The sequence below is a fragment of the Nipponia nippon genome, unplaced genomic scaffold, assembly GCF_047370975.1.
Source record: "Nipponia nippon isolate SJK-2023a ecotype South Korea unplaced genomic scaffold, ASM4737097v1 scaffold_9, whole genome shotgun sequence".
Lineage (NCBI taxonomy): Eukaryota > Metazoa > Chordata > Aves > Pelecaniformes > Threskiornithidae > Nipponia > Nipponia nippon.
In genome coordinates, this window is record NW_028262413.1 from 24,050,296 (window position 1) to 24,337,236 (window position 286,941).

General features: G+C 42.7%; 8 protein-coding genes, 1 long non-coding RNA gene and 1 pseudogene across 21 annotated transcripts; 6 read left to right on the forward strand and 4 right to left on the reverse strand.

The window, feature by feature from the left end:
* Nucleotides 1-24,235: 24,235 nt before the first annotated feature.
* On the reverse strand, nucleotides 24,236-65,018 carry WNT7A (Wnt family member 7A). Of its 3 annotated transcripts, none has more exons than XR_015701442.1 (5): nucleotides 63,823-64,033; nucleotides 62,736-62,962; nucleotides 50,304-50,575; nucleotides 27,665-28,619; nucleotides 24,236-24,728 (listed from the first exon to the last, which is right to left on the reverse strand). XR_015701442.1 is itself a non-coding variant. In XM_087744437.1 (5 exons), exons 2-5 carry the CDS (start codon nucleotides 63,891-63,893, stop codon nucleotides 28,140-28,142), a joined length of 1,050 nt encoding a protein of 349 aa, XP_087600563.1. In that variant the 5' UTR covers nucleotides 63,894-63,964; nucleotides 64,944-65,018; the 3' UTR covers nucleotides 24,236-28,139. The 3 variants fall into 3 exon arrangements, 2 of the variants coding, with proteins under 2 accessions (XP_087600563.1, XP_087600562.1); XM_087744437.1 differs by adding an exon at nucleotides 64,944-65,018 and having other exon boundaries at nucleotides 24,236-28,619; nucleotides 63,823-63,964; XM_087744436.1 differs by having other exon boundaries at nucleotides 24,236-28,619.
* LOC148050195 (uncharacterized) lies at nucleotides 63,923-67,676 on the forward strand (annotated as a pseudogene).
* Nucleotides 67,677-77,202: 9,526 nt separating this feature from the next.
* LOC148050196 (uncharacterized) lies at nucleotides 77,203-99,628 on the reverse strand. Of its 2 annotated transcripts, XR_015701322.1 has the most exons (4): nucleotides 99,495-99,628; nucleotides 98,962-99,062; nucleotides 78,551-78,658; nucleotides 77,203-77,898 (listed from the first exon to the last, which is right to left on the reverse strand). It is a non-coding gene; the product is annotated as an uncharacterized LOC148050196 (long non-coding RNA). The 2 variants fall into 2 exon arrangements; XR_015701321.1 differs by having other exon boundaries at nucleotides 77,203-78,658.
* Nucleotides 99,629-99,844: 216 nt separating this feature from the next.
* Nucleotides 99,845-124,134, forward strand: LOC148050197 (uncharacterized). Its single transcript, XM_087744300.1, has 11 exons — nucleotides 99,845-100,090; nucleotides 100,328-100,476; nucleotides 115,203-115,325; nucleotides 116,365-116,521; nucleotides 116,701-116,848; nucleotides 120,196-120,849; nucleotides 120,940-121,011; nucleotides 121,352-121,450; nucleotides 122,311-122,418; nucleotides 122,871-123,045; nucleotides 123,582-124,134. The coding sequence occupies exons 6-11, from the start codon at nucleotides 120,732-120,734 to the stop codon at nucleotides 124,132-124,134; spliced, it is 1,125 nt and encodes a 374-aa protein (XP_087600426.1). The 5' UTR covers nucleotides 99,845-100,090; nucleotides 100,328-100,476; nucleotides 115,203-115,325; nucleotides 116,365-116,521; nucleotides 116,701-116,848; nucleotides 120,196-120,731.
* LOC104022184 (E3 ubiquitin-protein ligase TRIM63-like) lies at nucleotides 105,481-110,639 on the reverse strand. Its single transcript, XM_087744299.1, has 5 exons — nucleotides 110,466-110,639; nucleotides 109,243-109,401; nucleotides 107,420-107,581; nucleotides 105,965-106,126; nucleotides 105,481-105,648 (listed from the first exon to the last, which is right to left on the reverse strand). The coding sequence occupies exons 1-5, from the start codon at nucleotides 110,637-110,639 to the stop codon at nucleotides 105,481-105,483; spliced, it is 825 nt and encodes a 274-aa protein (XP_087600425.1).
* A 4,595-nt stretch (nucleotides 124,135-128,729) lies between the features above and the next one.
* Nucleotides 128,730-132,630, forward strand: LOC148050198 (uncharacterized). The gene is made up of 6 exons (XM_087744496.1): nucleotides 128,730-129,407; nucleotides 129,498-129,569; nucleotides 129,910-130,008; nucleotides 130,869-130,976; nucleotides 131,429-131,603; nucleotides 132,140-132,630. Exons 1-6 carry the CDS (start codon nucleotides 129,290-129,292, stop codon nucleotides 132,552-132,554), a joined length of 987 nt encoding a protein of 328 aa, XP_087600622.1. The 5' UTR covers nucleotides 128,730-129,289; the 3' UTR covers nucleotides 132,555-132,630.
* A 4,660-nt stretch (nucleotides 132,631-137,290) lies between these two features.
* LOC148050199 (uncharacterized) lies at nucleotides 137,291-141,724 on the forward strand. Its single transcript, XM_087744301.1, has 7 exons — nucleotides 137,291-137,968; nucleotides 138,059-138,130; nucleotides 138,480-138,578; nucleotides 139,439-139,546; nucleotides 139,999-140,173; nucleotides 140,710-140,843; nucleotides 141,606-141,724. The coding sequence occupies exons 1-7, from the start codon at nucleotides 137,851-137,853 to the stop codon at nucleotides 141,722-141,724; spliced, it is 825 nt and encodes a 274-aa protein (XP_087600427.1). The 5' UTR covers nucleotides 137,291-137,850.
* A 4,072-nt stretch (nucleotides 141,725-145,796) lies between these two features.
* Nucleotides 145,797-150,024, forward strand: LOC148050200 (uncharacterized). Its single transcript, XM_087744825.1, has 6 exons — nucleotides 145,797-146,474; nucleotides 146,565-146,636; nucleotides 146,986-147,084; nucleotides 147,945-148,052; nucleotides 148,959-149,133; nucleotides 149,670-150,024. The coding sequence occupies exons 1-6, from the start codon at nucleotides 146,357-146,359 to the stop codon at nucleotides 150,022-150,024; spliced, it is 927 nt and encodes a 308-aa protein (XP_087600951.1). The 5' UTR covers nucleotides 145,797-146,356.
* Nucleotides 150,025-156,064: 6,040 nt separating this feature from the next.
* On the reverse strand, nucleotides 156,065-180,077 carry PTPDC1 (protein tyrosine phosphatase domain containing 1). 10 transcript variants are annotated; one of them, XM_087744710.1, is made up of 10 exons: nucleotides 180,015-180,077; nucleotides 167,359-167,451; nucleotides 164,451-164,622; nucleotides 163,564-163,644; nucleotides 163,223-163,341; nucleotides 162,312-162,449; nucleotides 160,418-161,625; nucleotides 159,524-159,709; nucleotides 157,467-157,577; nucleotides 156,065-156,642 (listed from the first exon to the last, which is right to left on the reverse strand). In XM_087744710.1, the coding sequence occupies exons 1-10, from the start codon at nucleotides 180,028-180,030 to the stop codon at nucleotides 156,526-156,528; spliced, it is 2,241 nt and encodes a 746-aa protein (XP_087600836.1). In that variant the 5' UTR covers nucleotides 180,031-180,077; the 3' UTR covers nucleotides 156,065-156,525. The 10 variants fall into 10 exon arrangements, with proteins under 10 accessions (XP_087600836.1, XP_087600834.1, XP_009474125.1 ...); XM_087744708.1 differs by lacking the exons at nucleotides 167,359-167,451; nucleotides 180,015-180,077 and adding exons at nucleotides 165,180-165,291; nucleotides 165,364-165,632; XM_087744709.1 differs by lacking the exon at nucleotides 180,015-180,077 and adding an exon at nucleotides 173,081-173,340 and having other exon boundaries at nucleotides 156,066-156,642.
* Nucleotides 180,078-199,903: 19,826 nt separating this feature from the next.
* BARX1 (BARX homeobox 1) lies at nucleotides 199,904-202,779 on the forward strand. Its single transcript, XM_087744718.1, has 4 exons — nucleotides 199,904-200,108; nucleotides 201,731-202,019; nucleotides 202,158-202,242; nucleotides 202,615-202,779. Exons 1-4 carry the CDS (start codon nucleotides 199,904-199,906, stop codon nucleotides 202,777-202,779), a joined length of 744 nt encoding a protein of 247 aa, XP_087600844.1.
* The last annotated feature ends 84,162 nt before the right edge of the window (nucleotides 202,780-286,941 follow it).

A 286,941-nucleotide genomic window follows, 5' to 3' on the forward strand; every position in this document is an offset into this window, starting at 1 on the left:
GCTTCATTTAAAGTTTTTTTTTAAAAAGTATAGCATGACTGTGACTTTTCTAAAGAAAAATGAAAAATTGATGTTTTTATGGATAGCATAAAATTAATTTAAAATTTCAAATAAATTCAGATGTTTCAATGTTTACATCATTTCATTAAATTATGTTTTCTCCATGTATTAAGAAATTGGAATGAAGCTGTTTTGCTCAAGTTATCCTGTTTTAGTAGGGGCCATATTGTACCGTGTATGCGTCATGTTGTCCAAGTGATTAGATTTGCATTTCAAATGAAAGATTATTTTTGAGTTATTTTTTCTATATAAAATATAGAAAATAAATGGAAAACTATTCTGATAAAGTCTAGTAAATGGGGCATGAAGAACTGGATAATCTTTGTCTCTTTTGGCTTTCTTGAGATGAATTGCTATAGCTACACCATCTATGCCAAGAGGGCAAGTGAAACTTGTTGTATTAACCTGTTCTTACTTTGGTTTGTTGTTTTTATTTTTAACTTTTGAAAGCTCAGAGTAAAGCAGTATCTGAGGGGAGGAGGTCTTGTTCAAGGGTTGTTGCAGGTTTTTTTTCCTAGAGATCTGTCTGTCTCTGTGCTGCACACTTGTGTAGTAGTTGCATAGCGTAACCGGAGATTAATATTCTGGAAACCACCATTTATGATAGCTGCGATCGCACAAGTATCAGCTGACGATACTGTGTCACGTTTTATTTCAAAGAAGTAGCGGTAACAATGGCTTATAGTAATAACAGTAATGCTCCTTCCCCTGGGGGAAAGGCAGAGAATGCTATCTTGCCACATGATCTCATTTCTTTTAAGCTTTGCACTAACCGCTGACATATCGCATAAATGCCTCCTTTATTACCTGCCAGTGATTGTCTTCTGTGTTGGGAATAGCCTCCGGAACCCACGTCCACATGCCAGCAAAGTGCTTCGCTTACTCCATGTGAATTTGTCTCTGTCTGGCGCTCCGTGAGGCCCCTCTATACACCTGAGCATCCTGACTAACTCAGGTAGCCTAAATTACACTGCCTATGAAAGGCCTTTGTTCAGGTGCCTCGGTGGAGCTTGGACTGGCAGTTGGCACAAGCTGGGGCTATGTTTCTGTATTTGCCAAGTAAGTAATTTGCCATTTTAGTTAGGGGTTGGGTTTTTTAAGTTGTGTCCAGCTAGTAATGTAGCCTGGCCACACATCTCTGCAAGGATTCTGGTTCTTATCTTTTCAGTTGCTTTTAAACAAAAGTAGCATTCAGTCACATCACTTCCCTTATCAGCTTGCTAGCAGATAAAATAGTTATTCTTCAAATTGCTTCTCTCTTTCGGTTTTAAATAGACCTATATAGATACTTTTCAGTCATTTTAGTCCATAGATACTTGTTTCACATAAACAAGAATACACATTCTATTTTATATGACTATTTATTCAAACTCCATTTCGACAAAGCACATTCTCTGTCTTTCATTATATTATGCTTTAATTTGTTCTGTCCAGCCCTGCTTAAATTAAATGTAGGGGATAAAGTAGCGTGCAAGTCAGAGTGACCATTTTTCCCCAGTGGTCAATTACAGTCTACTACACTCTCACAGACTAGTATGTCACTGGTGGGATTGGCAGATGGTACCTTTTCACTTCATTTTTTTTCCTTTATTTTTCTGCAATGCATTATTTTGAAAAGGCTGGTAATTATTGGGTACTCTGAGTACAGCAAAAGACTAAGCTCTTCAATAAATTTGCACTTTGCAGATAAATATTTTGATTGATGGTAATAAATATAGCAACGGTAATAGCAAACTGCTGTGTCTGTTAGCTGTTCCTGTTTGCTGTGCTCTGGGCCATGCAGCTCTACACCTTCCTCCCTAACACCACTTCTACAGGTCTCTAAAGATGTACAGGTTCTTCTCTCTGTTCATGCTCTTCCAGCCAAGCCTGCACTCAGATTTGCCAGAGTCCCTCGGTGCAGCTTTCCAGGCCCCTGGGAGACAAGTTGGTCATTCACCACAGGGTCTCAATTTCAATCCCCTTGGGGCTCCTATCAGCTTTGCCTCTGGCTTGCGCACCACCCACGTGGGACCACGTTGATCCCTGTTAGTGGTTCAATGTAATGCCTTCCAGGCCCTGAGTCCCAGAGCTGTCTTGCAGGTACCTGATTCACACACAGATTGCCGCTGCTTTGCCAACAGAGGAGTGCAAGCATTTCTAAATGTCATCTTATTTCTTCTTGCCACACACATATAACACGTTGTAACTAACAAATAGGCCCTTTGCAAGCTAATGCCAAAATATTAGCAAGGCTGGAGCTCCACAGTCTTTTCTCCAGGCTGTAATTTTGTGTATGCTATTTGGGCTCTGGATGACAAACCATGCAACCTGAACAGTGAGGTACCACTAGAAGAATACATTGTTCAAATGCTACTTTTGGGACAAAGCTTTCAAGGACTTATTTTTCCCCTCAACATTATATCTTTTTCAACTTTCTCCGTATAATCTCTTCCTGCTGCAATTAGGACCAAAGATGCACTTGTATGCTATAGTTTCAACTGCATAAATATCTACTTCACTTCTGTTGCCACTGCTCAAGCTGTCTAAACAATGGCTGTGAATGACGGTAACAACTAACATGGAATAGCCCTGGGAAAGTATAATAATGCAAACTTAGAATGGGGGCGAGGGAAATTGTCTTATTTTCTTTTCTTCAGAAACATGAACTTACTTCCCACATTTGTTTGCTTTAGTTTGCTGATTTGCCAGGTGCACGGATCCATAGGCCAGGGCGCACCCAAGATATTTGCCTGGATGGTTTTCTTTCCTTTTACATTGCTCTTCAGATCCTGTTGCATAAATTAACACGTCATTTTCCCACATTTGGTAATATAGGGTTAGTGGTTAAACATGGTTTCTTTCTCTTTTGCGCTTGTGTTGAATCAACAGTGTACAGTGTTGGGTAGGAAGCGGGTCTCAAGTATGATAAGATTCATCAGAGAATAACTGTGTTTTCATGTTCTGCTGTGTGTGAAACCATCTCTGTTTCTTACTGTTTGCTCAAAACTGTGATGGCAGAGAGTTCTTAAATCTGCAATTTGTACTCTAGTTCGGTAGTTTCATAAACTTTTAAATAAAACGTTTGTATGCTCTTAGCAAATATCAGTTTTGTGCTGATCAACTAGTCAGCTTTTTATTTGGTCCAGGTCCTGTGATGAGTAAATACGACAGATTATCCCCGCAATGCAGGAACTGTTCTGCCCTTCAGTCTGTGCAGAAATAGAGGTGAGCATAAATCATTAAGAATGGTACCTCCAAAACTAGCATCAGCAGGGCCAGCCATAGGAGGGAAGTTTTGGTTCAGTGATTAAAGAAAGGAGACGAAAGTCAAGACTTCTGACTGGTGCACTCAACTATTTTTGGAAAAGAGACTGAAGCTCTCTTTGGTTTATCTAAAATTCTGTTGATTTGTACTCTGAAGTGCACATAAAGGGTAGCTGATTTTTATGCAGCTGACTTCCATTTTTTCAGTCCTTATTGGTACTTTGCATTTATAAATACTGTTAACTGATATAAGTATTGCCAGCATCACCATTTAAAATGATTGCAAAAGCAGTCCTCCCTTAGCTGAGGAACACATTCCTTCCCTGAGCATTGCAAGTGCCTTTGGTTGTCTTGCAGTGGAGGATGAAGACCAGGAAGATTAGAGTGTCTGTCCCTTTTGCTTTCAAAATGAATTTTCATTCAGTAGTGGCAAAAGCTGGTGGACAGATGGCTTCAAAAAGCCCTTTAACTAATACATGTTGCCAGCCCTACATCCTCTCTTCTGTTAAACATTTCATTCATTATGCAGTTTCAAGAAACGGTGAGAGCCAACTCTTTCTGCCAGTGTCACCCCTGCACGTAACTCCCCCTTCATTCCAAGGAGCTGTCAAGAGGCATTTTTCTTCGAAAGGGGTAGCAATCTAAGTCTTGCTACAATCAGCTTCTGAAGAGGAAGGGCCTTGCATTCAGCCAGAGCACTAGCAGTTGCTGAGATGGAATTAAAAAAGAGAAGAAATAAGAGGAGAGAAAATCTCAAAGGGTGTCAGGGGGCTATTTACCTCAAACAGCTTCGTTAGCTGGAGTGTGTTGTACAGACTTTGTTTTACAGATCCAGCTCAGTGTGCACAAAAAGAGCGCCTCAGATGCTGTGTAGGTTAGCAACAAGGGAAAAGAGAAATGAAAATAACACTGCAGCTTTTCCATTCTACAAGAGCTTCTTAATGGCTTTGAGTAATTAGAAGCTGCAGAGCAAAAGTGGCTATTTTTCATTCCAAGTCCCATTTTAATTCAGCTCAAAGTCACCTGTTGGTAGAAGAGAAGAGGAGAAACAACCAACTGTTGGTTCTGCCTCTGTTAAGTGTCAGAATTGCTTCCTTTAAAAATGCAAGGAATGAGAGCTCCTGTGGGGAACTGCGATCTTGGCCTCAGCAAACAGCTCGGCTGTTGGACTGAGGGCACTGCCGTGCCTGGGAGAGAGTACGCTGTACTCCAGCACACTGCCTCACCAGGGCAAGTTCACCTGTGCAGTGGCACAAGGCTTTCCAGATGCTCTAAATAACTTGGATGTACCTACGTTATATTTCACTTGATTGTAAAGTATTCAGGAAAACAAATTTAAACTTAAGTGCCAAAAGATTTTTCTCATCTATTCAAGTCGGAATAACCATATGGTCAGGACAACAGAGGGGCTGTGCAAGGACCAGGTTTGTGGCTCTGTTCTCAGAGTCCAGCTTGCAGCCCCTCGAAGGTGGATGCCTCAGTTTCTTGGGGAGAATCACTGGGTTCACGAGGGCTGTGTGCTGTCACACATAGGAAGGGAAAAATTATTGATTTTCTCCTAAGAAGGAATGAGAACTGCATTTCCTTTCATATGTTCCCTCTCCTTTCCCATATGCATACACCTGCAAGGTTGGTGTGGTTTGGACTTTCTTCATAACAGGTGTGGTTTGGACTTTCTTCATAACATGATGGCCCCACTTCCTTTCTTTTAACTGGCATAGAAGCAGCTGGGGAGGGAAGAAAAAAACAGACTGAGTTCTAAAATTCTCTGTGTTTGATCTGTTTGCTGTTAATTTTTCTGCTAAATATAAAACATTTTTAGAGTAACTTCAGCCTTTCAGAGTAAATGGAAATTGAGACAGGAAGAGGAAATACATTTCTCACTTCAAAGCACATCTCAAACTCCTTTAAATTCAAAGAATTTAAAGCATCCTAGTTTTTGGGCTGCCTAGTATGAGGAGAAAGGATAGGAATTTTTCCCAATCATAATCAGATTTCCTTAAGTTGCAAGAATTTTTTAAAGTGTTTACAAATCCAAGTCAGTTAACAACTGCACGCATGAAGAGCTCTGAACAGTTTGATATCAGTAGTGCAGACATTGTGAATACATGTGAAAAGTAGTTCAGCAGATTAATTTTGACTCCAGACATGACTTGCAATTAACTTCACCAAAATTTTGACACATGAGACTCTTCAGACAGAGTGAATGTATTTTCTGTGGGACTTCTTTGCTTTACCTGGTGTGAGCACTTCTAGTAATCAACATTCGGTCCTTGAGGACCTTTTGTAGGTTTCATGAAATACAGAACTTAAATCTAAGGCTTCATACATCACTCATTTTAGAGAAGATGTATATATATATTCTTCACTGACAAAATAAATTTATCCATCTTACATGGACGTCTTAATGGAAGTGTAAAAAATATGACCAACCCCTTGTCCCAAACAACAGAATGAACCTTGATTAGTGTTTGTATGTGCAAGGAAATAAATAGCCAAACTATCCAAATAACCTGTTCATCATGAAGAAGTGCAAGCCTGTCCAGAAGTGTTCTGATCAAGCAAAATGGGGACATAATGACAACAGCAGGTTAGAATACAGCAGCATGATTTGAACGGATCAGTCACCAAAGAGGTATTCTTTGCCCATTCCTCTAAGTAGGAAAACACAGAATTTTGGGGGAGAATCTGAGGGGAAGAGATGCCAGGAGAGAAAGTTCAGAGGGAAGCGAGAAAGGAGGGAGAACTTGAAATACTCTGACGGGCCCCCAAGATCCTGCACCACGATATGGGGTGATTTTTCCAGCACCAAGAGAACAGGGAGAACTTGAGGTAACCCACAACCCTGCACCAGGACTGCTGGTATCACTACACAGACCTGCTAGAGTCTTTTCTTGAACAACATTGCCTCTCCCATGGGAAAGGGAAGTAGTATAATCTATGAAATTGTATATATCTGTGATTAGAGTGTTTTGGTATCCAAACAGATTTAGTCTCCACACTTTAATTTGGTCTTAAACAGTGACAAGACGGAAGTGACAAACCAACAGAGTAATTCCATGGAGACTGTAAGTAGCACCTTGGACATATCTCAGATGCTACTGTGAGTTGATGAAGTTATTGATTACTGGTTAAAGACTTCAGCAAAACCAGTAAGGATGTGCTGCAGGGAAAATTTGAAGACATTTAAGAAATTTAAAAACAAGGTAGCAACCCCTACAACCCATGAAATTCAAGAAAGACTGCTCTGTTTTGTCACAAACTGTAAGGTCTTTTGTCTCTGCTGGAACTCAAAATTGTCAGTGTGATCTGTGAAGTCAGAATGTATCCATTCCTCCTGTCTCTGAGAGTCTTCTAAACTGCAAACCAGCTTAAGTCTGAGTGTAAGACGCAATATGGAGAACAAGCAGGAGGTCCCTGTTATTGAAATGCATGTGGCCTGTAAGATCAAAAGGCATTTTTAATGGTTTCACAAGTGACAGGGTGAAAAGGGAGTGATGTGGCAAAGAAGCCATCTGAACGGGCAGTTCGAAAGGACCCAGTCACTCCCTGTTCCTGGATTAAATCACAACAAATGAAAGATAATGAAGTCCAAGAAAAGACTAAAATGTTTAAATGTTGGAAGATAATCTGTTCTGAGCTAAATCCTGCATTTCAAAACACCTTGACAGAATCTGAATGTTTAGTTCACAACAGCATTAGTCAAGGACTTTATCTGTGTTTCAAAGGACAGCCTCAGAATTCACGCTGAAATGACTCGGAAAGCTCAGTTTCAGGACAGCTGATAACTGTGACATGACTATCTGTGCCAATTTGGTCTGCAAAAATTGGGTTGGAAAATTCAAGGAGCTTCTTATCCTGTTTGAGTATTTTGGCTGCTATAGTCAAACTCACAAGCACAGAAGGAGAGTTAAATGAAAGTTCATTGTTCATTAATTAGAAAATAAGACTATGGCACATCTGTATGATAGGACATACCAGAATTAAGCAGTCTAGTATGAGTCTCTTGCAGCAATTACTAAGCCATGTTTAGGTGAGCACAAGGGTCTTGCAGAATGAAAGCCTTGCACTTGGTCTTGGTTCTTCAGTGCTCATCAGGCATGACCTTAGCCATTGTAGAGAATACTAACAATTTTCCCATGCAGTCTTACATTAGAGGTGCATTTCACTGCGGGGGTGGGGGTGGGGGGTGTTTGTTTGTTTTCAGGGAGTGTCTTTCTACTAAAGAATTCTGTAACCTGAATAAGTAGTCTAATAGGAATCAGCTGATCATGGTTATGCTGTACTTGTCTCCACTCTTATCATAGAATCAGAGAATGGTTTGGGTTGGAAGGAACCTTAAAGATCATCTAGTTCCAACCCCTCTGCCATGGGCAGAAACACCTTCCACTAGAGCAGGTTGCTCAAAGGCCCCATCCAACCTGGCCTTGAACACTTCCAGGGATGGGGCATCCACAACTTCTCTGGGCAACCTGTTCCAGTGCCTCACCACCCTCTGAGTAAAGAAGTTCTTCCTTATATCTAATCTAAATCTACACTCTTTCAGTTTAAAGCCATTACCCCTTGGCCTATCACTATATGCCCTTGTAAAAAGTCCCTCTCCAGCTTTCTTGCAGGCCCCCTTCAGGTACTGGAAGGCTCCTATAAGGTCTCGCCGGAGCCTTCTCTTCTCCAGGCTGAACAACCCCAACTCGCTCAGCCTGTCCTCATAGGAGAGGTGCTCCAGCCCACTGATTGTCTCCGTGGCCCTCCTCTGGACTCTCTCCAACAGGTCCACGTCCTTCTTAGGTTGGCGGCCCCAGAGCTGAACGCAGTACACCAGGTGGGGTCTCAGGAGAGCAGAGTAGAAGGGGTATGCTCTTCCCACATAGATGTACAGATCTTCATTTTACTTGCTTTATAGCAAAGTTTTCATTTAAAAACTGAAACACCCACCCTGAAAATCCTACTTGTAATGCTTTATAGCTTAGAGAATGAGAAAATGTGCTCTAAACCATGAAATAATAGGGCCCCCACAAAATGCAAACCTCAGTAGTATAATTATCATGTAATGACATTTGACTATATGAATTCAGCTGTCCTGAATAATACATGCCTTGGTGTCTCCCATTGTAATGTAGTTTTTAACACCATGTGTTTTGTAGGGATCTGGGGTTTGGGGTTTTATTTTTCCATTGTTGCATCATTAAATGTAGCAGAGCGCCACTTGATTGTGTTCCTTAGTTATTCAAACTTGTGTGTGATTTCAGTCCACTTGGTTGAGTTGAACTACCCGTGCTTTAATAACAAATTGTAAGAGTGGACTGCGGAGTTACTCCATATAACCCACAGAAGAAAGGAATAAATGTGTCTTCTCTCCTATGTTGATATGAATACTACTCTTGAAGGAAGAAAATTATCTCATTACATTAGAATCTAATAGGAGGAAGTGCTCAATGTAATACATTAATGTACATTATAATAGTTACTCTTCAAAGCTGAGGAATAATTTAAAGTACAATATACTTGTAAATATTCAGTGATTCAGTAAACCTACCACTTTGACTTTGTTAGTTAATGCTTTTTAATTGCCAAAGCAATAACTGAAAAAGGAGGGCATCAATCTAATGTAATTACCTCAAAATACTATGCTACTAATATCAATCCAAGAAGGTACCTTTCATATTGAGACCGCTATGGAAAGGAAATGGAACTAGTCTAGAAAGAGTTCAAGGTGTTTTGACATTCAAGAAGGTGGAGAAGGGAAGCAATGTGCACAGGAGAATGAGCTGTTGGGGTCTGCCAGGAATTATGAATGCCAAGGCGAGTGACCTGTAGCTCAAGGATTGCTTCAGCACAGAACACAGTTGCAATATTGCTTGCAGCTGAATAAAATACAAAGGTTAGTGACATTACCTACACCACATAACTAAGTGGGGTGCCATTGAATGAGTCTTGCACTATATGCAGTTCATGGAAGCCAGCAGATCTCTCTCTCTTTTTCTCTCTCTTTGCTGTGACACTTGGCACTGAGCATTTGGGAAAACCCTCTGATTTTCTATTAATTGTTTTTTAAGACCTCTCTATCTTACTGGTTGCTGTATCCTGCTTGTCACCTTTAGTTTCTGGGAGAAAAGGGAAAGTGGGTTGGATAACTCATCCCCAGTGGATGGTTCCTGCATTGGTAAGTTGCTGCAATTCTGCACTTCTGATGTGCTGTAGCATAGGACTAAAGAAAGACTTTACCTCTTCTGGGTCTTACTGCACCTGAGTACCCTGTTTACTGGCAGCATAATCTGACCTGGCAGGTTTAAAAGCAGAATGCTTTCCTTAACTATACTAAGTTGATGATAAATATTTCCAGGAAGTACAAAAAGGAGAAAAATCTTTTCCAGGAGAATCACTTGTTTAAGAGTGCATGTGCTGCAGTGTGGGTGCATTGCTGTGTGGGTTTAAATGTTGTTCTATATATGTCAGGTGCTGGCATCTTCATCATATACTAGAGCCTTATTTTAGTAATAAGGAGAAGATGTATCATTTGCAATGATCATAAATCTCACTGAAAGGATTAAAAGGTATTTGGATGCTCAGACTTAATATGACATAGTGAAGTTGTAGTATTTCTTTACTTGAGATGTATAGGAACAATTACACATGTTGCGGAAATTATCTTAATTAATTTTCTCATTTAAGCAAGTATGAAATGCTAATATACGAAATGACTCAATCCCCATTTGTCATTTCATACTGTATAAATCCAGTTTATAACCTTCAACAAGATGCACGTCAGACAACAGAACAGAATTTCAACAGTCTTGTCCCTGGCAAACCAAAGACAAATCTTGGTAACAAAAGCAAGCTGATTAATGATAAGCTTCTAATAATTAACATTCTTGAACAAACTGTTGAGGAATTAGATGAATGAGCAGATCTGTAGCCAATTCAATAATGACTTTTTGTTTATGTAATTACATCAGCTTTTAGAAGGTCTAAGACAATTTTGGCACATAATTGACTCAGATGCAATATATTGGAAACAAGGAGCAGATTTGCCTTACTGGACTGAATTTACCTGGTTCTGTATAATCAAGCAGTGAACGGGGAGATGGTACTAGTGAGAATAAAGAAATAAGAGCAAGGGTAGAGGAACTAGTGCATGAAAGACAGAGGTACCGGGATGGAAAATAGAAGGGAATGAATAAGAGTCACAGTTGTAAATGAAATCTGTCTGCATGGATTGGTACCCATTCATTTTGTTCTCTGTTTTTCAGAGGGAGAAGCTTACTTTCAGTAGCTTTTTTGCTTGTTAGACTCTTCTATGTGTTTTAAACAAGGTAAATGATCTAGAACTTGTTTATCTTGTGAAGGAGTGAGAAGCTGTCTGCACCTTCTTTCCCTTCAGTAGCAGCACACCAGAGCGAAGGGCAGCTCTAAATTATGTGCCATGTTGACTGAACAGTAAAAGAACAACCTTGTTAAACAAAAAAAAAAATGTTGAAGTTTGGAACCCACTACTTCTTCCATACTTTCCCATTTTTGGACTTCTATCATTGCCTGTATACTATGTGCTTACAGAAATGGATGGTATGCTGAAACACTGTTGTAACCTGACAGCTGTGCATGCATTAGATGTAAACTTTATCACTACATACTGCAGGTCCTGCTGCGCTGTATCTCAGAAAAACAATAACTTCCTGGGATCTAGAGCCATGTATTCGACTCTGATGTGGAATAGGGTTTCTGTGGTGAAGGTGATCCCATTCTTACCATACAAGCTAAAGGGTGTACAACATACAGGGCTAAATTTACTACGTCTGCACACTACCACTAGTAGTAAGACAAAAATTTCATTGTCCACTGAAATCCTGTGTAGATTTTTAGATAGTTATAGGTAAAAGTAGCTATAGATATGACATAGCCATATGAAGTAAAATTTAAGTTACTGAATATTTTGTTCTGGTATTGAATCTCCTTCTGAGAAGCAGAAAAATCTCTATGACTCTATTTTGACTTTTGCTTTTGATTGAAACCAACCCTCCTTCAAAGGTGACTAAAAGCCCACGCAAGTATAAAGCTCTGGTCAGAAGCACACTTTGTGAACGCTACCAGTTTTGCTCTTAAGAGTACCATTTTTGAGCAAATATCCATAGAAAAAGTTGACTGAATTGGCAATGACAGCAAGAACTCACATGGATTAACCACGTCATCCAGCTTCACATCTAGGGCTGAAGGAAAAGCAATATATACAGCCTGTGGTGCCTGCCTTGCTCCATTGGTGAAAGAAAGTCACTACTCAGTTGCTGGGAAGCAGAGGAGATGAAGAAATTATTATTTGTTTTTCGTCTGAAAACAATGTATTGTTGATCAAGGTAGATCTGCTTGGGATAATAGGAAATTGGCTTTTGGGAGGAGTACTGAAGAATGGTGTGTCCTAGGCTTTTACAGTGGAAAGTATTGCAAGTTTTTGTTTGGTCATCCATGTGTCTAGTATCCAGAAGAAAGTGTGGTATATTTGGTTCTGCAGCTTATTAAAATACACTAATGGGACATGGCTTGCTTTCTAGTAACCCAAACTCTGCACCCTTATTGCTTTCTTATTATTTGATTGGATTAATATAAAAAGATCAGGTTTTATTCAATAAGAAAGAAAATTATATTCCTCAATAGAGAGAAGTGTGTTGGCTTTAGGAGTGGAAGAGCTACCAAAGGACCCTGTCCAAGTCTTTCCAGAAAGGTTAGGAGTTTTATCTCCTTGTTGGCTCTGTTGCTGCTTCTAGACTCTCAGGCATTTTGGTCTGCAGCTTTCCCCAGGAGCTGAAATGCTGACTGTCACCATCTTGTGACAGGTCTCAGGGAGGCTTCATCGCCATTAGGTATTCATTCTCCCCTCGAACCAACACAGAAGTAATGCATATATAATGTGCTTCCTGACACATGGTCACTGGTTACTGCTCCATGATGTGCATTCCTAAGGGTGTTATTGCAGAGAGCTGCTGCATGCTCCACTAACGCAGCTAGGAGCAGCTAGCGTGTTCATGCTAATGATTGATAGCAATGAGTTTTCAAGGGCTTTGGCAAAGGTTTCTTGGTGTCCGGCACTGGATGTGCGTGTGTGTGTGTGTGTGTGTGTGTGTGTGTGTGTGTGAGAAAATTGGATTCTGACCAGAGACTCCTCTCCAAGAGGAGCTGGGTTTCACAGATTTTCTTAGTGAGGCAGCTGTGTCTCGTGTTCTTGAAGACAAAAATCATGCCTCCAGTCCCTTTCTCTTGTTAGTGGTCTTTATTTATCCAATAGTCCCACCAGCTGTGGTGAGCCAGACCAGATTTTATGTGGTGATTCTGTCCACAAATCCTTTCAGAGGATTTGAAAGTGATAGCAGCAATAATAATTACTACAGAGTGCATCTAATTTTGAAAGCATTTTGCCAGAATATCTGTCCTAATGCAGTGTTAATGTCTTCATTGCTGCTGGTGTTTCAGAGCATTTGTAATGCACATCCCAGCTAAAACAGTTCAATGCAGAAAACTGCTCACAAGAAAGAGCTTGTTGGTTCGATTTCGCTGTGAGAAACTCCAAGGTGCCTTTGTAATGTAACCCTTTATTAATGATAGAAATTCAGTCAATGGAAAGTATTGTAAGCCACTGAGGTTAACCAATATGCCACTTAAATATAACTGTAGTTTGTGTTATCTGTAACTGAAGAAGGTCATGGGATCTATCGTTTGCAGTGGGAGTTTGCAGTGCCAACAAATTAGCATCAAAAGCTCTGGCTTGGCATACAGAACAGGGTGATAACTACAGTGACTGAAAACTTCTCAAGAGAGCTGCGAACGGAGAGGAACAAGCTCCCTCAAGCTTGTGATCTTACTGTCATTTATTACAACAGCCCCACTCTTGTTGGCAGCCTTACTGTGCTTGAGAAACTGTCAGCTGAGCCTTAGAAAGCAAGCGGCAGAGATGGCAATGCCAAGGCAGCCAGTGGGAAACTGAACCCACATGAAGCGCACATCTCAGTGGAGCAGCGCTACTGCCTCTTGTGGGGTGGATGCAGCTCTGGGGGCAAGCAGACATCTCACCTCTTTTTGCTTTAAGGATGAGGAAGGCATCAATAGGATAAGCCCAGAAGCAAAAGGACTTCTGAGAGCGTAGAAGAGAAAACCAATTTACTTTGAGAGCAATGAATTTAAGTGCTTTTGCCCTTTCTTAACAAGACTGGCTAAGAAGGAGAAAAAAGGAGAAAGCCAAGTCTACTTCTTCCTCCCCTCCCCCTTGCAAAATCCTACATGTCCTTTTGGCACAGATCCATCATTCACTTAATGTGTCCTGCTGAAATCAATTCATGTGTCAGGATTTGGAGCGCTAGACCAAAATTTGTTTGCTGATCCCATCCACAGATCACTCAAGAGGATTCATAAAGGTTAGCAAAAAAAAAAAAAAAAAAAAAAGCCACGTTCAATTTACTGTGTAATGTAATGCATTAGAAAATGACAGATTCCAACAGAGAGGAGAAAGTCTGATTGCACAAACCAGTTGGCTCAAAGTCCACAAGCACCTTCAAGCACATGCAGTTACATGAAAGGGGATTTGCTTCCTTTGGCAATTGAAAAAACTGCCCTCTTTATAGTGAAAAACTGTGCACTGCTGAGCAAGAAGGTCAGGGCTTGGAGACAGTTCCCCTGTGGGCAGCTCAGCGGGGTGCTTGGGGGCACAGCCCATGGCCTGCAGAGGAGCTGCACGGTGCTGGGGCTGGACGGGGAGCATGAGATGGAGCCCACATTAGCACAACAGGAATGGTTCCCTTAGCCACTGGGCCAGGCTGGTGGTCTGAGCCAAAGCCAGCTCCATCTCCCTGTTGTCTGCGGGGTTTGGGAGTGCTTCTATCTCCAGATTTCTTCTGGGGCATGTGTGGAGGAAGTGTCCCGTTGCATACCCCTACCAGGGCAGGTGGGGAATCTTGTCCTCCAGCTGCCTGTCTTCAGAGACATTAGGCAACCTATGAAATGACTCCTGTTTTAGGATTCCCTGGTGTCTGTCTGCGTTGACATGTTCAACTAATGTAAAACATACCAGCATAAAACTAACCTTTTGTGTTGTAAAACTTGAAGGAGGATATGTGGTAAAGAGAGAAACAAAGATTCAGTCCAAGTGTCCATAACTATCTGCTAATGAGAAGTTCTCAGGATACAGGCATGAGCTGACTTGGCCAGAGCATGCTAATTTGTGTGCTGACGTGCTGAAAGGGTTCACTTTATGCTGTTGCAACAGATACAAGTAGGACCTTGCTTTTAAAAATTATTCTTAATTAAAATACAATTAAATGCATTAAATAGAAAGCGGCTTTCTCTAATCTCACATTTGAATAAAAGGGATTGCTGTAAATAGTAGTCAGCAGAGTGCTCAGGAATGTGTAAGCTCGACTAACACCACACTTCTTGCTTTCCTAGATTCACACAGTTGCAGCTTCATACAGAATATTAGATTGAGAGAGTAGTATTATACTTATTCTAGCTGAAGATCACACCAACTACATTAACCTACTCACAGACTGATGAGCTGTTTTATAGCCTCACTGTGTGTAGTTCCTCTGGTAAATAGCATGGGGCATAATGTCACACTTGCTTAAAGCAATTTGTTGAGCTGTAAATATCACTAATCAATTCCTGTGACTGAATCCTGTGACCTTGGGTGTAATCCATGACAGCGCTGGCTTTAATGTATTTTCTAGCCTTAGCAGAAGTACTTTTAGCTGCCCTTTCCCATTAACTTCTCATCTCACTAATAAAATACTAAGAGAATTAAATTCACCACTTCTGCAGATTTTAACTGGAAATGATTCTGACTAAGGAATATTAAATGTTGCACATCGACAAATCTGATCTCCTGCTAGCCCTTGCTAGGATTGGCAGCCACCTCCACAGCCTTTTCTTAAAGCCAGACATACTTTGCAGCCCAGGGTCATTTGACCACAGTTTCAAACTTAAATTTAAGGGGCTTTTTATGCCCAAAGCACAGGGTACATGATCTCTGTCTGTGTGAGAGGTTTTGTTGTGAGGCTTCTCCAACTTGACATCTTCCTTCTTTGAGTCCAGAGTCTCCTTCCTGCCTCTCCTCCCCTCCACCAAACTTGCATGCACACACCTTTGAAAATTATTAGTATTTGTTTCCACTTGATCGTCTCCTAAAGCACGAAAAATACTTTACAGAATGATTATTTTTTTATAGGTTTTTGAAGGATAGTTTTAGGGGTGACGATTGAGGACAGGACACAACTCTGACAGGAAGGATATTTGCACTCAGAAATTTTTTTCCTAACATCTGAGATGACTCCAGTGATACAGGCCCACATCCTATTAACTGAATTGTCTTCACACTATAGATCATGGGTCAAAAATCTGTGCAGAGCAGCTGACCTGGCCAGGTTTCTCTGACTCAGGGCTGCTGAGCTCTGACACTATTGCAATGCAATGTACATGCACGCTGTGTTTGAAGTAAGGGCGAGAGTTCAGGAGCAGAATGTGATCTGACAAAACCTCTCTTGCTGTGTTTCTGTAATGACATGAGAAATCTCTGCATATTTGGTTTTTCTTCTAGACTTGTGATAGGAGTATGGGCGTAGTCAGTACCAGGTACAGCCTTGTGGGACTCTAGATCTCTGTAGTCCCCATGGAGATTTTACACTTGTAATTCTCAGTTCTGGGCTTTAACTGTCTTGCTGGCTACAGCAAAAATCCTCATTGCTTCACAACATCTTGATGAGAATTTGATGTTGCAAACTTGTCTTTCATCTTTCCCTGTACTGCTGGAGTGCCTTCAGCATCTCCAGGCCTCCCAGCAGATTAATTTCAAGTGTCTTGACACTGCAGGTTTCAGCAGATGCATCAGGCTCGTTTTTGTGTTGTGAACATGATGGGCAAATCTGCAGCTCTGAGGCTCACTGTGCTGAGTGACGTGGGCATATGAGCGGCAAGGAACGGCAAGCAAAGGCTGACAAAGTTGTTGGAAAGTTTGTTCCCTAGAATCTGAACTTCAGATAAATAGTACATGCTGGCTGTAATTTAAATTCAATCAATATTCAGTTAAAAAATAAATAGAAAGCTTTTTAGATCGGTGATGTAAGGGAATGTTGGTTCAAGGAAGTAATTACATATTATGTAGAAAAAGTCAATTTAAGTTCTCAATAATTTACTTAAGTGATTTACTTGACTGATGTGTTGTCTTGACCCAATAGGGCAGAGTAACAGACACTAAGTTATGGCACAGTTCCAGCAAAAACAGCCGTTGTTACTGTCCGACATAAATCATTAGCTACTGTCTTGTTCCAGGTGTACACAGGTGCTATTTAAAAAAAAAAAAGTGATAAATTTTATGTTTGTAAACATAACTCTGTCAAAACTAATCCTGTTTCTGGCAGATGAAGATGTTATCCATACCTCTTGGTAAGGCAATATACATTTTCAGGAAATAAAGTTCCTAGTATATAATTAGCTTAAAACAGTAGTCCATAGGACAGTAGGGATATGTGCTGGATTTTAGCTGGATAGGTGTGAAAGAAACTGCCCTCTTTGCCAATACTGCACATAAACATGGGGGACAGCTGAAAGAATGGCCAGTGGTGGCCAAGTGAGCATGGCGCCCACCAGCGCTTCTTCGCTGAGCAGGTCAGCTCCGGGGCTGAGCTACTGCCTCCGCTTCTCACTCCAGGCTCTGGGCTGCAATCAGATGTTAGTGGCTTTTTAAGGATGCTTTTTGGACTTTTCCCAGATTACATACCGTACATGTGGAAGATAGAGATTTCAATTTGTAGTCATGACAACGATGCTGGCGAATACTGCCTTTCTCTTTGCTTGCCGTACCTGTGATACACAGAGTCCTTTTAAAAATTACCTTTTGTGCTGTGCTCTTTCTTTAAAGTTGAGAGTGAACTTTAGCCTCTGCAAAGATGAAACCCCAAGTGAATCGCCGGTGCTTTGGGTAGATGTGCTTAGCTGCTGAACTTAGTCTTGAACTGCATTAAGTCTAAAAGAACAGCACCAAGTCCCATATGCTTATTCCAGATATATGTGAGACCAACCAAAATCTGAATTTAAGCTACTGTTCAGGTACACTAGAATATCTGCTGGTATTCCTGAGTGAAGTAGGGAAGGTATGATCCAACATGTTAAAAAGCATCAAGGAACACAGTAGTGGCCTGTTACACACCTGTTTCCCTGTGTCATACTTACTCTCTTGAGTGCTTATAGCAGCACAGCTAGTGCTATGTCTCCTCTCATGCCTCAGAAGTGCCTTCCCTGGGCAATCAGGACAGGCAGCGCTCAGAGAAGCAGGCTCAGATATGTGCATCAGGTATGGCTTCCTGCAGCCATCAGTTCCTGAACGCAGTTTTCCACTGGCACTTCTGAAGCTCCGACTATACTATGAACTAAAAAAAAAAAAAAAAAAAAAAAAGCCGAACCCCCCCCCCAAAAAAAACAAACAAAAACCACTTCCCAGTTGTACTCCCTTGAAAATTAACATTGCATTGCAATAAAATTCAACTAATGCTAATTCAGCATTAGCACTAGTATTCATGATCTCCCTTTAATTCCCACAGACTGGAGATCAGCAGCTCTAGAAAGAATCTCTGGAAGAAGCAGAAAGCTCAGGACCGAGGAGGAAAAACAGACACATGGTGGTTGGACAGGATGGTGGTGAGCAGCAAAATATAGGTGCATTGTTCATTTAAAATATGGTTTTGCAATCATAATGTGAAAATGCCTATTAAAAATAATCAAACTGGGGGCACATATGACCCAGAAAGCCACTTTGGGGAGAAAATTATAACAAGTGTTTGGAATGTAGCAAAAATGGCTACTGATGATTTTCCACATACATTCTTCCAGTAATCAGTAGCTTAAAATTTCTTGACCTTGCTTATGTAACTGGATCATTAGATTAACATTTGGGACCTATTTGCTGTGACAGAAAAACAATACACCTGTGATCTGTCGTGGGCTGGTTTTGGATTTCGAACTCCAACGGTAAATGTGGTTGGTAAACTTGCAGTTAAATTAACATGATTGCCCTGAAATAGTAGTAGTATTTTCTGTTTTACAGGTAAGAATAGGTGTTGAAATTAGTTCTCAAGGAATTAACCAGAACTTCAGTCCTTTCAGGTCTTCAGTCTCTTCATAAAGCCTATAAATACCACAGACAGGGCTCATGTCATTAGTCTCTTAATGTTATAAACATTTAATGAAGTTAAATTTGAAGTACAACACATTGTAAAATCAATCTGTTCTTGCTGGGGAGACAAAGGGAAGAAAATTGTTTGAGTCATTTGGAAAACAAAATAAGAATTATATTCACTTAACCTTGAGGTGGATGAAAAATTATGATCGAGACAGATAGACCCATTCTATCTCAAACAAAAGCAGGGATCAAGAGCAGGGAAAACCTCTCTCTATTAGATGCCGTCCAACATATATTAACACCACTGTCAGTGGCAGGCAGCCCAAGAAGAATCATTTGGGAGATGACAAGCAGCGCTTTCCTAGAAATTGGGGGAATTTCACTCTAAACATTGCAGCTTGGATGCATCTTCCACAAAGTAGCTACTTTAGCAGCTGGAGGTTTCAGTGCTTTTGGCCATATGTCTTCACTATGACATCCACCATTAACTTATCAGGGGGACGTTCACCTGCTCCCAGCTTTGCTCCTGTTTCCTCAGGGACGGCATACCCTGTTTGGCTCTCAAACACAATGCTGCATTCTTTGGCTGGAGGACAAAGCTATTCTTCCTACAAATGCTTGCAAATGCTTTCCTATAATTGGCTTTCTAAGGAATATGTTGGAGTGCGAGGGTCTCTCACCTTCTACTGAAGTGGGAGCACGGCACTTTACTGGCAGCCAAATCGTTTTCCTAGCATGGTTTAACAGCACCTAGTGTCTCCTTAAAGTGCTAAGTGGGAAGAAAAGAAATAAATAAAAATAAATAAAACCCTATTAGCAAAGGATTACTGTGTAAAAATCTAAGACAATGAACAGGGAAAGTGAAGGGGCAACGGACATGTTAAAATGCTGCAGACAGCAAGCTGCTCAGAGGAAAGTGTATTTGTTCTTTCTTTTTAAAACTCATTATTTATTTTCTCTATCCTTCAGGCCTAATGTCTCACTAATGAATTCCAGGGGGATTTTTGAATCATGGTGATATCATGGGTTAAACCCCTTCTCTACTTTTTGAATGTAAATTCTTTTTGACATTCTTATTTATTGAGGAGCATTGACTTCTTTCCTACAACAAAACCAAACCCTATTTGGTTTTGCATAGTTAACATTTTGCTAATGGGTAGCCAAGATTCTCTCAGCAGCTCAACAACATTTTCTAAAGCACACTGGCGTTGTTGTAGCAACTGGTGGCTGATCTGTGAATAAAGCAGATGTCATTGTGGCAGGATAAAGGGAGAATAATCTATCATCCAGCCACTACCAATCCTGCCCAAACAAGTCATCAAAATGACAACTTTGGTGTGTAGTCATTAATTAAGGTCTGTGTGTCACCTTATCTCATCTTGTTGTTATATAAACCTATGTTATGTTATAAATGCTAAGAATTTCTCAGCCCCTGACCATGGCCTTTCTCATGGAGGAAGAACAGCTAGGATGTGTTGAGGGACTGACAGTTTGCCAGCTTCTTTTTAGGCTTTGATTGATTTTGCACTTTCATCCAAGCTGGTCTGGCCCAAATAAACACAATATATATTCGGGAAGTTTTTTTTCTTTACTGTTTAATCTGAATTCAGCTCATGTGGCTTGCAACTAAAGATGGGCAAGCATCAAAATATTCAGACTGGTACCCAAGCTGAGTACAAAAGGAGAGACAGAAGCAGATAAATTGTCTTTCTAACTTCTCAGAAAGGCTTTAATCCATTTTTTTTTTAGCTTCTTTTCTAACTCTCACAATTTGTACTTAGCTGGTACAGCTCATTGACCCGACTGAGTCACCTCACATCCCCCTCTTTTGGTGGCAGAAAATACGGTGTGGTTTAGCATTGTCCTATTAAATGCTTTCCATTAGAATATTTGTTAACTTTTTATATGCTTTCAGTGACGAAGCATCACAGCAACTTGTCCCTGCTTTATGGAGACACTCAGACTCTGCATTGAGTTTCAGCTTGCCAGACTATTTGTTCCCCCTGCAGAACTGCTGTCCGCCATCTTCTGACTTAAAAAGTTAACTCTCTGCTACCTTCTTTGCCTCATTTGTTAATCATTTGACTTAACGAGACAAAACATGAGACCAGGTTTCTACGATTTCCCTGGTGCATGACTCATACTTAATGTGGAGGCTATATTAATTACTGTGTGCTTAGCATTTAATGAGGTTGAGAAGAATATATACAGCTATACACAACATGCAGTGAACCTGCTACATGCAGTGAATACATTTCCAAAACACTAAAATCTGGATATGTATTTTACAAATGGAAGCAAATCAGTTATTTTTCCAGTTCCTTAAAACAGGAAGGCAAAAGCTGAGAAATCTGGGCCGTAGTCCTAACTCTTTCACAGACTTCCTTTGTGCCCACTGGCCAACCCTCTTGTGTTTTGTGTGTCCTGATTTCCTGTCTGTTTATGGGGATAATAGTGGCTGACTGAGGCCAGGCTTGGTGCAGAACATTTGTACAACTTGACACCACAGCATTATAGAAGACCAAAAGGAATTATCCTGAGTTTTTTTTAAATATATTAAAAAAACTTTTTTTGGGGGGTGATGAATTATGTATCTTCCAGTCCCCTGTGATGGCATTATGGTCTAACACTACTACCTGTACTGTATCTTCTCTGTCCTTCTTCGTTAACTTCATTAACTTCTTTCTCAAGGTGCCAGGTATTTAATATCATAATATTAAAAACAGTTCAGATCAAATTTAAATCATTTCAAAAATAAGCGATATGTGGACAGATGTGATGTCCATAGTGCATATTTCTGTGGGTCCATGTGCAAAATAAAAGTTGCTACGAAAGAAATTAAGTGCGAGAAACAACTCACAAAACAGGTTTCTTGCTGATTCAATGAAATAGATGCTTGGATTTGGCTTGAGCCAAATGAAATTACACTATGAGCTGTGTAACAACTAGGCAGCCTTAGCTTGGGCTAAAATCTACTCATTTAGCCAAAGCCTTTCTGTGTTCCCTGGTAGACTCAGTAGCGTGCCTTCCATGCATCGAATTTTTCAGGGATTTTTCTCCTTATGTTTTTTCCTTTGTTTTCTAAAGCATTTCTGGGCTGCACTCTATCTGTAATAGGCCATTAGATTCTTTATCTTTCAAGTTTCTTTATCTGTCTCCTAGTTAGACTAGTTCTTGTCTAATAAACTGCTTTTCTCTGATCACACTAAAAAGCAGTTTGATGGAGTTTGGTAGTAATTACTTTTCTTGAAGATACTGTTGCCATCACTTGGAGAATCTCTATGCTCCACTGCTGAGAATGAGTCAAAGTATATGATAGTAAAATGTAACCCTTGGGACAATACCAGAAACCTCTCTAATGGATTTTGATTTAATTTATTCTGTCAGTTCTACAGGGCCAAAAATAAGTTTGGGGGATTTTTGTCATTGAAGTGCTAAGACTGTTATGTGCCTCTTATTGTGGAAATAATAAAAGGATTTCAGGATAAAAGGAGAAATGGCATAAAGGATCCAGGAGGGAATCTGCCAAACTAATTTGTAAAATCTTAATAGTTAAAGCAGTGTTTGCTAACATCGTGTGAGTGAAGCAAGCTCAATAACAATGAGGGAATAAGAAAAATTTGTGACTGGAAAAGGATTGTGAACAATGAGTAAATGTGACTAACCAATAATATTAAGCACTATCTGTGATACAGTTCATGTGAAGTCCCATTTAAATTGATAAGTCTGCCTGAAAAAGAACAAAACTCAGTGCTGTCTCTTTACAGTTTTTGCTAGAATTTTTTATGCAAGGTTAGGCTATCAGAGAACACTTCTGGTCCACTCTCTAACTTTGTTCTAAATAACCATCAGTGCAGCTTTCTCAATAATATTGAAAAGGTGAGTTAGGAGGATATGGTGTATTAGATGTCTGGAGTAATTGCATATTTCTTGTATTGGTCTGAAAAATTAAAGGTACGCTGTGAGAGGATGAATGTTTTTTTTTCTGTTGAGTGTCCTCCTCCTCTATTGTATCGTAGCCCCACATACAGATTGAAAATCAAAACACACAAGTCATCAGTGACTGGGAATGGATCAGAGACCTTATAAACACTGTATAGAGAGCTAAAACTCCAAGTGCTGGAAGGGAATAAAATAACAAGTACATACATGCTGCAGGCAGGCGTGCTGGTGAAAATGGGAAAGTGAAGTACTGCAGTAACGGAAAGTTGTGCAGAATGTGTTGTTCCCAAGAAAAACTTCTGTGCATTCTTACAAATTAGAGGTGCACAGGTTTTTCTATGCTGATAGTATTGGGCTTGTGATGTACTGCTAGTGAATTGTTTGTATCAGCAACCACAAAATCAGCTGTGATATATACAACATATATTTTGGGGGTACAGGGAAAGGATGCAAACTAGCATAGGAAACACAAAAACTAGGGTTAAGTTTTCTGTGCTAAGAGAGTTTTGCTATGAGTTAATAATCACAGGTAAGTAGTGCAATTTTGATACCATCCTCTTTACGTCATTTTTGGGTTTTTTGTGCACACAGAATTCCGGAAACATTTCTCTAAGGTAAATATAATCTCATGTTCTCCAAGAGATATCAAACCTCTTTACAAAGCAGGCATCTTTCCTAACAAGAGTGTGATGCAGTGACTTTGCTAACAAAAATACAAGATCAAGGTAAGGAATTATATGAACATGAGAGCACCAGTAGTAAATATATTGTGCTACACTTCGAAGTGAGATTTCTCTGGGACTTGTTTCTGACCTCCCAATTGCAAATTACATGATACGTGCTATTAATGAATCTATGAATATGTAATAACAAGAAAATGGAAAAATAAGTAATTTCATAAAACTCCAAAGCATTAAAAGAAGCCTTTAGAGTCTTAGAGCATCACCTCTGGACAAGAGAATCACAAAGTTCTGGTATCCTTCTTCAAACACCTGGAGTCCTTTAAATCCAAGTCTATCTCTTCATCATTTTGACTTAATCATATGGAAGGAAGGATTCCCTTAATTTTTTGTTCAAGATTAAAATGCCCACCTTTGAGGAATTATGGTGTGCTTTTGACCAGAAGAACATGAATAGGGTTAGCAAATTAGGTCACTTGCCATGGTGACAACTATCTGAGATAACCATGAATTAAGGGAGAATGTTTTGGAATCTACATGAACTTCATCATCTGAAGTTCTGTTGTGTGATAAAATTCCTGTACTTGGTTCAATTTTGGACAGTTTTGGGACATTTAAGCCTGACTCAGGCTGTGACCCTGTCGGTTGACAACAGCAGTATCAGTCAGATTTGGCCAGCCTGTCTAGGCATGGCAGTCACTGAGTCTGCAGTTTAGTCCTTCCACCACCAGCAGAGTTGGAGAGCTTCTTGTTCAGTTGACTTCTTGGGGTTACAAGTGGGGGACAGGGGGCTGTATTAGTTAATACACTCATTTTGGATGTTCACAGTGCATATTTCCTGATATCTATTATAATGATAAATGTAAAAATGTTGTCAGAAATACTTATGCTGAATCTTAATTTGAATATGTGCACCCTGACTGCAGCCTGCGATGTTTCTGTATTCAACAAATTGATTTTTAAGTGTGGTCAGTTAAAAACAGTTTTGTAATCCACAAGATAGTTCATTAAGAGCCTTGTGTAATATGGTACATGTCCATTATTTTCCTTTTCTAAGTAACTGTGTACCCTTACAATAACTTTATCAAATGAGCCACTTAAGAGTACGTTTTAAGGATGTTTTCAGTTTAATTATCACTGTTGAATGACATATCTCCATTAGGTTTGTGCATACATGGCAAAAAAAAAACTTAATCATTGACTGATTCATGTTTTATGTAGGTACTTTGAGTATTCAAGCTAATTGTATTCAGTTAGTTGTCCTTTTGAAAAGGCCAAGAGGCAAAATCCTTAAAACTTGCTTAGGAATCCCGAGGCAGAACTGCTTCATTTCCATGAAATGGAAATCCCGCTATCAAATGAGTTCCGCTATCAAATGAGGAAGTGAGATTTCATAAATAATAGCTTCCCAACTTGCAATTATGCTTGTTCTTTTATGCTTCTTACTCCTCTTACTCTTCCTGCTTCTTGAACGTATGTTTTCTTTAAAAGCCTCAGCTAGGTTATTAATGTGGACAGCAATCCAGCACTTCCCTTAGTTAGTAGACATGAAAAGGTATATTTTCTTTTGAGAGCTGTATTGTTCCGCAGCTGCGTGCATTTCACACCCATTGTGTGGTTCTTCACCAAGTAAAAACAGACCTCTTCTATCCCTGAGGACAAAGAACAAACTGTTGTTGAGGGGAGGAATATCTACAAAATCATAAGTCTTTCTCCTTCTCCTGTTTATTCTTGATGCCATTCAAGCCCATTTAGAGAATGACCAATTAACTCCAGACTCATGGCAGATTCTGATGGGCCAGATTTCTCCTATCTAAGATGACACAGCCAAATTTCCAAATAGTTTCTAGCTGAATGCAGTGTTTGGTTTTCCTTGCTCTTTGATTCATAGTTCCCAAACTGATATTCCAGTTATCAAACAAGTCAACATTTTCTCTAATTAATGCACTGATCACCAGCAGTAAAATTGTAAAATATAGGGAAAATGTGTACCAAATTCATTTCATTGCGCATCCAGTTCTTTATTATTGTGAGTAAAACTGTTTAAAGATATTTGTCCTTCAGTAATTAATCTGCTAGCTGTACATTGCACATCACTGCATACTGAAATATACAGGAAGCAGGAGTTTTACAAATTACTTTTCTATGGTAAAAACATGCTGCAAAAGTAATAATTCATAAAATAACTCTGATCAGTGAAGAAAACATACTTTTGACTATGATATGGTATCCACTAAATAAAAAAACAACACAAACTGGAGGGGGGGGTATTCAAAAATTAAATGTTAGATCTGAATTATTTAACCATAATAGAGTGTTGTAATTAACACCCATACTGTATGTACTTCATTGTATTTAATGTTTTATCAATTCTTGATGTGTGGAATTTAGAAGAACTAAAAGCAGTGACTCAATTACCCCCAAAAACTGCTTTTGTATTGATAAGTCATAAGTTTGAAAGTAAATTATGTTAATCATTTTATTTTGATATCCCATGCTGGTGTCTGAATTGCATAAAAATTCTATTTTGTGTTAAGTGGCAGGTCTGCAAAGAAACTGTATATTTAATCCTAATTATACATTGCTAGGATCAGGTACTGCATGGGCTTGTGTTCTTACATAAATAACGTATATACAAGAAGTGAGTTTAAAAAAAACACCATGCTACATTCAGACAAGTTCTAAAAGGTTAGGTTGTTATAGCGAAACTTTGCAACATCTTTTGTGATACTTCTGTTTACTTTCTCAGAAAACTTTCTCTGTTTTCACAGTCTTAGGTAGGAGTTTTGCCTCAGAAAGATCAGTGGACACAAGATATATGTGTATCATCTACACTTTGTAACGCTTGCGTTATCAACAGGAGTCAGTGAAATACTCTGCATGCTGGATGGTAGTTTGTTTCCTTTACTGATGCCCCTCTTAGCCTCATTAAAGGCATGAGATCCTGTAGTCTGGAAGTAGGGAAGAATCTGGTCTGTCCCAGATAGAACATGCAGTATCATTGATAGCGCTCGGCCACGTTTCTTACCCAATGAAAAACAACATTAAACTTAGATTATTTTTTTATCAGTCACAAATGAGTCAAGCAGGAGGAACAGAATGATTCTAAAAACAGAGAAATATTTACCACTCAAATATCTGAAGAAATTAGCAGTGATAAAAAGGCAATATCATAAAGGGAACGCAAAATGGCTTGGCTGGGCTCTGAAAAACACGTGAGTAGTCTTTAAATTTGCCTAGATGTTTTTCTAGATTTTTGCGCTCTGGCCTTTCTGGGGCAAAGAATAATGTAAATGCCAAAAAGAGTTGGACAAAAAGTAAGCTTTGTATCCTATCCATGAGAATCAGACGATGTGTGTCATGCTAGTTTTTACAGTCATAGTCTACAGTCTTTCACTGATTAAAATCAAATTTGACAGTAACACAATATAGAGGTTTAACTGACAGCACACACAGCACATTTGCTAGTCATAATGCCACAGTTTAATGACTGACGCATGTGGGAAGCTAATTCGGATTTTTTTTTCTTGAATGGGATAAATGAGCATCCAGTTAATACCAATCATGAATTCAAGCCATGTGTCAAAATTGGTGCTACATACCCTGTTCTTGTTTTGCATATTCTGCAAATTGAGCTGCAGGAAAAGAGCCAGTTTGTACATACATCCGGAGAGAAATTTCATCCTGCTTTCTGACACATCCACCAGTTGCAGCTGAATGTATCCAGCTTGCTGCTGTTGTGTCCACAAACTAATTACCCTTTCTCTGTTAAATAGCCTAAGAATTACAAATTGTATGCCTGTTTTGAGAAAAAGTACAGGTTGAACAAGCAGACATAGTATAAATAAAATATTTATATAAAAATAGTCTCTTACAAAATATACTCTCTTATCCTATGGTTGATTTTTCCAAAAGATGGAAATTTGTCTGGATTTTCTTATTTTTAGGCATATTCCAAACAGGATTTTGTTAATGCTTCTTTCTTTAATTGAAGAAGAAAAAAAAACTGGTAAAGATTTGTAACCCCTACCATTTGACTTTTGTTCCAGACAACTAGCAGCAAACAGGAAAAACAAAAAAACAAACAAACAAAAAAAACCAAAATCAACAGTGTGTGTGTATGTACATATATATAAAGATGCCAGCTTTTGTACTTAAACATCTAGTACTGTAGAACATATCCTGCAAGTCCAACTAGTAGAAATATCCTAGTTAAGAATAATATATACAGCTCCAGTTTTTCCTTGCCAATTCTACAAAATTATTCCACAAAGAAATCCAACTATCTACTTTAATTGCAGAATAGTTCCAAAAATGTTGGTAGAGTTCTTTTTAATTAAATAAATTAATATTAGTTTTATCTGAATAAATTGTTAAATATTGCTATTATTATGCCCAAGTGTCCCAAATCCCTGTGCTAAAATCTGCAGCACACACACACACAAAACAGACAGATAAAGCAGTGTCTACAGAAAACTTCAACAGTTCTACTCGCTGTAGCAAATGGTACGAAGTGGAAAGATGGGCAAGACCAGCAGAAGCTTTTCACAAGTGTAGAAGCCTAAATCTGTGTCATCCACACACTCACATGGGCATTTCACGATGGGGCACTGTCCATCCCATTCTGTGCAAAGCCCTTTTTTGAGGATTTCTCCCCTACCCCTCCCTGCTCCTTATACACTGAAGTTTTTGACCATCTTTTTTCCAAACCAAGAGTTAGTTGCTATGCTCAGAGATTCTCCTCTGACTGGTATCTCTTCACAAAGCAGTCAATGCTTCTTGCTTTAGAGGAGCAGATTAACTGAGATGATCTTTTCCTCTCTCTTCTGTGTGTCAGGTGGCTCGGGGTGGGGTTTGTTTGTTTTTGTTTCTTGGCTGACTTTCATAAGAGTCTGAAATGTGTATCCACATAAGCAATTAAACATGAGAAGAAAAGAGAGGGCTCCATTCATCAGCATTTCTTCTGGGAGAGGAGGTCTTTCCTACAGTCTTGTGTAGGTATGTTGAGTGCATGTGCAAATGTATTCATGGCCAGGGACGTGTCAGCCTACCCAGCCACATACTCACTTACAGGTATATACTTCTGTTCTTTCACTGCATGTGTTGCATTTAACATAGCAGCACCAATGAAATTTGCAGTTGCACTGCCACACTCTTGAGTACTGGTGTGTATTGTAACCTCGACCACAGCACATCAGATCACAGCCATTGGACTGCTGGGCTGTCTTGTTGCACATTCTTCCCTGCGTTCCCACACTGCCAGTGACAGGGTCTTCTTCACAATAATTGGGAGATTTTTCTATGTACACTAAATCTGTATCCATGGGTTTGCGATAGGAAAGTGGCTTCTTTATTTTGAGGAAGGTTGGACGCTTGTTACGACTTGCCCTCACTGGTTCAACTTGAACAGCTTCATTGTATTTGTCCTTAAGGATGTAGCCCAGCTCCCGGAATTTAGGCAGAGTTGTCCAGCATGTTTTAGTGGTACAGGATCCTGAGACCCCATGGCACTTGCACTCTAACTTCATGTTTTCTTCCAGAATCTGTATTTGGAAGAAGAGAGAGTGATGCATTAATACAAGCTAGAGTCTCTTCAAAATAACAGAGTTATTTGATGCATATTGAATGACAGTCATGGATGGGTTTGCTCTCCAGCATGAGTTGCCACCAGACACAAGCCAGGTTACCACCAAAGCTGTGGGTTTTGCTTGCCTGGTGACTCTGTTGTCCCAGGTGACAAATGCTCACCAGTGCCAGCTGAGTCCTGCCTGCAAAGCTGATTCCCCACTTGCACTTCGAGTTAAGCAAGGAGAATAACTTTGCCTAATTTCACAGCCCATGGGCCAAAGGTAAAATGGGACCCTCCTTAACCACAGCTTCTCTTCACTGTCATTTGCAATATGATCGTACAGTGCTTCAGATTTGTCTGTTGTTGCAATTTTTGGCATGTGGCAGTGAAATTAGGAACTGGCAGAAAATCACACCTTTACATGAAATGCCACGTGCAGGATGCTTTCAAAGTTCAACAATAGGTACTAGAACTTGATTTTTGTAAACAGACATCCAAAAATAAACTGCATTTCAGTTCTTGCACCTGAAAATGACAAGCTGGTGCAAGATGTGAACAAGCCGATGAACTCTGTCAATGCTTATCCTCCTGTTGGTCTCACATTAATCAACAGTGTAGAGCAGATGATCATTTCTTCATACAGGCATCATCTGTTCTAAGTATTGCAAGTTAATGCTCCAATCTGGAAATCTAAGTATTATTTTGATATACCATAGTCTTAAGTTCTTTGCGCTTTCTGGAGGATTTGAAGTGGTTTTTCTCCTCTCATGTGGATATTGGAGCATACAAAATGCCCCAGCTACTTTGCAAGAAAACTAGGTCTCTCTTAGACCATAAAGGGTAAGAGTAAAGATGAGGAATGGTTTCATGTTTTGTCATTAATTCTTTTTAAAAATTTTCTACCCCCTTAATACTGTAAAAGTGCCTTGAACACCTAAACATCAAGGCTTGCTCCACCCTGTCTCATGTTCTCTTCTTTGTTGGGGTCTCTCATGCCTATGCCTGAATTGTCACTACTTTCCTTTTGAAGATAACAAACTTCATCTTCCCTTCAACCTTCACATCCCTTGAAACTTTATCCTTGTACCTTCACCCTCTTGCTGTTTTTTTTTACCAACCCGGTCTTTGCCAAATAAAACTGGAGACCAGCTTAGTCCCTGCTGTCTGTCCTGAGCGCTATAACTGACCTCACTTAGCAAACACATTGGGTTAATGATAGAAAACATACCTAATTCCAACAATTTCCCACTGGTCTTTGCTTGAAAGAGAACATAATAGTTTTGATGATTAAATTCTGCCTAACCTGGCAGATACCAGCAGTGGAAAGCCCAGCCAAAGGCATTACCTGGGTTCAGGGAGTGGCCACATAATTTTTCCCCTGAGAATCCCCAGCTGATCTGTGCAGCACCAAACCTAGGCAGCCTAGAAGGCTGGACAGAGGTCAGTGATATGGAAATTTGACTTAACCCTTTTCTATAACCTGCTGCTTCAGTTTTGGGTGTTTGGAAAACTTACCATGCAGACACTGTCTGCCTTTCCACTGACTGCTGCTGAAAATGGCAGCCTGTATTGAAGGAGCCAAGTCCAGCTTGAAGGCTAGACACATGTACTGGGACTTCAAGTCTAAAATCTCAGCATAAACTGGGGGTGGCAAGGAGAAAGAGTACATCTTAAGTTGTGCAGCCAGCAGATCATAAGTAGTTCACTAACACTGGTGAACATAGCTCAGTCCTGTTCTTGGCAGCCTTAAAACAAGTAGTTTAAAGACTGCATGTAGTAGCTTATTATTCTCATACCTTTTGGTCCTGAGGCTCTTCCCGTGTCACCTAGGCACAGTAATTGCTATTGCCTAACCTTAGGATAGTTTGATGCTGCTTCTTTACTCGTTGTTCTTCCTCTGCCCCTTTTCAATGAAGACTGGGATTTCAAAGGCATTAAAATAGCTTTATTTTTATTTTAGTCTATGAGTGAAGTGTCAGCATGTGTGGTCTGAAGACTGGATTAAAACCCCTAGAAAGTATAGGTCCAAGATTTTGACAGATGTCAACTTTGCATATATTAGGTCTCATTTTGTGCTACTGTTTTTAAATTAGTTATTAATGACTGCCCTAAGACTCAGATGTGAGAAACTTTTATATTCAGATCTACATCTTAACTTGCAGTTCTGCTCAAGCTTTGGCTTACGTTTTGCATTATCTTGTTATCTTGAGTTTCTCTCTCAGCCACTGCATACTTCTTTTATTGCTCACTCATTCATAAGGTAGTACACTTAGAAGATAGATGAGGAGACGGAAAAGGAGTTATAGCACAGAAACCGGAAAAATAACATAAATTCTTTCAGCCTCATTTGTACCTTTTTAAAAGTTCTCTTTTTTTAATTTGAAACTAGCCAGGGATACATTTCTCAGCCCTAATTCAACCACTGCTCTTGTTCAAGTGGCTGGCCTTGTATCTTGGTACAATGTTCAAACTTGTAACAAAATATTTCTAACTTGCCTTCCGTCAGGATCCGCCAAATTGACTTGAAATATTAATACAAAATACATGATGGCTTAGTGTCATCTATCCAGGTAGAGCTTTTTTCCTGAACTGTAGTTAAATAGCTTAAATTGCCTTTTGGTTTATTTAATTAACATCCCATTTACAGCCAGCAATCTCTGAGAGAATGAGTAGTTCCAATGCAAAGAGCTGAGCAAGCGGCTGGAGCAGTTCAGCAACTGGGCAGCCTTGTGTCACGTGTTCGTCTCCTGCTCCAGGTGACATGATGCCAACCAGAACGAGCTTCTGCTTTTCTGGTCTCGGCTAAGGCTGGGCACGAGTGTTTAGGATAAAAAGGTCTGGTTTTGTCTGAACATGAGAAGTTTGAGAAATACTAGTTGAGCCCAAGTACTAGGGGTCCTTCTTAGATGACTTGGAGGGGGCAGAGGGATGAGATTTATGTCTTTTAAAACTGTGCCACGTTTATTGTTCTCATCTTTTTTCTAGATAGCACTTCCTAAGATTTACTGGCTAACCCTCCCTTTTCTCCTCACACTCATTGGGGGTGCATTTCCGACACACTGTGCTAAAATCACTCGAACACATCTGCCTAATTTGGGTCCACTGAATTCTGCAATTGAACTTCCCTTTCCAGTTCTGCCTTTTTTAACCCAGCCACTCTACCTTTCACTCACAAACCCTTTTGTTGGTTCTGTTCTTGTATATATATCCCGCTCGCTGGTGCTGTCTTTCAATGCGGTGTTTTGCAAATTCAGCCAGAGATGAATTGACTCCATAGAAAATAGGCTACATGTAATTTGAACTCCCTATCCTCAGCTAAAGCAAAAGCCTGCAATGGTGATTTGATAGCTCTATTGTACTGTGATATCAGGTGCTTGGACTATTTGTTTTGCATTAAAATATGTGGATGGTGATATTTTAATACTGTTACATTATTCTAGTACCCTCTGATAAATCAGTGCCTTTATAAATTCAAGACAAGAGTTGACAAGAGAAGGAAGAAAATAAAATAGGGGATTCTTTGGGTAGGGGTCCTTGGTCTTTCCCTTGGTTTCTGTGAGCCAAAAGAAGCACTTAAAAACTTGGTCTGTGTTAAAAACAGAAAGTGTTGTTCACCTTTCAAGATCAGGATTTGCTTCTTTGAAGGTATTAGCCAGCAGTTGACACTTGTTAGATTAGATTAAAACTTTATATATGTTATAGACTGACTTTTCCTAAAGTGCAAGAGCCTGAAGGGCACAAAATTTAAATCCTAGATCCTCTGTTTCTTACCAAATGACCATATCAAGCTCCGTCAGCCATGGAAAGTAAATCTGTATGCACCAGTGAATGCTCTGAACTGGATTAAATGCGAACAAAGAGCTGGAGTTCTTTTAGCTTTGTCCACTTTTTCTTTGAGGTCCTACAGTAAACTGTCAGTACTTGTTTTTTTCTCTCTCTCTCCCCTTTGCCATTAGCCCCTGGGAAATAGTTTGTGTGAAGAGAACTTGCGCTGGCTCTCTCTATTGATGTTATCTTCAGATATAGTACCTTTGGGTACTGCCATTAGGAACTTAACATGTTTTTTCTTAGCCTTTAGTTTTGCAGAGAATGCGTAGGGTGTGTCATGTGAGGGTGGCAAGCTGTAGCTCTGGAGAACCCTGCAGCCTGGGAGCTGCATGGGCCGGTACCAGCACTGTGATCCTGCAGTTGGCAGCAATGAGCAGGGGTGTCTGGTAATGGTACCCTAGCTGGGTGCTGGCTGAGCCAACGGTTCTGGTTTCCAGTGAAACCAGTGGAAAGTGCTGACTACTGCGACTGGGCGCTGGAGTGGCATTTGCTTATAAGTGCTGTCACTGCCAACCTGCAGCCATGTTGGAGGTGTGCCCCCTGGGTGGTGGGATGTGTGGTGCGTCGGAGGTTGTGCCCTCTGGGTGGTGGGGTGGGTGCTCAGGTCTGGGCAAATTGAAAGGTTGTTATGTGGCTGGTGTGCTCAGAAACACTGATCACCCACGTGCAGTGGGTTTTCTCAGCTCAGTGTCTCTGTTACCCATGTTAGTCAGTGGTCTGTACCTCCCTGGGTTTCCAGCATCTAAAGTCAGCTGACTTTCCAAACACATCTGCTAGGGCAGCCTGGGACCCCACATGCCCACTCATGTGGGATCAGGTACTGCACAGCCCTGGGTTCGGTCACCAGAATGCTAAAGCATGAAATATATGTGCACCTCCAGTGCATTCTCCTTCACCAACAGGATTTCCCATAGAAACTAAATCCTGCCTCACAGTCAATACACTACCTATACCGTAGTGCCTGAGGCCAGGGACCCTTTACTGCTTTATCAGAAATAACACAGACTCCAGTCTACATGTGAGGCTGATGTAATTAGTGAGACAACAGACACTGATTCCTATCCCACCAAGGCCATAATCTTTCCTAATTTTGTCTGACATCAGATCGTCTGGGTCAGGAAACACCCATGTCCTACAAGTGCCTGCACACATACCTTTACTATAGGTCAAAGAAAACACAACTATTGGCAAAACAAGAGTAAATTTTTCACTGCAGAGAAGAACATGGCAGGGCATGGAGAGTGGTCACGACGTTTCTGTGGGCTGGAGAGGCCAACAGACAGATGCAAACCTGCCCCTTTCAGCTTGTGGCAAATGTAGCTATAAGACAAACCTCAAACTTCAGGAATGAGGCTAGAGATATGTTTTTTGCTTTTGAAGAAGGATTCACTGAGTAAAAATATTGTTTTAAGCTAATACCATAAGCTTGGTATTTCAGCCATGTCATACTTAGTCTTTCAACAAATTAACTTATTTGAGAACCAAATCATATCTAGAGTAACTGGCAACTGAGGTCTAGAGTGAGACTAGGCATTGAAAAGGGCAGTGGATGTATATGTAAGATAAATTTGACAAGCAGTAAGAAGACTATGTCTAATTAAAATGACTAGGAAAGGACTCTGCCACTTATTTTATTCAAGTGTGACAGTAATCTCAAAAGGATGCTACTACTTAAGTAACTTGTAGGACTGACTTAACATCAGAGCTCTGAAACTTGAGGAAAGTAGAAATAATACTTGGTGCTTTTTCACTGGAAAACAAAAATGAACATGAGAGAGCATAAAAGAAGAAACACTGCTGTTAAAGACAAACCCTATGAAATCTTTAAGAAATGTGAGAAACAGCATAATAAAGTACTCAAATGCAAGTTTAAAGTCAGCAAAGGCATATTTAAACAGAAAATATTATTTCCTATCAGTGTATGTTCACTAACTATATTAATAGAGCTGTAGTAATATGTGTTCTGTAGAACCATAACATATTTTGCCTTGATATCCTGTGGCAAAGTAACTGTGGATAAGTTTGGAACTGATTGTGTCCCGTATTAAGAGTGATTCATTCCAGACAGTCTTTCATATTTCAGTTGAACATATTATGAAGACCTTATTAAGCACAGCCAGAAGATTTTTTTTCTCATGTTTTTGATTAGTAAATCTGTGCAAAAGAATAATATCTGAAGTCAGTATCAGACAAATTTGATATACTGAACACTGTGAGCCATGACTATCCCAGAAATACTACTACCCCTGGCAGGTTGAACCATTTTTCTCATTACAAGAAATTTTTTTTCTCAAATAAAAAATGACTTGGAAGTCACCATAGCATGTGACCTACATCAATCAAATCACCATTGCACTTTCCTTGGAATAGATGTCTAAAGATCAGACAACATGATGGTCTGAGGACTAATTATGAAGACAGACAACAGAACGCTGATAAATGACATAATGCTAGAAACATCACAGATGGGTGGTATTTCCTAATTTCTACCTTCAATAATGGATATCCTATTTTAAAGAGCAGAAACACTTTTTCCAGATTCTAACTCATGATACCCTCAAAAATGAAGACTTCAGAAATTTTGCACTCTCATAAGTTTAACCTTTTGTGTACTATTTCTAACTTTTCTTTATGCTGCCACAAAGCAGGAGGTTCCTTACATTTCTTATATGCACTTTATAGAGTTTCATAGTTATTTTTATACTTTCTGCTCTGGAATATTAGTTGCCCTTTACTTCAGCTTTAAAAAAAATGTTGACCATATGCAGCAATTATTTTCTAAATGCAGCTTCTAATTCCACAATATATCAAATGAGTAAAGAAAAAAATATTAGTCTTTCAGTATGATCACAGTACTCATGAACTGTTGTCAGCCCACACAAACTGAATGAGATGTTCTTCCCTTTCCATGGGTAAGTTGTATTATTTAAATTAGAGGACAGAAGATCTAGTACCCTTCATTCAATGAGTAGCATTGTGCAGAACAGCAAATGAATATGGAAGTCTGAGAGCAAGGCCAGTAAAAGCTGAGAGGAATGTAGCAAAAAATATTTTATCCTACATATTTTTCTTGTACTTCTGATAACCTTCATGACTTGCCATTTACTAAATCAATTTATCACCACTTCTGGGACCAAAAAATAAAAGAGCAGTAGAAAATAAATGTCATAGAATGCTTTCATAATTGTTATTTTTGAAGAATAATTGGACTTAGAATAAAAAGGACATCACTGTTTTTAAAAAAAGATTTAATGAGACAGATTTTCACACAATCTAATAATGCTGTTCTCAAACTAAACCATAAGGCATGCCCTGTGCCTTTTTTCAAACTGTAGGAACTGCTATGTGAAATAAAACAAGGTATCATAATACTTCAGCTTTCTGTCACTGAGGGGTCCTTCTAGGAGAATACTTTATATCCCACCATAGCTGCTCCTAGGATAAACTTCTGCCAAAACCCTCTCAGTTTTGCAAAAGTAGCTATGAAAGTGGATACCATGTATGTGGCTCAGAGTCTGTATCTAGCTTGCTCATTCCTCACTATTTTTCTCTGACAGCTCTGCAAATCTAATCATAGCCTGTAAAAGTCAAATAAGGTTCTTAAGTTTTTATTTATCTTCATCAAGATACTGCTTGCAGAGATAGTGGGCATGATGTGGCAACACCTGAGGTTAATAGCTCAGCAAAATCTGATACGGATTTGAGAGGAATGATACACGCAGAAATCCACACTGCCACGTCAATCCCTCCTCAGACCAGGTCTCCTGCCAGGTATTCTCTTCTCCCTCACCCCCTCCTTTTTGCATCATATCTGATAACAGCCTAGTCTGTGGGATTCCTTGCCTTTTTACATCTCTCATGAACACATTGCAGTTTTCCCCAGAGAGTAAGGACCTGCACCCTCGTCCCTCTCTCTCTGGTCATCAAAATGTAAATCAAAACCGTTAATTCATGAGCTGGAATTGTGAGCTTCAGGTTGAGTATCACATACTCTTAACGTATGTGGTTGGTGACAAAGTTTTCGGTGTAATATCAAATACAAAACCTTACCCACCCTTCCTCCTGTTGGCAGGAAGTCCTGGTTTAAAAGTTTTTCTCAACTACAAATTACTAAACTAATGCTTAGGTAAGTTTTATGTCAGGAAATAGACTGAAAGTAGTATGTTCCTACTGCCTGTTGGCAAATAGGCTGTGAGATGGGGGGTTCTTGGTGTGGGACTTTGTTTTCTGAATTGCTAATGACAAAAGCTCAGTACTTGAAAGCTGGCTTGACAGTTTATTGAGGGGTTACTGTTGTAATAGCTGCTTGGTACATTTGTCTACAAGTCTGGTCTGACTTACATTTTCGTTTTGTGGATTTTTCTATTTAAAAGTAAGGCAAATATTTTAACAGAAAAAATGGAAATAATTTGAAAATATAACTGTCAATGTGTTTGATAAACTACTTGTTTTTAAAAAATAACTTGAGAGACCCATTATCACCTAGATTAGACTGGATCAATGCAGTGCCAAGTAAGTGTCATCATGTAGGAAGTTTAAAGATCAGTCATAAAAGAGAGCTTGGAAAAAATAGTTCTGAAAAAAAAATGGTTTCTTTTAATGTGCTTTCACCCACTGTTATTGGAATATAGCTGAATTGTCTTCAATGTTGCCATTCAACACGTTATTTTATATTCTATATTCGTTTAAGTGAAAGCGTCATTTCCTAGCTGCTTACTGAAATGGGATTGTGAGATTAAAGGAAAATTTATCTAGGATCTTTATTTGCAGCTGTCCAAGTAAAACTGACACTGTGGATATGATGGATTTTAGTTTGTGAAATGCTGAATAGTCTTGCTGTCTGGCCTACCTGGGCACTTTGTACAATGAAGCTAAAATAGACTGGAAAGGGGGATGGTGTTACGGAATTATAGATAGAGTTGTTGCTTATATTATCAAGTTTACCTTCCTATCACTACATAAGTTTTCTACAGTACATATCTTCCCCTCCAAAAAGATACTGGATAGTATGTTCATGCTAGAAGTGAGTAAAAGATGATGATCAAGGAGTTTTGAAAATGAAGAAACAACATGGTGTTCACTGACATGAAGACAATTTACAAAGAAAATGAGACAGCAATTTTTCTGGATTTGGACATGTTACCAACATAACATTTCTTCTTAGATCATATCTACCTTCCTTACATTCTGGTCACAAATTAAAATTCACTCCAAAATACTGATACTTCTAAAACAGGCCTCTCTAAAATAGTGATCTGTGCGATATTTCACCATGTATTAAAAAGATCACGAATGTCCATTGTTAAAAACATCGTTTTCCCTAATCCCTACTTCAGTCTAGGAGCTCAGTCCTGCAGTCAATGTATGGATCAGAGTAATGAAGTCAATGAAATCTTAACTGAGTGATGTCTGCCAACCTGGACATCTTCAAAGTCAATATAATTCTTCTAGCATCCTATGTCCAGTGTGTCTGTTTTTAGTTTTGATCTTGGGACAGTGATCTTCAACCATACCTGGGCTTCTAAATGTCAATGCATCAAGCTGTCATTAAAATGTGGGATGGAGTAGGATTTTTTTTAAAAGAGAGAAAGAAAGTAATTGTGCTTATAGTTTATATTTTAGCATGCTGTTTCTGAAGAAATTGGAAGTACTCCCAGGTAAGATGAACTAAAACTTATTTATACTCCTCAGTTTGGGAACACAATGAGTTAGAGTCTTGGGGGTTATTCAGGCAGGGATGTCATTGCTGCCTGTCACTTTGGGCTATGTCATGGAGCCTGAGTCATTCTTCACGTAAAAAAAAGTAGGGAAAACAGGAAATGACACAACTGGAATTCATCCTCGTCACAGCTAATGTACACAGAGAGAGGAATGGTACAGGGTTGACTCATTCCCAATAAACATCATCTTCCGTGTAACTCTCCCTACTGGTAGTGAAGCACTCAAATGAAGTGGTGCTGGCATTGTATAGTAAAGAACTGGGAGCAACCAGGTAGAGCATTTTGACGAATGCTCAAGCTGTCAAGCGAAAAGTTTCCAAAGAGTGATAGAAACCAAAAGAACAGTCTTACTTGTTCCAGACAACTTATCAGAAAACACCTCTTGTGCTAAACTAATAAAGCCAGGTACTGGCAGGAGTACTAGTTGCAAAACAATATCACTCCATATTGCTTCCAAACATTTTTAACCAATAGCCACACACAGTTAATTATAGGTTCATTTAGTTGCATACCAAACTATGAGAGTTAACCCTTAGGTAGTCAGCAGATAATACTACACAAGGCATAGTTCTCATGCTGAAAAACTTATATAAATTTTAGTTCTCCAAGCCAGCAGTTTTAGTAAACTGTTTTTTCCTTTCTATCAAGCTTTTCAGGTGATTTAAAAGTATTTCTACATTAATTTTTCAGTACCATCTTTATAAAAAGTGCCATATTTCTTAGTTTAACTTCTTCATTAGCCCCTTTGGTCTAGAAAGAAGCACCAGGTATCTTCATGTTTGATTCACAGAGACATCGTTAAGCTTCAATCCTAATACCTAACACACTTTTCACAACTTGGTAAATGACAGTGAAGGTGTACCCATTGCCCGCTCTGCCTACCTACCATTTATTCATCAGGAAAGAGCACCTGAGCTATATCAAACTCACTTCCATTCCCTTCAGTCACACTATTTTGCAGAGATAACATGACCTAGACTGTGGCAGAGGCTTCAAGTCCATTGCCAAGGATGGTTGTACCCTGGATGGAATACCACGATGCTGGCACTTCAAGCAACAGCTGCTCAGGAAAGTGATAGCTACTCTTACCATTTTAAGAAAAATTTCCCATTACTTCTCCAGCTAATCAGCGTGCAATTATTTTAGTTATCATAAGGCAAAAGCTTGATCACAATAACACATTGTGTTTTGTGAACATATTTCCACACACTTTGTGTTTACAATTCAAAACATTCACATTATCATAAAGTAACATGATTTTGGTGTTAATTGTAATATTCTTGTGAGAATAATTATTCCACAAAGACGACTTTCAAATTAAGTTTTATATGTAAGAGTTTTCCCCCTCCAGTTGCAGTTGGGACAATAGATCCACACTTCCATGTTTTCAAATAGCTTCCACTTATCAGAGGTAAGATCCTACCAGCAGAGACTATCTCTGTAGCCTAGCAGCTGCCAAGATCAGCATGCCCGTATCCAGGCCAAGAATTTTAACAAGGATCTTCTGGCCTGTTGTCAATGAAAATTTCCTCCTATGCAGAAGAAAGTGGAATTTCCTAATTTTATGCATAATGCCTAGTGCAGTCTAAGCAAACCCCTTTGGCTTTCTGTCTTGCTTACCCGGCTTATTATATTTTCTCCTTTTCGTTCTAACAGGTATTTTAAGCAATAGTTGAAGCTTTTGTCTTACAGGTGTGCAATCACGTATTGAGAGAAATCCGCCTTTAAGGTGCACCATATTGATGCATGTAATTCCCCTTAGTCAGCTCACCCTCCAGACCAGACATAGCTATTGCTCTTTGTTAACAGATCTACCTGTTTACTACTTACAGATGAGTTAAGTAGCACCATCCAATGATACCATTAATAGTTTCTCTTTATAAGCCATATATAAATGAGTCTTGATAGCAAGACTGATGTTTTTAACAAAGGGCTAACCAATCACTCTAGGTCTTTAGTTCAGAAGGTCGTAGGATGCCCGTAACAATAACTTCTAACACCAGTTTCACCAGTACATAAACCCATCAAGAAAAGAAATCATGCATGTCTACAGCACACGTTTAATGTATTAATCAGATACTAATTTTATAAATCTCTCTTTAAGAGGAACCTTAATATAAAGTATAATTCTGTTAAATAGAATTACAAAAAAATCTTAATGCTAAGGTATTCCTTAGCATAGTTATTCAAATCTATAATGTTCTGGAAAATATTTTATGACTGATTACACCTTTTAGCTTAAAATTGCTCCAAATATAGCAAGGCAGACTTAGGTTGATTTCTTGAGAGAACAAAGCCTAAGTGCTCACCTAGTGTCTGTCACTCTTCTGCCTTCCTATCTTCTCATGTCCCCTTGGTAACAGCTGCACCTTTTTAGTAATTTCAACCAAATATGACAAAGGGTAGACATTTTGAAGAAACTTCTGTGAAATAAAAGACCACAGGGAGGATACAGATCCCATAAATACTGCAGGTGGCAGCGTGAAAGCTAGTGTTGGATCCCAGGCAATTCACAAAGAGTTTGCCATTGCCTGTAAGACATGCTTTTGCAGGAGAGCATCTCCACTGTTTACGTTTCCTGGATCTTTTCTTGCTTAACCAAGGTCTTAATCCAAGCCTTTTGGACATATATTCTTGACTCCTTATTGAACTTCTTTATTTACATGCTAACTATTGTGCCATTTCAAGAGTTAATTGTTTTATGACTGTCGGATTTATGTACCCAAAGATAACAATGTGTGCTATGACTCATTTGAAATCTCATGTGGAATAGCCCTGTAAGAGAATACATGGTTGTACTCATAATTGTGTGTGGTCTTATATTTAGTATAAGATCTAGTATGCTTAAGGCAAGGCTAGTTTCCTTAGCGCAGGCCATCAGCTGACACTACCAAGAGAACTTATTGCTAGAGCACTAGCAATAGATGTTGACTTAGATCTGATTCAGAGTCTGTGAATACTGACACTTTCCTTCTGTTTGTCCCAGGGGACCAAATGTACTCCATTAGGTGCAGCTCACTTTTAAGTACCAGAAGGCTCAGGATCATTTCAATAACCAGTTCTAATGCAAATTAATACTAGTGCCTTTTGGCACTAATTGGGCATGCAGAGCCAAGAATCCTCTCTGCAATTACCTGAAACCCTTATCCTTTAATAGATACATTCTACATTCTTCCAGTACCAAAACAGGCCTTGTGTGTGTCCTTGGACTAAAAGGTTGTTCTTCATTTAATTGATTTTTTAATTGTTTACTTCAAAATACCTGGAAATTCTTTCCATTAAAGCAAAAGTCTGGTCCATTTGTACAGCGAATGCTAACAATTATTGCTTTTGGTGAGTGTTCAGGGCTTCATGACTTCAGAGTTTTCTTCTACCAAGTGTCTAATAAGACATTTGAACCAAACCTTGGTTTAACTTTCATCTTTACCAAAACCTCTGTTATGTATTGTTCCAAGCTTCTCTGCTTAGCCCACGTAACTGAGTTCATGTTACTGACTCATCACTGCAAGGCTCTTGGAAATGATCCTGGAGATACTTCCAGTTACAACTCTAGAGGGTTGGGTTGTAACTGCAGAAGATTCCCGTTTCTGTCCCTGTTGACACAGCATGGTAGCAAAGATTCAGCCGCACAAACCTAGAGTTACATAATGAATGGGTATACTTTGTTAGAGATGTAATGAATGAGTCTGCACAGTGCAAGATTTCCAACAAAATTCAGTGTAAACTTTATGTGTAGTATAAACACTGCCGATTTGTGTATTAAAAATGTTCTCAGTGAATAGCCTGGCCTAACCATTAGTTTCCTGCTAACTTAACCAATACCTGTCTTGTATTGTTTTTTGCTAAAAATGCTAAAATATGGAGATGCAAGTATCTAGTTTTATGCAAGTAAACCACTCTTAGGTTTGGAAACCTAAATTTGAAGTTTGACGAATGTCATCTGGGGAATAAAGAAGAAGCAGAACTGTGCTCATCAGCTATTTCTGAAAATTTTGCAACAACTTAGGCCTAAATTTAGGCATGAAGCTTAAAAATTTTGGATTCTGATTTAATTTCTCAATAAAATGTCAAAAAGCACATGTTAATAGAAATAATACAAGGCAAAACAGCCATGTTCATAGGTCAGAATTAAGGTTAATAGGTGCTATGTTTTCTCTTTCTTACCACATTTATTACATGATCGGCATAAGTTTTACAATACCCAAACATAGCACATATTTACTTTGAAGTGCTTATGCTTTGTGATAGCTGTATTTGTTTCAAAGCAGTGATGTTTGTTTAGAAATGAGGGTTTTTGTTCTGCAACATGAGAGACACTGAAGACTCTACCAAGGGTCCCATCCAAAGGTGCTGAAAACAGTGGGAGAACTGAATAATCTATACAGAAACTATTTTCGTCCAGATGATGTTCCCCTCTGAGTACTGAATGACAAGCATATGCCCTGTGGGAAATGTTGCTAACTGTCCAAAGAGAGACTGAATTAAATTAGAAAATGTCCAAAAACGTATGACCCTGCCAGTGGCTTTGCTGAGAAAATTAATCATTATAGCAAGCATCTGATCATTTCAGTTATAAAAGGTGCATGATATTAAATTTGGAATTTGAGATCTTTGTTATTTATTAACAGACCCTGGCCCTCAGTCTCAGCTATCTTTGTCAGCAGTATGACAGATTGTCAGCTCTAGTAATCATACACATGAAATGCATGTTTTGCTCATAATGCCAGAATCCTCTAAAATTGCGACTGCAGGTAAGCGATAGCATTTATCATTCCTTAATCTTCAGCGTCAATCAGGAATTCAGTTTTCAACCATGTAAGATATAGGAGGGAGTTGAAAGCCAAAATACAAGTAGGACCATGTATCACAATTTCTGATTAGCTGAAAGTGGAGGACAAGTGGAATGAAAATTCATTCTTGCGGATTACAGTTCTTGTGCAGTCCAATTCCCTCTCATAATTTAGACTAACATTAATGTTCCCTTTATCTTTACTCTGGGCTGTTGAGAAGATGCAGAGCTTTTCTGTCAAGTTTGGACTTGTTTTAAGACTACTATCTAAAAAAAGTAGGAAAGCCATAAAACAGAACTTTGATCCTTTCAAATACAAACAAAATGAAGTTTGATCCTTTCAAATACAAAAAAAAAATACCGTAAGAGTGCACAGGATGTATATTTTTTTACACACCTAGGAAATTGCCCAGCAGAGTCTTGTTGTGCAGTGCAAACACTCAGTAAGGATGGGGTTTTTGGAAGCACTCAGCTGTGTCCTGTGGTCCCCACCAACCTCCACGGGAGTTTTGGCTTGGCCTTTCTGGAAATCCTGCTGCCCCCCAACAAACCTGTGGTGACAAAGTTGCCAGGAAAGACCATGGTGCATCTAATGCTCCTTTTCTAATTGCATTGAACTACAGCTGTGGTGCCAGGCCTTGAGGCTGGAGTGCTCGGAGAGAAGGGAGGTACTCTGAGCAGGAGGGCTGTGAAGCGCAGGAACTGTAGGGTGGGACAGGACTGGGTTTACTTTGGGTAATGTTCTATAACTGGACCCAGGTCTGTGGGTGGACACTCCTTCTCTTTGCCTGTACCTTACAGCCATGTCAGTGAGATTTGTCAGAAGTGGTTTTTACATATTCCATCTGGTCACAGCGAGACACAAGCCACATGTATAAACCTTCTCCTAAACCTCCTCCATCTGCCCAGTTTAATCTAGGCAAAATATTGTACAGCTTAAATAAGCAAGCCAGCAGGACATTCTACATAGGCATATTTGGTGCACCTAACACCATATTTTCTAGATGTTCTATGATATTTTAGCAGTGGAGCTGCATTTTTTATTTGTTAAGACTACTATTGCTTTGTGAGTGGAAGTGCTGTGTGTTGCTTTGGCTGAAGATTGTTTGCATGGTGTTTTAGGCATGGTTGTCTCCATTATATTGTGCCACTGCTCTGCCCCATTCTCCATTGCCAGGCTCCATGTTAACATGTCTATCAGCCTCATCTGTTAGGGGTCTAAACAGCTACAGCTGAAGTTTGTCAGAATTGCTACTGCCACTATCAACAAGGGGCACCTACTTGCCAACAAACTCAGCTCCCCATCTTCCTATGGGAATGGACGCATTGGTCTCTTATCAGCAAGGCAAGAAACCTCAGAAAGGGCTCAGTCAGTTGTGTGTTGCAGGTGCAGCACAGGGCTAAGTGTTGTTCTTGTTGCTCTTATGTGCTCAGCACATCTGTTGATGATGGAGGTCTAAGTGAGGGAGTAGTAAGGGGAGCTGGATGTAAATGAACAAGCTCTTGAGCAAGCAGGCATCACAACTAGTCCTGGGTATGCTTCTCTCTTCAGGATCCCTCACAGGAACTTGTAACTAGAAGTGGAAAGTTACTCCTGAAAAATGCTTTCCAACTTCAAGCCACTGTAAATTAGCAATGTACCACAACTATGATCATTTCACAAGTAGTTAATATGTATCTACCAGTAAAGAGGAAAATCATTCATCAGCTTTGTATTTAAGGAGCATCCCTAGCATTAAGAACTAGAAGCTTCTGAATACAAAAATCAGGAACATTTCTGTGCCCATGCCAAAAAAAAAAAAAAAAAAAGTGAGAAACCGCTGGAATATGTTAAGTGCAATTGCAAGGGCACTGATAAGTTCTGAACTCCAAGAAACATGTGGCTGTGCTGCTGATACTATAATATCACTTGATTGCTGGTGCCAGGAGTATGAGGGCAGCCTCACCCAGTTCTGTTCTGCTCGAAGCTGGTCTCCTAGACTCTCTGGAGACTATGGTAATTTTCAGCAGCTCCAGACACAGGCGAGCTTTATTCTGGTGTGCGTGTGCCATTAGAGACATTTTTTCTGATGGAGCTGAGAGACAGCTGAATACAAAAGTACATGGTTTTGGTTACTATTAGCCAGTTGTGCTGTGTGCAGAGATTGCTTAGGGCCAGATTACAGCTCGTACATATATGTGGGAAGGAATCTTTTGGCTCCACTATAGGCCCTGTGTCCTCCTGGCACACCGACTGTACCCTGCTAGCACTGCGCTTGCCAGGCAGTGTGCATCCCTGATCGTCTTCTGGAAACATAACTCCTACCAGGAACCACTGTCCTGCTGGGATCCCCCTTGAAAGTTGTGGTCTTCCTCAGGCAGGGACACCCCAGCGGGGCTGCAAGTTCACAAGCTGCACTCCCTCTCCACTGCAGGCAGCTGAACTGAGCCAGGGGTGCAAGCAGGAACAGTGCTATGTTTTCACGTGCTTTAAGACCTAGTTCAGGCAGAACTATTAAATCTCCAGAATTTCATGCCCATATTCAGAAAAATTATGAATGTTAAATTGTTGGGCAAGTGTCTTTTATTAGTCTTGTCTCTTTTCTAACCACGTGCTAGATGCTTACAACCTTTCAAGTGGTTCATCTGCAAGAGCTTGTGTTCTGTGCTGCTTCTTGTAGCCAGGGTAATAGGCTAGTTAAAGTAAAAGGTATCTTGAATCAAGTAGAAATAGCTGTCTCCTCTGGAGGGCTGTTAAATTCTTGCAGTGGTGTGGTGAGTGCATACTATGCAAGAACTGGAAGAAGTTCAGGGAAGTTACATAGCAGCAATCTCCTTCTGAAGTCAGAGATGCTAGCAAGTAAAGGGGGCGAGTGTCATAATTGTAGGCCTTACAGAATAGCTCGGGCAACTCCTGAACTCCATGTTTTCCAAATGCTGGTGTTTCACCTCAACATTATTACAGTTTTCCCTAAAGAATAAAATACTAAACACTTTAGTCTATTATGATCATTGCATGATCCACTTCAGAAACACCTTCTGGTTTCTCATAGCTTTGCTTGATATTTGCAACAGCTTTGTTAGGCATGTACTGCACATCTCCTATGAAACTTAGAGCTGAAAAGGAAAACTGAAATGCTACTGATTCAGAGGATGAAGATACGTTGCAAAGTTAGTGCACCTAGGTATGCCTCCAAAGAGAAACGCTGAATAAAAATCCACCTTGATGTGCTCTTGAATTGCAAAAGCCTTCTAATGCAGCTTGTGCCCATGATTTATAACAATGACTCATAATATTGCATTATACTTAATATGATGTAACGCTGATGCAAGATGCCATTCGTGGAATTTCAATGTCACCGAGAAAAAGAGAGGAGTGTGCAATCTGGTCATGTACCTTGCCATGCTGTCAAAATGAAAAGTTTACAGCCAAAATATGTAGAGCCTTTCAGTACCTACTTTGCTATTTTTTACTAGGACAACTTGGAGAATAACATTTTTATTTCCTGGAGCATAAGTATCTCTCAGACATATGTTATTGTGTTACTTACAGTAATTTAATTAAGTTTGTACTCGAGAAGACAAATTTGCTAACAGACAATTCAGTCTTGCAATTATAACCCCTCACATGGAAGTTTGCAGGGCAAATCAGGATTATGCCTTTAAATTAATTCAAGCTTTATCTCTCTTTTGTGACCCAGCTGTTATGAATTCTCCTCCTGTTCTCCCTGTACTGCTTGCTTCTTCCTGCAGTGAATCAGCATTTCAGGAAATACTAATTCAAAGAGGAAAGACACCCTAAACTCTGTTTCTGGAGGTCAGAAATAGCTGATCTCCAATACATTTGACAAATGATGTGAGGCTCCTCGGGCTGCTTGGGGCCAGTTTTGTAGGGTGTATGCGACCTCTGTTTTGAACTCTGCCCCTTCCTCTCCAAGTAGCCTGGGAACTTTGAAGTTGTGCCTGTGTGCTACAGAACCGAGTCCTGGTGGTTTGCTGCCAAGAGAGAGAAACAGAGACTTAGAGCCCTATCTTTTAGCAGTAAGGAAAATTATTACTTGCTCACCCCCAGCAGTGGAGGCATCATGGGTGCTCATTCTGCAAGAGCCGTTGCCATCTCTGGCATTAGTTTGCAGTGTGGGAGCAGCTGGAAACGGAGATATTTCACACATGCTGATCTCAGGTGGGATGTGCTGCATCATGGGTGTGCACATGAATATTTTTCAAGGATTGCACTAGCAAGGCTGTTCAGGAAAGGGAATAGCAGCATGGATGTTCTCCACCCATGACCTCTAAAATCCTCCACATTTGACACAGTCAATTTTTATTTGCTTCTAGAAAGAGCTGGCAGATGCTCATACTATTGCTCTGACAGAGTTGTCATGTATTCAGTAGGTTCAGAGAGACTGTTGTTGGCACTGCAGGCAGCAGAGATGCATCTGTCTAGGTAAAACAAGACTATGAGAAGGCAGAAAGTCTTGAAATGAGATCTCCAGAAAGTCTGGATCAGGCTTTTCCTGGTGGTCCTCTGTTAGTTTCTACCATGCAGTCCTACTTATGCTCAGTTTCCCTGGTACGCCCAGCAGGCCTGCCAGTAAAGTCTGACAGCATGAAGTCTGTCATCTCTTGCTCGCCAAGATGGAACAGATTAGTTTACTAGTGATTCTTAAGAAGACAACTATAGAATAATATACATATGATTTACTAGAGTGCCTCCACATCACCTACAGCTGGTGTCATCCTGAAGACGGACATTTTCACAGGTCATTCGTGAGCAGCCAGGGGAGTGGGGCATAGCACACAGTGCAGTTTGGCATTGCAAGACCAGAGAAATAGAGGGGACTGACTTTTGAACAGCATAGCGATGCCTACAGGTGAAGATAACAAATCAATAAGAATTGAACATCTAGTTTATTTTTGGAAGCCCGGTAGGTGCCAGTCTGTCTCCTAGGTGCATAAATATCATCAAAAACCTAGCCATGGGCAAGTAAAACTAGACAAGAATTTGTAGCCCAGAGGAAAGCCACCAAGAAGAGATTGTGTGGAGGCTGATAAGATCCATATTGCTCCAAAAGAGAGAGTACCACCTCAAAACAAGACAGTTTTTGTTGTGAAAGGGTTAGGTTGTGAGAGACCTAGCGTGCCAAATACCCATAATGGCCTCGCTCTGCCAGCTGGATTTAATACTGTGATCTTTCGCATAAGAGCAAAGCCTGAAAGGAATCTCTCTAGCAAAAACATCATTTATTCATTCTCTACAGGATGGTGGAGTAATATGCCTCATCTCAGTTGGTTACTCTTTCTTTCCCCTGAAGATTTCAAACAGAGATTTGTTCGAACAAAGATCAGTAATTTTGCTCTGTAAGGGATGCAGGAAGAAGCGTAGAAATATCTTTAGATCAGAACAGTTCCCGAGCCTGCTGGAGAAATGGCAGATTGCCAGAGATAGGATGCACCACTATTCTCCCTGATAACAATGCGTAGAGCTGAATCTTCCGGGCATAATATTTTAGGACAGCAAATTGTGCACATACAGGTGAGAAACACAAGGAGCTCATGTCCTCAAGGGGAGGTGGCTGAATGCTTTGCCTTCCCACAGGCCAGCTCCAGGACTACTATCCCTCCTCCTCTACCCTAGGTCCATACCTGGGTGATAACAGATCCAAGAAATGCAACTTCTTTTTCTGTCTGTATCTTTGAGCTTTGTAATTGAAACAATTTTCTAAGACAGTAGCCAGTTCCATCTATGATTGGAGTCCTCTATAGGCTGGTGTGTCATTTCTTGGGAATCTTTTACTGCCAGCACCTATCAAATAAAAGCAGACCTTTCAGGGAAGTAGCTTTCCCACAAAGGTGAAACTTCTCTGCTATTTTTTATTTCAGTGGATTTGTGCTTGTATAGGAGAGCAGACTGTGGGCCTTGGTGTTTTACCAATCTTTCCAGTATGTGCCTTCATGCTACCAGAAGCCAAGTACTAAAAATACTGAATCTCAGATCATTTGATTAGCAAATATTAATGGTTAGTCCTCGAGTTATTCTCAGAATTCAGTGTTAATTTTGCTAGTGTTTTGAAATACCATGTTTGCGCTAGAGAACCAGACACAGGCATTTGGGATACTAGGCAGAGTAAAAACCATAATCTGACCTATAAAGCTACTACAGTAGCATTAAATAAAAGTTAGGCCTTTATTTGGGGTGGAAGTGGCTTTCCTTCAATGCCATCTGCTTGGCTCCAGCATAAGTGGAGATGTCTCAGAGCCTGCAGGTAATTGCCACAACAAAAATAGTATCCACAAATTAACCACTGTTCCTAACTTCCTTCTCCCATTTGCTTCCAAGTCACACTAACATAATGCTAAAATCAGTACTAATGCACAGGAGCGCAAACAGTGAAAAAGGTAAAATAGAGAGCTAAGGTAGCAAGAGGATTTACATTCATTCTGTAAGATGCGATCAGCAAAATGGTAACTCCCGTATGGAAAGCAGCACTGGACTGTACCTGCACACAGCTGTGTGAGGAGCACACAGACATCCCCTGGCTATTCCTAGCTGGTGTAAATCAGAGCCCCTCCACCACTGAGACTGCTCTGAGGCATGCTGGGGAATGCCTGACTTGCAAGGATCTGAGGAGCAGAGATCAGGTTGGGTCTTGCATCTGCCACAGCTGCCATTGACAATCAGAAAACTGGCCGCGTGCAGCAAACGGCAAAGGCAGCAAACCCGGGGCAGTCAGTGCCCAGGATCGTCAGGAAACATGCGTGTCAGAAGCCGCTGAATTCCTGTCTTCCTGAGCGCTGGTTCTGCAGTAGCTGCTTTCAGCTACCCGGTCCCAAAGAATGGGGAGGGGGTGGGAATGTTGCTGTGCAAAATGATAAACCAAATTCATATAATGGTGTAACAGTGAGTCAGTTTGTGTTCTTTTTGCTGGAGTATTTTTCTCATTATAGAGGTAGTCCTCTCACAAAGAGCAAGGTTTAAACAGTTGGGTTGAAAATGATCCCTTTTCAAATGAGTGAGAAGTTCATGTCTGAACCTGACGAGAATCCCATTCATCTACACAGTAGCAGGCAAACTTTTTATCATAAGTACCGTTTGACTTTCCAGATAAAATGTTTGTTTGCTTTTTTCTTTTTACCATTGTAAAGAGTAACATTTAGACAAATATTTGACAGACAGATGGTCCAACAAACTCTTATAACTTGCAAAGGTGCCTACTTGTCTACTGTAAAATGAGGTTAGCATTAAAGCACACTGCAGTTCTCATGCACTGTACATGATCTAAGCCCATCTCCAATCCTAGGCCAGAGACAGCCACGTCTGGGGGAGAGCAGAAGTACTTACCTTCCGCCCGGCCTCATTGTTGTGCAGGTTCATGAGCGTCCTTGCATTTTGCTTAATCTCCCGGGCATCCACAAACACTTTGGCGAATCCTATTCCGTATCTGATGTCAGCAGAGCAGCCTCCCCATTTCCATCCTTCCTCTTTATGGTACTGTCCTTGTTTTTCTTTGTCACAACCACAGTCACTCAGGTTGCCCTGTGTACAGGCAGCCGTGATTGCATGTGCTACTCCAGCAGCAATGATGGCATATGTGAATGCTGCTTCTCTGCTACCTGAAATTAAAACAGTGCCGTAAATACGTGATACAACATGGTGACATTAGTTAGAAAAAGATAGGCAAGTTCCTGCAGTGCAAACATCAGAAGGCTATTATTGGAAGTGCTGTAAATCTGCAGGCATAAGCAGGTCTCTACTTTTCTAAGTATTGATTTTTCTGGATGTTCACTTTCTAAAATGATAGCTCTCTATAAGGTAGTAGGAGATAAAGTATTATTTAGGCAACTTTGTATATATATATATATATTTCCAGATGGTATTAGAAGTAGTCAGACTAAACTATTCATAGAGAAAATGTGGGGTGGCAAATGCTCTAGCTCAAAAAGAAAGACAAAAAAAAAGGGAAGGGAAGGGAAGGGAAGGGAAGGGAAGGGAAGGGAAGGGAAGGGAAGGGAAGGGAAGGGAAGGGAAGGGAAGGGAAGGGAAGGGAAGGGAAGGGAAGGGATGGGAAGGGAAGGGAAGGGAAGGGAAGGGAAGGGAAGGGAAGGGAAGGGAAGGGAAGGGAAGGGAAGGGAAGGGAAGGGAAGGGAAGGGAAGGGAAGGGAAGGGAAGGGAAGGAAGGGAGGGGAAGGGAAGGGAAGGGAAGGGAAGGGAAGGGAAGGGAAGGGAAGGGAAGGGAAGGGAAGGGAAGGGAAGGGAAGGGAAGGGAAGGGAAGGGAAGGGAAGGGAAGGGAAGGGAAGGGAAGGGAAGGGAAGGGAAGGGAAGGGAAGGGAAGGGAAGGGAAGGGAAGGGAAGGGAAGGGAAGGGAAGGGAAGGGAATAGGTGGAATTGAGGGTGAAATTGCTAAAACATCCATATTCATCTTTTTAAAAATCAGCTCAGAAATGGGATTTTATTTAGAAATTCAATTCCGTACTAAAAGGTATTTTTACAGGAAAACAACCTCTGTTAGAAATCTTGTTCTGAAAATATTTTAACTGAACTGGAACATTTTCTTCACTTTGTAGGTGTCTCTAAGTTTTCAACACTGACATTTGTGCAGACTCAATGAAATAAGTTTTGGTTTTAATTTCAAAATTTCTCACAGGATGGAACAATGATAGGTACCATGACAAAAGCAAGGCAAAGTAACAGCCTCACCAGAGGGCTGTGAGGAAGTGGTTAAGCCAGTATTATTTTATGCAATATGGCTATAATGACAGGCTTCTGTTTTTTGGGGGGTGTTCTCACTTCAAATCTATGATTTAATTTATCTTCTTGAAGCTTTCTTGCATTCTGGTGTGTGGACTTCCCACGTGTGTATCATATGGGATCTGCGAGGCTTTTGGAACCAGTTCTGCTGAGAGAGGACCCCTTCAAAACATAAGGAGGTTTGTGGAGGTTGCTCATGTATATAAAAAAAAAAGGCCTTTAAAAATTCTTGGATCTCCCAACCTAAGAACTTACCCCCTACTCTTATTGCTACAATGACAAAATCTACCCTTGCATCAATAGGATCAGAATCGGCTCTTAATTAGGAGAGGACAGATGGGAAGATCAGCTTCCTTTCTCCAAAAACCCGCCAGTTAAGTTCTGGCAGACTTCAACTGCTGGCAGTATTTTATTATACATGAAACAAGCACATTTCTGCTGTTTATTGGATTTCACAATAAAATAATCACTTGGGAAAGAAATCTTACACGCACTTGGCTACATCCCTTTCACATACATGATCTAGATTTCTGTACTTGTCACTAAATTGTTCTTTTAATGAAAAATATTCACTTCCTTATGGCAAGGAAGTAAAATGGAAAACAAGATGACATAATCAAAACCTGTTAACAGGCAACTTTGTGCCCTTTTATTTTTATTATTAATATGCTTTTATTAGCATAGGCAATATTCCCATTGATACTGCTATGCACTGTGTTTATTGAGGAAATTATAGACCAGTATCAGACTTCCTCAAAGGATTTCTTGTTTTCCCGTATTTAAAAAAAGAAAAATCATAAAATGTTGAATTGTTAGGACTGTGGACTTTGCAGATGAGGCTTTCTAGAACTAGTGGCTTTTCATGAAAATCTGAACATGGGATAGAAATCCCAGGCTTTAGGTGTATTTGGAGTTGTGCTCTCAGTGTCTCTGTGTGGCTGTGTGGGGAGAGTAGAGGAGGCAGGTGGAAGTGGGGTTCCACCAGGACCAGCCAGGGCATCTTTATAGTTCTTCCTCCAGTTTATCCTCAACAACATCCTCACTATTTTAAGTACAACACTATGAAAAAATGCACTGATAAACGGGGGAAGGTACAATAAGCAGTACTGGTTTCTCCATTCAGAGGGTCCCTCCTTGAAGGGGCAACACATTACGCTAGATTTCTGTTTCATGAAGCAGCAAAAATGGGACAGCAGCAAAAAAATATTTTGAGTTGAAATTTGAATGTGGTTCTGGTTTTCCTTTGGTTGGATGATTTCTGACCTAGCACAAGTTGTTTTCAACTGGGAGATCATTTTAATCGGACACACTCAACGCTGTAAAGACTCAGCAGCTCTTTTGTTTCTTAGAGGGGAGAAGAATTCAACGCAGGGAGTATAAAACTAGCACAAGCAGAATCAGAATACAGTGTCAAGCTTGATCATAAAATATATTACACAAATTAAGTTATTTTATAAGTTTGTCTTGTTTGGGGGAAAGTTTAGCAGCTTTTTAAAACTAAAAGTTAGCAGATTACAAGGTAAACAAAGCAAGTGTCTGGAGGAATTGATCAAGGTAGGAAGTACCTTGGCACTTGTGCAGTATTGATAAAGTGGCACAGGCTTGTCATGTCTGCATCGAACTATCCCTGTTTTCCTTAAATGATTCACTTTTTTAAGCTTCATTACCCTTGTCTGGCTCATAGAAATGTCAGCATACAGGGCAGGGGTAGGCTTACTTCATTCTGAGCCTCTTCTGTGACAGTGCTTTAGATACGAAAACAGTGTAATAGGGTTTTTGTAACCAAATGGGATAACATGAGAACATGTGTTTTCCTGCCACTTTTAAATAACGAATACTACTGCTCTACTTCTGATTTTAGCAGGCAGTTGAAATGCCTGGAGAATCTCAGAGGGAAACACTGCTTTAACAAGGTATGCTCAGGCAGCTGCTCCTTGCAGGCAACAGTTTGTTTCCTATGAGCTTCTTCTGATGCTCTAGAGCAGGCTGACTGGGGAAGTACTGGTCCACAAGCAGTCTAATCTCGAAATATGGGTAGGATGAAAGGTGCAACCTCATCAATTCTGACAGCCAGCTTAGACCTGTGCCTTACTTTCACTGTGAAAATTTAGTAGTAAAAAATTCAAGATCTTAGTGTTAGAAAAAGGTCAGGCTTTGATATCAACACAATACTGAGACTCTCTCATATTTACTTTAAGCTGCAGGTGATGGTGACTGTAGCATCACAAAATACTTCATAGGTGGGAACAGCACTTCTGGGTCAGGATGACAAAGACAGTTAGCAAAGTAGGAGATACGGTACAAAATATAGGGTAAGGAAAGAACAGAACTGTCAGCAATGCATCACATCATGTGAGACAGAGAGCCCACTTTGGCTAATGACCAGAATAAGCAAAATGCTTCTTTCCTAGCAAAAATAGTTAGTCAGTAGGCTGATGGTAACATCAAGGGTTTCGCTCTTCTGTATAACTGAAAGGGTGTGGAAAACCTTAATCTGCAGTCATTACCTTCTCTAGATGATTAGAAAGATCAGACAGTGGCTGGAAAAGTGAACTGGTATGTTTTCAGCAGTGAGATCAGAAAAGACCTTTTGAAGAAAGTTTAAATAAAATGTACTCATTGGCATGAGCTACTCAAACGGTCTCTTGAACAATCTTCTGAACCATTCGCTAGAAGTGTTGGGTGGAGACCCAGGAATTAACTCTTCTTGCACTCAGTTCCCATTGAATCCATCCATAAACTGCAATTGGATTAAAATCTATATTTTTTTTTAAAGATTTGAAAAAGAAGTAAAAAATTAATTTTAAAATGCATGTAATGAATATGCATTGTTGATCTTTGTGGAGCATTGGTGCAAATCGTGATCTGGCATCAACAGATCAGCAGATCCTGATGCTGGGTCAACTTAAGAGATTTTTGTGGAGGCTTTTCCAGCCAGTGACATGTAAGGGTGCACATAAAACCACTTGTGATGAGTAAACTGGCAAAAGAAAGAATGACGGCTGCCTGAGACCTACAGGAGTTGTGGAGAAAAGCGGAGAGTTGGCTATATGTGTACAAGAATTGTAAGCTGTCCTTTTAGCTCCTGAATGATATGTTCTTCTCATTGTCTAGAATAAGCAGAGGCTAAACACACACCAGAGCTAAACTCCAAGCATTAGAAACTTCAGCAAAGAATCTAGCAGTCTTTCAGAGGTTACTCTGGTCAGTTACAAGGCTGGTGATAAAATAGCATGGCAGCATTTCCAGGTATAACCGCTGTATTGCCATAAGCGATGTTCAAGCTCAGTGCAGATGTGCTGGGGCTGGTGGGGAGGGGAGAGGCACCCCCTGCGCCTGTCCCCAGCAGTGCCACCCATCAACACTCAACCTGGAAGTGGGATGTGGGCATCAATGTATGCCTGGCTCTCCTCCCCCCATCCAGACCTGGGGCCATCCTCAGCCTAGACAAATGCTTCAAGTGCTATGTGAACACAGAGGCTTTTCTTCATATGTCAGATATAAATATCTCCCTGCTCTTTCTGTTTTTTTCTGGACTTAAATAAGGTGTGCCGTGTGTTGCAGCTCCATTTGCTTTGATGGCAGATAGCTTGGTGTCCGTGGCTCCCAATATTTCTGCAGCTCTGCTCTTTTGATGCAAATCATCCTCCAAAGCATTGGAGTCCTGTCTTTAGGCCCTTCAATGGATAGCATGTGACAATCCAAAGCTGTCATTAACTTTGTCTCTGAGCTCTGCACAGTCAACCACCACCACAGAGTGTCAGATGTCATCAGGGGAAGCACTAAGATTATCACAAGTAAGTGAAAATATAAATATTACCAGCACAGGTGGCTTTCCTAACACTGAACATACTTATATACAACTCATCCAACCTTGGAACATTAATCCTACAAACACTCACACACGTATCTTTGCTCTTGTGTAGAAATGTTTGTGGGACTGGGCTTTGGCTGATCAGCAAGTGGTCTGCCTGTGTATCAGCGGAAAAGTGATCTGCATTCTGGTTTCAATGTAGCTAACTTAATTTTTTTAAGTTTAATCTTAAAATTTGAACAGTTTGTAAAAAACTTCATCCACACTGATCATAAATGAGAACTTAGTCTTAAAAAGAAGCACAATAACTTAGTGTTGCATGGGAAAGAGGACCTAAGCCCGCAAGATACAGAGTGGATTTACTTGCAGGAAGTCAGTAGGTGCTCAGCAGTTCACCTCTCAGGATCTAAGTATGTTTCTAAATAGCTTGGCCCACCCTATCAGTCCCCCTCATAAATTGACTAAGCTGTGAAATAAAAAAGACAAATTTCTATTTATCTCACTGGAAAACATGGGTTGTATTTTCTGCTATTTAAAGCCAAAAGGTCAGAGAGGGAGTTATCTGCAGTGACATGAGCTGAAATATGATTGTGAAAATATAAAGATGGAAAATACAACGTACGTTGCCAATTATGTGCCATAGCTAACATTACTTCACATCTCTCTATAGAGGTCATAACTCATAGCTAGGAAAAACAAAGAACAGAACTCATCCTCTGCCTACTTTGGGGTGTACCTCCTCCTTTCTTGGTAGACTCTGTATCGTCTTGCAGGCTTTTTATTTTTATCTTTCTTTAACCTAGAATATGTGATTAATAAAAATGGTAGCTTAAAAAAATCATTTAAGTATCCCCTTCCTATTTTTCTTCCCCCTTCTGTAAGGGTTCAAAGTTTTGAGGGGTTTGGTGCCTTAAAATATTGTACTTACTTGAAACTGACAGTTCCCTATAAATCGGCAGCATGTTCTTTGCAAAGATTAGTACCAATAAATAAAATAAGTAGAGATGCTCTAAGAGGCATTTGAGACTTTAGTCGCTGCCCACTTTCACAAGCTAAAGTTTGTTTCATCAACACATGAAATTTTTGGAGAGGAAACACTCCAGGTATAGTGACTATTTTTGCAACTACCCCCTTTAAACATAAAGTTACTACTCAAGCCATGCACATTACAAAAATTACAGCCAGTATTTTGGAGTTCAAACAACAGTTTCCAATTTTCAGACAGCTCTGATCCCTCCACAACACTGCCTTACTGTAGAAAACCCCACGTACTGACCCTGCAATAGGAGATAGCTCTTCTACCTTCCTAATGAAATGTAATCTTTTTGTTTCTTTGAAACATGTACTCACAAGACACATCTGAAGGCAGGTATGAAAACCTTCTGATGGGAATTCCAACTGCAGTGACCTTGGGGCAATGTTTTATCTTACTGTGACAGTCCCTGCTGAAAAAGATTGACTTTTTGGCATAAAGCAGCATGCTAGGTTTTGGATGTTCAGGCCATATTTCAGCCTGGGCGCTGTTTTGCCTGCAAATAACTGTTCTCATGCAAGATACTGACATTAAAAGTGGTTGTAAGGGCTGGAAACAGCACAGAAATGCAAATCCTGACCCTGCTTGAGTAGATGGCAAGACTTCTGTTAATTACAACATTTCTTTTCTCTGTATCTCAGGCATTTCCTAACACCACTAGTTCAGAAAACAGAGTATTTATCAATCCTTCTTCTAAATATTGACCACACTGAACAGTGCAGCAGCACTTAGAACCCAGTTTCCCACAGACTTGTGCAGGTAATCTTCCATGCAATATGAAAACAGCAAGCATTTTCATGATGATCTACCAGTGGGTGTTTACTTGGTCTGTTATTTTGTAATTCAAAGAATCAGACTTTAGAACCTGACACAAGAGACTACACCAGTATTTAAAATCAAAAAGCTCTAGAAAATGATCGAAGATTAAATCCTTTCTTGAACACACTTGTACCGGCATGTTTTCAAAAGTGTTTGTCTTTAACACGGTGACAAAGTGAAGTTTTACTCTATTATTTTTCTTTTAACTCTACCAGACCAGATAGAAGAATAAGCTAGACCTTGTTCTCTTTTGCATGGTAGCAAAAGAGAGAGTTCCTGATAGCTATTGAACAATATAGTTAAGAGTTTGGCTTGTAGGATAGTTCTCATTTGTTTCAATAGGCAAGAGTGGGAATGTCCCCTCTTCCTTTACGTTGCTGAAGCTATAGAAGAAAAGTTTATTCTAATATATGGAAAATAAATCCCTGCTAAATTCAGTCCAGTGAGCAGTGTAGAGCTAACAGTGTACTGCATAAAGGAAAGCTAACAGCCTCTTCTGTTTTAATGTGTACATTTGGGTACATCTGTAATGATCCCTGAGTCAAAGGCATTATGCACAACACACATAGGTGCTGACTTGTCCTGCTATGCTCAAAAGTTTTAAGACTAGTTTGTCCACGTGGATTCTCGTTTTGATTTCAGCTTTCCTTATTCACATGAGTAATGTCAGATGGATGAAGGCATCAAGGTGATTATACTGAAAAGTTTTTCAGTGTAAAAGAAACCAAGGAATTGGTGGATTTTAGTAAGACCAGGATGAAAACTTGGTTGAAATCATTTTTGCTGTAATGCTCTTCGGGGACCACCACACATGTTCATAGCCCTTGGCTGATTCCCTTCATCCTCTCCTATGCAGGGTCCATGACAGCTGCTGCAAGGCTATAGTGCCTTTCTTTTCATAGATCTGCACTGAAACAAGTTTCCACTTTGCTGTGTCACTTTGTAGAGATGCAGTGAAACAGTTTGTATTATTTTTACTTAGGAAGTCTTATTTAATAGTGGCAGTGCTGCTCAGTTATGACAAAAGGACATAGTTTTGTATTTTTACCCTGTGATGCCGATATGGTGCTGTCCTCAAGATACCATGAAATGTATGCATATCCTAAGGCGATTATTTGAGATAGTTACTGCTTGGCTTGTGATTATCACAAACAGTGAAGTTACTGTTAACTACCTGTTCATAAGGCTGCACACTGCAAAATGGGCTACTCAGGCACCTGATGAAAGGCTTTCGCCATAGCACCTACTCTTGCTGTGATCCGTCAGAGCCCAAGTCCAATTTTCAGATTCTATTAAAGGCATCCCTGGTTGCTCAGATGTTTAGGCTTGAACCACATTTCACCTGAAGAGAGATGGGCAGGAGATTTTTGGCCTATCCTGCTTTAAAACCTTGTTTTTGATTGTGGCCATCTTCAGGAACAGAGCCGCTGACCACTGTAACAAATATGTTTGTTTTTAAAAATGTCCATAATTGCAGCATTGCATCATCTCCATGGTTATTTTAAAAATTCTCTTTGTGACTTTACATTATTAATAAGATGTCTACAGAATTGTCTAGAAAAAAACTCTTGTGTTGATCTTGACTGTGACTCTTATCATTTCCTGTCGTAACTGGACCAAGTCCTCAGCTGGAGTAAACTGATGTCACTTTTACTCTGTTATTTCTCTTCATGTTATTGGCACTATTGTCACCAGCTGTCACGATAAGATATCCACAGTATGTCAGTAGGGAAGAATCTCTCTTTTGAAGGACAAACTAGATAAAATGACACAAGAAACGGATAGTATATGCTGTGTGCTGGTTGGAAACATGCTATAATGAGCTGGAAACTCAAGTCTGTGATTACAAATATGCCATATGAAGCATGGGTGAATTTAAATGATTGCTAACTACAACTCAACAACTAAACTAGCACTGGAAGACAGATTATATGTGAATTTGTTAAAATGCAGATCCACACATGCTACAGATTAGAACAGGAAAATTTTGTTTGATGCTTTCCTTCTACATATTTCAAAGTGCGTCACCAAGGCTAGTATCCCTGTTGCCATTTTAAAAATAGGAAAAGAGAAACACAGAGGAAAAGAGTGCTAGGGTCCCTCAGCCACACAACAGCAGAGCCACAAGGAGAACTTAGGCCTCCTGAATCACCCTGCAGTGTCAACAAGAGAATTTAAATAATTTGGGTACATTTGCATAACATTCATAAAACAGATTACCCAGTAAAGGTGAAAGTAATGAAACCTGATTTTGAGGAGGTTTAGCTTGGTGTGCCATCAAAATCATGGCTTAGGAAATAGTTCTGTAGTATCCAAGGGAACTTATTTGTATGAACTAACACAGGCAAATCCTATTAGCATAAGAGTTACTTAAGCACATCCTCCCAAATTGATATTAGACTTTGCTCGCCACACACGTTCAGCAGTGCAGTAGCAAGGCAAGCCACATTACTGTCATTCTGAAGTCATATCCTAATCATAGAGCAAGTACATCAGTGCCACTCCAGAGGCAGAGCAAAGCCCTCTAATAGAGAAAGAGGAATGAGGTCATGTGTGGCCCACCGACTTTATTGCAAGTGGCAAGACAAAGGTACTTCCGAGGCAATAACTTCACGGATGCAATTGGCCGAGAAATATAATCAGTCTTTGAATGCTATAAAAGGTACTAATGTATTAGTTGCTGTTTGAATAGTATTTTATAATACACACCATGTCAAAGGACTGAGAATCTAGAGCTGTTGCTGCTAATTAAAAAGCTACAGGGGTACAATATCTTTCCCTAATGTTAACCTGGATTTTTCTTGTGCACAGTAACCTTAAAATACGCCCTACAGGGTAAATGGTCCTTCATGTCACACGTCTCTCTCTCTTTCCTTTTTAGGGTAGGGCACACAAGCCTGATCTCCTGTTCAAGGGCACCAAATTTGACTTACGGCTTTATGGCACATAGGTTTTACCCTTTTTAACCAGAGTGAAGTATTAGCCTTTATTTCTCTGAATGGTAACCTAGAGCACTCCCGGACACAGAGATCTTAGGGAAAGAGCGAGAAATGTAGGAAAGAGATGCTTTTTCTTTATAGCCATAGAAAGATGAGCTGTGTCAGGTATTCTAGGTTTCTATACATGCTGATAGGCAAGAAGTAGAAGTACAAGGAGACAACCTGAGCAGGAGCGGTTACGTTATAGTATTTCAAGGTGTTTGAGGGCCTGAGTATTTTTATCCTTGAGACACCAGGCATGTCTTATGTGCGAGTAAAATTCACTATTGCAGATTTCAAACCTGTGTGATCTTTATCAAAGTTTATTTTCAAATGTAAATGTATTACCTGTTTAAATTTGAAGTTTCTGGTTATTCTTTAAATGAGTTTTATAATTTGGATGCCATTCAACCCTTGACTGTGTTCCGAAACCAATGATGAACTTGCCCTATCCATCTTAGCCTCGTAATGGATAGATAGAATGTATTAAGAGTTATCACCTCAAAGGCAGATCAAAGTCTGCTTCCTTTAATATTGACTTTCTTTAAAAGGACCTAAATATAACCCACTAGCTAAATAATTCAATTTTGGGAGAGGGGGAGGAACTGCATGTTTATACAACAGACCACAATAACTCCACAGTTTTATGATTTGTTGGAGAAGAAGAAATCCTTCTCACATTTTATGTTTAAGGAAATGTTACTCTTAGACTAAATGAGCCCAAACCTGTCAGCCATCCAAATGGTCTCTTCACTGACATAAGTGGCAAACACTGACAGGAACAGCTCAGCTCAAGGAATAGAAACAATTATCTAATCTGAATAAATGGTCCATTTTCAGATGTTTCACAATGTCGTGCAGGGTGGTTTTTACATTCCCTACTTGACTCACTCTGCTTGATTATCAAAGGTGTTGAAATATTGGTAACTCACACAGGCTTTCAAATTTAGTTTTCTTGTTCTCTTTCTGTTCTTTCCTTAAATATCTCTAAGTTTTGGAAAATACACATATCAGCGTGCACACAGGTGATAAAATATATGTTCAGTTAATGCCAGGCGTTCTCAGGAGTTCCAGAGCAAAGCGGCAATGCTGTATCTCTGCATTTCATGAGAATGCAAGGAATGAGGGCCATATCCTGCCATTTGTCCATATATGACTAAACGGTACCTGGAGCCAGTCCAGTCCAGAGGGTTTCCCAACAAGCTAGAAGCCAGGCACAGCTGCTGTACAACTACTTGGGGCTCTTCTAGCTTCTGTCCTCAGTCACTTCGTCTGTTCTCATGAACCATCCATGGTTTATATCATGCTAAACATGGTTTGACTGATTTTCTGGGGTTTTGTGCCTACATTTTAGCTGGGGAGGAGGGAGAAAGACCTCAAGGCTGAAACCACAGATCCCAACTTCGACTTCTGGATGTGGAATACCATACTGTGGGTGATTAGCTTTCAATGATGGCTCTAAAAATGACTATACCTATATTTGGAAAAGACTTTTCCTTGCTCTCTGTATTTTAAGTGCTGTGGAATCAACAAACATTGAGTAAGCTCCACTACCATGTGTTTTGCAGTACAGGGGTATGAGATGTTTAACCTCAGCTCTGTTTCCTCCGGTATTTGTGTTTGTGTATTCCTGCTGTTTTAGTTAAGAATTTCGAAGTATTTTGTACTGTTGCAATAACTGAAAAAAATAGAAACTGGAAATGGAATCTTCTGCCTGTTGATTGGGACAGGTTTTATAAATGCCCTGACATCTCAAACCAGAACACACCCATTCTTTCTGGTGGGAGAGAGGGCACTAGATACAGTTGCTATAGAATAACTATTTTATGTGGTGGGAATCTCTTATAATGAGATTGATTGCTGGACTTCAGTCCCAACAGGTATAAGCATCAGGCCAGTGTCACTGGTGAGGTGCCTGCACCCCAGAAATGTAGTTCTAACCCCGCTGAGCATTTGGTCTCTGACCACTACCTTTAACAAGAATCAAACACCTTTTTCTCGTCCTTAAGTTCATGGATAAGGCTGCCGTCCTGTGCACACAGACGGAAAATCTTTCAGAAAAGATTTTTGAGAGCAGGACACTGAAGTACTGTGGTGGAGGCTAACGCATGTGAAAGTGTTTTCCTGAGCCACGGCAAGGGCCGCGGCAGGTACCCTGCTAGGAGGAAGGACAGACGTCAGTCATGTTGGTAACAACAGCCACAGCATCCAGGTGAACGCACTTGAGGTGACGGTCCTACCTTGGCTGGCCCAAGCTAGGTCTGTGAGCTGGCTGGTCTTTCCCAACACCAACAGCTGTGCCACTGACCCTTCCCATGCACCCCCTTTTTGCTGTCATGCGGGTGGGAGCTGGTCAGCATCAAGCAGAGAGTCAACGTACCCACTTTCAGCTCCTTCCCGAAGACGGTCCTCTCTCCCAGGGCAGAGCAGTTCCAGCGCCCGTTGCGAAACTGGAACTGGCACTCGTTGATGCCCATCTGGGACCCTTCCCCGATGACGATAATAGCGTCGGGCCTGCTCTGGCAGATCGCCCGCTGCCGGGGGGCAAGACCTGGGATCTTGTTACAGATGATGCTGGCTCCCAGGGCCACCACAGAGGAAAAACCCCTGCAACGACAAGACACCAGGGGTGGCTGCGGGGAGGCTCATCCCGGAGGTGGACACAGCACCTGGCCACCTTCCCATGCTCCAGGGCCCAGCTTTGGCAGGTGCCCCCGGAAAGCACCCGCCTTTTCCCCCTGTCGCTTCCCTCTCACTCTCTCCGCAGCCAAAGCAGGAGATAAGGAACACGTGGGCTCCTGCCAAAACGGGATCCAACTTCCTCATTCGTAAATTAAAGCGCATGCAGCAGCTTTGCGTGCCCAGGCCACGCACAGGCAAAGGGCTGGGAGGGTTTTCCCTCTCCTATTGAACAGTCAGAGGGAGGGAAGGGGGACAATCAGCGCTCTCTGCCCCAGAGCTGCGCCGCCTCCCCCCCGCAGCCGGGCACACCTGGAGGGGCCGGGGCCAGGGATGCTGTGAGACCGGAGACCCGCCGCCCACCCTCCCCGTTCCCCTCCCGGTGCGGGCGGCGGTGCCGTGCGGGGAAGCCGAGGCCCGCCCCGAGCTGTGGGCGGCGGCAGGTGGCGTGCGGGGAGCCGGGCGAGGGCGGCCGTGGCACCCCGCGCCGGGGAGCGCAGCCTGGGGCGGAGAAAGGCCGGCTGCCCCAGGGGGTTTCCCCGGGTCCCCCCCGGCCCCGCACGACGCCGGGGCCGCCACTTCGCCCGGCCGGAGGCTGCGCCCCCAAGGGTCGCTCAGAGGTGCGGGGGCTCTACCTGTCTTCTAAGAAATACTCGTGATCACCACCATCATAATTTTTTTTTTTTTTGAGACTTCCCGAGTTAAATAGTAACAGGTCTGGGCAGGTTAGTCTGAGAGCGAGAGAGAGCGCAATTGTTATAAAAGAAAGAAAAAAAAAAGTTACTTACCCGATCTTGATGTACACGATCCCCAGGCTCAGGAAGATGTGGAAGATCCAGCGCCTTGTTTTCCTGTTCATATTCCTTGCTTGCCGTGTCTCAGCCCAACATGCAAAACGATGCCTGCCGCTCTCCGGGCCCGGGGCCGTGGCTGGCGGAGCCGCCGCGGGTCAGGGCAGCCCGGCCCGCAGGGGCAGGGGCAGCCCCCGCCGCGCCCCCCGCCGCCCGCCGCTGCGCGCTGGCCAGCCCCGCCGGGCACTCACCATGGCCCCCCGCCGGGGCTCTCCGCTCCGGCCGGCCGCCTGCCCCTCTCGCTCTCTTTTCCCCTCGCTCCCGGATTTGTATGCCTGTCACACGTAGCGCTTTATTGCTGGCAATGTATGGGCTGCGGGATCCTCCTGAGCGCCAGCGGCTCCGGGCGCTCCCCCCAGGTTCAATGTTAACTATCTCCCTCTCTCTTTTCCCCCCCCCCCCCCCGTTTTTTTTTTTCTTTCCTCCCTTTCTCTCTTCTTCAGCTACTTGGGCGTGTTCTCCAAAGGAGGGAGTTGTCCAGCCGGGGGGGAAGAAAGGCGGGGGAGGTGGGAAGAAGGGTAACAAGGAATGGCAGACAGATCACCTGCCTGCAAGGAGGCTCACAGAGATCCTCCTCGGGCGGAAAGCGCGGCTCCTCCGGCGGGCACGGCCCGGGGAAAAGCGGCAGGCGCTCCGGGGGGTGTCACCGGGGGTTGCCCCCGGGGCTGGCCCCTGCCCGCCGGGCGGCATGGAGCCGCCCGCACCCCGCGCTGCTCCGCGCCGGCCGGCACCGGGGAGGGAGGCTGAAGTTTTTACTCCGCAATAGCCGCCCGTTCGCCGGGGCTGCCGAGCACCTGGGGCCGGTTTTATGCCTTTGCCCCGACCCCGACGCTCCTCCCCTCGCTCTGCCTCCCCCCGTCTAACGTGCTGATACTGTCCCTCCCGGTTTTCCGAGCCGCGATGAACCGGCGCGGCGGGGTGAGCCCCGGGCAGCCCGCAGCATCCTCGGAAGCGCCGGTTTGTCCCGCACCGGGGCGGGTCAGGGGTGGCACCGACAGCCCCCCGGCCACCCTCGGGCAAGGAAAAAGCCCTGTGTTGCCCAAAACCTGTGTATGTACCTGCGGTGCTCACTCCGCTTATTTTTTGATCGATCCTTCTAATGACAGAAACAGGGACGCTTGGCCGCTCGCAGCCGGGTGTCCCGCCGGGCCCTTGCGTGGCAGTGGGCTCCCATCAGGTGTCTGCGGGACTTGGCCGCGCCGGGGCCGACCCCACGGGGGATCAGGCGGCTGCGGCTGCCGGGGCGCTCCGCGGAGCCGCCTTCCTGCCGCGGGGGGGCGGCTCGGCCGAGAGGAGTATCCCGGCTCCTCGTTGCGGGAATTTACACGGATATGGTGACTATTTTATTATCCACTTAAAATATTTCAAACAGGGAGGTTACCTAAATGATAACAGGGGTGTGGTGCGGGAATTGTTCTGCTGATAGTGTTTTTCTGAAAACAAACAAAAAAAAACAGTGGAAGGCCCTGAGGATCCCTCCTAGGAAGCCGGGTTGAAGCCCCTCTGGCGGGGCAGCCAGCGGAGCGGAGCGGCGGCCCGACCCCGCCGGTGCTCCCGCCCGGCCCCGCCGCTCCCCCGGACCGCCCCAGCAGCGGGGTCGGAGCGGCGGGGGTGGGCGGCGGGGCGGACGGCAGTCCTGGCGGGCCTGTCACTGCCGAGTGCCGGGGCAGAGAGGGGGGTCCCCCTCTCTCCATCGCTCAGCGTTTCCCGCTGCAGCAGATGCTTCCCCATCACCTTTACGCACGGCAGCCTCTCACCGCGGGCGGGGCCGGGCCGTCCTTCCCACGGGCAGCCGGAGCCAGCGGCCGGCCGGGCCCAGGCCCTGAGCGGAGAATGAAATTAAATCTAGGGGTCGGTGGCGCGCAGCAGCCCCCAGCCCCGCGGGCGGGGCCCGGCCCGCGCTGCCCACAAACTCTTTGTCAGGGCGCCACCTGGTGGGCGCGGCGGGGGCAGCAGCCGCAGCCCTGCGCGGGCAGAGCGGGCAGAGCGGGCAGAGCGGGCAGCCCCCGGCACCTGCAGGGCGTTTAGGGGCGGCGGGAGCAGCTGCCCCGAGCCTTTTGCAACCTCAAGTGGAAAAAAGCGCCCAGCGCCAGACACAAGCCAGAGCGCACAACCTTCACGCGTGAATATAAGGCAGCATATATTCATGAGAAGTAAATTCAAGGCTTAGGGCTGTCCTCTTTGGGTGTGAGGGAAAACCCTCAGAAAAGGAAAGTGCCATTAAGAGATAGGCAAAAAGACATTATTCCAATTTGCATTTGTCTATCATCTCCTTAGATCAGCAAGGAACATGTTGTGTTGGTGCTAACAGTGACCCCAGCCCCAGACATTATGCCCTGTACTCCTGGCTCTGTGTGTGGGGAAGCAATGGGGACAGGTGTGTAACAACCAGAGGGTTTTGGAGAACCGGTGTACCCTGCACAAAACACGCTCCTGCAGCAAATACATATTGAGATATTCACCTTGTGAGGTATATAGGCCAGCGGTTTAGGCAAGGTGGCATGATCCTGCATGAAGCAGCAGTATAACATAAGTTTTATCAGTTCTGCAAGGAAAAGTGGATGTGCTCAGTGCACTGTCCCTTTTGCACATCATTCTCATCACTGCAGCCAGTCACCAAAGCACGTATTTTGCCTGTGCAAATTTGTGAATGAAGGTTTTTAATTTTTGCTCCCTATATAGCTTCGTACAATGATGTCCTGATTCACCACTTGGGCTCCTAAGGGCTAGGGTGATCCAAAACAACCACCAAAATACTGCAGGTGAGCATTGGAACTGCTGCTGAAGAGGACTCAGGGACACACAGTGGAGGTGGGGGTTGCTGCTTTTTTTGTTGCTGTTAGTACAATTGGTCATGTTGGTTCAATAGTCCTTGAGCAGAAATGGGCACAAACGGTCTCAGGAGTCTCATCCTGAAACTAAACCTGCTTTCCAAAGAACAAATCTACCCCCAAAGCAAACCTCTGAACACTAAAACAACTGGGAGGTCATTTTAAATTTGCTTCAGAATTTCAGTCCCTATTCCCCACTACGGTGATCTGGCACATAAAACATGGTCCAGGAGCTCTTTAGGCTTTATTTTTACTTTTTTTTTTTTTTTGTATTTCTGATGCTGAAGCTAGAGATGTTTTATCTAATTCAACCTCAGCAAGTCAGCTGTTTAAGACAGCACAGGGGTATGGGATAAGTCAAGGCCGGGCAAATTGTTGTCTTAGGGTTCAGTAAGAGCGGAAAATGGCAAAGGCTCCTCAGAAAATGAAGATAAATAATCTACTGGACTAATCAATGACTTTCTCTTACTCTGTTCCTAAAAAAATTGTGACCTAGATATATGAGAGCATGTGTGCGTGTGTATGTGAAGCATACATAAAATAACATTCCTGTGCAGATTACAGAAGGGTAGTTTGTCTTGTTTGGCTAAGTTTCTCAAACATTTTAATCACCGTTTAAAATGCTGCAGACCTTAAATGGTCCTTCCAACCATGTGGTTTTCCCAGTGGCCTATAGTAACTGACCTTTACCTACCACCTGTTTTACAGTGCATATATATCCAGCTTTGTTTTTTACGCTATATCTTTATATTTATTACTTTCTAATATCTGCATAATAAAATTGATATGAGGCATTATGATAAATTATTCTATTTCTCTTAACAGAGTACAGCAATAAGTTATAGGCAAATTGGTAAATTAACACAAAACTTGGAACAACAATTAGAAATTTATGACAGAAAAGTAGGAATCAGGAAGTTGCCTGTGGCAATAGAAATGGACTTGAGACTGTGCTCTTAAAAGGGTTAAAAAGAAATCCCAGAGCTCCTGGTTCATAAGATGTCTGCAGGTGAAAATCCAGCTCTCTGGATTCTTCACTTGGAAGAACTCTGCAGTCTTTTTGCAGGAACTTACAAGGCAGTTTTTGCTACTCCATGAAGCACAGTTGCCCGCATCATCGGAAAGCGGCAGGCCTTTTCCAAACACCTTCGTTTGACTCTACAGGAGAGAGAGTGTGAGGCAGATGGGAGAGTCAAGCTGACCCTGCTTCTGGGGAATGCACCCCAGTGTGTGATCAGCAGCCCTTCGAGCAGACTTTGGGCAGCCTGACTGGACCGGGATGCAGTTCTTGCTGGGCATGGGCTGGCAGACAGACCAGGATGCCCAGCCAGGCATTCGTGGCAGAACTCCAAGGAGTGAGGGAGGTCAGAGTGAGGCAGAGGGTCTCTGCAGGCCTGAAATTACAGGTCCTGTGTACAAATGTTGAATGTACATCCTGGGAGAGAGCAGTCACCCCTCACCACCCAGCCTACAGGCAAGCAGACACCATATTTCGCCCACAGTGGAAGAGGAGAAACCTTGAGAGACTGTTTCATTCTAACCTATGGCAGAAAGAGAGTTGGTGTGTGGCAGTTTCTGACTTGTAGCCTGCCCTGAGCCATGGGGCTCACCTGTCTCTCCTGAGATGCTCGCTGCTACAAGGAAACATACCCTCAAGCAGAGCAAATAGTTTTATTCCAGATATGATCTGTTCACTCTCACCTTTTACTACCCATTTCTTTATTTAGCAGCAACAACCTTCTTCTGAACAAAGACTAGGCCCAAGCTACACCCTTGAGCCATCCATCACTTGTTGCCACAATGGTGTTTCTATTGTTAATTGTTTGTCAGGGTTGCTTTTTGGGGTTAGGCAGTGCAATGATATAGTACACTAGCTAATCAGCACTGAAAATGTAGTCTCAAAATAAATTAGATCAAAAAAAGAAGCTTGAAAAGTCTGTTGGTCCCAATACAATCCTTCTGGACTCCCTCACAAAACCACAATGGGATCCAATAGTTCCCTCTAGTTAAAAAGATTCACTGCTGCTCCTGGTCTCTGCACTGTCATGTGTTAGTGAAGCTAAGTAAGGAAGTTTGCACAATGCCTGTCTGCTCAGTGTGTGGTTCTGGTCAAGGTTATTAATGTCTCATTTTTCATAAACATAAAGAAATACAAGAAACATGCCCATGTAAAACGACAAAGAAACATTGTCCGTCTTTTTTTTTTTTTTTTTTTTTTTTTTAAGATGGCCTCTGATAACATTAATTCACAAGGGAGAATGTGGTTAAAAGCCCATTTTGTAACTAGATCCTAGATGCACATACCATCAATACTCCAACTCTGGCTCCCTTTTATCAGGCTAATCATAGCTGTACTGCTTTGTTGTCAAAACATCTCAGACTAGAGAGTCCTTTCAGTAGCAAAAATGTGAGGTTAATATACCAATGGTCCCTGTATTAAGAATCTTCTACATCCTAAAAGGGTGTTTAAAAAATACAATAAATAAATAAACAACATTCACAAAGCCAGTTAATTTCCTGGGCTCTTCTTGGCCCACTCCCACAATATATCATATCATCAGCAACCACAGTAACTTCTCAGTTTACAGATGTATTCATGGGACTGCAAAACGAGCAATAAATAGCCTGCCGCAGAATTTCTCTCTGCAAGGAGTAAATTACATAAGGAGTTGCAGCAGGTCCAAGCTCAGGAAGGGCGAGAGCCACCTTTCCTGCCTGGCAGGGCTGACCATGCCACCAGTCTGGGGCAGGTTTCCAGAGTAAGTCTTGTCTGGTTTTGAACACTTGTGGCAATATAAAGGTGACAGGTGCCTTGTTGTGATCAATCACCTTGTGATCAATCAACTCAGTGATGTAAACAGGTGCCTGGCAAGCTCAGGACAGGGGTCTGGGAAACCCTTTCAGAGGGAAGCTCAGATCTCCAGGTCCCACTGGGGTGTGCTCCAGGCGGGGCCCATCCAAGCCAGGCAGATAGTGACCTCAACAGTTAATGCAAGCCAGTGGGCAAAAGTAGTTCAGGCAATCATGTGTACCTGGGAGCTAATTACCTGCAGCTTCACCTAGTTAGTAACTGATGGGCTCAGAGTGTTATAGGAGCTAGATGAGGAGATGGATAGATGGATGACTAGAAGTCAGTAGAAGATTAGGGGTGAGGAAGGAGTTGCTGTGTTTGAGTGATTTAGGAGTCTACTAGTCATTCAGTGACTTAGAAGATGCAGCTATTTTATGCTAATCTAGTGCAGAGCTGTGTCTGTGTGTGAGTACCCAGGCAGGCATTCCTCCACTGTAGTCTCTAATGTGTCTCTTGGCTTTTGGAGCTGGACACAGCCTGAGGAGCTCCTGAAAACAAGGTCTGTGAGTCCAGGGTTTCCTCTGCATTTGGGTTTGCTCAGACTTTTTAATCTAAGTACAGCTGAAGGAATACTTTACACTAAAGCTGAAGTAATGGGTTGATGAAGCTTCTCTAAGCCTGAACTGGTGAACTCCATCCAGCCCTGTTTCTGGGGCAAACTTGTAGGTTTTTGGTCTCAGAGTTGAGGAAGTCTCCCTATGTGAAGACATGATCATCAATTCTATTGAGTGTTAAAAAAACACAGGCAGAAGAACTTGGAGGTTGTTCATATGCTGTTTTGAAAATGCCTTGATCTTGTTTTCTTCTGTGTTATCTCAAGGACCAGGTAACTCGCTGTTGCTGCACTTTGAGTGGTTTCCCGTGCTCCTGTAGGCACATGCATACATGCACCAGGCCTGGTGTTGGGCCTGTGTTCCAGAACGTGATCGGGCTTAACCCTGCCTGTGGCTGCAGCTTGTGCCCCACTGGGTACCATCTCGACTGCTTGGAGTTTGGACCCTCCGCTTCTGCACGTACCAGAGAAGGAGCTAATGATTAATATACATGAAGTAAATTGCTCTCTCGAAGAGTAATCCTTAACATCGATAGCAGAATTGGAGAAACAGACCTCTTCTTATCAGTCATTTTGAGCTAAGTACATGAATCCCACTGGTCTGTATCTCCTATTCCCTCAAGTAATGTGCAAGTGTCACCAGGTGTCCATTGCACATCACATAGAGACCTTCAGTTCTACAATGGCTCTTTTTTTTTTCTCTTTTTACCTTTTGTCCCCTGACAGGTATAAACACAGCTATTTGTTCACAGGGATGCTGTTCATCTAGGCTTTTTTTTTCCTGCACAGTTTCTTCGTGAGACTTTTCTGATTCCACCCCATAACAAGTTACTCATTACAAACACACTGGAGAATACGTTGCACTTGCAAAAAAATAATATTCCTCAGTTATCACATGTATTTAGGCAAATACTATTTTTGCCTTTAAAAAAAAAAAAAAGAAAAAGACCTGACATTTCCTTTATGCATTTATTAATGGACACAGAGGTGAAAAGATGAACTGTCAAAGCAGATTATTTGTTGCCAAAGAAAGGTCTTAAACACCATGGATCTGATCCAGCAAATATGACACAGTCTTCCAGGCAGTGTAAGAACCAGAGAGCTCCAGATGCTGTTAAAAGAAGGTATTACCAAAGCTATCAGATTCTCCCCAAGTCTACAGAGACATTGGAGTAGCCATAGCATGCATGGAGGGGAGAGAGCTGGGTTGCAAAACTGAATGTCAGACGTGCATCTTTGTTAGACTTGGCCAGCTGGTGTTGAATATAGGAGTCCTGCTGGTGCATCTTTTGGTGACAAAACCTGCTGGATACCAGTGATCTGCCACAGAACGTGCTGAACGCTGACAGTTGCTCACCACAACGGGGCAGTGAGTGAGGAAAAGGACAAAGCAGAGCTGTGCTTGACACCAGTCACTGCAAAAGTAACATGAGCTCTTTGTTGGACAAACTGACTGTTGAGCACAGTGATGTGCAAAGCAGATAGCACGTGGGGCTGGGTGGAGAACAGCAGCATGGACAACAAGGGTGTTGTCTATTCCCTGAATGTGTGCAGGGCGGAGTCACAAAATTGTGTATGGGAAGGGGTAACAAATAGCATGAGGAAATCATGTGGAGATCAGGGGAAGCAAGCTCATGTTCATGGCAGGAAGGAGAGAAAGGGTGGAGAAAGTGGAATGATGGGGAGGAAGGCACAGAAAGACAGGTCTACTTTTTGTTCTGACGAAGATTGACCTTGGACTGACACATATTTACAGATCTGACAATCAGCAGAAGACATTTTGACACTATTACTACTATTGATGAGATTATATTTTATTATAGCTATAGTTAAAACAATAGAACTCAAAATGTGTCTTTTTCCAAAATGAAGCTTCCCTTTTTTCCTCTATTCAAAGATTTGAGATGCACTTTTACAAGGCTGATGTCAAGGTGTCACTACAAATGCACGAGGCCATGGTGATATCATGGTATGAGAGAGAGAGATGAGCAAGGCACATAAACTTTATGAAATATTGTAGCACTCTTCCCTTCCGTTTTAGCCATTGCCTAAACTGTAACCATAAAACTGGTCTTAAAATAGCACTGCAGGTAAAAAAAAAAAAAAGTACTGAACTAGATTTTGTTTTTCAGCCAAGCTTGTTCAAATAGCCTTTGCTAATAGGAGAGCTTTGGGGGAATTCTGTGAACCCTAGGAAAGGGTATTGCAGATAACAGGGCTCTTATCAATAATTTCCTATCTCCTTGCAAAGTCAGGAACTTTTCCCTACCTACCTACGCAAAGACATATTTTATGTTAAGATGTAAGGCAAAATAGCCTTCCATTCAATGTTTAGTTTAAAATTATGTAAACAGTATTAACTGGTCTGTCAAAAATGCATTCATGGAAAACACTTGACTAACCTAATTCATGTTTTTGGAAAGGTCGATTGTACAGACACTTAAAGCACATGTTTACTACAGGCCTGGTAATGTCTTCAGAGTGATCCATGCAGCCCTCCAGTTATACATTTCCAAACAGTAATTGTGGAGTAAATAAATTAAAGATATCAAAACATATAATTGTAAACTGTTGGGGGTCTAATGATGTAGAAGACAACGTGACTGAGTGCTAGCATGTATTTTGTACGGTTGAGAAGATGTAACATGGTGGCAAATCAGTACCTGGCCACAAGGGCTAGGGGTTGTTTGGGTTGTCTGGGCCAGGGTTTTGGTGATTGTGGGTGGTTCTGGCCTCACTGACTTCAGCAGAGCTTGCTGGCTTAAGCCAAGTGAACAGACTTCAGCATCAGAAAACTCAAGTTTCTTTATGCTGCATTAGCAATGCTGCCCTGCCCTCCTGCTGCAGCTCCTGTGTGGTCACTCAGGTGTCACTGAGACCAGAGCTAGAGGTGAGGTCACCTTTCTGATGGCCAGGTGAGGACACTCAGCAGCTTAATTATTGGTTCTAGTGTCCATCTGCCAAAACTGCTAATTTTCCTAATAAGCTACATGTGTTGGTCCAAGACTGTCATATAGTCACAGAGGATAAGAAAAATATTTGGTGTCTGCTCTCTGAGCTAAGAGTGACTTCCAGACATAACCTTTAACTTGTGGTTCAGATTAAAATTGCTTTCCAGCTCTGTTCTTGCTGGTCTGGTTCAAGTCAGTGCTCTCATCAGTAGGGGTGTTTGCTGTGCTGTTTGTCAGAAGGGAAAGCCTGAAAAGACACCAATGAATTCAGCCTTTACTGGAGTATTCCTGGGAAGCATCTGAGAGCCATGGCTGGGGGTGTATAAGTGTGTACACAAACTCTTCAGACAACTTAGAAGTATATGCTCTTGTGAAATTATTGTCTCGTGGACTAGAGAGTACGGGCCATTTGAAAGGTGTCGGCCTTGTGATCGAACCGAGCAGAGGTCACAGACTCAAAGAATCCCTGGGAGGCTTTATATGTTTGATAAAGGATGTGTGACAGGAGAAGACTGATAATTCCATCTGCCACAGATCACTGCACTTTGCAAGCCAAGGCTCCTTGATAGTGATCTAGACCTATTTATTCAGCAGGTTGCCTTTCTTCAGTATCATCTACAAATGCAGAAGAAAAAGGGTCCCATCCTCAAAAAACATTATTATGTAAGTAGAAGATGAGGGTGGAAGACGAGAGTAAAAAGGAAGCCATGCTCGTCAATATGGTGAGCAGCTGCTGCGGCTGTAGGAGAAGAGTGAAGTGCTTTTGCAAGTATTCATAGGGAGTTCTAAGTGGGAATTCAGCACCCAGAAAGAAGACAGACACTTCCTTGGAAATATGATAGTGAGGGATAAAGACCATTGTAGTGGACCAGCTATAGAGCAGCTTCTTTTTGGTGAACGATAGTATGTCATGAAGGGCCTTGAAAGCAGTCAAGTGACTTATGCCTGATGCTAAAGAGGAGGTGTCAGAAGAGGGATGCAAAAGGAGGAGTGTGTGTCAAAATGCCAGTGAGGAAACTAACTCTGCTGCAGAGCATTGGATTGCTGTGAGCAAAGCAAGAGTAGACTGGCAGTCTAATCAAGATGTCAGATGGTGGGAGTTCAATTGAGGGGATCATTGGGAAAGGCTGTCAGTCCTTAGGACCCTATTCAGAAAACATTCAAGAGAATTAAACCTCATTTGGAGGAGAAGATTCATAAACTGGGCATTAGGAGAGAGATTGCAGGCCGTGATGTGTTGCGGGGTGACTGACACACATAGTCATACTGTCAGTAATGAAGGAAAGTGGAGTTATATGGAGGCATGGGCAGGAGCTTTGCTTTAGCCGGGAAGAGCCTGAGTTAAAAGTAGGTCTAAATAAGAGGTGACCTTACAGAAAGGTATTAATATTTTTTATTTGGATAGAAGGGACAAGTCTGGAGTTGAGCAGTAAAACAGGAGGTATCTGCAGAGGTGGTCATTGAGTTTGTACATGGAGATGAGTTTGGGGGTTTTGTTTTGTTTGGTGGGTGGTTTTTTTCCTAGAAATGAGATGGTAGGGGAAAAGAGACCAAGACCTGTTCAAGGCTGGTGAAGAAGACTCTTTAACAAACATGCTGAATGAGTGATGGGGGGCAGAGGATGAGGGGTGCAGAATCCAGAGAACAAGATATCAAGAAGACTGTGGTCACCATGCTAAAAGTAAATGAAGAAGGATAGTGTGAAAGAATGCCTGACTGAAATCTTGGTAAGAAGAAGATATGAGAGACCTTGACCAGAGAAGTTTCAGCAAGATGTGAGGGGCAGAAACTGTTGGAGGAATATCAGGATACTATAAACAGCAATGAGCTATTGGATGGAGCGGTGTCTGGAAGGGCAAGAAGGGAATCAAGGACTTTTTGGTACATTTTAAAGAAAGAAGATGCTAAAAGATGTTAGTGAAGGGGAAATCAAAGAATTCAAGGTTAAATGAGAATGGTTAAGGATAATTAGAATTAAAAGGGATGAAGGAAACTGAGATGGCATGGAGATGCCGTTGGAAGGGAGAATAGACCAGTGCCCTACCACAGAGATGAGGAAAACCAGCCAGCTCATATTTCTTGGGAGAACAGGAGAAGAAAGTGGTAGAGGAGTGAGAAGTTGCATCAGCCAGAGTTGCAGATGTACTTCTTCAGATTCAGCTGAATCTTACAGCTGCTTAGTTGGGAAGGTGACAGTATGGAGAGGTAGAAAGAATTAATTTGCTGCTGTGTTAATAGCTTCGGGGGGGGGGGGGGGGGGAAGTGAAACGGAGTCAGTAGGCCAGACTCTGGGATGATAGTCTAGACTGGACTGAAATGAAGCTTGAAAGCAAATGAACAATTTTCAAATTGAGAAAAGGACAGGGAGGAGAAGTCTGCAAACAGGGGAGGAGAGAAAAACTAATTGAATTATCTGATGAGCAGTGACCAGAGGGGGAATTTACACAATGGAGAGGTGAGGAAGAGCAGTGCTAGGTGAAAAACATATCAGATTAACCATTTCAGAGTGACTGAAGGAGTCAAACGAGCTGCAGATCAATTGAAGGCTCAAGGATACAGAGATGCCAATGTAAGAAACTGGTTGGGTTTGTCATGCCAGAACCCAACACCACCAAGAGTGGATGTGGGAATCTGGGAGGAGGAGAAAGAGCTTTGGATCAAGCATGGAGGAGGAGGATGGGGAGAGGCTGGGCGAGAGAAAGGGTTTGGAAGCAGCAGGAACGGTAGGGACCCCCAACCATTTGTACCATGTCTGCTCCTGATCCGGGAAGCTCAGAGCAAGGAAGATGCCTGGAAAAGAAAGAGAGCACAGGTGAGTCCTGAGAGCTGGAGGAGCTGTGGGTGCCTGGGATGAGTGTGTAGAGCTCAGAAACAGCCAGGAGGGGAAAGAAATGCAGTGGTGGCACTGAAAAGCAGGTGGAGGTGAGGGGTTGGTGTAGCTGGATGGAGAGAGTGGTACACCAGGAGGAGAGGGACTCAATCCAGAGCTGTCAGAGGAAGGGATGAGGAGCATGGTGGGAAGAGGATAGGCTTGGCATGGAAAATGGGCAGGCATAAGGAAGATAACAGGGCCAGACACCACTATGAACAAAGGGTGAGATCAGAGCAATGGCTGGGTGGCAGACGAATGCATGTACAAAAACAGAAAACAAGAGGCAGCTCCTGCCTGTGGTTTCTAGGTATGGTGTTTGGCTGCCTGCAATCAAAAGTGATTGATTACAGAATTAGACTTGTGCTATTTTGGCCCTGTGACTTCAGATGCTGTAATCTAAGCCCACTGTGTGCTTATCCTTGCAGTGAGTATAACTCTTTAGGCATAAGGATGATTTTGGGGGAGACATGTCAGAAAGCTTTTCCCCAAACTGCGTTTGTAATCCTGCCACTCCTCTCATCAATCATCAAGCTAATATAAAACTGGCAGTGTGCTTCCTGTTAGAGTGTTGTGAATTTTCAAAGGCAAAGTGCACTATTGTTTAATAGCCAATTATTCACTGGCATTGATAAACAGGCTCTGCTTGCGATTACTGCAGCAATTACTCACCCTCCTAATTTAGACATGAGGAAAAATTAATTCAAGCTTCCAGTTGATCATTTATATCTTTGGCTTTTGTAATACACATCACAGCACACTGAAAACAACTCCACCATAAAGGAAACTGATCTGTTCAAATTGATAACGTGTTTTATTCTTGTTCTGTCACTGAGTCCAAGCTGAAGGGCTGTGGCTGAAGGTGGGGTTTTTTACGTTTTGGGGACATAAAAATATGGAAATCATTTTGTTAAATCTTAAATTAAAAACAGAGGGGAGGGATGTTACTGTGGTCAGAAGGGAACTCCATGTACAGCTAAACAAGCAAATATAGTAGTAGGATGTTTAAGTAATTTGACCTCACCTTTCCCCCAGACCACCCTTCAAGTGCTGATGGACTCATCTCCAAACAACAGACATCCAAGACATTCAGGGAAGGCTTGTGGGGAGATATGAGAGGATGCTGGCTGTCTAGTTCAGAAAGAAGTTGTGGCAGAGGTATATAAAACTGTTAACAGTTGTAGTAATGGTAAGTTGCAGCCATTGTATTTACTCTTTCTCATAATTCAGGAGCAGTGAGATGGAAAGACATCCACATAACATTGGAACAGGGAAATGCTTTTATTTATTTTACTATTAAAATTACTCCACAAAGTGGCTTTCTGTTGCAAAGGGCAGAAGAATTTTGCGGTAACTGTAAGCTCAAGTCCTCAATACCTGGGTGAAAGAGCAGCACCTGAGAAGCACCTTCTCCGGGTTTTCTCTCCCTCTCGTTGCTGTGGTTTCACTTTCCGTGGCTATCTCAGCATTTGCTGCTGGCAGCCCTCCAGAAGAGCAGGAAGAGCCTTTCCTCAGCGTAAGTCAGTCGGTGAGAGCCTGACAGCACATTCCTCGTAAGAGCAGACTGCATGCAAGGTAGAACCTCTTCCGTGTCTGGTAAGGAACGTGGATGGGCAGATGAGGCCTCACGCTCTGCGTGCAGCTCCCTTTGCCTCTGAAGCAGAGTACAAATTGCCTGCGGTTTTGTCTTCCAAATTCTGGTTTATTTACCCCAAATGGGGTCACTGCAGTAAGCTTTTCTGTTCAGATGCAGTACAGAGCATGAGTGACCCCAGATGCATTTTTCGCTCCAGATCTCCCCCTGAGAAGCACCCGCCAGGCGTCTGCACCAGGCAGCGTTTGCAGAAGTAACGTCACTGCTTTCACCAGCCCAGGAGGTGGATGGGGGTGAAGCACAGACAAGGCTGTGACAGCTTTGATATTCAAAGCAGATTTGAGGGAGATAACTGGTTGAAAAACTGAAAGGCAGCAAAATATTGTCTCCTCTTGGAGATCAGCTTGACAACATGGTAGCTAGGAGCATTTAGCTAAGGTAGCCAAGGCTGAATGCAAGGTTGGCTCATTAACAAAAATTTGAATATTGTTTCAGTTGGGAGACAGAATTAGGCCTTTACTTTTCCCTCTTTCAGTGCAGTGAATGTTGGATTAGCAGCAGATCATTATTACTAATGGTTTGCCTGGGCAGGTGTATCCACCTGCCCCTCCTCCCAGCTCTGTGGCTCTGCAGCGGCTGGTGGTGCTGCCAACCCTTCCCATCTCTGGTGGGAGGACCTGTCCTGTCTCCCTCACTGCCACCATGGCTCTGCCTGTCTTTGGGATGCTTGAAGCTCCTCTGAGCAGTTTAAGTGCCATGCAAGCAGAGCTATCCTGACTTCTTCAGGAGGCACTAATGCTCCTATGCCTAAGCCAAGCAGCAGGGTGGGCGCACCAGCTGGCCTGGGCTGGGGAAGGAGGGTGACACTGCTCTGGGGATGTGCTGTGGCCAGGAGGGGCTGCCTCCAGGGACAGGGAATAGGCACAGCACCACAGCTACTGTTAATGGGAGTTGCTGGCTGCAAACCCTATGTCTGCACGTCAGTTGTATTTGATACGGGCGTGGGAAGTGCATACCAGAGACACAGGCAGAGACTGCAGCACCCTGAGATTCCTGGCTTTGGTGTTTGCTCCAGGTGTGAAGCAATCAAAAAGCACTGACCGTTATGTTATAGCTGGGCTGATCTGAGGAAAGAAAAGAAAACTATCATCTGGAGTTCATCTTATCTGAGACTATCATGCATGCTCAGGAACTGTGTAATTCAGTTGTCCTGCTTAGCCAAAAGCTAAATAGTTTCTAAAGTTTATTTCCTGTCTTTATAGCAACTGTCTGTCCCTTTATTTATTTTCACTGAAAGCTACTGGTGTGCTAAAAATAATTTTTGGAGCAATTCTTGTGGCAGATTGTATAACAATTACAGGCTGAAGTCACAGCAGTTGCAAAGTGAAGGATGCCTCCTTGGCCAATCTCTTCTTATGAACTTCCATAATTTTTATTTTTGTGTTGTGTGCTAAAGCATTTTCTTTTCCTCACAGTTGAGAAGAGCTGACTGCTCGCATTGTTGTTACCTTGAAAGGGCAGTTATCATGGTTAATCCACCCTCCAAGGTTTTTCCTCAGGATAATTATTGTTTCAGTGATTCATCTTGCAGACCCTGCCCTTCCTTACTCGCACAAAATATCCTACTCCCTGCAATACTTCTGGGTCAGGCTTGTGCCACACGTGATTTCCTCTTGGGCACGCAGACAAGACAAGATGGATTTAAAGGTCAGCCATCACTGGGCTGGCCAACCTCGGTGCGCTACGCAGGCAGCTTCATGTGTCACCTATGGGATGTTATCAGATGGGTGAAGGTTTGCAGGGCTGCACGGGAGCAGGGTGGTAAGGTAGAGTTCACTTGTGTTTCACGCGGGGTGGGGGAACAGTGCCTCTGTTGTTATGCTGGAAAATTTCACTGCTCCTGTCTTCAGTGGAAAACATTATCACCAGCACATCCTGGCATGTAATTTGCCTCATTTATTATTGTCTAGCATTGGCTTAATGCTTATGGTGCATTTCTAAGGTACTTAAAGAGGGTTGTGGTTTTTCAAGGAAACATAACTCAACAGAGGGAGAATCCTGAAAATTTTTGGCACAAATTGTGTCAAATTTTACTGAACACAAAACGTATAACCTGTGCAGGCTTTAACATGAGTTCTACATGGCCTGGAGGTTACGGGGAAGGGATTATGCCCAACCTGCTTGGCAGGGTCTGTTCGTACATCCCGTGCTTCCCAGTTTGGGTGCAAACCACCACATTTTGCAGCAGGCAGATACATTGTAGTTGTCTAATCTCAGGTTGCTTCTCAGGACACAGAAGCTGGATGAAAGCCAGTGATGCCACTAAAAAGGCAGGTCAGAAACTTGTTTTGGGTTTGTTTGGGAGTGTTTTTCCTCCTTTAACCTTGGTGTTTGTGCTAAAGAGATGGGCTCACAGATCATCAGCTTGCTTGGTGACCCTCCCCGATGGTGTGCTGCAGCAGAAGGGGGGTAGCACCATCAAAGGGAGTGAGCAAAACCCTTACCAGGTGGTTCCACCGTGCTGCCCTTTGCAAAGCCCCCAGCACCAGCAGTTTCCCAGGAGACCAGGGCCAGTGCTTGCCCATACTGCTGAGCTGGGAAGCACCGTGACACCCTCCAGTGCAGGACTGAGCTCAGGGTGTCCCCGGCTTTGCTGCGTCCCCTCACCGTGCTGAAACAGCCACCCCACAGCTCCACAATACTGCTGGCTGCAAGATCACTGTAAAATGCAGCTACCACGTCTCTCATCTCGGAGGTCTAGCACCCTAATTGGTGAGATCCATAAGGTAGCTTCAGGTCCGTAACTTCCAGGAAATGCATATTAGCAGGGAAATTTTATGCAATGTTGCTTTTAGCTAAGACCAGCAGAACCTGATGGCAGTTTGGTGGCAAGCTGCAACCACCAAGTCCACTCGATTTTACTTAAGGTGCTTTGAAGGAAATCAAAGTCTTGAGTAAAGCCCCTCTGGGGACAGAGGGGGAAAAGCGTGAGAAAAACATAAGCTTCCAACTTCATCTTCTTTGTACACTGAGAGTATAAGATGAAGGTGGCAACAGTTGCAACTGGTCCTGCTACCCTTTCAAGGGGTGTGTGTTTGCTGTATTGTGAACTAGCTACAGCAACTGTGTGCAGCAGTGAGAAACTGTGGTCTTACTAAAGCCACCCCTTCTGCTTTTGTGACCTGGCCAGCTGAGCTGGCCCTTTGCTCACACCAGAGAGCTCCTTATGGGCTCTGAGCAGCTGTGAAATCATCTTGGGACTGGGGCACTTGCTGCTGGGCATCTATGGTAGCACAAAGCTGTGCCTGCACTGGTTGCCTTCAGCATGTGCCTGGGCCTGTCTCCTTTAACTAAACTCCTCTAGTGAATTGGATTGTATTTTACCAAATTCATCTGGTGAATCACTGGAACAGGTTGCCCCGAGAGGTGGTAGATGCCCCATCCCTGGAAACATTCCACGTCAGGCTGGACTGAGGGCTGATCTACAGGGCTCTGAGCAACCTGATCTAGTTGCAGATGTCCCTGCTCGTTGCAGGGGGGTTGGACTAGATGACCTTTAAAGGTCCCTTCCAACCCAAACCATTCTATGATGATTGGCAGTGTATTTTAACATCACCATATTAGTATACTCATGCAGCAGAATACTTTTCCTGTGAACCTTTTGCATACAGGTGCAGCACTATACCTGTGTCCAAACACAGGTGTATGGCTTTTGCTGTCAAGAAATGGCAACCAGCACACCCAGTGTTGACACACACAAAGTGAAAACCTGCGCAAGTACCATCGAAAACAAATTGGTAACACATTCCTCAGGGAGTCTGATTAGCTGTCCTGAAGCCACTAACAACCAGTAAATCGTGGGAGGTATGGAAAACCCCGAACTGCTGTGTGAGGTGCTGTACCTAGTGACTAGCTGTCAGTTTATGTGTTCTTTATGGGACAGAAGTGGTTCCTTGTGACTGTTACTATTTTCAATACCAAATTAATTTTGTACATGATGGTAGTCTTACTACCCTTCATTGCATGGTATATAGTTATAACCTCTTTCATTTAAAAAAAAAAAAAGTGGAATATTATAGTGATTTTTATTCTCATGTTTGTTTGAAAAAGTTAACAGAAACAATGTCCACAATGACTTGTTTTGAAAATTCCCCCACAAGCCTACGCTTACATTTACAGTTTCTTTGAATGTGTAACCCCAACAGTACAAAGAACTGGGGCTTTAGTGGCAGTACAGAGATTCAATCTGTTACTACTTCCTTGACAGCAAAAGATGTTAAATACTTTGAATTGGCTTCAGCATGTCTAAAACCCCTTTTTTGGCACAACAGTTCTGAAGTAATGTTTCGGAGAGCAGTTCCCTGGGCAAGTAAGGCTTTTTTCAATGCCTGAAGTGTCAAAATCATTTTTTTGGTTGTATAGTGTTAAAATGAAACCACTCACATTGTACAGGTACATTTTGTATAGATTTCCTTAGGTTTTTACTATTGTACAATGAAAATACCCAAGTAGTGTCCCTGATAGTAGGCTGGTGACTGGACAGACACATGAACTACCAAGCATTAACAGATCCAGTAAATGTTGTGTCCAGTAAAGAATCTAAAAATCTGAAGGAAGGGAACTGGAGGGGTATATGCACCCCAGTTTAGGCTTAGGCAGTAGATAAAATAGTTTTGTTTGGTTACTTGTCTCATGGTAGGTAACTGGTTTCAGAATGCTTAGTTAGAATTGAGTTTTGATGAAGCCCACAAAGATGCGTATTAAAAGAAGCTACCTATTAATTTTATGTTAGGTATCGGATACAACATTTTGAAAGATTTTGTATGCAACTGTTGCATGAATTTAGGATGCAAATCTGTATTGGGGTTTCTTTTAAACGCTTTGGTGACCATAAGCAGAAATGTGGAAACTCAATGAATCACCTCTGGAAAAATGGCATTTGTCTGTTATACTCTCAGAAGACTAAAAATAGAGCTCTGTCTGTTTGTTTTTCTTTATGAAGTGGCTAACTGTAACACTCCCTTACCAACCCTAAAAAAGAATTTACATAGAAGATGGTGACGCAAAACCTTATCTTATTAGCATATCTCATTAGGTCATCTATGGTGGTGAAGAAACAGCATAAATTTTAAAGTCTTTTTCCCGTCTTCCCTGACCACAAACCAGATTTGAGAAAATATTAAGGTGCATATCTGCACACCAACCACGTTACCTACCTATAAATATTGCAAATCTGTTTCTTGAACCTACAGTAAAATCTCGATTGTTAATCATCCATAACATAACACTCTAAGAGGGAAACTATTTTACACATGCAGTCATTTAATAATGTTTAGTAATATGCTGTCTAAAGGGCATGGTATTTTTCCGGGTGTACTGAGCTCCACATATTTAAACACTTTGTTGAATAGACCTTGAAGAAAATCAAATCTTTCAGCTCTATTTAATGATGTTTTGTTTTCTAACTTTTATTTTACTGTAGGAAAAACAGTTGTCATGGCTTATCTGTCTGACAATGAACGTGTTTGGTGCTGGAAAGTTAAGGTCTCTTGCTTGTACTGCATCTACTGATGGCACAGTTACAGCCTGGAATGGGCAAGAGGTGAGAAAATACATGAGTTCACTATTTTTCTCTTCCCTTAAAAATGAAGTGTAAGGCCCAAATCTATCCTCAATACTTCTGCCATCAATATTTGTGCCCTCTACCTTTTGTTTTTTACAGAATCCTGCTCTGCTTACTGAACAACTATTGTCATCTGAGAACGTTAGCTTTCAGCAGATAGTATTTCACACACTAAACTCTTTTCAGTTCAGACATAGTGAACTCTGCTAGAAACACAGATGGCATGCAATGGTTGTATAAAAGCATGTAAAGGTACCAGTCACTCAGTTTTTCTAATGTCTTTACATAATGAAATATTCTCTCTTACACAGAAATCTCTAGATATTTGTGTTGCTCATCACCATTTTTTTTCAGGGCCTCATTTAAAACACTGTAGAAAAAAACACTGCATCAAGAATGTAAGAGTATGTCATTGCTTCTTGATCTGTCTGAAATAAAACCAGAAAGGAACAAAGAAATGTGACAGTTTGTATGACAATTCACATTTTTCTTCTGCTGTTGAAGGCTCTTTGCGCAGGAGAGGTCTAGTAGTCATCCAGTCACAGAATTGGTACTGAACCTAAGAGCAGCATTTGATTATTTTCTGTTGCCAATTTTGATGGAGGAAACTCTGTTTGGATTAGAGAGGGACTACACAGTGATCAACCCAATTCTGCTATCCACCGAGTGAAACACTGTGTTCAGTATCAAATTTGCTGATCAGCACTTTGGACTTTTTAACTTTTATTTTTGGAAATTCATTCCTGAACACTGGCATTCACACTAGTCACCCTAAAACTAATAAACACTATTCAAGAGCAGCTTAGATTTGGTTACTGTCACAGCTGCGTATAAATGCAGTCTTAAAATACCTGGGATATCTGTCTGTGAGTCAACAATGAAATGAATTGGCAGAGAAGGCAGAAAGCTTTGTGTACAGCTGTGCTATATGTGGATCCAGAAACGGACTTTGAATTTCACAGGACCACGATCCTGCTCCAAAAACCAAAGAAAACGGAGTGAGGGGAGACGGGGGGGGGGGGGGGGGGGGGGGAGAATTTTAGTTTATACATTTTAAGAAAAGTTTACTGGAAACTCCTGTGTTGCCCCTATTTGAAATACAACAATCTGTGGTCACTGAGATTTGAAGGGCAAGCAATACAGCATATATTTTTTCTTTAACAAGGTAATCTTTGGAAGGAACTTCTTGGCCTCGTTTCAGAATTTCTGAAAGACAATGGAGTGCGCTGACTCATGGTAATCCAGTGGGGACACAGGTCCAACCAAGGTTGAAATACAAAACAGAAAACCGGTATTTTATCAAGAGTAAAAACTTCATCGCACACCTGAGAAATATTTTTTAAATGTTTTTGAGGATTTCATATGGTCCAATTCATTTTAATATGAATAAACTAACAATATTGTAATAATTAACTCTGTATTAGATGGTTACTAACTGGCATCTTACTATTCTTGGCTAGGGTAAGCAGATGTGGTCAAGCTCCTCACAGGACAAGCCATCGCAGTCCCACAGCACAGGCTAGCAATGATTGCCTGCCAAGTGATCCCAGCCTGGCAGGGTGACTCTGGAGAACAGCTTGCTGCATTTTCCACATCACCACCTTCATGCAGCTTGGCTACCCACTCAGTAAACAACAAGCTTTTCCTAGCTGTGAGTAGATTTAAAAAAAAAATTGCCAAAGCTTATTAATCTCTTATCTAACAATTATCTAAATATGTTGATTTAAATACAGTTAGCTGTTCACCTTATTTCAATCACTCGTATAAAAAAATGTACTTGGGCTCAAAGCAAAATCCTGCCCTGAGATTAAGGGAAGGATTTCCATTGACTTCAGCTGAAACAGGGTTTAAACATGTCTGTTCCTGTCAAAGGACAGCTTTCCAGTGCTGCTTGTTGGCAATTCATCCATTTAAAGTATCTCCGCAATAGAGTTTTACAGACTTCATTGCAAACTTTTGTGACAGTTAGCTGAAACTTTTTAACAGCATCCTAACAAGAATCATATTTCCTGCATTTGCATCCTTCAGATACTCATATACTCTAGTTATTTCACACTAATTATTTATTCATTAGTTATTCTCATGTTCCAACTGTTTTAATTACCTTTCATTTTTTCCCATTGGTCTGATTAGGTTTGACCTACCTCTTTCCCTTGTTAAAGCACCAGAAATACCATATATGAATTGGTGCTAGACCGTTGTATCAGAAAGGCATCTCCAGTGTTACTGCACAGTAAGCACAGAAGTGGGATGGTGTGGAGCAGGGAACAGTAGAAATACTGTTCCATTCACCACTGCCACCATGGGAACACAGAGAGATTAGTCAGATGTGTTGACTTTGCTTATTTGCACTGCAGTGGCGGTGCTCACTGCTGGCTTGCCTGTATTCTCCACAGTAGCTGCATTTAACTTGAAACAGTAACAGAAAAAGGAAATATACTGCTTTTGTTCAAAACATGAATAACTAAGGAAAAGTTGCTTTATACTATCTTTGTCCATCTTGTACCAACTTTGTCCGTCTGTCCATTGGTTTCTGCAGCTATGCATCACCTCTTTTATTACAGCATGTACTATAAGGCAATTGGGGCACTGTATGCCAGCTGATGAAGAAACGATCAGGATGGTATTACACCTGTCTCTAAAAACAGCTTCAATGTTACTTTTTTGTAAAATAAGTATTAAGGAAAGTCTTTGACTGTCCTTGTTTTGGCATAACAGTTTGGCTTTAATTTTATGTACTAGGTCCTAATAGCATCAGTCACGGCTTAATCGGACAGAATGTTAGTCATGAGTATTAGCTCTTTGACATTGTACAAATTTATTTTTGTAGGAGTTGGGAAGTTCAAACTACTTCTCTTTCTTCCTTATCCCTCTTCATTTTAGGGAGCTACTGCTGGAGGAGCCACTTACACACTAAGGATTCCAGATGTGAATCAGGTTTCATGTGCGACAGCATTTTGGGATACTGGGATTCATTTACTACTCCTTACTACTTTCATCTAGCAATTTATGGGTAGTTGTTGGGAGTACTGAGGCCACGGATATCTCCAAAGGTAATGTATTAAAGGGTGTATAGAATATAAGCTAATGTATACAGGGACTATTAAACTCTCACAGAACTGGGACTTGCAATTGCATGATTTGATCATGCTCTCTGGTTTTATGCTGTGCTGGGTTTAACTAATCAGCTCAACATTGTTTATATAGGAGTTTTAATGTCAAAGGAAGCATTTTTTCAGCAACATTCTCCTATTTCAGAAAGGACCTTTTCAGTCACCAAAAATACAGTCCTTAGTAGTATTGTATGACTTGTAATAGCTTTATTTTGAAGATCGCTTTAATACAAGAGGCCGAAATAGAACAGTGTCTTATCTTCCAATGCATGTAAGCCCTCTTCACTGTAGTGGTTTTAAGTGTCTGAAACAAATAGTATAAAAATCAAATTCCAGGAAGACCATCTATGCAATAAGAACAAATCTGATTTCTTGTGTTACAACAAAACATACACTGACATCTCATGCTTCCTCTACCTCCTGTCATGAGTCATCTTTACAAAACTATGTCATTAAATATACAACTAAGCTTGTTAAGTGAAATCCGCTTTCTTGACCAAATCCAACTATCTCATCTGCTGGACTCCTTAAAGCTTAGCAGAGGTCTGAAGACCACACCATGCACTGATGCCCCTAGAATTGAGGGACTGCAGTTGTCTTTTGGGAGTCTCAGTTGAAACCACTAATACCCAGCTGAACTTGTCACACTTGTCTGTTCTGACCAGTGTATCTGAGACTTTCCTTCCTCTTTCTCTCTCCCTCTCCCCCTCCACCCCCGCACCCTGCACATATCAGGCATTTTATAGTTTGCTTGGTAAATTCAGAAGAAGATGAACCACTGTATGCACCTATTACTGAGTCCAGCCTGCTGGTTACCAAAAGAGAGCAAGAAGAGCTTTTTGGCATAAGGATGACATGGCATTTCAAATGACCACAGTATTGGATCAGCCAATCAAGGAATCTAAATATAACTGAAAATTCTAGGTGTGTGTTGCTAGCATCTCACTATATACACTTGATAGCTAAAAGTTAATTTCCTTGCATCTGTTCTCACAGGTTGGAAGGAGGTTGGATACAGATGCACAAAAAAACCCTAATAGTTAAGAACGCAAATCCCCTTCCCAACCTGGGAAACCCCAGTAGAGAACACCCTTTTGAGGTAGGGTAAAACTCTGCTCTATGTACCTGTGGTGGCAGCTGTTCTCTAGGAGCTCTATTATCTTCTGCATAGCACAAAGTACAGAAGATAACAGCAGCAGTTCTTGTCTGCCACAACTGTAGCTCTCAACACAAGGCAGCATAGGGGAGAGAATTTTTAATGCATAAAGTTCATATACTGTGAACATGGCACAAGTGCCCAGCGTCCCCCTTGGAAGCACAACAATGTTTATTAGTAGTGTTTTCTCTTACGGAAGAACCTCAACAGGTCTCAGGTTTCACACCACCAGGAAGATTTCAGAGCACATCTTCCTGCACGGAAGGGCACCGAACAGAAATAATTCTCCTGGGACATGGATCTGCACTGAAGCTGTATTCTATTTTTGGTGCTCTACTGGAACATTTCCAAGACCACCATGACACAAGTACTTCAATATGGGTGGTAAACATGTCTCTACTGCTACTGCAAACTTTTCTGCACTGTTTGCTGTGCATTCTTTAACCACTGTTTCTTTTTTGGAAGGATTCCTGCTGTGTTGTCACCTCATCCTTGGACCCCTCTCTGAATATACAGGTGGAAAAAAGCAAACAAATCCTGCCCTTTGCTAGGCAGACACCATTTTTACTAGACGAAGCCCACAGATAAGTCAAGGTAAGAAATAATCTGATGAGACTGCTAAACCACGACGTAATTCCTTTCTAGTTTGAGCCTTATCACTTAATCAAGCTGCTTCCAATTACAAGGAAACAAATGCCTGTACCTGTTATATGTAAGACAGAATCAGCAATAGAAAGATGGGGGTCAAGGGTTAGCATCCTTAGATAAATGGAAGAACTAATTAACCATTTTTAAAAAATTAACTGAGCAGTACTGCCGCCTTGTATGAAGATCTGATCAAGTCCACTTCCAGTATTGCACGAGACGGGCTAGATTTGATGTGGCAGAACCAATACTGCAGTAGCTCTCTGCAGTATCTGCTTATCACAATACACTGAAAGCATATGGAGACATTAATTCCAAAATTCAGATGCTTTTGCCTAAGAAACACTTGGGACTCTGTGAAAAGGGGTTCTGTTTTTAACACTAAAAAAAAAAATCTGTCTCTGATAATAATATTGAGATGTATATAACTTCAGTCAGAGACTAATAAATTAAAACCTTCATCTGCTACTTGTTCTCTGAAGTATATTGCTAACGAAACCTAGCAGCACTGAGAGCTAATATTAAGTGTTGTAGTAACAGCAGGGCAGAAATAGGTACATCAAGCCTGAAACTTGCACATTACTCCAAACTTAACATTAAACAGCTACTCATTTTCATCGAGCACCAAAGTCCTATTTATTTCTCTCACAACAGGGGTTTTGCAAATGTGGCAGGTACAATGGGAGTATCACAGCTGGAGTGGCTAACAGAGATTATTTAAGTCTTTTATAAGCATACTCCTTACACTTATAAAATGTTAAGTACATTAAAGCTTTTAAGGCATTTTGTACAGCTAAAATCAAATTTATTGGTATCTGTTCCTCAGCCTGAATCGTATCTGTTGATACCTTACCAGCTGCATTTATGCAAAAACCAAAGTGCAATTCAGACTAGTAAAGCGCACCCTCTTAAAAGTCTAGACTTATGTGCATTGATTTAAACTTCTGCTCAGAAACCAGCTCTAGTGTAAGTGGAGTTCCTGCACATTCATCAGCAATGTTGTAAATAAGGATTTCCCCATTTCGCCCCCAGTGAAGTCTTGTACCAAAGCTCTTTAACAAAAGTCATAGTTAACACTACAATAATTTTTAGTTAACACTGTAATAATTGGCTAACACTAATTCTAGTTAACACTATAATTTTTGTAACACTGTCTTGACTTTATTTCAATAATGTGGGCACCGTTTTCCTGTAAAACTCACTTCCTTATTTTGGAGAAAGTAAAGTCCATTCACCGTAAGAGTTTCACAAAATGCTATATTTTAATAACTAAATCAAACATGTACAATTAAATACATATAGGATGTTCAATATAAGCATACTAAACCTGTTTATAATATCTACAATTCTGTCTTATTGTCAAAAGTTTAAATAGTGGCTGGTGTAGGCATAACATGTTAATGCTAGAAGATACTCAGCAGTTGAAATCTCTGTTGGGGTGTCCAGCTGAAGCCCTACCAGAACTATTGCTGTAGTGCAGTGTAATTACATAAAAAATTATGGACTACTTTTTAACTTACAATTCCATGAGACAAACCACACAATCATTCATTTTAACTGACTGAAAACTTCCCTCCTGCAAGACTGCAAATAATCCATGATTGAGAGCTTGTTTTATTAGGAGTGCCTATGCCTGTTGAGAAATCACCAGCTTGCAGGTGAGTTATAAGCTAATCCTTCTGGGGAAGGAAAACTTTAGTTTTTTCACTTGAAATGCACAAAGCCAAAGGAAGATGTATTATAGCTACCTGTTTAAGTACATAGTATTAGTACCTCAACTGAATGTTAAGAAGTGCATACCACCTCCATCCTAATTGCAGGGAACTCGATCTTACTGTTGAAGGAGTTGCCTTCCAAACATAGCCTCTTACTTGCAGGCTATCACAACCCAATCTCACCAAAATGGCAAGTGCACACTCAAATGCAGCATTTCACCATACTGAATTCCAGCTAGCAGTACTACACTTGAGTTTGGTAGCAAGTGTGCTGATAATACTGGTTTCATTAAGCCTCAATATGCTTAGAAATAGCTTGTTATTTCTCTTCATGTACCAAAGCTGCAGAGGTTAGCATGGAGCCAAAATGGTCCTGGTGTTATAATAAAGCCCTAAGAAAGGCAGCAGGTTGTATAGTTACCTCCTTGTGAGCAAAATCCCTGCCCTAAAACTATGCAACCTACTACCTCTTCCTAGGAGCCCAATGCTTCCTTTTTGCAGTTCTTCTTACTTAGCAGCTGCTCAGTTTAGCTTATAAGCTGCTTTTGGTCTTCTGGCTTTTAGGCCTGGGAACGTACTGCAAGTTTACACTGTTATCGCTGCTTGGTAAGTAGTTAAACAGTTTTAACACTCCAGGCTTAAATACTCCTGAATGGCTCCATTTTCACTCTGTCCTACTATGCTAAACTTTCAGTCCCAAAAAGCATTTTCATGCTTTTCTTTGTTACTATAGCAAGACGCTAGCTGGTTATGCTAGTGCAGAAGCAGTTAGACTGGGTACACCTAGGACATTAGGAGGAAAAAGAATGCAGTAAGCTTAAAATGTCTTTTTATCAGTAACCATCTCAGAGAAAAATTACAGTTCTGGATCTTGGATGCTCAAACTTCATAGCTTTACACTCCCCAAAACAGGTGAGGGGTCAATTTTGGCCATTCAACATTTTAATTTTATATTACATTGTTTAAGTCTCATCTGCTAGAAGAGCTGGAGAAAAATAAGCATACTTATTAATAAAGTATAATTGTAAGTTTTCCCTCCAACTTGTACTAAGCAGTTGGAGTCATGGAATTTTAAGGCATTATAGAAATTGGGGTCTCAGAACAGTTTAAGTCACAGTGTACAAGTTTGAGCTACCTGTACTTTTACATTCAAAACCAGATTGTTTTAGAATAACTTCCACTCTATGGAGTATTCCACTCTGTATCTAGGAACATCCGCATTTTTGATATCCAGCCAGCACTGTGCTACTCACCTTGGAAGAAAAGACATATTAGTCAAATATATCATTTGGGGCTTGCACCATTCACAGTGATTGTTAATTCTGCAAATTCTGTCACTGATTAATCTGATACTTTACAACCCTAAATTTATCTGATGGATCTATTTTTACTCAATGCGGACATGAATGAGTACAAAGGACCGCAGTTTGTTTTACTCCTCAGGGAAGGCAATAGATTGTATAGTTATCTCCTGAACAGGGTAAAATAACTACCCTACAACTATACAATCTACTACCTCACTCTGACAGAGAAGCATAAACTTCAGCAAAGAGCTTAAGTAGCTAACCATAGTTTCATTCTAAAGGATATCTGGTACTTCAGTTAGCAATGTTAAACAACACAACAACTGGAACATCAATAATTTGTATTTAATTACCCCACCATACACATAGGAATCAATCTATTCTTAATTTTTTACTTGTTACGAGGAGAAAAATTAATGTAGAATGATAACCTAGCTTTTCCAAGAATTAGAAAAATCTAAATACAATTACCGATAGATGTTACAGAAATATTTTCTCCTATAATAAGCATTACAAATACAGAAGATCAGTAGAATCTGACATTGAGCTTAAAACTGAAAAGTTTCCACTGATGATTTTCTGCTGCTTTAGGAAAGACAGTAGATTGTATAGTTATCTCCCAGTTGTGGGTATGACCCTAAAACTATACAACCTACTACCTCATCCCACAGTGCAGGCATCTTCAGAGTTGATGTAGAAAGAGCGTTGCTTTAGTAAAGACAAGTTCGGCTAGCTGCAGACAGCACTTACAGTGTAAAATACTGATGACAGAAAAAGCATTCCCCTTACTCCCCCCAGTCATGCAATAAAGTTATTTTAAAAGATAAGGTTCCTTAATTTCAAAATTTTACCCATTGCTTCGGTCTTAATATATTTCATCTTTAGACAGTTAGCAAGATGTAGTCAGAACAACTACAGTCATTAAACTCCTGTTAAAGTACTATTCGTGTTCCACAGATGTAACCCCTCATCTGAAATTAAAGAAAAGTCTATCAAACATCGTATGCAGATGTAGATTTCTTCCTCTTTAGAACTTAAAAATAATAAAATCTAGGACCATAGCTATGCAGCCAATTTACATGGATCAGTATGATGCCCTAATATTTATAATTCTGATGAAATAAATATTACATATAGTAACTTGTTTCGGCTATCCTAACAGTTAATAGCTCAAAAGTAGTATTTTGCGTTGCTTCTGTTACTCTTAAATTGCACAGAATCCCGTGTACAGGGATTCTTTTATTATAAACAAAACGCATTAAGATTATGGCCTATACCCTGACATTTAATTGTTAAACTGCCTTACCAAAAGGCCACTTAAAATACACATTGTTTTCAGGTCAGAAACAAGTGGGTTTCTCTAACTGCTCCTGATATAACCTTAAAGCCAATTTCTACATTAACACAGCTCAACATGATCTTGAAGTAAAAAAGTTTTAGAATACTGAAATCAAAATACTTGCCAGACAGATGTGTGCTTACAATCCCCTTCTTGGCAAGGACATCTTGAACAGAGCTGGAGAGGAAAACTGATTGTTTTGTCAATGTAATGTATAAGATACTTGAAAATGTTTACAGAAATGCAGTTTTTAAAACGTTAAATACATGTTTTACTAGTACTTCATCCCAATTCTAAACTGAGGTTTTCAGACCACTCTTCAGACAAAGCCTTGATAGAACAAGAGCGCCCTAATGCATGTTAATGTCCTTGCCAAAAAACACAACGCGTGATCCGATGCATTAATATACAAAGGGATGACGTTATTCCTTGAACAGAGAAAAATGAAAGTACTTTCCAACCCCCTCAACACTTTACTCCAGAATCCTTTATACAAATATTGATGGCAGACTTTGGTGAATCACTCTTAAAATCTTGCTTGTAATTGGTATAAATCCCATTATTTGCTTTTGCTAACTTACATGCCTACCAGAACATATACTTTAGCATGCACAGATGGACACAAGCAGTTGGTCCTAATGCCCAAAACAGAAATAAATTAGAACAGTAGCACTGAGACAATGTCAAACCATTATGAAGCACTGGCACACATCACATGCTTTTGAATTAGCTCAGGCAGAGGTCCTACTGTCAAGCAGATATACAGTAGGGAAGCCGACAGTCCTTTGAGTTCCCTGTTCCTGCATTCAAACCATCCAAACAGCTGAACAGAATTCACATAAAGCACCCATTTCTCAATAAGAGGCAGCCTGCTGAGGCCTGTCCGGTGAGTCTAGCTGCAGAGAGAGGCAACTTGGTATCTTCACTTTGTTACTTAGTGATTCATAAAGTTAATGAAGTCCCAGATGTTCAGTTTCAGGAAGAACTTTAAGATGAAGCTGATGATTCTCTCATGTACTGAAAAATGTCTTAAGCACTTTGAAAAACTACCTAGGTGTTACCACACAAAGAGCTTATGTCAAAAATGTATAAAATACATAAGACAACACTTCTGAGTCTTTTTTTAAAATGAAGCCTGAAGGACACAAGGATTGCAATAAAGCTAGAAACCATCTGTTGCATTTCACCACCTTCAGGCAAAAGTTAGCTATAAACCTAACCAACTTGAGAAGACATATCAAGCAGCTTTTATTTTTATTTCCATTGACAGTAGGACTTTCCAATCAAGTTCTGTTATTGGAAATTCTAAATTTTCTACTGCCACCACTAGATTTTCCTGTTAAATACTTATAGCTCCTCAACCCTTAAGAATCTGTCTCCTTTCAGCTTCCTGAAACAAGAACCTTTCAGCTAATACAGGTCTGGATGGGCTGTTACTTAAGGTAAAAAAAGCTCCTTGAGAAAATATTATTAATTTCTTCCAATTGTTATCCTGTGTAGTACAGTAGTCTGGCTTGAGATCATAAAGTACACAAAGGACATTAGGAAAACCACATTCTGTAACAAATATACCTTATTAAAGATCATCAGGTATCCTGTTTTCCAACTCTTGCAGAAAAGCAACTTTATTGATGTTATATCACACTGGTACAATTTTTTATTTGGTTTCATACTAGAAGGGTATAAAATTAAAATTCAAGTCAAAACCTTCTTTTGGAAGAAGTTCAGATTACCTTTTGCTTTTTTTGTTTTTACTGTGTATTCATGCAGAGTCTAGTGAATTAGCATTCAGCTCTATGTTAATCCTGCAGTTTTGGGAGTTTCTAACTTGTGGGTTATTTCTAATGGTTTTTAAAAACTGTATCACCTAGGTTGCAATATCCTTTTATGGAATGAGATCTGCCAGGTCTCCTTGAAGGCCTGCTGTATGCTGCTTCTCTGATATAACGCACCAAGGTTTTCTGGCACATACAGAGGCAGAGAAGCTTGATGTACAACATGCTTGAAAAATTATGCTCCTGGCACAGCCTCTACTAATTTGCTATGTTCTCATCTTCTAGTGAATCTGCTATTGCATACATCCCTGCTACTGAAGTCACCATACTGATGATGTCATGCCTTAGTACAGCACAAGAGTTTCAGGACTATCTACCTGCATAGTCTCTACTTCAGCAATAAACACTTAGACTATGATGAGACTTTAAGCTTTTAAGAAACACGTTTAATTTGCTTTCCTTATTAACAGCTGAGTTGAAAGTTCTATTTTTCCAGTAACCATGTGTTTGTATTTTAAAATCCCTGAAGCAGTGAAAGTGAAGAAAATGACACTGTAATTGTGCAACTGTATAACTTTCACATAGCACCAGCAAAGACTAATGAGTTCACTAACAGACATGACTTCACCAAAGCTGCCTACCACAGCCAAGGGCTGAGCCTCCAGCCTGCACGCAGCTTTCACCACACGGTGGAGCTCCAGGGTTTACAATACCAGCAGCAACACTAATTCCTCACAGTTTTACCCCCTAATTTCAGTAGCAGCTGCTGCATTGGAACCACACTTCCCAGCTCCCATGGACTCTTTCAGCAAGCAAATTCCTGCCACCTTCACCAGCCACACCTGGAGCACCTGCACATCCAGCATCCCCAATGACTACACACAGACTTATAAACTCAAGTTTGTTAGTCCTGTGGGGTTTTTATTTGACTGGTGGGGATTGGAGGGGCCAGAGAAAGGGAGCAGCAATATTGATGCCAACTTAACTGTCCTTTGTACTGCTTCCCCTCAGTTCACTCAACTGCCCCTGCACTATCTGTCATCACGTGCTACATGCATACCTCATCACCTCTTTCCAAAAGACAGTCAGTAAAATTACATAGTTACTGACATGAAAGTTTTAGTGTGAATTAAAAATTTTTCCTCTTCTATAGTCACAGTTTTGGATTGTACCTTCCTTTGTATTAATAAAGTGCTTATCTTGCTAGAGCCTTGCTCCTATCTTGTGTCCAAGAGAAGTGACAGTAGTAGAATCTAAATGGGTTGTGATGCTCTGAAGCATGGTTTTCTTGAGCTACCTGTAAAGTTTAAAACCTCTGAAATGATCCTAAACTGCACAGAAAAAAAATCTCAAGAATTTACATGTTCTTGTTTAGTAGCACATAGTGGAACATAAGCACTGTTAAGCTATTCTCCAACCTGTGAAAAATAGTTCAAATGATAGTTATGATTTTTATTCATTACTCTGCTGAAGGAACAAAATGTGCATTTGTAGAAATAACAGAAGTCCCGTTTCATCTCAGTATCATCCTTTCCTCTCAGTGTGATCCTAAAAGACAAACACTTTATTCTCCCCGTTATTTTGTCAATTTTGCAGCACGGAAGAAACCACCTAAAGCTGAAGGTGAGTTTGTAGAAGCAATAGTTCCTCCAAAGTGGGCTTTACTGACACCTACTATACACAGTGTGGAGGTAAACAGATACATTAACTTCACGTATATAATGCTGTAGTACATCCTTCTGTGAAAAGATCATTTGGCAATGGTAAACTTGTAAACAGCTTGTTATCTGAAAAGACTATTTTACTCTAGTGCTTAAATTCAGCTTTAGAAATTCAGCAGATAAAATTAAGCATAACAGAAAAGTCAAAGCTGTAAGTTAAAAACCTTGTGTGAAGATTAAGACTAAACAGATTAGAGTTGTTTTATTTTTTACTTTGTGCCAAGCAAATTCACCTGCCCTGAAAATAGGCACTAACCAAGAAAGCAAAAATTCTTTCATCAGAATGTAACGCTTGCCAGCTGAAGTCCAGGCACCTTTTTAAGAGTACCCTGCTGATGCCCCAAAACTTAAAATTTAAGACCTTTATTTAGACATGCTAGTCCATTTAGCAGCAATACACTGGAGCAAGCATAAATCACAACAGAAAACATGTTTGAAAGGGCAAATTTTACAAAGAGGAGAAAAGGAGTACAAGCAGTTTCAGTGCACAATGCTATACCAATTTATAGATGTGCTTTAACACTAAGCACAAGCAGTACCAAAGTCCACGCACCTAGACAGGTATATGCATTCACTACAGTACTTCTTGGAATTTTTCACATAACAGTGTAAGATTAATACCTTTGACTGTCATCAATAATGTACTTATTTAGTGTCTCAATTGGAAATGCCTTCTTTTTTTTTTACAAAATCTATATCTCATTTACATTTAATTGCTTTAACACAAAGCATTCTGGTTTTAAGTAATTATAACATGAAATATTACTGTTTTGCCACATTTTCAATTAGTATGTTTGATTTTGACTTATTTTCCTAAGCATATAGTTACAGATGGAATATAAATATCCAGAAACCATGGCTTGAAAGAAATTAGAAGTCACTACTGCCCACTCATGCAATGAATGAAGCACATCTCCTATAGAAAAGTAGAGTATGTGATCATAATTAATAATTTCTAATATGAACAAAGAACCAAAGTAAACCAAATCCTAGCATCTTCCTGTAGACATACTCGATTTTACAACATTAGTATTCAACTATCTGTGTGTAAGCGGTGCATGTGTTACAGTACTGTATGATGCTGGCAAAACCTCAGTGAAATTAGGTAACACGTGGTAGTATGGAAGATGGCTACACTAAAATGTTACCAGATTTTCACAAATCCTTTTTGAATACATGTCTGTCAGTACACTGGCAGAAGAAAAATATATGAGCACATTTCAGCTTAGCTACAGCTTCAAACAGTAGAAAGGTCTCAGCACACTTCTCAAAGGAAACCATCATTTCGGTTATTTGTTCCTGCTTCAATCAGGAATGTACACTTACTTATAAATATACAAATGTGTATTTATTCACTAGCTTTGTCTCTCTTAGCACATTCTACTAGTAAGTGGGCTAACTTTTTCTGCATAAAGTTTGCATGTTAATACAATAATTACACAAATTCAGCAAATAATGAAGTTAGTGCATGAGAACATTTTCAGTAATGCCATGTTACATTATTAATTAGCAACATAATTAAACATCTCTGGCCTTTTATGCGTCCTGGGAGCTTTTCACTATTTTGCAAATGAACTGATGTTTTCCACTACTGACAACAGAGGAAAACACAGAAAGCATTTATCAAAAGGAAAGTGAAATAAGGACATAGCTTGTTAATAGTAGTAGAAAAACAAAGCAAGTGATTTGATGTTTTATCTAAGCTTCCTTTTGCCCAGTCTCTGGTTGTCTTATGCAAAATAACTTCCTAGCATGACCTATATGAATTGAGGTTGCATGTGAGATATACAGAATACAACTTGGTGAAAAGCTCAGTGAATAAAATTACAATCAACAATTTTGTATTAAAAATATCACCATATATAGCTATTAAATAAGTCCCTCTTCATGAAGTTAGCTATTTTAGGGCAAACAAATACTATTAAATATACTATTGCATGTTGACTACACTGGAAAAACTGCAGCAAGTTTGAACAACCACTGTAAATAACACTTTGGTAAGTTCAGGCTATTTAACACCTGAGCATTGCTGTGAACAGACCATGTCAAATTTGTCAAGAGGAGTCACACCAGTAAAGAACTGTTTCAGTGAAGCCCCCTGGCAGCTGGGGATGCTTACCTGCTTGAAGAATTAGGAAGAGGATACCCTGTTTCTTAAATACTGTTTAATTAAGTTAAAGAAATATTATTGCTTTTGAAGGGACAGATTCATTTTCTCAAAAATTCTGTCATGGACTGAATTTGACCCATTGTTATGATTAAGCATCGTTCTGTAGGATTTCTATGTACATTTTTAACAGAAGCAATTTTTCCATGCCAGTTAAGACCTGCATTACAGTCAGAAAACTATCTATGCAAAGTAATGCAATTAAAGAGGAGCATAGACAACATAGAAAAGGCAAATCTATCAACGAGGATTATCATAACCTTGAACACCAGGTTGAGTTTCCACTCCTACAAGAAATAAATCATAAAAATAATTTGATTGAGTAATGTCTTTCTCTAAAACCGACTGTACTGTGCCAGAAGAAAGTTACAATAAACACATTATTGCGTATCAGGGACAGATTTTACACTGTGCTAACAACAATAATATAGTATAATGCAAGTATTTAGTTATTATCAGTCCAGCGTATAGTGACAAGCACTTGCTTTACTGCAATCTCACCCCTTACCCTGCTTTTATTGCAGCACGTTTAGCTACCAAAGGATGTCTATTTCATCAGGTATTTTCTTCCTTTCAACTTCTGCCTCCTCATTTTTCAATTTAACTCTTATTCCACCCGTTTTGCCTGCCCTGCCCATCCCCTCTCTAACGCCCTTCCCGCAGCTGCCTCCGGCCCTGCCTGCCGCCTCTACCTACCTGCCCCGCCACAAGCTCCTTCTGCCACTGCTCCCCGGTGCCCGGGGAGCCCCGGGCAGGGCCAGAGCAGGCGGCACCCTCCCTTCCCCGGTACCGGGGGGGGGAGGGGGGAGCGCTCCCCCCTGCGGCCAAGGTCTCCCCTGCCCACACACTTGATAGCGGAAGTGACGTACCCAGGCGCTGACGGCATCCGCGGCCTATCCCCGGCGGGCAGGGGGGCCAAGCCACCACTCAGGAGCGCCCGGGGGCGGCACTTCCGGGCCTTCAAGTTAGTCTGGAGGAGAAGGGGGAGGAAAGGGAGAAAAAAAGGCCTCAATGAGAAAAATAACGACGATAAACGGAGACCCCGGCGGCGCGAGGCGGCGCGGAGGGCCCGTCCGGCAGCGCCGGCCGCGCCCTAGCCTCTCGCCGGGGCAGGCGGCCGCAGCCACCGCCTCCGCCTGCGGCCCGGGCCGCTGCCCCCACCGAGGACAGCCTCCACCCCGTGGGGCGGCGGCACCGAGTGGAGGGGCCGGGCCGAGGCCCCCGCGCCCGCCCGCAAGGGAGAGGGCCAGGCCCGCTCGTCTGTCCCACCCGCCCCGCCCTCACCCCGACCGCTGCGCCTGGGCCCTGCTAGATATTTCCCGCGGGCTGCCCCCACGTCGCCACCCGCCCCGCGGGCGATGGCGGCGCCCCACGGAGACCGCGCCCGCCGGCGCCCCGTTACCTGCCGCAGGGTGACCCGGAGCCGCGCCGGGACCCGGATGGAGTCACGGCCGCTCCTGCCGACCCTTGCCGCGCGGCACCACGGGAAGGCGCGACGTGCCCGACGCCGCCCTCCCTATTGGCCGACGGGCGCCAAGCCCCGCCTACTAAAGCCGCCGGGCGGAGGGGACCGCCCGTCTATCATCCACTGCCTCTCATGCCCATTGGATTCGGGGCCGTGCGGCACCGCCTCCACCTGGGACTCTCTCTCCTCACTGCATAGCGGGGAAAAAGTCTCCGCCCCCTCCGCCATTTATTTTAGGCTTCTTCGGGGTAGCTCTGAAATGGCGCCCCCGGTGGCCACCCCCCGACTCGGCGGGGCTGAGCGGTGCCCGGCCCCTCCGCCCCGTTTCCGCCTCGGGCCGCTCCCAGTCCTCCCCCGGGTCGGGAGCGCCTCTCCGCGGCGGTGCCGGTACAGCGGCTGCCCAAAGGCCCGCGGCCCGGCCTTTCTTTTCCTCCCTTCGTCAGGAAGAGGCTGCGCGACCCAGCCTGCCCCGGGTGCCCTTGCGTTGCCAGGCCAGCGTGTGTGTCCTCTAGCTCGCCGTCTCCCGGGCATTGGTTTGTAGTCTTAGGGCCAGGGGTGGCTTGGGTTTCCAAGACAGCCACTAGCCCTGGGTCTCATTAGCGCTGTTTCTCGTTAGCACCATTACGTGACTTAGGGGTTTTGCATCCCCTTCGGCCCATTGCCATTGCCCTTCTGTTTGCCCCTACCATGTTGTTTCTCATAAGCTGCTTAGACTGGAGATTGGTCAAAGGGCTTGAGACTAATGATAATGCATACATCTTCCCAAACAGTGGCCATCCAAGCTATTGTGTGGTGCCAAGTAGTATGATGCCAGGTGAATCACGGAGCACCAACTGCAGCCAGAACAGGTTAGCCAGCATGGTCAACTGCAATGCAACTTAGCAAGCTCTCCTGAGGGCGTGAGGAGTAACAGTTCCAGGTAAATACACTATATGTATATGCAGTTTCTATCCAGAGCTCTTGTTAGACTCTCGGCATTGCAAGAGTGGCGTTTCTCCTTTTTTTCTCAAGCTTTTGTTTTGATTGTATTTTTGTAGTCTATTCATCTAGGTAGTTTACTGAGCAACACAACTGGAGTTTTAATTGCTTTGCTGATAGCATTCTCTGATAGATGATAATCTTGTTTAATTGGGGAGGAACCACTGAAGCACTTTCTTTTCCTTCATCCTTCCCTGCAATCCTGATGAGCTCTTGAAGTAATGAGTTTGTACTGTTCCTTGCTGGGAAGGAGAAGAGTCTCTTTTCTACCAGCCACCCTTGTAAGTGAGTCATGTTTTCAAGTTACTGGCCTTTGCAGTTGGGTGAGATAAACCTCTAGCTTGCTGTTGACACTGTATTGTGAATTGTGTATTTTTGGCAAAGTTTGTCTATACTTTTCTCTCTGCTTCTGCATTTGGGTTTTATCCTGTTCTACTTCAGAAGCAATCTGACTTGGAAATGTTATATTAGTGTGTTGTTACTTGATCAAAATACCTTTTCTGATTATATTCCTGATTGATTTTTTTAAAATGTTTTGGGGATGCACAGGGGCTTTAAGGCACATCAAAGTCTCTCAGAGGAGGAGACATGGTCCTTCAGCTTGTTAGTGTGTCTGCAATATCAGAATCATCAGGACTAATACAAGCTCGGGCACGGAAATGCTGTGTTTAAAAACAAACTTGAAACACAGATCTGTTTTCTGTATCTCTTAATTTTCACAAGATCGTTGGGATAGAGATATCTTAAAAAATGTGTGAATGCCCAGGGTATTCTTGTCAGTCTTTCTTTGTATGTAAGCTTTTCTGTTTTCTTTTTTTGAGAAATTTTAGAAATAATGACGCTTTTGTGAGGTCTTAAGGATTTTGTAAAAGTTTATAGAGTTTGAATGATGAAGTTCTTATGTGTGTGGTGTCCTGTCTTACTGCGCAAATAATGATTTTTATCACAAATGCGAGAAGGGAATGTGGAGCCTTGTTTTTGGTGATGAGGGCAATGAACAGATTAAACAGTGACCTGACACCTGTCTGGATAAGGCAGGCATTTTATGTGTGGAACAAATTAAACCATGATGCCTCAACAGCTAAAAGGTGAACCCAAATGCAGTTTTCATCCTTGTGCAGGTAAAACTTTGTCAAATAAATTTGGCCGGCTGCTAAATTACTTTTTAATCTTTACTTTCAGGTGTAATTTGACTCATTTTCTGATGAATGCAGAAGCTACAGCAGGTGTTAGGGTGAGAAGCATTTGTCAGGTGTCTGCCAGGTACAGCCAAGGAGCACTTGGTAGCTCCTGCACTTCCACTGTAGGTCACAAGATGGGGTATGAATACCCAGAAAGATGACTGTCCAAGTAACACATTCAGCAGTGAAATGCCATCTTACCATGGTGTTTTGCTTAGGCACTGTAATAATTCTTGCTAGCACACAGACAGAATTTACTGGAAGTAGTAGTTATTAAATGTTATTTTTCAGGAATCATATTCAGAAAGGTTGTAAGAGGTATATGTAAATTCAAGTACACATTTTTAGTAATTTACAGGTTGTGCTGTCTATAGTGAGGATTGCTGGGGGGCTGGATTTGCCAGAGAAGGGGAGTGCTGCAATAAGGAAGTCAATCCCAGCTATCAAATAAATGAGGAGGGATTTTTCAAAAATGAAGCATTCTGTAGATCATAGAATCATAGAATGCTTTGAGATGGAAGGAACCTTTAAAGATCATCTAGTCCAACCCCCCTGCAATGGGCAGAGACATCTTCAAATAGCGCAGGTTGCTCAGAGCATGGGGCATCTACCACCTCTCTGGGCAACCCCTTCCAGTCTTACCACCCTCATCATGAAAAACTTCTTCCTTGTGTTCAGCCTCAATCTACCCTCCTTTAGTTTAAAACCATTACACCTTGTCCTGTTGCAGCAGGCCTTGCTAAAAAGTCTGTCCCCATTGTTCTTATAGGCCCCCTTTAAGTATTGAAAGGCTGCAATAAGGTCTCCTCGCAGCCTTCTCTTCTCCAGGCTGAACAACCCCAGCTCTCTCAGCCTTTCCTCATAGGAGAGGTATTCCAGCCCTCTGATCATTTTTGTGGCCCTCCTCTGGACCTGCTCCAAGAGGTCCACGTCCTTCCTTTGCTGAGGACTCCAGAGCTGGGTGCACTGCTCCAGGTGGGGTCTCCCCAAAGCAGAGGGGAAAATCACCTCCCTGGACCCACTGCCCACACTTCTTTTGATGCAGCCCACGTGACAGATTTATTTTCAAAGCAGGAAATACTTACTGAGTGACGGTGTTCTTTTGGGCCTGCGCTTTGCCAGATGCACGCTGATTCATTGGTGGCTGTTGCTCATTATACCCATAATTGGGAAGTGACATTGTTTTTGGCTGAGAGAACAATTCCACAGTATGTCCAATCAGGCACCAGACAGTTGTTGATGTGACAAATTTTTCTTCAGAAAGTGAATTGTTCTATCACTTTTTGCCTGACTTAAGTCTTGTATTTTAATAAGAAATGCCAGCCCATCTGTTTTACTGGAATGCACATAGTTGTGGATTAGCAGGCCATTTTCAATAGCACTAATTATTTTAAAAGCAGATCAAGGAACATTGAAACTATGTGTCTTGAAATGTAATATCCTAGGAAGAATCTTTGGTCTTGCAAAATAGTGCCAAATAGTTCTGTTCACCTTAGTCTCCATTTCTTTAGGACAGATAGCAATTGGAGAGTCTAAATCCTTTTCCTCATCTAGAGTGGCTCACAGTGTAGAAAATGTTGAAAACAAACACTGTGGGCAAATGCAGTTGGTATCAGTACAGAAGAAAATAATTCAGATGTATAAACCACTCGTTATGATAAATCTGTCAAATAAAGTTCTTTGAAAAAGCAGTGATGTAGAAAGCCCGAGTTCTGACCTGAACTGGTAAATGCAGTAAACAGATGGTATGTTGCCACTGGCTGCTGCAGATTTCCTCGTACTGTACTTGAGCTTCAGTTGCACCAAGTGTAAAAGCTCAGGAATGACAGTGAAGTTATTCTGAGCATTTGACTTGCTAAGCATTGCTTGACTGCAGCAGCAAGTGATTACAAGCTGTAACCTTAGACATGTGAAGCTCAGGTTACCTCCTGAACACGACATTCATGACAGTTAAACAGCCCCTGAACAGCATCTTAGGGCAGCACCTTGGCAGGCTCTAAGTGAGAAGCAAGAGATAAGGGTGATAAAATTCATGGTTGGTTGCAGTTCTATTCATTCTGTGTAACAGTGAAAATGTCAGTACATGTGCCTTTACAAATTATACAAAATTAGAAGATGGTCAAAATAGTAAAGATTAAAAAAGTGTGAAAAGACTCAGCAACATTGGGACTGGAGGGAGTGTCTCAGCCTGGTGAATATGGAAGTGCATGGTCACATAGCACTGAAACTGATGAAACCTAGATTCCCGTTTTCTGTTTGCTTCTGGATTTTCCATTATCTAGTAATGTAGAAGTGACAGCTGAAGCTTTTCTCACAATGAGGGCATTCATATTTTTCCACCATTCCCATGTGAATCCTGTAATGTCAAAAAAGAAGTTTGATCTTATGTTGCACCCTCTTTTCACAGAGACTGCTAAGAGAAAACCATCATGAAGCTTGTGGGAACTTACTTTCTTTGCACTTATTTCAGTTAAATTGGCTTGAAAGTGGTTGGTGGGTTCAAAACGAATGAGTGGAGGAAGGATGGACACGTACACATGCCTTGGAAACCAGACTAAAGGCATCAAATGGAATTTGGTACGAGGACTGTGTCTCCTGCTTCTTGCATTAAATGTGCAACAAGGCAGGTTGAGAATAGAGTTGCTGGTGCATGATTTTCACATTCCACCAGTATGCCTGTCATCCCACTTTCACATGGGGTACCAAAGAGCTGTGGGGAAATAACAGCTTTTGGCCCCAGTTTCATCTATTACCCTCATTAGCAATGTCTGTGTTCACACGAGGAGGCTTAGTACTGAGTGGGGGCATGTGGGGCTGATCCTGTAAGCCTTCAGTGTCAGGGCTTTGATCACCAACACCCCCAGGCCTGATCTGAAATGGTATTTTAAAAGGAAAGCCTTCTACATGTGGAATATAATAATCCTTCATAATCCTATGGATCTCTTCTCACAGTACCAGGAGTACTATTTGACGTGTCCTGTGTTTGTTAGATTTCAGAAAAGGTAGTTCTGATACTACCAGAAGAGCCAAAAGAAAATCAAACTGATAACTTTTAAAGTTTTCCGAAGTTAAAATGTGCAGAGATTGAGCAGACATGACCCTGAAAAGCAGAAATGCTTTTGTATTAATTACCAAAGGAATATAGAGAAATGATGTAAGGAAAAAAAGTGGTAGGTGGGCTCTGTACCTGTCAAAAATTTAAAAGGTGTACTCATATGAATATGTTGTTGACTGTTCTGGAAAAAATATCAGGCAGATTACCAAATAAATGAAGTGTTGTAGCCTAGCGTTTATCATTTTAAAATTAAATTATTTTGTAATTCCCTTAAATAAGTTATTAACCTAACCTTAGTACATAGGTTTATATGGAATTAACTGTGTGTGGTCGTGGTTTAAGGCTCAAATTTAGTGCTTAGGATGTGAATTACATTCCCCATAGAGAATAAACTTGAAGCACTTGAAGCTGTCAGGGTAATAGGAAGGATTCACAGTACATGCTGTACACAGGCTCCTTTTCCCCAACATCTCTAAATCCACCCTGGTTAAACAGTCTGTGTTACTCTGTCCTAGGCTACTCTTTTAGTGAGAGCTTCCCAACTGTTGCTAATTTGTGGTGGTACAATAAAGCATGCAACAGAGCATATATACCAAATACCTCTCATTCTGTTTACCTTTCAAAGTGTCTTTCAGTTGTTTGATGGAATCTATAGGCAGCACATATGACTGGGAAAGTAAGGCTAAATGTCAGGAGATAGTGCTTTAATTTATCCTGTCAGCAAATCTGTAAAAGCTAAATTTTCACTAAAGCTCATGTTCGCATTAGTGCTGCAGCGCGGGGGGAGCTGCATTTTCAAAATTATCTTGCTTGGTGTCATTTGCCTTCTCAAATTTTTGCAATACTTCTTTGCACAAGTGGCGATCAGGACTCTCACCTGAAAAAACAAAGGCAGGACATTCTGATTGACGTGTCTCGGGTATGTCAGTGGCACTTGAAAGCATCTTCTCGCATGCAGTAGAGAGATAATCCTTGATATTAATTCCTCTGATGAGCTCTTCAAAATACTGTTGCACTGAAATTTTATGCTTTGGTGGGTCCTGATATGAGGCTTTTCCTTCTAGCACTTTTTCTATCTTTTCCTTCAATTTTTTGTCCTCCTGTAGAAATTGTACAGAATTTTCGTGCTGTTCCAGGAGGGTTTCCATTTGCTGATAAAGCTGTCCAGAAGCTTTGGCCTCATTTGAGATTACCTGCAGCTTCTCCAGTTTTATAGAACAGTCATGGTGTAACTTGGATTGCAGTTCAGCCATTCGGTACCATATGCCCTTCAGCAAACCCGTTCCAACTGTGTCAATCATGACCTTGGTGTCTGTAGCACCAGCTGTTAGCTCATTAATCAGCTTTTCAGTTTCCTGTGTGAAACAAATTCATGAAAAGTTATGTATTGCATCATAATCATGTCTCTGAGTAGTGTTCAGAATAGGTAAATGCACTTTTAACTTTCAAAAAATATGATATGTAGATATACATTACAGGCTGTGTACTCTTTACAATTTTGGCAGCTGTTAGTGCTGAAAGTCAAATGAAAATATAAATAATTGCAAGTGCATTTTGAAGTGTTTTGCTATTTTGTCTCTTGGTTAGCAAGTTACCTGAACTGCAAGGTGCTTTTCAAAATGGATCTCTTAAAGCGTCTTTTCTTGGGAATGTGATTTGTTTTGTTTAGGAAGCTGTGGCAACTGTGCGCTGTGCTCAAGCCTTTGTGGAGATAGCACCAAGGTGAGCAGAGGAGGGGACCAGCAGTCAGTTGACTGAGAGAAACTGTATAAATTCTTTGGGTTTGCATGTTTCTTTCAGGCAAGATGTAGCCTGCTTGCTCTTCATGTACTGAGAATGAAAAGGCTACTGATATTTCCGTAACGCTTTCATAGGGGAGGTGGGAATAAAGCTCAGCTGCAGCTTTGCCAAGGTTAGTGCATTAGTGAAGTCACATGAAAGACAGCAGCACTTCTAGGAAAATGGGATCCCCCGTGGATCAGCAAGGCAGGAGCGGAATAGTGTGTTAACTGCACTGACCAGGACATGAGCATCTCCAGGTGATGTCTGCATGTCTTCCTCTCAAAGAATAAGCCACCTACTTGAGACTTAGGAACTATTCAAACACAAGATACCTTTGGATGAAGATAAGAGTAGTGAGGTGCCAGCTTTTTCCACCAGCTCTTAGTGCCTCCTTGCAAGCCCACTTATCTAGTAAAGACATTGGTCGCAAGGTATTCTACAGGAATATTTGTGCTCTGTATCTGTGTTACTATGAGTATTTGGGATGGCAGATTGCATGTACTGCATGTTCTTTGCAGAGAACAGCAGTTAAAATTTGTAAGCCCACATCCAGTAATATAGTATGTTTCTTCATATACTTAATGAACTTTAATAAATTTTAAAAACATGAGAAAAGCTTTAGTATTCAAAACTCATGTTATACAAAGAGCCAGTTTGGCCAGCACTATAATACAATCTAAGTAAGGATTAAAATATGTTCTCATTCTCTTCCTGCTAAGCCATTTTATCTTGTATATCCTAAGCCTCTTGAAAATCTACAAATTGACTGCCTACTATCGGAATCAAAATGCAGCTCTCTAATCTTCTATCAAATATCCAGGGATCATGTGATTTTCTTAGTATCATCTCAAATAAGTCACTTGTACCTTCCTAGCTTCTTCAGATTTCTTATGAACTAAGTGTAAATTTTTTATAAATGCTTTTTTTCTTGCATTGTAAGCTTCTGATACTCTTGCAACATTATGGTCCTCGTGCTTTCCAAAGAGTTTACAGATTGCACATATTGGCTCATCGTCAGTGAGACAAATCTGAGGGAGAAAAATTACACAAGGAAAGTTAGTAACTATGTATAAGCAAAATAATCCAAGTAATTTGTTGGTCTGTCTGTTGTTAGATACTATTACAAGTGCCAAAACTGAGTATTGCTGGTGAAGCTGCAGTGTTTGTCTTCCAGACCAATATAGCTGTTACGCTGTGTTTGTTCTGTTGGCATTTGCAGTACATGATATGAATTTTGCCAAACCATATGCCTTTTAGTTGCTGAGTAAAAAAAGTGTACTCTTTTCCTCTACATCATGTGAATTTTGTTATCAGATGGTATAGGGATGTTTCACATTCAATAAACCATATTACTGGACCTTATAGCACACACGGTATTATGTATTTTGCATCTTGGTGATTCGTAGTGCTAGATACCCCACTGGTGATGGGGGATAGTAGAAACCGATGCATAACTGCAGGTGAAGATACAGTCCTTACCCAGAAAACTTGTGAATGACGGAAGTAAGTGATATCTGCAGGAAGGATAAATACACGTTTTTTCCTATATTTGTAATTTTGTTTCCATGTTAGTACAGTCACACATGCATACACTAGCACACACAAACCCAGATGTTTTATAGGAGGGCGAACTCTGATCAATTGCTTAGTTCAGGAGGTGCTTTTCATACCTGAATGATGAAGGCACACATCTGTGTGGGACGCAATAAGCAATGGCTTCACTGGAGGAACAGGGAGAGATACTGAAATGGCATTGTACGGCTGAAGAGCAGACCAGAAGGCAGATGTAGTTTTGTAAAAAAAATTTGGAGTGTGTGAATGAGGGGCTTGAGTGAGGTGCAGTGAAATGGGGAGCCAGTGGGAGAATTCAAAGAGGAGATGCAGTTTTCAAAGACAAATGGGCAATATACATCCACAATGTGTCTAAAAAGTGATGACCATCTGTGGCACTGGGTCTTCCAGTCCATAGAATGAATGAAGGCTTTTTTCTGTCTTTGAGCTATTTATGATTATTTATGGTGTCGCTTTCTCTAGTAAGTGCTGGTGTAGGACTGGCAGTAGAATGATTGAACTCCTTGAGGAATGAGAGCTTGGACTTCTCAGAGGATTGATTTCAATGGGACTACTCATGCTTACCTCTAGCCATGCATCTGTGGCTTTTGAAGCTAACTTCATCAGTGGATTATTGGGAAATGGAGTATTCAGTATGAATAAGGGAAGGAAACTAGTCCTTTTTAGTCCTTTTAGCACAGTGCTTAGAAAAGGCAAAGAAGATACTTACACACCACTTGGTCAGGTTCAATAATAGTTTTAGTTCTGCCATTACTCAGTCTAAAAGGCTGAGCTTGACTTTTAAAAAGGTTACAGTTCTTTTGAAGTTTATGAAGCTGCTTGCTAGTGGCTGCAGAAAATCCCCTATTAGTGGGATGGATAAAAATATTCTGGGGAAGAAATCCTTATCAATATTAAGTATTATCTCATTTCTGTTATAATTTTGGAATAAATTTCTGTATCTTAATATTATGTAATTTGTTATTATGATAACTTTGCTGTATGTAAGGACTTGTGAAGTATTGATTTCCAATAAATAAATTTTGGACTTAGTAGGGACTCTAGCAGGGACTTAGCATTTATAGGATAGAAAGTGTGCAGATTACTAAAATGAAAAGGGACAGATAAAAATTGATACCAAATTCATGTTTTCTCCATGTTCTTCACAGATTTCAGATAACTGTCGTTTCTCCCAAGTACATATTTTTTCAAGCTCATATTTAAATTTCTCCAGTATACTTTCAACTAGACTATTTCGTAGCAGGCTGACAATTCCTCTGCCCCTCAAATAAATGACCTACAAAGTAAAAAAAACAGTAAAATAGTTTAAGTGATACAGGTATGCTTTGTTTCTCTGATAATTCAGTATAATGTAGAAAAAATACATCATGTTTATTCAGTTGTTATTTACATTAATAATATTTGAACCGTGGTGAAATATTGCAGAAGTACCTAGACAGCCAGTTCATTCAAACATGTATGTTGTAACTTGAAGGCTCATTAGTATCACTTGCCTATACTTTGCCTCTGAGTTTAGGGAGTTTAAACCAATGGAAATTGCATTGTTTAGTCTGAAATACAGAATTTAGCAAATCAAGCAGAAAGATCTTAGTTTCTGTTAACAGGTAAAAAGCGTATTATTTTTTTTTTAAATATTCAGAGGCGTGTCCTGAAGGCATTATGAGAATCCAGTCCTGAACCTTTTACTACTTGAAGTCAGTAAATTTACTTGCATGCTAGACAGGGAATGTCAGATGACAGACAGATGTCTTCAGTTTTCACTGAGTTAAGGTTTTGCCTCCATAAAGACTATGAGAAGGTTTTAAAATGCTATGTATTAGCATTTGGCAGCAGAATCTGTCCCTAAGAAAAGCCTTCACAGTGGACTTCGCACTTACAGAGGTCTGTAAAATATGGATATTAAAATAAGTATGTTCCAAATTTCAAGAAAATCTGCTGATTCACTTACGTAATAAACCTGCAACCTGTCAAACTGGGAAACAACGATAAGCAAATATCCTGTTTACTCAGAGTCCTAGAAAATATCTAATTTAAAGAAGAAAGCATTTAGCACTTGCACGTTTTTCCTCCAGTAGGAATGCAAGGATTATGAGGCCAAGTTTCCGTGCAGCAGTAGTGCGTTCAGGGACCAGAAATGCAGATGCCACAGTATTAAAAACATGGGAGTGATTGCAAATAACCTGTTCTGTTCACTACAAATATGATGTGGCACATTACTCCTTGTGAGAACTGTTGTCATATGGGGCATACCTGCCACTGCAAATTAAAACAAAAGTCTCCTGACCAGAGACTTGGCATCTGCTCAGCTTCCACAGAGAACGTAGGATCAGGCCTCCTTACCTTCCTGCACAGGGGGCAGTGGAAAAACCCATTGATGTGGTGACAGTTTTGGTGTAGCAGGATCTTCTCCAGGCATTGCTTACAGAAGTTGTGTGTGCAGGACAGGACCAGGACAGGGGGGGTGAACAGCTCCAGACACACGGGGCATGAGAGTGCCTGTCTCAAGGTTTCCATGGTGGTGGTTCACCACATGAGGAGGACTGTTTTCTGACAGCTGCCAGAGCAGCCCTTCTCCTCTGGCACTAGCCTTCTAGAACCCGCCCCAGTCTCTGCCATAACATCTCCATGGCAGCAGCCATTCTCTGAGATGCTGACAGTTTAATTGGATCTCCTGCATCTCTGATGCCACCCAGCACATGTGCAAAATCACTGTATTACACCAGGACATTGTCTTTTCCGGTGGAACACCTCGGTCTTGATTTAAGTACACTCTTGGGTGATTAATGTTCAGAGATGTTGAAACAATCCAGCATCTGTTACTCTAATTAGAAGAGTTTTGCATCTCAGTGCAAGGGAAGTTCCTTGTGGTGGTAAATTACTTTATTAACTGTAATTTTTCGTTTAGAATTGCGTCTTTTGTTTTTGTTCACTCATTTCACATTTTCATGACCTTGTGCTGAAAGCTTCTTCAAAAAGTCAGCCTACAACTTGCTAGCAATATTCCTTTTATTATCATTAACGTCTTTAAAATGCATTTTTTAAAGAATGGAATAACTCAACAACATCAAAAGCTAACATGGCATCTGTTCGAGGAACATTCAAGTAACTGCTTTCTGCCAGGTGCTGAAATATATTAAAGGCTTCTGTGTCCAGTGTTGAAAGTGTCCGACAGGCATAACCCCCTGCTGTCAGTAAGGCTTGCATATTTATCAAGACAGTAGCATTTGGCTTGCTGCTTTTAGACAGGGATATAGAAACCACATAAGACATTACTCATCTACTGTTAAATGTATCATGTGTTGGACAGTAGCTAGGAAATTAGAGTTAATAGATTAATAACTGAAAGAAATCAAGGTAACTGGACAAGTATAATCATGAACAGGTGGATAAGGGTGCATGTGCACACACACGCTGATCAGATGTTGCCCTTTGGGCATGTTAATACCTGGTTGTCATAGCAATTATATTCCATCTTTTGTTATCTCCAGCCCACACACAGCTATCTGTGGTCATGATTGCAGCTTCGGTTGGGGCAGAGCTGGTCGGTTCTGTGCTCTGCTTACTTGGGATATTCCCACTCCATGGGAATGAAGATTTGGCATTCAGGTCCCAGACATACATAAATTTTCTGATGTGTAGCAAACCTCTGTCAATTAGCTAGAAATCAGAAGCAAAGCCAGCAGGGTTCAGGCCAGTAGTTAAGGAGAGTTGTTTTTCCCCCATCTTTCTGATTCAAGACCTTTCCCAGAAAAATCAAGAGGCATAAGTGGGGGGTACTATGCTAGGAATTGAAGACAAAATGTCTGCTTGAATGTTGAGTCTGATTATAGCGTAGCAAGAGTTTTCTATTCACTGGTACATTTAGAAAATAAACTGTAATCCCTGTTCTTTCACCAGCAGCCTGTCACTGTGCTTATCTCTAGTCCTTCTCCTTTTTCCATAACCTTTGTGTCCTGTGAGTTGTGTTGGGTGGTGCAGGCTAGCAGAGGATGCTGGAAGGAAGTGTGCTCTGTAGCTGAGATGGGATGCGCAGGTGTAAAAATAGGAGTATCGATAGGAGTGCGTGGAAACCCTGTGTGGGAAGTACGGTGTTATTTTTTATGTATTGCAGTCAGCCAGCATCACTGCCAACACTGAATGCTTTTTGGGTTTCGTGTTATTGTGCAGAACATCCGCTTTGAATTTTTTGCACTCTAAATTAGTATCTTGGTACAGAGTAAGTTTGTTTCCTCCTTTTCTTGGTGCTCAGTGGGGCTGCAATACAGCCAGGGTTGAAGGAGGATCTCTGGCTCCTTACGCCACGGGGACAGGACACCTTGGCTCCATCCTCCTTTTGGTTGTGATTTGCTATGGTCATTGGTCAGGCATTTTACATTAACTGGCCTCAGTTTATTCATCTTGAGAGTAAATGTGATAATGTACTGAAAAGTTGTTTTCTTATTACTTGAACTGTTGTAGTATTTGAGATATTTGGATACACGTTGTAATCCAAAGTACTTTGATTGAAAGATGTCTGAAGTCAGCAAGAAGATGTATTGATAGTGGATGTTCAGTTCCTAAGTGCAGATAGTATAGAAACAGAAAGTGCTCTCAGAAATATAAAGTTATATATTCACTGTTTGGTATTGAATACATTATCTTTCCTGAAGTAGAGCTATTTATCTGTTTCAAAGTATGGTATTTCTTCATTCATTGTCTTTATCATTTCAGTCATTGGAAGCCAGTTACTACCTGCATGCAAATGCTATTACAATTATCAATAAAACATAAATTGCAATATAAGGACACCCACTGTTTTTTCTTTAATCTTATGGAAATCCAGTGTGCAATTTATTAATTCTTAGCTGGCATTGGCTAACTCTTATGATGGTACAAAGGTCACATCACTTGGATGGATCCGGCAGGGATGGATAAGGGTCCCATGATGCTTCCCATTTATGGAGCTAACTTGATTGCCTGCATTCGGTTATTTTTATAAGATACAGCATCAAGTCCTTCACTATTTAAATATCGGCCAAAACACAGCACTGAATGCACAGCACACACTCGGTGTCAGCGTGGCGGGGGAAGAGCTGGCTGATGCTTCCTGCAATAGCGGGAACCACCAAGGTGAGCTGAATTTTGGACTTCACATTAATATTGCAGTAGAACCGTATAATTTTTCACTTTTCCAATATAATATAAATCAGTTCTTATGAAAAAAGTAGATTTTGAGTAACATGGGTCAAATTCTCCTTAATGGATGTATAAAAGTATAAAAGGTAAATTTTTTTTGGCAAATTAAGACAGACCCTGGAAGAAGTCTTTACATGCTGTGACAAAATATTCATTGAAATACTTAAACTGAAACTTTGACTTTCAAGACATATATAGATATATAAAAATATGTCAGTCAAATGTGAGTATTATTTTAACATCCACTCATTTTTAATAGCTTGCCACCTACTAATTTCTGAGACATGAAACCCTTCTTAGCAATGGAATTTTTTAACCCAGCTGATTTGCCATCAGGGTGGATTTTTCCTTTTGAGACTTTGGAGTCAGGCTGTTTAGATCCATATCCATCTCTGCCTGACCATTGAAGTGGGCATAATCGGAGCATATCTTCAAGAACTCAAGGACAAGGTAAGCAAAGGTGCTTTGAGACCTCAGAGCAATACTCTATATATTATTTAGTTTTGTGGTGTGCAGGGTATGTCAAATAAAAGATTTTTCCAAAAACATGTTCTGGCTGACAGACAAAGGAGTAGTTTGATGTGGCTTTTTATTTCAAGTCTATTAACAGGTAATATGAGGATATAGAGAGATGCAGGATCTTTGCTCTCCTGGTAAATGTTCATATGTCTTCTTAAAAGACAGTACTGACTTTATTGAGGCAGGGGACGAGAATGGACCAATGGTTATTTTGCTGAGAAAAGTGGCCATATTAGTGCCTGCTATGGTAGATCAAGTCAGGAAGTACAGGATGGAGTCGTGCTAGTGATGTTCATATTTTTCTCATTTTTGTTTTTGTTGGGGTTTTTTTGGTGGTGGCTTGTTTGTTTTTAGATTGAGTGCCATTTTGAGCCAGTTTAAAGGGTAAATGGACAATGTCCACACACATTTTCTTGACCCTGACTTACTGGACCTGAATAGATTCCCTGCAAGTCAGATACAGGCATTAGATTTCTCAGTTTTGGTTCAACATGAGAAACCTTTATTACTAAAAGTGTACTTGTAAAATAGCTGTATTGGTGTAGACCCTTTCAAGGATTAGTCCAGAGCCTGAGGCTGCATTGGAAACTGGTGTTCATAATTTAGCAGTGTGCTGCAGCTGGCACGTGTCCCTAAGAGGCAGAGAGAGCATAGAAGCTGTGGGTTTAAGGTAAGAAAAAAGAAACAAATAGGTTGTTTTATTGCCTCCCATGACGAAATCTGTTCCTACCACTGTTTGCAATAGGTCAGTCCCAGTTTATTCTCTGCCGGAAGATGCTGGGAAGAGGGTTGGTCTCTTCCATACTCTCTCCTGCATCACCAGTGTGGTGCCCGGGACAGTTCAGAGGATCTTCTGTGATCTTGTAGTAAAGCTCTAGGAAATGCAAAAGTGAGGGTAGGAACTCCTCCAAGGCAACATTAGGGAAATCTCACAAACTGGGAGTAGTGTGGACTCCCTTCCCTGCTCTCAGTCATCCTCTGCTGTACTTAGCCAGGCCTGGGATGCTTCTAGCTCCCTCGTGTTGTGTTGTGATAGTATGAACTGCTGACACTCATCAGCGTTTAGCACATTCCAACGTGCCATGGCAGCCAGTCCCTGGTTCACTGCAGGGTTTTAGCAGGATGGCATTCGGTGCTGTGTGCGTGGTGTGATATTTCCAGTGGAGGCTGTCCTGTTGGGCAGTGAGGGCAGCTGCCGCAAAGTTTTGTAGTGATACGCTTTCTGACGTTTCTAAGTCATAGCTGTACAGGGAGAGACATCTGTAATATTGCATCTTTCTTCTACTTTCTTAGATGCAAAACTGCTGTCATGGTGAATTTCCTCACTGGTAGATGTAGTGACTAAGAAAAACTCTGGATGATTTTTGTTTTACTGGTTCACAGGTAAAGAAATAGCTGTTTCACGAAATTCCCTCTCAGCTCGTGCCCTACCATTGGGTCCTTTCTTCTGCCTAAGGCTTCAGCTTCAAATACCCAACTAATGTCTCATATGTCTCCTTCAGAATGGTAGGTTCTTTTTATTGATACTTTCACATTTTGATATCTCTTGTTTTCGCTGAGAGAATGACCCTTTACGGGCACTTACAGAAGAAGAATATGAAGCCTGAAGCAGGGATCTTAGTTTGCTTTCTAAAATTCTGCATTTGCTTAGAAGGGAATATTCATCAGACTGAAAACAAACGTCGCAGGACTAGTCCTGTAGGATGTCAGATCTCCAGTCCCCTTTCCGAGGAGCAACTTTTCATTTGGCAAACATGGGAAACATCTCTTGCTAGTTTATTTGGTTGACAGCATGTCCTGTCAAATTTTTAGTAACCTGCAACCCCCCCATATGACACACCTCCAAAATAAATTGACTGCACAATCATCTGTGGAAAATAGATATGCAGAGTAGAGCAAGGATTGCCACTCTTACACCATGTCACTGAAATAAAAGGCATTCCTCAGTTTAACCTCTACTACTTATTTCTTTAGTGAGACTGTGCCATGCTTTGTGTTTATATGGGAGCTGCTGTCTCTCATTGCTCATTGCCTCTCTTCTGCTCTGTGTAGCACTGCAGGGGAGGGAGAAGTTGGAACAGCAATAGATCTTAATTTATTCTTTCTAGGTGGGCCTAAAGCTGATTGACCAGCCGCCCTAAAGCACAAGAACAAAGCAAATACTGCACCATAAAGTCATTGGCCATCAGAGAATAAGATTATATTCTCTTCTCAGAATGCTTTATAAGGTAACTGTAACTAGATGTGTATCAATTATTTACTCATGAAAATATATAGAATAATAGAGGAGAATTCTTTATCAGCAGAATCAGCTATGCACAGATGACATGCTGACAGACCCAGGCCTAGAATAAATAGGTTTTGATCCAAGAGGCACAGGAAAATCTCAGCTCTTTGTTCCTGCACTATTCTGTGTGGGTGGAGAGAGAAAGCTTCAAGCATTTGCCTCAGAGCAGCATTCTGTTCTCAAGAGGCAAGTGGAGCCAAGTAAAAGAAGTGGCAAAAGGAATTTGTCTGCTAGTTAAAGACTTTTTTCTTCATCCAGGAGTCAAAATGATTGGAAGATCCCTCTGTGTTTCTCACAGGAGCAGACTATTGCGTGTTCAGACCAAGATGTAGTGTGGACATTTATAAATCAAAATACTTCCTGAAATTTGCATCTTATCCAAAGTAAACGAGTGCTGTCTCTGTATGGAAAATTCGTAAGTAAAAATAAAACTTTTTGTTGTGTTCCATATTGCCTTAACATGTAACACTTAAAACCAATCTATAGTTAAAAGGATACCAGTGTCTGTTGAGGACTGCATGATGACTTTCCAGGGTTACTTGCCTGGGGAGGGACGCTCCAGCCCTCACTGGCAGCTGGCATGTTGTTTTTCAGCTTATTTCCATTTTCCCTCTGGAGAGCTGAAGAACAGAGAAAAAAAGCTCCCTGGCAGGCTAGGACTTGACCAATGCCTGTGAAGAAGGTAGTACCAACATTCAGCCAGCTTACTGCCAGGAGAACATGACGAATTGGGCATAATCAGGCAAGTCCTTCATTTTGATTTGATTTGTAATAAATTTAATTTAATTTTAATAAATTTAATTTAATTTTCCCTGGCAGAGAGACCAGGCACTCTCAGGCACTAAAATTAATGAAATTTCGGTTTCCACCCAAAACCACTCAGACCAATTACTTCTTCCTCTGCCACATGTTTTCAAGGGCAAAAGCCATTTGACTTATCCTAACACATATTTCACGTTCAGATTGACTCGCTCTTTGCAGTCAATACTCCTAGCACTCTGAATCATAGAATAATAGAATAGTTTGGCTTGGAAGGGACCATTAAAGGTCATTTAGTCCAATGCCCCTGCAATGAGGAAGGCCATCTACAACTAGATCAGGTTGCTCAGAGCCCCATCCAACCTGACCTGGAATGTTGCCAGGGATGGGGCATCTACCACCTCTCGGCGCAACCTGTTCCACTGTTTAACCACCCTCAGCATAAAAAATGTCTTCCTTATATCTAGCTTGATTTTACACTCCCTTAGTTTAAAACCATTACCCCTTGCTCTATTGCAACAGACTCTACTAAAAACTCTGTCCCCATCTTTCTTATAAGCCCCCTTTAAGTATCGAAAGGCTGCAATCAGGCCTCCCAGAGCCTTCTCTTCTCCAGAGTGAACAACTCCAACTCTCTCAACCTTTCCTCATAGCAGAGGTGTTCCATCCCTCTGATTGTTTTTGTGGCCCTCCTCTGGACCTGCTCCAACAGGTCCATGGCTTTCCTGTGCTGAGAGAGCTGGATGCAGTCCTCCAGGTGGGGTCTCACCAGAGCAGAGTAGAGGGGCAGAATCGCCTCACTCGACATGCTGGCCACACTTCTTTGCATGCAGCCCAGGATACGGTTGGCTTTCTGGGCGGCAAGTGCACATTGCTGGCTTCTGTACAGATTTTCATCCACCAATACCCCCAAGTCCTTCTTGGCAGGGCTGCTCTCAATCCCTTCATTGCCCAGCCTGTATTGATACCAGGGGATGCCCCAGTCCAGGTGCAGGACCCTGGACTTGGCCTTGTTGAACCTCATGAGGTTCACCTAAGACCACTTCTCGAGCTTGTCCAGGGCCCTCTGGATGGAATCCCATCCCTCAGGCATGTCAGCAGCACCACTCAGCTTGGTGTCATCTGCGAACTCACTGAGGGTGCACTCGATCCCACTGTCTATGTCATTGATGAAGATATTAAACAGTACAAGTCCCAAAACAGACTCCTGAAGGACACCACTCATCACCAGTCTCTGTCCAGACATTGAGCCATTCACTACTACCCTCTGGATGCGACCATCCAACCAATTCCTCATCCACAAACACTCCATCCGTCAGATCCGTATCTCTCCAATTTAGAGAGAAGGATGCTGTGGAGGACCGTGTCAAAGGCCTTACACAAGTGCAGAGAGATGACGTCCGTAGCTCTTCCTTTCTCCACTGATGTAGTCACATCATGATGTAGCAGAAGGCCGCTAGGACGGTCAGGCAGCATATACCCGCCGTGTGCTCTCTCGAGGTTTCCTTTTGCATGTCAAATAATTTAAGAGAATATTTGTTCTGTTTTAGTGATTGACCAGTTGTTTTCTTGATTGACCAGTTGTTCTCGGGGTACCCAGCCCTCTGAGCTGGAAGACAGGGACAAGGGAGCAGAACGAAGCCCCCGTAATCCAAGGGGAAATGGTTAGTGACCTGCTACACCACTTTGACACACACAAGTCCATGGGGCCAGACGGGATCCACGCAAGGGTACTGAGGGAGCTGGCGGAAGTGCTCACCAAGCCACTTTCCGTCATCTCTCAGCAGTCCTGGCTAACCGGGCAGGTCCCAGTTGACTGGAAGTTAGCAAACGTGATGCCCATGTACAAGAAGGGCCGGCAGGAGGATCCGGGGAACTACAGGGCTGTCAGCCTGACCTCGGTGCCGCGCAAGGTTATGGAGCAGATCATCCTGAGTGCCATCACGCGGCACATACAAGACAACCAGGTGATCGGGCCCACTCGGCATGGGTGTATGAAAGGCAGGTCCTGTCTGACTAACCTGATCTCTTTCTATGACAAGGTGACCTGCTTAATGGATGAGGGAAAGGCTGTGGATGTTGTCTACGTGACCTTTAGTAAAGCCTTTGGCACTGTTTCCCACAGCATTCTCCTGGAGAAACTGGCTGCTCATGGCTTGGACAGGTGTACACTTCGCTGGGTAAAAACATGGCTGGATGGCCGGGCCCAAAGAGTGGTGGTGAACGGAGTTAAATCCAGTTGGCGGCCAGTCACAAGTGGTGTTCCCCAGGGCTCAGTATTGGGGCCAGTTCTGTTTAATATCTTTATCAACGATCTGGATGAGGGGATCGAGTGCACCCTCAGTAAGTTTGCAGACGACCCCAAGTTGGGCGGGAGTGTTGATCTGCTGGAGGGTAGGAAGGCCCTACAGAGGGATCTGGACAGGCTGGATCGATGGGCTGAGGCCAACTGTAGGAGGTTGAACAAGGCTCAGTGCCGGGTCCTGCACTTGGGTCACAACAACCCCATGCAACGCTACAGGCTTGGAGAAGAGTAGCTGGAAAGCTGCCCAGCGGAAAAGGACCTGGGGGTGGTGGTTGACAGCCGACTGAATATGAGCAGGCAGTGTGCCCAGGTGTCCGAGAAGGCCAATGGCATCCTGGCTTGTATCAGAAATAGTGTGACCAGCAGGACTAGGGCAACGATCGTCCCCCTGTACGTGGCACTGGTGAGGCCGCACCTCGAATACTGTGTTCAGTTTTGGGGCCCTCACTACACGAAGGACCTTGAGGTGCTGCAGCGTGTCCAAAGAAGAGCAACGAAGCTGGTGAAGGGTCTTATGAGCACAAGTCTTATGAGGAGCGGCTGAGGGAACTGGGGTTGTTCAGCCTGGAGAAAAGGATGCCCAGGGGAGACCTTATCGCTCTCTGCCACTACCTGAAAGGAGGTTGTAGCGAGGTGGGTGTCGGTGTCTGCTGCCAAGTAGCAAGCGGTAGGACAAGAGGAAACGGCCTGAAGTTGTGCCAGGAGAGGTTTAGACTGAATATTAGGAAAAATTTCTTCACCGAAAGGGTTGTCAAGCATTGCAACAGGCTGCCCAGGGAAGTGCTTGAGTCCCCGTCCCTGGAGGTATTTCAAAGATGGGTAGACGTGGTGCTTAGGGACATGGTTTAGTGGTGGACTTGGCAGTGCTAGGCTAACAGTTGGTCTCGATGATCTTAAAGGTCTTTTCCCACCTAAACGATTCTATGATTCTATGACTTAGCTCTTTAAGGACCTGACAGAAAGTATTCCCTTAGATTTCACATGAAGAAGAAATGGAAAAGTAACGGCTTCCTCTTTCCCATAAGGTGAAAGTGACTCGTTAGCCCTGGCGTCCCCCAAGGCGCCAAATGGGGCTCCAGCCTGGAAGCTGCCTACAGGAGCGGATCTTGCACTTGAGTCTCGAGACTGAAACCACTCACTCTTCAGCCTCATGAGCTGTTGCTAACAGCACCCGAGGAGGTCCGAAATCCCTTGGCTCTGGTTTCCTGTTGTTTTGGGGGACTGTGAGCTGCTCGCTGCCCCTGTGACAGCGCCCGGAAAACAGGGCAGAGCTGTGGGCTCAGCCCCAGCTGGGACTGCGTCCCAGCCCTTGGATGGAGCTGCCTGATGGGACGTGCTCCTCTCCCCGGGAGGGCAGCTCCCCTGCCTGTGCTCCAGCAGCTCTCCACAAGCGCCCTGAGAGCCGTCTCCACGCAGCCTCGGCCCGGCCGTGAGGTCACAGCAGGGCTGTGAGGTCACAGAGCCCCGCAGTGCCGCGCTGGCCATAAGCAACAACCGCTCAGCCCCCGGCCCCGAATGCAGCAGCAGCAGCAGCAGCGGCAACAGCGGCAGCAGCAGCAGCATGGTGCGAATGCAGGGGGCCATGGCCCCCTCCCACCGCCTCCTCCTCATCCTCCTCCTCCTGGTGGCCCTGCATGTCAGGGCTGCCTGGGCTGCTCCATGGCGAGCGCAGGGAGCAGGTAAGCGGGCGGCACTGGTGCAGCCTTTCACGGGGCAGCAGTGGATCCCAGCATGCAATGGAAACATTTCTCATTTGTGCTTGTGTCTAGATGAGGGTGGCAGCAATGGCTATCCAGCGTCTCGGCTGGATGTTGGTTTGGAGCCCTTGGGGCATCCCGGAGGTAAGTTCTCAGTGTCCCTTCCCTTGAAAGAATAAACACTGACAGCGTGGCAAGAGCTTGTTCACGTGCGATTTTCCTGAAGATCCTCTCAAGGTCGATGGCTTCCTGACTTCTTGGCCTAGTTCTGTCCTCAAGCCTGAGAGCAATCCCACAGGGAAGTCAGTGGGAGGAAGGAGCATTTACCTTTTAATCTTCTTTCCCTGTGAAATGCAAGTTGCTCCTTCTGTGGCCAATGCACAGACATAGAGAAGAGCAGGGGGGGAACGGGTCGGGCTCAGTGTAATTTCTGTAATTTCTGTAATTTAATCGTGTGAAGTTGAACCAAATACTTTCTGTTAAGGTCCTCCAAGAGCAAAGTACCAAGCCGAAGGAGGAAGAAGGTCCCCGGAGCCATCTGAGTTCCTAAGGCAAATGCTGGAGGAACTGAAGAGAGGACACGGTGGGTATATTTCACTCTGCCTTAGCCGTGAGGCTCGGCAACCGGAGGATTTAGATACACGTCTGCACACGCTGTAGCCGGCACAGCAGGAAGGGATCGATCGGAGCCTCGCAGCAGCGACGCTGGCTTTCACGCCTTGCAGGTGCTGGCGAGCCACAGAGATGGTGCAGAACCTCTGCTGCCAGTCGTGGTTCAGGCCGAGTGCCAGGGGCAGCTGCTGCCCCAGTTTGACCAGTACGGCTCGGAGGTGGCTTGTGCACATGTAGGCAGATTTGAGGGCCTGGCGTGTGCTGAACTTGTGTTGGGCTCACACGCAGCACCGCTTGACACTGGGCCAGTTCCAGGCGGGAGCGAGGTCCCAAGCAATGCTGCTTGCCCTTTCCTAGTGCTGGAAGTCAGGTGGAGATGCTGACTGGGCAGGCTTTTTGGGTTGTGCTCCATTTCCCGTCTGCAGAGCGATAGCTGGGATGGGACCAACGTGACCGTTGCTGGGTGCTTACAGGGAAGGGCATGAGGGCCTTGCGGAGGAGCCCTTCTCAGAAGGGCTGTTTCCCCGCCTGGCCTGGCTGCAGCTTCTTCCCGTCCTCTTGAAGGAAGGCCTTTAGCATCGCCTTACACTTTGCAGAGAATGCACTACGTGCAACGCAGACCAGAAGATCGCGTGCAATTGCCTGGTCTCCCAGCAGGTCAGGCGTGGCTGGTGTTTGGAGTAGTGACTAGGCGCAGCCCCAAAAGCCCAGGCGTTTTTTCAAAACCTTATCAATGTCTTTCTCAAAGAAAAAGTCTTGCCTCCTGAAGATGCCATCTCCCTGATGGGGAAGGGTTCCATCTGATCCAACTGTCCCGCTTGCTTTTTCAAGAGACGGACCGAGAGGCTGTGCAAAAGGAGGCGCTGCTGGAAGGAAGCGGTGGCTCACTGCCAGTCTCTGCTGCAGAAAGAGAGGCGATGCGAGCCGCCGGCACGCCAGGTAATTGCTGTCCCGTGGTCATCCAGTGTCACCCATCAGGATGGCTGTGTGTCAGCAGGCTCTTCCCCCAGTGCCCACTCAGTGCTGGAGAAAAGACAGAAGGAGGAGAGCAAGGCTCAAGCATCTCTTGGGAAGGCCTGACTCTGTCCCCTCGGGCTGTGGGAGCTGGCCCAGGGCGAGGGAGAGTTGGGGGTGGCACTGCCTGCTGCAGAGATGGTTTTTGCCCGTGTCCCTCAAAAGGGGCAACTGGGCAAGCAGCTGTGCTCCCCTCCCCCTGCTCTGCTTCTGGCCTTCCGAGTTTTGGTCGGTGGGACAACCTGTGCCAAAGGGTGGGAGCGTGCCTCCAGGCACCAGCACTGGGGGGAAACAGAGAACTTCATGGCCGTATCAAACGTGCTGCAAGCTTACCAGTGGTGCACAGGACGGCCTAACGTCTCAAATTGCTCCTCCAGATGTGCTCAGCGAGACAACCACAAGGGTTTACAATCCCCAGAACATCACAAGTGGTTTGTGTCCCCAAGACATACGAAGGCGCTGTATGATAAGCACAGGAGCAGCCATGGTTTCCCTGACATTTACAATAGCGTTGTGCCGTGTCGTGATCCATCGGCGGAGGAAGAGAAAACAGTGAGTCATTGATTTCCCCACCCCGCCACTGCTTCCTTCAATGGCTGCTTGTAGCCACGAAGCATTTCTAGTCAGGCTGCTGTCAAGCGGCAAGTTAGTGGTTGGCCAAAACACTCTGCCGAGGTTTCTGCTGCTGGCAGAGGCTTTAACTGGCATCTTAACTCCCGGGTGTTCTTCTCGGGAGCCCGCTCTGGCTGGAGCCAGAGTTAGCTCAAGCTGACCTTGGCTGGACAAGAGCAGCCCCCAGGAGCGACAGGCATAGGCAAAGCAAGGTCAGGAAGAGAAAGAGAGGGGCATGAGATTACCCTAGAAAGCGAGACGCGCGCTAGCTCCCGCTCCTGACCAGTGAACCTGCCCGGAGGAATGCCCCTGCTGGGCCTCGGTGGTGCCACGAGGTGCAGGTGTCCACCTCGGCCAAGCTGTGCCAGCAGCTCAGCCCCTGGTGGTGAGCCTTGCCAGCTCTGCGCCGTGCTGTGGAGGAGAGTCCCTGTGGCCCATCTGCAGCTGAGGGCCTCAGCAGCCTCCTCCCTCCACAGGCAGCTCTCTGCAGCTTCAGGAGCCCAGCAGGAAACTGGCAGCCGTCCCTCGCGCCTGGACAGCCCGACCGGCCGCCCCGGCATCCCTGAGAGCCGGACCAGCCGCCCCAGCATCTTTGAGAGGCAGACCAGCCACGCCGGCATCCCAAAGAGCCGTACCAGCCGCCCCAGCAGCCCTGAGAGCTGGACCCAACGCCAGCAGCCGCTGCACCGGCCTCGAACACCGGCGCGCCCGTCCTCCCCACGGCCCCCGCGCCCCCCCAGCCCGTCCTCCCCACAGCCCCCGCGCCCCCAGCCCGTCCCCAGAAGCCCTGCTGTGGCGGAACCAGCCCAGCGCCCTCCAGCCCCAGACCCAACAGAAACGGCCCCCCCGCCCCTCGAGCCCGCTGCTCCGGCCCCCCGGCAAGGGCTGAAGGTGGCCAGGGTAAGGGTTGGGGGTGCGCTGACAGACACCCCCAACCCAACAGCTTTGGTATCAGCTATTTCTCTCCAAATAAAGAGGGACAGAGCTGTCACACAAGTGTCCGGGTGGTACCAAGAGCAAACCCCGTGAGGCACCAGCGCTGGCTGAGTTCCACGCCCGCGCGCAGCTGTGGATGCCCACGGCGTCGGCAGGCAGGAACCAGGCACGGGGCTCCTCCAACCAGCGGCGGGGCCCCGAGGGGCTGGGGGAGCCCATGGCCAGCAACAGATAGCGACACCAACCTGACCCACGCATGGTGCGGGAGGCAGTGACGGGAGCCCGAGCTGGCCAGTCGCACAGACTGGGGAGGGTCTGTGGGGTGAGGGAACGTTTCTGACACGGCAGGATCATCTGGCCGTGGACCTCCTCAGATGGGATACCCAGGAAAAGAGGGAAGCCATTATGAACATCTCCAGGGACACAAGCCTGGCAAGCAAATGTACTGGAGGCAAAACAAAGGTCCTCACTAACTAATGGGCCCTTGATGGGCCCTAGGTGATGGGCCAGCACCAGTTGGGGGTGCTGCAAAGTATCTCCGCACCTGGGTGCTGAGCCCCCTGTTAAGACGCTCCCTGAGTGAGGCTTTTGCTGCCTTGGGAGCAACAAAGTGGTGACCGCCCCACTGCTTGAACAGCGTGTTGAAAGGCTGGCTGAAGCAGTCCTAAGAGTTCAGCTGTGCTGCGAAGGCTGTGGCCACTGTTCACAGGACACCGAAGCAAAAGGCGCATTGACAACCAAGGCCGTTCATCGGTACAGATAAGGCAGTTTTGGGGGGTTACTACAGTAAGCACATGGCTTTTCAGACTAAAGGGAGCCTAGGCCTGTTGTTAGCGCTGAGGCCTTGGCTTAGATCGCAGTTACTATTGCCAACAAGGTGTAAAAGTCTTGAGGGGGCGAGCGTTTTAAGGCTTCTCCCCGAGAAACGTGGACGATGGTTTTTTTCCCTCCAGTGCCTTAGCAAGGGTTTCCTCCGCATGCGTGAGAGCTCTCCCGGTAAGAAAGCCCCGAGGGGCCGTACGTTGGTCCACCCGCTCCTCGAGGGGTGTTGCACGTGGCCTGGAAAGAGTGTTTGGAGAGCTGCCAGGAGCCAGCCAAGAGGTCACCGGGCCCCTCCGCTGCTCACAAAATCGGTGCTGTAGGTCGCAGGGGCGCGGGAGAGCACACAGGGGAATTATCACATGCTTGCCTTGCTCTTACGTGCCATCCTGGGCTTCACCCACAGGCAAGGGACCCAAGGCTAGGCCCACTTTTGGGTTGATGCAACCCTCCTGTTGAGAGAACAGCAGGACTGGAGTCTTTCCCCTGCCGCCCTTCGTCACAGACTCCGTGACAGCACGCAGGTGACACGACTTTAGACACCTGAGCTACTGACGCCTGCTCCAGCCCCCTCATCATCTTTGTGGCCCTGCTCTGCACCCACTCAAGCAGGTCTGTGTCTTTCTTATGCTATTTACCACTGTACACCCCGCAGGATAAAAACCAGGGGAGAACCTCAGCTAAAGTCAATGTTATAGAAAAGACCCAGCCTGTCTCTGTGCAAAAGATGAAAGCAGAAAGGGGAAATTGGGGAGCACCCTCAGTCACCACTGAGCATGACCGGTGGTGGAAGATGTGGTTAGACAAAGGGCTCTCCACGACACCATTAAATGGGCTGCCAACTCCTGCTGTTGGACCCGGCAATTGGTCCGGGTTTCCCTCATGAATTCCTCACAATTGTCCTCCGGGGTCTGTGTCAGGCGATGGAGTGACACCGTACGACACGGGAGCCAGCGGATGTGAGGGGTGTGAGCCCAGGGAGATGCCCGAATCCATCAGCGCTGAACCTGGACTGCCAATATGCGGGAAACTGGGATCAGAGCTTGATCCTTGGGGCCGCTGCCCCCACTGCTCAGGCTCCCAGTCCTGAGCTGATGGCAGCCATTAGTGACTGCTACTTCACAACATTCCTCATTGACACAGGAGCCCAAATACGGATGGTAGATAAGGACACTTAACAAAGGACAGCCTCCACTTAGCAAGCCAAGAGTTTCTCTTGTAGGTGGTAATGGCAAAACACCACCCACCCACTGGAAAAGGCTAAATTAATTCTATCTATCTAATGGACAGACAGTCCGGCCCTACTTCTAGGTCCCCGTAATAGGTTAGGTGTGGATGCCTTGAAGGGTCAGTCGTGGGTGGACTCGTGGGAAATAGGGGCACCACGCGCTCTGCCCCACAGTTTACCTCGCATCAGCACATCCCTGACTGTGAACCTGTTGCAAACAGGTCAGTAGCATGAGGTCCAGCTCCTGCCCCTTTTTCTTACAAGACAAGTCACCTTCTGATGCCATCCGGGCTGCTCCTGAAAAGAGCTGGAAGGACGGGGAAGCGTGGTCAAGTCTCCTTCCCGCTACAATTCTCCTGCATGGCCAGTAGAGAGACCTCATGGCAAGTGGTGACTAGCGCTAGATGACAGAGCCCTGAACACCGCCGCTGAACTGCTCGCTGCGGCTGCTCCTGGCCTGATTGCGACAGCCCGTTGTGTCAACGAACAAGCCTTGCCGTGAATGGCAATAGTAGGTGGGAAGGATATGTTTTTTTTAGGCTCCCCATATCGGGGACAGATAGGGAGAGATTTGCTTTCACCTGGCAGGGACTGCCATTAACATTGACTGGACCATCCAACCAATTCCTTACCCACAAACAGTCCATCCAACAGATCCGTATCTCTCCAATTTAGAGAGAAGGATGCTGTGGAGGACCGTGTCAAAGGCCTTACACAAGTGCAGAGAGATGACGTCCGTAGCTCTTCCTTTCTCCACTGATGTAGTCACATCATGATGTAGCAGAAGGCCGCTAGGACGGTCAGGCAGCATATACCCGCCGTGTGCTCTCTCGAGGTTTCCTTTTGCATGTCAAATAATTTAAGAGAATATTTGTTCTGTTTTAGTGATTGACCAGTTGTTTTCTTGATTGACCAGTTGTTCTCGGGGTACCCAGCCCTCTGAGCTGGAAGACAGGGACAAGGGAGCAGAACGAAGCCCCCGTAATCCAAGGGGAAATGGTTAGTGACCTGCTACACCACTTTGACACACACAAGTCCATGGGGCCAGACGGGATCCACGCAAGGGTACTGAGGGAGCTGGCGGAAGTGCTCACCAAGCCACTTTCCGTCATCTCTCAGCAGTCCTGGCTAACCGGGCAGGTCCCAGTTGACTGGAAGTTAGCAAACGTGATGCCCATGTACAAGAAGGGCCGGCAGGAGGATCCGGGGAACTACAGGGCTGTCAGCCTGACCTCGGTGCCGCGCAAGGTTATGGAGCAGATCATCCTGAGTGCCATCACGCGGCACATACAAGACAACCAGGTGATCGGGCCCACTCGGCATGGGTGTATGAAAGGCAGGTCCTGTCTGACTAACCTGATCTCTTTCTATGACAAGGTGACCTGCTTAATGGATGAGGGAAAGGCTGTGGATGTTGTCTACGTGACCTTTAGTAAAGCCTTTGGCACTGTTTCCCACAGCATTCTCCTGGAGAAACTGGCTGCTCATGGCTTGGACAGGTGTACTCTTCGCTGGGTAAAAACATGGCTGGATGGCCGGGCCCAAAGAGTGGTGGTGAACGGAGTTAAATCCAGTTGGCGGCCAGTCACAAGTGGTGTTCCCCAGGGCTCAGTATTGGGGCCAGTTCTGTTTAATATCTTTATCAACGATCTGGATGAGGGGATCGAGTGCACCCTCAGTAAGTTTGCAGACGACCCCAAGTTGGGCGGGAGTGTTGATCTGCTGGAGGGTAGGAAGGCCCTACAGAGGGATCTGGACAGGCTGGATCGATGGGCTGAGGCCAACTGTAGGAGGTTGAACAAGGCTCAGTGCCGGGTCCTGCACTTGGGTCACAACAACCCCATGCAACGCTACAGGCTTGGAGAAGAGTAGCTGGAAAGCTGCCCAGCGGAAAAGGACCTGGGGGTGGTGGTTGACAGCCGACTGAATATGAGCAGGCAGTGTGCCCAGGTGTCCGAGAAGGCCAATGGCATCCTGGCTTGTATCAGAAATAGTGTGACCAGCAGGACTAGGGCAACGATCGTCCCCCTGTACGTGGCACTGGTGAGGCCGCACCTCGAATACTGTGTTCAGTTTTGGGGCCCTCACTACACGAAGGACCTTGAGGTGCTGCAGCGTGTCCAAAGAAGAGCAACGAAGCTGGTGAAGGGTCTTATGAGCACAAGTCTTATGAGGAGCGGCTGAGGGAACTGGGGTTGTTCAGCCTGGAGAAAAGGATGCCCAGGGGAGACCTTATCGCTCTCTGCCACTACCTGAAAGGAGGTTGTAGCGAGGTGGGTGTCGGTGTCTGCTGCCAAGTAGCAAGCGGTAGGACAAGAGGAAACGGCCTGAAGTTGTGCCAGGAGAGGTTTAGACTGAATATTAGGAAAAATTTCTTCACCGAAAGGGTTGTCAAGCATTGCAACAGGCTGCCCAGGGAAGTGCTTGAGTCCCCGTCCCTGGAGGTATTTCAAAGATGGGTAGACGTGGTGCTTAGGGACATGGTTTAGTGGTGGACTTGGCAGTGCTAGGCTAACAGTTGGTCTCGATGATCTTAAAGGTCTTTTCCCACCTAAACGATTCTATGATTCTATGACTTAGCTCTTTAAGGACCTGACAGAAAGTATTCCCTTAGATTTCACATGAAGAAGAAATGGAAAAGTAACGGCTTCCTCTTTCCCATAAGGTGAAAGTGACTCGTTAGCCCTGGCGTCCCCCAAGGCGCCAAATGGGGCTCCAGCCTGGAAGCTGCCTACAGGAGCGGATCTTGCACTTGAGTCTCGAGACTGAAACCACTCACTCTTCAGCCTCATGAGCTGTTGCTAACAGCACCCGAGGAGGTCCGAAATCCCTTGGCTCTGGTTTCCTGTTGTTTTGGGGGACTGTGAGCTGCTCGCTGCCCCTGTGACAGCGCCCGGAAAACAGGGCAGAGCTGTGGGCTCAGCCCCAGCTGGGACTGCGTCCCAGCCCTTGGATGGAGCTGCCTGATGGGACGTGCTCCTCTCCCCGGGAGGGCAGCTCCCCTGCCTGTGCTCCAGCAGCTCTCCACAAGCGCCCTGAGAGCCGTCTCCACGCAGCCTCGGCCCGGCCGTGAGGTCACAGCAGGGCTGTGAGGTCACAGAGCCCCGCAGTGCCGCGCTGGCCATAAGCAACAACCGCTCAGCCCCCGGCCCCGAATGCAGCAGCAGCAGCAGCAGCGGCAACAGCGGCAGCAGCAGCAGCATGGTGCGAATGCAGGGGGCCATGGCCCCCTCCCACCGCCTCCTCCTCATCCTCCTCCTCCTGGTGGCCCTGCATGTCAGGGCTGCCTGGGCTGCTCCATGGCGAGCGCAGGGAGCAGGTAAGCGGGCGGCACTGGTGCAGCCTTTCACGGGGCAGCAGTGGATCCCAGCATGCAATGGAAACATTTCTCATTTGTGCTTGTGTCTAGATGAGGGTGGCAGCAATGGCTATCCAGCGTCTCGGCTGGATGTTGGTTTGGAGCCCTTGGGGCATCCCGGAGGTAAGTTCTCAGTGTCCCTTCCCTTGAAAGAATAAACACTGACAGCGTGGCAAGAGCTTGTTCACGTGCGATTTTCCTGAAGATCCTCTCAAGGTCGATGGCTTCCTGACTTCTTGGCCTAGTTCTGTCCTCAAGCCTGAGAGCAATCCCACAGGGAAGTCAGTGGGAGGAAGGAGCATTTACCTTTTAATCTTCTTTCCCTGTGAAATGCAAGTTGCTCCTTCTGTGGCCAATGCACAGACATAGAGAAGAGCAGGGGGGGAACGGGTCGGGCTCAGTGTAATTTCTGTAATTTCTGTAATTTAATCGTGTGAAGTTGAACCAAATACTTTCTGTTAAGGTCCTCCAAGAGCAAAGTACCAAGCCGAAGGAGGAAGAAGGTCCCCGGAGCCATCTGAGTTCCTAAGGCAAATGCTGGAGGAACTGAAGAGAGGACACGGTGGGTATATTTCACTCTGCCTTAGCCGTGAGGCTCGGCAACCGGAGGATTTAGATACACGTCTGCACACGCTGTAGCCGGCACAGCAGGAAGGGATCGATCGGAGCCTCGCAGCAGCGACGCTGGCTTTCACGCCTTGCAGGTGCTGGCGAGCCACAGAGATGGTGCAGAACCTCTGCTGCCAGTCGTGGTTCAGGCCGAGTGCCAGGGGCAGCTGCTGCCCCAGTTTGACCAGTACGGCTCGGAGGTGGCTTGTGCACATGTAGGCAGATTTGAGGGCCTGGCGTGTGCTGAACTTGTGTTGGGCTCACACGCAGCACCGCTTGACACTGGGCCAGTTCCAGGCGGGAGCGAGGTCCCAAGCAATGCTGCTTGCCCTTTCCTAGTGCTGGAAGTCAGGTGGAGATGCTGACTGGGCAGGCTTTTTGGGTTGTGCTCCATTTCCCGTCTGCAGAGCGATAGCTGGGATGGGACCAACGTGACCGTTGCTGGGTGCTTACAGGGAAGGGCATGAGGGCCTTGCGGAGGAGCCCTTCTCAGAAGGGCTGTTTCCCCGCCTGGCCTGGCTGCAGCTTCTTCCCGTCCTCTTGAAGGAAGGCCTTTAGCATCGCCTTACACTTTGCAGAGAATGCACTACGTGCAACGCAGACCAGAAGATCGCGTGCAATTGCCTGGTCTCCCAGCAGGTCAGGCGTGGCTGGTGTTTGGAGTAGTGACTAGGCGCAGCCCCAAAAGCCCAGGCGTTTTTTCAAAACCTTATCAATGTCTTTCTCAAAGAAAAAGTCTTGCCTCCTGAAGATGCCATCTCCCTGATGGGGAAGGGTTCCATCTGATCCAACTGTCCCGCTTGCTTTTTCAAGAGACGGACCGAGAGGCTGTGCAAAAGGAGGCGCTGCTGGAAGGAAGCGGTGGCTCACTGCCAGTCTCTGCTGCAGAAAGAGAGGCGATGCGAGCCGCCGGCACGCCAGGTAATTGCTGTCCCGTGGTCATCCAGTGTCACCCATCAGGATGGCTGTGTGTCAGCAGGCTCTTCCCCCAGTGCCCACTCAGTGCTGGAGAAAAGACAGAAGGAGGAGAGCAAGGCTCAAGCATCTCTTGGGAAGGCCTGACTCTGTCCCCTCGGGCTGTGGGAGCTGGCCCAGGGCGAGGGAGAGTTGGGGGTGGCACTGCCTGCTGCAGAGATGGTTTTTGCCCGTGTCCCTCAAAAGGGGCAACTGGGCAAGCAGCTGTGCTCCCCTCCCCCTGCTCTGCTTCTGGCCTTCCGAGTTTTGGTCGGTGGGACAACCTGTGCCAAAGGGTGGGAGCGTGCCTCCAGGCACCAGCACTGGGGGGAAACAGAGAACTTCATGGCCGTATCAAACGTGCTGCAAGCTTACCAGTGGTGCACAGGACGGCCTAACGTCTCAAATTGCTCCTCCAGATGTGCTCAGCGAGACAACCACAAGGGTTTACAATCCCCAGAACATCACAAGTGGTTTGTGTCCCCAAGACATACGAAGGCGCTGTATGATAAGCACAGGAGCAGCCATGGTTTCCCTGACATTTACAATAGCGTTGTGCCGTGTCGTGATCCATCGGCGGAGGAAGAGAAAACAGTGAGTCATTGATTTCCCCACCCCGCCACTGCTTCCTTCAATGGCTGCTTGTAGCCACGAAGCATTTCTAGTCAGGCTGCTGTCAAGCGGCAAGTTAGTGGTTGGCCAAAACACTCTGCCGAGGTTTCTGCTGCTGGCAGAGGCTTTAACTGGCATCTTAACTCCCGGGTGTTCTTCTCGGGAGCCCGCTCTGGCTGGAGCCAGAGTTAGCTCAAGCTGACCTTGGCTGGACAAGAGCAGCCCCCAGGAGCGACAGGCATAGGCAAAGCAAGGTCAGGAAGAGAAAGAGAGGGGCATGAGATTACCCTAGAAAGCGAGACGCGCGCTAGCTCCCGCTCCTGACCAGTGAACCTGCCCGGAGGAATGCCCCTGCTGGGCCTCGGTGGTGCCACGAGGTGCAGGTGTCCACCTCGGCCAAGCTGTGCCAGCAGCTCAGCCCCTGGTGGTGAGCCTTGCCAGCTCTGCGCCGTGCTGTGGAGGAGAGTCCCTGTGGCCCATCTGCAGCTGAGGGCCTCAGCAGCCTCCTCCCTCCACAGGCAGCTCTCTGCAGCTTCAGGAGCCCAGCAGGAAACTGGCAGCCGTCCCTCGCGCCTGGACAGCCCGACCGGCCGCCCCGGCATCCCTGAGAGCCGGACCAGCCGCCCCAGCATCTTTGAGAGGCAGACCAGCCACGCCGGCATCCCAAAGAGCCGTACCAGCCGCCCCAGCAGCCCTGAGAGCTGGACCCAACGCCAGCAGCCGCTGCACCGGCCTCGAACACCGGCGCGCCCGTCCTCCCCACGGCCCCCGCGCCCCCCCAGCCCGTCCTCCCCACAGCCCCCGCGCCCCCCCAGCCCGTCCCCAGAAGCCCTGCTGTGGCGGAACCAGCCCAGCGCCCTCCAGCCCCAGACCCAACAGAAACGGCCCCCCCGCCCCTCGAGCCCGCTGCTCCGGCCCCCCGGCAAGGGCTGAAGGTGGCCAGGGTAAGGGTTGGGGGTGCGCTGACAGACACCCCCAACCCAACAGCTTTGGTATCAGCTATTTCTCTCCAAATAAAGAGGGACAGAGCTGTCACACAAGTGTCCGGGTGGTACCAAGAGCAAACCCCGTGAGGCACCAGCGCTGGCTGAGTTCCACGCCCGCGCGCAGCTGTGGATGCCCACGGCGTCGGCAGGCAGGAACCAGGCACGGGGCTCCTCCAACCAGCGGCGGGGCCCCGAGGGGCTGGGGGAGCCCATGGCCAGCAACAGATAGCGACACCAACCTGACCCACGCATGGTGCGGGAGGCAGTGACGGGAGCCCGAGCTGGCCAGTCGCACAGACTGGGGAGGGTCTGTGGGGTGAGGGAACGTTTCTGACACGGCAGGATCATCTGGCCGTGGACCTCCTCAGATGGGATACCCAGGAAAAGAGGGAAGCCATTATGAACATCTCCAGGGACACAAGCCTGGCAAGCAAATGTACTGGAGGCAAAACAAAGGTCCTCACTAACTAATGGGCCCTTGATGGGCCCTAGGTGATGGGCCAGCACCAGTTGGGGGTGCTGCAAAGTATCTCCGCACCTGGGTGCTGAGCCCCCTGTTAAGACGCTCCCTGAGTGAGGCTTTTGCTGCCTTGGGAGCAACAAAGTGGTGACCGCCCCACTGCTTGAACAGCGTGTTGAAAGGCTGGCTGAAGCAGTCCTAAGAGTTCAGCTGTGCTGCGAAGGCTGTGGCCACTGTTCACAGGACACCGAAGCAAAAGGCGCATTGACAACCAAGGCCGTTCATCGGTACAGATAAGGCAGTTTTGGGGGGGTTACTACAGTAAGCACATGGCTTTTCAGACTAAAGGGAGCCTAGGCCTGTTGTTAGCGCTGAGGCCTTGGCTTAGATCGCAGTTACTATTGCCAACAAGGTGTAAAAGTCTTGAGGGGGCGAGCGTTTTAAGGCTTCTCCCCGAGAAACGTGGACGATGGTTTTTTTCCCTCCAGTGCCTTAGCAAGGGTTTCCTCCGCATGCGTGAGAGCTCTCCCGGTAAGAAAGCCCCGAGGGGCCGTACGTTGGTCCACCCGCTCCTCGAGGGGTGTTGCACGTGGCCTGGAAAGAGTGTTTGGAGAGCTGCCAGGAGCCAGCCAAGAGGTCACCGGGCCCCTCCGCTGCTCACAAAATCGGTGCTGTAGGTCGCAGGGGCGCGGGAGAGCACACAGGGGAATTATCACATGCTTGCCTTGCTCTTACGTGCCATCCTGGGCTTCACCCACAGGCAAGGGACCCAAGGCTAGGCCCACTTTTGGGTTGATGCAACCCTCCTGTTGAGAGAACAGCAGGACTGGAGTCTTTCCCCTGCCGCCCTTCGTCACAGACTCCGTGACAGCACGCAGGTGACACGACTTTAGACACCTGAGCTACTGACGCCTGCTCCAGCCCCCTCATCATCTTTGTGGCCCTGCTCTGCACCCACTCAAGCAGGTCTGTGTCTTTCTTATGCTATTTACCACTGTACACCCCGCAGGATAAAAACCAGGGGAGAACCTCAGCTAAAGTCAATGTTATAGAAAAGACCCAGCCTGTCTCTGTGCAAAAGATGAAAGCAGAAAGGGGAAATTGGGGAGCACCCTCAGTCACCACTGAGCATGACCGGTGGTGGAAGATGTGGTTAGACAAAGGGCTCTCCACGACACCATTAAATGGGCTGCCAAGTCCTGCTGTTGGACCCGGCAATTGGTCCGGGTTTCCCTCATGAATTCCTCACAATTGTCCTCCGGGGTCTGTGTCAGGCGATGGAGTGACACCGTACGACACGGGAGCCAGCGGATGTGAGGGGTGTGAGCCCAGGGAGATGCCCGAATCCATCAGCGCTGAACCTGGACTGCCAATATGCGGGAAACTGGGATCAGAGCTTGATCCTTGGGGCCGCTGCCCCCACTGCTCAGGCTCCCAGTCCTGAGCTGATGGCAGCCATTAGTGACTGCTACTTCACAACATTCCTCATTGACACAGGAGCCCAAATACGGATGGTAGATAAGGACACTTAACAAAGGACAGCCTCCACTTAGCAAGCCAAGAGTTTCTCTTGTAGGTGGTAATGGCAAAACACCACCCACCCACTGGAAAAGGCTAAATTAATTCTATCTATCTAATGGACAGACAGTCCGGCCCTACTTCTAGGTCCCCGTAATAGGTTAGGTGTGGATGCCTTGAAGGGTCAGTCGTGGGTGGACTCGTGGGAAATAGGGGCACCACGCGCTCTGCCCCACAGTTTACCTCGCATCAGCACATCCCTGACTGTGAACCTGTTGCAAACAGGTCAGTAGCATGAGGTCCAGCTCCTGCCCCTTTTTCTTACAAGACAAGTCACCTTCTGATGCCATCCGGGCTGCTCCTGAAAAGAGCTGGAAGGACGGGGAAGCGTGGTCAAGTCTCCTTCCCGCTACAATTCTCCTGCATGGCCAGTAGAGAGACCTCATGGCAAGTGGTGACTAGCGCTAGATGACAGAGCCCTGAACACCGCCGCTGAACTGCTCGCTGCGGCTGCTCCTGGCCTGATTGCGACAGCCCGTTGTGTCAACGAACAAGCCTTGCCGTGAATGGCAATAGTAGGTGGGAAGGATATGTTTTTTTTAGGCTCCCCATATCGGGGACAGATAGGGAGAGATTTGCTTTCACCTGGCAGGGACTGCCATTAACATTGACTGGACCATCCAACCAATTCCTTACCCACAAACAGTCCATCCAACAGATCCGTATCTCTCCAATTTAGAGAGAAGGATGCTGTGGAGGACCGTGTCAAAGGCCTTACACAAGTGCAGAGAGATGACGTCCGTAGCTCTTCCTTTCTCCACTGATGTAGTCACATCATGATGTAGCAGAAGGCCGCTAGGACGGTCAGGCAGCATATACCCGCCGTGTGCTCTCTCGAGGTTTCCTTTTGCATGTCAAATAATTTAAGAGAATATTTGTTCTGTTTTAGTGATTGACCAGTTGTTTTCTTGATTGACCAGTTGTTCTCGGGGTACCCAGCCCTCTGAGCTGGAAGACAGGGACAAGGGAGCAGAACGAAGCCCCCGTAATCCAAGGGGAAATGGTTAGTGACCTGCTACACCACTTTGACACACACAAGTCCATGGGGCCAGACGGGATCCACGCAAGGGTACTGAGGGAGCTGGCGGAAGTGCTCACCAAGCCACTTTCCGTCATCTCTCAGCAGTCCTGGCTAACCGGGCAGGTCCCAGTTGACTGGAAGTTAGCAAACGTGATGCCCATGTACAAGAAGGGCCGGCAGGAGGATCCGGGGAACTACAGGGCTGTCAGCCTGACCTCGGTGCCGCGCAAGGTTATGGAGCAGATCATCCTGAGTGCCATCACGCGGCACATACAAGACAACCAGGTGATCGGGCCCACTCGGCATGGGTGTATGAAAGGCAGGTCCTGTCTGACTAACCTGATCTCTTTCTATGACAAGGTGACCTGCTTAATGGATGAGGGAAAGGCTGTGGATGTTGTCTACGTGACCTTTAGTAAAGCCTTTGGCACTGTTTCCCACAGCATTCTCCTGGAGAAACTGGCTGCTCATGGCTTGGACAGGTGTACTCTTCGCTGGGTAAAAACATGGCTGGATGGCCGGGCCCAAAGAGTGGTGGTGAACGGAGTTAAATCCAGTTGGCGGCCAGTCACAAGTGGTGTTCCCCAGGGCTCAGTATTGGGGCCAGTTCTGTTTAATATCTTTATCAACGATCTGGATGAGGGGATCGAGTGCACCCTCAGTAAGTTTGCAGACGACCCCAAGTTGGGCGGGAGTGTTGATCTGCTGGAGGGTAGGAAGGCCCTACAGAGGGATCTGGACAGGCTGGATCGATGGGCTGAGGCCAACTGTAGGAGGTTGAACAAGGCTCAGTGCCGGGTCCTGCACTTGGGTCACAACAACCCCATGCAACGCTACAGGCTTGGAGAAGAGTAGCTGGAAAGCTGCCCAGCGGAAAAGGACCTGGGGGTGGTGGTTGACAGCCGACTGAATATGAGCAGGCAGTGTGCCCAGGTGTCCGAGAAGGCCAATGGCATCCTGGCTTGTATCAGAAATAGTGTGACCAGCAGGACTAGGGCAACGATCGTCCCCCTGTACGTGGCACTGGTGAGGCCGCACCTCGAATACTGTGTTCAGTTTTGGGGCCCTCACTACACGAAGGACCTTGAGGTGCTGCAGCGTGTCCAAAGAAGAGCAACGAAGCTGGTGAAGGGTCTTATGAGCACAAGTCTTATGAGGAGCGGCTGAGGGAACTGGGGTTGTTCAGCCTGGAGAAAAGGATGCCCAGGGGAGACCTTATCGCTCTCTGCCACTACCTGAAAGGAGGTTGTAGCGAGGTGGGTGTCGGTGTCTGCTGCCAAGTAGCAAGCGGTAGGACAAGAGGAAACGGCCTGAAGTTGTGCCAGGAGAGGTTTAGACTGAATATTAGGAAAAATTTCTTCACCGAAAGGGTTGTCAAGCATTGCAACAGGCTGCCCAGGGAAGTGCTTGAGTCCCCGTCCCTGGAGGTATTTCAAAGATGGGTAGACGTGGTGCTTAGGGACATGGTTTAGTGGTGGACTTGGCAGTGCTAGGCTAACAGTTGGTCTCGATGATCTTAAAGGTCTTTTCCCACCTAAACGATTCTATGATTCTATGACTTAGCTCTTTAAGGACCTGACAGAAAGTATTCCCTTAGATTTCACATGAAGAAGAAATGGAAAAGTAACGGCTTCCTCTTTCCCATAAGGTGAAAGTGACTCGTTAGCCCTGGCGTCCCCCAAGGCGCCAAATGGGGCTCCAGCCTGGAAGCTGCCTACAGGAGCGGATCTTGCACTTGAGTCTCGAGACTGAAACCACTCACTCTTCAGCCTCATGAGCTGTTGCTAACAGCACCCGAGGAGGTCCGAAATCCCTTGGCTCTGGTTTCCTGTTGTTTTGGGGGACTGTGAGCTGCTCGCTGCCCCTGTGACAGCGCCCGGAAAACAGGGCAGAGCTGTGGGCTCAGCCCCAGCTGGGACTGCGTCCCAGCCCTTGGATGGAGCTGCCTGATGGGACGTGCTCCTCTCCCCGGGAGGGCAGCTCCCCTGCCTGTGCTCCAGCAGCTCTCCACAAGCGCCCTGAGAGCCGTCTCCACGCAGCCTCGGCCCGGCCGTGAGGTCACAGCAGGGCTGTGAGGTCACAGAGCCCCGCAGTGCCGCGCTGGCCATAAGCAACAACCGCTCAGCCCCCGGCCCCGAATGCAGCAGCAGCAGCAGCAGCGGCAACAGCGGCAGCAGCAGCAGCATGGTGCGAATGCAGGGGGCCATGGCCCCCTCCCACCGCCTCCTCCTCATCCTCCTCCTCCTGGTGGCCCTGCATGTCAGGGCTGCCTGGGCTGCTCCATGGCGAGCGCAGGGAGCAGGTAAGCGGGCGGCACTGGTGCAGCCTTTCACGGGGCAGCAGTGGATCCCAGCATGCAATGGAAACATTTCTCATTTGTGCTTGTGTCTAGATGAGGGTGGCAGCAATGGCTATCCAGCGTCTCGGCTGGATGTTGGTTTGGAGCCCTTGGGGCATCCCGGAGGTAAGTTCTCAGTGTCCCTTCCCTTGAAAGAATAAACACTGACAGCGTGGCAAGAGCTTGTTCACGTGCGATTTTCCTGAAGATCCTCTCAAGGTCGATGGCTTCCTGACTTCTTGGCCTAGTTCTGTCCTCAAGCCTGAGAGCAATCCCACAGGGAAGTCAGTGGGAGGAAGGAGCATTTACCTTTTAATCTTCTTTCCCTGTGAAATGCAAGTTGCTCCTTCTGTGGCCAATGCACAGACATAGAGAAGAGCAGGGGGGGAACGGGTCGGGCTCAGTGTAATTTCTGTAATTTCTGTAATTTCTGTAATTTAATCGTGTGAAGTTGAACCAAATACTTTCTGTTAAGGTCCTCCAAGAGCAAAGTACCAAGCCGAAGGAGGAAGAAGGTCCCCGGAGCCATCTGAGTTCCTAAGGCAAATGCTGGAGGAACTGAAGAGAGGACACGGTGGGTATATTTCACTCTGCCTTAGCCGTGAGGCTCGGCAACCGGAGGATTTAGATACACGTCTGCACACGCTGTAGCCGGCACAGCAGGAAGGGATCGATCGGAGCCTCGCAGCAGCGACGCTGGCTTTCACGCCTTGCAGGTGCTGGCGAGCCACAGAGATGGTGCAGAACCTCTGCTGCCAGTCATGGTTCAGGCCGAGTGCCAGGGGCAGCTGCTGCCCCAGTTTGACCAGTACGGCTCGGAGGTGGCTTGTGCACATGTAGGCAGATTTGAGGGCCTGGCGTGTGCTGAACTTGTGTTGGGCTCACACGCAGCACCGCTTGACACTGGGCCAGTTCCAGGCGGGAGCGAGGTCCCAAGCAATGCTGCTTGCCCTTTCCTAGTGCTGGAAGTCAGGTGGAGATGCTGACTGGGCAGGCTTTTTGGGTTGTGCTCCATTTCCCGTCTGCAGAGCGATAGCTGGGATGGGACCAACGTGACCGTTGCTGGGTGCTTACAGGGAAGGGCATGAGGGCCTTGCGGAGGAGCCCTTCTCAGAAGGGCTGTTTCCCCGCCTGGCCTGGCTGCAGCTTCTTCCCGTCCTCTTGAAGGAAGGCCTTTAGCATCGCCTTACACTTTGCAGAGAATGCACTACGTGCAACGCAGACCAGAAGATCGCGTGCAATTGCCTGGTCTCCCAGCAGGTCAGGCGTGGCTGGTGTTTGGAGTAGTGACTAGGCGCAGCCCCAAAAGCCCAGGCGTTTTTTCAAAACCTTATCAATGTCTTTCTCAAAGAAAAAGTCTTGCCTCCTGAAGATGCCATCTCCCTGATGGGGAAGGGTTCCATCTGATCCAACTGTCCCGCTTGCTTTTTCAAGAGACGGACCGAGAGGCTGTGCAAAAGGAGGCGCTGCTGGAAGGAAGCGGTGGCTCACTGCCAGTCTCTGCTGCAGAAAGAGAGGCGATGCGAGCCGCCGGCACGCCAGGTAATTGCTGTCCCGTGGTCATCCAGTGTCACCCATCAGGATGGCTGTGTGTCAGCAGGCTCTTCCCCCAGTGCCCACTCAGTGCTGGAGAAAAGACAGAAGGAGGAGAGCAAGGCTCAAGCATCTCTTGGGAAGGCCTGACTCTGTCCCCTCGGGCTGTGGGAGCTGGCCCAGGGCGAGGGAGAGCTGGGGGTGGCACTGCCTGCTGCAGAGATGGTTTTTGCCCGTGTCCCTCAAAAGGGGCAACTGGGCAAGCAGCTGTGCTCCCCTCCCCCTGCTCTGCTTCTGGCCTTCCGAGTTTTGGTCGGTGGGACAACCTGTGCCAAAGGGTGGGAGCGTGCCTCCAGGCACCAGCACTGGGGGGAAACAGAGAACTTCATGGCCGTATCAAACGTGCTGCAAGCTTACCAGTGGTGCACAGGACGGCCTAACGTCTCAAATTGCTCCTCCAGATGTGCTCAGCGAGACAACCACAAGGGTTTACAATCCCCAGAACATCACAAGTGGTTTGTGTCCCCAAGACATACGAAGGCGCTGTATGATAAGCACAGGAGCAGCCATGGTTTCCCTGACATTTACAATAGCGTTGTGCCGTGTCGTGATCCATCGGCGGAGGAAGAGAAAACAGTGAGTCATTGATTTCCCCACCCCGCCACTGCTTCCTTCAATGGCTGCTTGTAGCCACGAAGCATTTCTAGTCAGGCTGCTGTCAAGCGGCAAGTTAGTGGTTGGCCAAAACACTCTGCCGAGGTTTCTGCTGCTGGCAGAGGCTTTAACTGGCATCTTAACTCCCGGGTGTTCTTCTCGGGAGCCCGCTCTGGCTGGAGCCAGAGTTAGCTCAAGCTGACCTTGGCTGGACAAGAGCAGCCCCCAGGAGCAACAGGCATAGGCAAAGCAAGGTCAGGAAGAGAAAGAGAGGGGCATGAGATTACCCTAGAAAGCGAGACGCGCGCTAGCTCCCGCTCCTGACCAGTGAACCTGCCCGGAGGAATGCCCCTGCTGGGCCTCGGTGGTGCCACGAGGTGCAGGTGTCCACCTCGGCCAAGCTGTGCCAGCAGCTCAGCCCCTGGTGGTGAGCCTTGCCAGCTCTGCGCCGTGCTGTGGAGGAGAGTCCCTGTGGCCCATCTGCAGCTGAGGGCCTCAGCAGCCTCCTCCCTCCACAGGCAGCTCTCTGCAGCTTCAGGAGCCCAGCAGGAAACTGGCAGCCGTCCCTCGCGCCTGGACAGCCCGACCGGCCGCCCCGGCATCCCTGAGAGCCGGACCAGCCGCCCCAGCAGCCCTGAGAGCTGGACCCAACGCCAGCAGCCGCTGCACCGGCCTCGAACACCGGCGCGCCCGTCCTCCCCACGGCCCCCGCGCCCCCAGCCCGTCCTCCCCACAGCCCCCGCGCCCCCCAGCCCGTCCCCAGAAGCCCTGCTGTGGCGGAACCAGCCCAGCGCCCTCCAGCCCCAGACCCAACAGAAACGGCCCCCCGCCCCTCGAGCCCGCTGCTCCGGCCCCCCGGCAAGGGCTGAAGGTGGCCAGGGTAAGGGTTGGGGGTGCGCTGACAGACACCCCCAACCCAACAGCTTTGGTATCAGCTATTTCTCTCCAAATAAAGAGGGACAGAGCTGTCACACAAGTGTCCGGGTGGTACCAAGAGCAAACCCCGTGAGGCACCAGCGCTGGCTGAGTTCCACGCCCGCGCGCAGCTGTGGATGCCCACGGCGTCGGCAGGCAGGAACCAGGCACGGGGCTCCTCCAACCAGCGGCGGGGCCCCGAGGGGCTGGGGGAGCCCATGGCCAGCAACAGATAGCGACACCAACCTGACCCACGCATGGTGCGGGAGGCAGTGACGGGAGCCCGAGCTGGCCAGTCGCACAGACTGGGGAGGGTCTGTGGGGTGAGGGAACGTTTCTGACACGGCAGGATCATCTGGCCGTGGACCTCCTCAGATGGGATACCCAGGAAAAGAGGGAAGCCATTATGAACATCTCCAGGGACACAAGCCTGGCAAGCAAATGTACTGGAGGCAAAACAAAGGTCCTCACTAACTAATGGGCCCTTGATGGGCCCTAGGTGATGGGCCAGCACCAGTTGGGGGTGCTGCAAAGTATCTCCGCACCTGGGTGCTGAGCCCCCTGTTAAGACGCTCCCTGAGTGAGGCTTTTGCTGCCTTGGGAGCAACAAAGTGGTGACCGCCCCACTGCTTGAACAGCGTGTTGAAAGGCTGGCTGAAGCAGTCCTAAGAGTTCAGCTGTGCTGCGAAGGCTGTGGCCACTGTTCACAGGACACCGAAGCAAAAGGCGCATTGACAACCAAGGCCGTTCATCGGTACAGATAAGGCAGTTTTGGGGGGGTTACTACAGTAAGCACATGGCTTTTCAGACTAAAGGGAGCCTAGGCCTGTTGTTAGCGCTGAGGCCTTGGCTTAGATCGCAGTTACTATTGCCAACAAGGTGTAAAAGTCTTGAGGGGGCGAGCGTTTTAAGGCTTCTCCCCGAGAAACGTGGACGATGGTTTTTTTCCCTCCAGTGCCTTAGCAAGGGTTTCCTCCGCATGCGTGAGAGCTCTCCCGGTAAGAAAGCCCCGAGGGGCCGTACGTTGGTCCACCCGCTCCTCGAGGGGTGTTGCACGTGGCCTGGAAAGAGTGTTTGGAGAGCTGCCAGGAGCCAGCCAAGAGGTCACCGGGCCCCTCCGCTGCTCACAAAATCGGTGCTGTAGGTCGCAGGGGCGCGGGAGAGCACACAGGGGAATTATCACATGCTTGCCTTGCTCTTACGTGCCATCCTGGGCTTCACCCACAGGCAAGGGACCCAAGGCTAGGCCCACTTTTGGGTTGATGCAACCCTCCTGTTGAGAGAACAGCAGGACTGGAGTCTTTCCCCTGCCGCCCTTCGTCACAGACTCCGTGACAGCACGCAGGTGACACGACTTTAGACACCTGAGCTACTGACGCCTGCTCCAGCCCCCTCATCATCTTTGTGGCCCTGCTCTGCACCCACTCAAGCAGGTCTGTGTCTTTCTTATGCTATTTACCACTGTACACCCCGCAGGATAAAAACCAGGGGAGAACCTCAGCTAAAGTCAATGTTATAGAAAAGACCCAGCCTGTCTCTGTGCAAAAGATGAAAGCAGAAAGGGGAAATTGGGGAGCACCCTCAGTCACCACTGAGCATGACCGGTGGTGGAAGATGTGGTTAGACAAAGGGCTCTCCACGACACCATTAAATGGGCTGCCAAGTCCTGCTGTTGGACCCGGCAATTGGTCCGGGTTTCCCTCATGAATTCCTCACAATTGTCCTCCGGGGTCTGTGTCAGGCGATGGAGTGACACCGTACGACACGGGAGCCAGCGGATGTGAGGGGTGTGAGCCCAGGGAGATGCCCGAATCCATCAGCGCTGAACCTGGACTGCCAATATGCGGGAAACTGGGATCAGAGCTTGATCCTTGGGGCCGCTGCCCCCACTGCTCAGGCTCCCAGTCCTGAGCTGATGGCAGCCATTAGTGACTGCTACTTCACAACATTCCTCATTGACACAGGAGCCCAAATATGGATGGTAGATAAGGACACTTAACAAAGGACAGCCTCCACTTAGCAAGCCAAGAGTTTCTCTTGTAGGTGGTAATGGCAAAACACCACCCACCCACTGGAAAAGGCTAAATTAATTCTATCTATCTAATGGACAGACAGTCCGGCCCTACTTCTAGGTCCCCGTAATAGGTTAGGTGTGGATGCCTTGAAGGGTCAGTCGTGGGTGGACTCGTGGGAAATAGGGGCACCACGCGCTCTGCCCCACAGTTTACCTCGCATCAGCACATCCCTGACTGTGAACCTGTTGCAAACAGGTCAGTAGCATGAGGTCCAGCTCCTGCCCCTTTTTCTTACAAGACAAGTCACCTTCTGATGCCATCCGGGCTGCTCCTGAAAAGAGCTGGAAGGACGGGGAAGCGTGGTCAAGTCTCCTTCCCGCTACAATTCTCCTGCATGGCCAGTAGAGAGACCTCATGGCAAGTGGTGACTAGCGCTAGATGACAGAGCCCTGAACACCGCCGCTGAACTGCTCGCTGCGGCTGCTCCTGGCCTGATTGCGACAGCCCGTTGTGTCAACGAACAAGCCTTGCCGTGAATGGCAATAGTAGGTGGGAAGGATATGTTTTTTTTAGGCTCCCCATATCGGGGACAGATAGGGAGAGATTTGCTTTCACCTGGCAGGGACTGCCATTAACATTGACTGGACCATCCAACCAATTCCTTACCCACAAACAGTCCATCCAACAGATCCGTATCTCTCCAATTTAGAGAGAAGGATGCTGTGGAGGACCGTGTCAAAGGCCTTACACAAGTGCAGAGAGATGACGTCCGTAGCTCTTCCTTTCTCCACTGATGTAGTCACATCATGATGTAGCAGAAGGCCGCTAGGACGGTCAGGCAGCATATACCCGCCGTGTGCTCTCTCGAGGTTTCCTTTTGCATGTCAAATAATTTAAGAGAATATTTGTTCTGTTTTAGTGATTGACCAGTTGTTTTCTTGATTGACCAGTTGTTCTCGGGGTACCCAGCCCTCTGAGCTGGAAGACAGGGACAAGGGAGCAGAACGAAGCCCCCGTAATCCAAGGGGAAATGGTTAGTGACCTGCTACACCACTTTGACACACACAAGTCCATGGGGCCAGACGGGATCCACGCAAGGGTACTGAGGGAGCTGGCGGAAGTGCTCACCAAGCCACTTTCCGTCATCTCTCAGCAGTCCTGGCTAACCGGGCAGGTCCCAGTTGACTGGAAGTTAGCAAACGTGATGCCCATGTACAAGAAGGGCCGGCAGGAGGATCCGGGGAACTACAGGGCTGTCAGCCTGACCTCGGTGCCGCGCAAGGTTATGGAGCAGATCATCCTGAGTGCCATCACGCGGCACATACAAGACAACCAGGTGATCGGGCCCACTCGGCATGGGTGTATGAAAGGCAGGTCCTGTCTGACTAACCTGATCTCTTTCTATGACAAGGTGACCTGCTTAATGGATGAGGGAAAGGCTGTGGATGTTGTCTACGTGACCTTTAGTAAAGCCTTTGGCACTGTTTCCCACAGCATTCTCCTGGAGAAACTGGCTGCTCATGGCTTGGACAGGTGTACTCTTCGCTGGGTAAAAACATGGCTGGATGGCCGGGCCCAAAGAGTGGTGGTGAACGGAGTTAAATCCAGTTGGCGGCCAGTCACAAGTGGTGTTCCCCAGGGCTCAGTATTGGGGCCAGTTCTGTTTAATATCTTTATCAACGATCTGGATGAGGGGATCGAGTGCACCCTCAGTAAGTTTGCAGACGACCCCAAGTTGGGCGGGAGTGTTGATCTGCTGGAGGGTAGGAAGGCCCTACAGAGGGATCTGGACAGGCTGGATCGATGGGCTGAGGCCAACTGTAGGAGGTTGAACAAGGCTCAGTGCCGGGTCCTGCACTTGGGTCACAACAACCCCATGCAACGCTACAGGCTTGGAGAAGAGTAGCTGGAAAGCTGCCCAGCGGAAAAGGACCTGGGGGTGGTGGTTGACAGCCGACTGAATATGAGCAGGCAGTGTGCCCAGGTGTCCGAGAAGGCCAATGGCATCCTGGCTTGTATCAGAAATAGTGTGACCAGCAGGACTAGGGCAACGATCGTCCCCCTGTACGTGGCACTGGTGAGGCCGCACCTCGAATACTGTGTTCAGTTTTGGGGCCCTCACTACACGAAGGACCTTGAGGTGCTGCAGCGTGTCCAAAGAAGAGCAACGAAGCTGGTGAAGGGTCTTATGAGCACAAGTCTTATGAGGAGCGGCTGAGGGAACTGGGGTTGTTCAGCCTGGAGAAAAGGATGCCCAGGGGAGACCTTATCGCTCTCTGCCACTACCTGAAAGGAGGTTGTAGCGAGGTGGGTGTCGGTGTCTGCTGCCAAGTAGCAAGCGGTAGGACAAGAGGAAACGGCCTGAAGTTGCGCCAGGAGAGGTTTAGACTGAATATTAGGAAAAATTTCTTCACCGAAAGGGTTGTCAAGCATTGCAACAGGCTGCCCAGGGAAGTGCTTGAGTCCCCGTCCCTGGAGGTATTTCAAAGATGGGTAGACGTGGTGCTTAGGGACATGGTTTAGTGGTGGACTTGGCAGTGCTAGGCTAACAGTTGGTCTCGATGATCTTAAAGGTCTTTTCCCACCTAAACGATTCTATGATTCTATGACTTAGCTCTTTAAGGACCTGACAGAAAGTATTCCCTTAGATTTCACATGAAGAAGAAATGGAAAAGTAACGGCTTCCTCTTTCCCATAAGGTGAAAGTGACTCGTTAGCCCTGGCGTCCCCCAAGGCGCCAAATGGGGCTCCAGCCTGGAAGCTGCCTACAGGAGCGGATCTTGCACTTGAGTCTCGAGACTGAAACCACTCACTCTTCAGCCTCATGAGCTGTTGCTAACAGCACCCGAGGAGGTCCGAAATCCCTTGGCTCTGGTTTCCTGTTGTTTTGGGGGACTGTGAGCTGCTCGCTGCCCCTGTGACAGCGCCCGGAAAACAGGGCAGAGCTGTGGGCTCAGCCCCAGCTGGGACTGCGTCCCAGCCCTTGGATGGAGCTGCCTGATGGGACGTGCTCCTCTCCCCGGGAGGGCAGCTCCCCTGCCTGTGCTCCAGCAGCTCTCCACAAGCGCCCTGAGAGCCGTCTCCACGCAGCCTCGGCCCGGCCGTGAGGTCACAGCAGGGCTGTGAGGTCACAGAGCCCCGCAGTGCCGCGCTGGCCATAAGCAACAACCGCTCAGCCCCCGGCCCCGAATGCAGCAGCAGCAGCAGCAGCGGCAACAGCGGCAGCAGCAGCAGCATGGTGCGAATGCAGGGGGCCATGGCCCCCTCCCACCGCCTCCTCCTCATCCTCCTCCTCCTGGTGGCCCTGCATGTCAGGGCTGCCTGGGCTGCTCCATGGCGAGCGCAGGGAGCAGGTAAGCGGGCGGCACTGGTGCAGCCTTTCACGGGGCAGCAGTGGATCCCAGCATGCAATGGAAACATTTCTCATTTGTGCTTGTGTCTAGATGAGGGTGGCAGCAATGGCTATCCAGCGTCTCGGCTGGATGTTGGTTTGGAGCCCTTGGGGCATCCCGGAGGTAAGTTCTCAGTGTCCCTTCCCTTGAAAGAATAAACACTGACAGCGTGGCAAGAGCTTGTTCACGTGCGATTTTCCTGAAGATCCTCTCAAGGTCGATGGCTTCCTGACTTCTTGGCCTAGTTCTGTCCTCAAGCCTGAGAGCAATCCCACAGGGAAGTCAGTGGGAGGAAGGAGCATTTACCTTTTAATCTTCTTTCCCTGTGAAATGCAAGTTGCTCCTTCTGTGGCCAATGCACAGACATAGAGAAGAGCAGGGGGGGAACGGGTCGGGCTCAGTGTAATTTCTGTAATTTCTGTAATTTCTGTAATTTAATCGTGTGAAGTTGAACCAAATACTTTCTGTTAAGGTCCTCCAAGAGCAAAGTACCAAGCCGAAGGAGGAAGAAGGTCCCCGGAGCCATCTGAGTTCCTAAGGCAAATGCTGGAGGAACTGAAGAGAGGACACGGTGGGTATATTTCACTCTGCCTTAGCCGTGAGGCTCAGCAACCGGAGGATTTAGATACACGTCTGCACACGCTGTAGCCGGCACAGCAGGAAGGGATCGATCGGAGCCTCGCAGCAGCGACGCTGGCTTTCACGCCTTGCAGGTGCTGGCGAGCCACAGAGATGGTGCAGAACCTCTGCTGCCAGTCGTGGTTCAGGCCGAGTGCCAGGGGCAGCTGCTGCCCCAGTTTGACCAGTACGGCTCGGAGGTGGCTTGTGCACATGTAGGCAGATTTGAGGGCCTGGCGTGTGCTGAACTTGTGTTGGGCTCACACGCAGCACCGCTTGACACTGGGCCAGTTCCAGGCGGGAGCGAGGTCCCAAGCAATGCTGCTTGCCCTTTCCTAGTGCTGGAAGTCAGGTGGAGATGCTGACTGGGCAGGCTTTTTGGGTTGTGCTCCATTTCCCGTCTGCAGAGCGATAGCTGGGATGGGACCAACGTGACCGTTGCTAGGTGCTTACAGGGAAGGGCATGAGGGCCTTGCGGAGGAGCCCTTCTCAGAAGGGCTGTTTCCCCGCCTGGCCTGGCTGCAGCTTCTTCCCGTCCTCTTGAAGGAAGGCCTTTAGCATCGCCTTACACTTTGCAGAGAATGCACTACGTGCAACGCAGACCAGAAGATCGCGTGCAATTGCCTGGTCTCCCAGCAGGTCAGGCGTGGCTGGTGTTTGGAGTAGTGACTAGGCGCAGCCCCAAAAGCCCAGGCGTTTTTTCAAAACCTTATCAATGTCTTTCTCAAAGAAAAAGTCTTGCCTCCTGAAGATGCCATCTCCCTGATGGGGAAGGGTTCCATCTGATCCAACTGTCCTGCTTGCTTTTTCAAGAGACGGACCGAGAGGCTGTGCAAAAGGAGGCGCTGCTGGAAGGAAGCGGTGGCTCACTGCCAGTCTCTGCTGCAGAAAGAGAGGCGATGCGAGCCGCCGGCACGCCAGGTAATTGCTGTCCCGTGGTCATCCAGTGTCACCCATCAGGATGGCTGTGTGTCAGGAGGCTCTTCCCCCAGTGTCCGCTCTTGCACGTCACGTCAGCAGCCAAAGCTGGGAGTGTTTTGGGTTCGAGGCATCTGGACCATGTTCCGCAGATGATGGGAAACGTGACTCTTGCACGGACATACTTCCCGCTCTAGCTGCATCCCAGAGCTTGCCCTGAGTCCCTAGAGGCCCAGGGCACAAGAGCAGCACAGAGTGGGATCCCTCCTGTCAGCTGAGGTCCAGAGCGATGCCCTGACTCCCAGACTGGGCTTGGTCTTAGAGGGAACCTCCCCATCCTCCTGCATCCTCTGTGCCTGAGCCATGCTGAGTCTTTCCTTGTTGTCTCTGCTTTTTGGCAGTGCTGCCAAGGCCCAGAGAAGACCACCACAGCAGGGTATATGGATTTGTTCGAACGGACTCAGGTACTGAGCAGTCTTGCTGGGCTCCCTAAGTGGGAGACAAGTCCCAAAACCTGGGAGCGGCTGCAAGCGGTGCCGTGCTGGGGAAAAGGCAGAAGGGGGAGAGCAAGGCTCAAGCATCTCTTGGGAAGGCCTGACTCTGTCCCCTCGGGCTGTGGGAGCTGGCCTGGGGTGAGGGAGAGTTGGGGGTGGCACTGCCTGCTGCAGAGATGGTTTTTGCCCGTGTCCCTCAAAAGGGGCAACTGGGCAAGCAGCTGTGCTCCCCTCCCCCTGCTCTGCTTCTGGCCTTCCGAGTTTTGGTCGGTGGGACAACCTGTGCCAAAGGGTGGGAGCGTGCCTCCAGGCACCAGCACTGGGGGGAAACAGAGAACTTCACGGCCGTATCAAACGTGCTGCAAGCTTACCAGTGGTGCACAGGACGGCCTAACGTCTCAAATTGCTCCTCCAGATGTGCTCAGCGAGACAACCACAAGGGTTTACAATCCCCAGAACGTCGCAAACATTTTTTGTCCCCAAGACATACGAAGGCGCTGTATGATAGGCACAGGAGCAGCCATGGTTTCCGTGCCACTTGCGATAGCGTTGTGCTGTTTTGGGATCCATCGGCGGAGGAAGAGAAAACAGTGAGTCATTGATTTCCCCACCCCGCCACTGCTTCCTTCAATGGCTGCTTGTAGCCACGAAGCATTTCTAGTCAGGCTGCTGTCGAGCGGTGAGTTAGTGGTTGGCCAAAAAACTCTGCTGAGGTTTCTGCTGGTAGCAAATGCTTTAACTGGCATCTTAACTCCCGGGTGTTCTTCTCGGGAGCCCGCTCTGGCTGGAGCCAGAGTTAGCTCAAGCTGACCTTGGCTGGACAAGAGCAGCCCCCAGGAGCAACAGGCATAGGCAAAGCAAGGTCAGGAAGAGAAAGAGAGGGGCATGAGATTACCCTAGAAAGCGAGACGCGCGCTAGCTCCCGCTCCTGACCAGTGAACCTGCCCGGAGGAATGCCCCTGCTGGGCCTCGGTGGTGCCACGAGGTGCAGGTGTCCACCTCGGCCAAGCTGTGCCAGCAGCTCAGCCCCTGGTGGTGAGCCTTGCCAGCTCTGCGCCGTGCTGTGGAGGAGAGTCCCTGTGGCCCATCTGCAGCTGAGGGCCTCAGCAGCCTCCTCCCTCCACAGGCAGCTCTCTGCAGCTTCAGGAGCCCAGCAGGAAACTGGCAGCCGTCCCTCGCGCCTGGACAGCCCGACCGGCCGCCCCGGCATCCCTGAGAGCCGGACCAGCCGCCCCAGCAGCCCTGAGAGCTGGACCCAACGCCAGCAGCCGCTGCACCGGCCTCGAACACCGGCGCGCCCGTCCTCCCCACGGCCCCCGCGCCCCCCCAGCCCGTCCTCCCCACAGCCCCCGCGCCCCCCCAGCCCGTCCCCAGAAGCCCTGCTGTGGCGGAACCAGCCCAGCGCCCTCCAGCCCCAGACCCAACAGAAACGGCCCCCCCGCCCCTCGAGCCCGCTGCTCCGGCCCCCCGGCAAGGGCTGAAGGTGGCCAGGGTAAGGGTTGGGGGTGCGCTGACAGACACCCCCAACCCAACAGCTTTGGTATCAGCTATTTCTCTCCAAATAAAGAGGGACAGAGCTGTCACACAAGTGTCCGGGTGGTACCAAGAGCAAACCCCGTGAGGCACCAGCGCTGGCTGAGTTCCACGCCCGCGCGCAGCTGTGGATGCCCACGGCGTCGGCAGGCAGGAACCAGGCACGGGGCTCCTCCAACCAGCGGCGGGGCCCCGAGGGGCTGGGGGAGCCCATGGCCAGCAACAGATAGCGACACCAACCTGACCCACGCATGGTGCGGGAGGCAGTGACGGGAGCCCGAGCTGGCCAGTCGCACAGACTGGGGAGGGTCTGTGGGGTGAGGGAACGTTTCTGACACGGCAGGATCATCTGGCCGTGGACCTCCTCAGATGGGATACCCAGGAAAAGAGGGAAGCCATTATGAACATCTCCAGGGACACAAGCCTGGCAAGCAAATGTACTGGAGGCAAAACAAAGGTCCTCACTAACTAATGGGCCCTTGATGGGCCCTAGGTGATGGGCCAGCACCAGTTGGGGGTGCTGCAAAGTATCTCCGCACCTGGGTGCTGAGCCCCCTGTTAAGACGCTCCCTGAGTGAGGCTTTTGCTGCCTTGGGAGCAACAAAGTGGTGACCGCCCCACTGCTTGAACAGCGTGTTGAAAGGCTGGCTGAAGCAGTCCTAAGAGTTCAGCTGTGCTGCGAAGGCTGTGGCCACTGTTCACAGGACACCGAAGCAAAAGGCGCATTGACAACCAAGGCCGTTCATCGGTACAGATAAGGCAGTTTTGGGGGGGTTACTACAGTAAGCACATGGCTTTTCAGACTAAAGGGAGCCTAGGCCTGTTGTTAGCGCTGAGGCCTTGGCTTAGATCGCAGTTACTATTGCCAACAAGGTGTAAAAGTCTTGAGGGAGCGAGCGTTTTAAGGCTTCTCCCCGAGAAACGTGGACGATGGTTTTTTTCCCTCCAGTGCCTTAGCAAGGGTTTCCTCCGCATGCGTGAGAGCTCTCCCGGTAAGAAAGCCCCGAGGGGCCGTACGTTGGTCCACCCGCTCCTCGAGGGGTGTTGCACGTGGCCTGGAAAGAGTGTTTGGAGAGCTGCCAGGAGCCAGCCAAGAGGTCACCGGGCCCCTCCGCTGCTCACAAAATCGGTGCTGTAGGTCGCAGGGGCGCGGGAGAGCACACAGGGGAATTATCACATGCTTGCCTTGCTCTTACGTGCCATCCTGGGCTTCACCCACAGGCAAGGGACCCAAGGCTAGGCCCACTTTTGGGTTGATGCAACCCTCCTGTTGAGAGAACAGCAGGACTGGAGTCTTTCCCCTGCCGCCCTTCGTCACAGACTCCGTGACAGCACGCAGGTGACACGACTTTAGACACCTGAGCTACTGACGCCTGCTCCAGCCCCCTCATCATCTTTGTGGCCCTGCTCTGCACCCACTCAAGCAGGTCTGTGTCTTTCTTATGCTATTTACCACTGTACACCCCGCAGGATAAAAACCAGGGGAGAACCTCAGCTAAAGTCAATGTTATAGAAAAGACCCAGCCTGTCTCTGTGCAAAAGATGAAAGCAGAAAGGGGAAATTGGGGAGCACCCTCAGTCACCACTGAGCATGACCGGTGGTGGAAGATGTGGTTAGACAAAGGGCTCTCCACGACACCATTAAATGGGCTGCCAACTCCTGCTGTACGGCAATTGGTCCGGGTTTCCCTCATGAATTCCTCACAATTGTCCTCCGGGGTCTGTGTCAGGCGATGGAGTGACACCGTACGACACGGGAGCCAGCGGATGTGAGGGGTGTGAGCCCAGGGAGATGCCCGAATCCATCAGCGCTGAACCTGGACTGCCAATATGCGGGAAACTGGGATCAGAGCTTGATCCTTGGGGCCGCTGCCCCCACTGCTCAGGCTCCCAGTCCTGAGCTGATGGCAGCCATTAGTGACTGCTACTTCACAACATTCCTCATTGACACAGGAGCCCAAATACGGATGGTAGATAAGGACACTTAACAAAGGACAGCCTCCACTTAGCAAGCCAAGAGTTTCTCTTGTAGGTGGTAATGGCAAAACACCACCCACCCACTGGAAAAGGCTAAATTAATTCTATCTATCTAATGGACAGACAGTCCGGCCCTACTTCTAGGTCCCCGTAATAGGTTAGGTGTGGATGCCTTGAAGGGTCAGTCGTGGGTGGACTCGTGGGAAATAGGGGCACCACGCGCTCTGCCCCACAGTTTACCTCACATCAGCACATCCCTGACTGTGAACCTGTTGCAAACAGGTCAGTAGCATGAGGTCCAGCTCCTGCCCCTTTTTCTTACAATACAAGTCACCTTCTGATGCCATCCGGGCTGCTCCTGAAAAGAGCTGGAAGGACGGGGAAGCGTGGTCAAGTCTCCTTCCCGCTACAATTCTCCTGCATGGCCGACTGAGGGTCCGATTGAGGGTCCAACTGATCCCTTCCTGCTGTGCAGGCTACAGCATGTCCAGCTGTGTATCTGAAACCTCCATTTGCCAAATCTCATGGCTAAGGTAGAGTGAAATACAGAATCATAGAATTGTTTGTGTTGGAAGGGACCTTTAAAGGTCATCTAGTCCAACCCCCTTGTAATGAGCAGGGCCATCTTCAACTACATCAGGTTCCTCTGAGAGTCATCCAACCTGTCCTGGAATCTTTCCAGGTGATGCGGCATCTACCACCTCTCAGGGCAACCTGTTCCAGTACTTCACGACCCTCAACGTAAAAAATGTCTTCCTTATATCTAATCTGAATCTACCACCCTTCAGTTTAAAACCCTTGTCCTATTGCAACAGACCCTACTAAAAATGCTGTCCTCATCTTTCTTATAAGCTCCCTTTAAGTATTGACAGGTTGCAATCAGGCCTCCCCGGAGCCTTCTCTTCTCCAGGCTGAACAAGCCCACCTCTCTCAGCCTTTCCTCAAAAGAGAGGTGTTCCATCCCTCTGATCGTTTTTGTGGCCCTCCTCTCGACCCGCTCAAACAGGTCCATGTCTTTTCTGTGCTGCGGGCTCCAGAACTGAACGCAGTACTCCAGGTGGGGTCTCACCAGAGTAGAGTAGAGGGGTGGAATCGCCTCCCTCGACCTGCTGGCCACCCTTCTTTTGACGCAGCCCAGGATACAGTTTGAGGTGTTCTATCCCCCTGATCGTTTTCGTCCTCCTCTGGACCTGCTCCAACAGGTCCATTCAAGTCCCCTTTGTGCATTGCAATGGTTAGCATTATCTGGTTGAGTTATGCGCATTCCTTTCCCCCCCCATGTCCCTGTACTTGGCAGCACCATACACCAATTCAGTTGGCCTCCGTTTATCTGCCACTGGTCATGATCACACATTAGAAAGCCAGCATTTTCAAGGCCATCTTCTTTTTGTCCACCAGTGTGTGGAGACAGCACAGTGTGTTTGCACTCACAGCACAGCCAGGAGAAGCTGCTGCTATGGGAGCTTATCCAGGTTCTTTCAGTTTCCAGGCTTCAAATTCCTACATCCCTTACCTTTCCTCCCTCAGTCCCAGACTACTGCAAGACTCCAATCTGTGCAGGACCTGTGTAGCATCGCTTTTCAGCCATGCCTCACAAGGCATTCTTGGCATTTGGAGAGCCAAAATCCCAGAGACTGGGAAGAGGAGGTATCTGTTTCCTCGCAGAGAGCCCTGGGGTGAAAGCCAGAACAACAAAGGGCTCAGGGAACCCACACAAAGCTGCCCTTCCTTGACCAGACTTAAGGAGACTGTCTCGTAGTCACTGACTGGATCTAAAAAGCTCCTTCCCCCATCCCTGCTCACCCAGTGAAAATTCTCAGCACCTTTGGATTATGTGGAAACCCACCTTAGAACTCCTCTAGGCCTGGTTTGGGGGCAAAATCCAGCTTTTCTAACCCAAGTTGCTGAGGGTAAGTTTGCTCTTTGGGCAGATGCTGCAGTATCTGTATCCCTTGTAGCATCAGTCAAATACCATACACCAGATATAGGTGCCTACCAGCCTTCCCCCAGTGCACCAGTATATGAGGTGGCAGAGCATGGGAGCAGGCATTGCAGAAGGAGGCATTTGGCTACAAAGGGTGTAAATTGCATGTTTTTCTACTCAGGATTCTTCTAGTGATATTTTGGTAGCTACCATATTTTACTACAAGTTAGCAGTGAGCTGGCTGGTGGACTTGAGGAAAGAGAGGACCAAGGAAGAGGAGTCCTAATGTTAGAGATGGACAGCACTGCAGCAGTGGAGGTGTTTCTCCTGTATGGCATGGTTGGGGGTTCAAGGATTCTGCACTTCTGACATGACTTTGTGGTAAGGTTCAATAGAGATTATGTGTTTTCTGTAGTTTACTGCAGTTGCTGTCACAGGGAGGGCTTCATAGCTGCTGCTGATACTGAGATGACCTTCAAATGGGAGAGGAATTTCCTGGAAGGACAAAGAAGGCAGTACATGCTAGCTGGGGTCCCCCTGTCCCATCCTGCCACTAGCTCATGGCCATTTTGCTGCAGCAGGATTAGGTGATGGAGTGTCAGCATGACAAGGCAGCACTTCTGATGAGCGTGAAGAGAAAGCTGCCCACACATAACCCACAGCTGCAAAGCTGTCACACAAAGCTGTGAGTCAGGTTTAGTGCATGAGGATGTGATAAGGAAAAGAAGAATTTGCTATTTAAGCATTTACATTACCCAGGTCACAAATTAATTAACAGGCTGCTGCTAAAGTTTGTAGGTTTGATTATTCATTTAGATGGTTATTTTTGTTTTTTCCCATGATGGATTCAATCAGATGTGGTGGCCAGTTTGGCCATAATTACAACCACATTTGTCAGTGAACCAAAAAATTTACTAAATAAAAAAGCACCCAGTCCTACAATATCCATTTACATGGACTGTGTGTAAGTAATTTTTCAAATGCCAACACCTGACATTAACTTCAGAAAAATTATTCTAGCTGGATCTAATGATATGTGAAAGTCCTTGTTAATTATACCACTTTAAACAATACTGAGCTGCTTTCTATACCCCAAGTGTATAATACCAGGAATTGGTGCTAGCTATTTGGAGCTGTTAACTTTAGTAAAGTGAAATAATTTCTTGGGAAACTAAGACACCTGCAAATGCATCTTAGTATTCCCAAGTCTGACTGCTAAGGTATGCTGCTAATGTTAAACTGCTTGTTATGTTGCATTGCTTCTTTACAAAGATGCTTTTGTGTACGTGATTCATATGCAATATTTTACTTTCAAGTGTGCTTACTTTAGGATGACTCTGCCAAAGTACTTGTTTGGATCTGAATTTGATATATAATCATATAACAGTTGAAGCATGTATAATTTTTACATATTTTAAACTGGTCTATTTTTAACTCTAAATATTAGTCATTTACAGTACCAAATAAAAATATTTTGAAAACAACAGATTCTTGTTTAACTACTTAAATATATCAAACTGGATAAACTGTTAATCCTGCAAACTGGCATTCCAGTCCAAATCCTAAGGCTGTAATCAAAAACTGCAGTTATGATTATATCCCAGTTGTTTCTATCTTATTAGATAAAAATGCCTCTACAAAGTATATTGCAGATAATAAGATCTTCATTGATTATTTTTTAGTATTATTATGTTACACTTATTTATGCAAGTTTTTGCTGAACTTAAGTACGGACAGAATTATATCCTTATTAAGGTTTGATAATTAAGTGTTTTCTCACTTAAAATAAGATCTATAGAAGTTTAGCTAATAAGGCGAAATTTTACTCTTATTCAAAGTACTTAAAATGCCACAATCAATTTTCTGTTAAAAACGCTTTAAAGCTTTCTTAGCCAAAAAAGTCTAATTTAAGGCCTTGATAACTTAATACTCAATACACTTAATGTATTTCTCTACTGCAACACCTTTTAGAAACATATTGGTGACAAGTATTTAAGAGATGTAAAGGAAAAAATAACCTGCTGTCAATAGTAGACATCAAGATCTGTTCACTATTAGTCTTATTTTAAAATTTCTAAAAGGAAAAGGAGTTTATTAAGTTCAGTCAATATTTATTTTCTGCAAAGTAAAATCAAATAACATTAATGTAAGCATATGTAATACATAAATATTAACTCAATCCACTAAACCTTTGTGTACCATGGCACTGAACTTATGGCAATCATGTAACTTGAAAATAATGTTGTTTGCCAATGACAGAGGTTTCTAAATCAATAAATACATTTGAAAACAAGAGAACAGTTCACAATATAAAAGCATAGTACCTGAAACAAAATGCTACAGTACAGTCACACAGGAGCTGTTCTCTAGAACCATGTAGATAAAACCATTGTCACTAAAACTCCCTCTAAAAAAATAAAATGCTTTGTTAATAACTACTGTCACCTAAAGTTAGGTAAATCATGCCGGATAGCACAGAATATGGTAGCTGGAAAATGCAAAATAATTTGGTAGGCCCACCTAATTCTTCGGCATAGCTGTGCAGAAATCAAGAGGGATTCTCTGTTCCTTCCTTAAGCCTTTTTCTTTTTTCTTCCAGTGTTTGTTTAAATACTTTTTTCAAGGTATTGTAAACATATGGTCCGTTTTCAGAATCGAAGCTTGTCTAATAAAAGGGAGAAATTTAAGTTCAGTTGTTAAATAGATGTCATACAGCAAAATGCAAAGTAGATGACCAACATTTAAAAAAAAAATTAGTTTTAAGAGTTATCAGAGAAAGTATGTGTTTCACGATGGAGTATTTAATGCTAAGTATTTTCAATTTTATGCTGACTAGACATTAAAACAAACTAGTAGAAGGAGAAATGTCATGTTTATTTTAACAGGTGACATGTCTGTAGATTTACAAGAGATTAGGAAGCAGTATGATGAACATTCTGTTCAAATAATTTCACCTGCTGAATCTGAGAAGAAAGCAGCTCTGAGCTGAGCAATAGCAAGCATAACCTGTCACTGTTATTAAATTATTCCAAAAGCAGAAGTTGTTTATGCAACCCTATACTAAGGGCCCTAAACATAACTGAATTGCAATGTAATTTCAGAAAACTATTTAATCTGATGGGAAGACTCCAAGTGGTACAGAATCTACCAAAGCCTTTGGTAAACTACTCCCAGTGACTAATTATTCTCACCACTTAAAAATTATCTTTTCCCTAATTTGAAGAAGTCCATGCATTGGCAGTGATCCAGAAATAGAAAAATGAGACTAAAGGATTAAGGCTGTAGTGACAGAATTTCATTTTGTTGAGAATATTTCCTAGCCTTTATGTAGGCTGATTATTATAAAATGTAAACTCTGAAACAGATAAGCATGAATACACTAAGTGTTAAAGTATTACTGTAACTTTTCTCACAGAGGCCTGCTACGTTGATTCATCCTTCATGATTTAAAACAAATAAATACAATGCCATGGACAAACAGTTACTTGCCTTAGTGAAAGCTTTAATAGCACGAGCAAGTAAGGCCTCCTCCACATCAGCTGGTAGCATTTGCAAGTTCACCACACAGTGTAAAATACAAAGGATAGTCTGACACTGTTCCTGGTGGGTAAAAAGAACAGCAGCTTATTAGAAGAAATATTTTCATGGAAAACATTTAACTTTCAGGTTTTGTTAATTGCTGTTTAAATATCAGGCTGTGTCTTCCTGTATTGAAACCTTCAGGTGTAGGAGTTGGGGAGGGAATTTTCACAAGCCTACAGAGCCATACATAACTACTTCAGTCATGATGGGAGAAACTCTTCTCTTGTAGTGTACCACAAGCTGCTCTGGAAATTTCTAGGAGGTCAGGTGTGCATCTGGAGACTTATTTTTCAAGGTCCCCTACACGAATAGTAGCATTCATGTGAATTGCAATAGAAAAAGTGAGATTTGATCTTTTCAGCCCGAAATGCTATGCATGGTGAGGGCTCTTTCCCCAGCTACCACAGGATGATCTGCATCCCTTTCTGTCCTACCAAGTCTCCTTCACCATTGAAGGAAGCTTGCAGAAAGACACTTGGGCAGTGCTAGCAAGGATGCATAAAGGGAGCAACAGTATCTTTGTGGCTGCTAGTTCCCATCCCTTTTCCAAGGGAGACAGATCTCCACACTGGCAGGTCACTTAACAGTGAAAATTAAATTAAAACTTGAGGGATTTCTAGGAAGAGCAGCTAAATATGCACCAGTACATACAGGGGGCTGACTGGCTGGAGAGCAGATTAGCAGGAAAGAACTTGGGTGTCCCAGTGCATACAAAGTTGAACGTGAGCTGGCAACGGGCCCTTGCGGTAAAGGCAGCTTAAAAGCATCCTGGGCTGCATTAGACAGAGAGTTACCAGCAGGTCAATGGAGGTGACACATCCAGAGTGCTGGGTCCAGCTCTGGGCTCCTTGGTACAAGAAGGACATCAACATACTAGAACTCATTCAGCGAGGGGCCACAAAGATGATTAAGGGACTGGAGCATCTGTCATACAAGCAACCTGCTCTAGTTGGCTTTGAGGAGGGCGGTTGGACTAGAAGATACCCAGAGGTCCCTGCCAACTCGACTATTCTGTGATTCTGAAATAATAAAGGATAAGATAAGCTAAGACAAAATTAATAACTGTCAAGCAGTTATTTTTTATTTAATACAAATAGAAAGTTAAAACTCTGATAGAGTGGAAGAATGCTTCAGGAAGAAACATGATGTTTCCAGATGAACTCGGGAATTGTGAATGTCATGGCATGAAGATGGCAACTGCACATAAAGTTCTGACACCCTATTGATTAGAAGCTGTATTCTTGGATATCTGGAGGCTGTTAAAAGGGGCCCTATTTTCTTCATAAATACTTCGGAAACAAAGAATTCCGGAAGAATTAGGAAATTAATTTGTCTAATTAAGAGATCAAGAATAGAGAAATTTTTTTTGTAATTTACCTCACATCTAGCCCTTTGGAGAAAGCACAATTAAATAGTTTGGATCAGAAGTACCTGTTTTTCATAGGAATTTCAGAATACAGATGGCCACAGTTCTGACTTATGTAGAAGAATTTGGCCTGGCTTCTGATTCCTTGAACTGGCAAATTCTTCCTATTCCTTGCCCCAGCTCTTCCAAAGCTGATGGATTAACATGTTTGCACAGCAAATATGACAACCATTAAGCACAGCTACAGCATGTGACATTAACGAAAGCCATACATCGAGTCACAGAGAAAAGGTTTCTCATCTTTGCCTGTGGATCTCAAACTGCAGAATTTGCAGGGAAATATGCTGAAGTTGAGCTTCTACTGAATGGTGTTCAAAGACAGTATCTGGTATTTTCCTTATAATATTCATCATCATAGTATTGATTACAACTCATACTATTCAATACCAAAATAATCCTCATTCTGATTTTTGAAGAGATTGAAGCTACCTTTTAGAAGTGCAATTCCCTTGCCTAAAGGCCATAAATGAATAGTTTAACACACATTAACAAAATGTACTTGACAGTTAAAGAATGAATTGGCATATATAATATCTACCTTTCTCAGTAAGTAAAGTGCATCCTGTGATTCTGTGCATTTTTTTGCCAGCATGTCAATATCATCTTTGGATATAATAGGTTCTTTCAGCTGCTCTATCCAGGACCACATCAAGCTACAGAGGATAAAAGGATCTCTCTCGGTACAGATTTTATCCCAAGCTCCATCTCGAGAATTCAGTTCTTTCTTAAGAAAAACAAAACAAAACAAAACTGAAAATGCATCATCTATTTACATTTGCTAACATTCTCTTCGACTGTAGCAGTACTTGGCTGCTTACATTCCAACAAAAAAAAAGACTTCAGACTTATTAAAAAAAAAACCTTCTATTTTTTTCCAAAGCATCAACATTAATCAGCAGTAATACAAGTGATTCTTTAAAACAGAAGGATGACACAAACAGTGCAGCTCAGAACCTCCCAATTACCTACTAGAATACATAAAGCAGCTTTGGATTCCAACTTCAAAGAAAATGTTGCTAGGAGGATTTGGTTTTGAGGATAAGCAGTTAGTTAAGTTTCTACTAAATTATTTTACTTTTACACATAGAATCCTCTGATTAGTTCTAAGAAAGCACTGATTAAAAACAACACAGCTCTACCTTAAAATCTATAGTACTTTTATGCCACCAGCAGCCAAGTTACAACCACAGATAATTGCATCAATTTTCCTTAGTTAGTAAAATGAATTAACACAACGAGAAACAATGTTCTAATCTCCTGCTAGAGACCAAAATTTGTATGTGCGTTTTGTTTGCTTTTGAAAGAACTGGCCCATAACTGACAAATACAATCATTTACTGAACCACAGCACATGGTGGCATTTTTGCCATTCTAGGAATTAACCTAGGTGAAATATGCAGAGCCCATAACATTGAATCAAGCTAAAAATTACCTGCCACATTTCTACCTTCTGCTTCACTTCATCCTCTCCCAGAAATTCATTTATATCTGCAAGTGCTTTTGCTGCCAGAACTCTTCGGGCTTCCAAACTTAATTCTGACTGCAGAACAATGTGTGGAATTGCCTCTGACACATCTTTGCTACCTTGACTTTCATATCCAATGGAAAAGTTCACTTTAGAAGAAGAAGAAGAATCAGAGTCTTCGGAGACATAGACTCTTCTGCTATACATATTAGTCTTGCAGTCTTTTCTATGACCAATCTCATTGGTAAAATTATGCCTTGGCATTCCAGGTTCCCTGGTATTGTGGATAGATGCTAGACCTGAAGAAAAGGTTCTGCTGCGTTGTACTTCTTTGGTAGAGTTCCTTCTGTGATAAAGTGAGGATCCATCTTTTCGTCCATCCAAATTAAATTTACCTTGACTCCAGAACATACATGTATTACGCACTAACACTTCTTTGTTTAAATCCAACTGTGGCTTTTGTTTGCCTGTGGCAGAACATTCCTCACCACTGTTCTGCTTAAGTTTGTTGCACAGTAATATCTGAGCAGGTACTGTCCACGCAGTTTCTCCTTGTTCTAAAAGAAACTCAGTTCTCCTTAAATCTGACTCACTATAGCTTAGACGCCTTTTCAGATGAGTAAGAGGCTGAAGGCATTCGACATTCCTTCTTTTCCAAAGAGGATCACATTCATGTCCCAGGGAGAAAAGAGAATCCTGGGTCTCGAAAGTGGACAAGTGGGGGTGAGAGGAGTCCGATGTATCACTGTCCTGCCTTGTGAGTTCTCTATCTAGCTGTGTGGACACCAACTGAGAAACAGTCTTTTCAATTTCAGCTGAAAGATCTGGTATATCTAACAATTCTGCCTCTATCACTTGTCTGTTTTCAGCCAAGTCTAGCAACAATTTGCAAACTAGATTAACAAGTTTTGGCACGTGTTTGAGATGTCTACTCTCATAACCATGGAGCAGATGTCTCTGACGGGTCAGGTACTGGGACAGTGTCACTGTGTGTGCTTTGGGCTCACAGCATGCAAATACATTTCTCAGAGGAACCAAAAACTGAGTGAATTCTCTGATGCATAATAACTGCCCTCTAGTCTGAATAGAATTAGGCCTTTTTGCTCTGACAAAAAGAATTGCTTGATCAGCACTCATTCTTGTTGCAAAAACTAAGTAGCAAGCTATCAGAACACCTGGAAAATATAAAGATAAGCATTAGTTGAAGAACTATCAGACTAAAACAAATACTCAGCAGAACTATAGGATAAAAATTAATATAGGTAAAGATACAGGCTTTATGCCCTCTATTATGTGATGCTGTTACCTAAGTATAATTGCATTTGTTGGACCACATGATAGTAAACCCATTCTCACTATACTTTCAGTGAGAGCTAGTTTCTCACCACAGCATCTCTAGGAGTTTCATCATTTGTGAACACAGGAGCAATGGTGGCTTCTACAGGAAGGACATAGGCAAAAAAGTCTTGAAAGAAGTAAATGAAATTTTATCTGCTCCACCAAATCCACCTGATCTAACAATGACTGGCAGGTTTGTAAACATGTAATAAATATTGGACAATGAAGTGTACTAGGTGAATTTTTCCCATCAAAAAGAAGCTGTCCCATTTGAATGTAACAGGGAATTATTATACAGATTCAAAAATTTTCTAACCTTACAGGTTTCTGTTTTTAATATACTAAAACTGATCTCCTCTAGCCATTCAAATAATTTTCACAAATTTGTTTAGCATTTTTAACCATTTTATAGATGTACATCTTGCAATGATAAAGAATCTAAACAAATTATTAATAATTTATAAAGAGACTGTTTTGCATTTTTAGAAAAACAATTCTGTTGATCTTGCAGTAGAGCACATACCTGTCCGACCAAGTCCTGCGTGACAATGAACAGCTACCCTCCCTTCCTGCAAGGCGAAAGCCATGACTTTTACCATATCAAGTATAGTAGTGAGAGATGCCACTCCGTAATCCTTCCATCCAAAATTATAAAAATAAACTAAAATTTAAAAAAAGAGTTATTTTCTGCCATACCAAATGTGAAATTTTCAGTACTATATACAGAGAAGAGATTACAAATAATAAATGATAATACTAAAATTGCATAATGGATCGTAGAATCTGACTACATATTGTTTGCAAGAGATTATTTTCCCATTTCAGTGTACTCTTGCTATTGAAATTTAATAAATTCAAGAAGCTAGGAAAGATTTGTCAAACTGAAGTTCAGCTAGAATGTAAAAGGTGTAACAAAACTGAGCAATTCATACAAAAATTACTGAGCTATATATAGGTAGAGGGTAATTTTTTCTTTTTATAAATAAAAGCACTTCAGTCAAAAGCTGTTTCTTACAGAGAGGCACTTTTTCTCATCTCACCGTAATACAAAAAATACAAAAATATTGTCAATACAAATGTCCTCAAATGAAATAACCTTTTATAGTCTAGATAAGAAAATATGAATTGTACCAGAATTTGAAACACTGTTAATGTTTTATACATTTGTGAACTCAGCAGAAAAAGAAAAATTTAATTAGCTGCTGTTCTTTATTCTAAACATCTGAACATAAACCCTCCATCTCACTCTACATATATACGATCTTCAATAATGTGTTATTCACTCTTGATTATATTTGCGAAGTTTCATGTTTACATCCCATTTTGTGCAATGTTTCTTACATAGCTGCTTTTAACACACAAGAATTCAAGTAAAAATATCTTTAAGTGTCAAAATCAATAATTAATGAGGAACAGCAGCAGGAGTGAACTTACTTCCAGCCTCCATAAAAGCTTCAGGAAGGTAGGTGAAACCGCTTTCTTGTTCCAGTGGATTGCCACAGCTTGCATGCTCCCCAGGACGCTGAAGGTTAATTATGGTTTTTATGCCACATCTTAAGGAAGGAATAGATGAGTCAAAGTACTATACGCAGCCAAAATCTCATTACCCTTTATTTTCTGAAACACACATTTATTCTTAGTGGAGAATAAATCTTTACCTGTGTATCATTAAAATGAAAGGATCTTTATCAACAATCCAAATCTATGTTGAAAGAGAAAATAGATCAGGAATTACACTAGTAATACCTACAATAAATAATGACTAAATTTGTTACCTTTCAAACTGTTCAATAATGTTGTACTTTTCAATTAATTCTGTTGAGGGTCGAGCCATAGCCAGTATGTTGTCTGTTATCCTGAGAAATTAGAAAAGTAGATAATAATGTTGTTATTAGTAATTCCCCAGGTATAAATCTACCAAAATAAGAATACTATGTTATATTCAAGAAAGATAGAAATACCTTGCTGATTAACTAGAAATGATTTTTCAAAAAATTCCACTACCATATAATGTTACTGATAAATCTTGTTAAGCTGATACAGTTACAACATATCAAAAGACAGTTCCCATTACTGAAACTGTTTAAATGCCAGGCCAATGAACATATTAAAAAATTCCTTTGAATAGAAATCTGGACGCAGACCTCTGTTTGGGTCTTTAAGGTTTGTATGCTGCTAAATAGCATTTGCTGTTACAAAAAAATCAGTAAGAATGTACAGATACATTTCATGTGAATCTTACTGCATAGGAATATGCTTTTGAACAAATACCTTACATTATTTCATCCTCAGTAAATGTTTTTACTTTTAAATTCTATTATGAACACATTTTAATTAATTTGCATTTTAAACCTAAGAAAGAACTGTCTATAACCCAGAATATTTTTTTCATAATTCATGACAGATAGCTATTTATTCTTTTGGATCTGAACCAAACTTATTGTAAGTCAACAGAAATCTTTCATCATCTTGACTGGGCTATGTACAATGGCCATTATGGTTTACTGTTAAGTTGTAATTCTGAATCAAGCTATCATTATATTTTATACTTAACTTAGCAGTAGCTGATTTAAAAAAAACTCATTCTTTTCCTTTGAATTCTCTCTGTTAATAAATACAACTGGTGCAGTTTCATTTAGTGAGAGTAAATGCTGCTTATTACCAAGAAGAGTAGAGCCCTTTAATGGCTTGCTCCTGGTCACTCCATCGAGCTGGGTTTTCATACTTGCAAGCACGTCCACCACATGCCATTGAGCACTGCATGTGACCAGGAATGACATGGCGAAGGCGCTCCCCTACTTTAGTGTATTTTGCTGTCGGACGCATTGAACTTCCTAGAACACAGGCAAAAATAGATTTAGTAAGAAAGCTTAGAAATTAATCTCCACCTTAAAAGTATCAGTTCAACCTTAAATTGATGAAGTTACAAACAGCATAAATATATGGAATATATATTTAAGGCTCATCTTTCAACACAGACTTAAAGTAAGGATTCTGAGGGGGGAAAATTGCTTGCATTACTGCAGAAGTTGTTTTTTCTCACAGTAACTTTGGTTTTTCTGATAAAGTTAGAGGTGTGTGATATCCTTCGCAACAGAAGAAAATGTCACAGTCCTCTTCCACCTGAAATCGAAAATACTTAGCCATATACTTGGTGAATGTGTGAACATGTGCTTCTATTTTACCTGTTCTTTAGAACTGAGCTGTTAGAGTGAAAAGCATATATTAATCCTTGAATACGGAATCAGTGAACAAAACATAAAATACAGGAAAAAATTTAAAACCCAGTATTTTATGCATATATATAAAATATAGTTAACAAAAGTATATTAATTTAACACCAAGAAAAAAGTACCCAAACTGCCAACAGTCTTAATGAAAAGTACTTTACTTTTTTTTTCAGGAAAAGTTGCATCCAGCTCCTCAGGGCTCAGAGACGATACCGCCACCATAACCCGGTGAGTCGATGATGAGAGTACCTCTACAACTGAGCTCCGGCGCCTCTGGATTATGCGAAGAAGCGGATCAGAGGAAGAATGCCTCCGACCCTGGAAAAAGTTGCTAAAAATACTCACTGCCGAACGCCTTCGGGGTGAACCCTGCATGACTGACCAGCCCCAGGTACCGTCTAGGAAGCCTGCTGGGGACACACTGGTAGGAAATCCAAGTTGCTCAGCACTGAAGTTGTGGAGAGCTGTGCATCCTTCTGAATGCTGCAGCAGCTAGTCACCATGGGCTGAGCTGTCTCCATAGTAACTAACAATGAAGGTGCTGCTGCCAGCTATCCTTGGGGCCGCTCCATTCTATAGGAATTGAATCTGTTTGGGACAAACTGTTCCGCTGTCTGATGAAAATAGTTGCATTTCAAGTAGATAATTTTGAAAACGGACTGGGAACAACCAAAACATTTTCCATAAACAATGTGAGTATTTAGTTAGTTGTAAATAACATGCATTCAGCACTCACTAAGACACAAAATACTAGATTCAAAAGAACAATCAAAATGTAGCTGGAGGCTTTGCTTCCTGAGAAATCTGTAAGTACATTATACTCCCCCACCTCTTGGTTTAACATTCCACAACCACCTCTCCTCCTCCACTTAGTTGCTCCAAAATGCATCATTTTGCTCTGTAATGATTGGGATTAGTGTGTTCCTAATGAAATGGTTCAGTACATGATGAATTGTAGACTGTTCGCTCTGCACCATTCATATCTTCTAACAAAACACAATTTGTTATTCAAAACAAAAGGCTTATTTTTTTTCAGGGCACAGCTTTTTATTAAGCAAAGCTGTTAGCCCTACAGACTGAGATAAAGCAGATTATGGGGAGGAGAAGATGTATCAGTTGAGTGCTTTAGGCTTTTGTAGGTAGATATTAGGTGGCAAATTGCCTCCTACTGCTTCCAGTGTGCTAAGAAGGAGAATGAGCTGGCCAGAAAGACAGCAACACTCTCAAAATGACAAAATTCTCATGCAACTATGTGGAGAACAACTAGAGCGATATAAAAAAACTTTGTCATCCCATTGTCTGTGCATTAGACTGCACGTTAAAGAGAAAGACTGGGGAAATCAAGAAAATCCACCATAACTTTGTTCAATATGCAAATTAATCCCACTGCATTTTCCTAAAGCTATATACTATCTTCAGTCGGTGTTTCTTTTTGTACTACAAAACCAGTAACTCTTACAGAGGAATTTGCATAAGAGAAAACTCTCTTCTGATAAAAATTCATCAGGTAAAAATCTACTGTTTCTTCTAGGTACTGAACAGGAATTGAGTGACTGAATTTTGAATACTGCACCCCAGCTCCTAAGGAGACGTGGTAAGGTTTGCTGTAGATACCAGGCCTGAAACATCAGTAGTGATGTCGTATGAGAAAAGGAAAATGTAAAGCTGATGCTGTTAGCTGTTGCCTCAAAACTTGGACTATTCTAATTCAACAACAAAGCTGATATCAAGAGGTGAGGAAATATTTAAATATGCTTTTATTTGGGGGGTTGGATGGAAGAGAAAGGAGATGAAAAAGGCTATTTCAAGTGCTACTTATATCCAAGAAACATGAAAAATGTTTTCTAATTAATTATACTGCTTTCTTATATTTAATTCTTTTTTTCCTTCTCTTCCCAGAAAGTTTTCTTCAGTATATATCAAATGATAGTGGAGCCAGAAATGAGCAAAATAAAATGCTGCACATCATTATTTTCCTACTGAATCTAGCAGGATTTTCAAGTACTCAACCAAAATAGTAAGAAAGAATTACATCCTATAAGAGTTTAAATACTTTATTAGAAAGGGGAGTTTTGTTGAAGGTGTGTTTGTATTTTCAGAGAGCTAGTTAGTTATTCTCTCTCAATTCAGAGAACTAACAAGATGAAAGCTACAGAAAAGCTCAACATATTAACACATTGTGGTGATGATAAAGTAATACAGTTTCATTTTTTTGTAGACATTTTATGTTTGTAATTGGGGGTAATATTTCTGGGGTTTTTAATTTTCTATGGAAAATACTTTTTTTTATAACTTCTCTAAGCACTTTCTATGAATGGCACATCAGAGAAAAATTATTACCTGAACTCATATTTGCAAGATATAGACTGCTCTCTAGCAATGAAGAATATGGTAGTTCATTTTGCAGCAAAACTCCTGCAGCCATTGCAGTACCTGTTGAAACAGTAATATGGTTGCTGAAAATCTCCAACAGAAGCTCAAAAATGCAAAATAAAGCTGAGTACCTGGGACCTGGTTATAGAGTTGTCCAAGGCTTAAGATTTGGGCAGTCAGACATCGACTGTACTTTCTTTTTGGTGTGCAGTCATGTTAAAATTCAACAGCTTCACTGTCTGTCCTAGCAATTAAAAGTTTAGTTGATTGTGTGCTTCAAACTCTAGAGTTTGGCTGATTATGTACTTTATAACTGTATATTTTTTATGGACAGGAATCACTCAACTAAAAGCATTTAATGCAATGCCATCCTGATTTTCTCAAATTCTTAAAAGTAAACATACAACCAGAGATCTCAAACTGAAATCTCACAAGGGGCAGTTTCAGCAAAGCTAATAATATCATAATGGCAACACAATTTCTAGATTACACCATTTATAATTTTAGTTGATACTTGCCAAACAGACTGTCCACAAGCTATATGCCTTCTCTGCTCTCTTCCCTCCACTCCTTGTTTTTAGTCTGTTGGCAAGTTTGAAGTCATGTATATGACAATTCTCCTCTAACAAGAAAACTGAACATAAGTGTCTGTCTAAGCAGAAAACAGTTTTTTCTCATGCTTTAATATATTTCTAATACAAGGTAAGTCCTGCTCTGAAGACCTTCTTTCTGACAAAAAGAAAGCTAAAGGAAAGCTGTAAATGTGAACATATTAATCAGTCACTGTGATGTTTAAATAAACCATTTACATGGATCTTGAGTAGAAATTCTTAAATTCTTACCCAGTATAAGATTACCATTCTGTTTCTCTTATCTCTATAGGAAAATAGTTGCAAGTATAACAAAAAAGCATTTTTTAATACCAAACTAAGTATGTCTCTGCTGTACGTATAACTACAGAAACTTTACTAAATAGACAAACCTTAGGTCCCCAATTCTGCAAAACCAGTATTAGGATTCATTAGCATAAGTAGTGTTTTAAAAGACAGATTTGCTAAAAAAAAGTAAAAAAATAGCATTGTGGGGATTAGGTGGTATAACAGTCCTGTGCTGTGTTCAAGTGTGGTGTTAACTGCTTGCTGTTCATTGTCCACCTTTTCTCTGTAATTCTGCATATTCGTTTTTAAAGTAAATCTTTAAAATAGATTCAAATAGAATTTCATTCATTCAGATATTACATTATCTACCACATACTTGAATAAATTATTCTTCCAACAATGTTAGTGGACTATTCCAGAAAGTCACCTAGAGCGGCTCTGTCCTTTTCAAGATGCTTAAAGGTGGGAACAGAATATTCATACATATTGTCCCACTCTACTTTGCACTGGTGCGGCCTCATCTTAAGTACTGTGTGCAGTTTGGGGCACCACAGTATAAAAAGGATATGAAGCTACTAGAGAGTGTCCAGAGGAGAGCCACGAAGATGGTGAAGGGTTTAGAGGGGAAGCCATATGAGGAGTGGCTGAAGTCCCTTGGTCTGTTCAGCCTGGAGAAGAGGAGACTGAGGGGAGGCCCCATAACGGTCTACAGCTTCTTCACAAGGTGAAGAGGAGGGGCAGGCGCTGATCTCTTCTCCCTGGCGACCAATGGTAGGACCCGAGAGAACGGCAGGAAGATATGCCAGGGGAGGTTTAGGTTGGATATTAGGAAAAGGTTCTTCACTCAGAGGGTGGTGGAGCACGGGAACAACTCCCCAGGGAGGTGGTCACAGCGCCAAGCCTGACAATATTCAAGAAGCATTTGGACAACACCTGCAGACATGTGGTGTGAATTTCGGGGTTGTCCTATGCAGGGACAGGAGTTGGACTCGATGATCCTTCTGGGTCCCTTCCAACTCAGGACATTCTATGATTCTATGATTAATAACCCTTTAATACTGCTCTATCAGTCACCTCAAAAAGAGGAGAATGACATTTGTCTGTGAAAGCCAAAAGGCCTTTTGAAACTTCAGTGATGCTCATAAACACATTTCTAATGTAAATATATTAATAAGAATATGAATTAAGATGAATCTTAATAAAGATTAAAGAGTATCTGGAGCATTTTGTACTTAGCTACTTGACCATCTGACTCTGCACTTTTAAATGTCAATCCTTTAATAAATAGGCAGGAGTACTTGCATATAATTGCATTGTATTTGGAGAAGCTCCAAAACCTCTATTTTTTTTCCAGTGGACTTTGAAATCAGTAAGGGACGGCTTTCATGATCAGAGGAAAACTTTGCAGCTAAAGAAATAACTTTATTTTATCCCCAGAAATTCTTTTATCCCCAGAATTTCTTTTTAGAGTTAACAGAGTTGAATTAACAAAAATTGTTGTTTTCTATTTCTCAGAAAGTTCTCTTAAAAATCATAATAGCTTGTCCAGATAACATACAAGCATTTGAAAAAGACATATCTCATCATATGGGCAGCAGAATTACCACCAGTATGACTATTTAGTTTTCCTATTTCCTTGTACACAAGTGTTAGAAAAAATGAGATGAAATACGAGAGATATTTCTATCATCTACAACTATTTTCCCTTTTCTTTGGTTTTAAACCAGAATTCAGGCTGACAAGGACTCTTAACTGAAAAGGGAAGAGATGGAGGTTAATGCAGAAGCTAATATACCTACAGTATTACAAAATACTAGCAAGATTGTTCTAAACGGCAGAGATAAACAATGTGTTTATTTGCTGTGTAACAAATTAGACCTCCCTCAATTTTATTTCAGAAGATATACCAAATCCATATTTCCTGTTCCGTATAACCAGGCAGTTTCAACTGACTTAAATATTTTGTCTGCATGCCTTTCAGTTTGCTAAATTTACTTCCTGAAAGGTGTTTTAGATTGCACAGTGTGATCAATGTGAGTAATTCCCTTATATTTATTTCTGAAAAAAAGTTAAGTAAGATTGCGACAAATCACTTTACAGAGTTATATTGCACTCCCTCAAACAGATGTAAAATGTTGTAATTTGGGACAGGAAGTACTATTTCAGTGTCGATGTTACTAGAGAGGAGTATTACATTCCTGCACAGATAAAAGGAGTGTTAGAAGTAAAAATAGTGCTGCGTAACAGAAACAACTCTCTCCTGATTCTTCTGTGTACCAGATAGTCTTAGTTTTTAAAAGGTCGTCTTCTGCATTTTGTTCATCACATGAACACTTGATAGATGCTGGAGAAAAAAACAAGCCTGGAGCATTATTCCAGGTCACGGTCCTCATTAGCTGTCTGAGGGAACTGAGTCACGTGCCTTGTGGCAATCACGATACCACCTTAATCGGATCTGCTCCATTATCTCTGACATGCACTTCTATTGCCATGACAGCAAAGAAGCTGGTCTTTTAATCCCTGTTTCCCAATTCAAGAAATGGAACTGTGTCTCAGGTGATGTACCATCTCTTTATGTTTTATCACAGGAAGCACTGTCATTAAGCATGCATAATCAACATAGCTAATGAAATCAAAACATCGTAAAAATGTTGTCTGTGTTGTTGGCTGACTGAAGTAAATAGCAGTATCACATTGCCCAAGGAAACAGGGGTCTCTTGAAATCATGATACACTATCAGTTGTCAAGCACTGTGAGGGATATTTCAGGAGGTCCCCTCCAGGTGTGGATTTTATACTTGTTTTGATGCCTGTGTGTATTTTTTTTTGGGGGGGGAGGGGGTCCACTTTTGAGCAGACCAGTTCCTAACAGGAAGGATACAGCATTTTTTTGTTTCCTGTTGGTTGCACTGTTGATACACTTGTTGCATTTGGTAACATGACAGCTGTCAAGTCCTACTCACTGCTTCATACATGCAGAGAGGTGGCTTTCTTGCAGAGGAAATAGTATAGGCATGCTGCGCTGTCATAGGTGAGATCACTCTGTGCTTCCACTTTCTTTTAAGGAGTGAAGCAGCCTCTTGTCCACGTACATTTCCTCTGGAATAAAACCACTTCTCTTTGTGAAGTTCCACATTGAATAGTAAAGTGCCATGCAGCAAGTAGGACAACTGGGAGATCAGGGATCCACCATGAAGCAGGTTCTGCAACTAACTGGTGGGCAGACTTACAAAGGAAGAGCATAAAGGAGGTGTACCTTACCGGTTCACACGAGCAGGCTGCAGGATGGACTCAATGAACTAGCAATGGGGTTAGCAAATTAGCAACTGGATTAGGTGTCACTCGGCCTTCTAACAAACAAGATTCCTTTTTAGTATTTCAGGATCTGGAAATCAGTGGCTTCCAGTCACCAGGCTGAATTTTTGCTCCAGAATGAAATGATAGTGTAAGGAGGACTGTTTACATTTAATGAAGTGGTTAAGAGCTACTAAATTATAACCTGATCTCTAAATTCAGGCTTTAAATCTGATGTTTTAAGATTGGCAGATCATGAGAGTTTTTAGGATAAAAATCTTCTAAATTTGCTGAGACACAGTTAGTCACTTCTACAGGAAGCACTGGTAAATGAAATCATGTTTTAAATTACAAGAGACTATCTAATTTTAACACTGCCAGGAATAACAAAGCATTTATTTCTAAAGTTCTGTAAAAATTGTAGGTAACTGGTTTTTTGTTAAACTGGACTATTACGAATAATGAAACAGAATGCAAAGGTTGTTGTTCTAACGTACATATCAGTAAAAAAGCTCGCTGATAGTAGGTATTTCATAAATACTTAAGCTACAATTAACACAAGTCTTGAAGGCAGTTTTAGCATTGAGCACATATATTTCAGTAGGCACATACCTCAATTCCCCGGGCTTATTTGAAATTTGAAATATTTACTACCTATAAACAACACCAAAAAATTGGAAAAATAAAATAAACACATAGATATAGGACAGAGAGAAGGCAAGGTAATAATTTAAACAAATATTCATATAGTTTAGTTATATGTAATTTGCACAGCAGAAGAATACTACAGCTGTTGTAAAACTCCAGTTATTTCACTGGGACCACAACCAGAACTGTTTTTTTATTTCTATATGTGTTTTTTCCCCTTTGAGAAAAAATATTCCCCATCTGTTTTAGTAAAAGGTGAATGTCATTTAATCATTAAGTTTGATATTTACAAAGGACTGTAACTGCTTTCACGTACAAAAGAGACAAAAGAATATAATTCATTAAAAGATTATGTAGGTGTTGGTCTGGTGATTCAGTATTTGCTATTCATAAATTTTTTGACATAAATAGCAAGAAACTGCAAGCTAAACTGATGGACAGATCTAACAATTGACTTGATTCATGTTATTTAAGTCACGTCAGCTTTCTGTGGTAGCATTAACCCAATAGTTAACCGAAGTTATTTTAAACTACCTTGAACAGGCTGGCAGCTAGTAATTACTATTGAGAATTATAAAGGAGATGGTGTAAAATTAATATATTAACTGTTCTACAAACAAAACTGGTGACTCAGATACTCTTGATCATGAGTATCATGTTTACTAAGAGACTATGAGACTTGTAAGACTGACTACATACAGAAGAATGAGATATTGTCAGTAACGCATTTTAACAGCATTCAGAAGTGGAAAAGTTTAAAAATGAACTCTGCAAGTTAGAGGAATTATTTTTAAATCTCATATAGCCAAAACCATAGTAAATTTACATGAGTTTTAATAGAGTTTCAGTAATTTCAATTTAACACCTTACCTGTTACCCTGCAAAAAGAATGAGTGATTGTTGATCCCTTCATTGTTGCAGTATCAACCACAAAAAGTATGTTGTAGGGAATTCACATTTTACAGAAGAGAAGCTGAATTATCTTGCCACGGTATTTCCTGTAGTTAATTGGATTCATGATGGTAATCTGGGAGGAGCCAGCAACTATCTTTTCTTAACTTAAGACTGTATGAGGTGTGCCTTACGGACTATGGAGATAATCATCCCATAAACTGCTTTCTGGGTCTGCCTAGATTTTAAAGGGATTGAGGCAAACAGGCCACACCAACCTGATGCTTTAATAAGTGAATCTCCCACCTCTTTTTTTCTGTTCACCTCATTTTCCTATTATCAACCACAATACATATGCATCAGACAACTAAGCACATACCTAGAGATAATTTTGTGAAGTTACATTAAGCACAGTTAAACTGATATATTAATTTTGAAATGCCATGAAAAGAATATCAGAGATACATGTTTGTTATCTGTGGTTACAGCCTGAACAAAACATTTTTTTCTCATCCAATAAAGCACAGAATATCACTGAAGTATTAACTGCATTAAAAGTAATATCTCAAAACTGTAACAAAAATAAGTTCATCTGAATGTAAAGGATGTAATCTACTAAAAACAAAAGCAAAGACTTTGTTGATTTAACTAAATACTAGATAAAGTAATAAAACAAGCTAAATAAAATAGTACATAATAACTTATTCTTACAAAATCTATTTCAACCACTAAATATTAACTGACAAAAAAAAGGTTTTCATCTATTTCCATTACTTCCCTGCATGTCTTATTAAAAGATCCCTAGCATTAATTAAGCACTACTCACTGCTCATCATTAAAAACGCCTCCCAGTTATTTAGAAACAAAATATTTGTGCAAGCTTCTGTGGATAGGATACGTGTATTATTTAAACAAGCAAGGAGAGCAAGCTAGAGCAGACAATTCAAGGCTGATGCCAACAACCTTATGAATTCCAAAAAAATAATCTCAGCTAAACACCTGCCTTAATTTGGCAAATAGAGAGATGGAGCATATAACAGGACTAAATTGTTTCGTTCATTTTCAGAAATAATTTTGTAGTCAGACTTCACTTGGTTTTTTTGCTGCATACTGCTAATAAAAATCAGAATAAAGAAGAATCCAACTACTTTTCTACAGAAAAATTCATTTACTGAGAACAGAGACAAATTAACAAAGTAGTCCTTAAAATTATACATCTAACTTCTTACTAGTCTTGCAGGGACAAAAAAAAATTCACATGCATGAACTAAACTGCATCCAGTCACTTTAGTAAACAGCAAACATAATTTATATATACATGTATCGACATTTGTGCAAAAAAAATCCTTAAATAAAAATGGGGCTTCAAAAGATTTCTGCACAATTTTGGAAACCACACTAAGGTACCTTAGGTACTTAAAAACCTGAACAGATTGTGGATCCTAAAATCCGACGTTGCACATCTTTCTTTAATATGTCAGTAGAACTTTCAGTTCCAAAGGTGTTGAGCGCCCACAGCTTCCCCAGCCTGCAGGGAGAACTAGAGAGCTGAAAAACTCCGAAACACTCGTCTTTGCGGGTCCCTGTGTGACAAGAACTGGTGAACAGCCCCCTGCTCAACGCCAGGTTGGAAGCACGCAGAACGACGCATTCACTTAGGTATCTGTGAGAGTGAACCCCAAACAGTAACCAAAGCACGTCACTGCTTTAGAGGCCCAGCACAACGCAGTGTTGAGTTCCTGGGAATTAAAGACCTTCAGCAGGAACCTGTGTTTAGCATCATGGAAAATTCAGGGCAGGAAGAATTGGAGGTCAGCTGGTCCAACATCCTGCTCAAGGCAGGGCTGACTCCCAAGTTAGATCAAGCACTGACAGATTCCCTGTCTGAAGACCCCTGCACAAGTAACACTCCCTGATAGCAACATCACTTCTTGGTTTCATCATGCATTATTCGTAGTCATTACAGAAGTGGCTCTAGAAATTACAGTCTCAGAATTATGAGTAAAGGGACACATATTTTTCAATTGTCAGCACACAAAAAAAATGTGTTAAACAAATGGAGCATCTGGTAAAACATTTTGCAGGAGGAAACGGAGGAAGTTAGCATTTTTTTAGTCGACTAAAGAACAAAAAGCAGCTTCGTATAATTAAGAAATATTAATTAAATTCAATTCTTAATATAAGCATACTCTTTTGGGGAAAGTTCTAAATGCTCACATTTGAGAAGCTGTCGCTGACATACTTAGTGGTTATTTTCATATGGATAATATAATAACACTGTTTACCTATTTGATTCCGGAGGAGGGGTTAATTCTTGGATGGCCTGGATTCTCAGTGCAACAGCCTGCTGCTTTGCTGTACTAATTTGTAGGTGTTAGAGGTTTGCTGGGTTGCCCCTCACATCTGTTCCTACATTCATACTCTTCGGTATTAATGCCAGTTTATTCAGCTGAAGAACTATTTTTTTCTGGTGATCTGCAAAGTTTAGCTAGTTCCAGGAATCAGCGCCAAACATGTTTGCTCAAACAGGCTATGTCATCATATTTTTGTCAAGACAAGGCTTTGTGCTGAGGATGACTTTTTGGGGGAGTTAACCATTGGGTCAAAACAATTACCATTTCCAAGGAAAGAATACACAGAGTAGGTGGGATGCTAGTGACTAAACTAATAATCTTTATCTCTCTAGGCTTGGCATCTTCCTATTGCAACATGATGAAGAATCCCAAATCCTCTGGAAAATTCTATTGAACTATGACTGTCATTTAAAAATACTAACAAGCTTTTTAGGTAAGTACAACAGGATCACTAGGCTTCTGGCAGCTTATTTCTCTGGCACTGCACGGGCTGCCTCATGGCTACTTTACAGCAGACTTAGCAAATCCACCTGTCCTGTGACCTTAGGTACTAATTTATCAGACTAGGCAGGTGGAAAACTGTCTAAATTATCTCATAAGGAGCCGGATGCAATTAAAATGTTTGACCATTGCTTAGACTGCACTGTCTTCATTGGTACAGACAGAATCAAAACATCAAATTATCCTAAAACTTAAAATTTACTAAAACCTAATTTACTTTAAGGTTAATTTTAACTTAGTACGAACTATGTATTTAGATTCCTAGCTGGCTTTGGACATTTCTAGCTTCATCTTTTGCTTTTTGCTCTTCTCATAGTTTGGATAATAAAAATCAATGTTGCTCTATTTTCAGCTTGTATTGAAACACTCCATTGAATGCTTTAGTTTTGTGTAATTTTAAAACTGTATGAAATTTTACTAAAGACTTTCTGTAAGTTTTGCTTTTTGATTTCTTCTTTTTATAGATTTCTGTCCCTTAAGCATAATGCCGTATCACACAGCAAATCAATCACAAAAGCAGGGCCAAAGCCTATCTTTGGTAGATCTTGACTAGACCGGCAGTGTTACAGTTGTGAGATAAATATACATGTTTAGATGCTTAATGAGATCCCAGAGCAGCAGCCCACCTGTGATCCCTGTCCTCTTTAATCATCTGTACTTCCGACAGTCCCTCTTTTCCTGTTTGTTCCACTGTCAGTTAAAATTGCCAATAAAGGATAAAATGGAAATGTAGTGAAATATTAGGTAGCGGCAGCATAGTAATATGAAGATTTCAATTCAAAAGACAGTTCTAAAACTGAAGAATTGTACCAAATATTACTGATAGGTCATTCAATGCACTTGCAATGCAATAGGTGACTACAAGCCTAGGAAAAGAGTCTTGAACCTCTTTTTAGCCACAAGCTTTAAAATGAAAGAAAAATCACAACTCAAACTAGATATAGATATAAAAAGGAAAGGAGAGGTGTCATAGAGCTATAACAACGCCATCTAGCTCTGCTTTGTGAGATAGCTCATTTTCTAAATATATGACACAACAGCATCCATGCGGATGCAAAGTCCTCATCCAGTAATGGTCCACTTTGGGTTGGTAGCTCTGTCTTTGAAATAGCTGGAAAATGTCAGGTTGTTGAAAAACAGAGAAATTAGGAAGAAATAGTTCTTTCATAAATTTTAGAACTTCTGAAGAGCTACCATATATTAAGCCAATTTGTGATGACCTTTGCACAAGCACTGTTTAATGTACACATAATTTCTAAGATACATTGGACCTGCTGTGGGTATGCAAAACAGTTGTCAAGTTTATGCACAATAGAACTTAACTGTTCAAAAATGGCAGACTAGGTAAAGAGGAAATGTTAAGAAAATGAAGTGGCTCTAAGGTAGCCAGTCCTTTTAGGCATTTTATCATATGCTCTTTGCTAAGGAACAAAATGGTCAAGCTCTGTAACACAGGGAACTGCTTGAGTGAAGAACCAAAGAGGTCAAAGGAATTTAATGTAACTGGCCAGAGATCAAGAGTTGCAGGTAGCTGTATCTCCCTCATTTTCCTGTGATAGGATTAAGTCCAGGAAATACTCCAGAGTGGAAAGAAAACGGAGGAAATAGGTCTATTTTTATGTATTTTTCTAATTTGCAACATTAACAAGCTACCCAAAATCAAGAGTAAAAATGTTTACAAATTTCTGTGGCGTTTTTTTTAAATAACCACAGAATACAAGGTAGGAAGTAATTTGGTTTTTGTTGAATATTTGCTTAAGCAATTCTGGAGTCTGAACCTTGTTTCACAAAGAAACAGAAAATCTATGCCTAGGAAATGTGTCTGAAAAAGAGTGAGCAATCACTGTCGCTGTAAGCTGCAGAAGACCGCAGGCCCGCAGGCATCGTGCCTCATGCGGCCAGCCACTGCTCAGAGGTGCGTGGGGGTTCCTGCAGAGATGCAGCACTCTACCTCAGATGGAGGGAAATTCAATGAATTGCTTCAAACCAGCCAGACAGTCTTTAACTGCACATGGCAGTAACAGGAAAGGACTGATTTGGTTTTGGAATGCATTCTTTTAAGGAGTTACAGGTATTAATGACCCTGTACAGGTGAACTGGCTGAGCACTTTGAGGCCAGCAGTCAGCAACAGCCCTCCAGCTCTGGGTAGTTGCTAGCTGAGCAGCTTCTGCAGCATGACAGAAAAATGCTACTCAACCCTGGACTCTTCAGAGTTGCCTGGTGAAGTAAATGAGAAACTGGCCTAGTTGAACTAAGCCTCTTTAAACGAGTATGTCTTTAATTCTGAATTATATACTAGCAGGAAGAAAAATTAAAGTAAGCCAGCAAACTATACTCTCCATTCAGAAAAGTGGGAATATATTGCCAGAAACTGGAAATATATTTGCCAACTAGTATTAGAAGATACAACCCATCTTGTACCTTATCTGAGCACCTGCAATCCATTTTTTTTATAGTATTTGTAGCACATTCCTTCCCAGCAACTAGTTTCATCCATGTCAAATGTCACAATTTCTACTCGTGACTCCTCTCATTTGTAATTTTACTACTATTATTAAAAAATACTCGTAATGGTATCATGGGATTCATGATGAAGTAAAATATTTACTTGAAGATGTGGAAGAAACACTATTCAGATCGCTTTATGCTGCCACCCAGGCAATCACATAATGAGAGAGGATTACATTGCTAATTATCTCTCTGAGGTGATACTCTTATAGTATCTGGCCCTGAAGACTGTCTCCCTAACTTATTTCATCTTTATGGCCTTACACATGTGGCTCCATGTATGTTTCACATAAATTACTGATGAAAACAGGAGATGGAAAAATGCTTTCAAGCAATACATAATTGCAAATACTTTTTTTTTTACATATTCTTTTGGGATTAATTATTCCACAGATGTGGTGCTGAGTTTCACCAACTGAGGTGCAGGTCTCCTGAAAACATGGCTCTAATAAAAGCAAGGGAGCTGTGCAAAGGGAAACACTTAAGTCTAGATTACTAATGTATCAGGTAATATTTTCTCTTTTTGTTAATCTACTGTAGAGTATAGTTACAGTCTGTTGGCAAAAGCAGTAACACCTACATTTGAAAATTACTATCCTGACAAAGGTAAGATGTGCTTGGATCAGAAAATACGCCATATGCATGTCTGCCTTTTCAACTCCAAAGGGGACTGACATGGCTGCGTTTTTCAAGGGTGATAAAGTAAGTGATGATTAGAGGTAGGGTATAACTGCCCCAAAACATGAAAACACTGCTGCGAAGGGGTAAGTCTCCTTCCATTGCTGGTGTCACCCACAGAAGCCGCACTCCCCTGCTCTCATTCACGGTCCTCTCGTTCCCTGACAGATGTACGCCTTGGTGAAGATTAAATCCCACAGTATTACTTAGTAAACGCTGGCAGGAAGGGCTGGATTATCTGACAGTCCTGCCTCCAGGAGGTACAGGTCGTTGCCCTGAAGGCTGTTGGTGCTGGGCAGGTCACCCCGGAGGGAGCAAGGCAGCTCCCACCCTCTCGGAAGCCCGGAGAGGTCGGGGGCAGAGAGGGGGTGCCTGTGGGTGTTAAATTCTTAACGGAGGGCCTCTATCTGGATGTCACCGAGGTAGTAATGTGAAACTGCCGGAGAATTTAAAGCTAAGGAAGTGTGTTTTAAGCCTTTTTTGTCCGTGCTGAGCACACTGTAGTCGCTTACCTCAGCCGGGGGACGGGCAGGGCGGGAAGAGGCTGCTGGGGCCGCCGCTCGCCCCGACCCGCGCGGGCGAGGCCTGTGGCCGAGGGAAGGCCCGAGCAGCCGCGTCTCCCCCTGGCACCGGGGCGGGAGCCCTCGGGGCACCGGGGGGTGAAACGGCCGCCGCCCCTCGGCGGGGCCGCGCAGCCCCAGGCCGCCGCCGGGCGTGCCGCGCTGCCATGGAGACGGGGGCGGGCCCCGGGGGAACGGCGGGAGCTGGGCGACCCTGCCCCGACGGACCGGGGGAAGAAGGGGGTGAGCGGGGCGCGGAGCGGTGCTCCCCGCCGGCGGGGCCGCCGCTGCGGGGAGGGTGCCTGACCCACCTGGCTCCCGCCGCATCAGGCCGCCGCTCCGCCACCCGGCATGGGGAAAAGCGGCACCGGGGACGCGCGCATGCGCCGCTGTGAGGGAGCGAGGGGACAGGAGGGCGGTGGCTCGGCAGGGCCTTCCCCCGCCGCCCCGGCTCGCCTTGCGCTTCCCCGGGCAGCCGCGCCTTGAGCGCGGCTTTGGAGGCGGTGTGAGGGAGGCGGCGGGACACAAAGGCGGGCGGAACGAGCAGAGGCCTCCTGCGGCAGAGGAGAAATGGCTGAGGGAGAGCTTGCCGCCTTATGAAAGCTGCAGCGTGGCATCCACGTTGTCAAAGATGACTCGTTATGCGTTTTCTTCCAGATCAGAGATGCGTAAGGGGTCGGGGTCCTCCTCAGCCGCCTCCGCCCGCTGCCCGACCCGGCCCGGGCTGGGCGGGAGCCAGGCCTTGGGCCTCCTGTAGCAGCTGCATGAGAAGTACACAGAACAATACCGAATGAGTTTACTGACGGTTTAATGTTTTTAGCATCGTTGTGAGTCATTGATTCTTCTTAGTGGTTAAAGTTTGGGAATTTAATTGAAAATTTTCAGAAGACCGTGTCTGTCAGGGGAATTGTGCCTACAGATGGTGGGCAGTTGTCACATTTCCACCCCAGAAGGCCTCTGCTTCAGCTAACTGCTCTCTTGGGTGTGCTATATCTTAATCATTAAGGGTTTTAACGTCGCCGATGAAGAGATGCCAAACAGACATCGGTTAGGGTTTTGAGAGGCTTAGTTAAAGGGTTTTTTTGGCATTTTTAACAGGCATAAAAGGTACTTGGGTCTTGGACACAGAGTAGAATAGGTTTGTAATAGTTTATTTTAATACTAGAGTTGAATACACAGTTCCTGATTAAAGGAGTAATAAGAGCTGTAAACCTTTGTGGCGCATTAGTGCGGTAGGCTGAAACATCTGTCTGCTGGGTAATAAGGATATTTTTGGAGTGAGTGTCCTTGTAACACACTTGTGAAATTAAGTTGTGGTTTTCAAGATACTCACAGATTTTTTACAGTATTATTTGTCCATCTCATTAGCCACGTTAGTACATTAGCTCATACAATTAATGTCTCTAGTACATCATATAAATTACATAAACATTAGCAGTGTTTGTGTATTTTTAACTTCAGTTTTTTAAAGGTAAAAACAGATTTGGGAACTTAGTGGAAATGCTGAAATCTCTGTTGCTCCTTTCTACTAAGCTATGCTGTCAGTGTAGGAGATGCAGGGCTTGCTTCTTAGAAGGTCTCAGTCCTGTTAGTACTGAAGTGTCTTAAACATGTCTTGTTGTTTGACAGCATTAGCATACTGCATTTCCTACAGTAACTGTGATTTCTAAACAAGCAAAAAAATGGCTGTGTGACCCTTACCTCTGTCTCCCTCTAAAAGACTCAAATGTGGTTTCCCTTCCCATGTCTACCTGTCAGAAACTGTTGCTAAAGTTTACAAGTTTCATTTTTTTAAATTAACTACAGGACACACATTTAGTGTTCAGTCCTTCTGAGTGTGATTTGTGCTTTTGCCATCAATTATAATTCTCATGTGTTTAGGGTTTTGCTGGCTCAGCGCTGGAACGCTGAGCACGGTTCTAAGCACGCCATGTGATATCTGTTCCCCAAATTTGTGTTTATCATTACATAATTACACGAATAAACAAACTTCTGCATGCTTCAGAAAGAATTTATAAAGTTCAAAATTCATAGAAGAAAGCATAAAGTTTTCTTTGTTTTACTGTAAAGATACAACCACAGAGGCATACTGCACTTTTTGAAAATAAATGCTGGCTTTCCTCCTTTCTGTCTGAAATAAGGAAAAAGACTAGGTTTTCACCACACCGTGTCCTTGATCTGTCTCGTGGTACAGCTGCACAAACACTTGTGCCAGTACAATGGTGCGGAGGGGAATGCACAGCAGAGGGGAGCAAGTCTGCCTCCATCATGGCAGGCTGAACCATGAAGGGTCCCCTTGGCACTGTGGCACAGAGAAATCCATGTTGCAGGAATGCTCAGAAATGTCATATTTTGAAAGATATGTTTTTTGGTTCAGAGAATGAACCAGAACCAGCAGAAAACTCACTGAGATTGAGCATGAGATACAGGCTCCCAGATACAGTCAGGAAAAGGGATTTTTTGCTTAGTCAGAGGAACTCAATAGAATATAACGGGTGAAATGAGGAAAAGGAAACTTTTTTCTTTTCCAGGAAGAAGTGTGAATTCAAGTTCAGTGATAATCTGAGGAACATTATGAGATTCTCTAATACTGTAGGGCTGAGTTCAAACATGACATAAATGGAATAACTTCATTGAAGCTGAACCTGCCTACCGCAGATCTGAGGTTTGCTGTTTAGGTCTTACAAATCTTACCTGACTGGAACTTATTTTAGATCAGCACATGCCACCTCGTGGCAAATTAACATGATGCATCTGTTCTTTTCCCAACTCTGTATAACACTTTTTTCTTTATTAAGAGTCTGCCCTCTTGTTTTTATTCCTTGGATTGCTGGGGCAAGATGGGTTTCATATCCAGAGTTCCTGCACTTCATTTCAGCAGTTCCTGCGTAGCTTGGAAATCCCACTTATTCAACGTGGTGGTGTTTTGCACCGTGATGTTAGGCCAAAATGAAGTATGCTTTTCAGCAAGGTGTTCTGAGTGCTTTCTGATTCAAAGCTAGCAGCTAGCTGAAGAATAACTGTATGAGGATAATCCATAAAGTAAGGTATTGTAAAGAATATGGAATGTTTACCTTTAACCTTTTACCTTCATTTCTGCATCCAAATTGTTCATGATCCTTACCTCTGTTGCACAAGCACTGGATTTAAATGCCTTATTCGTCCTTTTGTTTCCTGACATCCCACTTGCTCACTGGGGATAGCAGTGTTCCTTGCTAGTGTAAACACAGCCTTTACAAAGATGATTTGTTTAGGTTATGTTACAAAGATGATTAGGTTTTCACGACAAGCCTTTCATTTGCACTGTTTATGCAGGGCACATCATGCATTGTACAATATCTGTCTTGTTTGCGATGAACACCAGCATGATGGGAAGGGAACAAAAGACTACGAGGGATAATCAGCAGATGTAACAAAACAATGCCAATAGCAAGAGAAAATAGCTGGAGAGGCTGCTTCTGGGGTTAGAAAAGTCCTCAATGGTAATGCCATTGTTGTGAGTTTGGAGAGTGGATCCTAAGTAGGAACAGGTTTGAATGCAGATTCACTGGAGCCAGTGGATCTTCTAGATACTGAGTATATTGCTGGAACTCATTCACCTTTTTAACTTTCCACCTTTTCGTGGAAAAGACAAATGAAGCCTACTGCCACAGGTTTTCCAAGATGTTTTTCCTGGGCAGTGTGTTGGTGACACCTCCCACTCATCCCTCCTGTCCTCTGGCATACAACAGTGTGAGGATGGAAACCCCTCACTGCAAACTGGATTTAGTTTCAGAGCAGGACAAGTGCAGCAGATGCAATTCTGCTTCCTGTCATGACCATTTCATGTCCTTTCATTTGATTTCATGTGGATTTGGTTCCTATTTCTTCTAAAAAGATGCTAGTGGCTTTCTGCCATGTTACCAGTCTTCTCCGTATTTTGTAGAGGTTTCTTATTCTCACTGTCCTTTTTTTTAAACTGGCTTTTTTATGGGACTTGAATTTCTTTCTACTCATCTTTTCAGTTTTTATGTGCTTCACATTCGTTAGCTTCAAGACCTTAAAACTCTGCTTTGGCCTTTGTAGTTCTGATAGCCTGATAAGTCAAGTGAGAAGTTGTTCAGAGTAAGTTTGTTGTCACAAAAGGGTAGATGTTTCTGTAGTTTACCTTACCCACACTTTTCATTAAAGGAATTTTTTTAATAATAACTATACCTCAGCAGAGAGCTAATAATCACCGCCCATTTTACAACAGCACAGGTAAACTAATGGGGAAAGGTCTGAGTGTCTTGGGCTTTGAGTGGCTATACTTTAAAATAATGATTAAGGGATTTGATAGCCAAAGTCTACAGCTTTGACTATGGCAAATTCTTCCCCAGATCAGGCAATACGGGAACTTTGAGACCCTCTTCTCCCCTCTGTGTGTGGTGTGTGTTCTCCTTCCAGAAAGATGTTAAAGAAATCACGTTGCAGTAGGTGAAGGTGTAACCTACTGCATTTATTTCAGTAATCTGCTTTCATCATTCATCTGTGTGTAACCATTTTACTTTCTAAAACAAATGCTTAGAATTTTTCATTTTATAAAGCCTGTAATGGTTGAAGTTACATGCAGCTCTATAACTGGAAATTAATATGAGCCACAATGGAGGGAAATAAATGTTAAGAGGATAACATAGCAGCTGTAAGTTTGCAGGGAGCTAATTTAAACCATACACTCTTACCAGTCTGCCTTGAGCATTAGTAAGAAATATCTCAAGTGAGATGTCATTCATTCTGGTTATAATTCTAGTGGTAATTTTTTTAATAGTTAAAGCTTATCATTCTACAGCTTTTTTCTTTATTTTTCACATCATAAGTCTTCAATTGAAGGGGATTTTCAGTGACTTCTGCATTAGGTTGGACTGGTGTTTCTGACCTAGAGGTAACAAATACCAGATCCCCAGTGATGCTCAGTGAGAATACAGAATCATATCTGTACAAAATTTGATCAGTTTCTTAAACTCAACAGCTGCTAAGGCCCACTGTGTGCATTAAAGCGACTAATTTGCTGCCAGGATGCGTATTATCTGTATCTCAGATTAGAAACAACTATTAACTAAATAATAGTTCTCTTTCCATCAAAAGAGAACATGTTGACAGAATGGAATGGCTGCTTCCTGAGGGAGATGTTGAAAGAGGAGGGATTGAAGCAGTGAGTTTGATTTTTTCGTGGGTTTTTTTGGTTGGGGAAAAAAAGAACAAGGACGAAGAGGTATGAATTACTTTTTAACAAAACATCTGGAATGACCAAGGAACAGAGTCAGGCAGTGTGAATGTTTTGGTTGCCAAAACAGAACAACCTGCCACAAGATTTCTGTAGGAAGAAGGCAAAAAATGTAGATCAGGAAGACTGAGCTGCAGAAGTGAAGTCTTGTGGTTTCTGAAACATTAAGGCACTGAACAAAACCCAGAGACCTCAGGATGAGCTAGACTTTGACAAAGAGAATTGCAGGTATTCATAGGAGTTTATCGGGACGCCTGCAGCTGGGTGTCCAGAGGGAAGGGGGCAGCTCTTGGTAGGTATTGAAATATTGCTAGAGAGCTGTATCACAAATTATCTAAGAAGCAGGGTTGTTCCAGCTACAGCTGCCTGTTAATTTGCATGATACGTTTAGTTAGGATTTTCATTAAGTCCCATCCAAGTCCCTGAATAAACCCATCCCTAGAAGAGGAAACCCTCCTAGAAGTGGAGGGGGTAGTGTGCCACAGTCTTCATCCCTCTTACATTGTTCACTGTGCAGGAACAGGAGTAAAAAATGACATGGTCTAGCTCAGTGCCATCAGTACTGTCATCGGATCTTAAGACTTGTCTCATGTTCAGCAACACTGGTTTTCAGAAGGCCTTTCTACAAATAACAGTCAAATGTCCATACCATAATTCTGCCTTTCTTGACATAATAGTGGAACAACATGGAGGGATTTTATGAGCTCTGTGCCACTTAAAAAAAAAAAAAAAAAAAAAAGCAAAAAACCAGAACAAAACAAAAACCTTTAGGTAAGGAGTCAGTTTGCTTCAAGCTCGTAGCATCTGCAGGGTGCTGCAAGAGTTTTTATGGCCCATGAGAGAACAAAGACTTGGAGCATACATTGTATGATAACCTCATTAACAGAGCATTAGATCATGCACGAATGCAGGACATTCAGAAAGGTGTATTTGAAATATATCTTCACCATTTGAAGGGAAAATAAGTTCCTTCAGTGCATTTATCAGAAATCATTGCAAAAGTGGACTATTCAGATTTTAAATCAAATTTGTTTTGGCTATGGTCTTGTCTACCGTCCATGAATATTTGTGCCAGTAAAAACAGATTTGGAAGCTGTGTGTCCAGAGTTTAAATTGACAAGCACGTGCATTCATGCTGGAATGACATGGACACTTGTTTCTTTGGAGATGTAAGCAACACAGTGTGATGGACCTGCTTTGTCACAACCAACCATTTTGCAAGTGGCTTTTCTGATTCCATGGAGTTGAGTTATTTTGTTTTTAATAAAAAATAGGGTGCTTCAAAATGGTAATTGAACTCCAGGAAGCTGCATTTCATTCAGGGATATTATGGAAGCAATAAAAGGAGGTTTAAAAAAATCAGCAGTTTTCTGAAGATCATTTGCTCAGCTCTACTATTAATATTGTTTTGTTTGCCAGACTATGATCAAAAACATTTGGCAGTAAAGTGAGCCAGTGAAGTTGAGCTGTCATCTAAGTACATACAGAAAAACTGTTCTCTTGGCATGGAAAACAGACTGTTTACAGAAATAATAAACATGCCCTCTAAAATTGTGTTCCTTCTCTCTAAAATCATGGAAGGTCACAAGACTTTGACCCTACAGAAGGAGCATAACACTTCATGAGACTTCTGTCAAAGCACATGATAAAAAATAAATACACTGTAATAAAGAAGTGTCAGTCTGATGACTCAAATGTGCCTTCCTAACGTATTCTGTCTCCTTTCTTTAAGATGTGGTATGCGTACTGCCACACAAAGGAAGCCCATCTGGAGGGGATATCAAATCAATCCATTTTCTTGACGCATCAGTTGATGTAATTAACTTTTGTTTCATCTCCCAAGAAAACCGTGTAAACAATAAAACGTGTCAAAGTAAAATACAATTTATTGAAAAGTGTAATTTGCAAAAGGCCTTATGGTGCTTCAGCTGCTGGATAGAGCCCCAGATGCTGAGTATCCATGAGGAAAAAGAGACTTGTCCGGCCAAGACTTCTTGTTTTTTCTGAGCCCTGACGATACATGAGCAAGCTCTGGGTAAGGGAGGGGTAGTGGCTAGCTACCTCAGCAGCTGTCTACAGCTGGAGGAGGAGTGTGCTCACCGCTATTGCCAACACACCCGGCAGGCAGTAGTTGCACCTTCTGTTAGCTCTTCAGGATTTCCAGGTTTACTCTTTATCTGGGTTCCTCTGTCCTCCCCCGTGAAGCTGTTTGTTTAAATGCTGCTGTGTAAACTCCAGGCATGGGAGTGAGAAATATCACTCATTCTAGAAAGCCTAAGTGAAACAATGCAGCTTCCCAGTGTCACTGGAGCATCTTCAGTGGGGACCCTCAGCCAACTGTTTCTGGTGCTCTTTGTTGCAGAGCAGTGACTGACAGCAAGGTTGTGGTTATACTGGCCATAAACTAAAACAGTTGCAGGTGTTGCTCTGCAAAACTTTGGGGCAGTCTAGCATCAGGTAGTATTTACATATGAGACCTGAGATGAGGGAACAACAAGACCTTTTCACTTGATAAATACTACTCTTCAGCTGCCTGCAAGTACAAGTCTGTTTCTAAGCCTGATTGTACCATAATATCTCTGACTGGGGCCTGCTTATCACAAAAGGCTGTTGCTGCTAAGGGAGAAAGATGAGTATACACAAAAGACAGTATTTGAGTTATAGGAGGACAGTTTATTTGAGTTACAGGCTGCACAACACGAGAATCTCCATTGACTACACAGGGAAGCAAGGAAAACCAGTGTTAATAGGTAAATCTTTGTTAATAGATCCCTTCTTTCCTCCCCTAATTACTTGCACAGCTATTTCTTTATGTTCTTCCCAGCCGCCTCTGCTAGTGTTCGCTCACGTGCTGCCCGCTACTTACACAGACACAGCAAAGGGGCTTTGAACTCACCGGCTCAGGTACAGTAGCCATTGCTCTACTTACCTGCGGCAGCGTGGAGTTCAGCATGGACTGCAAATCCGGGAGAGGGGTGGGGTAAGCATTAAGCCTAGGCCTGCCTTGAGCTCCACACTGTCACAAGTATACTGCTGTCTAATTGAGCTAGGTTATTAAAAAGACAATCAAGCTGCAGCTCCATTTTTGAGGGCAGTTCAGACTTGTAGTCAATGCTGCTGGACTACCTGTGGATTTTATGGACAAACCTTACTCAGTGTCATAAAACCATTCACCCGTCCTCTGGCCTCCCTGTAGTTCAGAGGAAGCAGAAGTGTTTCCCCACTGCCTTCCTCAGCTACCATGGTTTTCCTCTCACATACAGCACAAAACCAGTCATATGATCCCTGTTTTGGAACTCCACCAGTATAGCTTATACATGTGCAGAACATAAAAGATATTTAAATTTATAAAGCTTGAGCTCTCAGCTTGCTGAGGGTAAGTGTGCAAGTATTTGGCTTTGGGTCTGTCTTCCCCCCCCCCCCCCCAGCCCCACAAAATGGTTTAATCCAGAAAAAAAAAGAAGGAAAAAAAAATCTTCATTTGCTGGTAGTTTAGATTCTGTTTAGTTATAACTCACAACCTCAAAACATAAGAATTAAGTTTAAGACTTCATAAATTATACAACACACAGCATATACTATTGTAATCTGTACTGCACATAATCTATATGAAGTATTAACACCAATGTCTAAACTAAATATAAAGTCACTATAGGCAATCTTAAACCTCAGCTGTACAGTTTTTCTGAACTATTTTGGCTATAGATGTGATTTTTCACCCCTCTACCCTCATATGGTATTAATTCAATTGTTTTATGTGTTACACATGCATAAAAACTAGAAGGGATTTCCTTAAACAACAAACATTGAGGATAAAAAGGTTGGTGTTTATAAAAATGTCAAACTCAAAGACTCTTCCATAACTTGTTAGAGGATTGCTATCATTTAAGGCTCAATAGCGAGTCATTCAAGAAGTCCTCCAGAGAGAAAAGCTAATCCTGAGTTTCCACTCGTGAGTTACTACTCTGATCCCTCAGCAGCGCATGAGCAGCAAGCATGCTGAAAGAAGACCAGAGAAATTTGGACGTAGCTAAAAAGATCTGAAAAGGATGATTCAATTCTACAGCACGTAGCTCTTGATCACTCTCATGTTTGGTTTGTCCATAGAAGCTCAGTATGAAGCAAATCTGAGTACGCTGCAGTTGCCATTCATGCAATGGTCTGTTGCTGCAAGGTGTTGAAAGATAAACTTCTCTGTTCTCTTCTGTAGGCAGGCTGGCAGGGTGGCAAATGAGTAATGATTCAAAGACATACGGTTGTTGTACGTCTCTGCCGTTTATCTGCAGGTCTGAGACTGTGCTGGGAGGCAATGCTCAATCACAAGATAAGGTGGGAGAGCTTTCAAAGTTGTTGGGTACAATCCCAGCAGTGATCGACCAGCTTCCTCCCTTGTAATTGAATAAAAAAGCAGCAACCAGCATAGCTGGAGCGTATGGTGTGGGTCTAGGAGAAAGGAGGTTTATGTAGGAGCTTCAGAACAATGCAAGACTTGGGAAACTGCTATCTCAGTTAAAAATGTGATGTCTGGGAATGCCTGTTGTACAGAGATCTCAAAGAGCCTTCTGAGGCAGAATGTTTCAGTAGGAGTTAGGAGGACCAAAATTACTTGTCATGGTTGATGGGGGGGGTGGGATTGGAAAGCCAATGCTGTGGTAATACTGTCTGGAGCTTCCCAGAGGTGAGGCAATGTGCGGTTCTTAGGTAAGAAAGAGGGAGCAGAAGCGGGGTCTGGCATGGGGTTGAGGAGATGCTCCCATGTACTTCTCTGCATCCTGTTTTCTGCACAGCTGAAACATCAGCTCTCAGCCTCAGAGAACACCGAGGTCTGTAGAGCCAAGCAGGAGTTTTGTTGCTGAGAAGGGATGTGCGGGTACATACACGCTGTTTTGCAAAGGCTGTCGATGATCTGCAAGAGCCAATGTCTGAACTGTTGGATGTACAGATATATTGGTATTGCCAGTTACATACAAAAACTTCTCGGAAAGAATGATTCTTATTATTTACTGTCATTGCTAAAATTGCAGCTTTTGTGTGTTCATGTTGCCATTCCTTGAAATATGTTAAGTAGAACTTTCCCTTTTTGAACAAAAATCTTGGGATATTAATGTCTTAATCAAAAAAAAGCCTTTTGCTAGAACTTTGTTTGGGATGTGAAGGGTTATAATAAGCGTGATTTGCAGCTGATTCTTCTGAGTAAGATGAGAGCCTGATTCCCTTATTAAAACTAATGGAAAGATTTGTGTTAATAGTGTTGTACTGTTGAATCTGTCTTTAATGTTAAAGTGTTTGCACTTTTTTCCTGTTTACTTTGGTGTTCAGCACTATCGTATGAGTACAAGCACCAGGCACTTGGGAGGCATTAGGTTGATCTGGCTCTCAGTGAGAAGTGCACCAAATCTGTAAAAACAGCGGTAGAAAGGGAGACAAAACGGTCTGTCCCCACCTACCACTGCCCTGCTGTGTGGCTTTGGGGCCCAACCATCGCCTCCTGGCATTTCTGTGTTTGCTTTACTGGCAACATGGTGTTGCTTTAAGTTTGCTCTTCCATGAATCTCCCCCTGTTACACAGGCTAATATTTAGTAATTAAAGGCTAAGCTATTCCCTCTTTCTCTTTTTCTCTGTACTAATGTATGAGCCAGCAGTGTGCCCAGGTGTCCAAGAAGGCCAATGGCATCCTGGCTTGTATCAGAAATAGTGTGGCCAGCAGGACTAGGAAAGTGATCGTCCCCCCTGTACTCGGCGCTGGTGAGGCTGCACCTCGAATACTGTGTTTGGGCCCCTTACTACAAGAAGGACCTTGAGGTGCTGCAGCGTGTCCAAAGAAGAGCAACGAAGCTGGTGAAGGGTCTTATGAGCACAAGTCTTATGAGGAGCGGCTGAGGGAACTGGGGTTGTTCAGCCTGGAGAAAAGGATGCCCAGGGGAGACCTTATCGCTCTCTGCCACTACCTGAAAGGAGGTTGTAGCGAGGTGGGTGTCGGTGTCTGCTGCCAAGTAGCAAGCGGTAGGACAAGAGGAAACGGCCTGAAGTTGTGCCAGGAGAGGTTTAGACTGAATATTAGGAAAAATTTCTTCACCGAAAGGGTTGTCAAGCATTGCAACAGGCTGCCCAGGGAAGTGCTTGAGTCCCCGTCCCTGGAGGTATTTCAAAGATGGGTAGACGTGGTGCTTAGGGACATGGTTTAGTGGTGGACTTGGCAGTGCTAGGCTAACAGTTGGTCTCGATGATCTTAAAGGTCTTTTCCCACCTAAACGATTCTGTGATTCTAATATTCTTTCTATTCTACAGCTTCCGTTTGGGGACGTTTTAATTACAATCTGAGTAATGGTTCTCAACTTGGGTTTAACATGAAAACAGTCAACCGGCGGCCAGCCATCTCCCCCGCTCTCTCCAGCTCCCCGATTCCGCGGCTGTCGGGGCGAGGATGCGGTGGGAACAGGGACACCTGAGCACATCGCACTCGAAGCCTCCTAAGAGTGGCGGAATTGCCCCCGTCGGGGGCCCGGTGCAGGAGCCGGTGCTGCCGGCGGTCCCGGGCGCGGCCGGTCCCGCTGCCGGCAGAGGGCACCCGCGGCCCGGCCACCACCGCTCCCTCCGCGCCCGCCCTTCCCTGCGGGCTAAGCCGCCTCTCGCAGGCTTTACACTCGCCCTGAGCAGGTTTCAGAGAAAGCCGGCGGGGCTGGGCTGTGCAGAGGTGTGTGGTGGCTGCTCTACGGCGGGAGAGACTGAAGAGAAAGAGCGGGGAAGAGCCATTGAGTAAGGCAAGAAGGGTACAGAGCCACATTAAATCGATCCATGTGTAGTTCAGGCAGATAACAGCGGGTTATTGGAATTTTGTGTGAGAGTCCAAAAATTTGCAAGTGTCATAATACATGTATGGAAAGCAAAATTGTTTAAACTTCTTAAGCAGTCATGGCCATATATGGGTTTGAAATTCTGTTCCTGACAGAATAGAAATTTGCCATATCAGATGTAAGAAATGCAGTGTAGGCAATGTAAAAATCGGTTCTCATTTCGCCTGAAGTAGATAGCACATCTCCTTCTGGTGACTTCAGTGTAAGCAAGGTTTTCCCAAATAGACAGAAATTACCTGCTGCAGCATCAGGGGCCTTAAATCCTTCTGGGAATCCCAGTCCACTTGTGCAAGGAGAATATAAGACCTAAAACACGCTCTAGGTTTTGCCTGAGAAAGGCCTGTAGCGTCAGACTGGAAATCAGAAACCAAATTAAGAATGCGCAGGATCTTCATGCAGGTTGGCTTACAGCATTGAGGGGTGGTTTTGGCCAGGACACTTGCACTCTGGGGAGATAGGGAGCTCGCTGCAGTAGGAAATGGCATGAAAAATACTCCATAAGCCCATGTATGTGCACCTGCAAACCAGTGCTGCCGGCTTCCTGCCATCTCTTGTGAAAACTAAGTTCCCTTAAACACAGATCCCCCTCCCATTGAACCAGGCACACAACTGCCACCAGTGTCAGCTGGTTCAGAGCCAAACCTTGTTTTCAGTTTGGTTAAATTTAGCACATCGGCATGAGGCACCCGGGTTCTGTCATGGGCCAGGGCTCCCCACTCAGATGAAGATGAGGAGAGCGAGCCCCTGCCTGGTCGTCTGTGTCCCTCCTGCCTGTGGCCTGAGCACATTTAACCTCTATTAAATATTTTAACCTTGTCTACTGATTTATGAGCAAGACTCCTTCAACAAGTTATGTTTTTAAGGATCCACTGAATCTCAGCCAAGCTATGGAGATTAAAACAGGTAAAGACTCTTAGGAATGTAAACAGCATACAGAAATCCTAATCCACATAGCACAATTTTATTCAAAAAATAAATTATTCTAGCTTGTGGTGGTAAATCATACTCAGTTTCTGAGTGTCTGATGTCTGGGAACCCATGCATCTTTAATTGCCTTCTGTTATTAACACTCCTGGCAGGTAACACTTGCCCGATTTGCCTCAGTCCACAGGAGTTGATGTTTCCATGATGGCAGGTTTCAGCCGCACCAGATCAGTTGGCCTGTCAGGTGGAATATCTGCAGCAGTCTACACTGCAAAGGGAAACTTCTAAAAATAGAAGCCATTTAGGAGATTTCAGACACCTGGTTGTTCATTTATAGAACATTTTTTGTAAGTATTTTTGATTGGTGTGATTTTCTTTTTGGTGAGCCTGGGCTGCAGACCCTTCTCCTGTGCCAGGGCCATTAATTTCTATAGGACTGAGAAGAGATTCTCTTCCTAATCCCTATTGTAGGGGAACTTCAATGTTTTTGTACCCGTATTTTAAAACAAGATACACATACAAATCAAAAGTGTGTTTAAGAAATAAACTAATAGAAAGGAATCCTTCATCACTTAATTAATTTATATTGTTTGGCATTTAATGAAAGCTATTTTATGTAACTGGCTCTCTAGTTTAGGGGGTTTTAACTCGCTGTAGTGGTGCTTGTGAGAGACTAGGAAGTCAGCTTTAATATGATTTTAATATGTATAAAACATCTTATTATTTTTTAAATAAAACGTTTCAATTAGCCATTATTGTATTAAGTGACTTAAACATCTCCCTGCTGATCTATAAACCCAAACCATCCAGATCTGACATAGTATTTGAGAACTAGGAACCAAAACTGACTGGAGGCTAACCATAAAACTGAAGAATGTAGGGATTTAATTCTGTTTCTTCACTTCACTTTTAAAAACTGAAGGCCCCAGCTCTGCACAGATGTAGTCATTAACTTAATTTTATGAACTATAAACAGTCCTATTCCAGTCAGTCAACTGTGTATACAGTGAAAAAGCTAAGCACACACTGAAGTGTTTACAGCACAGGGGCTAATGTGAGATCATTAAGGGCATCCTTAATTTTGCAACAGATGCAGGGGTTGCTTGAATTTCAACTAATACAAAAGTGATAAGGGCAATTCATCGTTTCCTGTCTGAAGCATCTAGAAATGGATAGTACAGCCATAGGTGCTGTTTCAGATTGTGTGTAATTATTTATGGAACTAATGCACCTATGTTTAAATTATATATCTCTCATATACTTACATATCTCTCATATATAACTTACATATCTCTAATATACCTTTTTATATATCTTCTGTCATTTGCAAAACATGTTTGTTACCTGCAGTTTCACATGCGCGGCTCCACATCCGTAACTCTGGTTGTAGCTATGGTGTGCAAGATCAGTTTTGATGTCAAACCCCGGACTGGGGGATTTATGCTGACCACTGACTGGAGTCCAAGGCCTGTGCGCACCATCACACCCCTTTTTGGTAGCAGCTCTGGGTGGAGAAAGACGGTTATGTATGCTGTCAACAAGGGAGAGTATAATTGCACTCATCTGTTAGCTGGGACACTGTTTTTGGGGCTGCAGCCACTGCGCTTTTGGCAGTGCTGGTTAAGGAGCCTCTGAACCTACAGATCTCTTCATAACTAGAAATCAGTTCACAGACGATAGGCTGTCACAAGAAATACTGTTCAGCCTGAAATCTAATCACGTTTGTGGCTAGTTACTGGTTTGTATTTCCAAACATTGTATCCCTTGTCTGTGAACTAGGGAAAAAATAAAACTAATAAATAAATAAATTTTTAAAATCCTATATGTAAAAAAAAGGGGGGGGGGGGCTTTCACAGTGTGTCTTACTCACTTGCTTGTTCTCTTTTGGTGTTCTGCAAAATGAAAGGATGCCAGGGAAAAGGTGTTACAGTCGAATGGATGGGTACAGGGTTGCACATGATGGAGGAGGGTAACGCTCAGGTGTGTGTTGTCCCCAGCGCTGGTGGTAGGGAGGGAGACTGCATGTATGGGGAGCTTCTGATGTTGCGGGCTATTCTACTGGATATAAATGAAATTTATTCAGACAATAGCAGTTTTAGGGATGGTTTCCTTATGCTTGTAAAGCTCTGGAAGAAACGGGGGACACCTCGTTTGTGAGAGCTGTTGGAGTGTGTGTAGCAGGGAGGACGAGTGATGTACCTCGTATGGCAGGCAAACACAGGGGCTGGGGGTGCAGTTCCCCGCAGCCCTTGCTCAAACCTAATTGCATCCTCTAAACGTGACTTTCAAAGATAATTAAACAATCAAACTGTCTGATGAGGCCAGGTGTTTGCAGAAAATCGTTTTAAGAGGGATACGTGTTTAAATGCTGATGAAGCTTTACTCAGCCATTAAACATAATGTATTACTCAGGACTGAGCTATTCCCTCAGCCCTAATGCTCCTTCCCAATTAGCCTGTGATGTCACGTTTTCCACTCTCTCCGTACCACTTTGTGGATTTCCTGGATATTAAGTGCCATGAGAAGTGAGCGAGTCGGAGATTGCTGTGACTAATTCACCTCCTCGGACACCCTGCAGCCGTGGGAAGGGCAGGGGCTGCGGGGATGATGTTCCCGCAATGGCATGAGGGTCACCCCCACTTTCCCGGGTACCCCCCAGCCGGGGCGGGGGGGCTCCGGGGACCGGCCCTCCCCGGCTGCCGCTGCCTGCGGCGGCCCTGGGCTTCGCCCCGGCGGTGGGCACCGCGGGGTGGGGATGGGGGCATCTTATTAGATTTTTTTAAAAGGTGATGTTAGGAAAACAGAGAACTCCCCGGGTTTAAAATGCACCGAGAGCTTTGATACAAAAACCACTCGTTAATTCATCTAAACGTCGGTGCAGGGCGGGGTGCGCGGTTTGGGGGAGCAGCGCTGCGGGGCGGCACCGCCAGCCCCACCCCGCCCGCCTCGGCCAGCGGGGACCCTCCTGCTCCTGAGCAAGCCCAGCATTCGATTTGGCAGCCCTTAGCTACGCTCTGTCCGTGCAAAGAGCCCGACGGAGGTCCCGAGCCTTAACCGGGAGCGGTGCCCCGTTTAACTGCAGCGCTTTGGTTTTTGATCGCACCAGCGTGGGGTTCGTTTGCTGCCCTTTTTATGTCAAATGTTTTCCCGCTTGGGATGTTTCCTGCAGGATCCAGGAGGCAAAGAGTTTAAATTTGATTATTTTTCGCGTTGCAGTTGTTCGAGTTGGGAGAATATCGTGAGAACTTAACTGAGGGGCTGGGGATGTTCAAAATTCGGCAAAACGCTTTTTCCCGTCAAAACGGTGATTAATCAGAGAAGCAAAAGTACTCTTACCCCAGTGGAGAATTTTAAATCACAGGGTGAACTTGTTTCCTTCGTCATAGCAAAATTCATACTCGTTGAACTCTCATCCTTTTCTGAGTTGCCCGACCAAAATAGAGACATCTGAAGTGTAAAAATAAGCAAAAAAAGCCTTTAAAAATGCGTTCCACTTTTGTATAAAATGAAGATTAGAACAGCCTCTGAATGGGATAGATGTATTGGCAGTTTCTGAAACTAGTTACATACATTTGTATAAAATTATTTTAAAAAAGGTATCTCTAGAAATAGTCTATGTTTCTAACAGTTATGTAAAGTCTGTCCCTAGTGCAAGCAAAAAAAACCCCACTCATTAAATGAGGAGCATTTTTGCAGAGAAAGGTGATTCCTTTCTTGTAGCTGGGAAAGAAAGTGTATAAAATCTGGGGCCTGCAGCTTCTTCATCCAGTTCCTCCCTAAAGCCCCCCGTATTTTGCACAACTTCCACTCTGAAATGATGCTATTTACCAAAGAGTGGTTGGGTGAGTTGCTCAGGATTGTATCTACCGAACAGATTGATGCAAAATAAGAGTGTGGATTTAGGTGCGCTGTTAAAAGCCAGTCAGTTTCAGGCATTGTAAGAGTCACAATTTTAAAAAATATTGACTGATGTACTTTTAGCTGTAGGATTTGCTTTGCAACGATTTTGGATTGTTGACTGTGAGTGCAGCCAGATGGTGAAGCTCATCCTTCCTTTCTTACAGTGCAGCATCAAAATCTTACAATAGGGAGTGTTTTCCATAAACGTTATTTTTTTTTTTTTTTTTTACAAACTGGGGGGCGGTAGGCCTGCTCCCAGGGTGGGTTTCTGATGTGCGATTCTCAGGCCGGCCGTGCCTGCCTGGCTGCGGCTGCTCACATCATCAGATGTTTCACAAAGTATATAAAACCTTATATTATCAAAGGTAATTCCGTATGCTGGGAAATGACACCAGTTCTGCACTGCGCTGAACCTAACCTGCTCAGAGATAGGGATAGTGGGGCTAAGTATTTTCAATTATTCATGCGGTTTGTCTTATTTTGAAGAAAAAAAAAAAAGTCAAGGTGTGTGCTTTGAGGGGAGGAGTTGGGAATTTATTTTATGCGTGCTGTTTGTTTATGAATGTGCTGGTCTCGGAGGTGAGGTTGTTTAAACAATGTGGATTGTTTAAACGATGTGGATTTTTCTGCTCGCTTGAATGTGACCCAAATTCTTCTCACTTTACTCATAATAATAATTCTTGTTATTTATTACAATAGCTCCAAAGGCCTCTTTTGCCTTGGCCGTTAGAAATCAGTACCTTGGCATAAAAATACCTTGTGATCTAAATAGAGAAGATGGACAAAAGATAGGCAGACAAAAAGCCATGTAAAGAAACAGGAAGGGGTTTTTATTCTGATTTTTGGGGCGCCGTTAACCTCGGTTAGGGCTCCCCGGAGCCCTGGGCAGGTGTGCACAAGGAGCTGCTGCCCAAGAGATTTCCAGGAGGGAATGGGGTGCAGGCACCCGGCTCGGCCCTGGGGCCACGCAGCATCGCGGGTGGGCTCAGCGCTGCCGGTCCCTGCCGCTGCCCCACGGCCGTGTCCGCAGGGACCGGGAGGGGACCGCTGGCACCTGAGTACGGCCACCTTGTTCTGTTTCACTAACTCGTTGGCGGTCCAAACGCGAAGGGTGATGTCTGAATAAATGACAGCCCTCCAACAGAAGTCAGGACAGCGGGAGGAGCGGGGAGGGTTAATGAGGTGTTTTTCAGCTCGTTACTGTTTCACAGAGCAAGAGGAATAATTTTAAGCCGAAGAAACGCGGAGAAAACGGAAAAATCCGTGCGGAACTGCTCCGTACAAGTGGCAGTAAACATACGGAGCAGGTTTTCTGGGAAGGCAGTGGAAGTATAGCACATAAATTAATTCAAGAAACACCCCGGTTTTGTCGAACGCAATGGTTGAGCAGTACGGTGAAACGACAGGACAGTAGGATTTAAATAACGCTACCACGAGCGAGCAGCTCGGCCTCGTGTCTGCGATAGTTCCTTAAACGCCTCCACCTACCCCTTCCGTCACGATTTAATTAAAAATACCGGCTCGGGCGCCCCCATACCCCCAAGGTCCCAGCAGCCAGGACCTGTGCATCTCCCGCCGGCTGCAAAGGCCACCCCGAGGTTCCTCGCTGCCTTTGCGGGTCCCCCCACGCGTGTTGCCAGACGGGGACCGCGGTGCGGAGCCCGGCGAGAAGCGCCGGAGCTGGGACAGCTCCCGCCGGCGGCTCCGCAGCCCCCGCGGCCCCCGGCCAGCCCCGGGAAAACGTGCCAAAATCCCTTTTTTTGGTCAAAAACCATCAAGACAGAGGCTGAGTTCCCCTTCCCCCGGGGCTGAGTCCGACGCTCGTCCTTCTGCGTGAGCCAGCTCCGTCGCAGAGGCAGCGGCTGGGCTGAGTCCGTGGGATACCTCTCGTGGAAATCATCAACTCGCCGTCCCGCGTGTCCAGTGCCGCTCCCACCGTGGGGAGGGGGCCGACCCCAGCCAAAAGCCATCCCACGGCCGTCGTCTGCCGCGGGCACCCCGCCGAAATCATCCCCCCTCTAATCCGTCGGTACCTACATTTTCTGCTGGGGATTATGAGCGTTGGGACTCTCGCACGTAAATCTTGCACGAAATACGTCAGTAATGAATAGGAATGGCTCATTAATTATCTGCTGCCTTGCGTGACACGGGCTAAAGGGGAATTAAACGAATCCCGTTGTACCGAGGAAAAATATTCGTGAAAGCGCTTTAAAAGTCGACGGAAACTGTCCGCTTCGTGCTGTGTTTTGTTTCGTTCCCTGACCAGCTCCTTCTAGTTGCTTACAGCGATTTGGGGCATCGGGCCGGGCCCCCTCGATCGGCAGCCCCGAGCTCAGACCGGCAGTGCGGCCCCCGCCTCCCGGCCTCCCCGTCTCCCCTTGGCCACCCCACCCGGGCCGCCCCGAGGGCTCCCAGCAGCCGGCGGTGCCGCGGCCCTTCCCCGCCCAGGGCCGACGTGCGGGTCCGCAGCCGGGACCGCGGGGCTGGTTCCCCCGAGGGGAGCCGGCCCTGGGGGCGAGAGGACCGGGCAGGTGGCGGGGCGGTCCCCGCGGGTGGCTCCGTCTGTCCCCCACTCCAGCCGGGCGCTCCCCGGAGCTGCGGTTCCCCTGCCAGCCCCGGGGATGGGAACGGGGACAGGGCTGGGGCTGGCGACGGGGACGGGAACGGGGCTGGGGACGGGAATGGTGATGGGGACGGGGATGGGGACGGGAATGGGGATGGGAATGGGGATGGGGTTGGGGATGGGGTTGGGGACGGGGCCGTGTCTGGGGATGGGGCCGGGGCTGCGCTCCGAAGATGCCAGCGCTTGTTTGGGTGTCTGCTCTCCCTCAGCGGGCAGAAAGGCTAATTTGCTTTATATGGCAGGGGATCAAATGCTCTGCTGTAACCTCTCGCTTCCAGGTACTCGCCCGCCCCGGCCCCTTCCTTCCTCCGCAGCCCCTCCCGCGCCCTCCCCCGCAGCGCTGACAGCCCCGCCGGGCTCGGCGCTATAATAGGCCGCTGCCCGCCGTCCCGGGGCGGAGAGAGGCTCCCCGGTGCCGCGCCCCGTGTGCATGCGGCGCTGACGGCTTCGGCCCGCCGCGCTCCTCAGGCCGGTCCCGGGCCACTGGCGCTGGGGGGGCCGCGCCGGGCCCGGCCCGCAGGGGCAGGGGCAGGGTAAGGGGCGGCGGGGCGATGGGCAGAGCCCCCCCGGGACGCCCCGCTGCCCGGCTGCCAGCAGCGCCGGCCGGGAGGCTGCGCTAGGGCGGCCCGGCGCCCCCCTCGCGGGCGGCGGCGAGGATGCAGCACCCGCTGGAGCTGGGGGCCGGGCACTACTTCCCGGCCGAAGCCTTCCCCGACCACCGCTCGCACCGTTACCGCAGCTTCATGATCGAGGAGATCCTCACCGACCCCCCGGAGGCCAAGGGGGCCGCGCCGGCCGGGGAGCTGCTCAAGTTCGGGGTGCAGGCGCTGCTCTCCGCCCGGCCCTACCACAACCACCTCGGTACGTCCCGGGGGGGGAACACGGGGGACCCCCCGAGCCCCGAAGGCTCCCGCGGCTCGGGGGGGAGCGGGGCGGCGAGGCGGGAAGGCATCTCCCGCTGATGCACCCGAGCGCGTTGTAGAGCCGATCCCCTTGAAGAAAACCTCGTGAATTTTACCTGAAAAATAGCAGCCGGGCTCTGCCGGCCGTGAGCATCCCCTCGCTGTGCCGCGAGAGGTTCCCAGCCTGGAGCCTGGCGAATATTTTGGGCCTAAAATGAAGAAAGCGGCTTTAGGGCTCCGACGCCGCTTGCACAGAACGGCCATTGAATTGCACGGGGAGATCGTTGTTGTTGGTAGGTTTTTTTCGTGGTTTTGGATGAGGTGTGGATTGCTGGAGCCTACGCAGTGGGGTGTATATCTGTACGGCTGCAAGAGGCGGCACGGTGCTCTGCGGACACGGATTAAGCTGGAAACCCTACATATACATATGATATGTATTATTTTATATTTATATTTATTTAACGAGAGACCCAGCTCTATCCAGTCTGATATAGTATTTAGGACAAATGCAGTGTATTCACGACATAGTTTTGTGGGTTTTTTTAACGCCAGTATTTAATGTATTTTAAACGCCAGCGTTTAATGTGATTGCGAAAGCTTTCATTTCCCAAGCCATCTTAGTCTGCGGAGTCGTCGCTGTTTATCGGTAGAAACGAACAGAACAGGAGGATCCCAATTTCTTGTTTTCCTTTTAAAAGAGAAAGAGGAAAGCGCCAAATCCCACATCAAGGGAGCAACATATATATGGGAATCTCTGGAAATTAGTATTATTTTCAAGATGCATAGAACTATTTGAAATAGTGGACCAGATAAAAAGGCTCTTTAAAGCCCTGGTGGCACAGCTCCCGCCAGGTTCAGCGGGAGCAGGATCAGGCCCTGGAAGGGAGTGAGACATGTATTCGCTTCAAAAACACAATTTCAGCTTAGACCGAGGAGGGGGAGGCCGCAGAGGCCCCCCTAAAAGTCCGTTTCTCGCCACCGGGCTTGCTCCGGAGCCTCCCTGGCCCTGCACGGCCAGAGCAGAGCCCTGGATGTTGCCGCGTTTTGGGACCAGCGCTGGTAAAATCGGGGACTGCGGTTCACTGCGGGGACTGCGGAGAGTGATATAAATTGTTTCCCGGTGGAAAATGTCCTGAAAACTCTTGGGAGGGAAACCCGGGATGGTGCCCGGACCCCCGTCGCCCGCCGGGGCGCAGCCGGCTGCAGCAGGCCCGGCTGCTGTTGGGTGGCACTGGAGGGGAACGCTTTTCGTTTGATTTAAACTTATTTCCACTTGTAAACCCCGGAAGTAATTCCGTAATTAGCAACTGCTCGTTGAAGGGTAAAATGTGACCCTGTACCGCGGAGGCGGCGGAGCCGGGGGCACCCGGGCAGGGCCGGCCCCGACCCCCGCCCCGGGGATGCCCGCACCCCGAGGGGCTCCGCTCCGCCTCGCTGCGTCGTTGCCGAGAAAGGAGGAGAAGGGTCGGGGGGTTCTTGCAGGGTCTGATCCCCGGGGAAACCGAGGCACCCTGCAGCCCCGGGGGTCCCCGGGGGCCGGGCCCGGCGCTGCCCGGCCCTGACGGCCCCTCTCTCCCGCAGCGGTGCTGAAGGCGGAGCCGGCCGCCGTGTTCAAGTTCCCGCTGGCTCCCTTGGGCTGCTCCGGGCTGGGCTCGGCGCTGCTGGCCGCCGGCTCGGGGCTGCAGGGCGGCTCCGCCTCGCCCCATCTCCCGCTGGAGCTGCACCTCCGCGGCAAGCTGGAGCCGGGCCCCCCGGAGCCGGGCAGCAAGGCCAAGAAGGGGCGCCGCAGCCGCACCGTCTTCACCGAACTGCAGCTCATGGGGCTGGAGAAGCGCTTCGAGAAGCAGAAATACCTCTCCACGCCCGACAGGTAGGCGATGCCGGACTTTTTCGGACCGGGGACGGGATGGGACGGGACGGGACGGGGGCTCATTTTTCCTGCAAAAGGAGCAAAGCTGCCAGCCGAGACGAAAGCTACCGGGGCTCACTGCCTCTTTCTCGCCCGCAGAATAGACCTGGCCGAATCGCTGGGGCTCAGCCAGCTCCAGGTGAAAACCTGGTACCAGAACAGGCGGATGAAATGGAAGAAAATAGTAAGTGCCCGAGTCCGACCCTTCTGCGCGTCGCACCGTACTGGGTCCGCGCCCCGCCGGGGTACCGACCGCTGCCACGCGGGCACGTCCTTCTGCATGCCGGCCCTGGCCAAATAATAATAATAATAATAATAATATAAAAAAAAATGCATATGCCCTCGGTCTTTAAGGCCAGCATCGCCTGGGCCCCCGCCGGACCCCCGCGTCCCGAGCAGCTCGGCCCCACGGGTGCGGAGGGCGATGGGCGCGGGTCGGAAGGAGACGTCGCGGTGCCGAAGTCCGGGGGTAGAGGGAGGTTCCTCCCGCCCCGTGCTGAGGGCAGCACGGTTTTAGCGGGGTGCCCCCTTCCTCTGCCCCCTTCCCGCCTCGCAGGTGTTGCAGGGGGGCGGCCTGGAGTCCCCCACCAAGCCCAAGGGCCGCCCCAAGAAGAACTCCATTCCCAGCAGCGAGCAGCTCTCGGAACAGGAGCGAGCCCGGGACGCCGAGAAGCCCCCCGAGAGCCTGGGCTCGCCGGCCGAGGTCAGTCAGGAGGAGTGAGGCTGCCCGCCCGGCCCCGCCGCCCCCGGCCCCGGCCGCCCCTTCGGGGCGCTGCCCGCCGAGCCCGCCGCTGGCCCCGCACCTCCCCGCGGCGGCCCGGGGGGAAGAGGACGGGGAACAGCACGGTTAGTGGTTACGGTCGTCTTCGGTCTCCGGTGAATTGAGCGTTTTGCTGGGTCGCGTCCCCATCTCCCCCCCGCGCCGCGCCCAGCCGCTCCTCTCCGCGCCCGCGGAGCGCTGCGCCATGGCCGCCCGTCCTGTGCGACGGCCCGGAGGGGCCGGGAGGACACTGGATCCCACCTTTCACATCTGCTCGCTGTCTAAAACCCTGTGGTGCCCCTAGTTATTCGGAAACTGCATTTTATGATCAGTTTTATTAATGCGAAGATATTTACTTTATTTCAATAAAGTATTTTATGAACTATTGTTCTGAGTAATGTAATGCCTTTTAATGATTCTCCCCCCGCCCCGGCGGAGGCAGATTAGAGATTCAAATCCAGGTTCTCAGGCAGATCCACCGAGACAGACCAAAGCACCGTGCTGTCCCGGCCATTACCGGCGCGGATTCTCCCGCCGTTTTCCCTGACGGCTCGGCCTGGCCGGGAGAGGCAAGACCCGGAGTCTTTGCTGGGGCAAATTTGGATGCTTTCGCGTTTGAAAGATGCGCTAATTGCTGTCAAATAAGTTAATTAGATTCCGCACTGCGCATCCTAAATGACGCTTTTTAAAAAGGCGGTCGGGGCAGAGCGTAGCAGCAGGTCTGACAGCACACGACGGCGAGCGGCCCGAGCAAATAAATTCCTATCCGCAGCATCGCCGAGCCCGTAACCTCCACCGCCGGGCGCCGGCCGGATCGGGCCCCCGGGGCTCTTTGTGAATTGCTGCGACGTAGCGCGAAATCGTGGCGCGTTGCTTTTTTCCTTCCTTCTTTTTGTTGTTTGTTTTCCCAGAGTCCCTGCTGTATTTTTTTCCATCGAGATATCAAATTATAGAGCATCTTACCGAGACATGCAATTACCACCGTCCTGCTAAAAAAACAGAAGCACCGCAGGAAGCGGCGAGCGGGGGAAGGGGAGCGGGAGCGGGGCCGCGTTGCTTGCGCGGCGAGGCAGCCCTGGGCAGGGCCGGGGCTGAGCCCCGGCTGCGGGGGCGCTAATTAGGCGGGCCTCCCAATTAAAGGTGGTAATTAGCGGTGCCGGGGGAGCGGGTCCACCCCTAACCCGACACAGGCGAGGGAAGGCGGACGGCTCTCGGTAACGGCTCTATGCCTCGCTCGCGGCACGAAGGCAGCGTCCCGGCGGGGAAGGAGTTGCGCTGACCGCATTTACGGGCTTTAATTAAAATTAGCCCCGAGCCTCCCCGCTCCGAGCCCGCCGCAGGTGAAGCCCTCGGCGGGCGACGAGGTAAATCTGTGCTGAAGCCACCTCCGTTTCTGACTCGGTTGTTGCCAGTTTTCTTCGTTTCGCCACACTCCGAGGGCTCCGGAGCCGCTGCAGCGGGGTGAGGAGGTGAGCGGAGGGCCGGCGGGGTCCCCGGGGAAGTCGTCCTCTATCCCAGGTTAAATAAACTCCCGGGATGAGCGATGGAAGCACAGGATACGGCCATCGCTGAGTAAACAGGAAGCAAGCTCATATTCTTACACTAAAATGTCATATATATTTAAACAAACAATTGGATTGAAATGTTTTATTTAACCTGCGGATAAGGATTAACGTTGGGAAGGGGGAAGGCAGCGCTGTCGCGGGTGAAGGGGGCGGGCAGGGCCGGGTGGGCTGCGGGGTCCCTGGGTGCGGGCAGGGCACGGCGGGTGTTGGACTTCGTCACTTCTTTATTTCATCTTCTGGCTATTGGTTCTGGTTAGGTTACAGGCTAACGACTTCAGTGCACGTGAAAACAGCATCCGCTTTTAATTAAAAGGTAGATTCGCTGGCATATTAACCTAAATTAACAGAATGACAAGCTGTGTCCCTCACCAATGTTAAAGAGAGATTTGGAATTAGCTACGCTTCAGTTATTACTATGGCGCTTACGATATAATGTTAATATTTTCTTTTCACATTTGAGTAAGTGGTGGACAAGTGATTATTTTTCACAGACCATAATTAAATACGGAAAGTTGTTTTATTGTATTTTTCTCTTCTAGACAGCGAGAGAGAAAAGCAGGAGGGGTTTCGGCGGGCTCGGGGAGCCCGTTTTTTGCCGAGCCGGGGCCGAGCGGTGAGGCCTGGCCTTGCCCGGGGCGCTGGGGCTGGTCCCGGTCCGGCCGGGCTGAACGCAAGGCTGAACGCATCCCCGGGCTGCCCCCGCTCGCCCCCCGCACCTGGCACCGGATCACCCGGTTCCCGACAGCGCTGGGCTGGCGGAGGCGCCCCAGGCAGCGCAGGCTGCGCACCTGCGCAGGGGCATCTCTCCGGGGGTCGTGCCTCGGCCGCTTTGCCTTTCCCCGCAGGATCCAGAGGAATTTTTGGGTTTTGTTTTTTTTTTTTCTTTGCCGGCCCACGGCAGGGAAAGCTCCGACGGGCGCTCGGCGGAGCCTCCCCTCGCTCCTTAGCAGATGCCCGAGAGCCACCTCCTGCGTGGGATCCGGAGTCTCCCTGGGCTCTCCCTCCAGCCCCCTTCCTGCCGTCTGCCGCTCGGCGTTCCCTGCAGCAGAACACAGCCAGGTGGGAGAGGACCGGCCCCCAGCAGAGCGGGAGGCCGGGCTGCGAGCCGGCGGGGCACCGCTCCCCGGGAACGCGGTCGCGCCGGCCCGGGACGCGCTCCCGCTGTTTGTAAGCAAACGGCGGGGAGTTTATTTGGACGTGTAAACACGTTATGAATGAAAACGCTGTACCTCCAGCAGCGTACCGTGACCTCGCCATTAATGGGCTCCATGTTTGGAGCCGCTTGCCTAGAAACATTTTTTGGTAGCAACGACTTTAATGACAAACTTGCGCTTTGGAAGGAGCTGTTTACAGCACGGAGTGCGTGTGTGCGGAGCTGAGGAGCCCTCCCCACTTTGTCACTGATGCTAATAAAACCCGAAGTCCTCTCAATCAGATGAGAAATCTGTTAGGAGACAATATACCTGACAAATGGGGTTTTTTTTCCTTGTAAAATACTTTTTAAAATGTAAGTTATTCTCTCTTTTAATGAATTTCTATATTTTTTCCTGATAAAGTTTAGCTTCCCCGTGTCACAGGATAGGCTGGCTGGTGTGGCATCGCACCTCAGTGACAGCAGCTCAGAGCCAGGAGCAGAGGGGTTCCAGTGAGGTGTTGCCTTTTGTTTGAAAAGCAAAGACGAGTGCTGCCAGCTGTTAGTGACAGCCCTTCCAAATGCCTTTTGATAATATCCGAGTGCATTTACAAACAGGGCTTTGGAGGTCACCTCAGTCAGCATCAGTGACTGGTGAGCCACTACCAGGAAGTTGCACCAGGCCTCACCAGCACACAGGTTTTGTGCCAATGGATAATTTTTGTTAGTGCAGCATAATTGTTTCATTTTCTAATTACCTTTTACAGCTATAATGAAACAGCATGGATGCCATTAGGCCGCGATGGGCGATACCCACATTCACACCGCTGCAGCAGTAGAGCTGTGTCAGTCCAGATGTTCAGAGCTGTCCAACTCTAGAGCTCTGGATAACTTTGTTCAGTGCTGTGATTTCTTCTCAGAGCCCTGTTCTGCCTGCAGGGATGATCTCTCTGCAGCACAGCTGCCAGAAAAGCTGCCCCTGTCACCCCAGGGTCATTTGCCAGTGCTGTATAATTCTGGGGCCAGTAAAATATACACGTAGCTAATATACCTGATGTTTATTCTATTTTCTATATATAAATAAGCTGTATTGGTATAGCACATTTATCCTGGCAGAAAAGCATCCACGCTGGGGAATGCTACCATTTTAATTATACCAGTATAGGTAAAACAGCATATGTTTTCTCTTTAAACAAAGTAGAAGGGCATAGATTGAAGGCTGGAAAAGCAGCACCGAAAGTGGGTTCTTCCCATGTTTGAATGCTAATCGGGTCACAGTTAATCGGCAAACATTATGATGGTTTTATTAACAAAAATCCATTTAGGTGAGTTTCCAATTCAAACATCCTAAATTCCCTTTTTATGAAGCATCTCAGGGAAACCTTTTTCATCAATGTCAATTTAAAAATACCTCCATGGAGCCAGAGGATTTTAAGATTAATGACATTGTGCTTATACCGAGGTAAAAGCGCAGGAGTGCTTGCTCTGGTGGGAGCGGACCAGACACCGTGCCGCTGTTGTGAGGGGGTGCCCCACTGCCAGGGTGCAATGACCTTGCCCTAATTCTCTGCTCCACACCTGTAAGGCAAGTGGAGATCTGCTGTGCCCTTCTGAAAGCAAAAATTGGTCCTAGAGCAATGCCTTGTGGGCACTCCCCACCAAAAAAAAAAAACCCAAAGCACTGTCTTGATGCTGCCCTTTCCCCTCCGGAGGTTTTGGGGAGGGGGCTGTGGAGAGGATGGACTGGGGTGTGGGGGGATACAGGGCAGATGTGGTGGGAATATCGAGGGTTTTGGGGGGGGGGTGCAGGGATGATGGATGGGAAGGCCAGAGGGGGATGGGGGGAGGATAGAGGAGTTGGGGGTGGGATGTGGCAGTTTTGAGGGGACGTGGGGGGGACGGAGTAGGATGTGGGAGAATGCAAGGTGTGTGCAGGGGGATGCGGAGTGGATGGGGGGGAATATGGAGGGATGGGTGGGGGTGTGGGAATGTGGGATGATGGGTGGGGAGGCTGGAGGAGGATGTGGGGAGGAGTGAGGGGTGGGGTGCAGGGAGTTGCAAGGGGACATGGGGAGCATGGAGGTGGATGTGGGAGGATGCAAGGGTGTGTACAGAGGGATGCGGAGGGTTTTGAGAGGATGTGGTGATGGTAGAGGGGGATGTGGGAGGATGGAGGAGCTGGGAGGGGGATGCAGGGACTTGCAAGGGGGCATCGGGAGGATGGAGGGGCATGTTGCAGGCAGATGCAACCTGCATCCCTGGGTACTGATAAAATACACTGCATAGCACCATGTGTGCGTGCTGAGCTGAAGCTGGGGTGTGTTAGGCCTTCTTGGACTTGGGGAGAAAAAAGTTAACATCTATCTGGGACTTTTTATCACCCTTTTGGATAAGAATATAATGAAGGGATCAATATGACTTATTGAGTTCAGTCAAATTCTCTGAAAATCATTAACTAGCATGTGAAGTACTGTTATTAGACATTTGTCTTAACCCAAAATGCTGAATTGAGGTCATGACAAATTTGGTTGTTTCAGCTGACTTGTACGGTAGATAAAATCTAAACACGGAGTGCCTTATTCCATGAAATTTGGCCGAGTAATAAGTAAATGAAGTTCAGGGCTAGTTCACATTAAACATGCTAGCATGGCTCTTGATACTATCATCTCTGCTTGGCTAAATTTTTCCATGAAATCTATAGGAAATTTGCTAGAATCAAGGCTCCGGGGTATGAAATTGGTGATGACCTTTGTGTCAGTAGGCAGCGGTTTTTGTAGCATACTTTAAAAATACATGCTCCTAACCATGCAACTGTGTTGATGGAAAAGTCACAGTCACAGTCTTAGATGGGTTCATCAGTTTACAAACAGAGTCCATTAAAACATGATTATGTATAAAATGGGTTCTTCCTCTGCAAGATCCTCAAATCTATTGTTTATATTGTACCTATATTAACAAACCACAAAAAGAGCTTGTAGCATTTCTAAAGCGTATTTTTTTTAGGATGGGAATGTGGAAACTTTCCAAAATTGAAATGGCATATAAGGCAAATGAATATAGGAAGATTGATTTGTGTCTAAAGTTTGAGTGTTAGCTGGAAAGAGAAGATTTCATTTTTTCAACATAATTTTTCCCCCTAAATAGTTGAAGAGTGTTAGACAGTGTACATTGACTCTCTGAATAGACATTGAAGTTAGTGTATTATATTTAAATCGAGGGTAATACTCAAGGAGGAAACCCTTGAGTTAGTGTTAAAGAGATTGCCTCCTGAGTTCAAATACAGATATGCTTAAAGCGTGATGTGCTTTTCATTCGTACTCAAAAGTTACTCAGGGGTGACTTGCAGTGAAAAATTGTGCAAAACCCCATTAATTTATGACAACTGTTTTCAGCTTGATGTTTCATAAGTGCTAGTCTGAAAACTTGCTTGTGCAGGATCCCTATACCTCAGCGACATTCCACAAGGATAAAGAAAATAAAGGGTAAACAGAGCCCAGAAGAGAATAGGCAGATGTGCAGTATTTATTCGTACACTGAAACTGCGTGTCCTAGGAACTCTGACATCTTTCTGAAGACACAGTATTACAATAACTAGGAGAGATCCCCAAACACTACTCTGTGCCATCTTACATGAATTACAGTGCAACACTTCTCCAACTCCCAAACTTGTACTTTGCATAGTATGAATATTGTGTCAGGGAAGTGTTCCAGGTGAAAATCCACATATGGCAGTAGATCTCTGCAAAATGCAAGTCTCACTTTGGCTGGCGAGGAAGGTACTCCCAAAATACAATTTTTTTTTTCACCACGGTAAGGTCTGTGAGTGAGAAGCTGGCTGTTCAGTTTGAGCTAACAGGCTTTTTCCTTCTCTGCTGCTTGCCTGACTACAAGATCTTAGAGGGATTCCACCCAATTAATGCTGCTAGGCATACTTTCTGAGGTATTTACTCAAGATTAAACACAAGTATTTAAGAATTTAATGTAAACCCCAAATAATTTTAAATTATATTCCCTCTTATTTATATCATTTGCTAAAATATGGAAGCAAATAACATCTTGTCTAAACTAAAATAGCTTTTAATAGATGTTTAAAAGAACAAAACATTTGCATATCTTGTCCTCTTCTCCTTTCTGTAAAAGTGAGAGTTGAGTTGCTGAATAATCGTGTTTCTTAAACAGAAATTCTCATAGGGACTGTGCAAAATGCTGGGTTTTTGTGCCAGTTCTTGCAGATGTTCAGAGCCTCCTCTCATTCTAGCCCATTGAGGCTTATTAATGCCATAGGTAAGGTTTAAAGGGCGCTGTAAAGTTTTTTGAATTCTGTGGTGTGCCGTGAATTTTCCACATTAATGAGTGTGGAAATATTTTGTATTTGGATTTTGTACTGTTAATTGTAGAAGTCACAGAGTACTGCTTGTTTCCTGATCGGATGGCGTTTCTCACCAGATAAGTGTTAGTGTACAGACCATGCATGTAATAACCAAACGTACCATGGTAAGCTCAGTGGTTGTTTGAAATTAAAATTCATTATTGACTAGTATTTGTACTAGTAAAGTACAAGTGCTCAAATATTTGCAGAAAGCAAATGTGAAGCAGCTGTAAATATGGCTGAATTTGCTTCTGAATTTTAAAGAATATTCACAGATTTTTGGCTAAGCTGTAATATATGTGTGTATGGGACAGAAGGCTTGTAAATGCCAGTGCTTTACACTTACCAGTGTGTAAATTGCAGCTAAGCCCACCGGATTTGACTTTTACATCCTTAGTTTAAAGGGAAAAATACAGACTAGTTTGAAAAAAAACAAAAACAAAACCCTTCAAAAAAATTACATAGAACATCAGAAGCTTTAGATAAACACATAAATTAGTGGTCTGTAGCCTTCACAGGCTTGTGGGTAGAAAGTAAGTAGTGTGTAGTTTAACTCTTTAATTTCCAGCAAAACCAAGCAATACCCAAAGGCTGAAGGAGAAGTGTGTTGCCCAGAATCCACTGCTCAGGGATGAGTTCTGCAAGTCAAGATCTCTCACCATGGTTCCAAAGGACTCGTTCTCTGGGTGGAAGCTAGGGAATTTGTAATGGTTTTCACAAAACGTCGTTTTAGCCAAATTTTATATTTTCAGTGTGAAAGCAGGCTCAGTGTGAGCAGGACTCAGGAAAGAGTATTGGGTTTCAAAGGGACATAGTTTGTTAAGACTTGTAAAGCTTGGTAAGGCAAGCTCTGCAGGGACTGCTAGGTAATGTGCTCCAGAGACAGTGAGTGGCATTGGTCAGCTGCCTTGATACAGATAATTTCCAGTTAGTTTTGATGCTCTCTTACCCCTAATGGAACAGGAAATATCTGGATGGCAAAACTTTCACAGGTTTCTATAAGGGACTCGTGTTTGTATTCCTAATGCTTGAAGTTCAGTAAAAGAGCTGCTGCTGTAATTCCCGCTCTGGATTTCCACAATTGCCTTGTGCTTTCACCATCTTTACAGTGCAAACATAGTCCAAGGGATCCAGGAGGTACGGACCCGCTGAGTGTGCATTGTACAAGTAGTCTTGTGTGCTTCCACTGAGCTTCTGGGTGTCCAGAAATGTTGGACATATGGCCAAAGAAGCTGTAGATGAAACGTAAGAGTGATGGTCCACCGTGAAAAGTTGTAGTATTGGCAAGTGTGTTTGTGGCATTTGCGTGGTCAGAAAGTTCCGACTGTCTCCTCCACAGACTCGCAAATTCCTCTTCTCAAAAAGGGTGATGTTTTCTGTTTTCCAGGCCTCTAAACACATAAAAGGCATTTGCTTGTTTCCTTGCTTTGCACAATTATGCAAACAGAGTTTTATGTATTCCTAGTTTTGAAATTACTGTGTTTTCCTTCTACCATTGATCTTTATTCTTTCAGCAGAACCCTTTTCACTATGTTGTACAATATATTTTTTTAGGTTTTGAAACAATGCTTAATTATTACTTCAGAAAAGGATGCCTTTCAGAATGAAAAGCAGATTGTCATGAAGGTGAGGAAGAGATCTTTGTCATGTGCGATGAGCCTCTTGTAGCCTCCAGGCTATAAACCCATGTAACCTATTGGGTCATGCTTAACAGGGATGCACATGGAAACGCTGCTCCAAAACATCCGCAGGGGGACAAAAAAAAGCCTCTGTATTGTCTCGAACTCTTGTTACTCGAGTAGTCCTAGTGTATTTTTAGGGTACATTTACACTATGTTAGTACTTAGGAGTTCCAGTCATAAATGGGCATCCATGTTTCTGGGTGTTGCAAAGTCGTATGGGTACAGCCATCCTGTTGTGTTCTCTTTCTTGTGTTGCAATCCTTATTTTTTATGAAGAGATTTATAAAAGCAACTGACATCCTGACAGAACTTTTTGTAACCATATTGTGATGTGATCTGTTGGTTGGATATGGGAAAAAAAGTTAGGAAGAAAAGGTATTTCTTTGTAACTAAAGTTTTTGATTCTGTATGGTCCTCACAGGGTCTTCTCTTAGATGAGACAAACTCCAGAGGAGACGTTATCCCTATACGAATTTGGAATAGTTATGTTTGAGTTGGGTAAGAAAATACTACCTTTATAACCAGAGAGTCCATAATTGGCAGTACTCAAAACTGGGTTAAAGACTGTGGTACATTTTTGTGTTTTCTGCCCTATTAAAATGAAAAACCCCATTGTGTTTTCTTAGGCTTGGATATATGCACTCTACAAGAATTCTCTTCTTTGACCTTACATTTACATATCTCACATTTTCCAGGTACATTTTCCTTGATGATATTTTTATTAGTGTATTTGTGGTAAATGTGTCCTTGAGTGTTCACAAATTCTGTCCAATATACATTTTGTTACTGAATTCAATGCAGATGAAAGTTTCATGGCAAAGCATAATTTCCATGGTCAAAGATTTTACAAATAGAGCTGCTGTACCTGGGAGATGCAACTTCTCTTCCCAGGAAAGAACTGTAGGTTTAATCCTGGATCCTTATATGCACTGATTTTATAAAGAAACAAGAGGGTTGGAAACAATGATTGGTTTAGAATGGCATGAATACAGGTTTCATCCTGTTCATTCCTACTCAGAAGTATTTTTCCCTGCGCTGCCCAAATCCTTGATCTGGGTCTCGCACAATCTTATTTATTATATTCAAATCCCTCTAGTTTTTGTTGTGCTGCAACCCTTAAGAGCTGACATGTGATGAAGAACTACTTTAACAATTAGAAGATGAGTTACAAGATAACTCCAAGGAGTTTACACTCCTGGTTGCACTCTCCCTCCTTCACTTCAGTCTTTAATGATGTCAGTGTGTGCTGGAGCAACCAAGTTTTGGTGCCCCACCCTCACCACATCTCTGTCAAGACCAATATTTACCCACAGAGAAGGGTGACAGTGAGAAAGCAGAATTTCCTATGACTATGAGGACTGCAGTACTGGTTCAGCTTTAGTCATGTCCTGCATTTGATAGTGGTCAACAGTATACCTAGAAAAAGGTATAAAAAGAGGTAAGCAAATAGTGATGCTCCTCTGTCTTGCAGTAGCACTATACAGTCATTTGCTGCTCAAGGATTTCTCGAGGCACAAGGGGATATGTATATTAGCCTCTAGTAGGCATTTCTTACATTGATTTGTCATTTTCAGCCAAGTTGTCCTCGGTATATGCCAGACTGTCTGGCAACAAGTCCTGTTATCTGTGTAATACATGAATAACTACTTCCCGTTATTTGCTTTTTTAACTTGCCATCTGATAATTTTGTTTGATATGCTTAGGTGGTATGTTTTCACAAAGATAACGGCCTCTTTTGTTTTTCCCCATGCAAATCTTTGTTTTATGGAGCTCTGTCATCTTTTCCCTCAGCCTTTTTCTGCCTTCCCTGCACCTCAGTCATACCCGTTGGGCTCTACTGAGGTTCATCACACTTTTTGGTCTAAGATGTGGTGGGTTTAATTTCTAACTGAAGAGCATCAGTGACTATGTAGGCATGTACAGTGCTTCTTAAAGCAAGAACTGCTATCATGGACCGTTCTGGCTTGTGTTCCTCCATATGTTTTATCAAGAGCTTTTTCAGAGTTCTGGCTGTAAATCCATGCCCATCTGTGGTATCTTAAATCCACTGTATTCATGTTTTTGGAGTGAAACCCAGTCCTTGTGCTAGAATAATCCCTGCTCATGTAATCAGGTTGCCCTCTAATGGTTAGCTTTGATTCAGAGTGCTCTCAGGCTTGCTGATGACTGGAGGAATTTTTACTTCGATTCCTGTGGAAGAGGCCTGCATGTTTTGCTTTGCAAGGCTATGGTTCACATGCTGGCTGGGTGATGGATCTGTGCTTTACAGAGGAAAAGGTGGAAGCGTCTTCAGAGGTTGTGACTGCAACCCTGTTCGTTTATAAAGCTGGTTTTGAATTCTTTTAATGAACTGTACATTTTAAGAGCTGGAATTCATTGATGTCAAGGTTCATTATTGAAAAGTTTATGTTGACTGTTTAAAAAATTGGACCGAAACCAGCTAGAATAGGAACTTTTTCCTATGTATCTAATGTTTCATTCTGTCCCTGTATATTCCCAGTGAATTCAGAGATGTTCTCTAAAGTCAAATGGTGCAAAAAAACCCCCACCAAAACCAACCAAAAGGGAGAAAAAAGAGGAAAAAAAGTTTATTGCATAGGCAAATATGAAAAACTCCCCCTCCAAGTGTTGTAAAAATGTTTTATTTTAAACCTAGGTAATATGATGCATTAAAAAACTGGTGAGGAAGATGGGAAATTTTAGCAAAGTAGAATATTTTTCATGTTGACTGCTAAGTCCAGCACTGTTTTGAGTGGAAATGGACTTCTGGGACCTGGCAGTATCCTGTGCTCTCTGCAGATATATTCTGACTGCATTCAGGTAATATGTTCAGGTTGATTTTTCTCAGAAGATGTAACTTAGGATCAGAGTTTAAGGAAGACGACTGTGGTAGAGCCGAAGATAGGTTTTTCCTGTTGAGGGGTAAACTGCAGGTAATACAGCTGAACATTTGAAAATAAATTAAAAAAAAAAATCCACCTATGTAAAAGAAAATAGAGAAGAAAATCCTGAAATAATAGTAGCAAAAACATAACCAATGTTTTGGGCTTACAAAATGAAGATGACGTCACACGTGTTTATGAAACTCAAGTATTTTTCTGTAATAAAAACAACCCTTGAAGCCGTATGACATTGAATTTTTTATCAGGTAGTGTACTAGCATCCTTGAAGTTAATTTCAGTTTTGTCACAGGATTTAATGAGGCTAAGATTTTACCTACCAGATTTTAACACAAAAATCTTACCCCTTATCCAAAATAAACGTAGCTTCTTTTCAAAATATGAAGACAAAAAAATTTCTTTGGAACAAGAAGTGAAGAAATAATATACAAGGACAGTTTTACTTTTCCTTACTTGTAGATTATGCATGTTTTTCCTACACCATCCATGTACACTCATACACACACACATAAAATGCAGCAGCAGGGGTATGTAACAATGGCAACCAAGTGTACTGAAAACCAATTTAATTCCTAAATTATTTTTAAGAGTATTTATTAGAAGTTAAAATAAAGGTAGAAACAGTGGAGTTGCCCCAGCAATCTGAGAGGCAAACTAAAGATGTTTTATTTAGCAATAAGTGGATATTTATTTGTACTTGATAGGAACATGTTTCTGCCTGTTTATGTGTGGTGTGACACTTTTTCAGAATTACATCTACTGATCTCTGCATATTTATTCATAACCTGAGATGTCTTATTCTGCTGGTAAAACTTTACTTGCCAGGAATGGCCAAAATTGAAGTTTACTTGATTAATGCAGATGCTAAACCCAAAATAGTTTCAGTGTTGCACCCAAAGATTTCAATCTGGGGTCACCTCTGGGTGGAAGTACAGCCACTTTTTAACCATGTGCAATAGAATTGCACAGCGGTTTATGGCATAGGCTGAAGTGGACACCACATATACTAAAATTGCAGGGAGAAGTTTCGATAGTACAAACTGACCAGGAGGCTGAAATGTATGACAGGGCCAAGTAATGCCACCATAGAAAGTGGCAGAAGTGTGGGCTTGCTCTGCCATCAATTTGCAATCTATACATGAAGACCTTACCTGCAGAGGGTTTGCACCCACGTGTCTTGGAGCAGAGACCGACATCGAACCTTGCAGAGGTTTCCCATGGGGAGGGTTTGGGACACTGGCCAACAAGGCTGAGGCTGCTAAACAATGAAGCAATGGCAGAAGCTGTATTTAGGAGCCATGCTGTTGCACTGCTATTGTGTTTGCGTCCTGTAGTGAAATTTTTCACAGCAATACAGTGTACTTTGGATACCCTGCATGCCTGTAAGCAGGCACAAATGCCACAGAGTTTAATGGAAATTTTGATGATCTCGAGTAAAGGAAGCAGAAGGAAGGAGTGAAGATGGCAGTGCAGTGCCTATTTTTATTTAATGGTCTGCATAAATTTTTAATCTGCTGTAAACTTCACATTCAAATTGAAATTTTGCAGTGCAGGGACACCCCAAAGTGATGCTGGATATTAGCATATTAAAAAAGAAGGAAGGGTAAAAAAAGAGGAAGAGAAGAAAATGGCTCCCCAAGAGTTTAAAGTGGGATTCTGGTTTGTGTTGGATCCTTGTCCTGTAAGCTTAGAGCACTCCGATCCACCTGAAGGATCAAAAGTGTCCTCAATCCCTTAAATAGATGACTCGGAAATACTTGAAATGTGTTTCATTTTATGGTAAGTTTAATGTTTCTAATCTCAGTGCAATTTACAATTACAATAAATATCACAAAAAATTAATGTGGCCACTTCAAATACAAAGGAATGATGAAGTGTAATCTGAGAAAATTTTATCAACATGCAATTTCCTTAACAAAAACATCAATGTATCATTTCAGCATGCTGAGAAATATTTATCTTTTGGGACAGCAAAATCATTTGCAGAACGTTTTAACTGCTAAATAAATATTTTACTGGCAACTTCTGAGGCATCATAAATGCAGTCAATATAAACAAAGCAATGTGGAAACCAGCTCCAGCCTCAGTTCAGATGACGGTTGGCTAGTTCATGGCAACACAGGACTCTGGGATGCATTTGGCTGAGCCTCAGCGTTTGGAAAGATCCGATTTCTTCCTGCTATTATAAGCAAGTTTGCTTAGTTTATTTGGAAGTTCTGGCAGTGGAAGCCACAGAGAGCTTTAAGTATTCGTGATGCAACTAGTTAGCATTTAACTGAAACCTGTCTTTTAATAGTTAAATATTATTTTTTTAATTGAATCCAGAGCTTATGAAAAGTATGGGATTTGCAGCCTTGGAGGTAGAGGTTGTCTGCTTGGCTACAGAACAAGAACATCAAGGCCATGGTGGCTTGAACTTCCTTGTGGGCCCTGGCCAATGTGCTTCACCTCTGACCTTGTCGTTACAATGTCCTTGTTATCCATACTCTTTTCTCTGACTGCCCACCTGAAACAGCACTTTTAAGGCTGGTTTCAGACAGATGGTTCCAGCATCTGTCTGCTGGAAATAGAGCAGAGATTTGTTCCACAGTGCAGCTGAAGAATTAGTTATTCGTTACTGGGACTGTCACTGTTGTCCTTATTCCCAAAGATAACATCAAATCTGAGACTTAGCTTTCTTTTTTGTATTGTTATTACTTAGCACTTGCCACCTTTAAAGTGGTACTTTTTACCTAAGTTGGATGATAATTGTCTATTTTCCAGTACAGCTGCTCATTTTGATTTGTGTGCCATTATTTGTGTCTAATATGGAAGAGTATCATACTTTATTGAATACTTATTGAAAAATGTTTCAAATATTTCAAGTAATGTTTATATATATTGTAAAATATGTAAATGTTTATATAGATTACATATAAATGTAATTTCTTAGGGTATTTCTGTTGACAGTCATTAGCTTCAGTGCTTTAATGGTTTCTTGTCTGTTTTGACAGAGTTTTCCACCTGCTCATTCAAATGTCTCTGTTAAGCAAGTAAATATTCAGGTGGTAATAATTGGATGTCCTTCTTCTGAACTTAGGAAGAAGTTATTTGCTGAGATTGCTGTCTTTATTAATTTAGCTTCCAGATTTGTTTTATCTGTTTGGAAAAGGTTCACAGCTCCCAGAGGTTAATTTAAAAATTGTTTTGTTTTTAAATAACTTATTAAGGTGTTTTAGAAAATGTTAATAAATAAATATTAATCAGGAAGTTTGATGTATCCTCAAGCCATCTAGACTCAAGAAATTTATTACTGTGATTTGACTTCTGACAATACTTTAAGAGTTTTGTTATCTTAAAGCTTCTTAGCACATTCACCGCCTACTTCTGGGGCCATATTTTAGTATATGAAGCAGGAATAATAGCAAAAAGAACAGGATTTTCAAGGACGAGGTAGTCATTTCATACTGAAGTTTGGCCTTTTTCACATGTCAACAACAAGGTTCTTTAAAATTCAAAATGTATCGGTAGAAAATCGGAGAGGAGATGGTGTAAGAATTTGGTAAAAAGGTGCTTCCAGACCACCGGTGTCATTCTTGCATGGATTATGAGTGACTGGTTGAAAATTGTTGCAAAATGAGTGTTCTCTGCATAAGTGTCCTCATTCACACATCTAATGAAAGTCCATGTGTCTAGCTGGAAACTCGTTAGCATCTCTCTCAGAAAAGATGAGAGCGGAAGCTGCTCTATCAGCTACAGCTGAGAATTGAAGACTTAGTTAAGGCACATTGGCTGAGAGGTGTCAAGAAAGTTGTACTACTGCTGCCTGTATTTCTTTGGTAAGTAGAGGACTTCAGTCTCTTCTACATCTTCATCTCTTCTACAGTCTTTCATGACGCTTTGGGGTATGGATTACTCCTCCATCCAAGGATATGGAACTTCCCTAGACTATCCATCTATCTGCTCTGTATTACATTCCAGAGTTCACTGTTTAATCTTGCTTTTTTAATAAAGCTGTAGCCTTTCCTACTAAGGAAAGAGAAATGCAGAGGATTAATAAACTCCTCTTGCCCTTCAAGAATGAGTGCAGACCTCAGCTCCCAGAAGGCGATGATTTTGTGCTGGCTAGCTGACAAATAGAAAACAAAACACCTGTATGGGAGAGATGTTCTGCTAAGCTATGTGTGTGTCACTGCTGAGCCATCTGCATCCTGCCTGTTAATTGCTTTACTGGGGATGAGTTTGCAAATACAGTATCTTAGAGTGAGGTAATAGCGGTCAGGTAGGGAGGTGAAGACCAAGATACAGATTCTAATTGAATCAAATTGTAATTATCCAAAAAGAAGTCACTGTCTTTAACCGCTCTGAATGTATTTCTCTGTAAACAGAAGCTTCCTCTTTCCAATGCTCATTGACTGGAATATCATGGAGTCACAGGGAACTGGCTGGTGATTATCTAGGAAGAGCTTGCAAGTGGCTGTGGTGAGGACTATCCAGTTGAATGCTAGGATGTGGAAATCTGCTAGATGGCATCTTGAGTGTTCAGCAGGCTAGGCATGGGGGTTGCACCTGTTTTGACTCTGTGACTCCATTTTATGTCTGTGTATGCATACATGTACATTATAATAATGGGTAACACGTTTGCCTGCCATCTAAGCACATACTTAGAGTTCTGAGAGCTATGAGTGAGGTGGAGTATCTTTACCTCGTATATGGGACATAACTCAATCTAATACATGAGGCGTTAAATGTCTATCAGAGTCTCTTGCAATTTAGATTTTTTTTTTAGTAGTATATTTAAAGGATAAAAACTCCCTCTTTTTTAGCAGCACACTTGCTTTATGGAGTGAGCAGTTTCCCCCAGTATTTGAAGTGTGATTAAAAACATCAAAATAATGCTGTATCATACAGGGAAAGATGAATGTACATTTATTTCACTTACAATGCATCTTTCAGATGTGACTGGGAAATACACTCTTGTGTTTATAATTGGGTATAAAAACAGAGGCAAGAGTTTATTCAGTCCAAAAATCCATTTAAATAGCGTATGTTGCTAGGGTTTCTTGGTAATAACTGCAATTTAATCCTTGCTTAAAAGGATTTTTTTTGATTAATTCAACACACAGGAAGAAGCTGACAATACTGTTCCTCACAGAAGAAACAGCTGGTTTTAGGCATTTACTTCAATTTTAAGTTGCTTTGTTCCTATTAAATCTTAGTCTTTACTTTGGCAAAAATCTGGTTTTAAAAGCATGTTCTAAAGTTCTGGGCCTTCAGCAGGACTAAGGATTTTGCACGTGCTTAAGGGATTGGCTGGATAAGTTTTAAGAACGGTTTTTACGGAATTGGAGCCAGTGGCTGGTAGAGGATGATTGAACTTTTTGCCTTTATAGGATTTAGGATGACATTTAGAGCTGGCTCTGCTTTATTAAAGAACAGTTGGATATTATGTGTGATTTAAGCTTAATGAAAACTGCCATATAGGAGATTCTGATAATTGTACCTAATTGAATGCTCTTCTTATTGTTTCAGATGATTTGAGAGTTAATGTTTATTGTAACTACTTGGAAAGATACATTTATTTTCCTCAAGAAATTGTATTTGCATATCTTAACAGCTTGAGTTTCAACTGGTTTAATTTCATACTATTTTTATTCAGTAGGACTACATCAGTGCGGAAAATGAGATATACATGTGCACACAGGTTTGCCAATGTATTATTATTACCACCTAGACATCTGACTGCACCTTTTGAGAATCAGACTGATAAAACTCCATGTATTTTTCCCTTGAAACAAACTATTTGCGAAGTTGGAGAGAATGGTGAATAATTTGCATCATTTAAAAATGATGGGCTTGTCTGCTACCTAAATCTGGGGAATTTAAACAGGATTTTTTGGGCGTAAATATTGTGTTGATCTTCTGATATTGCTAGGTAACTGTTTTTTGCCTTTTTCCTTCAATCTTTCATAATGCACAGGTTGACTGCAGCTCCCCACAAATAAAATGGTGTTTGTATTATTTTTTACTGAGGAGGATTCTTAGTTTTTATGTAGCAGGAAAAGAGTAGTGTCAGCATCAGTTAGGGAAGTGTGCTTACATCAGAACATAGCTTAGCTGAGTTTCAGCTAGATTTAAGTTTAATTGTCTGTGTAGACTGAAGCATAATGTAGAATTGTGGGAGATAGTTTTAAACAAGGTCTTGTCTAGCTACCCGAGTGGACTAATTTAAGAAGTTAAAGGGTTAAATACTAAATGGTGCAGAACTCTGCTGCTGTGGATAGGTTGCTTCTAGTAGTGAAGGAGCCTTGCTGTCTTCCATAGAGGTGAGTTAACAAGCTTGTTAGAGATGATTGTGTGAATGGTGCTTCTGGGTGTTTTAGAGACTTACTGAAATGTTGGCCCAACTCTGAACTGTTTTGATTATCAAGATCAAATTTTCTGAAATGAACCAGGGGAATAGTGGAGCTGAAGATAAAAGCCATAGAGCTGCATGGACCAAGCAGAGTATATCCAGCTATGTCAGGCACCTGGGTATAGCAAGGTCTCTAGTGTTTGCTAACTGGAGCAAAAAGGATGTAGAATTTGGATGCATCCTTTTTTCAAGATCCTTGTTTATGCAGAAGAAATGGACCTTCATATTTTTAATATAGTTTTATGTTGCTGTTAATATTTTAAGGGCAACCACTCAGAAAACAAAGAATTCAGGAAGTGAAAGTATGAGGCACTTGTCTTTGAGGTTGTTATTTAGTCTGGAGGCAGGACTGGTTTTGGGTTATGACAACAAGCAATTCAACAGAAGTTTGAGTTTCTTACAAAATCCCTGTTTGCTGCAATGAAAATTGTTGATTTCTCATTTTCAACCTGTTTTCTGAGGAAACAAGACCTACAGGAAAACAGACTTCATTAGGTTCTTGACCAACTTGAGGGTGTGTGTGTGTGTGGTAGAATTAAGAAGGAAGAGAATTTGTTTTCCCTCCTGTTTCCTCAAACCCCAAATATATCTGTTCAGTTCTAGTCAGATATCACATTCAATAAAACATTTTTATGCATCAGCGATTTAATTTCTAAATGGCATGACTTGGTAAGTGGTACCCAGTAAATGGTCAATCCCAGCTCAAAATCAGGAGTCAAGCCTCCAGGAATCATGAGACTGACGAAAAGAATCACAAAGCTTAATGAAACAGTAATTGTTTTGCTTGTAATTTTTAATTTGTTTGTGCTGTGTTTTTTAAAGCTTCTCTGTACTATTACTATTCACTCTGTACCATGGGGGGTAAGAAACTTAAAGCCTCAACTTCATTTTATACATAACTAAGGAAAAAAACCCACAATCTAATTACCATGAGATTCAAGGTAAAAGATAACTGGCAATATTGTGACAGTCCTTAGAAATAAGAGAACTTCCTAGTTTATCTGTGGTCATATTAGAAATTATAATATGAAAAAGTGTGATTAATCAAATTTGCAAACCTTTCTGTAGTTGTATAGGATGATAGGAAAAAAATAACTTGGATTCACTTTTAAAATATGTCCATTATTACTCCGGTGCTATATTTCATTTTTGACTTTCAACTCCATGCCAGTTTCAGATAAAGCCTACAGTTTTATCTCTGCCAAGAGGGAGCACTGGAGAATTTTGTGTCCAAGTTCATGAAACCTTCTTTTCTGAAATCTGCTTAATAAAGATAGTAATATGTAACTTGTCGGAATGTTATGAGGTTTTCTCTGATTAGCATGCTCTGGGACTCATAGGTAGGAAGCATTTTAAAGGTTTGTGGTGGGTTTTAAAGTGGTGCTTGGTATTGGTGTTGCAGGTGGTGTCAAAAGCAAAGCTTCCCTGAGTACTTCTGAAATTCTTATCATAAATTGCCCATAAGTTACTCTTAAATGCATGGTAGAAATCTAACACTGTTCCCACCTCAATAAGTTTGCAGAATAGAGTAGGATTAGTTCATGGTACATTTTGCCACACAAATAATCCATTTTTATTAAAGAAATTATGTTACATGCACCTGTATCATGTTACTAAAGGGTACTGAAGCAGGAGGGAATGAATTTATGGGTCAGTTTGTGCAAGTATTAATTTAAAGTGTCTTTTCTGTCTTGGTTAACACATAGTGTTTTCTGGCTGATATATTCTAACCCTTACACTTTAAACGTTGTATTTATCAGCCCTTTATTAAATATACAAAACAAGACCGCACTCGCCAAAGTCTGTCGTAGCCCATTTTGTTGTCACAGTGCATTTTGCTATATGCTGAGGAATGAGAGTCCAAGCCGCAAAGTCGTCTCATTTTAGCCTCGATGGCTTTTTAAAAAGCTTGCAGCTTAAAATAATACATTATTAAGGTATTCAGACTTGTCAAAATTAATAATTAATATCACATTTATGCTCCCCACACATACACAGAGTCTTTCATTCACTTCAGTTTGTATTCCAGCCAAGTGACTATCAGTTGTAACTTTCTTGTGTGGCAGAAGTGTGCCTGGGAGGCTGGCATGGCAGCTCGTGGCTGCTGCCTTCTGGCTCCCTAGTGTACATATGTTATCTAACATTAGTTTTCAGTTGTTACTCTGTAAGTTATCTGAGTTTGCACATGATCTGGTGGTCTATTAATAATAATATGAAGAATGCAAATTTTAAGAGGGATGGGAAAAAAAATATCTATATGTTTATTTTTAAGATCCTGGAGGAACTTGCTTCTTGGGATAAGGGATTAAGTTAACAGGTGATTATGAACATTATTCAGGCTTGTTTTAAGAATAAATAGGACTAATCTAATCAAATATCAGGGGAAGTATGAAAATTTTTCTTCTGTTGAAAGTAGAGATTACAGAGAACATGTCCTATTTACAAAACAACTTCATTTCTACTCAGAGAGAACAGGGCATGAAATGTACAGTTAATCCAATAATTTTTTTTTTTCTTCACTGCATAGGGATGACAGAATCCTCAGCAGGAATAAATACAAAAATTTCAGTGAAGATTACCAAAGACAGTGGAAGAATTGCTCTAGATTACACACAAACACACAGACACCCCCAAACCAAAACAAAAAAACCCCAACAAAAATCAAGGGAAGTTAAGTTTTTGAATCAGTACGGTATTCAACACCGAACTGGTATGATTAACAGTTGATGAAATATTCACAATATTTTTTGTGTAACATTACTTAGTGTGCAACAGTACTCTCTGCTCAGTTCTTATGCTCATGACGAGGTATATTTTTTGCTGTGGGACATGGCTTTCTTGAAATTGGGAAAGCGTCTGAAATAGAAATCTTTTTGCTCAAACAAGTCTGTGTTACTTTAGAATTTAATTGGTTGATGGGTATGTCAGAGTGTCCCATTGCAGGAAAAGCAGCGTACTAGCAAAATTGTGCAACTCTGAATTTAGCTAAATTGAGCTAAGCAGAGAGAAACCTGGGTGCCTCAAAATTATTTCTAAGAAAGGCCAGTAACATTTCTATGAAAGGCCAGAACTACTTAGTGGAGCTCTTGAATGGTTTGGCAGTCAGTCAGGAACTGATTGTTTCCAACGTTTGCAATACAGAGATTTATTCTAGGCCCATCTCTACTTTAGCCTGGTATGCAGACTTATCTGAGGTGTTCTGCACAGGGAAAAGTGAACAAACTCATAAAAAGCATCTGTTTGCAGGACTCTCTGGTGTGTTTGCAGGACCACCTACTGAACTATTCAGGTGAAATGTTTGTTCACCTTTTGGATGTGAGCTTTGCTGCAGTAGTAAATACTGTGGTGTTCTCACCTGCTAATCGTGTGCTACAATCTGCCTTGGGATGTACTGTGTTGTTTAACTTGTGACTTCTTCCCTGTTGTGTTTTAACTTGCAATCAGCTGCAGTTTCTTCTGTGCTCCCAGATGTGGGGCGGGTGGGAGTTCAGAAGGACCAGCACTATGCCAGGGATATCGTGTACCTGGAAAGAAACAGAGAGGCAGAAATGTGAAACCAAACCACCACAGAACATTTTGAGGTTGCAGCCTGAAATCTTTTACAGAGGTTCTTGCTCTCAGTTGGCATTTACTTTTGCCCTTAGAGTGGTCAGTATTGATGTATAATTTACAAAAGAATTGTAATTCTGTCACTGTATAGAATAACATCTTCATCTGAACAAGGAAACACCTCCAAATCCTAGAAGTGTCCACTATATGAAGTTACTGTAGTGTGAGCTCCCCATCCTACCTCTGTTGCAATATATGCATGTAGTGCATGAACCAGCCTCGTGGAAAAGACTTTGCAGAGAGGGTAACTCACAGAGGCTATCTAGTTTGTGGTGAACTGCCTTGTGCTGACGTTGTTGTGGAGCTGTACCCCAGAATGGAATGTTTCTTGCCCAGTCATACAATGATCTGGGAGAGTTTCTGATCAGCTTCTGATTTTTGGAAGCATTTCCCAACTGAAGTCAATACTCCAAAGCCTTGGAAGTCTGCCCAGGTCTGTTAAGGTTGTACTACTGTGAGAAGATCTCATTTCACCATGGTAATGTTTCTCAGTATAGCTGTGTTCAAAAAACTGATGTGAAGATGCACCTAAAACCGAATGGGAGTTCAGTGAAATGCTCAAACTTTTTATCAATTGGGGCCCCAGGTTTAGGAGAACATTGTTTTGCTTTTGGATTTCAGATTGTGGAGGGAAAAAAATCTGACAGTTCCTGGTTTGTCATCTTTTTTTCTCCCCAAATTGGACAAAGATTGGCAAGTCTGACTACAATTCACTTTTTTGAGTTTCCTCAAAGGCAGAACTCCACAGGTGCCAACCTGAGGGAAGCTCTCTGAAACATGTCTATACAGTTCTGCATGCATCATTGGCTGGATGTATATAAAATAAGCAAATAATAAAGCAAGTAGACCCAGTAACAGGGCTCTCTTACAGCATCCTGCTTTCATATGTAAGTAGTTTCTGTCGGGGATTTTAGCAGCTGTTGCCATCTTTATTGCTAATTATGCATTGCTGATCCTCATGCCTGATGTTTCTTCCAATTTGTGTCTTTAAAAGTTCTTCAGATAAAAAATGCAGCTTGTCACAGAAGTCTATTGGTAATTTTACTATAGAATTACTATACATAGTATATATTTACTATATATATATATACACACAATATATTTTATATATATCTACACTATATATTATGTTATTTATTATAATCATGTCAGTACCAGAAAAGCAAACTGATAAATTTGACATTATTAATATGGAATACCTGGAAGAAAAAAATGGAACGGGAAAGGCATTTCCTAATTTACTGTATATTCTTTTTTTTGATTGCTTTAGAGCCTGCAAGATCAGTGTTGGATGTCAAAACAGCTGTACATGTTCCAGGCGAACTCTTGTTTAGGTGGTGATAAAATAGAAACCTGGAATACTGTGTTTTTAAATATATCTTCGTTCCCCAAATTAATCTGTCCTGCATTTATCACTTAAAAGCGGTGTTTAAGAAAAGAGGCATAATTTCTGTTGGTTTTGCAAATTTATTTAAATTAAGTGCTTTTAGATGCCTTTTCTTTTTTTTTACATGAAAGCTACAGCTGGTTAGAAGCAAATACACTGTATTAGTCAAGATACCTCTGCTGCTTGATAACATGCCAGAGAGCCACAATGGTGAACTTGAAAAATAAGAATTAAGATTTTTTTTTTTTACATGCTAAAAAACAGTGCAGTTGTGGTTATTTAATATAGTGGGAAATGAGAATAGTAGGAGATTGTTTCTGAAAATGAGCACTCATTCTACAGAGGTGTTAATAGCTGTATTTAAATTATACCACATGCTCTGAACCTTGATCTGTAAAGAGTAATGTCGTCATTTGTTTCAAATGCATAAACTGAAATAAGGCAGTACTAATGTGCCATTCCTATCACCATTTTTGACTGTTAAGGTGATTTGGAATAGACTCTTAAGTCAGTTGGAGTCTGAGCGTTTTTGTGGTCCCTCAAAACAGTAATGGTGGTGTGGTTAAGTGCACACATGTCCATTTGCAGAATCGGAACTTTCAGCGCCAGATGATGCTTTATATCAGTTACAACTTTTAGGTGCCACTTCATATTTTGTTTCTCCTGCTGTTTGTTTGAAAACAGATGATATATACATACATATATATATATAAAAGGTCAAATTTACTTTCCTAACTCTGTAGTTCTCCTGCAAAAAGGCCTGTTTGATATCTATAGATACACATGCACTATTTTTAGGAGGGAATTAATAAAGGTGGAGTTGGAAAAATCGTAAAGGAAGATCAGATTTAAATGTAAACATCTTTGCTGTTTTTTTTAAAGAGAATTGAGGGAAAAGGGATATAGAAAATTACAGGCTTTGGTAAAATTGTGTCTCAGAGCAATGTTTTCTTTCCAAAGCCTTGCATAATGTGCCAGTATATTTTAAAAAGACATATCCCAAAACACTAGAAAATAATCAGGTCTTTACTAACCAAAAAGTTACTTCTTTATCAAATAATGGAAGTGTGGTAGGAAAATAAATTGGTCTTTACTGAATTGCTATGCTGCACATTAGTAGAAAAAATAAATAGTAGTAAGGAAGATGTAATTTCTGATGCTCTATCAAAACATGTTCCCAGAAACTGAGCCATTTTATAAAAAGGAGAAAATCTGAAATGCAACTAACCCTGACACACTATAAAGTGATGAAACACAGTTCTTTGCTAATTTAATTCCTAATCCTCACTTTGTGTCAGTATTGGAAACGCAATACATTGGACTGAAAATTAGAGCTCTGTATGAAAAAAAAAAAGTGAAGTAGGTCTGCATATGAAGTAACAACTTTATTTCCACATATTACTCAAAACAGGAGTTGAATTTGAAATGTGACAAAATGCGCCTCTACTTTTCATGTGTGTAGTTTGAGCGGAAAACTTTCAGCACTCTTCCAAATACAGATGTACCGACTAAAGCATGCTTTAATTCAAGAAGCTGGCACTTGGATGAGCATTTTGCAGCTACTGTGCTGAATATTTTGATGATAATCATCAGTAACCCACAAAGGTCTGTTTCCTCTTAGGGCTGCTTTAACCCGGTATCTTTCAGGCAGTCAAGACTGCAAAGCATCACTGCCACTAACACAAAAATTGTTCCTTTAGTCTTGGTAACCCTCATCCTGGTAGGGGTTGGGAACCATGTGGGCTATTTGGGGATACGGGCAAACAAGCTCCTGGGTGAATGAGATGTGAAAAGAAGAGCAAGTAAGGAGCAGAAGTCAAAGGATCCGGGAGCTTTCTCCCACACAGGACATGCATGGAGCTCCTGTCATTATCTGCTGCCAGGAGCTGGAACTGGGGTTTGTGCCATAAAAATCTAGTCCGTAGCTGTGATTTGAGCTCGATTTTCTATCCTAGCTGGTAACTGTAGTTGGCTCGTACTGTTTGTGGTAGAGTTATCATGCAAGTTATCGTGCAAGAGTTGTAATGCATTAATTGGGAGATTGGGTGTTTCAGCTGATCAGCAAATTTGCTCTGATTTTGGATCTGACACTTAAGAAGGTATATTAGGCCCTTCAGCAGACTGTGAGAGAGGACTCAAGGTAACAGAGGCTGGCCTCAAAATGTGAGGTCAATTTATTGCGTTCATCATTGCTGTTTCTTATGGGTGTTTATAGCTCAGAGAAAAGATGAGTGACGTACTTTGCTGTTAACACTCTGGTTTGGTTTGCATCTAGTCAACAACATAAACCCACCAAAATTCCTGGCAACGATATTGTAGAAGAAGATGTGAGGAAATTGGGTATAAAATTGTTATTTTGTACCGCCCGCAGCAATGGAGCTGAAATCTTGAATCCAGTGGAAGAGCCAATGCCCCAACTTCAGTAGGGGTGGGTTTTCGTTATTTAGGCATGTATTGATTTAGGCTTTGGTTGTTACTTACTGGGAAAAAATGGAAATCCATGATCTGTATGTGTAAGAAGCAGTTCTCTGAAGCTGTTGTTCAGTTTCATAACAGGTCTGGCTTTCTGTTTCCTTGAACATGACACAAAGCATTGATTCAGCATAAACCTTCTTTGGTTCAAGTTCATTTAATTTTTTTTTGATGGATCAACTTCATATCAGCAGTGTTTATGCTAGATGAGGTATCATCTGTCCATGCAGCTTGAAGTTTTAGTGGGATTACATGTCATCTGCCTTCCCAGGACTTGCTCAAAACCAAAGTTGGAATAAATCTCTTGTACCTCAACAAATTCAGCAGAAATGTGATGATGCCTTTGTTAAAGGAGGAGGCTGATTACCACACATGTGATTAATATCCTTTAAAGATGCCGCATGCTTCTAGCAGTCAGGACTGGCCCATCAGTTGTTTCTAACACAATGTGGCACCAGGTCATTGCTTTAGACTTTGGAGGTTGGAGTCTGGCCAGCAAGGGACAAGCAAAACCATTACTCTGGCACCTCTGTTGGCTCTTATACAAATGAGAACTTATTGGTAGTAGCTAAGCCCAGACTTTGTTTTCATATTGTATTTAATCAATCCAAATTAATTAAATTATGCTTTTTAAAAATGAGTGGTAGTTATCTTTTAATTGCTCTGGCATTTATTTATATTTTCCTGTTAAAAAACAAGTTCCTAATGAAATATGATACAAGTATAAAGCAGTAACTTGGTGTTTCAACAGAGAGAAATGTTTTCCTAATAAAATTAGAAAGTTAACTTTAGGAAGCTAATTTGAGTTATGAATGTGTCAGTGGGTGCAAAGATCATATAAACTGAGACACAAGAAGCTTCGTAGTATGTGTATTGTTAACCACTGTACAAAAAAGGATTGTTAAATAGGGAACAGTGTTTTAAAATAGGGGAAAAATGGGGGACCAAAAAACAGTTTTCCCCTAAATAATTTTGTTGGTAAATTAGTATTCTTCCCAAGTCATATAGATTTAAGATATAACACCTGTTCCAGGTTTCGTCTATGCCAATTAAAAGGCATAATGATATTTGAAGAGATAACTGATGGGCTGACTCAGATTGTATTTAATGTTCAGTACCAATGGGAAGCTGTTTGGCAAGCTCTATTTATCTGTGCATGGCATACTGTTTCTTCTGTATTTGAAAGTCTTGTATAAGCAAGGTTAGTGGGCTTTAATTTTTGTCTGGGGAGTTTTTATCAAATGGTGTATATATATGAATATAAATGTGAGTGACTTTGCACTGCTATTAAGTTTTTATAAAAACAGCTGCACTTCTATTCAGCATATTCTGTAAAACTTAAAATAACTACTGGAAGTATTTGCTGTAGCTTAATACAGTCTTACATATGATATGTTTTTATAAGCAACTGAATTAGACTCAAATAAGATTCTTAGGAAACCAGGATGCTCTGAACTGGTGTCTCAATGCTTTTTTTTTTCTTCTTACTGTACGCAACTCCTCATTGAGGATTAAGGGATTTAGATTATGGGTACACTTAAACTTGCTTTCCAATGTCTAACTTGTCATGAGAATTTTGCATTCAACTGCAGCTCCTGGAAACTTCCTACAAGTCTGCATCTATAGGACCACAGCAAATGTGGCATCTTTACTGTCACCTCCCTTTAGATAACCTGTTAAACATAATTTCATAATAAATGACTTTTATTTTGAAGAAAATTGCTAGTCACAATTTAAGGAGAAAAAGGGAAAACCTATGTTTTTAAATCATTATAAGTCTCAGTTTCTTTGTACTACCTCTGTGAATAATCATACCCTTGGTTGTTATACATGAATCAGAATTGATAATTTAAGATATAGTAGTTGTCCCCTAATTGGGAATCAAATTACTAATGAATCCATTCTGTTCACTGCAGCGGTGTTGAACTTGGGTGAAGAAAGTCCAGGTAGATAGCTGCTCCCTGTTTTCTCTGCAGTTACACCAGACTGGAAGACTGTAAAGATTTGTGCGTAGCTCATCTTTGCCCTGTGTATCCACACCCCACGTAAAATGTGTATGTTTTGCAGGGCCTACAAAAATCCCTGTACACTGGAAAGGAAAAGGTTAACTCTGGCCTAAGGAAGGCTGGATGGAGGAAGCCAAGAAAACCATTCCCAGTCCAGAAAACTGTCCAGTAGTTTATGCTTAGGAAACACATTTGCTTTTTCTCTCACCTTATAATGGATGCTAGTATTAAGGTGACTGCATTTTAAATCCTCTCCAGATAATTTAGTCAAGGATCGTGGTAACTCTAGTGAACACTAGTTTGGGCCCACAGTGATACAAAACATTTATAAAGAGAATTTTGGCTAAGTTCCTCCAATCTGGAGACTATAGAACACAAGCATTTGAGATGCAATCTAAGAAGTGTGCCTTTTAAATACAGATTGTATTTCCTAAATGTTGGAATACTTTTATTGGAAAATGCAGCTTTAATTTGGCCTGCTTTAGGATTTTAAGTTTAGACAGTACAAGCTTTGAAAATCTGTAGATGCGTGTCAGAAACTACAAAAATTGTGGTTGTGGTTGAGCATAGACCAGAATGATAGGCACTTTAGCTGGTGTAAATTTATGTCTGGAACAATTTACATTGAGAATAAACAGTTTAATGGATAGCTGGAAGGATTAAAGGATGCTCAATCCATCAGATTAAACATGTCATTCTTGCTGGTGAATGGTGCCGTTATCTGACTTGGAAGTTAACATTCTTTCAGAGGAGACATTTTTACTAGTTTACATCTATTGACAAAGGCTTCCCTAATTCCGTCAGTAATACCTTGGCCCTGCTGAAATCAGGGGCAAAACTTCCATTGACTTCCAGAGATTTCACCCTTTATCTTTCTGGTGTATTAAATGTTGAGAAATCCCTAATGAGCACAGCTGTCTGCAGCTAGTTTCCCTTTGAATCTGAACGATGAGCTTTGAAACATGACCCTGAAGTTTGATGGCCAATAGTTAGTGTGCTGTTCTGCTTTGGAAGTTTACATTATCATTTTTGCTAAGTGTTACTAAAAGAAATAGTAAGATAACTAGTGCTGACATATAGTCAAATTTACCATAAATCATTGATGTTATACACTTTTCCTATTAGACTTAGATACACAGATAAGGAAAAGCAATGCTAGTTTGGAAGGAGGACATGAAGAGCAGATTTTCCATGGATTGTATCTGGTGAGGTGGCCCTTAGTTTCCTCCTCTGTGGTTCCCATTTCCCCAGTTCAAAAATAAAAAGGCAGTTTGTTTTACCCTTCTTCATTAGCACTGCAAGAAGACCCTTTTTTTTTTTTCCTAGATAAGAAATAGTTTATGGACTGAGTTTTGTTGTTGTTTGGACAGTGAATCTCTCAAAGTTTGGAAGAAGTATAATGTTTACACTAGACTTTAATAAGGGACAATGTCGTGCTAAAACTATTCTGTGGAATAAATGAGGTATAAAACTTGTAAGGGAAGAAAAAAATACAGAAACTTGGAGTTTTTCAATATGCAAAATAGATGTCAACAATCATGTCAGCTTGTACCATAAAGCAGTTCTGAACAGCGAGAAGAGTTATCCATTCATAACCAGGTATCACTCTAACCCCTTCTGAAGCATTTTAATGAAGCCTGAACTTCATTAAAGCGTTAAGTTGGATTGAGCTTTGGAGGTTAGAGGCTATTTTATTAATGGTACTGGTTAAAGCTCTACCTGATCCATAGCCTGACTTAAAAATTGAATTCAGCATCTGTCAAAGATGAAGAGGAACTCTTTTCCTGGCCCTAGGAAAAAAGTAAAATACAATTATTTTGTTTTTATTAATATTTATTAATTTTCTTAACCATCAGGTTGCATATTCTTGGCCCCTAGCAAAAGATGATGCAATTCAGATAAAACTCTCTAATTCAGATTTTGCATTTAGTTGCATTACCTTTTCTGCAAGTCAAGAGATTATGTACAGACGGACACCATGACTTGGCTGACAAGCCATAGTTTACCAAGCTGAGGTAATTTGGTTTTGATTTTGAATCCCGACTTAGCTTCTAAGAGTAACTGAATATCTATGTTAATCGATCACCTCTGCTGTGTATGCCATGGTATTACCAGGCAGCAATTGGCTGTGGGACATCTCTTTGCTGTCGGCAGGTGGAGCAGGGTCTGAGGTACACAGGAGGTGAAGTCACTCTTTCCAAGTCGCCTGGGTGAGCAGCATCTATTGTGATTCTCTCCTCTGCCATCTTTAGGGGGCTTTTTTACATTCTCATTCCTTTCACATTTCCTTGTGTAAACATTTGAACTGACTGTCTGGAACAGCAGACTTGCTTGTTATTTCCAGTTGGAGGCTCCTGCCATCGAGAAAAGCATTAGGAGAGCATGAAAACTCATGCTCTTTCCTCAGAATTTCTTGCATTCCAAACAAGGACCACAAAAGCCTTTGGTAGCTGCTTCCCAGCCTGTCTTCCACTGAAAGACAGGGATACTTCCAGATGTTTAAAAGCTCATTTTTTTTTCTTTTTTTTTTTTTTATCGTAGGCTCATTAATATGTAGGATTTCTTCTAATTCTTCTTGTGTCTCATGGTGCTCACAGTTTAATTTTTGTATCTCATGGTTTAATTTTTCTGCATTTATTTTGAAGCAATGAAATATGAATTATTGGAAGAGAGATGTGATCATTGGAAATGCTTGTAAGACAAAATACATTCTAGCTGAAGATTTCCTAAGTTGTCACACCAAAAGTTTTATTGTTTAATCTGAAGAGTGTATTTTTTATAAACACATACTATTGGTCTGTGTCTCTTACAGAAATGCACGGTAAACCTAGCAAGAAGCAGCATTATGCCTGTGTGAAATGCTTGGGGAAGTCACCTGAAAATTATTTTGTTATTGAAATAAAATAACCAGAAGAGTCAGAGAATCATCAAAATCACCCAAAACATCCAAACAGACTTTATGGGAGCCAAAGCTCTCGGTTTTCTCAGTTCTTCTACCCTGGTATAAATAGCTTGCAGCTCCTGATTTTTCAATGGAGAACATGCAAAACTTCAATTTGTTCTTCAGAAGCAGAACCCAGCTGTAATAAACCCAGTTTGAAAGGGGAAAGGAGTCAGATTTCTATGGGCAAAGGAAGAAAGTATAAACTTTGGCAGATTAGAAAAATTCCTTGAGTTAACTAGGTGAAGAGATAATACTTAGAACAGCCTTCTCACATGAAATGCAGAGAGGAAGGTGGATAATAGTATGTAAAGAGAGAAAGAGAAGTCAAAATTTTGCTTTCGAGAAGTGGGGGAGTAGAGAAACACAAGGTGCGTAAGGCAGGCTGGAGTTAGTTAATACAAAGTTGTAGAAACGAGGAGGGGTGTCTGAAGCTGGAAATTTTATAATGGAAAGTCTAGCAGTCACCACTAAAATAAATTATGGACATGAGTGCAGTGTGCATGATGTTTCATGGAAGTGGTATGCTTGAGTAAAGAGGGTTCCCTTCTCAATTTTTTTCTTTTCTTTTTTTTAAAGGTTTATATATTACGCTGCGGTTGGTTTTGCTTTGTTACTTTAAAATTCATACAAGGGTAATTCTGTAGTAGTAATTTTATCTTTCATGGGTGTCATTCTGTTGAATAGCTTAAATATCAAATGGAACACTGGGGACAAAAACTCATTTTTGAACCTAGAGGTGCAGAAATTTATAGAAAAATCTATTTATTATAAAAGGCTGCTTGTGCATTATGACAAACCTAAGATAGGTTTTACAGATCTGTGTATGCACTATGGATATTAAAGTTTTAAGTATATGAACAATCTAATAAAAAGCATGAGTGATGTGAATGATGATATTTTTCAGTAGGAGGAGTGCAGTTAATTTTGATCTCCTGCAAACATAGCCCAACATTTGGAATGATGTTGCGGGCTCCGTTGAAGTCATAGTGGCCCAAAATGCATACTCTAGTTTGGCAGGAACAGGGTTTATCCATATATATGGGGCACTTCACTGTCTGCTTCAGTACTTCCATCTTCATCCCTACTGCAAAGGGATGTAAATCCAGTCAATACTGGTATATCGTTACTCACCCTCCCCATTCAATCTTGAATTGAATGCAAGAAACATTTTTGTGTCCTGTTTACTCTTTCTGGACTTGGATCTCGGCAGTAGTATAATAACAGTAGATTAAATGATGCTCAATGCAGTCATCAAATTTCATACTGTGGCTATTGGATCATCTTCCCTGGTTTCCATCTGTTGTGTACTTCATAGAAAGATGGGCTTGAGTGAGGGCTACTTCCAACACAAATTGTAATCACTTGAAACAGTCACTCCTTTGGAATCTGCACATTTTTATTTCCATATGAGATGCAATTTAATCATTAAGGGAATGTTTTTAGCGCCAGTGTAGCATACCTTCATAGGAGGAAGTTGACCCCAATTTTGTAAGCGGGTGTTTATGAAGTCAAAGGTGGACTCTTAAACAGACTTAGAAGCTGGGCCAGCAGCAGAATGCCCAATCTGGCACACACAGGAGAAATTATCCACGATTAAAGACTTTCTGATTAATAGGGCTTATGTGCCAAAACTGCACATGCAGCGTATGATCTCAATTAGAGTGAAACCTAATTCTTCAAGGCTAAGCTCCAGATTCATTCTGTAATTTCTTCTTTGTTTAACTTGGACATTTTTTGACAACAGGATCTAAAAGAAATGTGGGGGGAGGGGGCAGAACCCCCCCTACCATTATAAATTGCAGTTCTGTAGAAAATATCTTTCTCGTAGTACTGCTCTGAATACCTTGACTATTTAATTTTTAGGAGGATTGTTGTGCATTCCTCTAAGGCACTGCCATTTAGTGTTGCTAATGGAGCTGTAACAGTTTTTGGGAAAGAATGAATACTCGTGTGCAGGTTTTCTGCTTAAAAAGTAACTCTTGCCAAAGAAAACTGCTTGAAGGTGGAAAGGAATAAGTATATAATCATGCCACTGTCATTACCTCTGATATTAAAGTAGGAAATGTCAAAGGCCTGTAAGAAAAATAAGTTCAGGTTTAATGAGTCTGCTGGAGAGGAATTATCAACATTAATCATTTAGCTAGAGGACTAACATAGCTGGCATCAATAGAATAACTTTTTCCATCCTGTTTTAATACACAGCAGTTGCTCTAGCTTGTTTCTGAGACTTTTTTTTTTTTTTTTTTTTTTCCGCTAATCCCAAAACATCCTGGAAACACAAACTCTAATGAACTAGTATCGTCACATTTTAAGTGCTCTTCCAAGCCAGTATTAGTACTACTCAGAGAGAATTCAGCACTTAGGCTCCTCGTGTGTGGGAAATGAGGGGTTCCAGGCTCGAGGGAGTCTGTGCATGGAGGATTTTGAAAGCTGCACAGTGGAGCAGGGCACACAGTCCTGGTTTGCTGTCTGTACCAGAGGTGCAGGATGCTGGTAAATATCTGTGCCTGCATGGTGCGTTTTTCAGGAGCGGGGCCAAATACAGAACTGATGCTGTAGTCTAGTGTTAAATGGCCCTAGGGCCTTTTTTCAAATGCAATGCTCAACTTTGGTCTAGAAATCTTGAGAAAAGGGTCCTTTTTCAAGGGAAAGGGACATGAACATCATAGCATGTCAAATGAGATTTCATTAAATGTATCTGAGTCTCCTCTGATTGCCCCTTTCTAACCACTGTCTAGGTCTGTGTTAGACCTGGGAGCGGTGGTCCTCACAGACGTCCTGTTTGCCAGCAGCTCCAGTGCAAACGTGGGCAGGAGTGGAGCACTGCCCACCCAGTGCCCACTGTGGGGCTGCTGAGCACTGGAGGGCTCTTCCGGGGCAAGAAGCTTGGTCTTGCAGGGCAGTTGTTGGGAATCTTACAATTCATGACATAACAGATTTGGAATTGCTTTGTATGGAGATGCCAGGGGAACATACATCTCTATATAATTGTTTTAATATTTTTTTTTTAATGATTCTTCTGTGTTAAAACAGGAGAAAGTGGTGTTTGTAACTATAGCAAGACAAATTCTGGGGAGGTTGTAACTTCAAAGTCAGGAAGAGGTTGTAGCTTCAGTGTAGAAAAGTTGATTTTGGGAGTCTATATCATTTTTTTAAAGAGGTATTAGTTGACATATAAAGAATCCATGCATGTTACAACATTTTGTAGCTTTGCTATTCCTGCTTTTTATTTAAATAATGAAAAAGCTAAAACTTGCACCCATAGACATGTGGGCAATCCCTCAAAAAAGGAATTTTGAAAATTTCATAGGATAGTATGTTTTTGAGGTCCAAAGGGACCACTGCAGTGGTGTATAATCTGACTCCAATTTTCATTTTCTTGATAGATTTTTGCATTTAAAGAAAACTTACGAAATTACAGATAGATACTATCACAAGATCCCTTCAACGGACAAATCAACATTTTGCCATTACCTATAGTATGTGCCTTGAGAACAGCATGTGTTCTTTCTCAGTAATGTGGGTGAAGGAAAGACGTGTTTTAACTGGTAAACTGTAAAAATGGTACTGTCCCATGTTCCTGGTACCACTGCTGCATAGCCAGGCAACAGATGATGCACAATACTGCTTCCCATAACCAGGAGGAAGCGGTTGCGACTTCTGAAATAATTTTCTGTCTTGAAATGCCTGCTTTCCTTACTCCGATGTGCAGTGGCTTTAGTAGACAGCTTTCCCTTGACATCAGAGAGCAAGTATTTACACATGCTCCTTCTCCTGTAGTATTGTAAGATCAGATGCACTCATATTCCATGGTAACAGAATAACCCTTGTGGCTTCTGCGTGGCTTTGGCAGATATTTTCTGTGAAATGGAATCCATATGCCAGGGTGACCCTTAATGAAACCCTTTCTCTAATTGCTGTATTAAGCTCGCTATTTCGTTGTCATTGTTTACGCTTTTAAATCTATAATATATTCCAAATTAAGTATGTTTGAATGACAGCATTCTGATTTAATTATAGACTTTATCATTGATTAGGCCAGACAATCTAAACAGTGCATAAGCTCTGCTGGAATAGCTTCATGAATAAAACCAGGCAACTACGAGGTTCTTATTCTAATAAAGTAAAGCTAAATAAAAGTATTCCATTAAGTAAATTAGAACTTCTGACTCTGTAATTTTGCAAAATAGTAGCAGTGTTTTCTAGACCATCTCCAGCTAAATCATTTTCTGGCTAGCTATTTTTTCTTAAAATGCTTGATTCCTCATGTAATTTAATTTTTAATATCCTTTCTTTATTCTTTGCTTCCAATTATTCAGCATGCTCAGAATAAAAATTAATGTGGTTAGCATTACCAAGTTTACAATACCAGTGCTTGGTTCTGTTTAGAAATAAAGATTTGGTCTGTACTCAATTTCATAGTTAGCACAGTCAAGAAAGAAACAAATTAGGTTGGGGGGAGTGTGATGCAAGAACCAGAGCAGAGAAAGAAAACTCGTAAGGACCTTTCAATGTTCACAGTTTTGCAGTGTTGGTGATGCCAGGATCGGAACAAGGGAGGCTTTGGGAAGAGAGGAGCAAAGGTGATCCAGGCAAAGAGGATGATTATAGAAGGCACAGAGTCATGCAAATGGAGGCAAAACAAAAGGTCCAGGTAAGGCACTTGGGCAGGGAAGATGAATGAAGAAGTTGGACAAGTGTGCACGATAAGCTTGACCAGGAGAAATTTCAAAGGCAAAATGAAAGAATCTGGAGAGGCTGAGCAGAAACTGGAGACTGGAGAGGCAAGAGCAGAAACCAGCAGCCCATAGTTACGAATGGAGATAGTAATAAACAAGGGCTCCTTGGCTGAAGAGGGGAGGTAAAAGTCTGAGAGGTGGGAAATGAGGAAGCTGTGATGATGTGGGGGCAGCGTGCCAATAAAGAGTTGATAATGATGACAAGGAAGAAGAGTTGGGTTTTAGAGGTGCTGAAGAAGAGCTGACTGACTGCTATGACAGACTGAATAAAGAAATGCAGAAAAGGCACTAAGGATGTTACCTCAGCTGGGGAGGAGTAAGCAAAGTAAGAGTGTGAAAAATTACCAGTTCAGTCATCCCCTTGCTGGTGGTGAACACGAAGCAGAAGAAGAGTAAGATGTGGGAGAAGGCATATGTTCTTTTCAGAAAAATGCTGATGATGGAGAGATTGTTGCATGAGAAGTTAGTTTAGAAATGCTGGCAGATGAGCATAACAGAAACGTGGAATGAAATGGTGTTGGTATGTCAATACAAAGACGACATGAAATGGGAGCTTAAGTGGATCAGAAAATTATAAAGTACAGATTTCCAAGGAAGAAAGGACTGAGGAGCAAGAAGGTGCTGATGGTCAAGCACAATGGACAGTCTGAAGAGTGAAGCATGAGGAACAGAGCTTTGACGTGACCACACACATGGCTGTGGGGCTTCCAGTGGGAAGAGGGTTGGAACTGGATTGTGCCTGACTAGGAAGGAGATATTGCGAGCCAGCAGAACATGTCAGTGCTAAACTTCAAATTCACAAAAGACAGACGCAGTTGGAGCAGCAGTCAGCCAAGAGAAGGTTTTGGTCAACATTGTATCCAATGAAAACAGAAAAGGAGATCAAGTGGGGTGGATGACACAGACACGTGTGCAGTTGGGCAACTCTCAGAAATGTTTCCACAGTCATTTTCCTGTGTTCGCTTTAGTTATGTCCACACCCTTATGTTTATTTGATGATAATATTCTAGCAAGTCTAATTTTATAGGCTACAGTGAGTTCAGGGCTTAATCTGGCATACTAAATCCTGCAGTGTCAGCCTCTAAGACACTGGAAGTTTACATCTATGACTTTAGGTCAGCTCCAACTTCTACCGTGTGTTGACAATACTTGCTTCCATAAAGAACTTGTAGTGGCACAGCAAAATCATTAGATTAATGTGTATGTGGCACATGAATGTTTCTGATGACTCAGTGGCCATGTTAGGCAGTTCAAGATGACAAAAATTTTCCTGCTTGCCTCCAGGCTTGCCAACGGAGGGACTTCCCAGAGAGCTTGAACCTCAGCTATTGTATGCGGAAGGAGGAGATAGGACAGAAGAGTGGGAGTAGCTGGGAGTCTCACCACGGAGCTCAAATTCATTGCCAGAAACCTGGGTAATAGTTTCTGAATTTCTTTGTGCTGGTGCAGATTAGAGGTAATTGCATTGGAGATGTGTGCTGCTTGTGGAGAACTGCAGTTATAGTTAGCGCTGCTAACTCATGCTTCATTTTATAGCAGCTGCAATTTCTAAAGTAGCCCAAAACGTGTCGCCCTATTTTATAAGCCTGGTATTACCATGCTCACACTTACTGTATAACTCTGTACAGCAATTACAGCACAGTTTAATTTACAAATCATTACAGTGTTTAGCCATTACCAGTACAAAGTAGTTACTTTCTCAGTGCAATTGAAGCCTAATTTTCATGCCATCTGAAACTTTCAGGCATCAGGTAACACTTTATTTTATAAGGAAAAAATAACCATTTATTTAAATTGTAAAATCTGTGTATTTACAGAGTGGCTGTTTTTGCTCTTCAGGTTTCGCAGCAATTACATTGGAAGCTATTTCTGAAAAACTGGGGTCTTATTTCTGAAAAAATAAGTTATCAGCAATTGCTTCCTATGCTTGCATAATTGCTTGAATAATTGTACTCTACAAAATGAAGGAAATTACCCTTTAATGCTGCCTAATAATTCTGATAGTTTGTTAATCCACAAAGAACACAGAGGCTCTAAAAGTTGTGTAATTGAGATATTAAGGCGATAATCCAGAGCACATTTCTTGTGCAGTTAGTATGAAATGTGTTTACGTATCAGTGAAACAAAGTGGATTTACAGTTAATTTTGCTTTTAAGTAAAAAAGAAAAAGTGGTCATAAGCATACACAAGGCAGCTGATAAGAGTAAATTTGAAGAGCTTTTTGTGTAGGTAAAATCTATATCTCTTTAGCAAGCCATTTAAATACTTCGCTGTTGAAGCAGTTGTATATGTGCAGAGCCTTGCATGTGGTTTTCCAGTGTCCTGTTGCAGCTGATGTTTCTGTTGCCATTTCTCATGGGCAGACTCTCGCATGTAAGCTGCAGTATTTTTGCTAGATATATTCGTGTCTCCTTTTGACTTCTTCCTTAAAGTCCTCAGGAAAAAAAGTAATAGAAGTTTTGCAGATCTAAGCTTTAGGTGCCAATTGCAAATCCATATACACATAACAGTGGTGGAAGCTAGAATGAACGGTCAGGACACAATGACAGTGATAGCAACACTTTCCTGTGACTAGTAAGTTTCAAATAGAATTGCCAAATGACTTATCTCTTAAAAATTCCTTCCTATTTTGTGTAAGGCATAATTTTATATGTAATAGCGTCTGCATGCTTCATGTTATAAACATTTTATTGCATAAAGGACTTCTTCATGGTATAGCCTTAGTTTGTAGGTTCTTACATAAATTATTAATAAAAAAGTTAAAGCTGCCTTTTGTCAAAACCTGGACTATTGAGATATGAGTGAGCTTCCTGAAAAGGAAGGTTTCTGAATATCCATTATTTTTTCTAGTAGGAATAGTTTTATTCTTTTGAGCTGAGCACACTTTTCCTATCCATACATAAAAGTCTGCAGCAGGAGCTGTGAACTCCTTTATTTCTTCATGAAATTTCTAGCTTCATGATTTTTTTGTTGCCAGTATGTACACTGAGTGCAGCCTGCGTGCAGCCTTGGGCTTCAGAGACTAACAAAATTTAAATCAGTTTTATACAAATAATTTTGGTCAGAGAAGCTCAGTCTTGCTGAATTAAGTCCACAGATCGTAAAAGGTGTTTAATTACAGTATGTCATTAATTAGCCCCAATATTCCTGTCAAAAATACTCCCTTTCTAAGTATCTTACACTCTATTTTTGTAGTTAGCAGAAAAACTTAACCCACTGGCGCTTGTTCTGTCTCTTCATTGCTCTTTCCCTGTACCTTAATTGGGTGTTCATCTGGCAGTGCCATCCACTCCAGGTTTTGAACTTTTTCTACGGTTTCTTCTTTTCCCCCATCTACTACCTTTTTCATGTTGTTTGAAGGTTGCTTCTGCCTTTGTCTTGCATTCTTTCCCATAATATTATGTTCTTATTTTTTATTTTTGTTCACCTTATCATTCTTCTCATGCATGTCTATCTCTTACCTTGGATTCTTTAGTTTTTTTATTCCACTTGCTTCAGTTGCTTATGCAGGAGCAAAAGCTGCTGGGGTAAGGATATAGTTTTGGAGGGTACATGTATGGTAAAAGAAATAGCATCATCAGAGAGCAATTAAGTATCAGTGTTTGTAGGTTTTATAAAACAATTACAAATATGGGGCAAAAATTTATCTTTTTTTTTCTATCGGCTCGTAAGACCTGGGATCCACAAATTAATTTATTTAGGCATGTCTAACAATCTCTTTTTTCAATTAATTCTTTTTTTGTGAATATATTGTTGGTTAGGAGAGACTTAATCAACAGTTCTAAAAAGCCCTGTCGTGTTTGTCTGTTGTCTGTGTATGGACCTCTCTGACTTCCCTAGTTTATAACCTTTGTATCCTATTGGATATCCTTCAAGGACAGGACTCGTCTAGAAAGATGCATGTATGGCATGGTAGGTCAGAAGAAAGAATAGAGTTGAGCAGCATGGTAGTCAAACATCTTGTAAAAATATTTCCTAATTGTATAAGCTTTCTGCTAGAGGTAGGATGCTTTGATAAAAATAAGTCTGAGCCTCCTGCAACTTGTATTTTTTTTGTTGATTTTCACAGTTGTAAGGTTTCACCCATTGTCCAGGCTGTATGTTCTGGATCATATAGTAACATTGTTTAGCAGGAATCATACTCTACCCTATTTTTGTGGCTAGAGGTAAGTGCTCTGTTGTGTTTAGTAAGTACAACCGCAAATGTACTGCCTATTAACTGTGGAGATACAATAGCCCTTGGTCTTGGATTGTCGTTCTCTTCACCAGCAGATGGAGACCCAGATCATGAGACCCGGTTTTGCAGGCATAGTGGTTAACACATAATAATTGGTTGCCAGTGGATTTCAGTGAAATTTCCATGTCCCAGTACCTTTGAGGTCTGGTTCCAAATCTATGGACATCTGGAGGCCTCTAATCCACTCCTAGGTTTTGGCTGAAAACTTTGACAACAGAAGCAAGGAAGAGGTAGGTGGACACTGCTCTCTAACAATGAGAACCAAAAAACCTGAACGTTTCAGTACCTCTGTACAGAAGTATGATAAAATACAGCATTTTATTAGCCTGGGATGGCATGGATCTTGCAGAAAGAAAAGTAATGCTATAGGAAATATCTTCCTTTAGGATTTGATTTATACCATCCCAGATGCTTGAGCTTTCTTAAAGCAGCTATAGTACTTTCCTACAGGACTGCTTGTTGTCTGCAGAATGTCTCTGCCAACGGCTGAGTCTGCAGGGCTTGAGCATTTATCCATATTGTCTGGCAAGTGTGAAGGCTGGGATGCGGGTGCTTGCTTCACAAACGCCTTGTAGAGGTCCTCCCCTCTCTCTGTCCATGGAGTTCCTGTTAAATGGGCAATGGGAGTCACAAAGGACTGTAGTACTTCTTTCCCTGCTGTAAAAGTAATGTAATCCATGCAGATGGCAATTTATTGGCTGTCTGTCCAGGAGATACGGTCTCTCTGACTGCTTAAACTCCACTTACCCTACTTTGCAAGTCTACAGTATTCTCTGGATGTTCTTGCTTATTTCAGATTCTTGGGGCTGGGACAGAATGTGAGTAGGTTGCCTGTTAGAAAAAACCAAAACAAACCCAAAATCCTACTATTTTGTGTCTTAATTTTGCCTGTTCCTGACTTTTGGGAAAATTGTACATCTGTTGCAAGAATTCGATTAATCTCCAGACATTTCATTACAGAACATGCTGTTTTGTGAAACATTCTTTTTACTGATGGAAATTAGAGATAATCCTCTGTCAGAGAGGTGAAAAAGATGGCCCTGAAAATACCCAATGCCCAGGTCAAGTCCCGTTGGGGACCTGAGGAGTGCAATCTATCTTCAGATGTTTCTTTGTCTTTAGAAAACTGAAACTGGTGTAAGTCATGTCCAGATAACACTAAAAGAGTTGCTGAGAAGCCAATGCTTTTGATCTTGAGCATGGTACTTGCAGCAGTAGTCAGCATGGAAAAACGCATGGGAGAGAAATGTGATCAGATGTGTTCAGAAATTCTTCTGCTTTCTTTAATGGTATTGAAGTAAATTGTGATAATATCGCCTACTTGAAAGAAAAGGCTTAATGATGCTAAAAGGGGTTGAACGGTCACATTTTCCAAAACATGCTTTAAACCAAGTTTCAATTTAGTTGCAACTTACCTTTCTGCATACACAACCTGTTTATAAGCACAGGTATGCCAAAAAGCTTAAAGAAAAATATTTTAAATGTTTAAGTACAATATTTTTAAAAATGTTGTAAAGCCTACCATTAGGCTTTGTGTATATATAATGGTGTTGAAAATGAAGAGCTAGGTGTGCTAGGAGTGTAGCTAAACTTAGTCTGTGAAGTGCGTTTTTAATAATTGAATGGTAATGATCTAGTACATACTATAAATAATGTGTACATGTGCAAACTGAGAATATTCCAGGCCTGTTTTCAAATAACATATATTTGAGAATTAAGCTATTTTTTATGGCTCTCCATGGGAAGGGTGGAAAAAGAACATAAGAAAATACATCTTCTGAAAATGATGAGGCATTTTTTGATATATATAGGAGACTATAATTAAAGACTTTTTTATACGTTTCTTAAAATGTAAAAATACTGATTTCTATAAGAGTTAAATGACGAATATACAGGAATTGACCAGGTATTATCTTCATTTTTTAAGGCACAGCTTAAACCTCTCATAACCCCAAGCTCCATCTACAGTTTTTGTACCTTTTGGCCTTCAACACTGCAGACATCGTCTGACTTTCTTGTAATTTCCCTTAGAGATACACATGATGAGAATCGTGACCAGTTTGCTAAATAGTGAAACTGAAGGTTTTGAAATCCTTTTCTGTACTTGAACATTGCATCTCATTTTCCATTCATTTCTTTGGTAAATATAATTTCAACTTTTAGGGTGGATTTTGTTTTGGTTTTGATTGACCGATCTGGAAGCTACTTACATGGCACCTGTATTTACACACGGTCCACACTCACATCTACAAGCTTCAGAGTTGATCCAGTAAGATTTATATGTTTGAATGATTCTGAATTTCCTGATTTTTAGTATATGAAAGGTGAGAGAGAGAGCAGTGATATACAAATATAGGATCTGGAAACCAACTGTAAGGGGTATGGCAGAAAGTGGTGTTTTCTAGGCTCATAGAGGATGTGTTGATGAGAGTATTGGTTTTCAGACTTTTGGATTGTTGGGCCGCCTTCACCTTCAACAATTTCTTATGGTAAACCATTAGTAAGTAAGTTGGGAGCCAGTTAGCACAGTCTTACAAATCTTTGTTGAATGATCCAGGGTGGGAGAGCTACCAGCGTTATTCCATGGTTGCTGGATCCACCAGGATCCATACACTTCCATGGTCAGTGTTGGGCCAGAACCTAACAGCTTCAGAGGTGTAGTGGGCTGGTGATTTTTGCTGGGGTAAATGCCAGAAATCATTTTCAGTCAAAATACTGTTAGTTTTAATCCACTCCCCCCAGGGTATTGACAACTCTGAAGTTAATAATAAACAATTGTTTAGCAGCTTCAGTCCTAGTGATTTTACCCAAGAAGCAGATTTTTTTTTTTCCCCAGATAATTAAAACATTTATATTTATGTTTACAGTATTCAATGCACTGAATCATTTTTTCCTGTGATTTTGCAATTGTCAGCAACAACAGCTCTTACCCTCAGTCTGTTCTGCATGCTTGCCTGTAGACCTCAATGCCAGTGTAACTGAAATCCAACTGCAAGTTTTGTCTGGGGCAAAAACTAACTGCGTATGTAAAGGAAAGTCATAAACGGAGTACCAGCGGTCAGTGCATTCCATCCAGTGTGTAACTTCATACTTGTGCATATATAAGAAATGACAAAAACAAAATCCTCTTTTGGTATGTGTAGAAAATGTTCACCATAAGAGGAAATGAAAATTATTTAGATTAAAGTCAAAACAACAATTTAACATCCCTTTGTGTACACAAACACTCTTCTGAAAGTCACAAATCATAGATGCTTGATGTTCAGAGTCATTTTAAATGCTACTTACCTAAAGCCAGGAGATGAGAAACATGTGGCAGACCTTTTTTGCAAAAGTTCAGGGAGGGGGGGAAAGCAAGAGGATGTTTGCATCTGCAGGAGGAGGACCTAAAAATACTCTAAAAGCCGACAGTTCACTTAAATCATTAATCCTACATTGAAGACATTTCCACATTTTAATGGACTGCAATTAAACCCAATATTTCTTAATACGAGTGTCAGGTGTTTTCAGCAGTGATGCAAATGACTGCTTAGTGCTATAATTCTGAAGGGGAAGGCATTTAGACCAGGCTCATTTGAACAGCCAAATATAAACAAGAGCACATAATTCCATCTGCTTTTTGGCAATTTGTTGTTCCTTTTAGGTTCTCTTTCCCCGTTTGTCTTGTGGACACAGTTTGCAGGAAATGTCAGCCGGCGTGATTGATAGCATGAGATTGGATGTACTGACTTCATGCTTTCATAAAGCAAGACAGCTGTTGGGAGAAACTTTCCTTCAGGAGCTGGAAAGGTTTAAATTTTCCATCTCTCTGACTATTTGGCCTGATGAAGGATTGGGTTTTACCAGACAAGTAAATAAAAAGATGGCTAAGATGTACTAGAAGGTCATTCAAATGATCTTTAAATAGCAATTACTGGAGGAGGGTGGAGGGAAAGCCCTCTACATTCTGAGTCTGCTTAAGTGAGCCCTGAAAAATTATACTTGTGTTCTCTCAATTTTTTCAACCACTCTGTAAAACAGACAATTTCTAGTAATGTGATTTTACAATGGGAGTTTGTTAGGAGGCAGTAGGCGATGGAAGTGATTCAGTTGAATTCCCTGGTTGTCAGTTGAGTTTCTGTGGCTGTGAGACTTTGGCTCACTTCCAGAGTTGCTGTGTACTGTAGCACACCAGTCTGCAGTTCTTCTTCTTGCTAAAATTAGATATGTAGGTTTAATTTTAATTAATTAGGATTTTGAATAAATTAGTTGTATCCAAACAAATATGCTTTCCTGCCAAGGCAGAAAGGAAAAAAAAAGTGGACTGTTCATTTTTACAGTTATACCTAGATCTGAAGGATATTATTTTATTTTGAGGAACATGTATTTTGCAGATGTTACAAGCATACTCTTGAGGAAGATCAGTTTATTTGGAAATACACTATGTGATGCTTTTATTTATTTTTCCCATGCTGTCTGTTTGAAGGGGTTGAGTGTTAGTTGATAGTCTGAAGGACTAATAACTGGGTTCCTGGCTACACTAATTCTGAAAATCAGCCAGATCTATGGTCCTGCTGGAGATGGGCCAGAACCAAAACTCAGGAACTGAAACCCCCTTGACTCAAAACTTTGGTGGAGGCCACATTTAGATGGTGGTTTGAGTCAGTGTAGTTTTTTCATAGTCAGACACATAAATATAATATGTGGCAGTTGCTACTCAAGACCTGTTAGCAACGTCTTCCAGGCTAGATTGGGTCTTACTGGATTTTTTGACTTCTATGAAACACTGCAAAAGAAGTGTCATAAATCAGTAACAACTATCATAGTATGCTTTCTTTAAAACAGACAATAATGTGTCAGTCTAATTGTCAAGGAACACTGAACAGCTTTCTGCCAAGAAGCATATTGCCAAGATCCTGAACAGTCCCGTTCATACACTGTGAAGGTTTAATCTAGACTTTTCAAAAGCAAGGCTTGTCCTATACCGCATCTTCAAGATATACCACAAAGGTAAGGAGAGTGCTGGTTTAGATGGGGATTGTGTCCCCAGTCCTAGTTTAAGCAGGAGAGGTTAAACTGGAGAGTACACAGCATTTCTGTGCCCACCTACAGTTCTCAGTGCTGTTGTGTACTCTAGACTGTGCCATACCCTCTGCCTCATTCATCTCTAAAGTTTAAGTTCAAGGCAAAATGCTCAGGGAACAGGAAAATGTGTTTATAGAAGTGGCCACGATTGTAAGAAAATTTGATATTATGGTGAATCCTAAAAAAAAAAATGAAAAAACTTTAGAAATGCTTTAGGAACCAGATTGAAATAACAGCAGTTACTTTGGGCAGCAAAAGGGTGACATTAGCTGCTGTGTGGATACATTTTGCAATGCTCTGGAGTAAGAGGATACCAAGGAACTATGCGGGTCACTTCATTTAGATCCCATAAACATTTCCATAATCAGTAATCATCTGCACTGTTTCTTAACTCTATATAGATCACTGTAACAATTTAATCACTTACACAAATACACAGTTTCAACACCACTAATTAGCATTCTGTAGAACTGGAAAAAAGCCAGTCTATATTCCACATGTACAATCAATTTATTGTTAAACATTTAAAGACCTAGCTATTTATTTATATCTAAACAAGAATCTTTGTTGTTGTTGTTGTTGTTCTTTATATGCTTACAAATTAATCCTGAGTATCTTTATATGCAGGGTACTGTATTCACTCTTCCAGTAACCCCATTTAAACAGGTAGTGTTTCATCAGAGAGGAATTTAATGCTTTGCATTGCTTTGGCAGATTGTGGCTGCACTATGATAAATAAGGTTCTGGCAGGTCGCTACTTATTTTTGAACCATTGCTCCACTAAGTTCTCAAAATTCAGTGCGATCAAAGAACTGCCTTACTGTTGTTGGTAATACTTTTATAGCATTAGTGCCTCAAGGTCCCAGTTGAGATGAGGCCCTACAGCCCTAGACATTGTACAGACATAGAATAAGAGACAATCCACACCCTAAGAAATTAATAATCTAACCAGCAAGAGCAGACAGAAGTGTGATGCACAAAAGGATGACTAAATACCAGTGGCAGCGTCTCTAAACCCTCTTTTAATATTCTTTGCCTTAAATGTTGGAATGTGCTGCCTCTGGAGAAGTTAATTCCACTTGTTTTGCTGCCTCAACAGAGTATTTTTTTTAAAAGTGTAAATAATTAAACATATTTTACATTAGAAACGAAAGTGCTGCTAACTTACAAAGCACCCAGAAAACAATTACACATGCTTAGAACTGTGGGGTGTGTTTCCTAAAGATCATTTGATGTTGTATTTCATACCCTTCATCTGAGAAATCTGTGAAAGTTAAAATTATCTAATATAATGAAGCATTTATACTGCCTTGCCATGCTACTGAATGCTTGCAGAGGACAGATGTTTAGTTGTTTAGAGTGACAATCAGTGAAACTAAGGTCCTTACCAATACATCTTCATGAATGAAAATATTTATTTATCCATGTGGAGCACCATTGCAGTGCTCAGGTCATGGAAGAAGTCCCCAGGAAAAGATGTCCAGCATTTTAATGCTTCTTGAGTGGTTTTTCTCTTTGTTCCCAGCAGGGTCGCTACCTGCCTTGCAGCACATAGGGAAGCTTTGGTAGCAGCCACATCTCCCTCATTCCAGCAAAGCAATAATTTTGTACATCCTGTAAGACAATCGTTGCCTCTCTCAAGAGGTTCTGCCTATTATTATACTGAAACTTGTAAAGAGGTATTATTAAACTGTTGTTTGAAATTACTTGTGTGACATTGGTCTGTACCTTCATTCTGCAAGAATAAAACAAATTCTTAGTCAAGTTTGTAGACCTTTAAATTAAGAGGAGGAGGTGTCAATGTAAAATTAACTAATCACTGATACTGTATCATGCGTATAGCAAGCAGCCATGGTTAAGGATATGGTTGTGTTATGAAATGTGCAAATACAGGCTAGATGTATCCCCTGTTTTGGATTTGTTGAGAACTTACTGAAACTGAGGTATGAGACCTCGAGCTCTCGTTACACCAATGGCAATAAATCTGAGCTAAAAAGAGGATGTTGGCTGGTGAATATTTTGTCAGAGTAGAGAATATGATGAAAGAGATGATGGTTCTATTGTGACTCATGATAACTGCTAGTTACTCTTTGTAGAGGAATTTGGGAAAGGCTGACAGTTACAGGTGATAAAATGTTGTGGTTTATTCGTCAAAGTAATTAGGAGTCTATAATCATCAAAAAGTTCAGAGAGGAAGACCAAACATAAAGTTGACTGAAATTATTTTAGATACAGAACGGTCATTTGTCACTACTGAGCAATATACTAGCATTGCAGAAAATGCTAAAATGTGTACCTTTTGTGATATACTTACAGTCTGCTTTTCAAGAAAGAAAGGGCCTTCTTGGATTGCTTCATCTTAGTATTTAGTTATATTGTTATTTTCCCAGCTAATCCCAAGCTTGTTGTCTAACATGGAAGATTCATAAGATTGTTCAAAAATGCTGGGTTTTTCAACTGAAACAGCATACCATTTGGAAAAATCTTCAAGAATCTTCATTATGCCTTGACTCTCTGAAGGTTAGGAAATATATTTTAAATTGATAGTATATTTAAGTTGATTGTGAGCTCTACTGCTGTAGTGTTCTCAGCACTGGGCTGAGAAATTTGTGGGTGTCTAAAATGTTCGTATTAGTTAATTCTATTGAAAAAACAGAAAATGTTGTTCATGCAGAAGGTTTTGCCTCCCATCACTGCCAAAACCTTCGTAGGCAGCTATGTAACAGAATATATGGCTCAACAGAAAACTCCACCTTGGTAGTGTTTGGAGGAGTAGACGTACCTTTGGTTTATTTGGACTTATTGAAGATCACTCTTCTCCCCTCTGTTTAAGCACAGTTTGACTGAAACACTGGTTTCCGTAGTCAAAAATTCTCTTGGCTTCAGTCAGAACTTTGCCTGTGCAAGGACTACCAGATCAGTTGAGTCCTATGTTGAATTCAACTTCCCACTAAAGAATAGCTTTTCATATTCAATTTTCTTTAATTCTGAGCATTTAAGGAGACCAAGGTTCTCAAGTTATTCCAGAAAAGCTTTGAATAGAGACTTTGTTGGGGACTGGTCATCTGAAGAAATATAGCACATTGTCCACAAACAATTGCCTTCTGTAGCACTGGATTGTAATTAGCTGTATTTAATTGCCAGAGTGCATCACTGTGCTCTGCTGTATCACTGTCATCTGCTTTTCAGTTCACTAATGTGGATATTGTTGTCCTGTCTGTATGCTGACCAACTACGAGCCTGCACAGAGCTACTCTCCTTTGCCATGTAGCTGGGCCATGGAAGGTAAGGCCTGACTTTTAGAAAACAGCACTTTCCAGCTGTACAAACCTTTTGATGGGTGAGTTTACTCAAGAAAATAAAGGATTATGTGTTTTGGGAGACAATAAAAATTTCATAAAGATATCTGATATCTTTTTTGAAGTTGGAATCAAGAAGTGTTTATAAATGCTTCTGTTTTAGCAAAATGTCCTTATTGCTCGTTACCACTAAATAGATTGCAAGGGTCGTGAACTATGTAACTGATAAATCTTCAAATCTTATTAATAGCCTTACTGTTGTAGAAGCATGTTGTAGGAAATATTTCCTAGGACTCCGGATTTTTTTTATTTGGCCTGGAGCCTGTTAATATTGATTATTAGAAAATTATAATCAGGACTTACATATTGTATTGAGATAATATGAAAATAATTCAAGATCTTGCTAGTTGTTGTGGCAAAACCTGATTTGTGTCAGGGTAGCCTAATGTGTTTGTCTTTATTTTCATGCAGCATCAAGTAAACACAGCTATCAAAATATTTGTGCAAACGCATTTGCAAATGGATAAATAATTGAGAAGAAAGCGGTAGAGAAGGTATAATCAGAAAGAACTTTGCAAGACTCTATAGCCAAAAATGAGGTGCAGATCTCTGTTAAAATGGTATCCAAGAAGAAATTGAGTCAATCTGTAGCAATAGTGCTGCTTTCATATCACAGGTTTTAGAAGTCTTTGGGCGTTTCCCCAGGAAGTCACTAGAGATGAACAAAAGAGGAATTCTAGAAACCCATTGCTTGAAGTGCAGGATTCATTTTTACAGTGCATGCAAATTTTCCAGCCTATCCAGATTTCTACCTGCTGGGGCACTGCAAGACTAGTCCTTTCTCACTCTCACGTGGTTGTCCTATCAATCGGTGCTTATGCAAAGGAATAAAATAAATAGCATTTGGTCTTTCTTGTATGTTTGTAGAGCCTTTAGTGATCAGGACTGGAGCCTGCAGTACCTTTTGGCTGTAAATAAATAGTAGTATTGATAGCAATTCCTTGTCATGAGCAGAAGAATGTGGAGAATAGGGCTTGTGCTACTCTGCAGCCTTTTCACTGGAACTAAGAGAGTTGTGTAATAGAGATTTTGAAAACTCGCTAGTGTTATTTCCTTGTGTTTAGATAGTCAGGCAAAAGGAATCCAACACATCACTGAAACATAATATTTATTAAAAATCTTCACAAATTCTACTAACAAAAGCAGAGTCTACAAATCCCATATTCATACTGCCTTAACACTACAGAGTCATTAGTTGACACATTCTGTGTTGTAGAAGAATAAATAGGCTAGGCAGGGGCTTAACCAGGATCATATATTTCCTTTACACACTCAGTTTCTCCATTTTCTTTGAAGGACCAGATAATATCTTCCATTCTTTTCCTTGCATGCATCCATTATTTTTCATTTATGGCTTGACATGATACTCGAGCAAAAATGAACAGCAAGAAAAGTAATGAATTCAGATATACTGTACATTTATTGTGTGATTAAACAAGAAATTGAATGCTCAGTAGCATAAATGGTTTGATTTTTTTTCTTCTTTTTTCCAAATAAATCAATACCACAAAAATTATCTTATTTATTTTTGGTAATGTTGTCCTACTTCCTTCTTTAAAGAGTCACTTATGCCATTTTTAGCTGTAAAATTACTTTCCTGTGATAACAAGAATATAGTTTAGAATTTTAAGATGGGCAAGTGATACTTAAAGTAGAACTTCTCATACTACACTACAGGCTATCAGGGCTCAGGTTAGGTCCCAGAAACATATGGGGATTGGATTCTACATCTCTTCTTAGGGCCATGAGAAGGTGTAAGGGAGTGCAACTATGTCACTAGCATTTTATATCTTTTCAGACTGCTGTGTAATTTTTATTGCAGTCTTAAATCAGTATAAATTGATTGCTAACCCCGTAAGTAACTCTGATGTATAATTTAATGTACGAATTGAGACACAGAACATAAAGAATAGGTGATAAAATGTTACGCCAACACTGAGAACATTAAAATGGTGATGTTTTGAACAGCTGGCTTAGCCCTTTTTTCTCAGCTGGCATAAATAGTAATATTAAGGGATTAGCATAACCAACAACAAGTATTGAGTGACTTGATTTCATTCTAGGCAATAATATTTAGGAACCAGCATTTGAGCATTTTACAGCAGAAGAATTTATTTATTCCAAATATTTTTTTTATAATATTGTCTAGATATAGATATATTTATTATGTTTATATCAATTTGATATTTAATTTGTAAACCTTTGGAGTATGAGTTCTTGAGGCATTTTTTTTTATATATAAATGTTTTTGCATACCATTATTAAAAGAGTATATCCTGGTGTTTTTAAGAAGAAGATTTTCAGTTTTCATTGGTTTATAATTATTAAATTAGAATAGAAATGGAGGAGAGGTAGATATCCTTTAGGAAGCATCAAGATAGGCAAGGATTAAAAGTGGATCTAACCTTTTGTATATACATTTGAGATCTCAAAATAATTTCAGAGTAGTAAAACTTAAGAAATCAGATGCATAAAATTGGAAAGTGTTGTGGTGGTATCATTTCTAAAATGAGACACACACATCATGGAGCAGCTGGAAGGTCAGAAAATTAAAGCTGGAATATCAAATATATGATATTTGATATCATATTCACGAGAGCATCAGTGTAGGCTTTCAGAGTGAGGATTTTCCTCACTGCTCCTTCTGGAGCTTTCTAGCAGTGCAGCTGGAGCAGGGGACCAGCCTTTTCCTCAGATCTTTTCCATGGATGTCCTAAAGCTGAGAGAGAAGAATGGAAGACTGTGGCTCTGCAGGATCATCTGAAGAAAGATGCATACAGAGGGTTGGAAGGAGTAGTGAGGCATTGTTTAGCTTTGTCTTGTAGTTTGCTAGGATAATTTTGGAAATTAAAATATTTAAGGCTTTGACACAGATTAGTTTGATTTCTCACTGAAGTGAGGACTCTTCATGTCATTCTTACAGAGCGCAGTTGCAAAGCAAGAGAAAGATTTTCATGTTTATAATGCTTTTTCATTAATAAATCTCTGGAATTCAAGTAAGAGAATGAGGAGTACTGTTCGCCATTTTTGGCAAATCACACCAGTTTTGTGATTTGATTTTCTTTCCTGCAGTGTTTCAGGAGTTGAATTTTGATGCTAGCTTAATTGTTAGGGTCTCTGAGTAGATCAGCCAGGTCTTCATTCATTTTTTAATGAATGACTCTGAAGTTAAATGAAGACATTCCACTGATCAGAACTTACTTCTGCTTTTTCTTTCTTTGAAGGTGTCAGCAGAAACCTTCCTGCAGCCAGACTCTGGACTGTGTGTGTTTTCCATGACACCAGTTCAGAATTTAGTGGGTTTGACAACTTCACTCTGCAAATAGGTGGTGGCATCATTAGGTGACTTGATGCTGCAAGTTTAAATCCATATTTTACACTATTTTCCTTCACCCCACAGATACAATGCAGCTGATAGACTATGATGTAGCAGTTGTGTACAGAAACGTGTTTGGAACTTGGTGCAAGCAGAAAGTGGTTGTCATCCTCCAGTTTTATCACTGGGGACATGAGCTTTGTCCAGTTCAGCTAGCCAAGTATGGTGTCTCTCCCACAGCTTTAGGTGTTTAACAGAATGTGCTCACTCCACCTGCAGGTTTATTAAAAATTAATACATTGAAAATAACTGCTAAACTCAGAAAAGGAGGTCATTCCCCTTGAGAAAACTCCAGGTTATCTGTGGGTACAAAGATGCAGGCAAATAAAGTTTTTGGTAAATAAATACTCAAAGTGCAAAGTGGGAGGAAAAATCCTGATTTAATCGTTGATGCTGCACCTTCTTGGTCCTATTCCTTAAGCCCTTTGGAGCCTCATCTCCTAGGTAGTAGCAGTAATGCTGATACAGAGGTGATGGTGGAACTGCTCAGGAATTCGGTTAAGTATCTGCATAATGTTTTGCTAGCTTGCAACCAGAACGATAGACATTGTTTGTTAGACAAAATGTTGTCTTATGACAATATTTTCAGCCTTTCACTTTTTATTATTTCCTGGTTTTCACTTTATGTGACAGACAGAAAAGAAATTATCTATAAAATGTGTCAGCCATCCTTCCCTGGGAAATAACCCACGGTAGCTTTTCTTGTACTGCTTTAGGTATGTTTATTGTTAGTCTTAAATGCTTGCAAGAACAGTTACATCACTGAGGCACCAAATTTTTTTCTATGTGTTTCTTTCAAAGGCAAATTCCTTTCATCTTGGGGGCAAAGGGCAAATGGCAGATTTGTCCTATTATACTAATTTCCTTTATGGTATCTTTAACATGGTACCTGTTTTTTGTTCACCCTCCTTTTATCCAAAAGGCTGTCATAGCCCAAAACTTTGATAGTTTTCCAAACACTGAAATGAATTTCAAAGCAAATTTGTTTCCTTGCAATGGATCTGTATTCACAACCCTCAGATGATTGTCATGATGACCAATGTATCACCTAAATATCCCTGTTGACAAATCTTGCTCCTATGAGCTCTTTCACTTATCATCATATTCAAAAACAGCAAAAACTGTTACAATAAGTTTATAAAAAAGAGGAAATTGTTTTAAAACTTAATTCAATGCTTTGATTGCAATAATGACAGAGAAGCTCTGGAAAAGTAAGATGGTCGGTCTTTCCAGACAGACCCATGCCTGCAGCAGATTGTGTTAATTCTTGACAATGATTGTGACACATGGGAAGATTGATAGGAGACTGTAAAGTGTTTACAAATTGCAGTTAGAAAACTATGTTGAATAGTAACACTTCATGAAAGTTTAGAACTCTATGTTTAATCAAAGGTATGCAAAATATTTTTTTATGAAACACAAAACCTCCAAAATGCTATTATTTCTCTTTCTCATGCTTTTTATTCAGAATTTCAGGAAAAATCTTATTTTGTGGGATATCTTGTTTGCTGCACATGTCTTTCAGCAAAAATGAATTAATTTTCTTTTTACTAATAAGCACTTTAAGACTAACTTATCACTTCTTTCTCAACATTTAAAAGCACTTGGAAAAAAACATGACATTTGAGAGAATGTAAAATCACTAATTAAAAAAGGAGTAATGTTCACTTCGTGAAAGGTAAACCTGTGAAGTTTATAAAGTGACACCATCGCTACAGTCATAGTGCCCTAAGAGAGAATTGGCACTGTTTTGTGTATGGGCTGTGTTTTATCACAGGTGTCGCATCCCCTAGCAAGCCCCATGATAAGGGCATCGATGTTAAAATAACTTGGATAGGTTAAAAAATTTTCCATGTTTAAAAAAGGAAACACCAGCTGTCCATGAATTTTGTATTGGAATTTTACTGTATCCCATTTTATGAGCATTTTGTGAGCATTTACCTTTAAGGTATGTAGTACGAAAGGGCGTAGAGTGTGTAGCTGTTGAGACATATGTCCTGTTTTGGCTAAGTGTAATGCCTTTATTGTTTGTGAGTCAAGATATAAAGACTTCTTGTTCACATAATGGATACAGCTGGTTGGGTGGGGGGCAGGGAGGGTCTTACAATAAAAAGGCATTTGACTGCTGCTGGGATCCTTGTCAGTGAAATACTCAAAGATGGTTAATTGGACATTAATGTGTCAGATTTTCAACAAAATAACAAGAAATTTGCCAAAAATAAAACCCGAAGGAAACACGCCTCCAAATTTTACAACAAAGCTTTGTTTAAAATAGAAGTTAAAGCAGCTAAGATTTATGACATGTTGATATAACTGATGGTAAAGGAGTTGGCTGAAGCTACGGGTGTGAAGGTCCAAATGAGAACATCTGCATTAAGAAGCTAATTCTCTTAAACATACTGATCAAAATATTAATGCTACATGTAAACACAAGTGCTTTATCTGACAGTGATTTACATTTGGAACAACCTAATCCAACTATGCACTGCATCTTTATTCATTACCAGCAGCCTTTACTTAACACTTCATGCCCGCTTGCACAGGTGGACAATCTACTCAGAGTGACTATTGTGTTTATGTTATTTTTTCATAAGCAGGGTTTGAAATTTGTCAAACTGCATCATTGTTTAACTATGTGCCAGTCAAAGGGAAATTGCCAGATGGAGCGGCTTTCCTCTAACCTTGCTCCAGGCAATGAAATTACACATAGGCCACAGTCTTATGTCAAGTCTTTAAAAAAAAAAAAAAAGGAAAAAAAAAAAAAAAAGTCAGGCCATGAATAGGTATGACTATGTGCATTCACAAAACCTGGCTTTCTTATGCCACTAATTTTATATGAAGGCTCATGCCAATGGTAAATAAAACTTCATGTCCGTCATGTCACTCATTAACTAGGTGCTCATAATTTATGTATTTAAGGCTTGCTTGTCCGCCAAGCAATCAAACAGTAAACCATGTTTTATAGGTGTTAGTGTTTATAGAAACTGTAAATAAATGTCAAACAAAAAAAATCAGGTTTCAGAAAAATGATCAGGGTTAAGTCATTTATCATTGTTCCAACTGGAAAAATCTGAGAACCTGCCAGTGCCAAAGCAAATGTTTCCCTGGCTTTTTCTAATGCACAGCTTAAACTACCAGATTGTAGAATTCTATTAGCAGGATTTGATGAAATGGAAAATTTGCACATCATGTGTTTTAAATGAACCTTTCACTCAAAGAATGGGGCAAGCTGGCTCTTCTTTGAGATGGTGGCCTTTCATTGTTATGATTTCTTGCTTTTTTTCTGTTTATGCCTAACACCAACGATTAGTTGAGATGACTTAGGCAGAAGTTAGGCTGCTCCAGAGTGTGGACAGAGAGGTTGTTTGCAAGTGAAGGAAAGTCTGTGTGAACCTGCTCCATCACACAGCTGTGGTGGGCACCGGTGGTTTTGCTGTGCCTGCTGTAGGACTGTTCCCTCCTAAGCAGGGTACACAAGAGCGTACAGCACCTACCGCTTGGTGTTGCCACATTGATGTTCTCTATTCAAGTTCATTCTCACTTAGGACCTACACTTGCGGACCTCCAGGTAACAGCATATTATAACTGGTTGTACCTGTATCTCTGAAGTTTCATATTGTACATGCTAGTCACATGTATTTTGGCTAGGATATTTGAAAACAAGGAGACTTGGGTATTCAGAGGCTTTTGCTGGCATACACTGATACTGCAGACCAGCAGATGTTACAGGGGCTGCCTGCTAGGTCCAGAGTCAAGTACAGGATCTGTTCTGCAACAAATACATTTGTGCATCTCAGTGCTAAATACATACCTGTTTGGTGGTTCTAAAAATAAGTATCTAAGTGAACAGAAACCGTAACGGGGGATGGATTTAAGTACAAAAATCAGTAAGGTGGTATATCCTACAGGAAAAAAGATACAAGTGAACAAAGTGTAAGTGAAGATAGCAGTATACGTGTTACTGTTTTAAAAAAATATATAATTAAAAAATTAGTACAGGAATGCTGGTGACCATGAACATGAGGGAAGTGCTTTGTGCTTTGAGAGTGACTGTCAAACAGCCTACATATGGGAGTGTGTTGAGTGCTTAATGGATTTTTTAAAAAAGCTTTACTGTCACAACCATATTTGCCTGTGTAGAGATGTCCACAGTGAAACTACAAAAACAGTGGGTCAGATAAGCCAGTGTCTCTAGAGCCTTGTTGAAGAGCTACTGATGTTTGTAAAGTACCTGTGCTCTGATGGGTTTCTGGAGATGTCCAAGGGAGGTGACCCTGATCTACTATGGCCTGAATCAGCAGCCGATTCTGGTGTTGCCCTGTGTGGGAGTTTCTGGAATATGGCACTGCTCATGTTCCCGCACCTCATATTCCCACAGGCTTTCTTGTGCTAACTGAGAGATGAAGAACTTTTTATCAAGTGTACAGCTTGTATATTTTTAATAACCAAGAAAGTAAGATAATTCAGCGCTACCTTTGTCATGATCCAGATTCTCACATGATGTAAATTGTCTTGACTGCATTGATGCCGGCAGGGCAGAACATGTTGATGAAACCTAAAGGTACTGACGAGCTGTTCGATGTATAAAGGGCTAAGAATTGTGCTACAAAGTGATGACTGTGAAAAGTATAAATAATCTGTGATTGTTAAACTGAAGTCAAGGTATTGGTTATGTTTACTTGAGCTCAAATGTGCCTATAGTTGTATGCTATTAATAAATAACAATTGTACTTCATAATATCCTTTCTATTTTTCTTTGCCTTCTCCCTTTAGAGTAAAATAAACTCATTTTGAGCCTAAATTATTTTTTAAATTGTCACTTTAATTTTTATTGGTTTTGCTACGGTGAAGGGCGTATGACACACCAGCTTCAGTATTTCCTTCGTGTTGTTGTTATGCCCACCATAGATTACTTTAGTTCGGAGTTATTTGAAAACTCATCCAAATTAAACAAATAGACTCTCAGCTTTTTGAGTATGGTAATGTGTGGTATCCAATTTCATCGTATTTCTAGTGAATTTTTTAAGTGATGTTATTTCCACCTATTTGGCCAACTTCTGAGGCCTTCATTGAGGGCTCTGTTGCAAACCGTTTCTGAGCTGTGCTGTGCACCTGTATCAGAGACAAGCCCTGAGATTTTCTCCTAATTCTTACTCAGCAAAACTCCCATCAACTCTGCTCAGATTTGTGACTCATTAAAGCCCACAGAAAAGCTCCCATGATTGTTAAGACTGCTGTGTGCTCGGCAGTTATTATTCACTATGTATAAATGGGGAAATTTGAATGCTGTATTGTGGCTCAAATTGATTTACCAATTTATGAATGGCATTTTAAAATATATAGTAAAGTATATCTATTCCATGTTTTCTTGCTTTCTGAAGATAGTATCTGATTCTATAGATTTAAAAAAATATAGGCAATAAATACCTTCAAAGAGCTAAGGACATAATTCATGCCTTGTAATGCACGTTTTAAAAATCAGGCCTTTTTCTGGCTCATTACCCAGTCTGTAGACTTGATTTTTTTAATTAATGTAAGAACACCCTCTTTATGGCATGTTCGTGTTTACCCAAAAGTCACATCATTTTTCAAATTATACAAGGTGTCAGTACTCAGGGTAATGATCTTTACTGCTGGCATTCCAAAATGAGCACCGCCTTTTTTTTTTTCTAAATCTGTCTAGAAAAAAGAAGAATCAGAAATGTTTTTCCCCTAGTAGCACTTGTGTACTAGAGAGTGCTGTACATAAAAGTCGCACAGAGAAGCCATCAGGTCTGCGTTTATAGGAGTTGTTCATAATAGTTAAGCTCCACCAAGCAACCTGCAGTCGATGCCTATGTGTTGCCGTCAAGAGTCTGACTCTGTCCTGAGGTGGTGCAATGTTTATGTTTCTGGCGACAGCTCCTGCTGGATAAGTGGGATTCTTATTTGGTCATAGTGGAGCACACGTAGTGGACTAAAGACAGTCTAAGCATAAGCAGACACGGTTCCTGTTGACTTTCGTGTGTCTGAAAACCTGGTTGCTTCCATTACGTGTTTTTGATTTTCATTTTATTAGGTGAGATCATACCATGGTGAAGAGTGGTGTACAGAACTAGTTGAGGGTTCATCCCTTTAATTTCTTCTGATGATTACAAGAAACTGTGTAGTTTTGATAATCTTATGGAAGTTAGAAACATTTTGTTTTCTTTTTGGTTTTTATTGCTGAAAGTAGGCCTTGGGGACTGGGATTATCTTTTAAATAAATGCTAATAGAGACACCTGGGCTTCTGTGTGTATGAGTTGCCTGGTCTAGGACTGGGATTCATCAGTGCTGTGTTAACAGAAATACAAAAGGATTGCAAGAAGAAAATGTAATTACTTTGCAGCAAGACGTTAGAAGAATTGGCTGCAACTTTTTCTTGAAAGCATCTGGTTTTATTAATTCTGATTATTTTCAGAATGTGAAATCTTTCAGATGAGAGATCCTGTTAACCATTATCATCCTGAACACCCAACAGCTTTCATACATTTATAATTTTGGTTCAGCTTATGTAATACTTGTTGTTATGATCAAGTCTGAAAGTATGAGAGCTTCTCCTTGCGCTATTTTGCCAAGATGCACTATTGCCAAAATCAAAAAGGCTGTCATTCTGAACAAGAGGGCAGGGGAGTTGGGTGTTTATTTGGCAATCTTTTATCAGTGCTCAGTTAAGTCTGCCTTTGATGTTGTTAGTATTTGCACAGCGTATCCTAAGTCGTCAGTGTCAGGAACATGTATGTTTGTTGGTCAATGAAGAAGTCAGCCCATGGTTGTATTTTGCAGCTGTCTTGGTACAAATCCTCATTGCTGTTTGTTCCTCCAGTGATGTTGAAGCAGCATTAAGACTGAAGCATTTGACTTTTACCACCACACAGTAAGATCCTTTGCTGACATGTAGCTGATGCGGATCCTCCTGACAACACTTAAGACCCTCAGTTGTGCTGCCTCCCCTCCCAGCCCCATTCCTCAAGCAGGCTGCAGCCAAGGCGATAGGCCATGCTGCAGGAAAGGGTGCATGGCAAAGGTTGCCCGTGGATCTCAGTAATGCCCAGCTGTCATTAATTTAATGCAACCCCAAGAATGGAGAAGTGTAAGTGGTTCTTGGCTCCTAAATAATATTTTTGCAGAGCAGGATCACTGCCCTTGTGCTTGATGATGAGGAATGTCTTTATAGACTTGCTGTACTTGTGAAGGCTCAGTGAAGTTAAAACCTATTAATCATGTTTCTTGATGATTTACTTATTCGGTTTCCTCCTCCAGTAAAGAACGGCTCTTTTAGTGGTTTGAAAATATGGGATAAGACCAAGTTTCAGGTGTCCATAGTGTAGAAAAAATATACAAGTGTCTTTCTTAACTGTGGGGGACGATATAGATTTCTTTCAGTGCATCACCTATAACTGGACATGGAGTCGCATCCTTTCTGGGTAATATGAGTAAAAGTTTAGTTTACTGGTTATTTTCAGTCACTTTTGGAGCTTGTGCAGACTTTTACATGTTTGTGTGTTTTTGATTTAGGAACAACTTTCATATCCTGAACAGCAACCATGATCTTACTGGACTGTTATGGAAAGGTGAATCCCATTCCGTAGCAATGAATTCACATGTAATTAAAATGTGAAAAAGAATCTCCTTTTTAGCCAAAGACTGTGATTCCCCATGTTTCTTGTGTTATGAGAACTGGTGAATAATCATATCCTAGCCGGCTTCTCCATGTCATGCGTCATCTGCTCAATCTGTCAGAAGTAGGTCTGAGTATTGAAGTAGAGTACCAATAAAGCTGAAGTTGGGATTCTGTTTAAATGTCCTCTTTCCTGTTTATTTCTACTTGCTGAGAACTTTCTGCCTTGTGGTGGAGTGTTACTGTGCTTGTCAGCTGGTTCCTTTTAGTGGTGTTTGTTGATGTGATTTTTTTTTGATTCCCATTAGACTTGGTCTGTGGAGTATGACATTCGTTTCAACAATTAAAGAACTTCATATTGATGAGAAAGTTCATAATGAGAGGGTACTGCTAATGAAATGAGCATTTCAGGTCTTTAGGATTGGTTGTGATTTTTTTTTCAGTGAAAATTCTCTGAAATGCCTCTACCCAGCCCAGTTAATCTGATATCACTGTGTTGGGGCTAAAGCCCCAATGTTTTGAATATTTTTGCAAAAAAATGTGATTTTTTTGGCTGTCTTGCTAAACTCGCCTCTTAGCTTGCTGATGAACTCTTTCACAGTGACCCATAAGCAGTGCCAGAATTTTCTTTTAGGCATCCTGAACATATATTTGTGTGCATGTGTTGTTTGCATGCAGTAAATCAAGGACAGACAGAGGGAATGGGGAGGAGGCTGTCATACTCTTGTCCTCTTTTGAGAAAACCCTCCCTGAACAAGGAATGAAGATATTATCTTGATCTCCTTCAGCATCCACAACAGAGCTGGAGTCCCTGAGGTGACAAAGTTTCTTGTACATCAGTAGTGAACAGATGTAGAAACATAATGACCAAGGTAAATTACTGTTCATGAATTGGGGATGTTCTAACCATTGCTCAGTAGTTTTCATTGTTCTGGAGTTGTATCACCTTTTAAGAACTCAAATAAAGCATCAAATAAAAATGTGTCATGAGGAAAGTTTGTGGATAGATATGCAAATGTCTGCTTGAAAAAGGTCCTGTTGCACTAGTTATCTGGGGAAGAAAATTTTTAAAATATTTCCTTTTAACAAAAATCAGTTAATCTAGGGGCTGATTTGCTTTGCTTACCAGTTTTTCATCACGGAAAGGGAGAACAGAGCATTCTTTCTTACGATCCTGTAATTCACAAAGATGTACTACTACTTTAAATGGCTGGCAGACTAGTTATGCTTATTTTCAATAACTGCAATTAATATACGAATTAAAATGCTTATTTTTATGCAGTCCTACATATTATCAAGCTCTGTTCAAATGAACAGAAAGCAAGTTTGGAATTAAAACCTTTTGTGAATCTCAGCCAAAAGTTTACAGCAAGATGTCTTCCATTTCCTCTTGTCTCCTCCTGAATGACAGACCTGTTTCCAAACATGAATTTTTAAAAAACTATTTGAATGTGCAGCTTATAATTATGCTTCTTGGGTTAAGCTTTTATTTGTAAAAAATTAATATACAGTGAGGATTGTAAGTGAACATGCAATTATGCATCTCACTATTGAGCTCATCATTACATAGATTTTTCTCAGTTTAGGCTAAAAACAGACTGATGAACTCAGTTTCAGTATGCGGAATCTGATGAAAATCCATAGATAATGTTCACAAACAATGTTAGAAATTGTGCAACTGTTCTGCATTTTCAGTTATCGCTTGAACACAGATTTCTTTTAAGGCATCTCTTTCACTCCTGCATTTCAATCGTATATAAGAAGTTTATAGACTCTGTTGACTCTAAGGCAGATCTTTTGATTGTGAGTTCATGAAATTATTATTATTATTATTATTATTATTATTATTATTATTATTATTATTATTATTATTATATTACATAAATATATAATATATATAATATTATATATAATATATATTTTATATATATATAATAATAACAATTATTTTATGGATACAACACAAAAATATTAATTAGATTTCCTGTCCTGTGATTCATAAATCAAATGTATAAATTGTACAATAAATGTAGATACCATTTTAACTCAGAAAACATTATTACTCCAATGGTATTTCTTAGATTTACATGTTGTTTTCAATTATAAATCTTCTCATTTGGAGTTACCAGATTCTTATTTCTACTTTCATTGAAAATATCTTTGTTTGTGCTCACAAAGTATTTCTTTTCTAAGGTAGTTGCATTTAAATAAGTTTTTCTTTTAAGTTCACTAACTCCAGTGCCATGAGTCAGGCTGCACGGTTTAGGTTTTGTAGCATTTGTTAGCTCTGCATCCGCTTGTAATCAAGTTGGGAAAACAATGACATTCTTTCCACTCCCAAATTATTTAGTTAAGTAGGGAGTGAGTTGGATCATCCTCTTCCCAGGATCAATTTTAGGCCATGGTTTTGTTTGAAATCCCTTCTGCTGTGTTTCTTGCATAATATAGCTTCTGGAAGTACCAGCAGCAGGGTGCTTCACAGGTGGACCGGACTGCATATGGCAAGCCTTGGTGTGTCAGGGTGAAGAATAGATCTCTGTAGGAAGGAGCTAAGGGAGGGGGAGCTGATGTCTGGTGTTATCTCATAGGTGATGATGGGGTCATTATAAATTCATGTGACAGTTTATGAGCCAAACTGATAGTGCATTGAATATTGATATCATTGTCATGGTGGCCTTGGTAATGGTGCAACTTTTGAGAGATGGAATGGAATTTGTTAAGGAACTAGCCTTATTTTGGCATTCTCCTCTCTCCAGAAAACACTGTGAAGAGTAACTACAGTACATATAATTAAGACATTGCTTTTTTCTGGAACTTATAGTTGCTTTTTGTACATCACAGATACCAGCTAAATAGCCAAATATTAACTTTTTTTGAATTGTACAAAGACTTGTATCCAAACATTAGCATGAACTTGAACTGGTCAGAGCTTAAATCGATTTTTTTTTTGTCATGGCAGCTTTTTAGAGCTGTTGACCTCGAGAGCGTTCTGGTGTTTCAGGGGATAGCATTCCATTTTTCTCTTCACACATAATGAGCAGTGAACTCCTTGATTGTTGTTGTCTCTTCCCTCTACTGAGAGACCACTGCAGCCAACAAATCCAGTGTTTCATGCTTGCAGTCTAAACAGAGTGATGCATTGCAGGTGCTTTCCTCATCTCCTCACACCTCTCAGAAACATTAGGAGGGATTTTCAACTTCCTATTCAACTTTTAAATGGAAAGTCAGGTCAGTCTTTGGATTAGAAAACTAATAAATCTTCTGACTTCACTTATTGTACAAGTATCCAGCTAATATCTGCTGTTATTGTGGCTTGCAGTACTATGCCACATTGACCTCACTTCAGGCTGTTAGAATGATGGCTTAATGAATATATCTAAAGATCCATCATAAATTGCAAGCAAAGAAAATGTCACTTCTCTGATGTTTGTGTATAAAAATTGGACCTTAAATTGCTTTCTCACTTAATCATTCTTTGTTTGAGTTACCCTGTAGGTGGCCGTTTCCAAAGATGGGAGCTCCAGTGCTGTAAATAAAGTCCAGCAGGATGCAAGGTGCTGAAAAGAGTGACTTCACTAGCTCTGCTGCTCCAATGTTGCAGTGAAATGAATGATTGTTGATTTGTATTTAATGCTCAATTTCCTCTCCATTACTACAAACCATGCAAAGCAGACCTCGTTTCAGGCCATTCATATGAGAGTTCAATCTATCCGGTTTCACATCTGCTAAAAGCCCCCATGTCATACTAATTACAGTCTTCCCCTGGAAAGAATTTGGGTTTTAAGACCAAAGAAAGATATACTTATTTATAGCTAATGCTCTGATCTATATGATTTGTTGTTTACAAGCTAGAATCATACTTGTGCAGTTGTATATAGATTGAAAATGCAAGAGGGATAAAAAAGTACAGAAAACAAGTAATGGTTGTGCCTTTTCTGAGCATTTTACAATGACAAGTGTGTTCGAAATTGAAACCCACAATGTCTCTGCTTTAATTTCTGTGCCATAGCAATTACTTCTCCTTGGCCCTTGGTCTATGCACCACCATAGAGCATAAGGTAATATATGTACTCCTTCTAAATCAAAGGAGATGAAAGATTAGCTCCAGACAAATAAGCCACATTAACAGTGTAAGACTTGAAAGGATCTTTTGCCTTGGTGTGTCCAATCCGCTGCTTTTACAGGAAACTATGGCACATGATCTCTTTTATGATCAACCTCAGTCTTAAAAAGAGTTGTTTGTTCCACTGTTTCTACTGAAAGCTTATTCCAATCATTGCTTGAGGGTTTTGGAAATATTTTTAAATTTTAAACTAAATGTGCTATCACCATTTTTTATCCATGTATTCTTCTGCATCATTATACTATAGCTTATGCTTTTCTTCCTTGACATTTGCTTTGGATGTAAATGCTCTGGAAGTGAATTGGAGGGACTAGAGACAGTAATTTAACTAGGCAAAGGAACTGATAAAGATTCCCCCCGTCCTCCAGTCTCCCCCTGATCACTCGCATGGGAAGCTCTTCTGGAGTCCAGGTACAACAGACCATCTCTACTAGGATGATGCACTCAACCCAGTATTTTGGTTTTTAAGTGGTCAATAGCAAATGCTTAAGGGAGGCACAGGAACTTTAAGGCACAAAATTATGCTCCTAAGCTGCAGGAGTCTGCAGTCTAGGGAATTTCTGAGTTAGAAAGTTGCTTAATAACCCTTGATGAATTTTTGCTCCAAGAATTTGAACAGTCACTTTTGAATCCAGGCAAGCTTTTGGCACTCAGCATCACAGGGTCAGCTCTTCTGCAGCTTAATACATAAAGACCTGCTGCCTTCTGTTTGTTTTGAACCTGCTTCTTATTAATTTCATATGATGTTCCAAATTTTTTCCTATTATATGAGATAGGGAACAGTGGTTTACTACTCTGTGTCACAATTTGCTAAGTTCCTCCCCCTTCAGTTGTGTCTTGCAGTTTTCTTAGAGTTGCTATAAAATTGGGGATCTGCTATATTCTTTTGTCTTAGGCCTTTATCATGATAAGGTTTTCTTTATGTTGCATTTTATTCTGCTTTCCATTTACTTTCATAACTTGTTCTGGAATCGGGAATACAGTTGCAGCCAGTAACACATTGCTATCCATTGAATATCTGATATTTCTTTCAATGTAAAAAAAACCAAACCAACTTAAAAACACTACTGTTAGTTGGTGTTCCTTCAGTCTGGACTGGGAATGGTTTGGTTCTCCTCAGCTTGAATTTTTTTCAGGCTTCTGGGGCTTATTCCCCATTTGACGGAGGTCTCTTTTCCATAGCCTTATGCTGATCAAGCATCCTCCTTCATGTTCAACATCATTATCCTGATTGATAGCAGAGGTAGATAAACTTTCCTATACTTACTGTGTTTTCCCTAGGTCACCTGCAGTACTTGCCCTCTGTTACAAAGTGGCTTTGCTTTATCTTGCAATGCATCTTTCACTTATGATAGACATTGAAGTCCTTTGTCTTAATATCATTTGCAAGCTCATGCTTCCCTTTTGGCAATTCTCATTGCCTTCCTATGCTTCTTGATATCTTAAGTAATAGCATTCTTTGGTCATTCTTCTATTACATTTTATTTTCTTTGCTTACTTGCAGTAGCCTTTTGTGGTGAGTCTTCATCTCCCTAAGTAGAAATTTTCTCTATAAGGTTTTATTTATCCATGCTGTGCAAGTTCCTACTAGTTAAGTACAACTGAGTGGTAAGAAGTTCCAAGCTTTCTCTGCATCCAGGACACATCTTTAGCTGTTTTATGTTGTCCATATGTTGTCTATTTCCATTACATTTACCAGGATTTTGAGTTCCACCAATTCATTAACTGGACTCTCTGTCACAAATCAAAGCTAGCAGTGGTTTTCAGTATGTTTTTGGAAATTGAAAAGCCGTTCAGAATAATAAGCATACAGGGGTTTTTAGTATTCTAAATGACATTTTTTCCTCCCTTAGCGTGGGGATTTTTTTTTGTTTGAAGTGTTGTTCTGTACTGTAGTGATGATTTTCCTTTCAAAAAAACGAATAAAAAGAAAATAAAATTATCTGGCTTTCTGGCTTGTAAATCGGAAGGATGAAGTTAAGGATTTTCTCCTTTAGGCTTTATTTTCACAATTAGGTAGTGCTGGTGAAGTGGTTCTGTTAGACAACAACTACTAGAAAGCAAGTACTAGAGAGCAACTTAAAAACGATGTATCTGACTTAATTTGTTCCTATGGATATTATAAATGAAAGTTATTATATTAACTAAAACCCATAGATTGCGTGGAAATTTCAGATTATCAAAGTTTGTACTTGACTGTTGAATGGATGGCCAAGTTTTCATTTTCTGAGTATAATTAGTAATTTCCCCTTTTTTGGCTGGATTTACCCTTGAAATGGGGAAAAAAGACTATCGTATTTTATCTCAGAAAACAAGACATGTGAGGATCAGATGGTTTTGTTGTTATTTTTTAAAATTTCATTCCATTTCAGAAAAACGTTGCATTATATAACAAATTGCATAAAAAAATCTGGGCTTTTTCTGTTGAAAATAAATTGTAGCCTGTTGGAATTGGGAATTAAATGCACTTTTATTGCAGGTGTTTTAGGCCAACATTTAAGCACCCCAAAAAATCCAATTTTAAATTTCATATTACATTATTTGATGCATCATTTCCTTGTGCACGCTTCAACTACAGAAAATTATTCAATACATAAAAGCCTTTTTTTTTTTAATTTTTTACTCCCACATGGTCATTTGCCTGTGAAATACACATTACACTTAGTGCTTGTTTATATCACAGTGAAGTGATCCTTGTAGATGGCCCAAACTAACAGCATCATATTGCTTGGGAAAAGAATAAAAAAAAGTTTAACTCCTTCACAAGCTGTGAACGGTGGAGGACAACTTGTTGCAATGAGAGAAAACACAACGACAACAAAAAACCCAACCAGAGCTGAACCAAACCAGAACTTAATTGGTATTTAATCTTCTAGATGTGATGCATGGGACTGTGTGTGTCTGATCCTTTACATCGTTGTCATTTTTGTTACCTTTGGATGTACTGTCATAAAGTTTTTATGCTTCTTGAGAGGGTGTTCTTTTATACTGTTGATGGTTACCTAAAGTATGTCTGTAGGATTATGTGCATTGCATCACCGTAGGTGATGTTTCTACACCTTCCATGTGAGGTGTGGTTAAGTATTTTTTCTTTTTTTTTACCAGGAAATCAGAGTCTAGTCTGTAAAACACTATGTATTTACTCCTATCATGCAGTGATGACACAAAACAATAATCTGAAGTTATCCAAGGAACTTTAATGTAAGCTGTTAAAACCAGTTTGCTCTGGTTTTGGCTTTCTGGGAAATGTGGAATACTGCTGACAGAGAATATATGCTTTAGCTTAAAAAGATTTCAATAAGAAAACAGTTCTGTAATGTAATGTGATCAGACACCACAAATTTGGAATATTGTGGCTCGTTATAAGAGAAAACCAAGTGTATACCGTTTAAATGAAAGCCTTTGTCTTTGAGACAATATGGGCAGTTCAATATCATTCAAATTCAGTATTAGAAAAACTAATTAGTATGCTAAAGAGAACCTGCTAGTGTCAACTGAAGTTCATGGCCAGGTGTCTTAGTTGCATCATTGATTTCCTTTTATGTAAGAATCATGCTAGCTGTGTCCAACACATTGAACCCGTATGTAAAGAAAGAACGTTTTTATATCTAGAGATAGAAACATCATAAATCATATGTCATTTACAATTTCTTGGTACTAAGTGTTTATGGTTTATGAGTCACAGCTGTTGAAAAGCTTATGATGAAAAAATGATACCTTAGAAATGCCTGCAAAAGTATGAGCTTCAGTTTATTATTGTTATTTTTTAAATATGGCAGTTTTGATCCTCAAATTAATTTCATTCACTCAGTTACAGCAATTGTATAAACCCAGCAGGAAAATACATGCATAAACAGATATATACCAATGCATTTCCTCTGAATATTATTTCTGTCCTTTTTACATATGTACTTGCACTGATGGGCATTACAAATGACATTTCAAAGGCATTTTCTCTTAAATGGAGTGAGATTTTTCCCCTTTCCTGTATTTGTTCTTCGATGCAGAAATACAGTTTTAATATCAATCTCAGGAACTTTGAAAATTTGCCAATAATCTGTGGTTTGTTTGCTTGTTTGAAGTAGGCTGTTTGCATTTATTAGAAGCTCTCGGCTCAGTCTTTAAGGAACTGTGCTTCATTACATTAAGAACACCTGAAATCTGTATGTTCACAAAATGTTCAGCAAGAATCAGTAAAATCAGTTAAAGCTTAATTTGTCACACAGATAAAAGATTTTCATCTGAGCAGTGAAAGTCAATATTGCCAGAACTGCTTTGGATTTCTGTGGCTCTCTGTGAGGGGAGGGAAAAGGTGATGCCGGATGGTGTGGTGTCAGCCATCTACTCTTAGTGGCAGCTGTATTGTTAGTTCTTACAGTGATGTAAAGAAATACTGAATTGTTGAGGTCTAAGGACTTTTTTCTGAAGAGCAATGGGAGCTCCTTGTATTCTGGAAACTCTTTGAATTTTGAGGTCTCTCTGTCAGTCAAAATATGCCTTGGACTTCCCTTTCTGTTTCATTCCTTTATGCCTACCTATCACTGGCATTTTTGTGATCCTCATTTATGTAATATTCAGATACTTCACATTCTTTGATGCATTTATCTTCACAACAATCTGGGGAAGTATAGAAGCATTACTATATAGACAACTGTGAGAAACTGAACACTGTGAAGTGAATTCTTGTCTAGTGCTTCTATGCTGAACTGTCCAGACGTCTGAAAGCACGTGAGTAAGTTCATGTCCAGTGGTAAGGATGGACACACTTCCAAGAACTCCACAGGACCTAGACTAGCTGTTTGAAAACCAAAGAAGTGACCCCATATGTGATTTTGTAAATTCAATCATGTGCATATAAAGTCAGTTATGTTCTTTAAAAACACTGGGGAAAGCTTGTCAAGGCTTTTCTGACTTCTCTACAGTCTTCTAAGGAGTAGATTTCTTCTTGCATACAAGTCTTTGCTGTTTCAAAGATGGGTTCCTGTGACTCCGCTTCCCCAAAATGTGGCCTGCCTCGCTTCTGTGGTTTCTTCGTAGAAAGTAATTGTGGAATTGCAGTCTGAAATAAGTGAAAGAGCTTTTCCTATTCTTTCGTTCCCTCTAGATGCAAGTACCCACCTTTTCTCTTGCATAGATGCTAACATTGACTCTCTCACGTGGCTCCCAGCACAGCTGTGTGAGCAAAGGAGCCTTCCCACAAAGGCAGGGACAGAAACTCATGGCTAGGGAGAAAAGCATAGAGAAAGCTGGCACTAGGGCTTAGCAGGGTGAAGGTGGTGCAACTTTATAGGGATGCTGGTGACAGCAAAAAACCTTGGGCCATAGTGGGTTTTGGCCTTTGCAGCCTCCATAATCAGCAAATGTTTGTGATGACAGGACAGTTTTTAGCAATGTACAGTATTTTATGATCTTAGGTTAGATATAGAGGCAGAGCTGCAAAGAATAAAGCTGGAAATATTGTCCTTTTCATACCAAATCGCCAGTGTACTTTGTTTTGAGTGAAAGTAATGAGAATTTTTTTTCTCATCTCATCATTTCCCTTGGCATGTCCATAGGCGTGTCTATCCAGTGCTTTGTCTTGCATCAGGTTACCCTAGTCATCTGTTGATGTTTTCATTCATATTGAGTATGCACAAGCTATATGATCAATAACCATTTTTTTTTCTTCTCCCAGTCAGAGGTTAATCCCATCCACTCTAGAGCCTCTGAATACACCAGTAGGCAAGTAACTGTGCCATACTTTTCAGAACAATAGTACACTGAATTTTACATGCTCCAAGGAGTAACCTCTGGGGTTTTGGATTTCAAGTTGTGGTTCAAGACTGCTACCCTGTATTTAGTTTGCTTCTGCTTTCTGAAAATAGAGTTTCTGACTTTTCTAAATGTGCTTATTCTTGTGCTGTGTAGATGTTTGTCATTTCACTGGAAAGCCAACTGCTCTTACGGGACATGCCTGTGTATGCAAATTAAATTTAACAAGGTTGGATAGGATGGTGGTGGTCAAGACTGAATAGGACTCATGCAAAAAGCTTCAGGCAGTCTCGTGCAAAATTAGGTTAATGTTAGCAAGAATTGCAACTGTCCTGTGCAGCACCGTCATGGAGCATTTGTATGGGGCATTGCTCTAGGGATTCTAGGGATCCAAGCTCACTCCGCTTTGCAACAAAACAATAGACAGCTGTTCCTAATCTACTGAAGGTGTGGTTGATATCTAGCACTGACAGAGCAAGAATGACTAGAAGTTCCCTAAGGATCTCTCTCCTGAAAGGTAATGGCTGACTATGTGAGGATGATTCTGCGTGGAGGGTTGGTTTTCCTCTTGATTAATTGAGGGACCACAGAAGGATAAAGGTTTTCTTTTATTTGTCATGCTGACCTGCCCTGCTGCTTCTCTTTGTTTACTGAATAGAGTGTGATTGAGAGATACTTGCACTGAAGTGGCTGTAGGATGTGTTGTCGTTAGCTGACAAAAGGAAGGAGCAGCCTTCTCCTTTAAAATGGTTTTGGACCCACTACTTAAAGCCATGTAGGGTGCAGGAGGGAACCTACATCTTTCCATTAATGCATGTACACCAAAATTCTAAATCTAGATCTGAGTTTGATCAAGTCTCTGTAATCTTGTGAACACTTTTTAATTCTGTCTGAAGGCTATTCTTTTTCTAAAATGAATGCAAGAAAACATAATGTTTATATTTTCTTTTTTATTTTTGGTCTTCTGCTCATCCCTGTAGTAACTGTTGAACTGATAGCTGTAGCAACAACTGACTGTTGTAGTAACTGTTGACCTGGCACAATGCAGTGATCTCACATGGTGATGTTACAATCTGTGGAATAACACAAGAAACCATTTTTAAAATTTTATTTCAGTAAAAATTATATTTGATATACAGCTTGCATTTGGCTTCCCTTTTCTCACTGTATCTTAAATAGTTCAGGCTTTTTCCCTTTTTTGTTAAGAATAGTCACCAAACCCTGTAGTTCAGACATGTTTATAGCATGAGACTTACTGGATTTTATGATGGAAGTAGCCTCCAGCAGTCTACTAGCCCAGGAATCCATCTGTAGAAAGTTCCTTAAGTTTTCAAAAAATACAAAGAGGAAAGTTAATTGGATTACGTGTCTATTTTGACTAATCCAGCCAATTCAGTTGAGAGGTTTTATGGGGACTTACTGATATAAACCTGTTGAAGTAAAGGTTTCAAGTAACAATTTTATTTTATTTTTTTTCTTGTAGAGTGCTACTTTCTAGTATTTTTTCAGGAGCCTCTTATCATTTCTCCTTCAGCTTTGTTTTCAAGTACAGATCTAACCTTGTCTGTACCAAGCTCTGAAAAAGAGTCAAAATAAACAGAATGTTGAAGTTTTGCTTCACGACACAAATAAATACTGGAGCTGCACAGCACAGTTGCACTTCCTCCATGGCCAAAAGGAAAAGAGAGCCTTGCAATCATGGTGGTGGCTTGATAGAGTCTCTTGGTTAGACATTTTCATAAAAGGAAACGATTCATCTTATTTCTTTATATACTGTCCCACGTGGTGCTGAGTTTCAATGAATTGTCAGCTTGCTGTGGTTTATTCCTTTTCATGACAGACAAAAGAAAAAGAAATGTTGAAATTGAAAACAGTCATTTTCCTTGCATCTCCCTATTTTTGCTGGAGTCAGCGAATGCCCAACGGCCGTTATAATGGATGGGTGTCACTTTACAAAAAAGTCTTTGGTTGGCTTGTGCTTTTAAATGTTTTAGCTTTCCACAGGACTTTGAATTTGACAGTCATTTTCTGATTGCCCCAAGTAAAAAACACAAAACACAGTTCATTTCCTTCAGTAAAAATGAAACAGAACAACTCTGCTAATGTCTCTTGCATGGGAAAAAGGTTCAGGCAGCCCTGGAAACTGGGCCAGGGTTTGTCCTGTGATGCAGACATTTGTTACCTTCTTGTCTTCCAGGTAACAAATAATGAAAATATATGTTTTGTAAAGCATCACCATTATCAGCATTAATTTGTATGGAACACAGAAAACAGGCTACTTTGGGGTACGTATACTCATTGTATTTGACCTAGCTAGGTAGTGGGAATAGCTGTGGTCCCTAATGAGACTTCTTTATACCACATTGTTTCAGCCTTGTTCTTGGCAGTGATCAGCTGCTTTATCTCTTGGTGATTAACAGGATAGCCAAAGGGTGCAGGAGTTCTTCAGTGTGTTACCTCTGTGGCAAATGAATGAAGAAAATTGTTTTGTAACTGCTGGTATTTTTGTTGTTGTAGTTCTGTGGATAGGCTAGGCATCAGGACTGTCACTGACTCTTTCCAAAAAACTAAACTGAATTTTAAACTTTTAAACATAATTATTTCTTCTACACCGGGCCTGAACACCAATTCTTGTGAACTTACGGAGTTAGCTTAGCAAACCCTTTCACTACCGCTATATGCTTCTACATATATATATACAATCACTTTTATTTGTATGCTCTGTCTAAGTTTAATATTGGGCCATCCAGCTGTGGCAATGAGCATGTCTTGAGAGACCGTCTTTGATCTTGGGGACTGAATAGTCCTGGCTATAGAAAGTCATGGGAGCAAACCAACAATGCTAAAAGAGATAACTATCTAATTCCCATGTTTGCTCCAGTGTAAAAGGCCCTCCTATAGCCTCCTCATGGCCCCAGATGCTACAAAACAGATATTGTTGGTAGAGATTATGAATTCCAGTGTTCTTTACTGTGTGTATCTACTTTTCTATCTGTATATGTTGCAATAAAACAACATGCACAAGGTTATAAAAATACCCTGGAAGTGATTGACATACTAATAATGCTCAATCAAGTCAATAATGCTCATGTAGCAAACTCCTGAGAAAATAATATTTTTGGTCAATAATACACTTTTTAAAAATGAACTGTTTGTTTTTAATTAACCTCATATTTAGCCATTTAGTCATGCCATGTCCATCAAGCACAGCAGAGAAAAACACGTGCTGTCTTGAAACACTGCATTGTTGCCTTAAACTTTCATCTCTTCCTTCTTGGCTTTCTCTTCTGCATTCCACCTTAGCATGTTTTGAAGGATTGAGGCAAATCATGGCTTGTCATGTTACTTCGAATTCAATGCTTGTCCTTTGTAGGAAGGGTGTTAGGTGATTCATCTGTGACAGAACATCCCATTATGTTGTGACAGACTGTCAAGGTGAACCTGCTGTAAGTACTTAGCAACAATACAGTGCTTCTAATGTGTCACTTGGCACTTTTTTCCTTTTCTTTTATTTTTCTTTTCTTCCTCTTTTTTTTTTGTTTTTTTGGCTAAAGGCTGACAGATTTTAATCCATTAAGTGATCCAAAAAAACAGTGTTTGGAATTGTGTAACGCTCAGTAAAATTGAGCAGGACAGACAGTGCCCACAAATTCCTGACAGGGAGGAAATAGGTCCTGTGGTCTTAAGACTCTTCTTGTCACATGATGTTAAGTAGTACATTGTGGGGTTTTGTTTAGTTTGGGTTTTGTTTGTATCTTTTAAGGGAAAAATTATATGCTATCAGGGGAGGAAATTTTAAAATGAAAATGGATCCATATCCCAGTTATGAAGAGATCCGAAATAAATTCTAACAGTTGTGAGATGACTTTAAGATACATAATTCCTTGGGTTGTTTTGTTTCTGTGCTTACTTACAGATAGTGTCCGAGTTAGGCAAGCTCTGGAGTTCAGCAATTCCCTGGCCGATGTTCTGCTTCCTGTCTGCTCCAGGGATTTCACAGTAGCACCTTCTCCCTTGCACAGGGCTTGTGATTAATTACAGCATCCTTCCAGCCCTCTCATTAAAAAAAAAAAAATTTCTACCCATCAATGCAATCAGAATGTGTATGGCTGAATTCATATTAAAAATAGGAGTGTGAAGTTGAACTTCGGACAACTTAGAGACTGCTGGCTGCTAAGTGCTTTTGTGAACAAGGAGTCTTAATTAGGTGCCTAAATGTTATGTTAGGAGCCTGTCATTAAGTAACCATTGTTTTGACAGTTTTTGTGTGCCTGTGCGTTCACATATGCTTGCTTACATCATAGTGCCTATAGGAACCCTTACTTTCTGTTGATGCCAAATTGACCTCTCTTCCCTGAAGTCAGTAGTAAATTGATGACTTACAAAAAGAACTGGTGGTTTTGAACAAAACTACAGTAGATGACATCCATCAATGTGATTACTGAACAACATTTTTAAAATAAGACAAATAGTGAAGGTTAAAGGGAAGACAGAAAATGGGAATCTAATGCATTTTTAATGCAAAAATGAGTCCTGCTTAACCCTTCAATATTTCTCTGTATTGTATTCTTTTTCTTTGCAGTGATTTGAATTCCATGTAATCTTGGTTTAATTGATTTTGCATGGCATGTAGAATAGTACCCAGTTTTGTGTAATTTTTGACCAGTGCTGAACAGCATTTGATTACACTTCCTAATATTCTGATTTTTAAAAGAAATATCTCAAATTTTTAAAGTGGACAAATGGTGACACAATAACAGTATCCTGCTATTTAAAACTTGTCAATGAACTTACTTTCTGTTTGCCCTTTTATTCTTTATCACAAGTCTCTGTGGTATGTTGCTAAGATCATTGGCTAAAAGCCGAGCTAAGAGCTTGAATGTCTTCTGTATTTACCTTCTTTGAACAAAGAGCAGACTATTTTTGTTCCAGTGCTCATTTTTAAGTCATCAGAGTTGAGGAACAGATAGCCATGTCAGGACCTGATATTTGCATCCTTACTATTGCACTGTTCAGGAAATGATACAGCTATCCACAGAGACTGAGAGGTAGGTCAGAGGGACAATGGCTACAGGCCTTGATTCATAAATATACTTTCTTCTGTTTTTTTCTGCAGTCCAAATATGTTAAGAAAATGTTTTTCCATCATTGGCTGAAACAATAACGACTTGGAAAAACTGTTTCAGGCTCATTTCACAGTAAACAGTTGAACATAGAGATGAAATTAGGTCAATAAGTTTTGTAAAATAAATAATGGATAAGTATGTAATTTTTCAGTTCTTTTTAAGAGGGTAAGGTGATGGCACACAAATTGCATTGTGCTGAATGAGGCAAGACCAGGATGGAAGTATTAGTCAGGAAAGAATAGTAGAAAAATACTTCATCTTGTTAACAAATAGGGTGTTGCTTTAAAGAAAGCAAAAGAAAGATTTCAAGAAAAACATATTCTCAGTTGCCTGTGGTATTCTGAAATTAAGAACATATAAAAATACATATATATATATATATATATAAATGTGCTTACTTTAGTCTGTGTTGCTCTTGCTTCTGAATTTTTTTTAACTTGGGGATGAGCCTTTGCTATCATTACTGAAAACTATTGAATATTTCTTTTGAACAGAGGTAAAATGCCTTTCTTTCTAAAATGGTGCAATATGTATTAGTGAAGAGAATCCAGCTTTATAGAAGAGGCATTTTCATGTGCTCTGTTTCTTGCTGATATGTTTGTAAGCACAGAATTAAGTAGAAGTGTTACACTGTCAGATATCTAAGGAGTATGTCTGTGATTGATTGCTTTATTTGTACTAAGTTTTCCGAGTCAAGCAGAATGTCTTTTCTACCTGTGTTTTGCAGAGGAATTATTGTGGTATTTTATCCTTTCATCACAAACTTTTGCTTGTTGTAGTTTTACTGTAATCTACTTTTTTTTTGGTCTGACACCATCTTGCTGTTTTTAATTGCTTCACTGGTTTGTAAATTTGAACACTTAGTCTTCCATGTAAACTGTAAGCACAAGTTGTATGCAATAACTTTTCCAGGGGAAGAAGAGACTCTAGCTTGGGTTGCAGTAGGATCTAGTGGGCTGAATTCCCATCTGAAATGTGCCTAGTGAAATCTCTGATCAGATCGTTTACCTTAAACATTCTTTTGTGTAGTACAAGCCTTTTGGTTTTGCTCTCTCCATCTAATCTCTCCATCTATATACATGTGCTTGCTTTGGCCCATGTGCTCCTATTTTGGTATTATTTGGCAATATGGTACTCTTTTTTATGTCCTTTTTCTAAAAGCAGGAAATATAGCTGATGGTAAATTGTTATTATGTTTGATCTAAGCTCTACCTCTTTAAAGCAGAACTTCAGTTTGCATTCTTAACCCAAAATTTCCATTTATCAATAATTAAAAAATATAGATTTGTCACATCAAAAGCGAAAGGAAAGAATAGGGAAAAAAAAAAAACAAAACCCAAACCAAAAAACCATGACGCAGGGAAAATATCTTACGGAAATGCTGAGCAGCTGTAATCAGCATTGACTTGAAGTTGAATAAAGCCAGCAAAAGACTGGAAAATATATTTTACTTTTCTCCAAGATGTAGTGTCTTTCCTCTTTGAAAATATTGAATTAAAAAAAATTCTGATCAGTAAGATTTTGGCTAATATTGGACTTGCAGAAGCTGGACACCTATTGGGATTTGGTCTGTGTTTTGTTTCGTTTTGTTTTAATAAAAAAGAATCATTAAAGCAGATATCATTCCAAACTCTCTGCAAGAATGAGCTGACCATGAATCACAAACATTGGGAGAAGGCAGCCTCTGCTTTGCATGTCCAATTCATGGAAGGCTTCAGAAGGCCAACTGAACTGTGCTGGTTTGGTACCAGATGAAGATCTGGCCACAACCGCCCTTAATTTCTAAGCAAAACTGCTGAAGATAGGTTAGAATAAGTTGATTTTCAAGGTATTTAATTTGAACCAGGCTTTCAAGTTTGGTTCCTTACTTATAAAATGGAAATACTGTGAAAATTAATGATCCCAGACTGTGCTTGTCTGGACTTTGATGGGGACAACAGTTGCTGAGAGGGCAAAGAAATAGAATGGATCTGTATATGGACATAAACATGCAGACACTCAGTTCAGAACATCTCCATAGTTGCATATGCTTTTGTAGCCCTTCTTCAGTGTTTCTCTAGTCTCTGTTGAATGATCCTTAGCTGTCTGAACATGCTGTCTTCTCAGGAAGAGTGCTCCCCATGTAGTGAAATGCTTCATGCAAAATATAGCCCTGCTTGTGAAGAGGAATACCTGAGCATGCTGTCCGAATGGCCAGAGGGGCAGAGGTGTGCCCTTAAGTGTGACCGCATTCTCCCGCATCATGGAAGAAGGATGGAGAGCCTTTGTGTGCATATGAGCATGAGTTCCAGTGCAGCATCCTTCACTTGCTATCAAGTAAAGTAGAGGGGAATGATGACTAAGCAATACTGATGATCCACAGGTTGTTTCCTTCTCAGCTCTTATTTTTGGCTTGATTTTTTTTGGTAACTATTTAGATTTTACTTGCAAATGCAATAAACTCACATGTCCTTAAAAAATATGAGATGCAGAGAGAAGGATTAAAGCTTGTTAGCTTATACTGAGGACTGACTAAAAAAAACCAATATGAATTTCACAAGCAAATTAACTATGACACTTCCGTAAATTTAGAAAAGCTCCTGCCATATTCAAACAATTTTTAAAAACATTGTATTTTAGTAAACTCAATTTAACTGCCATGTTCTTTTTTCTGAATTTGCTTCCCATCACTATGGATTATCGAGATTTCTGTGCCTGAACCAGAGCTTTCTCATTGATCTGCTCCTCTTACCTAACTATTCATTTTACTATATCTTATACAACAATAATCCATAGTATCTTCAGCTCTGGACAATAGATTTCCTGTTGAAGTCAGTGGAAAACTGACATATATTGAATTAAGCAGAAGCAGCAGGTTCATTATAAGATGGAGCCAACAGACAGAAAAGGCTATATAATAGAAGCACATGGCAGTCATTTGTAAAGACTACTATAATACAGCTTTTTGCATGATGGGAAGGAAGTTCTGCTAAGCTATGAGTAAACTGTCCTAATACAGGCTAATGATTGTAGATTCTTTAATTTTGCTTATTACAATTTTTATGTTAATGCTGAAGAAGCATACATTTTTCACATGTGTCTGTGAGATCTAAAGGGGTCAGGTTTTCTTCCTGGAACTCAGTTAAAAAGAATACTATGCCTTAGACATATCATAAAAATATTTTGGCCCATAACATTAAAACTTCAAAATGTTTAGATCTTGATGAATTCCCTTTTGATCTGTGTAAAAAAGGGCTATGGGGCCATGCTGCATCAAGAGTCTATAGATGATTCCTGATCTGAACCCAGCAGCATGGTAACTGTGTTTTATTTGAAATCTTGTCCAAAACCTTTGTTTTAATAAAAAGAACCATTGTCATTAATAAAAAGCTTCCTTTGAGTTCAGTGGGTTTGGATCACACTATGGTGACTTCTATATAATGAAATATTTGTGTGTTGATATAGCACCCAGGGACTTTGATCGTCTGTGATGTTGACAGGTGTTCCACACTGTCTTTGTGTTTTCAGAGCAGTATGAAAAGTTCTGTGTTAGCAAAATGTCTGATTCTCAAGTCAGGATGGAGCAACGTTATTTTAAAATAATTGCAAATTTAAAATAAATAGAAATGAGTTTGTGTGTATGGTAAGTGGGTGGATGAATACTTTGGGTTTTAGCATTTTGTGATATTTTTTTCACATCACAAATTGCAAAATCTCAAGTTTTTTATCCCTGTGTAACCCAAGATGAATATTTACTCAAATCTCATTTTAAGGGTTTTTCATTGTTTTGAGATAAGCTGCTTCATTCAGATTTAATGCTGCAAGTTTCAAAATTTCCATTATGAATAAGCCATTTGATTCTTATATAATTCCAAGGATTTTATATATAACTGTATATCTTATTAACAGCAGATTTCAGTGACAACCAAAGCAAGGTAAACATTTGGTGCTTGTTGTAGGAATTCAAATTACATAATGGCTCCATTATTAAATAAAACAACTAGGTAAACATCATTTAGCTTGCAAGCAGACCATGTTTCATATGACACTTATCAGTCTGCAGTCTGGGTCTGCTTTACATTTTCTAAGAGCTTACCAAGACAAATATAAGAGCAAGTATACTTTGGCTTGCTCTGGACAATGAGTTTTAAAGCTGAGGAAATGTTCTGGACAAACAACCTATGCCTCAGTTCAGCAAGGTATTTATGCTTCTCTCTCCCTGCAGGTGACACAGTTGGTTTAGAGTGGCGCGTGGGACTGGTGGTTTAGAGCTCATCTGCACTTGGGTATGTTACAAAGATACCACTTCCTAAACCAAATTATTCCTATGATAATGACTTCATTTAGTCCTGAGGCATAATCTACAGTCATATAAGCTGAAATGGCATCATTACGCCATTTAATGCAGCTAAAATATGTTCCAGCCACATAACACCAACAAGTACTTTGCTAACATCTGTACTCCTACAGCTCTTTTCTCTACCTTGGACTGAGAGCTTCTATTTAGGGATCACCTTAATCATAAAAAAAAAAAAAAAATCATGTTAGTTTTGATTGAATCATGTTAGCTAGCCCTGAAATTCCTTTCAGGAGCCCTTGGGACCTTGATGCTAGGGTGGAAACAAGTTTTGGTCAGTAGTACAGTATTTACACAGTCAGTTGTTAGCACACCCAGAGTTGAGATCACAGGCTTTTTGGGCTGCTACTGAAGTGATGTAGCTAAAATACTCTCAGATTTCAGTGGGTCTAATTGACATAACAGAGTGTTTGGAAGGGGTAGAAGAGAGTCAGGATCCTCCTTTGAATTCTTGTAGCATTCTGAGAGAAGAAACCCAGTTGTTCCATGTTATGGATAAACACCTGACATGGCAGCGTTGTAGACTGACTAACAAAAATTAACTCTGCAGTTCACTGCGGTCTCCAGTAGTTTGTAATGCAAAAAAGGCAGAAGAGGAAAAAGCTGTAGTAGAGGTCATGGAAATTTCTTTAGAGTCTGTCTGCCTGATTGTATGTAAAGAGCTGTCTTTTTATGGTGTCTTAACTGTGCTTGAAGCTCAGGGAATGTTATTCTTTTTAGCTGCTGCAGTTATGAAATTTGGAACTGGGGAACTGTTCAAATCATGCATAGTTTGATTAGTTTTGACTACCAGACTAAGTAACGGAGTAGAGCTTTCCTGATGTTGAAAAGCTAACTTTATTTTGTAAACTGGATTAACTGAACCTGAAACTAGCTTGCCAGCTCCTATGAGAAGAGATACCAACACAGATGTTAAATGCACAGTGTTAGGGTTTTACCTTATTTTGCTAGCTAAGTATTGGGGAATGCAGACCTTTTGAGTGGGATGCATTCATGTCCTACCTGTGTGATCAAAGATAATGGTGGACTATTAGACTTGATAGAGAAAAGGGTGACTAAAGTATAGGGACATCCTAAGAATAATAGAAATCCTGCATTTTCAAGAGTAGCAGTCACAGTCTTCTGGCATTATGAGGTGTCCACACTGCCTCTAACCTTTATAGTGATTTGTCTCTTGTGGGATTCAGTCCATCCTGCTGCTTCTAGAGTCTCCAAACCCAACACTGCAGGTGAAATGAGCAGCACTGCAAACCACAGAGGCCATCCTCCATGCTAGGTCCTCCTTGTGTGCTAAATGCCTCTTCAGTTGTTTTCTTTCACAGTCACAAAGCATTGTGAATTTCTCAGGAGACCTCTAGTAGTATTTCTGGACCGAGTCTTAACCACTGCCACCCCAAAGTCCTTCCTGCTTATTCGCCCTATCCTTTTCTAGACCATCTTAAATTATTTTGCTCCCAATTCTTTATTCAGAAGACTAATGAATAAGACTAAGTCTCTGAAGCCTTGTGTGCTCTCTGGGATTTAACAGAACAACTAGTGCTATTCTCATCTCTTTTCCATGTCAGAATATCTCTGCTTTTTCACCGTTAGCATTTGTCCAATGGTTGTAGCACCTTGCCCCATGGATAACTGCAAGGAAAGTGGTTAGATTTCTTTTCTGTGTGGTCCTTCGCTGAGGCTCTGAGTAAACACAGAAGTTGTTCTCTGTGCAACGCCTTGTAAAACGTTCATTGTGTCCTGTTTTCTATCATATCCAAAGCACATCAATAATTCAGTGTTTTGGGGATTTGCATTTCACTACAATTCATTTATGTACCATGGAGGACTATAAAAGGAACAAAGACTTAGATTTCTGTTTTTCTTTTATTGGATAAAATTCCTGATAAAATATTATTGAAAATACTTACGTACATTTTAATATAGGAGTAAATTTATTGGAGACTTTGGAGACGCAGTGATATAAAACAGCTGCGAGTCAAAGGCGAATCAGTTTTCTGACAGTATTCCTGAGATCTGAGATGTGCTACAGCAGCCTGATGCTACTATACTGTCAAATTAGTACAGTATTTGTATTCATACTGTAGTAGTTATTTACAGTTGTTGTGGTTTAGCCCCAGTAGGCAGCTCAGCACCACACAGCTGCTTGCTCACTCCCCTCTGGTGGGATGGGGGAGAGAACGGGAAGGGTAAAAGGGAGAAAACTCATGGGTTGAGATAAAGACAGTTTAATAGGTAAAGAAAAAGCTGCACGTGCAAGCAAAGCAAAATAAAGAATTCATTCACTCCTTCCCATTGGCAGGCAGATGTAAAATGTCCATAAAATGTCCATAAATGTCCACAAAATGTCATTTCAGTTAACTTAGTCCATGACTTTGGGCTCCATCTGTTATGGTGGTCACTCAGGACAGGAGAGGTGGTGTGTTATGAGGAATTATTGGGCACCAAAGCCAGCTCAGGTTGGGTCACTGCTGCACTTGCACTGCTTCTTGTAAGGCTTGTTCTCTATTGGTTCGAGTGGTTCCTGCTATAGTAACTCCTATAACATGTAACTCAAATCATGGGTTATGAAAATTTAAAGGTATATCCATTACAGTCTCCACCCCAGTCCCTTTGGACTAGACTTTAGCGTTCAACATTGCAATGAACTCTTCCCCTTGCCCCTGCTCTGTCTTGGATTTACCCACAGACTTCAGTCCTTTAGGGGTGTACCTGGTCCAGTGTGGCCTTATCTATGACTCACAGCCTCTTTAGGGGTATACCTACTGCAGCATGGACTTAGCCACAACCACAATTGCTTTGAGGTATACCTGCTCTGGTGCAGCCTTATCCATGGGCCACAATCCCTTCAGCGGTGTACCTGCACCATCATGGCCTTACCCGCAGCCACAGTCCCTTCAGAAGTGAACCTGCTCCAACATGGCCTTATCCATGGCCATGGTCTCTTCAGGGGTGCACCTACTGTGTTGTAGACCTACCTATGGCTGCAGATGCTTGGAGGTGTTCCAGCATGACTTCATGCACAGCCACTGATGCTTCAAGGTGTACCTGCTGCAACATGGACTTACCCACAGCCACAGATGCTTTGGGGTGTACCTTTTCCAGCATGGATTTATTCTTGGACTGCAATCCCTTCAGAGAGATACCTGCTGCAGCACGGACACATCCACAGCCACAGCCGCTTCAAGGTGTACCTGCTCTGGCATGGACTTACCCACAGCCACAGATGCTTTGGGGTGTCTTGCTCCCATGTGGACTCATCCACAGGTCACAATCCCTTCCAGTCAAGTTCACACCGGACTTCCAGCCTGTCCAGCACAGCAGCACAGGAACAGCAATGATGCCCTGGCCATCTGCCAGCCCAGGTGCATGGCCATTGCTGTTATCTAAATGTTCCCAGGCACAGCAGAGTAAGATGATCAGCAGCACAGCAGTGAAAGCAAAAAGCAGCCACTAACGAGCACTAGACTTTAATATACAATAAGGCAAACAAGCCCCATGGCGAGCACAGGACCTGCCAATTAATACCTAAACAGCTATAACAGCTATAAATTCAATCTAGCGCATTCCAATCAAATCTGTCATTATCTCGAACCCTTCAAGTCCCACGTTGGGTGCTTAACAGGACTGTTGAGGTTTAACCCCAGTAGGCAGCTCAGCACTGCACAGCAGCTCACTTGCTCCCCCACAGTGGGATGAGGGAGATAATCAGAAGGGTAGAAGTGAGAAAACTCGTGGGTTGAGATAGAGTATCACAGCAGTATAGATATTGTCTTCTTTCTGATACTCTAACACCTTGGATCAGTTTTTGTGCTTGCCCTGTGATAGATGAGGCGCCATCCCACATGTTATTTAGCTCTGTGTCTTTACATAGAGACTTCTTAAAGTGCCTAAAGGAAGATGCATGACTTTCAATGGGAAATCTGAGGGATCAACAACATTTTTTTTTCCCCAATTATTTTTCTTTCATGACTGTTGCTGATTGCCAAGAATCGGATGACAAAAGATGTGATTTGCCAACCACAAAACACAGCATCCTTGTACTAATGAACTCTAAAGCAATGTATTTCAACAAATACGTAAGGAAGCAATATGTTATGTTTGTACCATAGCAAGATGTTTCTGCGTCTTCCAAAAGTGGAAGTTTTGAGGGAGTTTGTCTCTAAAGAGATTCTAAATTTCTGTAAGTTTTAAAATAAAAGGAAATTTCAAGGAAAACATTTTAATTTTTTACCTATGTGTACACACAAGAAATCTTCACTAACCAGCTTCTGCAAGATGAGGATTTAATCCCCAGATTTAAACTTTTTATGTCCTCTAGTGGAGGTTTTTACTAGATTGCTTAAATCTTGCCTAGAATGTCAAGCAGAAAAGTGAATAAATGTAAAATTAAAAATTTTTCAGCCATGTGTGAGAAGGAAAACCTGAAAAATGTGGGTTTTCTGTTTCCTATTTGATTGCTAGTGTTGTACTTTTTGGGCCATCTTTGAATTGGTCGTAATCCTGTCTTATAATTGCTTCCATTTAAGAAAATGGAACTTTCCTCTCTTGGATTTCCTTGAAGAATTCTCTCCTCATTGCAATGCTGACATACGTTACCTTATACACACTTCAGCCGAAATGTTACTCAGAGTACTGCTAAATTAATCTCAGTCTCTGTTTTATGCAGCAGTTTGATGATTAGTGTGTTTAGTAAATGGTTTGGAAAGGTGTAAAGCAATGTTAGCTTCTTACAAGAGGTATGTTTTGCATGAAAAGGGAGAGTGGAATGAGTATTTTTGCATGTCGTTGGGACCTGAGAATGAAACGTAATGCACCAATGTGATCTCGGTGGTGTGAGTTATATTCAATATGCCTTGGAATGTTGTAACAATACTCCATTGTGGGATCCTAGGAATAGGCTGCAGTCATAAAAGTCCCACGGTCTCTCTTGGTCAGAAGGGAAAATGCAAGCCAAGTATAGTGGGAATGATTCGAGTCCTGGATCTTGTACTGGAGCCTAGGCTGGTACCAAATGGAGAGGAGCTGTGATGGTGTCTTTTAGCAAATTAAATTATATATTTTTGGGGAAAAGAATAGAGTGGCTTTGGGGAACACAAACTTCTCTTCACATCTGAGTTGGATGAAATAAACCCCAAGCCCAGTGCAGTTTCTGAGTTTAACTTTGCATCCAACTCTGTTGTGTAGTTTTCAGTTCTTCCCTAGCTGGTATCTTTATTGCAGAGATAAACATTTTAACTAAATGTTTTTGAACTTACAGCTGATATCATGTGTCTTGACTGTAGTAAGGCTTTTGAGGTAATTTCATGTGCTACCTTCACAAGCCATTAAATGATGGTAGTATAGAAAATATTCTGGGATGGGTGCAAACTTTTTGGAAACCCAGTTTCAGAGAGTAGCTATTATTAATTCCCTGTCAGAGTGGAAGAGCATACTGAGTGGGCCATGTGAAGTTCGTTTATTCTTCACAATTCTGTTTGGAAATAAAAGAGATTTGAAAAAAAAAAAAAAAAGAAATCTGAAAGTATGTTGGAGGACAAGCTCCGAATTCAAAATTGTCTTGACAAACAGGAGATGGGTTTTCGTTATTTATTTTGTCGCTACTGAATAGAGAAAAAATTGTTGAACGCCTCATGGCAATCCATGGGCTGAGACATAGTCTGCAAAGGACAACCTGTGATTTACTGGGACTGAATGTGAATTAGCAATGTGTCATTGTTGTGAAAATACAAACATTGCAATAAAATGTATCAGCAGAATTACAACCAGTGAGATGTGTGATACCATCTTTCCTCTCTACTTGGCTGTTGAAAGGCAAAGACCTTAACTGGAATATCATGACCAGTTTTGGATACCAAACCTCAATAAAACTGTCAAGTCCAAAGGGCATCAGTGGAAGTGATTAGCAGTCTAGA

What these genes read in the sequence shown, in the direction of transcription:
- LOC148050200 (XM_087744825.1), top strand. Translation starts at nt 146,357, where the DNA reads ATGGTGCGAATGCAGGGGGCCATGGCCCCCTCCCACCGCCTCCTCCTC. An exon ending in ATGGCGAGCGCAGGGAGCAG is followed by an intron (nt 146,475 to 146,564) that starts GTAAGCGGGCGG and finishes GCTTGTGTCTAG; the next exon opens with ATGAGGGTGGCAGCAATGGC. An exon ending in CGGCGGAGGAAGAGAAAACA is followed by an intron (nt 149,134 to 149,669) that starts GTGAGTCATTGA and finishes CTCCCTCCACAG; the next exon opens with GCAGCTCTCTGCAGCTTCAG.
- BARX1 (XM_087744718.1), top strand. Translation starts at nt 199,904, where the DNA reads ATGCAGCACCCGCTGGAGCTGGGGGCCGGGCACTACTTCCCGGCCGAA. An exon ending in TACCTCTCCACGCCCGACAG is followed by an intron (nt 202,020 to 202,157) that starts GTAGGCGATGCC and finishes TCTCGCCCGCAG; the next exon opens with AATAGACCTGGCCGAATCGC. An exon ending in GGATGAAATGGAAGAAAATA is followed by an intron (nt 202,243 to 202,614) that starts GTAAGTGCCCGA and finishes CCCGCCTCGCAG; the next exon opens with GTGTTGCAGGGGGGCGGCCT.
- PTPDC1 (XM_009475850.2), bottom strand. Translation starts at nt 165,393, where the DNA reads ATGCAGGGTTCACCCCGAAGGCGTTCGGCAGTGAGTATTTTTAGCAAC. An exon ending in AAAGGGCTCTACTCTTCTTG is followed by an intron (nt 163,645 to 164,450) that starts GTAATAAGCAGC and finishes CTAATTTCTCAG; the next exon opens with GATAACAGACAACATACTGG. An exon ending in CGCAGGACTTGGTCGGACAG is followed by an intron (nt 161,626 to 162,311) that starts GTATGTGCTCTA and finishes TATATTTTCCAG; the next exon opens with GTGTTCTGATAGCTTGCTAC.
- WNT7A (XM_087744437.1), bottom strand. Translation starts at nt 63,893, where the DNA reads ATGAACAGGAAAACAAGGCGCTGGATCTTCCACATCTTCCTGAGCCTG. An exon ending in ATCGTGTACATCAAGATCGG is followed by an intron (nt 62,963 to 63,822) that starts GTAAGTAACTTT and finishes TTGTCGTTGCAG; the next exon opens with GGGTTTTTCCTCTGTGGTGG. An exon ending in ACAATGAGGCCGGGCGGAAG is followed by an intron (nt 28,620 to 50,303) that starts GTAAGTACTTCT and finishes TTCCAAATACAG; the next exon opens with ATTCTGGAAGAAAACATGAA.
- LOC148050198 (XM_087744496.1), top strand. Translation starts at nt 129,290, where the DNA reads ATGGTGCGAATGCAGGGGGCCATGGCCCCCTCCCACCGCCTCCTCCTC. An exon ending in ATGGCGAGCGCAGGGAGCAG is followed by an intron (nt 129,408 to 129,497) that starts GTAAGCGGGCGG and finishes GCTTGTGTCTAG; the next exon opens with ATGAGGGTGGCAGCAATGGC. An exon ending in CGGCGGAGGAAGAGAAAACA is followed by an intron (nt 131,604 to 132,139) that starts GTGAGTCATTGA and finishes CTCCCTCCACAG; the next exon opens with GCAGCTCTCTGCAGCTTCAG.
- LOC148050197 (XM_087744300.1), top strand. Translation starts at nt 120,732, where the DNA reads ATGGTGCGAATGCAGGGGGCCATGGCCCCCTCCCACCGCCTCCTCCTC. An exon ending in GGAACTGAAGAGAGGACACG is followed by an intron (nt 121,451 to 122,310) that starts GTGGGTATATTT and finishes TGCTTTTTCAAG; the next exon opens with AGACGGACCGAGAGGCTGTG. An exon ending in CGGCGGAGGAAGAGAAAACA is followed by an intron (nt 123,046 to 123,581) that starts GTGAGTCATTGA and finishes CTCCCTCCACAG; the next exon opens with GCAGCTCTCTGCAGCTTCAG.
- LOC104022184 (XM_087744299.1), bottom strand. Translation starts at nt 110,639, where the DNA reads ATGGAAACCTTGAGACAGGCACTCTCATGCCCCGTGTGTCTGGAGCTG. An exon ending in ATGGAGAAAACATGAATTTG is followed by an intron (nt 107,582 to 109,242) that starts GTATCAATTTTT and finishes TTTCTCCCTCAG; the next exon opens with ATTTGTCTCACTGACGATGA. An exon ending in TAAAACTGGAGAAGCTGCAG is followed by an intron (nt 105,649 to 105,964) that starts GTAATCTCAAAT and finishes TTGTTTTTTCAG; the next exon opens with GTGAGAGTCCTGATCGCCAC.
- LOC148050199 (XM_087744301.1), top strand. Translation starts at nt 137,851, where the DNA reads ATGGTGCGAATGCAGGGGGCCATGGCCCCCTCCCACCGCCTCCTCCTC. An exon ending in GCCCTTGGGGCATCCCGGAG is followed by an intron (nt 138,131 to 138,479) that starts GTAAGTTCTCAG and finishes CTTTCTGTTAAG; the next exon opens with GTCCTCCAAGAGCAAAGTAC. An exon ending in GCGAGCCGCCGGCACGCCAG is followed by an intron (nt 139,547 to 139,998) that starts GTAATTGCTGTC and finishes TTGCTCCTCCAG; the next exon opens with ATGTGCTCAGCGAGACAACC.